This window comes from Pan troglodytes, chromosome 6, assembly GCF_028858775.2.
Source record: "Pan troglodytes isolate AG18354 chromosome 6, NHGRI_mPanTro3-v2.0_pri, whole genome shotgun sequence".
Classification (NCBI taxonomy): domain Eukaryota; kingdom Metazoa; phylum Chordata; class Mammalia; order Primates; family Hominidae; genus Pan; species Pan troglodytes.
This window is the reverse complement of record NC_072404.2, coordinates 73,062,369-73,350,726: the sequence shown is the minus strand read 5'-3', so window position 1 is coordinate 73,350,726 and position 288,358 is coordinate 73,062,369. Positions and strand designations below refer to the sequence as shown.

General features: G+C 45.0%; 6 protein-coding genes, 1 long non-coding RNA gene and 3 pseudogenes across 24 annotated transcripts; 5 read left to right on the top strand and 5 right to left on the bottom strand.

Annotated features, from left to right (window-relative positions):
* Positions 1–1,984: 1,984 nt before the first annotated feature.
* Positions 1,985–23,253, bottom strand: LOC129135488 (nuclear pore complex-interacting protein family member B12-like). Its single transcript, XM_054655629.2, is given in 9 exon segments — positions 1,985–2,655; positions 2,657–3,084; positions 4,442–4,477; positions 4,587–4,647; positions 8,732–8,876; positions 9,040–9,139; positions 12,766–12,894; positions 19,912–20,069; positions 20,221–23,253. Coding segments are annotated over 8 exon segments (1,557 nt in total). The 5' UTR covers positions 20,032–20,069; positions 20,221–23,253; the 3' UTR covers positions 1,985–2,117.
* A 10,600-nt stretch (positions 23,254–33,853) lies between these two features.
* On the top strand, positions 33,854–54,096 carry LOC100612798 (mpv17-like protein). Of its 9 annotated transcripts, none has more exons than XM_016958732.4 (4): positions 33,854–35,148; positions 39,710–39,780; positions 53,097–53,170; positions 53,300–54,096. In XM_016958732.4, the coding sequence occupies exons 1-3, from the start codon at positions 34,587–34,589 to the stop codon at positions 53,118–53,120; spliced, it is 657 nt and encodes a 218-aa protein (XP_016814221.2). In that variant the 5' UTR covers positions 33,854–34,586; the 3' UTR covers positions 53,121–53,170; positions 53,300–54,096. The 9 variants fall into 9 exon arrangements, with proteins under 9 accessions (XP_016814221.2, XP_063671489.1, XP_054511602.1 ...); XM_063815419.1 differs by lacking the exons at positions 53,097–53,170; positions 53,300–54,096 and adding exons at positions 41,278–41,539; positions 41,919–45,605; XM_054655627.2 differs by lacking the exons at positions 53,097–53,170; positions 53,300–54,096 and adding exons at positions 39,457–39,539; positions 41,919–41,938.
* An 11,057-nt stretch (positions 54,097–65,153) lies between these two features.
* On the top strand, positions 65,154–71,296 carry LOC736588 (equilibrative nucleoside transporter 4-like). Its single transcript, XM_016946091.4, has 5 exons — positions 65,154–65,470; positions 67,251–67,389; positions 67,513–67,700; positions 68,693–68,933; positions 71,065–71,296. Exons 1-5 carry the CDS (start codon positions 65,222–65,224, stop codon positions 71,205–71,207), a joined length of 960 nt encoding a protein of 319 aa, XP_016801580.3. The 5' UTR covers positions 65,154–65,221; the 3' UTR covers positions 71,208–71,296.
* A 4,806-nt stretch (positions 71,297–76,102) lies between these two features.
* LOC129135487 (potassium voltage-gated channel subfamily H member 2-like) lies at positions 76,103–79,447 on the bottom strand (annotated as a pseudogene).
* A 6,671-nt stretch (positions 79,448–86,118) lies between these two features.
* Positions 86,119–153,336, top strand: LOC743409 (uncharacterized). Its single transcript, XR_008536380.2, has 6 exons — positions 86,119–86,340; positions 123,945–124,012; positions 130,461–130,596; positions 131,022–131,176; positions 132,390–132,527; positions 151,862–153,336. It is a non-coding gene; the product is annotated as an uncharacterized LOC743409 (long non-coding RNA).
* Positions 153,337–171,905: 18,569 nt separating this feature from the next.
* Positions 171,906–174,944, top strand: LOC465465 (potassium voltage-gated channel subfamily H member 2-like; annotated as a pseudogene).
* A 4,382-nt stretch (positions 174,945–179,326) lies between these two features.
* On the bottom strand, positions 179,327–186,001 carry LOC100608861 (equilibrative nucleoside transporter 4-like). The gene is made up of 5 exons (XM_016958723.4): positions 185,685–186,001; positions 183,766–183,904; positions 183,455–183,642; positions 182,222–182,462; positions 179,327–180,091 (listed from the first exon to the last, which is right to left on the bottom strand). Exons 1-5 carry the CDS (start codon positions 185,931–185,933, stop codon positions 179,949–179,951), a joined length of 960 nt encoding a protein of 319 aa, XP_016814212.3. The 5' UTR covers positions 185,934–186,001; the 3' UTR covers positions 179,327–179,948.
* Positions 186,002–195,715: 9,714 nt separating this feature from the next.
* Positions 195,716–217,266, bottom strand: LOC112207430 (mpv17-like protein). Of its 10 annotated transcripts, none has more exons than XR_010158459.1 (4): positions 215,972–217,266; positions 211,339–211,409; positions 197,948–198,021; positions 195,716–197,818 (listed from the first exon to the last, which is right to left on the bottom strand). XR_010158459.1 is itself a non-coding variant. In XM_063814273.1 (3 exons), exons 1-3 carry the CDS (start codon positions 216,531–216,533, stop codon positions 197,801–197,803), a joined length of 651 nt encoding a protein of 216 aa, XP_063670343.1. In that variant the 5' UTR covers positions 216,534–217,266; the 3' UTR covers positions 195,716–197,800. The 10 variants fall into 10 exon arrangements, 5 of the variants coding, with proteins under 5 accessions (XP_063670343.1, XP_063670342.1, XP_063670340.1 ...); XR_010158458.1 differs by lacking the exons at positions 195,716–197,818; positions 197,948–198,021 and adding exons at positions 205,508–209,196; positions 209,580–209,841; XR_010158460.1 differs by lacking the exons at positions 195,716–197,818; positions 197,948–198,021 and adding exons at positions 209,177–209,196; positions 211,580–211,662.
* Positions 217,267–227,895: 10,629 nt separating this feature from the next.
* Positions 227,896–249,170, top strand: LOC112204073 (nuclear pore complex-interacting protein family member B12-like). Its single transcript, XM_054655619.2, is given in 9 exon segments — positions 227,896–230,927; positions 231,079–231,236; positions 238,263–238,391; positions 242,009–242,108; positions 242,272–242,416; positions 246,492–246,552; positions 246,662–246,697; positions 248,055–248,482; positions 248,484–249,170. Coding segments are annotated over 8 exon segments (1,557 nt in total). The 5' UTR covers positions 227,896–230,927; positions 231,079–231,116; the 3' UTR covers positions 249,022–249,170.
* A 34,998-nt stretch (positions 249,171–284,168) lies between these two features.
* LOC736680 (KIAA2013 pseudogene) lies at positions 284,169–286,312 on the bottom strand (annotated as a pseudogene).
* Between the last annotated feature and the right edge of the window lie 2,046 nt (positions 286,313–288,358).

Below are 288,358 nucleotides of genomic sequence, written 5' to 3'. Positions count from 1 at the left end.
GAATCATTACCCAAGTCGGGGATTTTCAGGGAAACAGCTTAGATAAGGCCAGGCGTACAATAGCTCCCACTTGTAATCCCAGCATTTGGGGAGGCTGAGGTAGGAGGACTGCTTGAGCCTGGGAGTTCGAGACCAGCCTAGGCAACATAGTGAGACCCCATATCCACAAAAAATTTAAAAAAGGAGTTTGTGTTCCTGTAGTAGCAGACTTGGGAGGTTGAGGTGGCAGTATCACTTGAGCCCGGGAGTTCAAGGCTAAAGTGAGCTGATTGAGCCATTGCACTCCAGCCTGAGCAACAGAGAGATACGCTGTCTCAAAGGAAATACAAATTAAAAAACCAGCCGGGCATGCTGGCGTGTGCTTGTAGTCTCAGCTACTTGGGACACTGAAGTGGGAGGATCGCTTGAGCCCAGGAGTTCAAGGCTGCCGTGAGCTATGATTGTGCCTCTGCAGTCCAGCCTGGGCGACAGAGAAAGACCCTGTCTCTTAAAAAAAAAAAAAAAAAAAAAACTTAGATAAGAGGATGCTGTGCCTCCCTGGGGGTCTTCAGTCACCCATGGTCCTGGCAAGAGGAGGGCCAGGAGAGAGCTTCACCCACCTGCTGTCCTGCCCATGTGACATCCGCAGGTGCTGCCATGGCCACGACTGTTGTTACACTCGAGCTGAGGAGGCCGGCTGCAGCCCCAAGACAGAGCGCTACTCCTGGCAGTGCGTCAATCAGAGCGTCCTGTGCGGTGAGTCCCCAGCAGCACCATGCCACCCACCCCGAGTATCCCCTGGGCACCCTGGCATAGCCAGATGACTTCCGTGCCCCTGTTGCAATAACCACTGCTTCCAAGTCTCTATAGACCACCCCTTGGGTATATCTAATGTAAGTGATATTTATTTTATTTATTTTTTGAGTCAGAGTCTCGCTCTGTCACCCAGGCTGGAGTGTGCTGATGTGATCTTGGTTCACTACAACCTCTGCCTCCTGGGTTCAAGCGATTCTCATGCCTCAGCCTCCCAAGTGGCTAGGACTACAGGCATGCACCATCACGCCCAGCTAATTTTTGTATTTTTTTCAGTAGAGGTGGGGTTTCACCAAGTTGGCCGGGCTGGTCTCAAACTCCCCACCTCAAGTGCTCTGCCCGCCTCGGCCTCCCAAAGTGCTGGGATTACAGGCATGAGCCGTGGTGTCTGGCCCTAATGTGAGTGATCTTTAACACTGAGCACTTGAAAAAGAAAACCCCGAAGAAACCTAATTATTTGATGTCTGGACGACAAGGAAGAAGATAGAAATGGCATCAGATAATAAACAGTGTAAATGTTTATCAGAAAAGGGCTGGTGGTCGGGACGAGTAGGAGGATCGCTTGAGTCCAGGAGTGCATCTCTACAAAAAAGTTAAAGGATTTTTTAACATTGGCCAGGCGTGGTGGCACACATCTGTGATCCCAGCTACTTGGGAGGCTGAGGCAGGAGGATTGCTTGAAGCCCAGGAGGTTGAGGCTGCAGTGAGCTGTGATCAAGCCACTGCACTCCAGCCTGGGTGACACAGCAAAATCCAGTCTCAAAAAAAAATAATAATAATATTTTACATAACCAACCACTTCTAAAGATTAAAAAAAACCCCATGATTAAAAACCTCAGGTCCCTCAGGCAATCATACCAGATATCGAAACAAAGCAATAACATAAGGACTGCAGTATTTATTTTATTTTTATATTATTTATTTATTCTTTGTTAGTTTGTTTTTGGAGTGTGGGTTTTGTTTCGTTTTTTGATTTTTTTATTTTGTTCTACTCAATTTTATTCTTATTGCTCAGGCTTGAGTGCAATGGCCTGTTCTCAGCTAACTCAACCTCCGCCTCTTGGGTTTGCGTGATGACGGTTCCACGTCATCGGCCCTCCGCCTCTTGGGTTTGGATGATGATGGGTCCACGTCATCGGCCCTCCGCCTCTTGGGTTTGCGTGATGATGGGTCCACGTCATCGGCCCTCCGCCTCTTGGGTTTGGATGATGATGGGTCCATGTCATCGGCCCTCCGCCTCTTGGGTTCGGGCGATGATGGGTCCACGTCATCGGCCCTCGGCCTCTTGGGTTTGGGTGGTTTTTCTGCCTCAGCCTCCTGAGTAGCTAAGGGAGGTGTCTTGAGATTATCATCCGCTGAGGGTGGAGCTGAGGGTGGAGGTGAGGGTGGAGGTGAGGGTGGAGGTGAGGGTGGAGCTGAGGGTGGAGGTGAGGGTGGAGCTGAGGGTGGAGGTGAGGGTGGAGCTGAGGGTGGAGGTGAGGGTGGAGCTGAGGGTGGAGGTGAGGGTGGAGCTGAGGGTGGAGCTGAGGGTGGAGGTGAGGGTGGAAGTGAGGGTGGAGCTGAGGGTGGAGGTGAGGGTGGAGCTGAGGGTGGAGGTGAGGGTGGAGGTGAGGGTGGAGCTGAGGGTGGAGGTGAGGGTGGAGGTGAGGGTGGAAGGGGAGTGATGAGACACTCGGGAGGTGTCTTGAGATTATCATCCGCTGAGGGTGGAGGGGGATAGAGAACACACTTGGCAGGTGTGTTGAGATTATCATCCGCTGAGGGTGGAGCTGAGGGTGGAGCTGAGGGTGGAAGGGGAGTGATGAGACACTCGGGAGGTGTCTTGAGATTATCATCCGCTGAGGGTGGAGGGGGATGGAGCACACACTCGGCAGGCGTGTTGAGATTATCATCCGCTGAGGGTGGAGCTGAGGGTGGAGCTGAGGGTGGAAGGGGAGTGATGAGGCACTCGGGAGGTGTCTTGAGATTATCATCCGCTGAGGGTGGAGGGGGATGGAGCACACACTTGGCAGGCGTGTTGAAATTATCATCCGCTGAGGGTGGAGCTGAGGGTGGAAGAGGAGTGAGGAGACACTCGGGAGGCGTTTTGAGATTATCATCCGCTGAGGGTGGAAGGGGATGGAGCGGACACTCGGGAGGTGTCTTGAGGCTCAGGGAGTTATCCATTATAGAACGTTGTTGAGTTGGAGGAGGTGGCTGGTGGCCCATCCTGTTTTTTAAAGTTTCAGCTGTGAGGTAGGGCCAGTGGGGCAATCCTGAAGAATGACGATGCTCCGCTGCCGCCATTCTGACCTGTAGGGACAAAGGAGGGAATGCTTTCACACATATCCATTTGATGGACAAAATTACCGCCACCAACACAGTCTTCACCTTCTGTTGCTGGTGATAGATTTTTGCACCTTTCCATCCTCCAGGTTTCAAAATAGCAGTATCAGTGTCATAATATCACCCTTCCACTGAGTACTGCCGACAGCTGGGGGGTAAAGAAAAGTCATTGGGACACACTGTTGTCTCCACATGCCACTGTGTCTGTCTGCAAATGTAGGCAGGCTGGGGTCCTGCCCCAGGGAAGACAGAGTCATAACAGAGTAATAAAGAAGCATGTTTGAGACACAGGAGTGTCTATGTCTATCCTCATTCCTCCCTCACAGCCATCACCAGAGCATGTTTCTTGCACCAGGTCAACAGACAGTAAGAGACAGTAAGAGAGGCATGAAAAGCCCGTTGTCCACACATGTTGCAGCTTCTTTTTGGAGAATGTTTTCCAGGCCTTTTATGTTCTGTCTCTGATTCTCAGAACTCTGCAAGGTCAGTGTGACCACCCTGCTCCAAATCTAAGAAAACAGAGGTTTCCAGAGGAAGGAGAAATTGTGCCCAGGGTCACACAGCTTGCAAGAGGCAGAGTGGAAGTTGATTCCAGCTCTGCCTGCAGGACCCTCTCATTTCCCCTCTGTTTCCCTTCTTGACAAAGGACCTTCTTCACTCTGGAGGTGCCACCCATGAGAACAAAGAGCTCTGGAGAGATGTGGATTCCTGAAGAGCTGCAGGGGAACTGGGAGAGGGTTTTCTGACAGAACAATCTTATCTCAAGAAGTCAGTTAGGCATGGCTATAATATTTCTTTTCACTCCCAGGTAATACCAAATTGTAAGTGCACTAAAACATGAAGAATACTTTTGTCCATGGAAAAATGAGGTGGGAATTCTAAACAAAGCAAGTTTTAAAACTGTGTTTCACTTCAAGTGTACAAGTCCCATCACGTGTAATAGGACTCGGCAGCTTTTGAAGGTACAGAGGCCACACAAGAACCAGCTTAGCTGAGCATGATTTAAGGCCTTCATTTGGAATTGTCCCTGTGGGTAATAAGTTACATTCACTCTTCACTAATTTACAGTCAGGGCCCATTTGCTATTACAAATACGGGACCTCTGACACTTAGAATATTCGATCAGGGGCCCCACTGGGTGGGGATGAAAGTGTTTTTGCACAACATGGTTACCAACAGGGATGGGACTGTGATGCTTGTAGGCAGCCTTTCTCTCTGCCATCTCCCTCTGCAGGGCTTGAGCACAGAGCTGTAGGGAGAAAAATGTATCCAGGTCCTGACCTGGCAGACTATGTCCAAAAGCAAGGAAAACAAGCAAACTTACCCAGTTGCAAAGAGGCTTTCTTGCAGAAGGGGGGATCTGAAAAAGCCAACACATGAGAAATTGAATGTTGAGAGAGTCTAAGGGCCGTGGCATCATCTGCATCAGCACTGAACTATCCTGCAACTGCGGGGAGGAAGCTCCTTACTTTGCATTTGTGGTAGTCCTCTGCCCGCCGCCGCAACTCTTGCGCAGGTTGAAACATGTTCCTGTGGATTACAATCACTTTCATCAGATAAAGCACCACTTTCAGGATGATTTTAAATAATCTGCCATATTTCTGTTATCCTCACAACTGTACCCTTACACAATCTATCTATACCTAGAAAACGTATTTCAGATGGCTATAAGAGTACAGTCTGAGCCGGTCACGGTGGCTGACGCCTGTAATCCCAGCACTCTGGGAGGGCGAGGCGGATGGATCACGAGGTCAGGAGATTGAGACCATTGTGGCTAATATGGTGAAACCCCTTCTCTACTAAAAATACAAAAAATTAGCCAGGTGTGGTTGCAGGCACCTGTAATCCCAGCTACTAGGGAGGCTGAGGCAGGGGAATCACTTGAACCTGGGAGGTGGAGGTTGCAGTGAGCCAAGATCACGTCATTGCACTCCAGCCTGGGTGACACAGCGAGACTCCATCTCAGAAAAACAAAAACAAAAACAAAAAAAACTGTACAGTCTGATCCAAACTGTTGCTATATTGATTCCTCCTCTTGCTTACTGCCTGCTGACTTCTGAGATGATAGTTTCCTTCCCCATTCTCAGTGTATCCCTAATTCATCCTTCATTGAGCGTCTTTTATCATAAAGCTGTATTCTCTTTGTATTAATATCCTTACCGTGTTTCACAGGGCAGAAACAGCTGGGCTTATAAACAGGCATAGTCCTTTTGAAGGATGTGGTTGATCCTACAACAACACACTTTCCTAAGGATGACAACAACTCACCCCACCCCTAGAATGGCTGGTATGATCTGAGTTTCCACACAGTCTAGCTGGCAATGGGATCAGGAGACGTTTTGCTACTTCACATCTTTTGGTCACTGGTAAATATTAAGGTACTTTGTTTTCTGTTTTGTGAACTCTTTCTCTCTCTCACGATATGTCTTCTGACCATTTGTTTCTATTTCTGCATTTACTGGGTCTAAACATTGTACAAAGGTTAAAAACAACACTCCAATGGGTGTTTCCCAGGAGGGTGGGGTTCAGTTTCTGAACTCACTTGTAGGTGTGTATTTCTTTCATATCCAATTTCCCATTTTCCTCTGCCTCTGATACCTACCTCTCCTTTTCTGCATGCTCACATTCTTTCATGCTTAGTTTCCTCAGATTAGAAGGGAGAGAAATGCACACACATGATCCACCAGCCCGTGTGGGATTCCCTCTGCCCTTCTGGCGTCTGAAGGCTGTGATTCAAAGATCCCCCCTGCAACCTTCCCACAAATGAACCAACTGATTCTCACAACCGAAGGGAGAATTGACACCTCCCATTGAGGGACAAAAAAAAGTCACACTCTGGCCTGCTGGCAAGTCACCTGTCATTTCCAGCTCATCTTCATAGTTCCATAGTTAGTCCTATTCTTTAGTAAATATAAAGACTATTAAAAGCTTCTATGAGGTGCACTATGTGTGTTTCTGGGGTCAGTCTTGTGCTTGACACAGCGAAAGCTCATTTTAGTTCAGTGTGAAAAACCAGACCTCACCAATTCATCACAACTAACTCCATCGGAAGCAGAGGATTGCTCCTCATCTGACTCCTCCTGTGTGAGACCTGATTCTCAGTCAGAGGCTGATGCCAGAACTGAGACCATCAGCCATAGAGAGATCCTTCCAGAATATGGTGTCATTAACCCCGCAGTTCACTACTGCACTTTGCCATGATTCAGGACTGGAACTCTTGTCATCGACTTTAAAGATCCTGGTTGAGAGGAAAGGCAATCTGAATGCTGGGTGCATCTATTGAATTACAAATGATTGGAATGGCTCCTAAGTCAGGGTGTTATGTCCTGAAAATAGGTGACAATGGCAAACCATCCACCCTGGTGTTGACTGAGTTTAACAAGGTTCAGTTCACAGAGATTGAGGGCAGAAAAAGGAAACGGCCTAAAAAGGGTAAGTTTGCTGTGTTGCCCTCACACCACTTGATTCATGGTCCTGATCCTAAGGATCTCACCTGATACTTGGTTTTATAGGAAGGATGTGTAAAATTCCCAGAACGCTAGGAAACAGGGACGAAAACACTTCAAAGAGAAAGTTAATCAACTTGTTTCTGACCACAGGGCACCCTTCAGCACATGCTGTCTGGAGTGGCCTCCAACAAGGAGTGTGTGGTGAGGTGCTGAGAATGCAATGGGAGCAGGGTCCTGTCCCCACGCTAAAGAAGCTCACAGTTTAATGCAAATGAGAAGCCAGTGAGGACATCACTACTCCTGCTGTGCACTTGGGAACTAGAAACACAAAACCTGACTCTGGAGGGAAGCTAAGGAAGCATTCTACTCTTGAGTTGACATAAGTGCATCTGAAGCTTCTGATCTCCGATGAGAACAATGGGGGACACCAAACAGAATATAAAACCCATGATTGAATACATCAAATTGCTAACATGGCAGTAAACAGACATGAGGTGAAGATGGAGAAGAAGGAAACCCAGGACGAAAGTCAGCCTCGCATTTGGAACCCATTTCCCTGAGTTTCATTGCTGAATTCCAGAAGGAACTACTGAGATGCAAAGAAGCACAGCAGCTTTTGCACACATGCGTGGGATTAGATGGAAAACAAGTGGATTGAGGGTCTGCCAATGAAAGCGACCCATACTGAAGTCCACTGGCTCTGGTTGAGACCCAGAAGAGTCATGCATCAGAATAGAGGTGGACAGGAAATACCCTGGCCTTTGTAGGGACTGAGCCTGCACCGACGACCTCAATTGCAGCCTGTATGGAGGACCCCTGACCATCCCCCAGAAGTAGACTCCCATCTCTTCTGCAGCAAGATAACATGCTACTAGGCCTCAATTCATTGCTAAATATTTTTTAACAAGTATCTCACATTTAACAAAGAAAGATCAGTCATATGGCAGCAAAATACAATGTAATATGACCAAAACATGAAAGACTGCGAAAATGAATCTGGAGGTGACCCAAGCATTGAATTCAACAATCCAGGCTGGGTGTGGTGGCTCACACTGGGAGGCTGAGGTAGGCAGATCACCTGAGGTCAGGAGTTCAAGACTAGCCTGGCCAACATGGTGAACCCCTGTCTCTACTAAAATTACAAAAATTGGGCTGGGCACGGTGGCTCATGCTTGTAATCCCAGCACATTGGGAGGCCGAGGTGTGCAGATCATGATGTCAGGAGTTCTAGACCAGCTTGGCCAATATGGTGAAACCCCGCCTCTACTAAAAATACAAAAATTATCCGGGCATGGTGGCATATGCCTGTAGTCCCAGCTACTCAAGAGGCTGAGGGATAAGAATCGCTTGAACCTGGGAGGTGGAGGTTGCAGCGAGCCAAGATCATGCCACTGCACTCTAGCCTGGGTGACAGAGTGAGATTCTGTCTCAAAAAAAAAAAAAAAAAAAAAAAAAAATTGGCCAAATGTGGTGGCACACACCTGTAATCCAAGCTACTCGGGAAGCTGAGGCAGAATTGCTTCAAACTGGGAGGCAGAGGTTGCAGTGAGCCAAGATTGCACCATAGCACTCCAGCCTGGGCGACAGAGCGAGACCCTATCTCAAAATTTAAAAAAAAAAAAAAGGCTGGCTGTGGTGGCTCACGCCTCTAATCCCAGCACTTTGGGAGGCTGAGGCAGGTGGATTACCTGAGGTCAGAAGTTCGAGACCAGCCTGGACAACATGGTGAAACCCCATCTCTAGTAAAAATACAAAAATTAGCTGGGCATGGTGGTGGGCACCTGTAATCCCAGCTACTTGGGAGACTGAGGCAGGAGAATCGCTTGAACCCAAAAGGCAGTGAGCTGAGACTGTGCCATTGCACTACAGCCTGGGCAACAACAGCAAAGCTCCATCTCAGGAAAAAAAAAAAAAAGAGAGAGAGAGAAAGGAAAACCAATGCCAGTACTAGCAACTCCTCTTCCCCCGAAAAAATGACAAACAAGAATGTAGGAAGGGAAAGGAATTATACAGCTTAAACTAATGAAGCAGAAAGGACAAACTCAATTTTGAACCCACTGAATTTGCCACAAATATTGTAGAAAATATTCTCAAGGACTTTACAGTTGTCTACTTTGATTGGCACATGGTTCATACAACAGTATTTGTGTCAAGGCACATCTTACTGTTTTTTGGCGGTCTTCCCCTTTCCATTGATTTTGTCATGATGGTTGATTTTCGTTGTCACCTTCATCTTATGGATTTTAGCTCTAACTTTTGTTTTCACATGTCTCTGTAGAGTAATGACGTCTTTCCGGCCAATTTTATTTCCTGGAAAGGAAGAAACTCTTTTCTTTGTGTGCATACAAATGGACCTCAGCCCTTGGTGAGAGTGAGGAGAGGAGAAGGTGAGAAACCTGAGGGCAAGAAGCTGTTCTTTCCCTTTCCAGGACAAACTCATTTCCACACTATGGGGACTCCAACAGAGCCATACCTTCCTGTCTACGGCGGTTGGACCTCCTGGCTCTCTGCTGTACATCTGTGGATCCATCATGTCCATTTTCAGACTGGAAGATAGTCTTCAGGAAAGACAACTAGGAAATAATAATATAAGAATGACGGCTGGGCACGGTGGCTCATGCGTATAATCCCAGTACTTTGGGAGGCCAAGGCAGGTGGATCACGGGGTCAGGAGTTCAAGACCAGCCTGGCCAAGATGGTGAAACCCCGTCTCTACTAAAAATACAAAAATTAGCCGGGCATGGCAGCGGGCGCCTGTAATCCGAGCTACTCGGGAGGCTGAGGCAGAGAACCGTTTGAAGCTGGGAGGCGGAGGTTGCAGTGAGCCGAGATCACACCACTGCACTCCAGCCTGAGGGACAGAATGAGACTCTGTCACACACACACACACACACACACACACAAGAATGACATGAGGCTGGCACGGTGGCTCACTCCTGTAATCCCAGCACTTTGGGAGGCCGAGGCAGGCGGATCACCTGAGGTCGGGAGTTTGAGACCAGCCTCACCAACATGGAGAAACGCTGTCTCTGCTAAAAATACAAAATTAGCCAGGCATGGTGGTGCATGCCTGTAATCCCAGCTAGTCGGGAGGCTGAGACAGGAGAATCACTTGAACCCAGCAGGAAAAGGTTGTGGTGAGCTGAGATTGTGCCATTGCACTCCAACCTGGGCAACAAAATTGAAACTCTGTCTCAAAAAAAAAAAAAAAAAAAAAAAAAAAAAAAAAAAGGCCAGGTGCGGTAGCTCACGCCTGTAATCCCAGCACTTTGGGAGGCTGAGGCGGGTGAATCACAAGGTCAAGAGATGGAGACCATCCTGGGCAACATGGTGAAACCCCGTCTCCACTAAAAATACAAAAATTAGCTGAGCATGGTGGCGCACGCCTGTAGTCCCAGCTACTTGGGAGGCTGAGGCAAGAGAACTGCTTGAACTCAGGAGGCAGAGGTTGCAGTGAGCCAAGATCCCACCACTGCACTCCAGCCTGGTGACAGAGTGAGACTCCGTCTCAAAAAAAATAAAATAAAATAAAAATGACATGAATATACTTCACACAACGGAACTGTACACTTCAACACGGTTAGATGGTAATTATCATCTTATAAGTATTTTACCACAGGTTAACATGTTTCACAACTTGAAAAGGAAGTAATTACCTTCAGCTCTCTGAGTTCTAGAATTTGTAACATTTCACCCCCTGCTCCTTCCTGATCTGCACTGGAGCATCTTCCTTCTGTCCCTGCTCTACTCAGAGTTCACTTTGCCTTCCCTCACATCAGCTTCATTGAGGCTGGTTTGAACTTAACGCAAAACATTCTCACTAATGACTGAATTCCCACCAAGATTTCCATATTATCACAGTATGCTTTTAATCTTTGAAGATATTAAATATTTGTTCTCATCATAGCTAAAATGCAATGCAAATCCCATCTCAGATGTGGGTCAGATACCTATGAATCTCCTGAGGTAGTCATTGAAATGACTTTTTTCTTGAGACGGAGTGTCACTCTCAACCATGCTGAAGTGCAGTGGCGCTACCTTGGCTCACGGCAACCTCCACCTCCCAGATTCAAGCAATTCTTGTGCCTTGGCCTCCCAAGTAGCTGGGATTACAGGTGCCTGCTACCATGCCTGGCTAATTTTTGTATTTTTAGTAGAGATGGGGTTTCATCATGTTGGCCCATCTGGTCTTGAACTCCTGACCTCAAGTGATCCATCTGCCTCAGCCTCCCAAAGTGCTGGGATTACAGGCATGAGCCACCACACCTGGCCTGAAATAATATCTTTCAAATTCTTTGTAGAATTTGTTTTTTCCTGATTTCTGCACATAGGATAAAAAAAATCATGTACTAGGATTTCAAGAGAAGCAATGGGTAATCTAAAAAGATGAAAAGAGCAACCACGTCAATCCCACAGCCACTGCTAGATTTCATAGGAAAGGTAGCTGGCCCAGTTTGGAGCTAGGAGAAATGTCAAACACATGAAGAAATGAGAAGCAAAGAAATGCCATCACGCATGAATGCTTCATGGCACCCATGATGTCCCTGCTTAGGAGGTAATGGTATAGATGACTAGGTGACAACGACAAAGATGAGAGGTGCGAAGTTGTCCAAGTCCAACAGCTCAACTGAACTTTCCTAAATGGAATTGTTAAAAAGCGGTAAATTAAAAAACTTCCCCTGGCTCACGTGGTGGCTCACGCTTGTAATCCCAGCACTTTGGGAGGCTGAGGCGGGTGGATCATTTGAGGTCGGGTTTTGACACTAGCCTGGCCAACATGGTAAAACCCCGACTCTACTAAAAATACAAAAATTAGCTGGGCATGGTGGTGGGCACCTGTAATCCCAGCTACTTGAGAGGCTGAGGCAGGGGAATCACTTGAAGTCAGGAGGTGGAGGTTGCAGTGAGCCGAGGTCACACCATTATACTCCAGCCTGGGCAACAGAGGGAGACTCGTCTTGGGGGTGAGAAAAGAGAAAAAAAAAAAAAAGCTTCCTCCAATTTATACCGAAAATTCTCTGTTCAGGACTAAGTGGCATAGAGAATGTTAAATGTGCCTAGATATCTTCATAACTCATATATTTTCTGTTTTCTACATATCTTGAAAGGCAGTGCCAAATGACGTGTAATTATCTAGGTGGTAAAACTGAAACATACTTCCTCTTCCCTTGAATATAAAAAAGCATTGTGGTATTAGTACTTTTATCTTGGATCATTGTTCAGGAGGAGGTTCAGCCCCCAGACAACCACATTTTTACTGTCATGAATGGCAAGACAAAATGTAGAGCTCAACTTACCCAAAGGAAAAAAGGCTCAAAAGACAAATTATGGCACAACTTAGCAGCCAAATTCTTACCAAGTACAGACTTTTGACATACTGATCTCTCTCCAGTTGCAAGTGGGAACATGCACTTTGAATGATGTCATTCAAAATTACCCTGCCCAGACACACTTTTCATTGATTCTCTTGGAGGGCAGTTCTAAGAGATTCTCTGGGGCTTTCTCTGCATCATGAGACGCAGTGCAGTTCTGCCCTTCACCTTCCGGCAGTTTGTCACCTCGTCCCTATGACCTCAGAGGAACTTTGTCTCAGGCCAATTGTTTGTTCCTTGGGCCCTTTCATTTCCCCTAAAAATCATTTGCTGCCCCTCTAAATGGCCTACATCTCCATCTATCTCCCTCTCCCCTCAGAAGAGGGTGCTCTTTAAGCATCAACCATCCAGCCCTTCTAGCAGTCTCATTTTTCAGCTGGTTCCCATGTTTATGCCTGTTCTATGTTCTTCTTTTCCTGTTAAGCTGTCTGTTGTCAGCTCATTTCTGCAGTGAATCTTCAGAGAGGAGACTGGAAGCTTTCCTTCCACCCATACGATAGAACTATAAAGCAGAAGAGTTTAGAAAGAATTTCCTATTTAAGTGACGAAACCTCATACTCCATTTGTGACAAATAGCACAAAGGTTAAAAAAAACTTATTTTTGACCAAAAGCTCTGTTGACATTCTATTAAACAAACACTGACCTATTTAATTTTCATAATGTAAATGGCAGATATTTTCATAATTCTTATGCTAATAAATCATTTCCCTGATTTTTTGGGTAAAACCACATATTCATAATGAAGTCCAGAAACGTGAATTGTTTTATATAATTTATTCTTATTTGTGATTACAAGTATACCTCTACAGAAAGTTAGTATACTCACCCAAAGGTAAACTGTCCAGAGGGTAATGACAACTTTATAACTTCTCAGAAATTCAATAATGATACCTAACCAAGGACTTCCACCAAAGTCAGTCCCACGATGATGATGGTCAGCCAGAGTATTGATAACCTGGAATAATAATAGTTGAAATAATGAAAAGGTCAATGACACTGACAATATTTCACTCAGAAAGAATCATCCTTAGAAACTGTCAACCTCCTCCAAAAGGTAACCGCATCCCTCAGATATCACCGTGGGATTCCACCGCTACAAAAAAGAACAGAAGTTAGAAGTCACATGTTTTTCAGATGGCTGGCAGTGTTTTTAGGCATTGCAAATGTGGGGTGTTGTCTTTCTTGGTATAAAGCAGGGATATCCAATCTTTTGACTTCCCTGCCTATATTAAAAGAAGCAAAGTTGTCTTGAGCCACACATAACATACACTAACACTAACAATAGCTGATGATCTAAAAAAAACCTCTTTTTTTTTTGAGACAGGGTTCTGCTCCACTCAGTCGCCCAGGCTGGAGTGCAGTGGTGCAATCTCGGCTCACTGCAACCTCCAGCTCCTGGGCTCAAGCCATTCTCCTCCCTCAGCCTCCCGAGTAGCTGAGATTACAGGTCTCTGCCACCATGCCCGACTAATTTTTGTATTTTTAGTAGAGATGAGGTTTCACCATGTTGGCCAGTCTGGCCTTGAACTCCTGACAGGCGATCTGCCTGCCTCGGCCTCCCAAAGTGCTGGGATTACAGGTGTGAGCCACCGTGCCCGGCCATTTTTTTGTTTTTGTTTTTGTTTGTTGTTTTTGAGATGGGGTCTCACTCTGTCACCCAGGCTGGAGTGCAGTGGTGTGCTCTCGGCTCACTGCAACCTCTGCCTCTCAGGTTCAAGTGATTCTCCTGCCTCAGCCTCCTGAGTAGCTGGGAGTACAGGTGCCTGACAGTGCACTCAGCAAATTTTTGTATTTTCTGTGGAGATGGGGTTTTGCCATGTTGGCCAGGGTGGTCTCGAACTCCTGACCTCAGGTAATCTGCCCGCCTCAGCCTCCCAAAGTGCTGGGATTACAGGCATGAGCCACTGTACCTGGCCAAAATCTCCTAACGTTTTAAGAAAGTTTACAAATTTGTGTTGAACTGCATTCAAAACTGTCCTGGGCCACATGCAGCCCGTCACTCATGGGTAAGACAAGCTAAGTATAGAGTAATTATCTTATCTTTTCTTTTTTGTTTTGAGACAAAGTTTTGCTCTGTCACCCAGGCTAGATTGCAGTGGCATGATCTCAGCTCACTGCAACCTCTGCCTCCCGGGTTCAAGCGATTCTCCTGCCTCAGCTACTGAGTAACTGGGATTACAGGCGCCTGCCACCACGCTCGGCTAATTTTTGTATTTTTAGTAGAAACAGGGTTTCACCATCTTGGCCAGGCTGGTCTCCAACTCCTGACCTCATGATCCACCTGCCTGGGCCTCCCAAAGTGCTGGGAATACAGGTGTGAGCCACTGCACCTGGCCAGTAGTTATCTTTTCTTTAAAGTTATTTACTTGTTTTTTAAATTGATGTATAGCATTGGATGCATTTATTATATATCACATGGTAAAAGAATCCCTCTAAATAATACTTCTCTCTTGGATTATATGAATCTTTGTCATTTAAATCTCAGCATAAGTAAAAAAAAAACACACACACACAATGAAGAGATTACTTCATTCACAAATAAGTATCAAATTTTAGTGCTTAAAAATTAACAAGGTGGGCCGGGCATGGTGGCTCACGCCTGCAATCCCAGCACTTTGGGAAGCCAAGGTGGGTGGACCATGAGATCAGGAGATTGAGACCATCCTAGCTAACACGGTGAAACCCATCTCTACTAAAAATACAAAAAATTAGCAGGGCATGGTGGCATGCGCCTATAGTTCCAGCTACTTGGGAGGCTGAGGCAGAAGAATCACTTGAACCCGGGAGGCAGAGGTTGCAGTGAGCCGAGATCGCACCACTGCACTTCAGCCTGGGTGACAGAGCGAGACTCTGTCTCAAAAAAAAAAAAAAAAAATTACCAAGGTGGAGATCATGAAAATGGCATGAATAGTGTGAGATTTCTCTAAGATTGTTGATATTAATTCCATCAGACTCTTATGTGAGTGAAGACGAAGACTTCCCCTGAGTAAGTTCAGACAGCTTGTGATAACATTTCTACATGGATTCCTCAGGATTTAACTATATATTCTTGAAAACATCTCAATTTTAAATGTTTCTTTCAAGATGGTGAATTAAACAGAGATAGCCCTTCAACAGGTTGAACTCAGCATATGCTGAGTCTGAAATGGAAATGATGGAGTTAGAGAACCATACAACAATGGTAATGATTTCAGAAACGTGGTGTTGAGCAGAACAAAGCAGACACAAAAGAGTACCTATGGCATGGCATGCATCTGTATACGCGAAATTCCAGAATAAGCAAGCTAACCTATGATAAGAAAGAGACTGGCTGGGAAGAGTGAGAGTTCACTTTCTGGGGTGACATAATAGTGTAGATCTTGGCTGGGCACGGTGGTTCACGCCTGTAATCCCAACGCTTTGGGAGGCCGAGGCGGGCGGATCACCTGAGGTCGGGAGTTCAAAACCAGCCTGACCAACATGGAGAAACCCTATCTCTACTAAAAATACAAAATTAGCTGGGAGTGGTGGCACATGTCTGTAATCCCAGCCACTCGAGAGGCTGAGGCAGGAGAATCACTCGAACCTGGGAAGCAGAGGTTGCGGTGAGCTGATATTGCCCCATTGCACTCCAGCCTGGGCGACAAGGGAGAAACTGTCTCAAAAAAAAATGAATAAATAAATAAAATAATGTAGATCTTGAAAGGGGGTTGGTTTATGCTGGTGTATGTACTTTCCAAAGTTAGTAAACTTACACTTAAAGTTATATATTTTGGCCAGGCGTGGTGGCCCACGCCTGTAATCCCAGCACTGGGAGGCTGAGGCAGGCGGATCACGAGGTCAAGAGATGGAGACTATCCTGGCGAACATGGTGAAACCCCGTCTCTACTAAAAATACAAAAATTAGCCAGGCGTGGTGGTCTACTAAAAATACAAAAATTAGCCAGGCGTTGTAATCTGAGCTACTCAGGAGGCTGAGGCAGGACAATTGCTTGAACCCCAGAAGCAGAGGTTGCAGTGAGCCGAGATCTTGCCACTGCACTCCAGCCTGGGCGACAGAGTGAGACTCTGTCTAAAAAAAAAAAAAAAAAAAACAGTCATCAAACCAGATGACACAAATCAAATGACATTTCACTTTGTTTTGGTCCATTTTGTTTGTTAGAGACAAGAGTGCAGCGGGGCCATCTCGGCTCACTGCAACGTCCAGCTCCTGGGCCCAAGCGATCCTCTCACCTCAGCCTCTCCAGTAACTGGGATAACAGGTACACACCACCAGGCTCAACTAATCTCTTTTGGAATTTTTTGTAGAGATGGGGTTTCGCTATGATGCCCTGGCTAGTCTTCAACTCCTGGACTCAAGTGATCTGCCCACCTCGGCCCCCTAAAGTGTGGGATTACAGGCCTGAGCTGTGTAATTTCATGCCGCGTGACACAGCCCAGTAAAAAGGAAGAAACCCCACGGGTCCAGCGTCTACTTACAGAGATGCACTGATGGCTGATAAATTCCAGCAGGAGCCAAAAGAGGAGCCAAAAGAGCATCCACCGCACCCGCATGTCCTGGTCCTTTCAGGGCGCCCTGAGGCGGCCAGGACAGAGGTGGAGGTGGCTTAGGGCAGGGGGGAGGGAAGGGGACGGGGACCGGGCCGGGATCTGAGTTGGGGAGGGGGAGGGGAGGGGGAGGGGAAGGGGAGGGGAAGGGGGGAAGTAAGGGAAGGGAAAGGAGGAGAAGGGGGCTGTTGGGCACCTGGAGGAGGTGGAGGAGGAGGAGGAGAAGAAGAAAGGGTCTGGGAAAGGATCCGGTTCAAATTAAGTTCTCAAGCGCTGGTGGAAGGCTTAGCTACAGGTCACGGAGAAGATCAGGGAAGCAACAGGACACGCGGGGCAAGGGAGCGTGAGGCTTAGGAGCAATTAGAGGGAGACAAAAAGGTTCTGCTATCCACCAAACCTTCTTCGGTCTGGGCCCTCCCTTAGCAACCCTGGGGCTTTATACTCCCTCTCCACCAATCCCTGATGACCCCGGTGGTGCCTCACAATGGACAATGCCAAGTAGCGCCCGCATCATTCCAATGACCCCTCCCCCATCTCAGTCTCCCACACTCCTCGCAAGGACAGGTCCTCTCTGGAACCTTCACAAACCTGATTTCTGGTCCTCCCCAACCAGCTCCCTGTCCCTGCTTCTGGGCGCTCCTTCCTTCCTGAGCTCCCAGGGTTCCTCAAGGTCACTTTTGGCGACAAAACATAAAAAACAAATGATGGCAGGATGGCAGGAAGAACCTCATACCCAAGCAGAGTGCCAGGTTTTACAGCCTCCGCTCAGCCATTCATATCCTAAGCAACAAAGCATCAGCAGGATACGGAAGGTCCCGATAGTAAACCATCTCCATCACATCCGTGTAGCCATCCGTCCATCAACCTGTATCTCAGGAACAAATGTAGATACATTCATTTTAAGCATGCATGGTACATTTACAAAAATTAACCTGACTTATTTTGTTCCAGCAAATCTCAATATATTTGAGAGCAATCAAATCACACAGCATGTTTCTGATCATATAACTGTGCTAGAAGTCAATGATTAAAAGCTAATTCAAAATTATTATTTGCTTGGAAATTCAAAGTGCCCTTATAAGACATAAACATAAGAAAGAATCCAAAATGAAACAAGATTGCCTTTCAACTCAATGATAAGATCATAACATGGCAATAAAATGTCTCCCTCTGGCCTGGGAATTCCTCTTTGTGGCACAAGGTTGTGTGATCTCAAATCACCCCTAACCCACCTAGACATTTTAACATCCGAAACCGAGTGATGATGTCCTTATCTATATCATCTTACTGCCCGTGTGTGTGGACTTTAAATTCTGAACCCAAATGACGGGGAGAAAACCAAGTTGACTTTCATGATTGACCTCTCAGGGATGTCCAAGGAATCTGTGCATTTCAAGAAACAAAGTTCATCAGCTTCTCTCCTAAGGTATTTGCCCACAATACCCAGAGGGCTTGGCAGCATCATGTGTGATGGGTGGGGAGCTCCAAGCAGGTGGGCAGGACCCAGGGGCCTGGTGACCAGGACAGACCCCCACTGTCCATCACCTTTCCTGGCCCTGTCCTCAGCTAAACTTCCCACAGGCCTTCTGCCCAATCACACAGAGTGTGCCCAAACTCTCTCAGGCCTCTGGCAGCTGAAAACCACTGCTTTAAATCCCTTTACCATTTACTATGACATACGGTTATTGTAAACAGGAAATATTCTATTGATGCTACAAATGGAAAGCCAATGCCTTTACCATAAATAGAAAAACAACCCTAAGAAGCAAGCAAAACAAAAGCAAAACAGGGGCTGGGTGTGGTGGCTCACGCCTGTAATCCCACCACTTTGGGAGGCCGAGGTGGGCGGATCACAAGGTCAGGAGTTCCAGACCAGCCTGGCCAATATGGTGAAACCCTGTCTCTAATAAAATACAAAAATTAGCCGGGTGTGGTGGTGGGTGCCTGTAGTCCCACCTACTTGGGAGGCTGAGGCAGGAGAATAGTTTGAACCCGGGAGGCAGAGTCTGCAGTGAGCCGAGATTGCACCACTGCACTCCAGCCTAGGCGACAGAGCGAGACTCTGTCTCAAAAACAGCAACAACTACAAACAAACAAAAAACAGGGTTAACAAAAGTATGGAATTCAATTCTTTTTATATGCTGCAGCCATGTTCCAGCCCTAGATTTGGCTGGGCATGGTGGCTCACGCCTGTAATCCCAGCACTTTGGGAGGCTGAGGCAGGCGGATCACGAGGTTAGGAGTTGACACGAGCCTGGCCAATATGGTGAAACCCCATCTCTACTAAGAATACAAAAATTAGCTGGGCATGGTGGCGCACACCTGTAGTCCCAGCTACTCAGAGGCTGAGGCAGAGGGATTGCTTGAACCCGGGAGACGGAGGTTGCAGTGAGCCAAGATTGTGCCATTGCACTCCAGCCTGGGGGACAGAGTGAAGCTCTGTCTCAAAAAAAAAAAAAAAAAAATATATATATATATATGTGTGTGTGTGTGTGTGTGTGTCTGTGTGTCTGTGTGTGTGTGTGTATCTATATAAATCTCAAAAATAAAAGATTATTTTTGAGATTATCATTTTAAAAGACAAGATAATGTTCAACTTAATGAATAATTTAATTGTTACTATTGGACTTTTTGTAGACTGCACAGAGCATTCAAAACAAATGAAGGAGAATAAAAAATATGTATTACATGTTGTAAAATAAATATGATGTGGTTAATTCTTTTATTCAAAATTATAGAACATATATATGTACTATAGAATGTATTTCTTATTATGAGTCATGTTAAAAAGTAGTTTAGAAGCTGTTGATTTGAATTTCCTTTTCAAATTTTGCAGGATAATTTTTTTTTTTTTTTTTTTGATAGAGTCTCGCTCTGTCGCACAGTCTGGAGTGCAATGGCGTGATCTCGGCCCACTAAAACCTCCACCTCCTGAATCTCAGCAATTCTCCTGTCTCAGCCTCCTGAGTAGCTGGGACTACAGGCTCACACCACCATGCCCGGCTAATTTTTGTATTTTTAGTAGGGACGAGGTTTTGCCATATTGGTCAGGCTGGTCTCGAAGTCCTGGCCTCTGTCGATCCACCAGCCTCAGCCTCCCAAAACGCTGGGATTACAGGCATGAGTCACCATGCCCAGCCTAAACTTGGCAAGATAATAAATAACCTTTTTAAGTGTCGTTGGGCACTTGTCTGGTTGTTTTTCTTTAGATTATCATGCCAGCAATGATTCCTTTTGAGTTTCTGACAGAAGATAGTGGTTTTCATCCAAATAAGTCAACTACTCTACCCCATCCCTAAGCCACTTGTATGGAAAGAAAAAGAGGAAGAAGCCAGTACTGAGACTGCGTAAGCTTCCCCCAGCATCACCCGCTATGAGATGTGTGGCAGCTGAGACCCGGGAACTGCTCAAGGGCACCAGGCCCCATCTGTCTGCACTCACTCACCTTCCTCAGGCACTCGCATTGGCATGTCACTGACTTTACGTGCTGCTGCAGCTCCTTGGTGAGCTGGCCCTGGTCATGGGACAGGAACCGTGGGGTCAGGACAATAGAGAGCTTCACCATTTGCAGAATGAGAACAGGGGCTCATGATGAGTGCCAACCTATTAGACAATTTAAAAAAAAGTGTTGAATGAGCGGAAAAACAAGGTGATGTTTGAGTCTATAGTGGTCAAGGGCTTCAGAAAAGGACAGAACCAAGTTCAAATTCCTGTACTTTGAATTTCTACTTCATGCCATGCAAAATTACTTTACCCCTTTTAACCTCAGTTTTCTTCTGTGTGAAACAGGAACAATAGTTTCATTCATCATTCAGTTTCTCTCAAGGTTTCACGAGATCATACCCATAAAACATCCAAGTCATTTAAATGTATCATCATTTCGGTCATAATTAGTGGGATCCATTTCACTATTATTGGATATACAGTTCTGTGCCTGAAACCTACAAAAAAAGAAAATGTTAAGTCTAAAAAGCATTAGTGATTTCTCATTTTTATATTACTAATTATAACCCTATTTAATCACACAAGGCCTTGTCCGTGGCAGGTGCTCAATAAACACTTGTCGAATCAATGCATGTGGGCTCCGGAGCCACACTGTTTAGGTTCTATTCTGCCTCCACCACTTATCAGCTGTATGATCTGGGTAAGATAATTCACCTCTTTATGTCTGCACTTCCTTCTCCATAAACTATATATAACGAGAATCCTTAGCTCATTCGGTTGTTGTGAGGGGTGAATGATTTGGCACACAGGAGGGGCTTGTTAAACATTAGCTGTGATGATCTCCTTCCAAATCTTCATTTTCAGAGCCACAGATGAGGCCATAGTGCAACCAGGTGACCTTACAGTGTAAGTACACATGATCGCCAGCTATGCTGTATCTCCACCATAGGTCCAAGACTGGGTAGTTCTGGCCTGGAGGCTTCTGCTGCATCTGCCTTCTCAGTGTTCACCTAAGGACTTTTGTATTTTCCTCCTCACATCCCCACAGATGGGGTTCAGGCTGCCGAACACAGCTGGGTGATGCCAGGGCAGTGGCCAGCCCTGTGAGGTAGCTGGAGGATCATTGTTCCTTCCTTCTCGGGCTCTGGGCAGATGCCAGGGCTGGGGTGACCCATGCCCTCAAGTTTCTTGCTTTGGAGGGCCACATTTTCCCTTGGCAAAGAGGGTAAAGGTCACAGGATGCCAGAGAGCTGTGACTTCTCTGTGCCCTGGGCCCAAACTATGAAGACCTGACACACTATGCTAAAAGTCCAAGGCTGGGTGCTCCCCAGAGCTTCTTGCCTCACCACTTCTGCTGAGGGAGGAATGAATACTATGTCCTCCCAGAGCTTTGGGAGCTTGTAGCAAGCAGCCTCCCCAGCGCAAAATCTCTTGGAAACCTCTAACTGTGTCTGAAACATTAGTGCAAATGTTGCATCCTATTTCCCATATGTCCGCATGTTTTAGGAAAAAACCCTCAATTTCCTAAATATGCAAGAAAAATTGGTATTGTAGGACAATGTGACTTTTTAAAAAATGTTTTTTAAAAATCTTCCCCACCTCCTTTTCTGCCCTCCAAGACTGCCAAATACTTGTTGAACAAATATTATTAAATGCCTACTACGTGCCAGCCATGATTCATGGTCTTGGGGACACAGCAGAGAATGAACTGACAGGATTCCTCTCTTATGTAACTCACATTCTTATATGATAATGATAAGGGTTAACATTAATTAAGCTGTCACTACGTGTTAGTCATTCCCACACATTATTACACTTAAACCTGCTAGCAAGCTTGCAAGGTAGTTAGTTGTTTTTCCTTTAAAAACTGAGTCTCAGAATGATGAAGCACTTTGTCCAATGTCACACAGCTAGTAAGTGTGGAGACCTTGCATCCAATCAATGCCCGTCGCATTCTAAACACCACGTTATGTGTTCTCCAGCCCATGGAGAATAATTTTAACACAGTCAATGAAATTTCTACACAACAATGTTCTTGTCTCAAGTCCAAGAATGCCTCCTACACCTCCCATAATACTGGCTTTCTGGTGAGTAAAGATGCCATTCTCATGTGTAATCAGGTGGCAAATGGAGATATGACCAAAGTAACCATTTGCCTACACTCACAACCCTGTACACACTCTTCCTGTGTCGATTCAATTCAAGTACCCCTTTTGATCACTTAGCAAATCTGACCTTTAAAAGGGTTAAGGTTTTTATATCCATGTAAGTTTCTGTATTGCTTTGGAAGTCTCTGGTTAAATGAATACCCTTTTTAATAGTGACCTGTGATTCTGTTTTGATCAAGTGTTTTCAAACTTGACATCTTTGATGGGTTTCTCCAGTGTCAAAATCCTAAATCAGGTCTTTTTGGCTTAAAATTAACTTTGGGATTTTTCAGCTGCGTCCCTTCGGGAGTCTAAAGAATGTATCTCTCATCTTGTAGAGGTATTAAGTGATTCGATTTATTTGGTAGATTATATGGGCGGGCATTGTCAAATGTGGTGATACTGCATGGGAGGGCACTGTCAAGTGAGGTGACATTAGATCTCATCTCAGTTATATTTATGGGTATGTTGTTGATATACATGTTCCAAAAATTACATACATTTATACAAATTTAATATGTTATGATTTGTAATTTTGATAGTTATACTAAATATTTGTTAAAGTTATATTTGTATAAACATGTTATGAATGGCTGGGCACCGTCACTCATGCCTGTAATCCCAGCACTTTCGGAGACAAAGGCAGGTGGATCACCTGAGGTTGGGAGTTCGAGACCAGCCTGAGTAATAGGGTGAAACCCTGTCTCCACTAAAAATACAAAAATTCGCCATGCCTGGTGGCACATGCCTGTAGTCTCAGCTACTCGGGAGGCTGAGACAGGAAAATTGCTTGAACACAGGAGGCGGAGGATGCAGTGAGTCAAGATCATGCCACTGCACTCCCACCTGAGCAACAGAGGTAGAATCTATCTAAAAAAAAAGTTATTAATTATTTCTGAAGATTATATGAAATTTATAAAAGTCTGGTGGTCCTGATGTGATGCTGTCAGTCATGATTCTGATTACTGTCTTAAAATGCTGCACATAAGTAATTAAATTTCCTTGTGAACTGGGAAGTTTCATCAGACTTTTATCATAACTATTGTTTCCATCATCCACAGTTACTGTTTTGAATTCTCTAAAAATATTTGTAATTGGCAATAGTCCAAATTTTCTTTTGTTTTCTTTCCTGTTTTTGAGACACAGTCTGGCTCTGTCGCCTAAGCTGGAGTGCCGTGGTGGGATCCTGGCTCACTGCAAGCTCTGCCTCCTGGGTTCATGCCATTCTCCTGCCTCAGCCTCCCAAGTAGCTGGGACTACAGGCGCCTGCCACCACGCCCAGCTAATTTTTTGTATTTTTAGTAGAGACGGGGTTTCACTGTGTTAGCCAGGATGGTCTCAATCTCCTGACCTCGTGATCTGCCCGCCTCGGCCTCCCAAAGTGCTGGGATTACAGATGTGAGCCACCGCGCCCGGCTTAATTTTTGCATTTTTAGTAGAGAGGAGGTTTCACCATGTTGGCCAGGATGGTCTCGATCTACTGACCTTGTAATCCGCCTGCCTTGGCCTCCCAAAGTGCTGGGATTAGAGGCATGAGCCACTGCAACTGAATTTTTTTTTTTTTGAGACAGAGACTCACTCTGTCACCCAGGCTGGAGTGCAGTGGCATGATTTTGGCTCACTGCAACCTCCACCTCCTGAGTTCAAACAATTATCCTGCCTCATCCTTCGGAGTACCTGGGATTACAGGTGAGTGCCACCGTGCCCGGCTCATTTTTGTATTTTTACTAGAGACGGCGTTTCATCATGTTGGCCAGGCTGCTCTCAAATCCTGGCCTCAACTGATCCACTCTCATTGGCCTTCCAAGGTGCTGGGATTATAGGCATGAGCCACCACACCTGGCTCAGTAAGTACGTTTTTTATTATCAAAAAAGAGTAGTGTATGATTGGCATATTCCGTGTAGAATGTATTTTATCGATGGCTTCTATTTTTATAATTTCTGAGTTAAGTACTTTTTAATGAATGCTTTTTAGTCGGGGGCAGATTCAGTTGACTAAAGCACCTCATTTCCCAGATACATGAAATAAAATATTTGGCTTCTTTTCCAATTTCACACTGATGTTATTTTGTGAAAATCAGTGCTTTAAGATAAATCTTTATACTTTAAGGTAAACATGAGAAACTTGATCTAATATTTAATATTTATTCAGTTCTACACCTTATTAACTTCTACAACAGCAGATTTAAAAATTATGTAACTATCTCAAGAAGTTTCACTTGGGTGTAACGGTTCACGCTTGTAATCCCAGCACTTTGGGAGGCTGAGGTGGGAGGATTGCTTAAGGCAAGGAGTTTGAGACCAGCCTGGGCAATACAGCAAGATCCCATCTCTATTTTAAAGAAAAGTTTCACTTTGGGAGGCCAAGGCAGGCGGATCACAAGGTCAGGAGATCGAGACCATCCTGGCTAACATGGCAAAACCCCATCTCTACTAAAAATACAAAAAATTAGCCCGGCGTGGTGGTGGGCACCTGTAGTTCCAGCTACTCAGGAGGCTGAGGAAGAAGAATAGCGTGATCCCAGGCGGCGGAGTTTGCAGTGAGCTGAGATTGTGCCACTGCACTCCAGCCTGGGTGACAGAGCGAGACTCCGTCTCAAAAAAAAAAAAAAAAAAAAGTTTCAGCAAATTCCACCTAAGAATTCCACCAGAGTTCTGTTGTCTCCAATGTCATCTTCCACAGATTTCAAGTTGTGAAGCCCTGAACTGTTAATTTATCTTGAGAATGTACATTTAAGCTTAATTTAAGACTATATACCTAAAAATTGAGCATATAATTTGTATAATTTGTTTATGTAAGTTTTTGTAAGTCATAAGTATGTAGTTTCCAAGTGTATAATTTATCTGAATGTAATAGGCATTAATATATTTTACATTATTGGGACCATAGTACAGAAATTTCTAAATGGCTTATAAAATAACTTGTTATTTGCATTGTTGTAAAAGTAGTTAATACAATGGAAAAACTCATAGTAAGAAGATACATTTTAACATCAAGAAGTTTACCCAAGGTAATTATGAATACTACCTGGCAAACTTTACAGAAGCTGCGGTATCACTTTTATGATAGAAGAATAGTGTTTGCATTTTGTGTAAAAGTACTTGGGGCTGGGCATGGTGGCTCTTGTCTATAATCCCAGTGCTTTGGGAGGTGAAGGCAGGTGGATCATCTGAGCCCAGGAGTTTGAGACCAGCCTAGGCAACATGGCAAGAGCCTGTCTCTCCAAAACCTATGAAAATTAGCCAAGCATGGTGGTGTGAGCCTGTAGTCCCAGCTACTTGGGAGACTCATGCAGGAGGATCTCTTGAGCCCAAGAGGCAGAAGATGAATAAATAAATGGATGCCACTGAATGAGATGAGGTCTCTCTTGAAGGAGAGAGAAAAAGAGATTTAAATAGTAACAATTATAATAAGGCTGGGCGCGGTGGCTCACGCTTGTAATCCCAGAACTTTGGGAGGCCAAGGCAGGAGGATCGGTTGAGGTCAGGAGTTTAAGACCAGCATGGCCAACACGGTGAAACCATGTCTCTATTAAAAATACAAAATTAGCCAGACATGGTAGTGCGTTGCCTGTGGTCTCAGCTACTCAGGTGGCTGAGACAGGAGAATCGCTTGAACCTGGGAGGAATAGGTTGTAGTGAGCCGATAAATATAAAAAGTATTAGAGTCCTAACAGAGGAAAGTTTCCACTGATCACCTTTTAGCTTTGAATAATGCAGAAGCATTTGCCCAGTTTACTTGTAATTAAAAATCATGCATCATTCACAATTTATCAGTCTTTTTTGTTTGTACAAAAACTAATATAAGTTATTCTCTTTTGTCTGTATTGTGACTGGTTTGGTGAGAGGGAATTAGGCCACTCGAGAGTTTGTGTGTGTTTAAAATTTTCTGGCCAGGCACGGTGGCTCATGCCTGTAATCCCAGCACATTCGGAGGCTGAGGCAGGGGTATCATCTGAGGTCAGGAGTTCTAGACCAGCCTGACCAACATGGAGAAACCCCCATCTCTACTAAAAATACAAAATTAGCTGGGCGTGGTGGTACGTGTCTGTAATCCCAGCTACTCGGGAGGCTGAGGCAGGAGAATTGCTTGAACCTGGGAGGCGGAGGTTGTGGTGAGCTGAGATCGCGCCATTGCACTCCAGCCTGGGCAATAAGAGTGAAACTCTGTCGCAAATAAATAAATAAATAAATAAATACATAAACTATCACAGCATAAAGTAGGAGGGATATTTCATTACTGTCTAGTTAAACTGGTTAATGCGGAAAGGAAGTCTGGAAATTCCAGTTTTAAAGTAAAATTTTGGACATTGTAGGATTGATTATTTGGCATAGTTGTGATGTTTGTTGCTGCATTATGGTTTTGTTGGCAGGGCAGCCTTTAAGGACCTGTATATTTTCTTCTAGACTCTATATATTCCCCGTCAGTATTAGTTGCATGGTCAAACTGGCAAATTTTACCATAGGTATAAAAAATAGAGAATGTGGAAGAATAGTGAATAGTGTCAGAGATAGTTAAAGGTCCATACAGAAGTAGAGAAGGTAATAAGTAATAGTGGCTTGGACTAAATATTTGTTGAATAAATTTTTTAAAAAACAGGCTACCTAAAATTTGTGTTGAAGATACGAATGAATGAAGTTTCCGCACCCTTATGTGGAGCCCTGATAAGTAAGCAACAATAAGGAAGGGTCCCCAGGTTGGGGAGAGCCCCAAGTTGAGGAGAATAATGAACAACTATTGTATGAACAATTGTTAGAGACAGCTAATCACAAACAACCTGTAGGTACAATGACCTCATTCCACATGTAGCACCCTTAAGCATGACCCTATAAAACTTTCCTCCAGCCCTTGCCTCTTTGCAGGTAGCTCCTTCTCTGCTGAGCTGCCCATTGCAACATATTTTCATAATTTCTCTAATAAATCTGCCTTTCTTTACCTACAACTATCTTGGTAAATAGCTTTACCACCTGCAAAACTGACCCTAGGTAGTTGCTACCCGATATGGTTTGGCTGCGCCCCCACCCAAATTTCATCTTGAATTGTAGCTCCCATCATCCCCATGTGTTGTGGGAGGGACCTGGTAGGAGGTAATCGAATCATGGGGGCAGGTTTTTCCCATACTGTTCTCGTGATAGTGAATACATCTCACTAAATCTGGTGGTTTTATAAAGGGCAGTTTCCCTGCACATGCTCTCTTACCTGCTGCCATGTAAGACGTACCTTTGCTCCTTCTTTGCCTTCCACCATGATTCTGAGGCCTCCCCAGCCTTGTGGAACTGTGAGTACATTAAACCTCTTTTTCTTTATAAATTACCCAGTCTCAAGTATTTCTTCATAGCAGTATGAAAAGTAACTAATACACTACCCGAGACACCTTAGGAGATTTGTAACAGCTGTAATGCCAGGTCCACCATATTTTTAGCATAAAGCAAATGTTTACCCATGATATGACTGCACAGGCTTTCAGCTGGAGCCATAGCAACTCAAGTAGTAACCCTATCTTAGTCTGATTAAAAGTAAATATTAGTCTGGGCATGGTGGGACATGCCTGTAATCCCAGTACTTTGGGAGGCTGAGACAGAAGGATTGCTTGAGCCCAGGAGTTTGAGACCAGCCTGGGCAATGGAAAAACACCGTCTCTACAAAAAATACAAAAATTAGCTGAGTGTGGTGGCACACACCTGTAGTCCCAGCACCTTGGGAGGCTGAGGCAGGAGTATCTCTTGAACCCAGGAGGTGGAGGCCGCAGTGAGCAGTGATCATGTCAGAGGCATGTGAACCAGAGCAACTCCATCTTAAATAGGAGCTGGGAAAAATGAGGCTGAAACTACTGGGCTGCATTCCCTGATGGTTAAGGCATTCTAAGTCACAGGATGACATAGAAGGTCAGCACAAAATACCAGTCATAAAGACCTTGCTGATAAAACAGGCTGCAGTGAAGGAGCTGGCCAAAACCCACCAAAACCAAAATAGTGACAAGAGTGACCTCCCGTCATCCTCACTGCTACACTCCTACCAGCACCATGACAGTTTACAAATGCCATGGCAACATCAAGAAGTTACCCTATATGGTCTAAAAAGAGGAGGCATGAAAAATCCACCCCTTGTTTAGCATATCATCAAGAAATAACCATAAAAATGGGCAACCAGCAGCCCTCCTGGCTGCTCTGTCTGTGGAGTAGCCATTCTTTTATTGCTTTACTTTCTTTTTCTTTTTTTTTTTTTTGAGATGGAGTCTCCCTCTGTCACCCAGGCTGGAATGCAGTGGCGTGATCTCGGCTTACTGCAAGCTTCACCTCCCGGGTTCACGCCATTCTCCTGCCTCAGCCTCCAGAGTAGCTGGGACTGCAGGTGCCCGCCACCACACCTGGCTAATCTTTTTGTATTTTTAGTAGAGATGGGGTTTCACCGTGTTAACAAGGATGGTCTTGATCTCCTGACCTCGTGATCCACCTGTCTCAGCCTCCCAAAGTGCTGGGGTTACAGGCATGAGCCACCGTGCCCCTTCTCCTTTACTTTTTTAATAAACTTGCTTTCACTTCACACTGCGGGATCACCCTGAATTCTTTCTTGCACAAGAACCAAGAACCCTCTCTTGGGGTCTGGATTGGGACCCCTTTCCTGTAACTATCATGCCACTGCACTCCAGCCTGGGCAACAGAGCAAGGCCCTGTCTCAAAACAAAAAAAACTAACATGACTTAATACATTCATTTTGGAGGGCAAGTCTCTCAAAATAGGCCTTTCACTGGGGGAAAATGGTAAAAATACTCCCTGGTAATTCAAGAATTGCAGACTCCTGAGATGCTGCTCATATTAGCTGAACACTTACCAATACTTCACTTTTTTCCATATATACTCAAGGAACAAGTGCTATTTAAAGTGTTTCACTCTGCTGTGCTAGGTGCAAGACTATAAAGAGGTGTGAGGATCAACACTTTTATGAAAACCAACGTCATTCTGAATGTAGTTTCAGATGCTAGTGCAAAGGAAGTTCTTGGTATACGGAAAAAGTATTCAACAATAAATTAGGCATGGTTGCTTCCATTTTCTGCCTCACATACTTTTTTTTCGTGGTTAAAGTGATACAATGTCTATGATATTTTAGATTGGCAGTTGCAAACTAGTGTCCTCAGCGTGCTTTTTATGACACCTACAAGGTTTGAAGACTTTGATTTCATATTAAAAATCTGGGTTTCAGTCTGGGTGTGGTGTTGCACTTCTGTAATCCCAGCACTTTGGGAGGCTAAGGTGGGTGGATCACCTGAGGTCAGGAGTTCGAGACCAGCCTGGCCAACATGATGAAACTCTGTCTCTACTAAAAATACAAAAATTAGCCAGGCATGGTGGCATGTGCCTGTAATCCCAGCTACTCAGGAGGCTGAGGCAGGAGAATTGCTTGAACCAGGGAGGTGGAGGTTGCAGCGAGCCAAGATCGCACCACTGCACTCAAGCTTAGGCAATAGAGCAAGACTCCATCTCAAAAAATGAATAAATAAATAAATAAAATCTGGGTTTCAGGCCAGCTGTGGTGGTGCACTCCTGCAATCCCAGCACTTTGGGAGGCTGAGATGGGCAGACAGCTTGAGCTCAGGAATTCCAGACTAGCCTGGGCAACATGGCGAAACCCCATGTCTACAAATAATGCAAAAAAATTAGCTGGGTGTAGTGGAGTGTGCCTGTAATCTCAGCAACTTGGGAGGCTGAAGTGAGAGGATTGCTTGAGCCTGGGAGGTTGAGGTTACAGTGAGCCAAGATCGCACTCCTACACTCCAACCTGGGCAACAGAGTCAGAACTAGTCTTAAAAAAAAAAAAATTCTGGGTTTCTGGCATCTCAAAAAAAAAAAAAAAAAAAGGAAAGGTCAGGGCAGCTACAGTCTTCTATTAAGCAATGTGCCACAGCAGGGGTCCCTAATCCCTGGGCCATGGACCTGTACTGGTCTGTGGCCTGTTAGGAACTGGGCCACAGAGCAGGAGGTGAATGGTGGGTAATAACTGAAGCTTCGTCTGTATTTCTGGCCGCTCCCCATTGTTTGCATTGCTGCCTGAGCTCTGCCTCCTGTCAGATCAGCAGCATCATTAGATTCTTACAGGAGCATGAACCCTGTTGTGAATTGCACACACGAGGGATCCAGGTTGCATATTCCTTATGAGAATCTAATTCCTGATGATTTGTGGAACAGTTTCATCCCAAGACCATTAGCATCCTGTGCCCCATCCCTTGCCGCCTGTGGAAAAATTGTCTTCCGCAAAGCCAGTCCCTGGTGCCAAAAATGTTGGGGACTGCTGTGCTTTAGAATCTGCCATGAATCTGCAGCCTCTATTATATAGTTCCCTATAGACTTTGCTTCCTACCGTCTTACATTCTGCCTTATAGGCATTTGAGTTTGCAACCCTTGCTTTTGTCAGTATGCTACGCTGGTGACATTGACCGAATTGACCACACATTAATTATAAGCTTAGTTGGTGATGACCTCAATGGAATAACATGACATAAGTATTGTGACAATACTTCTTGCATGTATCTGCAGGTGGAATTGTAAACCTGGTGGTCCGAGATGGTCTAACTCGATCTTCCTATGTATCTCCTTATATTAATAGTGGTAACATTTGTGGTGGTGATTCAGCGTTTCAATGCCTCTTCTCATGGCAACACAAACGTTTTCCATCTGAATCAACATTAACCTAGATGTTACTGCGGATCAGAATTAGACTCTACATTTTCAACCACAGAAATATTGGGCAGTAAACATTTTTCTTAATATTGATTGCCTACATAGGTTGTGTAATTAGCATATGTTTATAGTTCTATGATTTGTGCATGGCTGCTGCAGAGCTGGAGGGGGTAAAGCAACGGTGTTTTCTCAGTTGTGCGAGCAGCATTACATTATAATGAATAGGTAATATTAAACTGGGCTGAGAAGAGTTGCAAAAGACTACTTTAATGTTCATATGGAACGAAAAAAGAGCCCGCATTGCCAAGACAATCCTAAGCCCAAAGAACAAAGCTGGAGGCATCATGCTACCTGACTTCAAACTATACTACAAGGCTACAGTAACCAAAACAGCATGGTACTGGTACCAAAACAGACATATAGACCAATGGAACAGAACAGAGCCCTCAGAAATAATACCACACATCTACAACTATCTGATCTTTGACAAACCTGACAAAAACAAGCAATGGGGAAAGGATTCCCTATTTAATAGATGGTGCTGGGAAAACTGGCTAGCCATATGTAGAAAGCTGAAACTGGATCCCTTCCTTACACCTTAGACAAGAATTAATTCAAGATGGATTAAAGACTTAAATGTTAGACCTAAAACCATAAAACCCCTAGAAGAAAACCTAGGCAATACCATTCAGGACATAGGCATGGGCAAGGACTTCATGTCTAAAACACCAAAAGCAATGGCAACAAAAGCCAAAACTGACAAATGGGATCTAATTAAACTAAAGAGCTTCTGCACAGCAAAAGAAACTACCATCAGAGTGAACAGGCAACATACAGAATGGGAGAAAACTTTCATAATCTACCCATCTGACAAAGGGCTAATATCCAGAATCTACAAAGAACTTAAACAAATTTACAAGAAAAAATCAAACAACCCCATCAAAAAGTGGGCAAAGGATATGAACAGACACTTCTCAAAAGAAGACATTTATGCAGCCAACAGACACGTGAAAAAAATGCTCATCATCACTGGCCATCAGAGAAATACAAATCAAAACCACAATGAGATACCATCTCATGCCAGTTAGAATGGCAATCATTAAAAAGTCAGGAAACAACAGGTGCTGGAGAGGATGTGGAGAAATAGGAACACTTTTACACTGTTGGTGGGACTGTAAACTAGTTCAACCATTGTGGAAGACAGTGTGGCGATTCCTCAAGGATCTAGAACTAGAAATACCATTTGACCCAGCCATCCTATTGCTGGGTATATACCCAAAGGATTATAAATCATGCCGCTATAAAGACACATGCACACATATGTTTATTGCGGCACTATTCACAATAGCAAAGACTTGGAACCAACCCAAATGTCCATCAATGATAGACTGGATTAAGAAAACGTGGCAATTATACACCATGGAATACTATGCAGCCATAAAAACGGATGAGTTCATGTCCTTTGTAGGAACATGGATGAAGCTGGAAACCATCATTCTGAGCAAACTATCATCAGGACAGAAAATCAAACACCGCATGTTTTCACTCATAGGTGGCAATTGAACAATGAGAACACCTGGACACAGGGCGGGGAACATCACACCCTGGGGCCTGTCATGGGGTGGGGGAAGCGGGGAGGGATAGCATTAGGAGATATACCTGATGTAAATGACGAGTTAATGGGTGCAGCACACCAACGTGGCACATGTATACATATGTAACAAACCTGCACGTTGTGCACATGTACCCTAGAACTTAAAGTGTAATAAAAATAAATAAATAAATTGGGCTGATGAATCATATTACAGTAATCCAATATTTCCCTTGTAAAGTCCCTGAGGTTTACAGAAGGAAATCTTTTCTAATAACAAAAAGAGTGAGGCATGGGCTTTGGTCTTTATTTCCTAGTTATACGATCCTGGGTAAGGAGCTCAACTTTTCTCTGCCAAAATTAAATGAGGATTAAATGAGATCATATATGTGAAGTTGTGAAAGACAGTACCTGGCACATAGCAGGATCAATCAATGTTAGTATCTCTAAAATAGAGATTGAGTCTGAAGATCCACAAAGTGGTAGAACCGATCTTAAGATTCCCAAATAATAGAATTGTGCTTTATTTGCCTAAGTAGTATGGTATTACTTATTGTATGCCCAGGGGATCTTTTTTTAAAAATAATATTTATTTATTTATTTTGAGACAGAGTCTCGCTCTGTCCCCCAAGCTGGAGTGCAGTGGCACCATTTTGGCTCACTGCAATCTCTACCTACCCAGTTCAAGCAATTCTCCTGCCTCAGCCTCCGGAGTAGCTGGGATTACAGGTGCACACCACCATGCCCGGCTGATTTTTGTATATTTAGTAGAGACAGGGTTTTGCCATGTTGGCCAGATTGGTCTTAAACTCCTGACCTCAGGTGATCCAGCTCCCTCAGCCTGCCACAGTGCTGGGATTACAGGTGTAAGCCACCGCACCCAGACCTAATGTTTTATTTTTTGGTAGAGATGAGGTCTTACTATGTGGCCCAGGCTCGTCTTGAATTCCTGGACCTAAGTGATCCTCCCACCTTGACCTCCCAAATTGTTGGGATTACAGGCATGAGCCACCGCGCCCAGTTCCCTTCTTAAATAGTTTTAAGGGGGAGAAGAAAGAAAAAGACTGATTTTCTTCCCTTCCACTACCAAAACAGGCAAAACACACCGGAACACTTTGCTTAGCATTTCTTTTCTTTTCTTTTTTTGAGAAAGAGTCTCCCTCTGTCAGCCAGGGTGGAGTGCAGTGGGGCGATCTTGGCTCACTTCAAGCTCCACCTCCTGGGTTCAGGCCATTCTCCTGCCTCAGCCTCCCGAGTAGCTGGGACTACAGGTGCCCGCCACCACGCCCGGCTAATTTTTTGTATTTTTAGTAGAGACGGGATTTCACCATGTTAGCCAGGATGGTCTGGATCTCCTGACCTCGTGATCCGCCCGCCTCGGCCTCCCAAAGTGCTGGTATTACAGGCGTCAGCCACCGTGCCTGGCCGTCCCATCATTTTTTAAGATAAATTCACATACCATAAAACTTACCATTTTATTTTCTCTCTCTTTTCTCTTTCTTCCTTTCTTTTTTTTTTTTTTTGCAGGTTGGAGTGCAGTGGCCCTATCGTGGCTCACTGCAACCTTGAATTCCTGGGCTCAAGAGATCCTCCCACCTCAGCCTCCCGAGTAGCAGTAGCTGAGACGATCAGTGCGCACCACCAAGCCTGAGTAATTACAATACTTTTTTCTTTTTCCTTTTCTTGATTTTCCGTAGAGATGGGGTCTTCCTATTTTGTCCAGGCTGATCTGGAACTCCTGCCCTCAAAAGATCCTCCTGTCTAATTCTCCCAAAGTGCTGGGATTACAGGCATGTGCCACCGCGCCTGGCCAAATGCACCCCCGTTTTTTAAGTGTACAATTCAATGGTTTTTAATAGATTCACAAAGTCATGGAACCATCACACCTATCTAATTTCAAAATGTTTTCATCACTCCAAAAAATAACCCCATATGGGAGGCCGAGGCGGGCAGATCACTCGAGACCAGCCTGGCCAACATATTGAAACCCCGTCTCCACTAAAAATACAAAAATTAGTCGGGTGTGATGGCGCACGCGTGTAGTCCCAGCTGCTCGGGAGGCTGAGGCAGGAGAATCGCTTGAACGCGGGAGGCGGAGGTTGCAGTGAGCCCAGATCGCCCCACTGCACTCCAGCCTGGGCGACAGAGCGAGACTCCGTCTCAAAAATATCTAATTAATTAATAAAAATAAATAAATAAATAAATAAATAACCCCATGCCTTCTGCCTCTGTGGCTTTGCCTGTTCTCGGTATTTTGTGTCAATGGACCCATGCATGGGGGTGGGCCGGGCACCTTTCAAACGTTCAGCCCCCAGGACGGCCCGTGGCCTCCGGATTGGACGGCGCGAGCTGGGTGTGTGTGGGTCGCTCAATCGCTCCGGAGCTTCTGGAGGGGGCAGATGCAGGCGCGGGCTGCTGCAGTGCAGTAGCTGCTGGAGGCTGGGGAGGCCCGGACGCGGTGCAGGAAGACGCCGACCACGCGGGCTCCTGATCGCGGGCGCCCACAGCGCGGACATGGCGGGCTGGTGGCCGGCGTTGTCGCGCGCGGCCCGGCGCCACCCGTGGCCCACCGACGTGCTGCTTTACGGCTCGCTTGTCTCGGCCGGGGACGCGCTGCAACAGCGGCTGCAGGGCCGCGAGGCCAACTGGCGCCAGACGCGGCGCGTGGCCACGTTGGTGGTGACCTTCCACGCCAACTTCAACTACGTGTGGCTGGGCCTGCTGGAGCGCGCGCTCCCGGGCCGAGCGCCGCACGCCGTGCTGGCCAAGTTGCTGTGCGACCAGGTGGTCGGTGCGCCCATCGCGGTCTCGGCCTTCTATGTCGGTGAGGGGCCGGGAGGGGACCTGGGGGGTGGGACCCAGTATTGGGGGACTGGAGGCCGGGACTCGGGGATCAAGCGGCTGGAGGGAGGGCGCTGCAGGAGCCTGGGGACCCGGGCAGGAGCCGGGGCTCTGAGACCGGAGCTGCTTCAGAGGCCTGAAGGGCCAGGGCAAAGGCTAGAGGCTGGGGTGTTTGATTGCGAAAAGTTGCAGGAGGCACTGGCTGGGGAGCCGAGAAATTGGGGAGCCAGAGGTCCACCAGGTCAGGAATTTAGAGGACTAGGGTCGGGGCTCAGACTCTGGGGTTGGGTGTAGGCCAAGGCTGGAGGTAGGCAGGGCTGCGGAGGTCTTTGCCCCCTGAAAAAGGCCCACAGGAAAATAAAGGAGATCCCAGTTCAAGGCCGTAGCAGCTGCAATGACCGTGAACCAGTCGTGGGACAGGGAAGGAACCGACCTGCTGTTCAGAAAATCCACGCCTGGGGCCCCGGGGCCAACACAGGAACAAAATGCAAGGGGATCCGTGACCCTGAGGGGCAGAGCAGGTGGAATCTGAGGTTGGGCCTGGATCTTCAGCAAATTCATGCCCAGGGGCTTAGTCCTGGTTTGGTAACAAGATTTTCCCCTGGGGTCTCACGGAAAACATCAAGGGACCTTGGATCCTTGCCATGGAGGACTATATACCTGTGAGGGTTCAGGGAACCCTCTCCTTAGAAAATCCAACCCGGGCCTGGGGTGTGGGGGACAGGGGCTTGACTGTGGAAACCTTCTCTACTGCATACAATAAGAACAATGGAAATGGTACCTGAAAAATACCGGGGTTCATTCCCTTAACGAGTCACAAAGGACTCCACCAAGAGGCGGATTTTGATCAATGGGAGTTTTACTTGGCACAAGAAAGGAAGACACTGGGCGTATTCTCCCAAGTAGTGTGTCCCCCAGAGAAAGAGACAGGAGGGTTTTATAGGGTGATGGAGAAAGGAGAGGGTGCATGATTGCATGTAGAGTAGGGGTCCCAGTGAGTCATGATGCTAGCACATAGGCTGCATAGATTGCATAGGTTATAGTCATGAAGCTATAGCTTCTCCCGGGGTGAAGACTTTAGCATGGTAATGAGGAGAGTTAACTTGGGTTCATCTACAAGTAACCTGGGGTCACTTAGGAGCTGATTTAAACAAACAGGGTGACCTCATTCCACCCAGGGTTGGGGAAGAACAGGTTGAGGTCAGGAGGCTGTAAAACAGGCTGATCGCTCAAGTTGGTTAAATTCTTGTAATCTTTGGAGATCCCCCGTCTGCTCACAGGAGGGGCCCTGTGGCCTCTAGCATCATTGCGATTTCTATAGCCTTGAAGGGGATGGGGTGGGTAACTGGGGAGAAAATCTCTATGGGTCTTAAGCCTGACCTTGGGATTGGGGATCACAGATTTCCCCCCAAATGGGAGGGAACTTCTCCTAAGGGCTGTTGGTGCTTTCTAAACCAGGTTGAAGTCAGACAAGCCACCATCTTGAAGAAACCTACCCTGCCCCGTGTGCCTTATTTTTAAGAGTTGGATTCACTTCCTCTCCCTACAGACCCCACCAGAAACACAAACCACCTGGTTGCCTGTTGTCATTGCGGCCAACTACATGGCTGAGAACAGACAGCCTGAGAGCTAGGGCCTCCTGTTTTATCAGAAGGTCTGTGCCTGTTCCCGGTGTGTGATTTGCAGACTAGATTTGCAAACAGCTTCCTAGCACCTGTTACAGGAACCTGGTACACTGGTGAAGGGGTAGGGGACCAGAATGCTATTTAATCCTCAAACAACTAGTGAGATTGTTCTCTTTTTCTTCTTTTTTTTTTTGAGACAGAGTCTCGCTTTATTGCCCAGCCTGGAGTGTGCAGTGGCCCAGTCTCAGCTCACTGAAACCTGCGTCTCCAGGTTCAAGCAATTCTCCTGCCTCAGCCTACCAAGTAGCTGGGATTACAGATGCACACCACCATGCCCACCTAATTTTTGCATTTTTAATGGAGATGGGGTTTCACCAAGTTGGCCAGGCTGGTCTCGAACTCCTGACCTCAAGTGATCTGCCCATTTGGCCTCCCAAAGTGCTGGGATTACAGGCGTGAGCCCTCACACTTGAGATTGTTCTTAATACTCTCATATTACAAATGAGGAAACTGAGTCTCAAAGGGGTTCTGTGACTCACCCAAAGACAACACAATCCAGGCACTTGATGCTCTCATGGTGGGAAGTTTGACAGTTTGCCTGAAACTGAAAGATGCTGAGTTACTAACAAGACTTGAACCTATGTCCAGGCCAAGCTCTCTGATACAGATTCCTGGCCAGATTCCAGCTTTGCTTTGGTCTTCAGTTTTTCTTTTCTTTCTTTCTTTCTTTTTTTTTTTTTTGAAACGGAGTCTTGTTCTTGTTGCCCAGGCTGGAATGCAATGACACAATCTCAGCTCACTGCAACCTCAGCTTCCCAGGTTCAAGTGATTCTCCTGCCTCTCCTGCCCCTCCTGAGTAGCTGGGATTACAGGTGCCCGCCACCACGCCTGGCTAATTTTTGTGTTTTTAGTAGAGACGGGGTTTCGCCAAGTTGGCCAGGCTGGTCTCGAACTCCTGACATCAAGTGATTTGCCCACCTCGGTCTCCCAAAGTGCTGGGATTACAGGTGTGAGCCACCTCACCTGGCCGGTTTTCAGTTTTTCTGGTTCAGTTTCCCTTACCTCACATTTCAATGAAAGGGGAAGTGGAAGGGGATAGAGTGGAGGTTTGCGTAAGGCTTTACATGGAAATTGCAGGAATCAATTGATCTTTGTGCTGGGGCTACCTTGGGGAACCAGAGTCGTAACAGATTAACAACTCTGGCTTGGGAATCAGACACCTGGGTTGAACTCTGTCTGCTATTAACCTCTCTAAGCTCTTTTCCTCCTTTGTAACTCTACCCACCTTAGCGAATTGTAAGGAGGGGCACATGAAATGAGGCGCATAAAGTACATAGCATTTAATTAATGCTGGGTAAGTGGAACACAGTATTACCAATATTTTGCTGGGTCATGTAAGAATCGTCTGTAATTAACTAATAAAGCTCTTATATTCCCTCCCTCCTAATCGGGGATTGGAAAGAATTTTTAAAGTACTCTCAGTTTTACAACCTTCCTAAAATAGGAGAGCTTTGCCTTGCTACCTGAATTTATTGTTACTTTTTTCCTTTTCTTTTTCTGAGACAGGGTCTCACTCTATTCCCCAGGCTGAAGTGCAGTGATGTGATCACAGCTCATTGCAGCCTCGACCTCCTGGGCTCAAGCGATCCTCCCACCTCTGCCTCTGGAGTAGCTGGGACTACAGGCATGCACCCCTATACCTGGCTGGTTTTTAAATAGTTTTGTAGAGACAAGGTCTTGATATATTGCCCAGGCTGTGAATTTCTCTTCAGGGATATTGAAGATCAAAGTGTTTTTAGGAAGGGTGAATTGGTGTTCCACTTTCAAATTTTGAATAGGGTAATACTGATGGAAAATTTGTAGTTGCCAGAGTATTTGGGTCCACTGGCCTTTTTTTATTTTTATTTTTTTGAGATAGAGTCTTGCTCTGTCACCCAGTCAGGAGCACAGTGGTGCAATCTCAGCTCACCTCAACCTCCAAATCCTGGGTTGTGTAGTGGTACAATCTTGGCTCACCACAACCTCCACTTCCTGGGTTCAAGCGATCCTTCTGCCTCAGCCTCTCAAGAACCTGGAATTACAGGCATATGCCACCATGCCTGGCTAATTTTGTATTTTTAGTAGAGACGGGGTTTCTCCATGTTGGTCAGGCTGGTCTTGAACTCCCAACCTCAGGTGATCCGCCAGATCAGCCTCCCAAAGTGCTGGGATTACAGGCATGAGCCACGCACCCAGCCCACTAGCTTTTTTTAAAAGACAGAAATTAAAATTTCAAAATGTTCAAATGTTCAACATTTCACAAAATGTTTGGAAGGTAGAGAAAGTAACCAATAGACCCACTATTGTAACCTGATTGTTTTTGTGAATTGTTAGTTTTTGAAAAAATAATCGTTCTGCTATAATTTTTATACTCTGCTATTCTCACTTCGTATTTATCATTCCTTTAAAATTTATCTAGTTTTAGAGTGGAGATTATGTTTTCTTTTTTTGTTTGTTTGTTTGAGACAGGGTCTTGCTGTGTTGCCCAGGCTGGAGTGCAGTGGCATGATCACAGCTCACTGCAGCCTCCACCTCCCAGGCTCAAGCGATCCTCCCACCTCAGCCTGCTGAGTAGCTATGACTACAGGCACGCTACTACACCTGGCTAATTTTTGTATTTTTTGTAGAGATGAAGTTTTGCCCTGTTGCCCAGGCTGGTCTCTTAACTCCTGGACTCAAGCAATCTGCCTGCCTCAGCCTCCCGTTACAGGTTTGAGCCACGGCGCCTGTCTATGTTCTCTTTTCACTGTTGGGTCAAAGGGTCATATTGTTGGATGATAGTGATGGTTACTTTGCATTTTGGAATGGGAAACTTACACATGAACTGTTATACGGTACTCTACTGAATCTTTTAAAAATTTTTTTGGGTTTTGCAAATAGGTATGAGCATTCTCCAAGGAAAGGATGACATATTTTTGGACCTGAAACAGAAATTCTGGAATACCTATCTGGTAAGACAGGCGTTTGAAAATGTAATCACTATATTTTTGTGTATATATGTATATATATGTGTATAAAAATATATGTTTTGTGTTTATATTTATAAACCTGAGATTACAGGTGTGAGCCATCGTGCCCAGCCATTATACACATATTATTTTATAAACAATTTATGATAAAGAGAAAACATGCATTTCTACTGTCTTTTATAATGTTAATATTACCTATACCAGTGCTTTTTTAAAAATGTGGATTCAAATGACTGTCTTGTGTAACTTGCTTTTAGCCATAGGAATTTATTTTGGTGTTTTTGTTTTTGTTTTTGTTTTGGTGTGGTAGGTCTGGCAGCAACAACTTCAGTTAATATTTCTGTTTATCTGGCAAAGTCTTTGTGTTATCTTCATTTTTGAAAAATAATTGCTGGATAAGGAATTGGTGGCTGACAGTTTTTTTCCTTTGCATCTTTTGAATATATTATTCTACTGCCTCTTGCCTTCCATTGTTTCTGTTAAGTCAGCTGTTAATTTTACAAAACATAGGTGCTCAAATAAAAAACATGTGCATGAATATTTACAGCAGTAATAATCATACAGTCAAAAAGTGGAAACAATCCATGTGCTTGTTGACTCATAAATGGACACCCAATTTTTAGCTATAACAAAGAAAGAAGTACTTATACATGGTATAATGTGGGTGAAATTTGAAAGCATTAAGTGCACAAAAGGACAAATATTACCTGATTTTATTCACATGAAACATCAGGAATCGGCAAATCAATTGGGATATAAATCAGATTAGTGGTCATTAGGGCTCAGGGAAGCAGAATAGGGTGTAATAACTTTATGCATAATGGGTTTTTAGAAGGGACAGGATGAAATTGTCCTGGAACATTGTGAATATACTAAAAGCAACTGCATTGTGTGCTTTAAAATGGTTAAGTTATTAATTTTGTATTATGTGATTTTTACCTTAAAAAACAAAAAAGAGAAGACAGACTTACTCTATACATAATAAACTCAAGATGTGTTACAGATTTATATGTGAAATCCAAAATACTATAATATTTAAGGAATAGCTAAGTAGAATAACACTAAAATTTAATATAATAAAATATTTCCTTAAAAAAGAAAAAAGCACAGTAATTAAAAAGGGAAATATAGTTAATCTTTTTTCTCTCCATTAAGCATGCCATTAACTGAGGAAAAAATCAAGCTGCAATTATGTAAACTACATTTTCTAAAACCATAAAGAAAATAAGAAATGAAAAGGGATTTGGGAAAAAAATCCAAAGGTACAGTCAACTACACAAAAAAAGCTTAGTCTCATTAATCATTATGAAAATGCAAATTGTAACTGAAATAAGATAAAACTACAATTCAAAGAGAAAGCCTAAAATTTCAACCCCCCAGAAATTCTGGGTTTTGGAGAGCTGGGATGGAATAGGGCTCCTAACCTCACAACACTGAAAGAACCAAACTAACTTCAAAGTCATGACTTTATTTTTATAGCAACCAGGTTGCCAAGAACTGAGTCAAAATGTGAGGGAAAACAAGCACCTGCAAGGAGAAAGAGGACAGATGCACTTACATAGGACAGATGCAAATAGACACCACTATGACAAGTAAAGCTGGAATAATCAATACATTCCTGAAGACAAAGTGGGGCCGGTCTTTGGGATTGAGAGACCGCTGACAGCTGTAGAAGTTGGGAAAGATCCATCATCTTGAAAACTTTTTCCCCACAAACCCACTGTGATCTCTCAAGCAATTGGTAAGGAATCCAAGAGAGTCTGTATATGATACAGATCAGGGAGAGCAGAACACTTGGGAGGTGACCAGGTCTTGGGGGCCAAGCCCTTATGAATGGGATTAGTGCCTTTATAAAAGAAGCTCAATGGAGTTCTTGTGTGCCTTCCACTATGTGAGGACATAGAAAGAAGGCACCATCTATGAACCACGAAATGGGCTCTCATCAACACTGAATTTGTGAGCATCTTGACCTGAGATCTTACAGCCTCAAGAAGTGTGAAAAAAGAAATATCTGTTGATTTTTAGTCACCCAGTTTATGTTATTTTGTTATAAGAGTCCAAATAGACCAAGGTATTCCACTTAATACCTCTTTTTTCTTTTTTTTTTTTTTTTGATGTAGTCTCTCTCTGTTACCCAGGCTGGAGTGTAGTGGCGCGATCTCAGCTCACTGCACCCTCTCCAGTGATTCTCGTGCCTCAGCCTCCCAAGTAGCTGGAATTACAGGAGTGCACCACCACGCCCAGCTAATTTTTGAATTTTACTAGAAATGGGGTTTCTCCATGTTGGCCAGGCTGGTCTGAAACTCCTGACCTGAAATGAGCCACCTGCCTCGATCTCCCAAAGTGCTGAGATTACAGGTGCGAGCCACTGCGCCCAGCCCAGGTGGTAAATTTCTGAGTTTAGTGAAAGTTAAAATGGCAGCTCGATTGTTTAAAACAAATGATGAGAAGAACGTCTTTGTCTATGTGTGTAAACCCCATGGGATCTGCGTGGCATCCCCCAAGTTGGTGAAAAATATTTACCATATAATAGAGAATAAAGGATTCTCACCACTAACTGATAATCCTGCTAAACAACAGCAGCTTTGTAAAGGGAGTAGACAATCATTGAAATCCAGGTAACTTTAAAGAATTCAGCAGCGGGAATCTGTAGGTCCAGAGTATTTTATAAAAGATCGGGTTTCATTGTAGAGGGAGGTAGCAAGGCTAATATAATGAAGTATGATTTGCTGCTATACTAGACATGTAATCTAATAACAGTACAGTATGATAAGAAAATTTAAATATGTAGTTTTGAAAAGGTTTCAGAAGTGCTCAATGGTTCTGCATCAGAAAGTGAATTTCAGTAACAAGAGGAGACTCAAGGCAGGGCTGATTAGAAGGCTCAGGGGACATTCACAGGGTCAATTAAGCTGTTCACTCAATCTTCCTTAAATGGGTCAGAAAGCCTAGGGCAGAGATACTGTGAACTAGAAAAATGAAAAGCATCAACAATTCAACAGTAAAGAGAAATTTCAGTTAAGAGTTATATCTAATGTAAATGAGGAGTTAATGGGTGCAGCAAACCAACACGGCACATGTATACATATGTAACAGATGTGCACGTTGTGCACATGTGCCCTAGAACTTAAAGTATAACAATAATAATAATTTTAAAAAGTTATATCAGTAAATGTAATTAGGCCAGATTTACCCATAAAAATAAAATACATATTTTTAAAAAAATCCAAAAAGGGTGGTAGAAACACATTTTGAGTAAAAACGCAATGATTAGCTATATATATATTTTTTTGAGATGTGATCTCACTTTGTTGCCCAGGCTGGGGTGCAATGGCACGATCTTGGCTCACTGCAGCCTTGACCTCCTGGGCTTAAGCAATCCTCCCTCCTCAGTCTCCCAAGTAGCTAAGACTATGGTGAGCACCACCATGCCCAGCTAACTTAATTTTTTAGAGAGATGATCTCGCTACGTTACCCAGGCTGGTCTCCAGCTCCTGGGCTCAAGTGATCCTCCTGCCTTGGCCTCTCAAAGTGTTGAGGTTATAGGTGTGCACCAGTGTGCTTGGCCAACTAGATTTTTTTAAAAGGCTAATTAAGGCAAGGTTTGAAGCCAGACTAACCAATGTTATACGTGGCATAATAATGTTAGGGAGAAATAAGAAACGCTAAACAGCACAGTAAATAGAAACATGAGCTTCAACTTCTCTTAAATAAGCAAGAAAATCTATAAAATATGTAAAATAAAAATGGAATGAAATGTACTGTATAAAAGTGTAATCCTACTATTAGGTCGGTGCAAAAGTAATTGCAGTTTTGCCATTACTTTTTTTTTTTTTTTTTTGAGATGAAATCTCGCTCTTGTCCCCCAGGCTGGAGTGCAGTGGTGTGATCTCGGCTCACTGCAACCTCCACCTCCCACGTGCAAGCGATTCTCTTGCCTCAGCCCCCCAAGTAGCTGGGATTACAGGCACCTGCCACCATGCCTGGCTAATTTTTGTATTTTTTAGTAGAGACGGGGTTTCACCAAGTTGGCCAGGCTGGTCTAGGACTCCTGACCTCAGGTGATCCACCCGCCTCAGCCTCCCAAAGTCCTGGGATTACAGGCATGAGCCACCGTGCCTGGCCTACTTCTTCTTTTTTTTTTTTGAGATGGACTTTCACCATTCTCGCCCAGGCTAGAGTGCAGTGGCATGACCTCTGCTCACTGTAACCTCTGCCCCCTGGGTTCAAGCAATTCTCATGCCTCAGCCTCCCCAGTAGCTGGAATTACAGGCACCCACTACCACGCACAGCTAATTTTTGTACTTTTTGGTAGAGATGGAGTTTTGCTGTGTTGGCCAGGATGGTCTTGAAATCCTGACCTCAGGTGATCCACCTGCCTTGGCTTCCCAAAGTGCTGGGATCACAGGTATGAGCCACCGCGCCCAACCTGCCATTACTTTTAATGGTGATAACTGCAATTACTTTTGCACTGACCTAATAGAAAACTAACTACCCCACTAGGAGAATCTCACACAGTTGTGGGGTTTTAATCCCATGGAATCTAGAAACCACCTCACAGTTCAATTTACAGAGGGGAAATCACTGGAGCATTTGGTTAACATGGAAAAGGACACAGACTTAAACCAAGAGCCTCCACAATTCTTCCCAGAGCTATAATAGAATGCTCCTCTTGAAAACAGGAATGAAAGAAGAGGATCAGAGGCTCTGAGTGTCTGCACATTCACTACTTGTAGGTAATGCAGTCCCATGCAATCCAAGGGATTCACTTGAGCAAATGGACTGGGACAATCATGGGTTCAGCAAAGCGCTATGTTTCTTGGTAAAGACAAGAAAATAACAAACTCCCCTATACCAGTAATAAACATCCACAAAATGAAATAAAAGATCTTTCTCATTTACAACAGGGATAAACATATAAGCATGTGGGAATTAAAATAATGTAGTATAAATTCCATTGATAGAAAAATCAGATTACAAAATGCTTGGAGCAAAGGAAAAGAATGATACATTTCTTAGTGCAGTTGCATTAAATATAAAGAAACATACATTTCTTTCCCAAGTTAATTTATAAAAGTTGGTAAAATGGCTGGACACGGTGGCTCACGCCTGTAATCCCAGCACTTTGGGAGGCTAAGGCGGGCAGATCTCAAGGTCAGGAGTTTGAGACCAGCCTGACCAACATGGTGAAACCCCGCCTCCACTAAAAATACAAAAATTAGCTTTGCATGGTGGTGGGTGCCTGTAATCCCAGCTACTCAGGAGGCTGAGGCAGGAGGAAGGAGAATCACTTGAACCCATGAGGCAGAGGTTGCAGTGAGCCAAGATCACACCACTGCCACTCCAGCCTGGGTGGCAGAATGAGACTCCGTCTCAAAAAAAAAAAAAAGTTGGTAAAATGATGAGATGCATAGAGAAAAAATAGGTGCCCAAAATACTAAAGGTTGTTGTTTTTATTTAAAGTAAAAACAACAATAGTAAACTGACTATACAAGATATTGAAATAGAAAACAAGAAGACTTCATCAAAAGAGTGTGGCACTTATTAGAGCAAAAAACTAGACTGATAGAATGAAATTACAGACAGAAATCCAGATGTATGTGTAATTATGCCCGATTTGTCAGATATTATTTATCGGGGGAAGAAGTCATCAATATTATTGGGCAAACTGAGTATTAAAGAATAAGAAAAAGAAACAGATATTACTCTATATGCTATAATAAACTTCAGACAAGTTAAAGATACAATAAATCACTGAAGAATAAGAAAATGGATTGAGGAGAAAAGACTGTTTTCTTTTTTTTTTTTTTGAGACGGAGCCTCATGCTGTCTCCCAGGCTGGAGTGCAGTGGCATGATCTCAGCTCACTGTAATCTCCACCTCCCGGGTTCAAGGATTCTCCTGCCTCAGCCTCCCAAGTAGCTGCGACTATAGGCATTCACCACCACACTGGGGTAATTTTTGTATTTAGAGTACAGATAGGGTTTCACCATGTTGGACAGGCTGGTTTTGAACCCCTGACCTCAAGTGATCCACCCACCTTGGCCTCCTAAAGTGCCGGATTTACAGATATGAGCCACCATGCCCGACCTGAAAAGACTATTTTCCATCATTGAAACCATATGAGAAATGATTAAGGATAAGATTGATGGGACCTATCTTATTTATATATATTATTATTTATGTGTGGTTGTACAAACACACACACACACGAGTTGACCCTTGAATATGGGTCTGAACAGTATGGTTCCACTTCACCTTGAATATTTTTTGGTAAAATTACACTGAGTGTGCCTGGCTCCCCTCCCACCTCCTCCACCTCCTCCTCTGCTGTCACCCGAGACAGCAAGACCAACCCTCCTCTTCCTCTTCCTTGGCCTACTTGATGTGAAGACAACGGGGATGAAGACCTTTTTGATGATCCACTGCCACTTAACAGAAAGTGTGTTTTCTTATCCTTAGGATTTCCTTAACATTTTCTTTTCTCTACCTTACTTTATTGGAAGAATATTGTATATAACGTATGTAACTTACAAAACATCTTAATCGCCAGTTTATGTAACTGGTAAGGCTTCCGGTCACTAACAGGCTGTCAGTAAAACTTTTGAGGAGTCAAAAGTTGTACTTGGATTTTTCACTGTGTGAGGGTCAGTGCCTCTAACCCCTGTGTTGTTCAAATGTCAACTATATATGATTCTTCTGGACAGTGAAAATCACTAAAACTCGAGTGAAAAGAAAGGCAATTAATTGACAGGTAAAGTAATCATAAATGTGAGTGAGTAGCTAAAATCCAGAATATGTGTAGAATTACTACCCAGTTCCCACTGTACCCATCTTCACAGGATATAAGGAAACACAGAGAGAGTAAAATAAATAGGGATCAGGCACTGTGGCTCACGTCTGTAATCCCAGCACTTTGGGAGGCAGAGGTGGAAGGATCACTTGAGCCCAGGAGTTCGAGACCAGCCTGGGCAACATAGTGAGATCTCATCTCCAAAAATAAAAAAAATTAGCTGGGTGTGCTGGCACTTGCCTGTAGTCCCAGTTACTCAGGAGGCTGAGGTGGGAGGATCACTTGAGCCCAGGAGGTCAAGGCTGCAGTGAGTGGTGATTGTGCCACTGCATTCCAGCCTGGGTGACAAAGCTAGATCCTGCCTCAAAACAAACAAGCAAATAAAAAGTCATGTGGTACAAAGTGGCACTGTGCAAAGTGGTGGGGCAAAGACAGAGGAGGATCCGGCCACAGCTATCAAGGCTCTGTTAATCTGACGCAGATGCTTAACCCTTCCTTTGCCATGGTCCCCTCTGGAAGTCTTGTAAAGAATACAGGCGTCTATTCACAATGTTTTAAAGACTTAAGTCCATAAGTCTATTATAGGAAGTAAGTCTAATCATGTTTTAAAGACCAAGGAAAACAACTATTTTGAAGTGCAGTTATTGCAATTTTTTTTATTTTTTATTTTTTATTTTTTCTGAGACTGACTCTAGTTCTGTTGCCCAAGGCTGGAGTGCAGTGGTGTGATCTCAGCTCACTGCAACATCCACCTCCTGGGTTCAAGTGATTCTCCTTCCTCAGCCTCCCGAGTAGCTGGGAGGCCTGCTACCACGCCTAGTGAATTTTTTATACTTTTAGTAGAGATGAGGTTTCACCATGTTGGTCAAACACCTAACCTCAAGTGATCTGCCAACCTTGGCTTCCCAAAGTGTTGGGATTACAGGCATGAGCCACTGCGCCCGGACAATACTTTTCTAAAACCAGATTTGTGATATAGGAACAACTGTTCTTTACTGTTGCACTAAATATCTAAGAACCGCTGACATTTTGAAGATGAATCCAAACAGCGTTTGCGATCTCTGCAACCACGGGAATGAGACGCGAAAGCCTCTGTGATTTCTACTCGCAGCAAGGTCATGGTCTGCAATTAGCTCGGTGTGGGGGCTTCATTTGCAATGGAAGGAAATGCTACATTGCAGTTAGACATTGATGGAAATAAAGATATATTTTTTCTGGGTTCAATTCGTGAAGCTCTCGGGTTCTCTCTATAGACCCCACATGAAGAGCCCCTAGAATGGGGGAGACCAGAGCCCTCTTTCACCAGAGCAGGTAAGTGTGGGCACAGGAGCAGGCAAGGCAGGGCAGGATCTGCTTGTCAGGAAAGGTGGAACCAGCTGTGAGATGAGCTGGGGAAAGGGCCTGGGATTCCACAAGACGGGGAAATTCAATTTGGCATAAGATGAGGCTGGGAAGGCAGGGCTGTATCCCAAAGTGCCTGTGCATCATGCTGTGATTTTGGACTTGCCCTTAGAGACGAGAGAGTGCGCCACGGAGAGATTTTAAGTGGGACAGGTTTTAGCAGGATCAGACATATTTTAGAAAGATGATTTTAGCAGATGCATGGAGGGCGGTTTCGTCCAGGGAGAAACTGGTGGCACAGGGTCAAGTTTGGAAGATCTTGAAGAAGTGAGACCAAGAGGTGAAAAACAAATTAAGGCCAGGAATGGTGGCTCACACTTGTAATTCCAGCACTTTGGGAGACTGAGGCAGGTGAATCACTTGAGGTCAGGAGTTCATGACCAGCCTGGCCAACATGGTGAAACTCCGTCACTACTAAAAATACAAAAATTAGCCAGGTGTGGTAGTGGGTGTCTGTAATCCCCACTACTTGGGAAGCTAAGGCAGGAGAATCGCTTGAACCTGGGACATGGAGGTGGCAGTGAGCAGAGATGGTACCACTGTACTTCAGGTTGGGTGACACAGAGAGACCCTGTCTCAAAAAAAACAAAAAAAAAAAAAAGAGAAAAAAGAAAAGAAAAGGAAAACACATTAAAATGACAGTAGTAAGAGAGGCAATGAAGTTGGGAATGTACAATATTGCCAGAACTAACATGAATTAGACAGGAGGGCTCACAAAGGAGTGAAGAAATACCATCCATTTCTGGAATGAAGGAGGAGCAGGTATCGCTGGGCAGAGGAAAAAAGCAGAAGGGGCTGACTATAGGGAAGGGGGAAGTTATGGAGAATAACAAGTTAAGCTGAGTTTGAGATGCTTATGGTAGAAATGTCTAGTAAGGAACTGAAAATACAGAGGTTTTTCTATTGGGAAATGAAACTTCTTTTTTATTGCTCTGTAAGGGCATACTCTCTCTCTCTCTCTCTCTCTCTCTCTCTCTCTCTCTCTCTCTCTCTCTCTCTCACACACACACTCTGTTATATACATTGCAAATATTTTTGCCAGTCTGTCTAAATTCATATGTCCCTCTGTCCATCCATCCATCTATCCACCCACCCATCCATCTCCATAAAGCTCTGAATTTCCCTTTGTGATTTCTACTTTGGCATCATGCCTTAAACAATTTTTTTCCACCCCCTTATTGTATAAATATCCACCTAAAATTGTTCCTAGTGTCTTTATGGTTTTTTTTTTTTTTTTTGGTCAATTTAAATGTTTTAAACTTCTAGACCAAGTGTGATGGCTCACGCCAGTAATCCCAGCACTTTGGCAGGCCGAGGTGGGTGGATCACTTGAGGTCATGAGTTCAAGATCAGCCTGGCCAACGTGGTGAAACCCTGTCTCTACTAAAAATACAAAAATTGGCTGGGTTTGGTGGCATGTGCCTGTAATCCCAGCTACTTGGGAGGCTGAAGCAGGAGAATCACTTGAACCCAAGAGGTGGAGGTTGCAGTAAACCGAGATCATACCACTGCACTCAGGTCTGGGCAACAGAGTGAGACCCTTTCTCAAAAAATAAGTAAATAAATAAATGTTTTAAACATGTAGACTTTATTTTGCACGGGACTCAGCTCTGACTCTATTGGCTTCTACATAGATGACCTGTTAGTCTACCATTTCCTAAAGACTCTGTCCTTCTTTAATGTACTTAAATTTGAGCTATTTTAAAGCTTTTTTTTGTTTGTTTTTTACCCAGCACTTTGGGATGCCAAGGTAGGCAGATCACGAGGTCAGGAGATCGAGACCATCCTGGCTAACACTGTGAAACCCTGTCTCTACTAAAGAAATACAAAAAATTAGCCAGGCGTGGTGGCGGGCGCCTGTACAGCCAGCTACTCAGGAGACTGAAGCAGGAGAATGGCATGAACCCAGGAGGTGGAGCTTGCAGTGAGCCGAGATCACGCCACTGCACCCCAGCCTGGGGGACAGAGCGAGACTCTGTCTCAAAAAAAAAAAAACTTTTTTTAAAAAATAGAGATGATGTCTTATGGTTTTTCCCAGGCTGGTCTTGAATTCCTGGCCTCAAATGATGCTCCCGCCTCGGCCTCCCAAAGTGTTGAGATTACAGGTGTGAGCTGCTGCACCCGGCCAATTGAGCAATTTTTATATACAACTTTTTCTTCTTATTTTGGCAGTCCGCAAAAATTCAGAAAGCTACTATAAGAAAATGACAATCAACCATCTGTGTGCAAAAAGAATTAGCCACTTAACACAACTGGTCCATTTTCCATTGTAAAAATCCATAGGAAATTGGATTTGTAATTACATTTCGGCTTTCCATGGAAACCACAGAGCAGCCGGTCATCTATATATTCAGCAAATCCTTCAAATTGCAGAGTTTTTTTTGTTTTGTTTTGTTTTGTTTTTTGAGACAGAGTCTCACTCTGTTGCCTATGCTGGAATGCAGTGGCATGATCTTGCTCACCACAGCCTCTGCCTACCAGGGTCAAGTGTTTCTCCTGCCTCAGCCTCTTGAGTAGCTGGGACTACAGGCATGCACCACCATGCCCGGCTAATTTTTGTATTTTTAGTACAGACGGGGGGGGGTTTCACTATATTGGCCAGGCTGGTCTTGAACTCCTGACCTCGAGATCCACCCACCTCAGCCTCCCAAAGTGCTGGGATTACAAGTGTGAGCTACCGTACCCGGCCTGCAGAGATTTTTTTTTAGGGATGGGAAGATCACAGAAATGCATCGAAGCACATATTGTCCAAATAAGAAGAAGTGAAAAGGTAAAAATATAGGCTATCCCATAAAATTTCAAGAATAAGCTGTGCTTTTGTGCTTCAGGCTATTTTGATAGCAAGCATTCTCAACACTACATATTTTTTAATTTTTTTGAGACGGAGTCTTGCTCTGTCGCCGAGGCTGGAGTGCAGTGGCACGATCTCAGCTCACTGCAACCTCTGCCTCCTGGGTTCAAGTGATTCTCCTGCCTCAGTGATAGCGATAGAAAAATTGGAGTACAAAATGCTTGGAACAAAGGAGAAGAATGACACATTTCTTCTGTGCAGTTGCATTAAATATAAAGAAACGTACATTTATCTCCCTAGTTAATTTATAAAAGTTGGTAAAATGGCTGGGCATGGTGGCTCACGCCTGTAATCCCTGAGTAGCTGGGATTGCAAGTGCCTGCCACCACACCCAGCTAATTTTTGTGTTTTTAGCAGAGGCGGTGTTTCAACATGTTGGCCAGGCTGGTCTCGAACTCCTGACCTCAAGTGATCTGCCTGTCTTGGCGTCCAAAAGTGCTGGGATTATAGCTATGAGCCACCATACCAGGCCCCAGTGTTGACTTTTAGAGACACATCTATGAAGGCATTTGCAGCTTTGTAATGGTTTGAACTTGGACTTTTGGCCACCGTATTAGTGGCACCTCAGTGGTGACTAATGCAGATTTTAAAATTTAGGGTCCCTGAGGAAGATGATGGGAAACAAAACCCTGCACCTGGCTCTCCCTGCTGTGGCATGCTAATATGGATGAGTAGGTCTTGCAGTGCAGATAACGATTTTTACAAATTCATCGTGGAAAGCGACAGAATTCTTTAGAGTGGGGAGAGACCTTAAGCAAGGGGAGGTAAGCAGACCTTTTTCAAATGTGCCAGGTGATGCCAGGTGCCTTGCAGGTCCTGTGCCAGGGACTGGCATGGCGTTCTTTGTTTTTGAAATAGAATCTCCCTCTGTTGCCCGGGCTGGAGTGCAGTGGCGCTATCTGGGCTCACTGCAACATCCACCTCCCGGGTTCAAGTGATTCTCCTGCCTCAGCCTCCTGAGTAGCTGGAATTACAGGCACCCGCCACCACATTTGGCAGATTTTTGTATTTTTAGTAGAGACAGGGTTTCACCATGCTGGCCAGGCTGGTCTCAAACTCAAGACCTCAAGTGATCCACCCACCTCAGCCTCCCAAAATGCTGGGATTACAGGCGAGGTATGGCATTCTTTCATTTCACTTATGAAAATACTAAGGCCCGAGTAAGGAAACCTCCTGCCCTGCTGGAGGTTACATAATTCATGGAGTGGGGAATCAAACCCAGGTCGTTACAATGTTGCCACCCAGCTTCTTCCCATCACTACTCATGCTTTGCCGGGTGCCCTGGATGCAGCCGTGCCTGAAGGCCACTCCACAAACAGGCCCTGCTGGGAGACAGTATCAGAGATCCAGGACTCTGGGAAGTAGAACTGGGCAAGAAAGTGCAAGAGGCTGACAAATGGGCTGGCTCCTCCATCCTGCCTGGCATCTGGTCCGATCCTGTTGTTGTACTAGTGAGGTGGGTGTTGTGGCCGAGGGAGGGGCTTTGTGGGATCACACCTGGGGACAGATGGGACCAGAGTCAGGGTCTCTGAACTGTGTGTATCGTCCACTGTCCCTGACTTTTCACTAGAGACATCTACAAACATCACAGAGCAGCAGTCTAGGAACAGGGGCCCCCTGCCAGTGCTGCTGTGAGCCCTTGGAGAATTCTGTACTTCCAAAATCTCTTATCTGATGGCCTTGGGAGGCTATCTCAAGATGCCACAGCTGGCCGGGTGCGGTGGCTCACGCCTGTAATCCCAGCACTTCTGGAGGCTGAGGCGGGCGGATCACCTGAGGCCAGGAGTTCAAGACCAGCTTGGCCAACATGACAAAACCCTGTCTCTAGTAAAAATACAAAAATTAGCCGGGTATGGTGGCATGCACCTCCCAGCCCCTTGGGAGGTTGAGATGGGAGGATTGCTTGAGCCGGGCGGTGCAGGTTGCAGTGAGTGGAGATTGCGCCACTGCCCTCCAGCCTGGGTGACAGAGCAAGACCGTGTCTCAAAATTAAATAAGTAAAATTAGGAAAAAATAAATAAAAGAAACAACTGGTATCCTTGGTTGTAGCTGCAGGGATTATCAGTTACCCTCTGCCCATAACCCTTAAGTGAAAGGCTTGTCTAGGGGCCACTGATCTTGGTTGACCTGGCAGGGGAGCAGGACACTCCAGGTGTCTTAGTAGGGCCATTCCTAAAGTCCTAAAGATGGCATTGGGCAGTACAAGGGACTTCTGCACAGCACACACACACCAGGTCTGCATCTTCTCTGCAGGACATGCAGCGTTTTATGCTGTAGCCCCAGAGATTTCAGTTTCTGCTTTTACGAAGGCATCCTCTGGAGATTATGTGAGTACTTCAACAAGTGCAACCAATTTCCCTCTATATCCAAAGTCTGGGTTGTGGAGAATTCACGCGTGCAGCACTCCCTGGTTTCCTCGGGGAAGTTGCCACTGATGGTGTATTTATTTTCCTTAGGAAAGCCAAGAAGAATGAGCCCCAAACTCACCGACTCACCAGACACAATGTCCGCCACAGGTGGGACATCAGTGCTGGGGCTTACCTGGGATGTCAATCAATCTTTTGTAGACATTCAAGAAAGCTGCTTCAGCTTCCTTGCTTCTTTTAATAATGTATCAATCTGAAAGGGAAGGAAAGAAAGAAAAGAAAAACAAAGAGCTCAACATTTGTCATTTGTCAAGAGGTAATTTACAAAGCATTACACATCTAGTGAATTCCTGCAGCAAGGAGAAGTCTGATTCCTCCGCGTAGATGCTTGACAACTGGGCTTCGACCTCTTAGAGGAAATGCCTGCAAACCGCAAAAAGGCCCCTTTCTTGAAGGTAAACGAGGGAGGAGCAGAGATTTGGGAATATGGAGCCATTCACTATACAGCAGGGAACACTGGGTGGGTCTTCCATAGAGAATGGTCTGGCGTGCGTGCCCTTCGTGGTCTTCTTCTTTCTGCAAGTACTAAGAGCTGGCCATGTGCTAGACACTGCTGGGGGGCCGGGGGTGGGCGGAAGAGACAGTTCCTACCCCCAGGAGCTCAGGGTCTAGGAGGGAAACAGATATGTAATTAAGAAGTAATTAAATCCCTGGGGACATGGAGAAGGGAACCTCAGGCAGGAAAACTGTGACCTTGGAGCAGAGTCTTGAAAAGTATTTCACCCCAGTGGATGGGTAAGACACCACATGTAAATGGGAGAACATATTCAAATGCCCGGAGCAAAGAATTTCATAAAATTCCTTTTTTTTTTTTTTTTTTTTTTTTTGTTAAGACAAAGTTTTGCACTGTCTCCCACTCTGGGGAGCAGTGGCGTGATCTCAGCTCCAAACTCTGCCTCCCGGGTTCAAGAGATTCTCGTGCCTCCGCCTCATGAGTAGTGGAATTACAGGTGCCCACCACCATGCCTGGCTAATTTTTGTATTTTTAGTATAAATGAGGTTTCATTATGTTGGCCAGGCTGGTCTCAAACTGCTGACCTCAGGTGATCCACCCGCCTCAGCCTCCCAAAGTGCTGGGATTACAGGCCTAAACTACTGCGCCCGACCTACGTGTTCTGTTTTGAGACACTCATTCACATGTCAGCTTGTGCTCCATTCCTGGAGTCCAGATTAAGAGCCCACCAATGGGGCTACAACGCACCATGGGGGATAGGGGACCCACGAGAGTCTGCCAGATGGGAACGTGGATACATATGCGGGATCTGTGGGTGACGCAGTTGGGCAAGCAAATGGGGTCAGATGGTGAGGGGCACAAGGGCAAGTGGTGCAGGGTGACCCTCATCACCTGGGCAGCAGTCGGGGAGAAAAGAGCACAGGAGGGGGCAGGAAGAGATCACTCTGGAGTCATTGCTCTCATCCAAGTGAGACGTGCTGGGCAGTGGCTGTGGGTGTTGAGGAGGACGAGAGGGCGGCTGGAAAGATCAGTGGCACACACAGTTGATGTGAGGCCCAGAAGAACAAGGCGAATCGAGGACGATGCCCACGATTCCAGATTAGGTAACTGGCGAGGTTTTGTGATGGTGGCCAGTATTGTTTTGTTTTGTGAACTGACTAGCTGAGCCAGTTTCCTCCAGTGTAGACGTCTATTCTTCAGCTGTGCCGGATGCACATGCAAAGAGCCTGCCGTGGTTGGACCGACTTATTAGAATATTTAGCTTACCTGCACACTTGCTGAGACAACAGATCACGCTCTACAGCCGAAACACGCAAGACGGCACGTGCACCAATTTCATACTGGCTCAGGCAAAGGACAGTAAATTATATATTCCTTCTGTCCCTTCCTAGAACTATGCTGTCTCTGATGTTATTAAAGAGGCAAAAGATGTGGTTTAATTACAGGGCCTCTCACCTGAGCCACCTGGCAGTTTGTTAAGGGCTGAGAGAGGTCCCCTGATTAAGGATGTGGGGTGCTCAGGACTAGGGGATGAGGGCTAGTTGGAGCTGGGCCTAGAAAATCAAATGCATAGCAGACTAGTGCCATGCAAGCATTTCCAACTTCTAACAAGCTGTGCACTAAGATTCCAATTTGAAAGTCAGTTGTTTGGAACTCAGACACATTCAGTGCCCCCCCCCCCCGGCCCCCTGCCCCCCGCCCCCCAACCTGATAAGTTAAGGCTGTGATTCTGGGCCAGTTGTGGTGGCTCACACCTGTAATCACAGCACTTTGGGAGGGTGAGATGGGAGGATGGCTTGAGCTGAGGAGTTCAAGACCAGCCTGGGAAAAATAATGAGGTATCTACAAATTAAAATTTAAAAATAAAAATTTTACAGAATAAAAAATAAAAAAATTAGCTGGGCGGGGTGGCAATACACCTATAATACCAGCTACTTGGGAGGCTGAGGTGGGAGGATTGCCTGAGCCTAGGAGTTCGAGGCTGCAGTGAGCTGTGTTCACACAACTGCACTCCAGCCTGGGGAACACAGTGAGACCCTGTCTTAAATTAAACACACACACACACACACACACACACACACACACACACACACACACACACACACACACAAAGTTGTGAATTTGGTGTTGAGTAGAGTTTCAGAGCACTCTACAAGGACTGTTTTTTGAGATAGAGGCTTGCTTTCTTGCCCAGGTTGGAGTGCAGTGGCACAGTCTCACCTCACTGCAGCCTCTGCCTCCTGGGTTCAAGCAATTCTCCTGCCTCAGCTTCCCAAGTGGCTGAGACTATAGGAGTGCGCCACCGTGCCCAGCTAGTTTTTTTGTTTTGTATTTTTAGTGGAGATAGGGTTTCATCATGTTGGCCAGGCTGGTCTGGTCTTGAAATCCCGACCTCAGGTGATCCACCCGCCTCAGCCTGCCAAAGTGCTGGGATTACAGGCATGAGCCACCATGCCTTGCCTGCAAGGACTATTAATATGACATGACCGCCCTTTGTTTTTAAAATAACTCCCTCCCCCTTTATTAGCAACTCATGCTCATTGTGTGATCAGAAAAATATCAAGTATATAGAAATAAATTAAAAGTATTATTACAATGTGCCACTCACAGGCAGGAATCAGACTGTGAGGTCTGTATTTCTAAATTTGTTTTCCTAATTATACAAAAAAAATCATTGTGGCCAGGTGCGGTGGCTTATGCCTGTAATCCCAGCACTTTGGGAGGCCAACGTGGGCAGATCACAAGGGCAGGAGTTCGAGACCAGCCTGGCTAAGATGGTGAAACCTCATCTCTACTAAAAATACAAAAATTAGTTGGGTGTGGTGGCGTGCACCTGTAATCCCAGCTACTCAGGAAGCTGAGGCAGGAGAATCGCTTGAACCCGGGAGGCGGAGGTTGCAGTGAGCCGAGATAATGCCACTACACTCTAGCCTAGGCAACAGAGTGAGACTGTGTCTCAAAAAAATAAATAAATAAGTGACATGAAATGCAGACACACAAGAGACTGATGTATTATACATTAGAGTGGTCTCGGGCTGGGGGTGGGCAGGAAGGAGGGGCTGGTAGATGCCAGCTGAAGGGTGTGGGATTTCCTTTTGGGTGATGAAAATGTTTTACAATTGCCTGTGGTGACAGCTGTACAATTTTGTGAATATCCTAAAAGTCAATGAACTGTAGATTTTAAATGGGTGAATTATATGGTATGTGAATTATATCTCAATCAAGCTGCTTAAAACGGGTGTGTGTATGTACATATTCAAAATCAACCTATACGTAAGATTGTGCATTGTGCTTTCTTTCCCTGTTGTATCATGTATCTGTCTCAATATCCATTACAAATTTTGGGAACTGTCTAAATGGTACTGTTTCAACTGTACCTAAGCCCACATATTATAGATGTCTGGAGTAAGCAACGGATTTGGAGTTGCTTCTCCAGATGAATTGGAACACTCCCTGGGGCCCTTCTAAGAGAGGCAGGTGGGTAGCAGAGCCTGTCCAGAAAGCTGGGCAGATGCCCTGGTTGCTGTCCGTACTGATTGACAGCCACACAGAGGCTTCTCTTCCTGGCTTAGGATCTGCCTAGGGAGGGCCCTTCACTTCCTAGGTATTCCGACTGAGGGTACTAGGTGGCTGCATCTCCTGGAGGCAAGGGCTGGGATCTGGAAGGATCCTGAAGTCTGTCCTCCTGTCAACTAGGTTATTCCCAGGGATGTGGGGTTTGGTAATTTACATGGCACACTTCGGGGCTGTAACAGGTTGAATTGTGTCTCCCGAAAGATGATGAAGTCCTGACCCTCAATACCTGTGAAGATGACCTTATTTGGAACTAGGGTCTCTGTAGGTGATCAAGATAAGGCAAGGTCATTAGCCTGGGCCCTCGTCCAATAGGATCCGATAAGAAGGAGAAACCTGGACACAGAGACAGACATGTAGACAGGATGTCACAGGGAGATGAAGGAAAGGCTGGGCTGATGATCTACAAGACAAAGATGACCAGGAAACCACCAGAAGCTGAGACAGGGACACAGTAGATTCTCCCCTGCGGCCAGCAGAAGGAACCAGCCCTGTGGACATCGGTGTTTTAAAACCACTCCGCTGAGCCTGGCATGGTGGCTCACACCTGTAATCCCAGCACTTTGGGAGGCCAAGGTGGGTGGATCACCTGACGTCAGGAGATCTAGACCAGCCTGGCCAACATGGTGAAACGCTGTCTCCACTAAAAATACAAAAATCAGCCAGGCGTGTTGGTGGGAGCCTGTAATACTAGCCACTTGGGAGGCTGAGGCAGGAGAATTGCTTGAACCCAGGAGGCAGAGGTTGCAGTGAGCCGAGATCATGACACCGCATTCCAACCTAGAGACAGAGCAAGACTCTGTCCCCCCTGCCTAAATAAATAAATAAATAAATAAATAAATAAATAAAACCACTCCAAGCATGTCATTTTGTCTAAACTAGAATAAAACCCAAAAACCTTAGTGTTCCTCCACCCATTGGCACTGTATCACAGGGACCACGACTTTCAGACCTCTCCCCATGCCCTCTTCCACTAACACAGGGAAATTCCAGCCCAGTCCTGAGGAACATGGTCAGGTCGACGAGTTTAATTAATTCAGTATGCAAATGGGCCATGAGGTTTCTTAAAAGAGATGACTTAAAAGATCCTTTTCTAAATGATGAAGTCCCCTCAGCCCCACAGACAAGAATGGGCCCCAAGGCTGGGCGCAGTGGCTCATGCCTGTAATTCCAACAATTTAGGAAATGGAGGCAGGAATTCAAGACCAGCCTGGGCAGCAGAGTGAGACTCTATCTCTACCAAAAATAAAAATTAGTTGGCCGGGCGCGGTGGCTTAAGCCTGTAATCCCAGCACTTTGGGAGGCCGAGGCGGGTGGATCACGAGGTCAGGAGATCGAGACCATCCTGGCTAACACGGTGAAACCCCATCTCTACTAAAAATACAAAAAAATTAGCCAGGCGTGGTGGCAAGCGCCTGTAGTCTCAGCTATTCAGGAGGCTGAGGAAGGAGAATGGCGTGAACCCAGGAGGCAGAGCTTGCAGTGAGCCGAGATTGCGCCACTGCACTCCAGCCTGGGCGACAGAGCAAGACTCCATCTCAAAAGACAAAAACAAAAACAAACAAAAAAAATTAGCCAGGCATGGTGGTGTGCACCTGTAATCCCAGCACTTTGGGAAACTGAGGTGGGAGGAGGACTTGAGCCCAGGAATTGAAGACCAGCTTGGGCAGCATAGCGAGACCCTATCTCTACAAAAAAGTACAAATTAGCCAGCCATAGCGGTGCACACCTGTAGTCCCAGCTACTCGGAGGCTGAGGTGGGAGGATCACTTGAGCCCAGGGGCTCAAGGCTGGAGTGAACTATGATTGAGCCACTGCACTCCAGCCTGGATGACCGAACGAGACTGTGGTTTTTTAAAAAAAGAAAACAAAACAAACAAACAAAAAAAAACCAGAATGACCCTGGAGGTGGAGTTCAGTCCATCCTCCCTCTGCAGCTCACCCAGTCTGCGGTGGGCTTTCTCTTCCTGTGACTTCACTGCTGCAGCCTAGTTCCATGTTCCGTGCTTTGCTTACATGGAACACCCTTGGCTGGCCTCTCCACTCAAAACCTATCTATTCTGCAAGACTCGATGCACACACCACTTCCCCCAGACCTCGAGCTGGGTTCCTGGGCTATTCTGAGTCTGAAGGGAGGGAGGGAGCCAGGCCTTTGAATGCCAGCCCCACCTCATCTGCATGAGGAGGAGACAGCAGCCACCTCCTGGGGCTGGATGAGTCGCTGACCTACCCTGGCGAGGGCCCCAGTACCAGATACAACACAGTGACTCTGCCACACAAAACAGCTTCCCTCCAGGTGTCCACATGGCTACTGGCCAGGAAGAGCACCCATGGGAGGGAGGGAAGAAGGGACAGTGTTGTGCTCATCTTCATGCCCTGCACCCACCCACCTCCCTGCAGGGAGCCCAGCCTGTCCATTGCATGCCTTGGAGGTGCAAGCCAAGGCTTAACACAGCTCCCTCTGAGAAGGGGAGGGATCTGTGAATGAGCAAGTGTCTAGGGCGAGGTCTTAATGCAAGGATCGCTGAAGAGAGGATCCTAGGCTAGGGTTCCGGCTCCCTCATGCCTGCGTGCACGTTAGCTTGAGGTAGGTACCATGCCCTTAAAACCATTTAGGGCCGGGCACAGTTGTTCATGCCTGTAATCCCAGCACTTCGGGAGGCCAAGGTGGGAGGATTGCTTGAGCCCAAGAGTTCAAGACCAACCTGGGCAGCATAGCAAAACCCCATTTCACACACACTCTCACACAGACATAAAACCATTTAGAAGAAGCTAAACTGGGATGGATCTAGAAACGTCAGACACTGGCCTGTGGCCCTGGGTAAAACCTGTCCTGCTCGGAGGGATAGCCTATTTTTCAGGCTCACCTCCTGCCACACCCAGTCACTCCCAGTTCCCAGAACACATGAGCAATTTCCCCTCTGCCTGTAAGGCGCCTCCCAGGAATGCTACCCTGATCCCAGGGCTCAGAGCAGATCCATCTCCCAGTCGTGGCCACTCCCAACACAACGTGGGACTGTCCTGGAGTTCTAGGATGACAGATAAGGCTGCCTGACTCAGGGATCCTGAATTCCTGGAAAACTAAGCTGTAGCATCAACCGCCTTTCCTCCTGACCATGGGCACACAGTGGGTGTTTAATATGCTTTTAATATTTTCCTCAATGGCCGACTGCATGGTTTGCAGACGTGACCCAAGGGTTCAGGAATCCAGGTTTAAATCTTTATGAAAATGCTCAACATGTAAAGAGTTCTTGACTGGGCATGGTGGCTCACGCCTGTAATCCCAGCACTTTGGGAGGCCAAGGTGGGTGGATCACTTGAGGTCAGGAGTTCAAGACCAGTCTGGCCAACATGGTGAACACTCGTCTCTACTAAAAATACAAAAGTTAGCTGGTTGGGGTGGCAGGCACCTGTAATACCAGCTTCCCAGAAGGCTGAGGCATGAGAATCGCTTGAACCTGGGAGGCAGAGTTTGCAGTGAACTGAGATCACACCACTGCACTCCAGCCTGGGCAACAGAGTGAGACCCTGTCTCAAAAAATATATAAATAAATAAATAAATAGAAAATGCTTAACATGTAAAGAGTTCTCTGTGTAGTAAGCATTGTTTTGTGTGCTGTGAGATGATGACAGCCATTTGGCTGGCAGTAGCTCCTGGGAGGTGTGTTTCTCCACTGTACACACACAATGGTGCTCTCCAGCCGTCTTCCTGCAGTGACCCACACATCCACACTAATGACTGCTGCTGGATTCCATGGTTATCTTTTCAGCAACATCAATTTCATAAGGTTGAGTTTTTTTTTTTTAATGTAATAAGTGTTACATTTAAAGACAAATGTGTAGGCACAGTGGCTCACACCTATAATCCCAACACTTTGGGAGACCAAGGCAGGATCACTTGAGGCCAGGAGTTCGAGACCAGCCTGGCCTTCGTGGCAAAACCCTGTCTGTACTAAAAATACAAAAATTAGCCAGGCGAGGTGGCACCTGCCTGTGATCCCAGCTACTTGGGAGGCTGAGGCAGGAGAATCACTTGAACCCAGGAGGCAAAGGTTGCAGTAAGCCGAGATCGTGCCACTGCACCCCAGCCTGAGCGAGAGTAACATACAGTAAAAATAAAGACTAAACAACCAATATCTTGAGAGCTGAGGGATTTTTGTGTGTTTGTTTTGAAGCTTGTTTATTTTTGACAGGAGTGGGAAGAGGGGAAGATCTTATAAGTAAAAAGGGCATTAAGTTTGAAATCAGAAGACTGGATTAAGGCATGGCTCTATCACGCATTTTGGGATGCTCAGGCTGGGAGTGGTGGCTCACACCTGCAATCCCGGCACTTTGGGAAACTGAGGCAGGAGGACTGCTTGAGGCCAACAGTTTGAGACCAGCCTGGGCAACACAGAGAGAACACTTCACTTTTTGTGGATGAATATCTTTTTTTTTTTTTTTTTTTGGAGACGGGGTCTAATTTTGTTGCCCAGGCTGGAGTGTAGTGGCGTGATCCCAGCTCACTTCAACCTCCGCTTCCCGGGTTCACGTGATCCTCCTGCCTCAGCTTCCTGAGTAGCTGGGATTACAGGGGCCCATCACTGTGACCAGCTAATTTTTGCATGTTGGCCAGGCTGGTCTCAAACTCCTGACCTCAGTTGATCCTCCCACCTCAGCCTCCCAAAGTGCAGGGAGCCACCTCTTCCAAAGAGCTGGGAGCTCACATGCGTGAGCCATTGTGCTTGGCCAACCTCTTGTAAGTTTTCAATAGGATTGTGTGCAAATGCCTATAATTAGGTCTAGCACTCAATGGGCACAGAACATGCTATGACTGTTCTAAGGCATACTGCCCGCACAGTGTCGAGTCCAAAACCTCACTACAGCATGGTCTATTCACCACCACTGTTCCTCACCAAGCTCACAGTAAAAAGGATAATAGTAATTTGTGCACTGGGCTGCAGCAGGCTTTGGGGACCTGCGTGGGGGTGGGGGGTGCACCAGGAGACTAGCTGTCCCGTGGGTGCCTCCCCATGTGCTGCACAACAGGGTACCTGGCATGCCAGGTGGGAGGCACAGAGGGAGACAAGGATGTGGACTGCACAAGGGCCCCAGATCACCAAGGTGTGAATCAGAAAGACTGGACTTCAGATCATCTGTGGGGATGGTAACTGAGCCTTAAGAAGTGCTGTGTATTTTTTATTTCTGAGATGGATTTTCACTCTTGTCATCCAGGCTGAAGTGCAGTGGCATGATCTCAGCTCACTGCAGCCTCTGCCTCCCAGGTTCAAGCAATTCTTATGCCTCAGCCTCCTGAGTAGCTGAGATTACAGGCACATGCTAGCACATCCGCCTAATTTTTGGATTTTTAGTAGAAACAGGGTTTCGCCATGTTGCTGAGGCTGGTCTCGAACTCCTGACCTCAAGTGATCTGCTGGCCTTGGCCTACCAAAGTACTGGGATTACAGGCGTAAGCCACTGCGCCTGGCCAAGAAGTGCTGTGTATTTTGAAATAAAAAAGGCTCATCCCTCCAGTGTACCACAGGGGCCTGGCCATGCCCATGTGGTAGGCAAGTCCATGCCACACAAAGCCAAGAGCCTGGGTATGTTTTTGGCAGACCAGGGTTTGATTTCCAGCTCCAACATAAAACAGGTACTCTGCCTGAGCCATTGAATCAACCTCTCTGGGCCTCAGTTTTTTCATCTGCAAAGTGGGGCGATACATCTTGGTTGCTGTCAAGATCAAAGCCGTGGTGGCCGTTGGAAAACAGCGAAGGAGTCGCTGCCTCACCAGCTCCAGTTCTCAGACGCGGAAACCCACCAAGCCACTTGGAACCTGGCCCCTGGCCCTTCCTAGTGATATGATAAAATCCAGCATTGTGCACTGGGGCTGGGGGCCACATGGTTGATGGAAAGAATATGTGCTTTGATGGAAAGACAGACTTATGTTTGAATCTTAGTTCCAGCACACACTGGCTGGGTGACTGGGAGGCAGGTTATTTAAATACTGAAGCATTTGGCTGGGCACAGTGGCTAACACCTGTAAATACCAGTACTTTGGGAGGCCAAGGCAGACAGATCACCTGAGGTCAGGAGTTCGAGACCAGCCTGGTCAACATGGTGAAACCCTGTCTCTACTGAAGATACAAACATTAGCCAGGCATGGTGGCACATGCCTGTAATTCCAGCTACTTGGGAGGGTGAGGCAGGAGAATGGTGTGAACCCAGGAGGCAGAGGTTGCAGTGAGCTGAGATCACACCACTGCACTCCAGCCTGGGCGACAGAGCAAGACTCTGTCACAAATATATATATATATATATACTGAAGCCTTGGTCTCTTCGTCTATTAAGTGAGGTTAGTAACTCCCTCCTTGTTAAGCGGTTGTGATTATAAACATGAGAACTTCCTACATCAAGTATCTGACACAGTCTGGATAGAAACCAAGTCAACATCACAAACCTTCACTAATAAATCCAAAGTCAGCACCTTTCTTTCCACCACACCATAGGTTATTCTCTGTCGTGATCAAACCAAGCAGGAAGCCAAGATGTGGAAAGTCCTGGAGGACCAGGACACTTAAGCAACATTTAAGATGCTGCTGGCTCTTCTTTACATGACAGATCTCCCCCAGCCCCCCATTCTTCCTTCTGTGCCTGGACCGGCCCGGGGTCAGTGCTGCCCAGGCAGGAAGCGGAAGCCCAGGTCAAGACCCACGTGGGCCTGGCTCGTTTCTCCCCTTGGGGGCGTTCTGCAACCCTCTGCCTGGTGCTGAGGTCGACCAGACGCCCCGGAGCTTCCAGACTCCCATCTGGGAGGTCCTGGTTCCTGTCGCTGCCTGGTAGATTTTGTGGTGTGGCTGAGCCAGAGTGGGTGCAGAATTGTGTCGGCACACTGATGTCGCGTGGTTTATGGAGCCAAGGGCCCCGCAGAAAAGACGTGCTCAGAGCCCTGCCCACCCTCACGGGGTGGCCCACCATGGCCCTGACCCACCCTGCCTCACACCGGGCAGTGGCTCATGGCCATACGAAGAAAACACCCACAGCCTGCCCACCCCAAGGCCCTCCCTCCCAGCCTCGTGACCCTAATCGCGGCTTCCAGCACCTCAAACATGACCACTGAGCTCACAGCAGCCCCCGGCCAGGAACACCTGTCCCCAGGCTGCACTCCCGGCCCTGTCCTGCAGACCTCCGCGTCAAAGGCCCCCAACGGGACAGGGGTCCTCTAACTGCCCCCCGCCTCTGCGCGCCCTCTGTTCCATTCCTTTTTGCCCCCTGCCTGAGACACGCACAATCTTGTTGCATCCATCCTCTTCCCACCCTGCGCCCGTGTGTCATCGTGGCCCTACTGCGTCCTCAGAGCAGGAGGGTGCAGCGACACGGCAGGCACTGGGTAAATGCCCCATGGTAGGGGTGTGTGAGCGGCGTCGGGGTGGGGCTGCTGTGAGGGGCAGCTCCTGTGGGCAGCTCCTCTTGTGGCTGGGGCGGAGCTGGGGGCACCCGGAGTTGGGGCGGGAGAGACGGGACTCAGGACTTAGAGGGAGCGGAAGGGGGCGGGGCTGGGAAGGGAGGTGGGGCGGGGAGCTGGGGGAGCGGGTGGGATGGCGCTGTGTGGGGCCAAGCTGAGTCGGGGGGTGGGATGCAGCTGGGCGTGGCTGAGTGGGGGCGGAGCTGAGTGGGGGGCAGGATGCAGCTGGGCCACTCATTGTAGGAATTGCTGGAAGGGGCTGGTGGAGCAGGTCTGGTTGTGGGAGTCGGGTGGTGGCAGTGGGCGGGGCCGGCGGTGATGGGAGGGGCCTGTGGGTGGGGGCAGGGCCGGTGGTGGAGGGCGGGGCCGGCGGGGAGGGGTCTGTGTGTGGGCGGGGCTGGGGCGGGGCGGGGCGGTGCAGGGAGCTGGGCGGATCGGGCCCCCGGCCCACTTTGCACGCTCCCCAGGCACGGCGGGCGTGATGATCTCTCTGAGCCGCATCCTCACGAAGCTACTGCTGCCCGACGAGTGCGCCAGCACGCTCATCTTCTTCCTGGTGTCGGTGGCGCTGGAGCTGCTGTGCTTCCTGCTGCACCTGTTAGTGCGGCGCAGCCGCTTCGTGCTCTTCTATACCACACGGCCGCGCGACAGCCGCTGGGGCAGGCCAGGCCCGGGCAGGGGCTCTGGCTACCGCGTGCACCACGACGTTGTCGCCGGGGACGTCCACTTCGTAAGTGCGCACCGCCCACCTCCGTTCCCTCCACTGTCCCCACCGCGACGTCGGGAAGTACCTGGGGCCCAGCTCCTCCCCTGCATCCCAGGCTGCGGCCTTCTGCTGTGGTGGAGAATCCTTCCCGCCAGCCCCCTTTATTCTGTGGACTCAGGTGTGGGTTCTTAGTGGCACCCCACGTCTCGTGGCCTAAGGTCCCACTCCACCCGCATCTGTGGTCCGGGGATCTGCCCAGCTGCTGTGTCCCACGGCGTGGGGCGTGCATGGCCCCTGTCCTCAGTGACACCCCACATGATGTCCACTAAAGTTTCCATCCCTGGGACAGCCCACGTTCGTTCTGAGGGTCTCAGCCCTCCTGGCTGCGCCAACCCACGTTGGAGAGTCCTCCTGCAGACTCAGCCTGGCAGCAAACTCTCTAGGAAGCTCACACCCTTTCTCCCTAGACACGGGACGCCAGGAGGGAAGTCAGGGCTCAGGGATAACCCTGGGTTCCCTGAGGGGGTTTGGCGGGGCCCCCAGAATTTCCCACAGAAGTCACCACCCAGGAAAGGGAGTGGTCTCCCAGGTGGGGATAGGCAGGCGGAGAGGGAGGGCCAGGGGCTTGGTTCTGTGGCCCCCGGCTCTGCTGGGCTTCCCTGTCACAGCACAGAGGCACTGCCCCTACGGGGTCCCCAGCACAGACAGCCCCTGCAGGGAGGTGCCCTATCCCACCATCCCTGGGCAGGCAGCCGTCCTTGGGGGGCTGGGGTGCCCTCTTGTGGCAGCAGTGCTGCACAGCCCCCCAGGCTCAGGGCCCGCAGCTGTACAGGCTTGGGGACACCTGCAGGGTGAGGTCAGGAGTGCCAGGCCATGCAGAGGCGGGTCGAGGGAGCCATTGGTCCTCATTCCTGAGGGTCCGGAACCAGAACGGTCATGCAGGTCTTGATCCAGTGAGTCACCTGGGCACTTGGCTGGGGACACTGAAGTAAGCCAGAAACATCATCCCCAGGGAAGCCCCCAGACCCAGAGAGGGGCCCAGGATGGAAGGGGACAAGCCAGGGCAGGGGTGTGTCCCTCTCATGGTCAGGGAGGTTCCCTGAAGGACGTTTGGGCTAAGACCTGACCCACAGGAAGGGTGTTGGGGCAGAGGGAAAAGTGTGTGCAGTGGCTCAGAGGCTGGGAGGAGCTCCGTTGGGTTTGGAGGAGGGGAGAAGCAAAGGGGTCACGGGGGACTAGATGCTCTTGTTGGTTTGGTCAGAAGCTGGTAGAGGGTTCACAGGAGTGATGAAATGGAATTTGCTGCATCAGAAGTGTGAGAGAGAGCCAGGCCCAGTGGCTCACAGCTGCAATCCCAGCTATACAGGAGGCCAAGCTGGGAGGATCGCTTGAGCCCAAGAGTTTGAGATCAGCCTGGGCAACATAGCAAGACCCTGTGTCTACAAAAAAGAAAACGGCAAAAAAATTGGCCTGGGTGATGGCACATGGCTGTAGTCCCCACTACTTGGGAGGCTGAGGTGGGAGGATTGCCTGAGCCCAGAAAGTGGAGGCTGCAGTGAGCTGTGACTGCACCACTGCACTCCAGCCTGGGCAACAGAGCAAGACCCTCTCTCTAAAACAAAAAAGAAATGTGAAGTGAGAGACCTTGATAAATTGGGGGAGGGGTGTCTGAACACAGTAGGCACCACCTGAATGTCAGCACCAGCCCCAGTGCGGCTCTTCTTCTGATTGGGCCTGGATTCCTGGCCCGTGTCTCCTGTCCTCCCCTCCACTCCAACCCCATCCCACTCCGTCCTCCCTCCAGGAGCACCCAGCCCCGGCCCTGGCCCCCGACGGGTCCCCAAAGGACAGCCCAGCCCACGAGGTGACCAGCAGCAGCGGGGCCTACATGCGCTTTCATGTGCCATGGCCAAGGGTCCAGCGCAGCTGGCCCACCTTCAGAGGTGAGTGCGGGGGGGTCCCTCTGCAGCCCTGGCGCTGGCACCCAGGCAGGGGGTGAGGGGGTGGGGGAGGCAGGCAGGGGCCCTCGTGGGTGCTGCCTCTGACCCCCGCCCGCCACCCCCCAGCCCTGTTTCTGCATCACTACGTGGTGGCGTGGGTGATCTGGGCCGACATGCTCCCCATCGCCGTGACCTACTTCATGACGCTGTGCCTGTTCCCCGGCCTCGAGTCTGAGATCCGCCACTGCATCCTGGGCGAGTGGCTGCCCATCCTCATCATGGCTGTGTTCAACCTGTCAGACTTCGTGGGTAAGGTGGGCTGCCTGCCCTGCCCGGTGTCGGGGGACACCATGGGGTGGGGGTGACGGGGAGGCCCTGGCCCATCTGGGAAGGGTTCTGAGTGAAGGATGCATGTGGCTCCCAGGTGGAAAGGGCAAGAGCCATGCAGTGGCACCATCCCGGACAGTGTCCTCTGGAGGGCGGCCCCGGCCTGATCCCACTGGGGCACTCTGGAGTGTCAGCTGCATCTCAGAGGACAGGCGTGGCCCTCACCCTCTCGCCTCACGGTCACAGGTCCCCCGGGGATCAGCACAGGAGGATGCCCCAGACGGGACCCAGAGATGGCAGGGACACTCAGAAATGGCTCAAAGAAATGGCCAGGTGCAGTGGCTTATGCCTGTAATCCCAGCACTTTGGGAGGCCAGAGATGGGTAGATCACTTGAGGCCAGGAGTTCGAGACCAGCCTTGCCAAGGTGGTGAAACCCCGTGTCTACTGAAAATACAAAAATTAAATGGAAGTGGTGGAGTGTGCTTGTAGTCCCAGCTACTCGGGAAGCTGAGGCAGGAGAATCGCTTGAACCCAGGAGGTGGAGGGTGTAGTGAGCCGAGATCGTGCCACTGCACTCCAGCCTGGGTGACAGCACGAGACTCTGTCTCAAAAAACAAGCAAGCAAACAAAAAAAATCACTCAGCCAGCCATGGTGGTGAGTGCCTATGGTCCCAGCTACTCGGGAGGCTGAGGTGGGAGGATGGCTTGAGCCCAGGAGTTTGAGGCTGCAGTGAGCCACAATCGTGTCACTGCACTCCAGCTTGGGGGATAGACCGATACCCTGACTCTAAGGGAAAAAAATGTAAGTGGAATTTGGGGGGTTTTAGAGGGGTGATCTGGAGAAGGGCAGGGGTGCAGGCTGAGCTGGACACACCCAGGAGTGTTTAGGGATGGGGATGTGGCTGGAGGCTGTCGGGGGTGTGAGGGGAGTGGGGCTGTGGCCGGGACAGGGCGCCCACGTGCCTGGCTCGCTGCAGATCCTGGCAGCCCTGCCCGTGGACTGGCAGGGCACCCACCTGCTGGCCTGCTCCTGCCTGCGTGTGGTCTTCATCCCCCTCTTCATCCTGTGCGTCTACCCCAGCGGCATGCCCGCCCTCCGCCACCCCGCCTGGCCCTGCATTTTCTCACTGCTCATGGTCATCAGCAACGGCTACTTTGGCAGCGTGCCCATGATCCTGGCGGCAGGCAAAGTGAGCCCCAAGCAGCGGGAGCTGGCAGGTGAGGCCCGCGGGACATGGGGGTGGGGGCGTCCTCCCAGCAGCGCAACTCCCCCCTCGCGAGGAAACCCAGGCCAGACCGCAAGAAGGTGCATTTGGGCTCCGGAGGTTCAGAACAGTCAATGTCTGGGAGGCCGTAGGTGTGGGGACATTCTCAGCCACTTCATTCACTCATTTATTCGTTCGTTCATCCCACAACTACTTGGTGAGCCCCTCCTGTGGACCAAGTGCTTTTCAAGGCACTGGGGCCATAGTGGCGACAAAACGGCGCTCCCCGTGCTGTGGGACTGACTGTCCAGATGTGGAGGCAGCCCAGGCTGGGCACAGTGGCTCGTACCTGCAATCCCAGCACTTTGGAAGGGCAAAGTGGGCGGATCACTTGAGCCCAGGAGTTAAAGACCGGCCTGGGCAACACAGTGAGAGCCTCTCCTCTCTACAAAAATGTTTAAAAAATTAGCTGGATATGGTAGCATGTGCCTGTGGTCCCAGCTACTCGGGAGGCTGAGATGGGAGGATCACTTGAGCCCAGGAGTTTGAGGTTGCAGCTGTGATCACGCCACTGCACTCCAGCCTGGGTGACAGAGCAAGATCCTGTCTGAAAAAAAAAAAAGATCCCAGATCGGCGTGACTGGTTGAATGGCAGTAAGTCCTATGGGGAAAAATAAAGCAAAGAAACAGGAGTGATGGGATGGGAGAGTCAGGCTCAGGAGCCAGCAGTGTAAATGGAGCAATCTGGGAAGACCTCACTGAGGAGTTGACTTTTGAGCAAAGACCTGGAGGAGGTAGCAAGGGAGACAGCCACGTGAGGATGCAAGGGAAAGGCATCCAGGAAGAGGGAACAGCATGTGCAAAGATCCTGTGGCACTGAGGCCAGGGGATGGAGCAGAAGGGGAACGGGGTTTGATGGTTGATAAAGCATCCCTCCAGCTGCCATGGGCATGGAGGTGAGTGAGGAGCTACTTCACCAGTCCAGGCCCTTGAGAACGGGGCTCAGACCCGGAGGAGGTTGACGTGGCACTGGGAGGTGCCGGATTCCAGGTCTTGTTTGGACGGCAGCCCACAGGACTGGCTGGCTGATGGGTTGAGAGGTAGGGTGTGAGAGAGGGAAGGGGGCTCCAGGTTTGGTGTCCACTGCTCAAGGCAAGAAGGCTGGCCCTGGCACAGACTGGGATGGGAAGGGGCCTCGCGGGGAGGGGTTGGGGTTGGGTTTGGGACTTGGTACGTTCGAGGTGCCCATCGGACATCCCAAATTGTCCCTGATAGGGAGGAAGCCGTAGGTCGGAGAGTGGAGATTTTTTTTTCTTTTTAGATGGAGTCTTGCTCTGTTCCCCAGGCTGGAGTGCAGTGGCACGATCTCAGCTCACTGCAACCTCTGCCTCACAGGTTCAAGCAATTCTCATGCCTCAGCCTCCTGAGTAGCTGGGATTATGGATGCCCACCACCATACCTGGCTAATTTTTGTATTTTTAGTAGAGGTGAGAGTTCACCATCTTGGCCAGGCTGGTCTCGAACTCCTAACCTCAGGTGATCTGCCTGCCTCAGCCTCCCAAAGTGCTGGGATTACAGGTGTGAGCCACCATACCTGGTTGAGACTGGAGATTAAAACGGGGAGGGTTGGGGCCAGGCACACTGGCTCAGGACAGTGTTTTGGGAGGCCAAGGTAGGACTATCGCTTGGGACCAGCCTGGGCAGTATAGCAAGACCGAGTCTCTACAAAAATTTTTTTTATGTTAGCCAGGCGTGGTGGTGCATGCCTGTGGTCCCAGGTACTCGGGAGGCTGAGGTGGGAGGATCGCGTGAGCCCAGGAGGTCAAGGCTGCAGGAAGCTATGGTTGTACCACTGCACTCCAGTCTGGGCAACAGAGCAAGACCTTGTCTTTAAATTTTAAAAATGGGGGCTTGGGGGACTCAGAGAAGCAGGCAAGGCCTGGAGTGCATAGCAGATGGCCACGGGAAGAAGAAATGAGGAAGGACAGGATCCGGAAAGGGTGCTCCCAGGAGGAGCAATGGGGCAGCGGGTCCTGGAGGGGCGGCACGGTTCATGCGGGTGTCACCGCACCTCACACTGGAGCAGCCATGGCCACCAGGTGGCTGCCCTGGCCCTGCTCCCCTCAGGCTAGTGTTGTCCACAGGGAACACCATGACCGTGTCCTACATGTCAGGGCTGACACTGGGGTCCGCCGTGGCCTACTGCACCTACAGCCTCACCCGCGATGCCCATGGCAGCTGCCTGCACGCCTCCACCGCCAATGGCTCCATCCTCGCAGGCCTCTGAGCCAGCCCCGCCCACTGCCAGGGACGCCGAGGGCCTGACCAGGGGCCCCGAGGCCTGAGGGCCCCTCCCCTGCCCTCACCTCAGTGCCTGCGGGGCCCTGAGCCTCCCCCTGTGCCAGCAGCACCACTCCCTCAGGGTCCAGCCATCCCCGACCCTGGACTGAAGTTCTGCAAAGTCCTTCGAGGACCTGAACACGTTACTGCGACCCGGGGCTCTGGCCAGCACTGCGTTCTGTGTTTGGTCTCATACCTGCGTCTACCTTCCATCTGTGTCCAGCAGCCCCAGCTCCAGCCCAGCTAGCACTCTGCAGGGTCACACGCACCGTGTCCCCACCCAGGACAGCGGACAGCCGCCAGAGTGTGCGCGCCCAGTGACTGCACCTCGGCCCTCATCACCCGCTGGCACTGATCGGGGCACCACCTGGCCCAGCCTCCACCAGGGACCCATCCTCATGAACCCTGGAGCCCTGAGAGGAGACGGGCAGCCCCCCACCTTGTCACCCTCAGGGCTTCCCCTTCTGTCTTCATTCTTAGAGACTGCTTCTGCCAAACAAAACGTGTTAGCCATGAAGGAGCCAGAGCCCTGGGTCCGAATGGACCCACCTGCGGTCTGCGTCAGCCTCTGGGAAACCACAGCGGTGATGCCAGCTGGGCACGTCAGGACTTCCCCACACAGCCACGCGATGCCACAGGTCAGGAGGCTGTGCCTGACTAGGGAGCCCTCCCATTGCCTTCCTGGCCCGGGATAGAAGAGGGGAGGTAAGTCTGGGGGCTACGAAGCTGGGCCCCCACACCCTGGCTGAAGTCGGCTTGACCTAGGTCTTGACCCTCATCCAGCAAGGGACCCGACAGACCCAAGGGTCCCTAGAACGTAGGGAGGGGCTGGGGGTCACTCCAGCCCAGGCCTCCCAGAACACCAGGCCCGTGTGGGTGGCACCCTGAGGTCAGGGGATCCTAAAGGTGTCCTTCCAGAGATGGCGTTTCCAGAGGGAGGACCGCCCACCCTTCCAGATCCCCGGCCCTGGCTGTGACTGCCCTGTTTCACCCCTGCTGTGTCCCATCACCCGTCTGTCCACTAACTGTACCGCACTGGCCATTAAAAGATGAAGGCAGACCACTGCACCGCCGCCTGCAAGCAGAGTTTGTGCGTGGACGGGGGCTGGGACTGCCATCTCGGGATCCCGGTGGAACTTGGGCCGCCCCGCATAAGCCGGTCCTCAGTCTTCCCATCTGTGAGGTGGGCCGGGTGGATCAGGGAGCAGGAGGGTGTCCTCACACCGGGTAGGCTTGGTTTGTGGGCAGGGCTGGGTGGTGGGGTGAGAGCTGGGAGCACTTGGGGTTTGTCGCTCACCTTGATGACCCCCCCAGTCTTCGTGAGGATCAGGGAGGATGGCCGCATGCAGCCCATTTGAAGGGGAAACGAAGCGGGCGCGGCTTGGCCCCTGCCCCTCGGGGACTGCACTGCATCCTAGGAGTGAGAGCCTCCTGGCCTCGAGCCTCATCCCTTTTGCTGATTTGTGCAATTTGGACAAAATCCTGCACTGTTCTGTGCCTCATTTCTTTCTTTCTTTCTTTTTTTTTTTTTTGAGACTGAGTCTTGCTCTTGTCGCCCAGGCTGGAGTGCCGTGGCACGATCTTGGCTCACTGCAACCTCCGCCTCCCAGGTTCAAGCGATTCTCCTGCCTCAGCCTCTCAAGTAGCTGGGATTACAGGTACGCACCACCATACCTGGCTAATTTTTCTTGTAGAGACCGGGTTTCACCATGTTGGCCATGCTGGTCTCGAACTCCTGACCTCAAGTGATCCACCTGCCTCATCCTCCCAAAGTGTTGGGATTACAGGTGTGAGCCACTGCACCCGGCCTGTGCCTCATTTTTGTATTTTCTTTCTTTACGAGACAGGCTCTTGCTCTGTCACGGAGGCTGGAGTGCAGTGGTGCCATCATAGCTCACTGCAGCCTCCACCTCCTGGGCTCCGGTGATCCTCCCACCTCAGCCTCCCAAATAGCTGTGAATACAGGCGCGTGCCACCACGCCTGGCTAGATTCTTTTATTTTGTGTAGAGATGGGGTCTTGCTGTTGCCCAGACTGGTCTCAAAGTCTGGGCCTCAAGTGTTCCCCCTGCCTTGGCCTCCCAAAGTGCCAGGATTACAGGTATGAGTCACTGCGCCCGGCCTGTTCTGTCCTTAGCTTCTCCAAGGAATGGGGCTGGTCCAGGTTTTGATGTGGGTCCCTTAAAGGAGGGCACGAGGGCCACCTGTGCTGTAGCGGGCATCCTCCCGTGGGCCCAGGTGGGCAGCCACTTGGGCCAAGACTGCGCCAGGTGACACCAGAGCGTTTCCCAGAGCCCACGCCGGGCCCTTCCCTTGCCCGAGGCCGGCTGGCTGCCCTCCCTGGGTTACCCTCTTTGCAAAGCCCCGAATATCCTCTGCAGGCCACCCACACTAACCAGGTCGGTCACTGGGCAGCCAGACCCCCACCTATAGCTTCCCTAGGCCCCAGTGCAGAGATGCCATCCACCCCCATCTAGGTGAGGGCTTGGGGCCACTCTTAGCATTAGTATCATTTTCTTCTAGTATCATTTTGTGGTAGGCATGGCTGGGAATGTGCAGCTTTGCCTTTTTTTTTTTTTTTTTTTTGAGGAGTTTCGCTTTTGTTGCCCAGGCTGGAGTGCAATGGCTCGATTTCAGCTCACTGCAACCTCTGCCTCCCGGGTTCAAGCGATTCTCCTGCCTCAGCCTCCCGAGTAGCTAGGATTACAGGCATGTGCCACCATTCCCGGCTAATTTTGTGCTTTTAGTAGAGACGGGGTCTCTCCGTGTTGGTCAGGCTGGTCTTGAACTCCCGACCTCAGGTGATCCACCTGCCTCAGCCTCCCAAAGTGCTGGGATTACGGGCGTGAGCCACCATGCCTGGCATTGTTTTTTTGAGATGGAATCTCGTTCTGTCACCCCAGCTGGAGGGCAGTGGCACGATCTCAGGTCACTGTAACCTCTACCGTGGGTTCAAGCGATTCTCCTGCCTCAGCCTCCCAAGTAGCTGGGATTACAGGCACGCTCCACCACACCCGGCTAATTTTTTTGTATTTTTAGTAGAGATGGGGTTTCACCATATTGGCCCGGCTGGTCTCGAACTCCTGACCTCAAGTGATCCGCCTGCCTTGGCCTCCAACAGTGCTGGGATTATAGGCGTCAGCTACCACGCCCAGCCAACTTTTAAATTTTTTCTCATGTAAATTTGTTCAATTTCTTTTTTTTTTTTTTTTTTTTGAGACAATCTCTGTCACCCCCAGGCCAGAGTGCAGTGGTGCAATCTCAACTCACTGCAACCTCCACCTGGCGGGTCCCAGTGATTCTCCCACCTCAGCCTCCCGAGTAGCTAGGATTACAGGTGTGGGCCACCACACCCGGCTAATTTTTGTATTTTTAGTAGAGACAGGGTTTCACCACATTGCTCAGGCTGGTCTCGAACTCCTGGCCTGAAGTGATCCTCCCGCCTCGGCCTCCTAAAGTGCTGGGATTACAGGTGTGAGCCACCGTGCCCGGCCGATTAGCTCATTTAGATGGCTGCATGTGGTCACTGCCCCTGCACGCGTGGCACCCAACTTCCAGTTGAATCCTGCTTCTTGGTGCCCTGATATGGCAGAATGCCCCCCAGACACCACCCCTACTCCAGCCCCTGAAATAAACCACTCCAGACAATTTTATTTTTCCAATTAAATCTTTTCTTTTTTTTAATGAAAAAAGATCACACAGAATTTGCCAACAAACAAAATTTCAAAAGAAACATAAAAAAAAAACCCAATAATTCCCCCAAAAAACAAACCCAAAGTCTGGCTTTTCCTTCCCTCAAGATTGTCTGGTCGAGGCCTTGGTTTCCCTGGAAGGCTTGGGGCCTGGTTAAGTGCTTTCTGGGGCCCAAGCAGGGACCCTGGGCTCGGGCCGGCTCCTGCCTCTCCCTAACACTTCTCTATCCTGGGGGGTGAGTACAGTACACTTGGCGGGGTGGGCGGGGGGTGTGCTGGAGACCGGGAGGCCGGTGAAGCCGTGCTAGACACTACAATCTAACAGGAAATAAAAAATAATATTCTGCACGTCAGAATGTGTGTTTTTTTAATAATTCCATAGCTATTTTTCACAGTTTTAAAAAGTTTATATACATTTATATATATTTATCTTTATATATATAATTAAAAAGTTGACTCCATTTAAAGGCTTATGATACAGGGGCGGGGCGAGTCTCTTGGTACAATAAAACTGTACAGGTTAAGAAGTGCCACCTCCCTCCTGGGTGGGGAGGGGCCGGGCGTGGCCGGGCGAGGGTTTCAGCACCATTGGGGTTTTCTGGAGTGTGAGGGTTTGGACCAGGGTGGGCCTGTGCCGGGCCCTCTCCACCTGGTGCCTTGATGCTCCGGGCTGCAACCCCCACCTGGCTCTGTTCCCCAAGTCTAGGCCCTCCCGAGAGGGTGGGGGCAGGGCCCCTGGCACAGTCAGGTAGGCCAGCTGGCATCGGGCTGCCCCATCCCATGCACGGTGGGAGGCCTTGGGGTGGGCTCCGTGCTAAGGGTGCCCAGGAAGCCCAGAGTGAGCGTCAGTTTGGTTCCTTAGAAGCGCCCCTCCCCACCGAATCCCCAGTCTGCATGGGCCTGGGGGCACCCGGGCCCCCACGCAGCAGCAGCCTGGAGGGCCGGCCTGGCCAAGTGCTTGCAACGTGCTGGGCAGGAAGGGCCAGTCCCGGCCGAGGCTGCCCTGAGGGGGACGGCAGGGCCGTACCCTGATAGCTAAGAGGGGCCCCTGTCCTGGGGCCACTGAGGGGTTGGAAGGTGGGACTGGAGGCATGTGCACATGTGTGCACACATGTGTATGCACACCGGCACAGACATGCACACACACGCTCACCCGGGCATCCACGTGCACACCTGGCCCCATGCACATGCCTGCAGGGAGCGCTCGAATGCACACAACGCACGTGGTCTCCGCGCCATGGCAGTGATGGAGAGGGGTCCCTGGCCGGTGGCCCGCAGGGCCCGGCGGGCTCAGCAGAGCACGGGCACGCCATCCGTGGAGAAGATCATGCCCATGGTGGGCTCGTAGGTGCCCGTGAGGTAGTACAGGCCCTCGCTGTCCTGGTACTTCTTGGTCTTCAGCATCTGCTCATACTGCTCCAGGCCCACAGCCCCAGTGACTGCATATTCAGAAGGCTCGCACCTCTTGAGGCTGCAGAGGGCATTTCCAGTCCAGTGCCTGCCCCCACCCCATACCCAGGATGGCCACGACGACGTCGCCCCGCAGGATCTCGATGGAGCCCCGGGAGATGAAGTACAGGGTGGTGAGCAGGTCCCCAGCATGCACCAGTGTATCCCCTGGCGGTGCATGTGTGGTCTTGAACTTCATGGCCAGGGCCCGAAGGCAGCCCTTGGTGGCCCCTCAGAAGGGTTTGCAGTGCTGCAGCAGTGAGCGGTTCAGGTGCAGGCAGATGTCAGCCTGCAGGCACTCAGGGAAGCCCTTCAGCACCTGGGGGCGGGGTGGGGGCAGCTCAGCACACCCTCCCTTGGGACCCCCCAACCCACACTCCGCTCCACCATCCCACCCCTCCATGTCAGAGAAATCTCAACCTCCAGGCCTGGGAGATCTCGGAAGCATCAGGGGGCCCAGTGTCTTGGGAAGGACCTGGGACCCTACTCCAGCTTCACCACCCCTGGCTGAGCACCCTTGGGCTCTAGACCTCCATGTTCTTATTTGTAAGGCATAGAGACCATTCCCGCCCTGGGCTGTCACAAGGATTTAACCCCATCGCCTATGTGACATATACCTCCCACCCCAAAAGGGGAGCTCTCCAGGGAAGGGGTTCCAAGGGCTTCCGTTTCCTCACGGGCAAAAAGGGGCAACGTGCCTCCAGGGTCCTTACTACTGACTGTGACCGCCTGAGACTTGTTTGCTGTGCCAAGAGGCTCCCCTCTGCCACCCCACTCTTCCCAGCCTGCCACCCACTGGCCACGCTCTGGTGGCCTCACCGCGTTCATGTCGATGCCGTTGGTGTAGGACCGGGCATGCTGGAAGTACTCCTCGAGGCGCTGGCGCAGGGGGTTGGGATCTGGTGGAAGCGGATGAACTCCCGCACCCGCAGCATCTGTGTGTGGTAGCGGGCTGTGCCCAAGTACAGCCGCTGGATGATGGCCGACACCTTGCGGAAGATGCTAGCGTACACGAGGGCTGGGGGCGTGGGCACGTGGGGCCGTCAGCCTCTGCAGGGACCCCACCCACCCGCAGGGACCCCATCCACCCACAGGGACCCTGCTCAGGCCCCGCACCAGGTCAGTGTCTCAGTCTCAGCGTCGACATGCCCACGAGACGCCCTTGTACATCTGCGCTCCAGCACACCCCACCCTTCAGTAGTCCCCGCCCTGGTGACCCAGCCCCCAAACCATGTCACGATGGTGGCCCCTGGAGTCTCTAAGTCCCAGGGGCCTCACTCTGGCCCGGCTAGCAGTCTCAGTTTCCTCCAACTTGGGTTCCTCCACCGTGGGCTCTCCCTGCCGCCCGCCCTTGGGCACACTCACAGCCAATGAGCATGACGCAGATGGAGAAGATCTTCTCTGAGTCGGTGTTGGGAGAGACGTTGCCGAAGCCCACGCTGGTGAGGCTGCTGAAGGTGAAGTAGAGCGCCGTCACGTACTTGTCCTTGATGGAGGGGCCGCCCAGGCCGCTGCTGTTGTAGGGCTTGCCTATCTGGTCGCCCAGGTTGTGCAGCCAGACGATGCGCGAGTCCATGTGCGGCTGCTCCATGTTGCCTACGGCGTACCAGATGCAGGCCAGCCAGTGCGCGATGAGCGCAAAGGTGCACATGAGCAAGAACAGCACCGCCGCGCCGTACTCTGAGTAGCGATCCAGCTTCCGCGCCACGCGCACCAGCCGCAGCAGCCGCGCAGTCTTCAGCAGCCCGATCAGCTGGGGGACAGGCAATGGGCACATTCCGTTGATGGGGCAAGGGGGGCAAGGGAGGAAGGGAGGTGCTGCGGTCCTCAGAGCGGGCATCAGAGGTCAGATCCCCAAAGACTTCCTAGACCCTCCTCCTAAGAGTTGAAGCCCACGCTGGGCCCAGCACAGGTTTCTCATTAATCTTAGTGCTAGCTTTGCCCCCATAGTGTGGATGAGGAAACAGGGGCACTGACAGGTGCAGTGATCACCCTAGGGTGCCTGCCCACTCCCACCAGCTTCTAGGGCACTTTGGTGACGCCACAAAATAATGGCCCCTTGGGATGGACGAATTAGAAAAGAGGTGTCCTGTGTGGCCCTCTGCAACCTGCGAGGAGCTTGTATGGAGAGAAGGAGCATAGGTTTGCTGGGGTACCCGCCTTGCCTCTGCAGCTGCCTTGCCACCACGTCTCTCTCCCACTGTCTTTCTCTCTTTCTCTCTCTCTCTCTCTTTCTCTGTCCTCCTCGCCACCCCCTCCACCCCACTACCTCCCACCACATTCCTGGCCTTTCCTCTCCCTACACCACCTGCCTCCTTGCTGACCCCACCTCCTCAGAGCCAGAGCCGAAGATGAGCAGGTCGAAGGGGATGGCGGCCACCATGTCGATGAGGAACCAGCCCTTGAAGTAGTGGACGGCGATGCGGCCGGGGTGGCTGACCACCTCCTCGTTGGCATTGACGTAGGTGGTGCGGAAGTTGATGAGGATGTCCACAATGAACATGATGTCCACGATGAGGTCCACCACAGCCAGCGGCTGGCAGGCGTAGCCACACTCGGTAGCAGGCGGGCCTTCTTCCGTCTCCTTCAGCTGGAAGGCAGCCGAGTAGGGTGTGAAGATGGCCGTGTAGATGACCAGCAGCAGGATGAACCAGTCCCACACAGCCTTGAAGGGGCTGTAACGCAGGACGGTCCAGCGGTGGATGCGTGGTGCCTGCAGCTTGTACTCAGGCAGCACGTTGGCGCCCAGGGACAGGACCTGCACCCGGGGAAGGCGGAGGTGTGGGTGAGGCAGGCCATGGGACCTCGGGGGCAGGAGCGATGACATCTCTGCCGGGGCCAAGCAGAATGAGGAGGAGGCCAAAAAAGCTTCCATCAGAATGCCCACCCCTCAGCCAAGTGACCACAGCAAATGGCCACCCCCAGGTTTGGGCATCATGGTTCCCAAAATGCCACACAGCACAGGACTGGCTCCAAACAGTTCCAACATTTCCCGGCAGACGTGGATTCAGGCCACTCGGCAGGAACACCCAGTGCTGTTCCCCACCGGCAATGCAGATGCAGACCTGCCACTGTGACTGCCCTGAGACGCTGGCCCACAAACCCAACCACACACGCCGTAGTCTCAGACCAGAAAGGGTTCCAAGGACAACAGCTCCCAACCTGGGCAGTGGCCCCAGGAGCCATAGCCCCAATCCATTGACTGGTAGTCACTGCAGTTCCTACCAGCCCCTTTTCATGCCACAGGCCCGAGGACACCAGGCAACCAGGATGGGGAAAGACCAAGACACTCCCACCCTCCACTCACACACCTCGCTCCCTCAGCCCCCTCTCCACACAGGTCCGGGACAGCCCACAGTCCTCATCCTCCCACCCTCTTACAAAGGGACAAAGAAGACATAGCCCAGCTGGGAGGAGATGGCACCCAACTTATACAGAGGGACGTGCACACAGGGACTGCTCAGCGGTGACACACAGCCCCTGTACCAGCTCACACTCACACTCTGCCTCCTCCACAGTCATCAGACAGAGGCAGGCTGGCCATCCGGACCCGGTGACAGCAGGCATGTCCCTCTTGCTCCCAAGGCAAACTAAGAGCTCCGGCCAGCTTCTCCACACTGTCCCAGAAGCTTCTGGGTCTCCCTAGAATCCTCTCTCAGACATGCAGCTCAACCCAAAGGCCCCCTCCCCAAGCTCCCCCTGCCATCCCTGGGCAGCCAGGTGAACTCAAGGCCTTGCCCAGCCCCCATGAATTCCAGAGGTGCTGGCCCTGCTCCCAGAAGCACCGACTCCCAGGCCCCCACACCCTCAGGCTTTTGGGTTCTCACCAGGACTGAGAACAGCCATTTCCCAAGTCACTGGACTCATGGGAAATATGATGGACACTTCCTTAACCTCTATTATATTTCCCTCCTAATGTATCTTCCTGTTCTGCAGCAACTAGAAAGTTAAACTCTCCATTTCCCAGATTGCTTTATATCTAAAGTTCTGTATAGAATTAGTTTCTACCAATCAGGAGCATTTGAGCAAGATCTGGAAGATGAAAGGGATACTGAAACTGCCTTTCTGCCCTTGCTGCTGTGTTTTGCAGGCGAGGTCAAGGAGTGGCAACAGCATTCCAGTCCCCAGCTTCCCAGGCCTAGAAAGGCAGGGACTGGCAGAATGATCATGCACTTGTGTGTGGTGCTGCAGGGCCCATCTCCTAGGAACCTGGCCTCCCAAGTTGTCCTCCCAACACTTTAGGAAGCTGAAGCAGGAAGATCGCTTAGCCCAGGAGTTCAAGATTAACCTGATCAAAATAGAGAGACCCTGTCTCTTCAAAAAAAAAAAAAAAAAGTTTTTTTTAATTAGCCAGGCACGGTTGTGCACACCTATAGTCTCAACTGCTTGGGAGGCTGAGGCAGAGAATGGCTTGAGCCCAGAAGTTCAAGGCTGCAGTGGAGCCATGGTCACACCACTGCACTGCAGCCTGGGTGACAGAGTGAGACCCTGTCTCAGAATAAATACATTAATTAAATAAACCCTCACATTTAGAGTTGACTTTTGATGAGATTACCAAAACAATTCAATAGCAAAATAGACTTTCAACAAACAGTGCTGGGACAACTGGATATACACATGTAAAAGAATGAAACCAGAACCCTAGTATTTATCATATATAAAAATTATCTCAAAATGAATCAAAGACCTAAATGTAACAGCTAAAACTCCTAGAATAAAATGTAAGCATAAATCTTCATGACCTTGCCAATTTTAGGCAATGATTTCTGAGATATAACATCAAATGCCCAAGCAACACAAGAAAAAATTGATAAAATAAACTTCATCAAAATGTAGAAACCTTTGTGCTTCAAAGGATAGCATTAAGAAAATGAAAAGACAACCCACAGAATGGGAGAAAATACTTGCAAATCATATATCTGATATGGGTAACCCAATTCAAAAATGGGCAAAGGATCTGAACAGACATTTCTCCAAGGGAGATACATAGTAACCAATATCACATGAAAAGTTGCTCAACATCATTAGTCATAAGGGAAATGCAAATCAACACCACAATGGGATACCACCTCATCCCCACCAGGATGACTGTAACGAGAAAGACAGATAACAACAAGTGTTGGTGAGGATGTGGTGAAATTATAAACTTCATACATTGCTGGTGGGAATATAAAATGGTGCAGCTACTTTGGAAAACAGTCTGGCAGTTCTTCAAAAGGTTAGACAGACTACTATAGAATACAGAAATTTCACCCCTAGGTATGTGTCCAAGAACAAGGAAAACGTGTGTCCATACAAAAAGTTGTACATGAATGTTCATAGCAGCATTATTTATAATAGTCAAAGAGTTGAAACAAAACAAATATCCAACAACTGATGATTAAATAAACAAAATATCACATATCCATACAATGGAATATTATTCTGCAATAAGGAGAAATGAAATACTGATACATGCTACAACATGGATGTACCTTGAAAACATTAGCTAAATGAAAGAAGACAAACGCAAAAGACCACATGGTATATGATTCTACTTATTTGAAGTGTTCATAATATACAAATCCATACAGGCAGAAAGTAGATTAGTGGTTGCCACGGTCTGGGAGGATTGGGGAGAATTGGATATAGGGTTTCTTTTAGAGGTAATGAAAACATTCTAAAATTGGTTGTGGCAATAGACACACAACTCTGAAAATATATTAATAACTACTGCATGTACACTTCAAGAGAATAAATTATATAGTATGTGAATCGTATATCAATAAAGCTGTGATTTTTAAAAAAAGATATGTTTCAATTTTGCTGTTAAGTGACAAAGGCAAGTCACAGAATAATAAACATTGTAGAATTCTATTTATATAAACAAAAAACATACTTTCATATGTGTTTTAATGTTTTATGAACATTTACCCATATATTGTTTTTGTAATCTTTAAAAAGTTTAATTACAAAAAGGTAGCCATCCTAATATATAACAAAATAGAATTCATAGCCAGGAAATATCGAGATAGAGATATGTTATACCTATAGATGAAAAGAAACTCAAGAAGCATATCAGCTAATTTTAAGGTATGAATCTTATTAGGATCCTAATTTAAGTAAAGAGAATAGAAATATTTATAAACAACTGGAAAATTAGAACACTGGATATTTGATGGTATTAATAAATTATTGTTAATGTTTTAGGTATGATGGTGGTATTGTGATTATGTTTAAAAAGAATTCCTTATCTTTTATAGATAGATGCTAGTGTATTTACTTTTTAAATGATATTATGTTTGTCATTACCTCAAAATAATCCAGTAGAAGGGGTGTGGAAGAGTTTGTGTAGTATGGATAAAATAAGAGTAGCCATGAGTAGTTGAAGCTGGATGATGGATTTGAGTGGGTTCATTATATCCTTCTCTCTACTTCTGTATCTGCTTGAAAGAGGTATAGTATATCTTGATGAAAGAAACAATAGACCAAGAAGATACAACATACATAACATATATGCATCTAACAACATAATCTCAAGTGCAAGAAGAAAACCAACAATATTGCTGATTTTAGTACATAAATCTCAAAACTGATAGATCAAGTAAACAAAAACACAAGCTAAGACATAGATTATCTAAATAAGACATTTAATAAACTCATATTTATATATAACTCTCCACAAACCAAAGAATGCATGTGTATATTGTATACATATAACATTCATATAAACTGACCAAATAATGATTTTTAAAGAAGCCTCAAATTCTAAAAAATTGAAAGCATACAGACCATGTTCTGAGACCATAATATAACGAAATATATGAATAAATAAAAAGATAACCCATGCTCTTTGATAGTATGGCTTAACATTGTAAAGATATCCATCCTCCTCAAATGTTTTTTATAATTCCAATCCCAATCAAAATCCTAACTAGAATTTTTTAGGGGTTAATGAATTTATTCTAAAACATATGAAAAATGGGTTCACAAATGGTGAAATCATTTTTCAGAAAGAAGGACAAAGAAGTGAGACTGGTCCCATCAAATATTAAGTTACACTATAAAGCCATGGAAATTTTTTTTAATCATGGTATTGGCTCAAGAGTAGATCAATAGACCAACGGAACCAAAAAGAGCTCAGAGACCCATGAATATAAGGGAATTACGAATATAAGGGAGTTACAAATAAACAGGAAAAAACTGTTTAGTAGGTTATAGTGGGGAAAAGCTCCCATAATATGGAGAAAAATAAAACTGCATCCTTACCTGATATAATATACAATGCACTTCAGCTAGAGTAAGAATCTATACATAAACAGTGAAATTAAAAATGTAGGAAAATATTTGTCACCTAAAGGTGGAAATTTTCTTAAATAAGACCTAAAAATCATAAACCACAAGGTAAAAAAAATGTAGATTTGATTTTATTAAGATTACAGGTTTCTATTCAAGAACGGAGGCCATAGTCAAAGCTGAGAGGGAGAAGATACTTTCAACATCTCAAACTGACAAAGGATTCATAATTAGAATATACAGGGAACTTCTGCAAATCTGTAAGTAAAAGTCAGAAACCCATTCTATAAATGGCAAAGTATATAAGCAAGTAATTCATAGAAAAAACAAATTAATAACAAATATATCAAGAGATGATCAAAATTAGAAAATTATCTAGTGCCAAATATAAGCAGGGCTTTCAGAAACACAAACATGGGTCTAAGATGGGTTTTGTGCCTTTGGAAATGTGGACTGATGAAGCCTTTCTGTAACATAGCCACAAAAAGCCGCGGCGGCGGGCAAAAAGCCACGGCAACGGGGTGCAAAAAGCCGCGGCAGCGGGGGGCAAAAAGCCGGGGCAGCGGGGTGCAAAAAGCTGCGGCGGGCAAAAAGCCGCGGCAGCGGGGTGCAAAAAGCTGCGGCAGCGGGGTGCAAAAAGCTGCGGAGGGCAAAAAGCCGCGGCAGCGGGGGGCGGAAAGCCGCGGCAGCGGGGGGCAAATAGGCGCGGCAGCGGGGTCAAAAAGCCGCGGCGGGCAAAAAGCCGTGGCAGCGGGGGGCACAAAGGCGCGGCAGCGGGGGGCACAAAGCCGCGGCAGCGGGGGGCACAAAGACGCGGCGGGCAAAAAGCCGCGGCAGCGGGGGGCAAAAAGCCGCGGCGGGCAAAAAGCCGCGGCAGCGGGGGGCAAATAGGCGCGGCAGCGGGATCAAAAAGCCGCGGCGGGCACAAAGCCGCGGCGGCGGGGGGCACAAAGCCGCGGCGGGCAAAAAGCCGCGGCAGCGGGGGGCAAAAAGCCGCGACGGGCAAAATCCGGGACAGCGGGGGGCAAAAAGCCGCGGCAGCCGGGGGCAAAAAGCCGCGGCGGGCACAAAGCCGCGGCAGCGAGGGGCACAAAGCCGCGGCAGCCGGGGGCACAAAGCCGCGGCAGCGGGGGGCAAAAAGCCGCGGCGGGCAAAAAGCCGCGGCAGCGGGGGGCAAAAAGCCGCGGCAGCCGGGGGCAAAAAACCGCGGCGGTCTAAAAGCCGCGGCGGCGGGGGGCAAAAAGCCGCGGCGGCGGGGGGCAAAAAGCCGCGGCGGCGGGGGGCAAAAAGCCGCGGCGGGCAAAAATCCGCGGCAGCGGGGGGCAAAAAGCCGCGACGGGCAAAATCCGGGACAGCGGGGGGCAAAAAGCCGCGGCGGGCTAAAAGCCGCGGCAGCGGGGGGCAAAAAGCCGCGGCGGGCAAAATCCGGGACAGCGGGGGGCAAAAAGCCGCGGCGGGCAAAAAGCCGCGGCAGCGGGGGGCGGAAAACCGCGGCAGCGGGGGGCGGAAAGCCACGGCAGCGGGGGGCAAATAGGCGCGGCAGCGGGGTCAAAAAGCCCTGGCGGGCAAAAAGCCGTGGCAGCGGGGGGCACAAAGGCGCGGCAGCGGGGGGCACAAAGACGCGGCGGGCAAAAAGCCGCGGCAGCGGGGGGCAAATAGGCGCGGCAGCGGGGTCAAAAAGCCGCGGCAGCGGGGGGCAAAAAGACGCGGCGGGCACAAAGCCGCGGCAGCGGGGGGGCACAATGCCGCGGCAGCGGGGGGCAGAAAGCCGCGGCGGGCAAAAAGCCGCGGCAGCAGTGGGCAAAAAGGCGCGGCGGGCAAAAAGCCGCAGCAGCGAGGGGCAAAAAGCCGCGGCGGCCAAAATCCGCGGCAGCGGGGGGCAAAAAGCCGCGGCGGGCAAAAAGCCGCGGCAGCGGGGGGCAAAAAGCCGCGGCTGCGGGGGGCAAAAAGCCGCGGCAGCTGGGGATAAAAAGCCGCGGCCGGCAAAAAGCCGCGGCAGCGGTGGGCAAAAAGGCGCGGCGGGCAAAAAGCCGCGGCAGCGGGGGGCAAAAAGCCGCGGCGGCCAAAATCCGCGGCAGCGGGGGGCAAAAAGCCGGGACGGGCAAAATCGGCGACAGCGGGGGGCAAAAAACCGCGGCGGGCAAAAAGCCGCCGCGGCGGGGGGGCAAAAAGCCGCGGCAGCGGGGGGGCAAAAAGCCGCCGCAGCGAGGGAGAAAAAGCCGCGGCTGCGGGGAGCAAAAAGCCGCCGCAACGGGGGGCAAAAAAGCCGCCGCAGCGGGGGGGCAAAAAGCTGCGACGGGCAAAAAGCCGCGGCAGCTGGGGGCAAAAAGCCGCGGCGGCGGGGGGCAGAAAGCCGCGGCGGCGGGGGGCAGAAAGCCGCGGCGGCGGGGGGCAGAAAGCCGCGGCGGCGGGGGGCAGAAAGCCGCGGCGGCGGGGGGCAAAACGCAGAGGCGGCGGGGGGCAAAACGCAGAGGCGGCGGAGGCAAAAAGCTGCAAAAGCCGCGGTGTGGGGGCAAAAAGCCGCAGCGGGAGAAAGCCACGGCTGCGGGGGCAAAAAGCCATGGCGGCGGGGGCAAAATAGTGGAAATGGGGTAGAAGGCCGGCACGGCTTGGCATTGCTGGAGTGTGATGTGATAGGAAAAGTGCAGCCGAAGACAAAAAAAGATGTAAGTAGGCTTGACTCAGTGCTGCTAAGAACCCAGATGTTATCTTGAGGGTATTAACTAATAAGCAGTTTAAATCCGAACGGCACATTCTGATTTGTTTTTTGTATGTTCACATTTGGCAGACATAGATACTGTTTGAAGAGAGGAAAGTCAGTAGATAGAGGTAAGAAACTTAAATATGTGCAAAGTCTAGAAACAAGAGACTAGGGGAATAAGGACCTTTCAAAATAAAATGCAAGATTTGAAAACTGATTGGCTAGGGGATGAGGAAAAGGCAGGTCTTTAAGATCAATCCCTGTTTTGCTTTAAGTTGTTAGGGGGTGGTTTTATCACAAATTGTAGAATATGTCATTTCAGTTTTGAACATCTTGAGTTAAATTGTCCTAACATATCTTATGAATTTGATTGTCTTCCCTGGGAAGCTGATATTTCAAAAACTTAAAGAGTATAGATTTCCAACTTGTATCCAATTTATAAAATTATCTCTAGGCTGCTGGTTTCAGGAGGTTGTTCATGAATATTCTATTTGCAAAGAATGTATTAGGAGTTAACAACAGCCTCAATATTTGTGGAGGACCAGTTAACTAAGCCACCTCTTAGTGTATTTAGTTGGGAAATCTTAGCTGAAGATATTCACTAATGAACCGACAGTGACTAAAAAATTCAATATTTAAGTATATTTCATTGTAATTTAAGTAGCCATATACAGCTAGTATTTACTACATTGAACAATGCAAATAAGAGGAAAAAAATAACCATCTCTGATACCACATGCCAAAATCCTCATAGATTTATTCTAGCTAAAGGAGTTTATCAGAAGCAGCAATTGAAAGTACCAACTAAACCAGCTGGGGTTAATTCACTGTCATTCTCTCAGAACCATCTCTTCTCTGAACAAAACAAGTCCAAGAGTTAATTGTGAATCTGCATTTTCCTTGCCTATTTTAAGGTTTGGATGTTGACACTAACTTGTGAAATCCCTCTTGTGGTGTGATATTTCGTTTTCCTTGCTTTTTGTTAGGACAAGAATGCTTCAGCTCTTAATTTAACATTATGTTTCTCCCTCCTAGGTTGAGTGAACTTAGAATGCATTCTCTGACATATCCAAGTTTTTGTTAATATGGATCTGGGGAAAAAAGCATACTTAATTAGCTAAGACTTCTTATTCTAGGCTTGACCCTGTGTTCGACATCTTTTGAATTTGTAGTTGCATAGGCTGCTCTCTGACACTGGTTAGTGATCTGGAAGCTATATTAACGTCAGGGGAGGTGGTGTATGAGCATTAGAGGTATCCTTGCAAGGAAAGACTTGTCTTATCTCAATACGTCTTTTTTTTGCACACAAGAAAGTCAATGTTTGAGTCTTCTAAAATCTTCCTATTTCCAAGTTGCAGAGTACCATTGATTCCTAAACAAAGACCTAATTTTTGACTCAGAGACATGGCAAGGCAGTGAATCACCATTACAATTTAACAATCTTCAAGATAAAATTATCTCTCTGATATTTAGATTTTGCCCGATTATTAAGATATTTGGGTGTTTCGTTAAGAATGGAAGACTCTAGTCTCTTGAGCAAAGACTTATAAAGCCTTCAGATGATCATTTATAATTTTATGCTCTTTTCTTTTACACCTTCAACACAGTTGGAAGCAGCAAATATTCCCTAGAGTTGTTGTGTTTTTTAAACCAAATGCGTGGTTCAGTGGTAGAAAACTGGGCTGATCCGAGCTGTTCTCAGTAACATTTCAGGTGACCTATTTCATGTGAAATAATCTCTAGATCCTGTCTTCAAAACTAACTAGATCAGATAACCTACCCTAGATTTTCCCCTTTTAGGGTCTGTTAGCTGCAGTCACTTTTGTGAAAATGATTGCAATGAAAAGATAGAATTGTAGATGGGGAAAATGTTTTGACTAATTTAAGCATAGTGGTATTTAATATGAGAATTTAAGTTACACACATTTGAAAATTACAATGGAGTCTCTTGGCTGAGCTTTTTAAAAAATAGTGTTTAGGCTAAAAAGGGAACTGCTACCTCTCCTAAAATCAGAAAGATGTTACAGTAATTCTCCATTCTCTAGAATTATCAGGAAGCACCTTTGTGATGATTTACTTTTGCTCTTGGGAGTGTGAGCCTGTGTAGTCGTGGAACCATCAATTAGAATGATGGCTTTCTGATCCCAAAGTCATTCCTTCTGAAAACAATATTTTTCATAAAATTGAAAGTGAGAAGTTTTGATCTTGCCATTCCCAAGTAACTCCCTTAATAAGAGGCATCAGCATGCTTCAGTGACAGATGTCACCTTCCAGTGCTGAGAGTCATCTTTGAGTTCTCCATTTCACTCCCTTCACTCCAATTTAGCTGCAGTTCTCTTGGCCAGTCCTATGAAATACATCCTGGCCTAACGACTTCTCACCACTAATACCACTCATACTCACAGCATTCTCACCTAAGTCACTACCTTTTTTCTCTGGATTACAATAGCCTGTCAATTTATTTGCTCACATAACCTATTTATTTTACACAGTGCACCAGATACACCCCTTTGAAATGCAAACACAATCATGTTATTCTCTGGTGAAATTATCTCATATATTCCTATCGCATTTAAAATTAATTCAGAATCATCCCATGATTATCAAAACCCTACATGCTCTTCCACAACATGGTTTACTTCCAAGATATCTCTTCAACTTTTTTTTCACTGTACTGAATTGGTGACTAACACTCATATTTTTGTTTTTGTTCAAAAAGTCTTGACTTGTAAATTTTTCAGTTTCTTCTTTATCCACAGGTAACTCTTTCCTCACAAGGTGAATTGCTTGCTTCCTTGAGTTCTGCTCTCAAAGATACCCTTCATTTTCTACCTAATAGTAGTAACTGTAATCACTCATTATTCCATTACTATGCTCTATAGTGTATACAACTACTGTTCTTTGTCATGTCATTAACTAAATTATTTATTTGTTCCAGTAATGTATTCCATAAATATTGTACACCTAAAAATTATGTTATTTTTATTGCTGTATGCTCAACTGCCCAATAACAGTTTGAGGATTAACATATTTGTTAAATGCACAAATACATTCTTTCAGAAGTGTTAGTTGAATAATTTTATATTAAACTCCCTATATACGTACAATGTGAATTAGAGAATTCAGAATAAACATTCCATTGGAAAAAACTAAACAATTTGTTATAAAACATCCTTAAAAGCATCAGAAAGTTAATACAGCAATGAAGAATTACAGGACCAAGTTAAGAATGGTATGGAAGCCTGTTTGTGAGGCTTATGTTTGGGTTATCTCTTTACTTAGAATGACTATAAATCTCAAAAGAGAACTAAAGGGAGAAATAACCATATCTACTAACATGGTAAGGGTATTTAAACATCTCTTAGTAATTGGGAAAGTTGAAAGAAAAGAAAAAAGAGAAAGGGAGAAAGAAACAGAGCGAAAGGGATAATGAGGGAGAGAAGAAGAGAAAGGAAGAGGAAGAAAAGTAAAGAGGAGGAGGGGGAGGGAGGAAGAAAGAAAGGTGAAAAGAAAGAATGGTAAAGTTTCTAACAACATAATTTCTCCTAGAATATGAATGTTGCTCTATTTGATGGTGTCCCACAGATTCCTTAGTCTCTGCTCATTTTTTATTTTTTATTCTTTCCGTTTCTCAGAGTCAGTATTTTCCATTTTCTTATCTTCAAGTTCATGACTTCTTCTGTGTGTGCAAATATACTCTTAAATCCCTCTGTTGATTTTTTAATTTTTATCATTGTAGTTTTCCACTCAGGAATTTCTGTTATCTCTTTGTTGATATTCCTACTTTTTAATATTTTTTCTAATTCCTTTATTTCTCTGTTTATGTTTTCTTTTTGACATTTGAGTAGAATTAAGAGAGTTGTTTAAAAGTCTTTGTGTAGTAAGTTTGATGTCTGGGTTTCCTTAGAGATATTTTCTGTCAATTTATTTTGTTCCTTTGAATGAGCCATACTTTCCCATTCTTTGTATGCCTTGTAACTTTTTTTGAAAACCGGACATTATAATAATTATAATTACTATGTGGTTACTCTGTAAACCAGACCCCCCCCTACAAACACACTAATGTTTTGTGGTTCTAAATTTTATTTACTTATAATATTGTTAAAGTTTTTATTTTTAGTGAAATTTTCCAAAGTGATTTACAAAACTGTTTGCTTTATAAGGTGCGGTCACTGAAGTCTTTTTGTTTCCTTAACAAATGTTAAGCTAATGTTTTGACAGTGATTTTCTTGTATGTCAGGAACTAAGCAAACAGGCAAATACAACAAAAACAAAAAGAAAAACAAGTAATCATTATCCAGCAAAATATGTCTCTAGGCTATGCAGACTGGCTTTGTGCTGGGTTCTTTAAAGCCGGCACAAAGTGTGTGTTCACTCTTGCACTGAGTGAAGTTCAAGTTCACTCTTGCACAGAGCTTGCACTGAGGGGAGGGATTGGCCAAGGTAAAAGTGTAGGCTCTTCTTATGACATTTGTCATGTGGCTTAACCTATGCATACATGTGACTTTCTAGACTCTCCCATGTACGTGAATGATTTTGAATGTCTTAGTTTTCCAAATACTCTTCTCCAACTTTTCTTCCTGTGCTGAAGGTGATCTACTATATGTGTAAACTCAAATTTTTGCCCTAAGCGTCTGTGGTTTGTTAGGTCTCCTTGCTGAGTTTCTTAATAATGTCCATTCCTTATCTGTTCTGTATTCTAGCAACACAGAAAAAAAAAAAAAAGCCTTTCACTAGTCCTTCAGGTATCCCCCAGACCAGTCAGAACAGACACATAATAATTTGCCGGTAAGATCTTGTCTTGTTCCTTTGGACGATGGACCAGGTTTCCTCACTGGGAATGTGGGCTTCTGACACTTCAGAACTGCCAATTTGCTGGGGCAAAGGCAAGTTAAAAATGTCATAAAGTTTTCAAGTTGTCTTTTTCTTGAGTCTGCTTTCACTTGGTTGTTGTAATCTTTTGACCATTTTCCAGAGTTTTGGCAAAGTTTATTCGGACAGTTTCTCTTAGTTGTGTGATGTTTCTGTGGGGAAATGAAAGATTGCAGCTGTCTCCACTGCCATTTTGCTGATGCTCCTCTTTTGTGAATTTTTGCTTCATGTCCTTATGCTTTGTTATTAGTTCATGTATTAGTTTTCTAGGGCTGCCATAACCAAGTAACACAAACTGGGTGCCTTGAACAACATAAATTTATTGCCTTATAGTCCTGGAAGCTAAAAGTGTGAGATTGAGGTGTCGGCAGGGATGGTCCCTTCAAGGGCTATGAGAGAAAGTCTGTTCTATGCCTTGTTTCTAGCTTCTGGTGGTTTTGTGGCAGTCTTTGGCATTCCTTGGCTAACTTCTGCCCTCATAATCACATGGAACTCTCCCTGTGTGTATGTCTCCCTCTACTCAAATTTCTTCTTTTTATAAGGACATCAGTCATATTGAATTCAGGCTCATGTGATTTTATCTTAACTTGATCACCTGCAAGGAACCTATTTCCTAATGAGGTCATATTCAGTGGTTAGGATTTCAGCATCTGTATAGAGGAAACAATTTAGCTCAAATCTGTGCATACATGATTGTAATAGCTATGTCTTCCTAAAGCGTTGACCCCCTTATTCCTACAATAAAAATTTTTAAAATCCTATTCACATTTTTAATAGTCTATATTGTGTTGTGAGTATAATGAGTTCAGTGTTCTTATGATTGCTCTTTGCATGATATTTTTTGTCATCTTTTTACTTTCAATCCATTAGTACCCTTGCATCTCAGCGTATATTGGGATCACTTGTTTTAATCCAGTCTGACAATCTCTGCCTGTTGATTGGATTTTAATCTGCTCACATTTAATATTATAACTGGTATAATTCTATTTGTCTGCCATTTTACTATTTGTTTTGTATATTTCTCAAATATTTTTCTTTATTGCTTTATTTTGCAATGAATGAATATTTTCTAAAATAGGGAACTTCAGATTACTAACGAAATATTTTACTATATATTTTTGAGAATTTTTGTTGTTGTCGTAAGTTTACCATGTAGGTATATGGAAAATTAATTACTCAAATCATCTTCCAATTTATACTAGTAAACTTTTAGTTATACATAGAAACATCATTCTTATTCAAATCTCTTTTATTTCCTCCATTTGAAAGTATTATCACTTTACACATTACATCTATTAAAGTTACAAAGCCAATAATACATTTTAGTAATTATGACTTTACCATCTAGAGTGATTATCTTATCACGATACATTTTTCTTCCAACTACCTCCTTTTTGATGTTACTGGGAAATATGTTATAGACATATTACATTTCTACATGTCAAATACTCAGCAATACATTAGGCACATATTATTATTATTATCATTGAGACGGAGTCTCCCTCTGTCACCCAGGCTGGAGTGCAGTGGCACTCCAGTGCCAGTCCAGTGAGCTCCGCTCACTGCAAGCTGCATCCCCCGGCTTCATGCCATTCTTCTGCTTCAGCCTCCTGAGTATCTGGGACTGCAGGCGCCCGCCATCACGCCCGGCTAATTTTTTGTATTTTTAGTAGAGACGGGGTTTCACTGTGTTAGCCAGGATGGTCTCGATCTCCTGGCCTCGTAATACACCCGCCTCAGCCTCCCAAAGTGCTGAGATTACAGGCGTGAGCCATCGTACCCGGCCATTATACACATATTATTTTATAAACAATTTATGATAAAGAGAAAACATGCATTTCTACTGTCTTTTATAATGTTAATATTACCTATACCCGTGCTTTTTTAAAAATGTGGATTCAAATGACTGTCTTGTGTAACTTGCTTTTAGCCTTAGGAATTTATTTTGGTGTTTTTGTTTTTGTTTTTGTTTTGGTATGGTAGGTCTGGCAGCAACAACTTCAGTTAATATTTCTGTTTATCTGGCAAAGTCTTTGTGTTATCTTCATTTTTGAAAAATAATTGCTGGATAAGGAATTGGTGGCTGACAGTTTTTTTTCCTTTGCATCTTTTGAATATATTATTCTACTGCCTCTTGCCTTCCATTGTTTCTGTGAAGTCAGCTGTTAATCTTACAAAACATAGGTGCTCAAATAACAAACATGTGCATGAATATTTACAGCAGTAATAATCATACAGTCAAAAAGTGGAAACAATCCATATGCTTGTTGACTCATAAATGGACACCCAATTTTTAGCTATAACAAAGAAAGAAGTACTTATACACGGTATAATGTGGGTGAAATTTGAAAGCATTAAGTGCACAAAAAGACAAATATTACCTGATTTTATTCACATGAAACATCAGGAATTGGCAAATCAATTGGGATATAAATCAGATTAGTGGTCATTAGGGCTCAGGGAAGCAGAATAGGGTGTAACAACTTTATGCATAATGGGTTTTTAGAAGGGACAGGATGAAATTGTCCTGGAACATTGTGAATATACTAAAAGCAACTGCATTGTATGCTTTAAAATGGTTGTTATTAATTTTATATTATGTGATTTTTACCTTAAAAAACAAACAAAAAAAGAAAATAGCCTTACTGTATACATAATAAACTCAAGATGTGTTACAAATTTATATGTGAAATCCAAAATACTATAATATTTAAGGAATAGCTAAGTAGAATAACACTAAAATTTAATATAATAAAATATTTCCTTAAAAAAGAAAAAAGCACAGTAATTAAAAAGGGAAATATAGTTAATCTTTTTTCTCTCCATTAAGCATGCCATTAACTGAGGAAAAAATCAAGCTGCAATTATGTAAACTACATTTTCTAAAACCATAAAGAAAATAAGAAATGAAAAGGGATTTGGGAAAAAAATCCAAAGGTACAGTCAACTACACAAAAAAAGCTTAGTCTCATTAATCATTATGAAAATGCAAATTGTAACTGAAATAAGATAAAACTACAATTCAAAGAGAAAGCCTAAAATTTCAACCCCCCAGAAATTCTGGGTTTTGGAGAGCTGGGATGGAATAGGGCTCCTAACCTCACAACACTGAAAGAACCAAACTAACTTCAAAGTCATGACTTTATTTTTATAGCAACCAGGTTGCCAAGAACTGAGTCAAAATGTGAGGGAAAACAAGCACCTGCAAGGAGAAAGAGGACAGATGCACTTACATAGGACAGATGCAAATAGACACCACTATGACAAGTAAAGCTGGAATAATCAATAAATTCCTGAAGACAAAGTGGGGTCGGTCAGATTGTGAGACTGCTGACAGCTGTAGAAGTTGGGAAAGATCCATCATCTTGAAAACTTTTCCCCCCAAACCCACTGTGATCTCTCAAGCAATTGGTAAGGAATCCAAGAGAGTCTGTATATGATACAGATCAGGGAGAGCAGAACACTTGGGAGGTGACCAGGTCTTGGGGGCCGAGCCCTTATGAATGGGATTAGTGCCTTTATAAAAGAAGCTCAATGGAGTTCTTGTGTGCCTTCCAGTATGTGAGGACATAGAAAGAAGGCACCAACTATGAACCATGAAATGGGCTCTCATCAACACTGAATTTGTGAGCATCTTGACCTGAGATCTTACAGCCTCAAGAAGTGTGAAAAAAGAAATATCTGTTGTTTTTTAGTCACCCAGTTCATGTTATTTTGTTATAAGAGTCCAAATAGACCAAGATATTCCACTTAATATATAGGGGAAGACAACAAAAACTGCCACACTTAGAATACTCCTGATGCTGGGAGTATGAAAACAGGAAAAACAAAACTGCTCTTGAAGGTGAAGGAGGAATACTACTGAGCTCACCAACACAGCCAGGAAAAGAACAGAAGTGTGAGAAGGCTACATTCCTGGGACCCTGAGAAAAAGTACCTGCATAAGACTGAGATGAAATTACCTACCCTAGTTATAATTGAAATCCCAAAAAGAAAAGAGGAAAAAATAACGGAGCAAAAGAAATATTTTTCAAAATAACTGCCAAAAATATTCTAAAAGAAGTGACAGAAAATCAAACTTCAGATATAGGAAACTCAGAGAATGTCAAATAGAACAAAAATAAATAAGAATCACATTTTGAAAAATCTTTAAAAAATCAAGTCTAAATTTTATATCTTGCTCCAAATATATAGAGATATAAATAGGTTTCCATCAAGATATGGAGAAAGCCATATCATGGAAACACTAAAATAAAGCTGTGGAAAGACTACATTGATATTAGACACAACAGAGTTCAGAACAAGAAATAGTATCAGAGATGAGAGATAATAGATAATACAATAATCAATTCTCAAGAAGATGTAAACATCCTACTAATTAGGGTATGCAGCTAACAACAGAACCTCCAAATACATGAGGTAAAAGATGAAAGAAATCAAAGGTGAACTAGAAAAATCCAAAATTATATTTGCAGACTTCAACACTTTTGTCTTAGTAATGGACAGACTAGGCACAAACTCAGTAATCATATGGAAGATAAGAACAACAATATCACCAACAAGACATCCAATCTTCAAGGGCAGATACTCTTTCCTTTCAAGTGAAAAAAAAACAGTATGGCATATTCTCTAACAAACCCAGAATTTCTAATATTTGCGGTCTTCCTTCCTTCTTTCCATCTTCCTTTCTCTTCTCTTCCCTTCCCTTGCCTTCTTCCTTCCTTTCTTCTTTTCCTCTTTCTTTTCTTTTCCTTTTTCTTTTCCTCTTTCTTTTCTTTTTTCTCCTTCCTTCCTTTTCTCTTATTCTTCCTTCCCTCCTCCCTCCCTTCCTTCCTCCCTCCCTTCTTTTCTTCCTTCTTTTCTCTTATTCTTTCTTTCTCACTTCCTTGTTTTCTTTCCTTTTCTTTCCTCCCTCCCTCCTTTTATTCCTTCCTCGCTCCCTTCCTTTCCTCCTTTTTCCTTCCTTCCTTCTCCTCTTTATTTTCTTTGTTTCTTTGCCTTCCTCCCTTTTCCCATTCTCTCTTCCTCCTTTCCTTCCTCCCTTCCTTTCTTTCTCACTTTCTTTCTCTTCTTTCTTTTCTTGTGTTCTTGCTTTCTTTTTAGTTCCTTCCTGCCTTTCTCCCTTCCTCCTTCCCTCCCTTCCTTCTCTCATTTCCTCCTTCTTTTCTTTCTTTCTTTTTTCTTTCCTTCCTTCCTTTTTTCTTTCTTTCTTTTCTTTCTTTCTCTTTACTACAATTCATATTATTTAAAAAAAATTAAGAGGGGGAGGCAGAAAAATAAAGAACACTTTAATCTGCAGGTAAATAGATTATGTCTGCTGTAGACAAAAGAATGGCCTCCCAAAAATGTTCAGGTCCTAATTCCCAGAGTCTAACATACAAATATGTTAGGTTGCATGGCAGTGGGAAATTAGATTTCAAGTGAAATTAAGGTTGCAATAAAATGATGGAGAGATTATCTTAAATGAGTGGGATCAACGAAATCACAAGCTTCCTTATAAGTGAGAGAAGAAGGCAGAAGAAAGGCAACCATGGAGGTCGTGGAAATTACTCAACATCACTGACTTTTAAGATACAAGAATGAGGACCCAGCGCGGTGGCTCATGCCTAATCCCAGCACTTTGGGAGGCCGGGGTGGGTGGATCACGAGGTCAGGAGATTGAGACCATCCTGGATAACATGGTGAAACCCCACCCCTACTAAAAATACAAAAAATTAACATGGTGGCACGTGCCTGTAGTCCAAGCTACTCAGGAAGCTGAGGCAGGAGAATCACTTGAGCCTGGGAGGCAGAGGTTGCAGTGAGCTGAGATCGTGCCACTGCACTCCAGCCTGGGTGACAGAAGGAGACTCCATCTCAAAAAAAAAAAAAAAAAAAAAAAGATATAAGAATGAGGTCATGTTCCAAGGAATAAAGGTGGCCTCTGGATGCTGAAAAATATCAAGTACATAGATTCTGCCACATAGCCCTCAGAAAGACTGCAGCCCTGCCCAAAACTTGATGTTAGCCCTGTGAGTCTCAGTTAAGGCTCTGACCTCCAGAACTGTAGGCTTAACAGTCAATTTATTGTAAGATATGAAGTTTGTGGTAATTCATTACAGCAGCAAGAGGAAGTTTATATAGTAATTGTATCATGAAAATGAGAACCATAATTTACAATTGCTTTTAATACTGCACTTGGATGTTTGAAATCACGTACATGGAAATGATCTCTATCTGAATGAGGGAGGATAGCAAATTGATGCCAAAATAACGCAAATGCAAATCTTACACTCATTTCTATATAGGTTTCATTTAATCTTTGAAATTAAAATGAAATTAAAGGATTATGATATTTTGATGAAATTAGACTAAAATGAACAATAACAAAATAAGAACTTACTTATATTCTTTATATGGTCAATAAAGAAGTGATAGTGAAAAAAACAAGATCAAATGAAGGTGATGATTTAGGAAGTTGGAAAGATAGCTTAAACTACAAAATGGTATATAACTGGTGAACACTTAGACACACTGATTGATGAACTTCAGCTTTTGGCTTGGTGAGAGCATAAAATGAGAGCAGCTAAGGTTTGCAAATTTGTAATCTCCTTGTGGAAAAACAGGGGAAAACACATCTCAGCCTAATAAGATTTATCTACTAAAGAGTCAAGAATTGATCCAGTTGTCCTTGTAATTCAAAAGCTAATTCAAATCCTGATTTGATGTATTGTGTGAACAACCATTGCTGATTATCATCGCATACCTGGCATTCTCTTTTATCTGATATCTGAAATATTTGGTAATTCCTGGACTTTCTCTTTTCAAACCCAGTACGGTTTAATTTCAATCTTAGAACAGTTGTCTTTGAGAAATTCTTCCCTCTACTGCATCTGTAAATGGCCATAGCATGGTTACATATATACTGTCGCCCCAGAGAACATTTGTTAAATTAAAACCAAAGTTTAAAGCAACAGCTTTAACTCACTGGTTTTACTAATGTTTTCCTCCCCAATAGCCACAACAATATTTATACCCTCACACCTTTTAACATAAAGCTTGGTGTTGTCTACTTTTCAGGTGCTGTCATCTATATGATCTCAGTATTTTAAAAATCAGCTTCCAGCCCATATGGTGGCTCATGCTTGTAATACCAGCAGTTGAAGAGGCTGAAATGAGAGGATTCTTTGCGCCCAGGAGTTCAAGAGCAACCTGGGCAATGTAGCAAGACCCAGTCTCTATCAAAAGTTAAAAAAAAAGGTGGGCATGGTGATGTGCACCTGTTGTCCTAGCTATTTGTGAGGCCAAGGTGGAAGGATTGCTTGAGCTTGGGAGGTTGAGGCTGCAGTTAGCAGTGATTGCACCACTGCACTCCAGCCTGGGCAACAAAGCAATGCCCTATCTCAAAAAATATATATAACAAAAATAAAAATCAGCTCTCATTGATTTCTGCATGAATATGCACAGGTGATGTCCATATAGACATAAATAATAATATATCTGACAATGGGCCCATATGATCTTCAAAATGTAAAATGCCTATCTGTGTAATTGACTGGTTAGTCTCATTAATGAATATAGATTCAATTCTACTTTCTTGTTCTAGATAAATTATATAATCTAGCTTTTCATTTCACTTATTTACTGATAACAACATGAAGAATGACAAGATATCTATTTTGGAAAATTACTCTGGTAGGAGAAAAGATGAAACAATGATAGAATTGCACGGAAAACTAGAAAAAAGTATGGTCTTCTGATATTCTATCACATCATATACTAAAGGCCTCATAAAACTCAGATATTTTACCTAAAAATGTTATTTTCATCTTAGGAATGATCAAAGCATGAGACTAGAATTGTATTACAATGTGCTTGTATCACAAGCACATGTGCTAAAAAGGAGGGGAAAACATCATTACTGATATTTTAAATGGATGTTTTACTTTCCATCAACATGAACCTCAACTTGATATGATGCAGATTGAAGGAAATCACCCATAATTCCACATTAAGAAGGCCTGTGATATTTTATGGGAAAATAAATAGAGAAAATGCTAACAGAAACCCTATTAAGCATTAAGCTTTATGGAGCAAAGACAAATCCAGTGGTGAAAGATACACACTCGAGTTCTGTTTGTTGTCTTGGAACAATTCGGTTTAGAGGTGACTGGTGGGTGAGGAGAACATATGCGAGTTCACCAAACAGAAAAGCTGAATGAGGCAATGCCTCTTCCTGACCATATCTCTTACTCAGATAACTATATAATTTATTGTCCAGTAAAGGTTATATTTAAAATTCATATTAAAAGTCATGCAATGAAGTTGTCCAGGGAAATCAAGACTTAACAGTCTCACTCTGACAATAATGAATAGGGGGGTTCCCTGAAGATAGACTAGGACATGACCCCACACTGGCAGGTAGTAGTACCAGAAAAGAACCCATGGAAAATCTTTACCTTATGCTTGAGATAGGGACCAGGCTTAAGTGAAAGCCAGACATAAAATTATATCTAAAATATATCCACAATCGACGAAAATATGTGGTGTACAGGCATAGAATGTCTTTACTGGATCATTGAAATAGTAAGATAAATTCAAATTTTTACATTGTTTTATTTTCCTCCAGTTAGGGCTTGAGGTTTGTCTCTGGAGAGTGACTGTCAATTGGAGCCCTGCCTTTCTGGGGTTCTGGGCAGGGGGTTGTGGATGCTTAACATGTGCCTCTCACAGGACACTTCCTTACCCCAGCAGTGGCCAGGTGTGCATCCCACGACCAGGCCTCCCTCTCACAGAACATCTGTTGAGACTAGGAGATGCCTGGTGACTGTTGCCTGACCTGTGTCCTGTGTATTTCTGACAAGAGCCACTCTCAGAGGCCCTAGCCAGGAGGAGAGTTAGGTTCCAGTATAGGTCAGATCAGACACATGGAGGCCACAGGACCAAACATGGGAAATCACAGAAGTAGTTTAATTACTCACAGATCCAGAGAGAAGAGGGTAGCTGAGAAGAGGGTTTAGCTGTGTCCCCAGCCAAATCTCATCTTGAATTCCCACATGTTGTGGGAGGGAACAGGTGGGAGGTAATTGAATCATGGGGGCAGGTCCTTCCCATGCTGTTCTTCTGATAGTGAATAAGTCTCACAAGATCTGATGGTTTTATAAAGGGGAGTTTCCCTGCACAAGCTCTCTCATCTTGTCTGCTGCCATGTGAGACTGCCTTTCACCTTCCACCATGATTGTGAGGCCTACCCAGCCATGTGGAACTGTGCATCTATTAAACCTCTTTCTTCTGGAAATTACCCAGTCGGGCATGTCTTTACCAGCGGTGTGAAAATGGACAAATACAGTAGCACACCTCATAGGGCTGAACAAAACGGAGAAGATGAGTGGGGAGCAAGAGAGAGAAAAGGGATCTGTGGGACTCCAGCCTTTATTGGGCCCAGAACAGTACCCAAATAAGTTTTCCACGGGGCTCTAGTCATTGGGGTGAGTGCCAGCAGGCACATTTCTTGGCTTCCGCTGCAACTGAGCAGGTCACTCTGGCATGTGGGGGCTGTCCAAGTGGGCTGTGAGGTCTGTGGGGTGAGTCATGCAGATTGTATCCAACGGTTCCATAGCGGGTAGTCACCAGGGGGAGGCAACTGTGTAGGGTCAGTATCTGGGCCAGCCACACTGAGGAACTGTGAGGGTTAGAACTGGAAATTGTCAAGGGAATCTGAACCCAGCTACCATATGAGAGAGTTCAACTTACATTCAATGTGAATGCCATGGCAATATTAAAAGGTAAGAATTCGCTCCATACGTGCTTGAGGTAAATAGGAGAAACCTAGAATTTATGTAAACAGTGAGAAGATTAGATGTGAAGTTTTCTGTCACATATTTTAATACTGGCAGCATATTATATATGTCAATCCATCAGGCATTCAGAATTACATGCTTATGAAAATTTTTTGCACCATCAGACAAACGACAAGGGTAGAAGACATTTTTAACCCTATAAACGCTAGTAAATTAAAAACAGTAGGACTTTTATGTCCTAATATATCTATGTTGTGAAAGGCTGCCCTGTGAAATACGGGATTTCTTAAACATATTTTAAAAATCATAGGTGTCAATATTTTTTAGAAATCCATTTAAATTTTCTCTTGCTATTTTACAATGCCTATTTATTTAGTGGTTCTGCTGATTTTGATGTATATCCTAAACTTTACATTTTCTTTAAAGTATGTTTTATACAACTTTGTGTAAAATGTTTCAGTATCTTCACATTCTCTCCCTGTCCTTTTGTTTTGCTCTTATATGGTGGCCTTGAGTCTTTTCTCTGGCTTTTCAAACCTAGTAAGACTAAGACACTAAAGTAACTTTGCCCATGGTTTGGTAATGCCTTCTAAAGCACATCCTAAGCTCTCGTGCATACAGGGGTCTCCTTTGAGCTCTATGCTTTTGAGATCCCATATACCTAAATTCCAGTACTCCAAATCAGTACTGCTCAGTTTTAGTTACTAAGTTTAAAAATGTATTTTAATAGCAAGTTAGTTTAGTGCACTCTTGCTTCTTTCTTTACTGCTGGTATACATGTATATTCCTTTAAATGAATCTTAGAATTTATTTAAAAATTTTAAATTATACTAATGAAACTGTATATTGTTGTGAATTCATAGGTGAATTTGGAAAGAATTTGTCTTTATGATACTAAATCCTTTTTATCCAAGAATCATATATGCCTTTATATTTATTCCAGTCTATATTTATATCACTGAGTAAATATATAGAAATGTGGATACATACAGCTGTTGTTATAGATAGATACAAATATAGATATAACATGTTAAATCTATATCTATCCCATATAACATGTATACATGTTATATGTGTGTACATATATTTGTTTGTGTTATTAAAGAGCTCCCTTAAAATTTTTCTTTTATTTCCTATATAATTTTAGGTTGAGCTTGAATTTTCCTTGTATAAACAAGCAAATATTTATACTAGTTTTAATACTGAGATTTAGACATTCTATCTTATTTTAGCATTGAATATTTTCACAATTATTATAAACATTATCTAATATTAATAACGGAACTGTTAAAAATGTTTAAAATTGTACCTTTGAATTATTTTATTGTTGAATTTAAATTCCTTTAAGTATGATAGTAAATTTCTATTTTATGCTTTCTCTATGCATATGCAAATTAATCTATCCACTTCTCTATCTCTATGTAGTAACATGAAAATCAGGCCTCTCTTCTTCTAATGGACATACACATGTTTGCATATAGAATATCAGACTCTTTATAGCATTTAAAATCTTTAAAGACATGAATATTACCTTTTGACAAATATATTTTTGCATGTACTGAGAATACCCTATTTATTTTTTATTTGGGCTAATCAATACGATTATTAATATTATTGGATTACCAAATTTAGAATCACACTTTCATCCCCAAGGCGGATATTTGTGGGGTTTTTTGCCAATTTCTTGTCTTACTCTTTCAAATATTGTTGGATATTATTTTTATTTTATTTGGCATTTTAGTGTCAATATTTGTAAGTGATGAACTCTACTTATTTTTTCTTCAATATCTGGTGGGTTTTATAATTACTGCTATATTGGATTTTTAGTAGACATTGACAAAAATTATTCCTGTATGTTTTATAGCTGTATGAAGGAAACAAATATATTTTACCCCAAAATATATTTCCTTGATATATTTCAAAATGGCTATTCAGAAGGGCTGGAAATGCAAACATAGCTGCAAAGCTGTCTTGGGGAGATTTGCATCAGTAGAGAATCTGCCTTGATGCAGCCAGGCTTTCTCTGAGGTCTGCCCCCTTGTCTGGATCTAGGAAAGGTTAACTGAGAGTCTGAGGTCTCCAAAGGTCTGAAAGAAACATTTTCTTTCTATTCTCTCTGAGGACTACTCCCAGTGAGGTTTCACCTACGTAATAAGGTAATAAGTCCACTGTTGCTAGCCAAGGTCCTTTTCTCACATAACCTTTTTTTTTTTTTTCCCTGTGATCCAGGACCCCATTCTTTCTGTAAACTTCATTTGGTAGATAAGCTTCTGCACCCATTGTGTGTCTGGGTCTTCGTTCTAAGGGCTCCAGTGTACACACATTGCAGAAACCGGTATGCCTTTCCTACTATTTATCTGCCTCCTATTAGTGATTTTCAGGGAAACTTCAGAAGGCAAAAGGGACATTCTCCTTTAGCCCATACTCAGACAAAATCCCCCAACATTTAACTGATTCCTAATAGCTTAAAATCACTTTGAAAAATCCACATATTTATAAACTTTTCTTCCCTCTTTGATTTCTGTTCAGCTTGGGTTTTGTTTTTTATTCCATTTACTTCATCCTCGAAAAGGATGAAGTCTATTTTATGTCTATTTATTCTCATTTATTGACATTGAGAAAAGAAAATAACTTTCATGTGAGAAATGCAAGTCCTTTTAAATAATCAGGCCCAGAGAGATATTCAAATGAGACAGCAGTTCTGTCCTGCTCCTCTTTGAGCTGTGTGTTCATCTAGGCTGCTTGCTGTTCCCACAGTAGCTATAAATTAACCAATAATGCCACACCAGACACTATAATCCACACCCAATAATAGTGTAACAGTGTATAGCCAGTCACTAGTAAATGTTATTTCCATAAGCCAATGAGAATTTGTGACAAACCTCTTTGCATCATCCCACTTCTTGTCCCTTTTTTGCCTTTAAGAAACTGCTTGTTGCAAAGCTCCAAATGGAGTTCATATCCAAGGATACTTGGCTCTGTTTCTTCCAGGCAGCTGCCCTCACTGTGGCTCAAGTAAACTCTTTGAATTACGTTTTGTGCTTCAGCCTCTTCCACTTATATTAACAACATGGATTTGTGTCACCATGTACGGCAATTAAAATGTTTACACTTTTCCCCTCGAGGGCACTGATGTGTTTTCCTGAGCACTTGGAATAGCTACGTAGTGTTTACTGTCTAGATTATGGTTTCTCAACCTTGGTGCTACTTACCTTTAGGACTAGAGGATTCTTTGTTGTGGGAGGCTGCCCTAGCAATGCTAGGTGTTTCGTTTGACCTCTAAATTTCACACCTCCACCAGTCTTGACATCCCCACAATAACCCTAGACATTGACAAATGTCTCCTGGGGAAAACTCTCCACCAGTTGACAGCCAAACTTCTTGAAATATTGGAATTGTCAATTGAGTTTTTATCTTATCCAAAACAAATATTTTTCTTTGTTTTTAAACATCTACTTCCATCTACTTATCTAGTTATTTTTACTTTTATTTGTAACTTAATTCCATCAAGGAGAGAGAGTGCATTTTCTGTTATGCTAAATTTTTGTTGAATGTATTGATTTTTTTATGACCTGATATATGGGTGATATGTAGATATTACATGTTTGTATTATCAAATTTCAGGGTGATAATAAAATTAATACTTATAATATTTATATTGTCAGTGTATATTAGTTATTTTCTTTCTTCACTACAGGAGTTTTTCAACCTATAGGCTATTTTCAATTCTAGGTTATCCAGTAGATTTTGAAATGTTATGATTAAATATCTACTTCTCAAGCATTCATCTTTGCAAATGAATCAATTCCAAGCTCTTATAATGCACACCATATAAAGGGCAGATTAGTCAATATATGGTTCAGAAATAATTATGTAATATTTATAAGAAAATTAAAAATTTAGATCCTTAACTCAGATAACAATAATCCAAATTAAAATTTGATTTAATTACATAATTTAAAATGACACCAGAATACTAGTAAAAATGTAGATAAGTTTAAATAATCCTTTTTAGCTGTAGGACTTTATTAGCATAAATTCAAATACAGGAACCAAAGTAAGATTGAGACCTATAGTCAAAGGTTAAAGTGTACACATTATAGGGGCATGATTAAACTAATTTAAAGCATAATAACATGGAGAAATATTGCAAAACATACATTTTACTGAATTAATTGTTAATATCTAATCATTAAGTGAGAACAAAGGTAAAGAGTAGCTACACACACACACACACACAAGTGCAATATTGTCAAATAAACGTGATGTTCAGCTACACTAGAAATCACACCTGTGTTTTCTCCACAGAAGAGTAAAGATTAAAAATCACAATAATATTTATTGTACATATGGAGGTAAAGATACTCAAAATATTACCCTAAAATACATTTTTTTTTTTTTGACATGGAGTTTTGCTTTTATTGCCGAGGCTGGAGTGCAATGGCACAACCTTGGCTCACTGCAACCTCAGCCTCCCAGGGTCAAGTAATTCTCCCAGCTCAGCCTCCCAAGTAGCTGAGATTACAGGCATGCACCACCACACTCGGCTAATTTTTTGTATTTAGTAGAGACGGGGTTTCGCCATGTTGGTCAGGCTGGTCTCGAACTCCTGACTTCAGGTGATTTACCCACTTCAGCCTCCCAAAGTGCTGGGATTACAGGCGTGCGCCTGGCCAACTTTTTGACATATTTCAAGATGGCTACTCAGAAGACTGGAAATAGCTTCTTCTACAAGAATAGCTGAAAAGTTGTGTTTGTTGGGGAGATTTGCATTTATAGAGAAAATCTGTATTGATATAGACAGGCTTTCCCTGAGATACTCCCTTGTCTGGGTTTAGGAAAGATTAACTGAGTCTGGCACATTTACATTTCTAAAAACCATTTCCTATCTATACTTCCCAAGAGGAGGGCTGCTCCCTGTGAGGTTTCATCCATGTAACAAGACCACCTCTGCTGCCAGGCTCCTCTTTCTTCCTTGTCGTCACCTGTCTTCCGCAAAGCCTGATTGACCAACGTACAGCTCTGTGTTTTCTGTAACCTCAAGACAGCATAGGCATGTTGACTACCTTGCCTTTCCTGGAGTTTTTATATATATAGTATATATTTGCATATCCATTTATAATATACAAATATTTGTATATATATTTTTATATATTATGTAAACTCCTAGTGCATACTTGTGCACATAATTATATTTGTAAACCTTTTTTCTGTTAATTTGTACATTATCAGTTTGTTTTATAGACTCAAATAATTAAAGCTTCAAGGGAAAAATTTAAACTTTCCTATAGAGAAAAGACAAATATATATGTGACAAATAATATTTAGAGTGTAAGATGCTTTTTAAAGGTATATTTGCAATTTCTGTCTAAACATTTAAATATACATTTGTTACTTTAACTATAAAATTTCAAATAATTTAAGCTAAATACATAGTATATGCAGAAAATTTAGCAATATTTGTATGTAGCACCTTACTGTGTATTACTGTAACCAGTTGTGTAATATAAAGAACTAATTAAGGTAGCACCTACTTTTCAAATATCACATTTTTTCACAGACCTATTAAATAAGACAAATAACATTTAAACTTTATTTTTAAATTTGTAGAATAGTAGTTTTCAGCAGATGGTTTATTTTAGCAAATTTCATCTTCAGATTGTGCTATGCTTTTATGAGTTCCAGCTGTTAACGGATAATATTTTACTGCTGAATCTATCATGTGTGATATAATTGCTCATTATGTGCCTTAAAACACAAGCAATATAGTTATTTTCAACTTTTAGCAAATTAAAATCTTATCAGCAATTTAAAAACTCTAGAGTTGTCTTCTTCTGGTTAATTATTTTAAACTTGTATTTTTCTCTTTATGTTTTTAGTGAGTTGTCTTATCAAGGAGAAGAACTCAAGCTGATTATTCTTTTTTTTTCTCTTCCATCCACCTCGCAGGTGTGTTAATAATTTCATTTCTCAGAAAATGTTCTTTCATAGCCATCTTACAAGATGAGAGACCTTTTAACATCTTCCATTCGGATGTGATACCAGTAATGGAAAATATTCCGGCTTCATGAATATGGTGATACAAATAGTTATCCGTCTAACCTCTGTCAGTGCCAAATGTTTACTTTACTCAGTGAATTACTCAGTTGACTGGTAATTTCTTCTGAAATCACTAATGAGAGGATCAGAGGTCTGGCTGTTGTCTGTACCGCATATGACTCCCAGTGCAGACAATTGTTTCTATGGAGCACAGACAGTTGAAAGGATTGACTTCCTGCTTAGAACAGTTTCTGCTGTGCTTCTTATCCTTCTTGTGGAGATTTCAGATTATCTGAATTGTTTTTCTATCTTAAGAAAAAACTCAACAATTCTCCCACCTGAGAGGAATGTAAACTGTAGTAAGTTAGCAGAAGCAATCCGTAAAGTTTTTACATTGTTTGTTGTAAAATGCAGTGTTGGTGTCTCCATCACTAACATTTTGTATCCCTCATTGCTCTTTTTTTGACTGCAATAGGATACCTCTAGGCAAATCTGTATTCCCGAGACAGAGTGCCCTTTTGGTTAGCTATAAGTACACTCAATGGTAGGCTGAAATACTAGTTTTTATCTATGGCGAAATGGAATCATACCAGTGATTTTCTTTAAAAGGAAATTTAACTCTTGCTATGGTTTGAATGCTTGCCCCTTCCAAATCTCATGTTAAAATTTGATCCCGAATGTTGCAGGTGGGGCTTACTGGGAGGTGTTGGGTCATGGGGATAGACCTTCATGAATGGATAATACCCTCCCTTAGGAATCTCAAGCTATCCTCCCTCCTCGGTGCCCTCAGGAAAGAGTGTACCATTCTTTATTCAACTATAATTGCCCCACCCATCCTTTTTGAGATATTAATTACATGTATGTTACACTGCTGCATATGGTCTCATGTATCAATGAGTTTTTGGCTTTCTTAGTTTACCCATTTTCCTTTAGTTTGTAAAGCTTCTATTTTTTCTACAAATTTTCTGATGTTAGGGTAAAATCCATTACTTATTCTATCTCATGGAATTTTTATTTCAAATATTTATTTTTCATCTATACATGTCACATTTTTCATTTTATAACTTCTATTTTTCTCCTATGTTCAATTTTCATTTAAGTAATTTGACATATATATGTATTTATCTATATGTATTTATAAAATATATTTACTTTAAAGACCTTGAAAATTCCTTCTTCTGTGTCATTTATAAATGACTTATTTTTATCCTGTTAATATTTACCTTAATAATATATATCTTCTGGCTTCTTTGCAGGTCAGAGTTTTTTTTTTTTTTTTTTTTTTTTGGATATTTTGATGTTATGCTATTGAATATCTAGATTTGATTGGCTACCTTTGAACAATGTTGTGGCAGGCAGTTCGGTAACTTCGGGAAGAGTAATTTTCTGTTGTTGTTTTAAATCTTCTCTTTAAACTTTGTTGAGTTAGTCTAGAGCCATCTGTAATTTGGAGCTAAATGAGCTCTGTCACTAGGGCATGAACCTCCAGTGGTCTTTACTGAATATCCTGGAGGTACAGAGGGGATTCCCTTCTCTGGCTGGTCGGAGCTAACATGTCTTCCTGTCATGTGATGCCAGGGAAGTCTTCTTCTTCCAACTTCCTGGTAGAGTCCTTTGCTGAGCTCCTTAGAATTTCATCCTATGTACATTTGGCTTAGGGACTTGGGAGAAACCTTAGGCTGATTCTTATTTCCTTTCTCTGTAAACTTTCTCTTCTACTACACATTCCAGCTGCTTAACATTTTTGATTTTTATCTGGTTCCTCAGTGCAATGACAATGTCTGCTGTCTCTGGGATTCCACTCTACTGCTGTCACGGAGAACCTGGGAATAAAGCAGGACTCATTCTGGATCCTTCTCTTCTCTTGCAGAGCACAGTCTTGTGCTGCCTGATGTTCAGTACTTCAAAAAAATGTTTCATATATTTTGTCCATTTTACTATTCTTTAACTCTAAAAGAGTAACTCCAGTCCCAGTTACAGCATCATGTTCTGTAACTCTACTCCTTGTTGCTTCATTCTGCCATTGTCTGGTATGATCGCCCCTTTCCCTTCTGTAATCAGGCCAAGAGCATAATATAATACTAGTTATAACTGCACAGCTTGCCTCCGTTGTGTAAAAAAATCACTGAGACTTAACTGTGTCCAACTTTTTAAATGTGAATATAAGTACAACTAAAGCTATATTTTGGTTAACATTTGCATTGCATGCTTTTCCATTATTTACTTTCAACATCTGTGAAATATAAATATAAATTATAAAAACTTTAAAAGAGTCCATTTAAAAAAATCTGGTCTGATTATGTTTTAACTGGTTTATTACAATGCGCATTCTTGACTCCAGGGTCTAATATAATTGGTACATTTGTCTATTTGCAAAAAAAGTGACAATATTTTAAAATTAATTTATCCGACTCACAACTTATATGCTTCTGCTGTTGTATGGAAGATACATTTTAAACTTTATGAGATAGCATTCTGTTATACAGTCGATATCCAATTAAATTTCTCTCCATGTTTATTTCTTTCATTAAAATAAATCATTCTTCTAACTGCAAACTTTCATCAGGGATCATGTCTCTTCTACCTGAAGAATAATCTTTAGTATTTCCTTTCCTGTGGGTCTGCTTGGGAGAAATTCTTTATTGTATCTTTGCTTTTGATGGATATGTCCACCAAGTAGACAGTTCTAGGTCGGCACTTATTTTATTTCAGGACTTGAAAGATATCAGTACCTCACTTGTTGGCTTTCATTGTTTCATTTGAGAAGGTTGTTATCAGTCAACTCTTTCTCTTTGTAGTTAGCCCAATTTTTTTATGAAGTGCTCTTTATATTTTTCTTTTACTTTTCAGAAATTGTCCCATTGTGTTTCTAGGTGTGTCCTCTGTATGTGGTTTCCTTTGCTTTGCAAAGCCTCCTGAACCTGTGGTTTAATATTATTGGTCAATTTTGATAAAACCTCTAACATTGACACTTAAAATTCTGTTCAGACCAGCTGTTTTCTCCTTCTTAGATTTCAACGTGTGAGATTATTACTGTATCCTTTATATGTTTTAAATGACCTTTTTCTACTTTTTTTTTAGTTGGTTAATCTGTATTAGTGTATACTTTGTATTTTTATTTTATTTTATTATTATACTTCAAGTTTTAGGATACATGTGCACAATGTGCAGGTTTGTAACATAAATATTCATGTGCCATGTTGGTGTGCTGCACCCATTAACTCGTCATTTAGCATTAAGTATATCTCCTAATGCTATCCCTCCCCACCCCCCCACCCCACAACAGTCCCCGAAGTGTGATGTTCCCCTTCCTGTGTCCATGTGTTCTCGTTGTTCAATTCCCACCTATGAGTGAGAACATGCAGTGTTTGGTTTTTTGTCCTTGCGATAGTTTACTGAGAATGATGATTTCCAGTTTCATCCATGTCCCTACAAAGGACAGGAACTCATCATTTTTTATGGCTGCATAGTATTCCATGGTGTATATGTGCCACATTTTCTTAATCCAGTCTATCGTTGTTGGACATTTGGGTTGGTTCCAAGTCTTTGCTATTGTGAATACTGCTGCAATAAGCATACGTATGCATGTGTCTTTATAGCAGCATGATTTACAGTCCTTTGGGTATATACCCATTAATGGGATGGCTGGGTCAAATGGTATTTCTAGTTCTAGATGCCTGAGGAATTGCCACACTGACATCAACAATGGTTGAACTAGTTTACAGTCCCACCAACAGTGTAAAAGTGTTCCTATTTCTCCACATCCTCTCCAGCACCTGTTGTTTCCTGACTTTTTAATGATTGCCATTCTAACTGGTGTGAGATGGTATCTCATTGTGGTTTTGATTTGCATTTCTCTGATGGCCAGTGATTATGAGCATTTTTTCATGTGTTTCTTGGCTGCATAAATGTCTTCCTTTGAGAAGTGTCTGTTCATGTCCTTCGCCCACTTTTTGATGGGGTTGTTTGTTTTTTTCTTGTAAATTCGTTTGACTTCATTGTAGATTCTGGATATTAGTCCTTTGTCAGATGAGTAGGTTGCAAAAATTTTCTCCCATTTTGTAGGTTGCCTGTTCACTCTGATGGTAGTTTCTTTTGCTGTGCAGAAGCTCTTTAGTTTAATTAGATCCCACTTGTCAATTTTGGCTTTTGTTGCCATTGCTTTTGGTGTTTTAGACATAAAGTCCTTGCCCATGCCTATGTCCTGAATGGTAATGCCTAGGTTTTCTTCTAGGGTTTTTATGGTTTTAGGTCTAACGTTTAAGTCTTTAATCCATCTTGAATTAATTTTTGTTTAAGGTGTAAGGAAGGGATCCAGTTTCAGCTTTCTACATATGGCTAGCCAGTTTTCCCATCACCATTTATTAAATAGGGAATCCTTTCCCCATTGCTTGTTTTTCTCAGGTTTGTCAAAGATCAGATCGTTGTAGATATGCGGCATTATTTCTGAGGGCTCTGTTCTGTTCCATTGATCTGTATCTCTGTTTTGGTACCAGTACCATGCTGTTTTGGTTACTGTAGCCTTGTAGTATAGTTTGAAGTCAGGTAGCATGATGCCTCCAGCTGAATTTCATTTTCTTGTGTCCCTTGAAGTGCTTAAAAAGGATTACTTGGGTAATAATTATGTCTGTATGTGAGAGGACTCTTATTTTCTTTATTATAGCAACAAACATAATATTATATTGCAAACAATATCCAGATAAAGTGTCAGTAGTGGTTTTGATTAAATGATAGGTCTTATTTGTTATTAAAACCAATTACTGATATATCTGAAAAGAACCTTTGACATTTGGATATCAGACCAATTAGGGACAGATTAGTAGGTTAGTGTTGACTTACATGAAAAGCAGATGCTTTAAACCCAGGCAACATGGATTTTCATGTAGTTCTTATTATTTTAGTCAATGTGTGTTGTTTTCTGGATTTCGTTCCTAAAAATATTAAACAAGCACCTGTTATGCCACCAAAACAAACAAACAAATAAGCAATCAGCATAAGATAATACAGTCACAGGCATAAAGGTGCAGAAATGTTTTAAAGAGAAACCTGGTTACAGAAGATGCTTCCCTAACGTATAGGACTAAAATTATCTTGCTATCTTTAAACTCTTTTTTCCTCTGTATTAGTTTGTTCTCACATTGGTATAAAGAAATACCTGAAACTGGGTAATTATAAAGACAAGAGGTTTAATTGGCTCATGATTCTGCAGGCTGAACAGGAAGCATTGTGGCATCTGCTTCTGGGGAGGCCTCAGGGAGCTTTTACTCATGGTAGAAGGCAAAGTGGGAACAGGTGTCTTACGTGGCAGGAGCAGGACCAGGAGAGGGAGGGAGAGGTGCTACATACTTTTAAACAACCAGATCTTGTGAGAACTCACTGTACAGTAGCAAGGGTGGATGTTGCTAAACCATTCATGAGAACTCTGCCCGCATGATCCAATCACCTCCCACCAGGCCCCACCTCCAGCATTGGGGATTACATTTCAATATGAGATTTGGGTGAGGACACATCCAAACCATATCATCCCCACTCCCACTTAATGACCTTAAAAATCAGGGCCCCAAACATGTATTTTACCCAAGTGATATTGTATATAATGCTACTGGACTTAACAAAAACCCACTGCCCTCCCCGTACTTTTGAATCTTGATCCCCAAGAACAATTTTTTCCAACCCCTTTAGCTCTTTTTCTGGTATTCGTCTCCATTTTTCACATAACATTTTTATGTTGCTATTTCTTGATTTTTTTTAAGCTTTCATTTTGATTGTCTGTCTACTACAGAATATGATGACTTAACTCCCCACAGCGCACACATTGCACATGGATGTGTGCATGAACACACGTACACTTCCTTTCCTCCAATGTCTCCAGTAGGATTGTATCATAATTCTGATTTAATTAGTATTCAGTGCTTGTATTATCATGATTCTGCATTTGATGTTGCAGTTAATCTAGTGTACTAAAATACCATTTCTATTCTTAAACATTTGGTTTTTCCTGAAATTAATCATTTCTTGCTTTGTCATATGCTTAGATTTCTGTATAACTTATCAATTCATCCTCAAACTTTGACAGAACTATACGTATCCTTTCAGTATATCCAAACACCTCAAACAGCCCATCCATTCAGCTTCTTTTCTTCTTGGAGATTCTTCTGGAGGCTTCCATTTCCCTGCTCTAATCTGGGTGGGATGATCTTTGGACGTTTGATGGCTGTGAACTCTGCTTCTCTTCATCATCACTTTGAGAAATCCCCTTTCCTTCTCCTGTGCTGAATTCCCTGCTACTTGGATTCTGGGTCTTGTTCGTTCTTGTTTCCTTTCTTGGCTTGGAAAGTTTCCTTCCATCCCTGAGAAGCTTCATAAAAAAGGTATGCATGGAAGGTAAATGATTTTTTTGAGTTTTCTTCATATTTTAAATAGACTTTATTCTACCCACACACTTGATATATAGTTTAGCTTGCTTTCTTTTCATTTCAAATAAAACTCATTTTTTCTTATAATTTTGAAGGCGTTGTCCATTTTCTTCTGACTTCACATTATTGCTGTGAAAATCCTGAAACCATTCTGAGCCTTAATCCTTCCCTGTAATCAGTTTTTACTCATGAGTGTTTTAAAATGTTGTGTTAATGTTCCTTCACATAGGTTTTCTTCCTTCCCCTTCCTTTCCTTTTCTTTTTGCTGGCATTTTATAAGTATTTTCAATCCAAAAATTCTTATTCTTCAGTTCTGAGAAATATTCTTAAAATTTTCTTTGGTAATGGCTTCTCTTTATTTTCTCTTTTGGGGATTTCAAAATTGGAAAGTTAAGCCACTTGAATGAATTCTCCAATTTTATGGTCATTTTCATTTGTTTTACTTTCTGAAATATTTTCTCTACTTGCTCTTATACCTTATCTATTGAGATATTTCTATCTTTTCCTTTTTAATTTCTAGGAGCTCTTTCTTGCCCTCTGAATGTTTCTATTCTTTTAGCCTCCTATTCTTGTTGCATGGACACACTTCTTGTCTTTCAGGATATTAATAATCTTGAAGTTATCTATGTATGTCTTATTTCTATGTCCTCTAAGTTTATCTCTTCTGTTTGTTTCGGTTCCTGACTTTCATGGTAGAGGCTCCTCTCAAATGTCTGCTGTGATATTAAGAGTGAGGTGCTGACATGGTGTTTGTGAGCCTTGGAAGTGAGGACAAATTCATTGGCCAGTGGGCTTTACTTTAGCTCGAGCAGGTGGAATTGGTCATTTAGTTGGGAAATATCCATGTAAGTATCATTATGTCATTACCCTTGGACCAGATCCTCCAGAGAAGACTCTTCCAATTTTCTGTATGGGGTTTAGTTGGGGCAGGGGTGGATGGGGGGAGATAAGTCAGGCTACTGCAGTCTGGATGCTAAACAGGGAGAGGGGACCAGGGACTATCCATTCAGCGTGTAGACTTTTATTCTATAGAAACTCGCTATGTCTTCAGCTGTGTTTGATGTCCCTGAGTTCATCCTCTATAGAAAATGACTCTCTGATCTTCTGTGCAGAGGGACTGGAGTTGAGGGAAGGGACTTTAGAGATTTTCAACCAACTCCATTTTCAACCCCACCTTCTGCAGCCTCTGGTACCTCCACTCCAGGGCCTTCATCATGTTAAGTGGAACACCAGCTTTGTTTCTGTTGGCCTCATCCCCAGCCCCACTCCTTGTGGGCTCTCACTGAGCTTTTTCTATTCTGGTAAGTCAGTTGCAACTTGGTAATCATCTGCTTTTCAGCTTTCAAAACACTGATGACATTTCTCTCCTCTTTTCCCCACTTTTTTTATAGTAGACAACTTAGTTGGGTATTTGGAGGAATTAGAGTGTCTTAGCTCAGGTTGCTAAATCAAAATACCATAAACTGAGTAGCTTAAACAAGAGACATTTATTTATCACAGTTCTGGAGGCTGGAAAGTCTGAGATTAGGATGTTAGCCTGGTTGGGTTCTTGGTGAGGGCTGTCTTCCTGGCTTGCAGACGACGGCCTTCTCACTGTGTTCTCACATGGTGAATGGAGACAGAGAGAGACAGAGAGAGATCAGTCTGATCTTTCCTCTTCTAATAAGGACACTAATCCCATGTGGGAGTCTTACTCTCATGACTTCATCTAAACTTCATTACCTCCTAAAGGTAATACTATCACATCAGAGGGGTAGGGCTTCAACATGTGAATTTTAAGGGTATACAGACATTCAGTTTATAACATGGAGGTAAATGAATGTGTTCTATTTTCCATGCTCAACAAGAGGCCAGGCCATGCAACAGTCCTTTTTTTGCTGCTGCTATTAGTGAGTCTCAGTAACAGGATGGAAGTAATTGAAAGGGTGCTGTATCAGGTGGCTCATCTCCATTTTCAGGTTTTTAAAATGGGAAAGACAGAGTAAGAGAAGGGAAGGGGAAGGGAGAGAAAGGGAAAGTTGAGCAGGATCAAGAAATAGGAGAGAGAAATGGATGAGTAGAGGAAAAGCGAGGCTATTATTGAATAGTAAAATGGAAGCCATTGTTGTCTTCATCTTCAGCCCATCCCCAACACTCCTTTCATTTTTTTTTTTTTTGAACTGACAAGAGAACTATAATGCTTCAATGAACTGGTCATCAGACCCCTAGCACCTGACCAAGGCTCCAATACTCTAACAAAAAATAAGTTTTTAAGATCCCCAGTCATGCTTTGACTTGTGAAGTCAGGATTTATAATTTTGAATTGGAAAAGTTTTCTGATGTACCCTCTAGTTCATCTCCTGTAGGCTTTTCAAAAAGCAATTTATTGTATTTTACATGATGTTCTATTCCCATATTAGAATTTACATAATTCACAGTACTCATGGGAGGGAGCTATGTGGTATATTCATAGAAACACAAAATGTTGAAATTCAAAGGCATCTTGAGATCATCCTGTCAAGCACCCTTCTTTTTACAAATGAAGGAACTGATAGCCACAAATGTTACACATCTTGCCCAGGGTCATGCAGAGGGAACATGGGTGTGCTCCATTGCAGGGATGAGAAGAGGATAGCATGCCATGAGTGAACTTGAACGAGTGCTTCTGTTACTCTGTTTATATTCCAGGATCTTTTTTTTATTAAACAAGCTAAGCTGCTTTTCATTTGTAGATATTTACATGTTATATATGGTTAAGCTATAATGCATTTGCAAGGAGAATGAATTTTATCTAGAAGTCACTGCATGAACGGAAATTAGAAATTATATCACAGAAATTTATGAAGTAACAAATTGTTATCCTTTTGTCATTTGCAATTCTGATCGATTTTCATTTTTGTGCTTGGATGATGTTGGGATTGTTGGAAGCTTAATGTTCTTTTCTAAGAACTCCCTTAGATAAACAATACCATTTAATGCAGAAAGTTATAAAACACCTGCTGTATTTCCTATAACACTGAGAATGTAGATGTTTTTGGTTTCAGTAAAAGATTGCTTGACAGTGCATCTTTAAATTATGCAATATTGACCTGGCTTGCACATTTTCAGAATTTCTAATAATAGGAATAAATTTTTAAAAACCTATTCTCACAAGTTCTGATGTGTTTTAACATTAAAATAAAGCCTTGTAGATAGCTGTTTGATTAGTTGTGATTACATTTTATTGAGTCCAGCTGAAATCCTTCATTCTTGGGATTGATGTGTTGCTATTTCCTCTTCCAGTGGTCATTTTAATGGTTAATTTTTTTCTGTATTCCTTCTGCAGTAACATGAGTTGTCTGCTTCTTATTGTGGAAAAGCGAGATTAAATCTCCTTTTGTACATAAAGCAGGGTGTTTATTACATCATATTTAATGACAACATTGTCAAAGGAAATATGCATCTCTGTGGACTGGTAGTATCCATTAGAAATAGATTTTGCTGTTTTTTGGCCAGCTGAATCAAGCATAATCTCACTTCTGAAATGTTTTCTGACTTGTTGATTCCGAGGCATATCAATGTATCATACAACTATTTTTTATGCTTCTCTGACCATGTAATTCCAAGGCCGCTGGCAAGAGCCAGTAAATCTTACTTACAGTTGCCAAATTCCATTTTCTTGGTCTTTTGTCCCTAGGCTGCCCTATATGATAGCATTTCTCACATCAAATTGTAATATTTGTTTATGTATTGTGTTGTTTACTGTTATCTCCTGAAGATGAGGGACTGTGTCTTCTTATTCATTCATGTAACTCCAGATTCTAACAGAGAGCTCAGCATGTAGCAAGAGCTCAGTTAATGCTCCATGAGTGATGACAGGCAGACCCAGGTTTATGGGGAAAATAGCTTGCAATAGGCTCTTTTGAGAGGATGTCAGTCAATGAAATTTCTATCCAACTTGAACCAGACCAAAAAACATTTATCTAAACTGTGCAGCCTTGATGATGTAAAACTTTGAAGTTCACATTTTGAATATACCACCTTACCTGTTGATGTTGTATTTAATTATGTACATTGAGGTGACCTAATGACCAAGGAGACAATTATTGAGAGATAATAGTAAAGTACAGTAATTATTTGCTATTAGGATTAGGTTGACAAGGTTTGCATTTGACTCATCAATAGCCGTGTGATCTTGGGGACAGTTTTTTCCATGTAAAAAGAAATTTATAATGTTTACCCTACTAACCTGATAGTATTAGGATATTATGAGGCTGAAATTAGATATTAAAGCATTAGTGAAATAGTATTTTTCTGTTCAAATATATTATTATTTGCTATTTGTTCTAAAAGTAGATCTTTCATTAAGGAAAAGGTAATAGAATCGTGTGTGTGTGTGTGTGTGTGTGTGTGCATGTGTGTGTGTGGTTGGAGGAGGTCCTTGCATCTCAAGCTACTAATTATCTTCTATTTTGAATAAAATCTAGTCCAAAATGTATTTTGACAAGAGTCCTTCAAAGAATTATGCTGGGCATGGTGGCTTCCACCTGTAATCCCAGCACTTTGGGAGGCAGAGGCAATAGTATTGCCTGAGGCCAGGAGTTCGAGACCAGCTGGCCAAAATAGCAAGACCCCTATGTCCACAAAAAACAAAAACATTACCCAGGCATGGTGGCACACACCTGTAGTCCTAGCTACTTGGGAGGCCAGGATAGGATCGTCTCTGGAGCCCAAGAAAATGTTAGATGGCTTGCTATCCAAAACATATCTATTCACTATCCTTTCTTTTTAGTACTATCTGAATCCAAAAAGTTAAAAACATAACTGCATTTTTAACCTTTTTATGTACTAAACACATGGATCAAATCCTCCTATAGGGAATGATCTTGCATTACCTAGGGAAACACTACATGTTACTTGCATTTCCTTGAAAGACTGAGTTTTTAAATGCTTTGGGTGCTGATGTTTGTTCTCTGAAGTTCATTTCCTAGTTTGTTTACTGCCATACATTGGTCATTGTACAACCCTTGCTCAGAAGGGTTATTTGGCTAAAATAATAATGACCTTTCTGCTATCAGTTTATTCTTTCTTAAATTGAGAATCTCAGCCATTGTATTTGTTGAAAATGCTGCTTTGAGCAAAGACCCCTCACTGTTTGAAAGCTAATACATAGCAGAATTCGGGTAATGCTGATAAGTAGAATCAGATATTACTTGGTGCTAGGTAGAAGAGTGCACATAGATTATAAGCTCTAATACCTGCTGTTGATGTACTGTTGAGAATGTCCTATCTGCAGAAGGTATTTGGAAATGACTTTGATATGTACACCTATAACACAGATACCAGGATACTTTGCCTTTTTCTGAATGATGGTGGTTTTAAAATGTGGATATGCTTATCTATTTATTAGATAATTTCACTGTATCAGGAAACAGTGGCTTCTCATTTATTCACGTATTTGTCACACATCCAATGAGTGTTCACAGCTATCAGGCTTCACTAGACTTAGAGATACACTGGGATGTTTAATTGCTGCAATTCTGTAATGAAATTATTAATTCTGTAATGGGCTTAATTCAAAGTCTAATGCTGTTTTAAAGTCCAGAACAGGTAAGAAATTTAAACAGTGCTCACTTTGATTTCAATATTGTCTTTGTCATAATGGTTCTTCCGGGCAATGGGCTGGAAAATATGTCAGAGAGTCTGTTCATATTGGTCATTTGAGCATTTAGAGGGAGTTAGTTTTCTCTTTTGAAACCTTCCTGTCGTATTTTTTGCTGCGGAGTCTGGGAACCTAATTTGAAATGGCAAAAACAAATAGACAGAACAAAATAAAGGTCACAAATCACTCACCAAAAAATAATCTAAAGAAAATACAAATGCACACAACACATTAATGAAATTCATTTAAACCTAGTCAAGTGCTCCTTCTCCAATTGTTCCTCACCTTGCCCTTGCTTTTTTGACCCTACAGAGAATTCCTTTTCTGCCCAGTTCCATAGATACCTCTGGACTGGGTGTTCTCTCTGAGCTCTCCTCTTTCTACTCTTATTCTCTTTCATTCTCCCCCGACGCCATTTCTCTTCTCCCCTTTCCCCTTCCTGGTTCTCTTCTTTTGTATTTCTTTCTTTGTTTCTCTGAATCTTTCCCAGTTCCTGTACCCATGTCTCCTTAGACATTTCTAATTCAAAGGAAGAGGTAAGAAGAGGCAACATATCAGACATTCATTTCTATTGTGGTGAGCATAAGTTTTTCTTCTAACTATACAGCTTTCTGCAGTCGACTCTATATCCCCCTTGAGGAATCTCTAGTATGAGTTGTGATTCTGTGTATACTTGGGGAATGAAATTTGAGGTTTCTAGAAATAATGCAGGTGAATATCACTTGATGAAAGACAATCACTGTTTCTGTGTGGGGGCTGTTGATTTTGATTTTAAACAATTTACAACTAGCAGGTGTTTTCTGAGGAAAACATAATGTGTTGAGTGTCTATTGAATCTCTTCACAAAGCCCATTTGGGCGACATCTTCTCAATCTTCAGATGAGGGACAGAGGTACAAAGAAGCCACCTCACTTACCCAGTCTCACATAGCTAAGAAGAGAAGGGCCAGGATTTGGACCTAGGAAGTCTGACCCTAGAGATGAGATTCATATTCACCCCACTCCTCTGTTCCTCTGAGCAGACCTCCAGATCAGTGGTGAGTTGTGGCTGAGTGAGAGCCCAGTGTGGACGCTGACCCTGTGAACCTACCTAGACCCGATCCACCTCCAGATCACAGCATCTCTCTGAGAGTACATCTACAGACAGGCAGGAGAGGGGCTCTCTGTGCCAAGGTCCTTTTCTTTTCTTTTTAATTATGATTTTATTTTTTTAAAAAGTATCTATTTTTATTTTAGATTGGAGGGGTACATGTGCAGGTTTGTTACAAGGGTATACTTGTGTGATGCTGAGGATCGGATTTCTGTTGATCCCATCACCCAGATGATGAACATAGTACCCAATAGGAAGTTTTCAGCCCTCGCCCCACTCCCTCCATCCTTGTGGAGTTTCCAGTGTCTATTGTTCCCATCTTTATGTCTGTGTGTAGCCAAGATTTAGCTCACACTTATAAGTAAGAACATGAAATATTTTGTTTTCTGTTTCTGCATTAATTTGCTTAGGATTGTGGCCTCTAGCCGCATCCACGTTGCTGCAAAGGGCAAGACTTCATTCTTTTTTATGGCTGTATAGCATTACACAGTGTATATCTACCACATTTTCTTTATCCAGTCCACTGCTGATGGGCACCTAGGTTGATTCCACGTCTTTGCTATTGTAATAGTGCTATGGGGAACATATAGGTGCATGTGTCTTTTTGGTAGAACAATTTCTTTTCCTTTGGGTAGATATCAAGTAATGGGGTTGCTGGGTTGAATGGTAGTTCTGTTTTTGGTTCTTTGAGAAATATTCATACTGCTTTCCACAGTGGCTGAACTAATTTACATTCCCACCAACAGTGTATAAGTCTTCCTTTTTCTCTGTAGCCTCATCAACATGTTATTTTTTGACTTTTAATAATAGTCATTCTGACTGGTGTGTGATGATGTCTCATAGTGGTTTTGACTCGCATTTCTCTGTGACCAGTGATGTTGAGCATTTTTTTCATATGTTTGTTAGCCACCTGTATGTCTTCTTTTGAGAAGTGTCTGCTTCTGTTGCAGTCTCGTTTCACAGCGGATTGTCTTTATTTCCCTATGCATGGTAGCGCATGCCTCTTCTGTACCATTCCTTCATTGCATTGCTTTTCAGAGTCCCTTTAAGATTCCACATGGCATTTGATAGAGGAAAAAGTATAAAATGTTTGAAAGTGAGAAGGAGAAAATAAACACAAATATAAGTGCAGTTTTGCTCTTTTAATCCATGTTGGTAGAGATAACACTTTTTCTTTACAGTGATGTGCGAGATAAATCTTCTCTTTTGCAAAGTACACTTTAAGCTGATAAACTTACAGTTTCATGTTGTGCACTTTCCTGCTAAGTCCCAGTTGTACACCACATGAGGAGGCGAAAATATTGTTACAGGAGGCACGATTACACTCATTTAAACCATAGAACAAATTTTACTCAACTACCACTAAAGGACCAATTACTTTAGGTCAAATTGTTAGTTTACTTATGTCTTCAGAAAGATGGAAATATAAATTATGCTAAGGATATTTAGGGTAGAGAGTTTATGTGTTTCTATTGCCTTAAAAAAAACTGGTTATTTTGTTTTGCTCATTACTATTATCTGAAGGCATGTTCATAAGAAATAAATAATGGTGGATGGGCTGTATCACATTTTTATTAGATCAAAAAATGTTTAATTCTAGGCAAATTTCTTATGGTCAAACTGTAAGTCTAATCATTTTTAACCAATAGTCTAGTCATTCTCTTTAACAATTGATAAAATGGTAATTTTGTTTGCTTATTTGTACACCAAAACCAAGGTCTGTCATGTAGCTCTAACAAATTATATAACCACAGACTTGAGTTGATTTATGCAGAATTTAATTTGATGGAAATTGTGAACCAACTTGAGATACTGATAATACTGTAGTCATGTTGTTTTTTTAAAAAGCACACTTAGTATTCTATACACAGCTTTGTAAGTAATTTCATTCCAATAAGTTAATCCTCAATTTCCATCACAGTTGGAACTTGGTGCTGTGACATTGTTTCTTGTTTTATTTTTCTCCTACTATATTATTAATAGAGATTTTTGTCTTATAAATGAGCAACAACTAAAAACACAATTCTTTATCCTTTTAGATTGTTTTAACAAAACTTCTTTATTGAAATACCAGAAAGAATGAAGGTCCTATTTCTCCTACTTGTGCTGGCTACAATTCCAGTTTTCTACCATTTGTATAGATTGCCTTTCTTTGTGCAACAAGACGTCTTTGAAAGGAAGTTTTAACATTAAATAATAACATTCTATTAATTATTTGCCTTATAAGGCAAACAATAATCTACGGTTGTTTCAGAAAAACGATATCTTCATTTTTGTATAAATTTCAATTATACATTATTAACACTAATGTACATATGGTGAATTGACCTTCAAGATCCCATCAGTGCATGACCTGTTATTCCTATTTCTGGGAGTGCTATCGGCAGACAACCTTCAGCTCTGAACCCTGCGAGGGAATGCCCTGGCTACAGAGAGCTGCCTTGCCCAAGGTCACCTTCCCCTCTTCCAGAGTGGCCCAGATCTGATGATTCATTGTATTGGTCAGGGTTCTCCAGAGAAACAGAACCAAAGAGATTTTTTGTCAGATACTGGCTCACATAATTTTGGAGGCTGAAAAGTTTTACAATCTGCTGTCTGCAAATTGGAAACCCAAGAAAACCAGTGGTGTAGTTTGAATGCCTCAGAGCCAGAGGCACTGAGAGCAGGAGAAGATCAATGTCCCAGCTCAAGCAGTCAGGCTGAGTTCATTCAACCTTGGTCTACATTTTTGTTCCATTTAAGCCCTCAATATCCCAGCCTGCATTGGAGAAGGTAATCTGCTTTACTCAGTCCACTAATTCAAGTGCTAATCTTTTCTGTCTTTTTTTATTTGTTTTTTTGTTTGTTTTTGAGACAGAGTCTCGCTCTGTTGCCCAGGCTGGAGTGCAGTGGCGTGATCTCGGCTCACTGCAAGCTCTGCCTCCTGGGTTCACGCCATTCTCCTGCCTCAGCCTCCCAAGTAGCTGGGACTACAGGTGCCTGCCACCATGCCCGGCTAATTTTTTTTTTTGTATTTTTAGTAGAGACGGGGTTTCACCGTGTTAGCCAGGATGGTCTTGATCTCCTGACCTCATGATCTGCCCGCCTTGGCCTCCCAAAGTGCTGGGATTATAGGCGTGAGCTGCCCCGCCCAGCCAATCTTTTCTGACACACCTAGAAATAATGTTTAACTAGCTATGTGGGCGGCTTGTGGCCCAGTCAAACTGATACATAAAATGAATCAATGCACTGACTGATGTGGAGGTATAATGGCCTGGCCTTTGTGGCCTGTTTTAAAGCAGCTCTGAAGGCCACTCTAGCCTCAGAACTTCTTGTGGTGTCAGCAGCCTCTCACTGGGCCACAGCCAGCTGGATTTCTCTGCTTCCCCTGAGCCCTCCATCAGGTAGATGCCAAGAGCAAATTTTGTGCATTTCAAACTCCTTCTGAGGTCTGCTTCTAGGAGAGTCCAACAGTATTATCTCAACACATTAGATTCCAGCCTCTTAAAAAGGTAGCACAAATGTTTGAATGAAACAGAACATGTGGTTGTTTCCATAACAACTTTTGCTTAACAATTGGCACCCGTTAATATTTTAATGGTTTTAACCATTTTATTAAAGAGTTAAATTCTAATTTCAGCTCAGATATTGGAGCCAAATCTTTACTACTTATGGAATCCATTTGAAAGGAGAAATAATTCTTGGGGGTAGGAACTGGGGGATGGGAGAAGAATGTAAATAACTTTTCTCATTCTCTCACCTTAAAATTGCCCAGATCACATTGTAATCAACAATGATGAAGAGTGACATCTAGTCATTTCATCTATTGGCACAGGCAAGTGAGTAAGTATCACTTTTCAGAATTTAGGATGTTTGATAATATTACACATAAAATGGTGAAGTTTCAAAAATATGATCTGTTGAAAAACCTGTGTTTTGGGGCTGAATGTCAAGTATCTCTCAGTGTTGGTGATGATTCTTGTCTGGTTATGATTATTAGTGTTATTAACACTAATAATAATGTGCTACATTGGCATAGGAATTTACCCTTTATAATTGGATTCTCACAGTATACCTGAGAGATAGTTATTATGAACCTCATTACAGAGATGAGGAAACTGAGAGATGAGAGACTTTTCAAGATTACGTGGGGCCACTCTCAGGTCTTCTGACAAGTCTATTTTCTTTCTTATTCCACCATCTCTCTGCACTAGCAAATCAATACATACAAGCCTTTTATCTCTCATATCTGAGACACCTGACCACTCACCCACAAGTCTCAGCCTTCTAAAGAGGTAAAAATTCTGAAATGGCGTTGTTTACAAATTTGCTCTTGTATCAATATGAGGAAATTCTAATGCCACTCTACAGATGAATACACTAAGACCTAGGTAGTATTCTAATTCATGGCACCCTAATAAAAACTATTTTGGGAGGCAGATCCCATTTCAGTGACAACTTCCTCTGAATTGTCATGGCCCAAATATTTTTTTTACTTCTTTTAATGACATCTACTTTTAAACATATATTTACATGTAGCTATTTGTTCCCCTACTTGATGGAGAAGTCTTTGAAAGCAGCACTGTCTCATTTGTATTTCTCTATCCTAGCAGTACCTGTCACAAGTCTTGCATTTATTCATTCAACAAATATTTGTTGAAGTCTATGTACCAAACACAGTGATACGTGTTGGGGTATACTGATAAATTTGAAAGACAAGGTTCAATACTCATGGATTTCTAATAGAAGAAGAAAAAGAAAAAGAAGTAACAAAAAAAGTAAAATTAAAATTATCATGATTGCTGCAGCATGAAAGAAGTGGAAGACAAGAACCTCAGAAAAGTCTTCCTGAGAACATGCATCAACAGAAACAACTGGAAAGTTTGGAGGGTAGACTAGCTATTTGCTGAAGAACTTTAAGTCACTTCTATAATCTGCATGGATTCCAAGTATTTTAATTAAGCTCTTATTTAGGATAACAGAAGGACTGTATTTATGTAGCTGTCAATTAGATTTACAAGGGACAACTGGCAGGGTTTTAAAAAAAGAGTCTTTAAATTTGCTTTATCTTATCCATCAATCATTTGCAGCCACTAAACCATTAAGCCACAGGTATAGTCAATTGTGGATGGGCAAGATGATGGAAGAAGTCTAGACTTAGAGGCAGACAAATCTGGCTTTGAACCTGGATTTCAGTATCTTGCAAGCCATTGGTACCCCTGTTTCTCATTTTCCTTATCAGAAGGATGGTCATGATACAAACCTTCAAGTTCTGCCATTAGGAATAGAGATGGTGTCACTGAGTAAATGAGACTGGAAAGGAGTGATCATGTATATTGTAAAGTATACATAAAGTGTTAAATTCAACAAATGATCTTTAAATTATTGTTAAGTAACCAGAAGGAAAAAAAATACACAGGCTGCAATGAAACTAGCCAGGAAATTCTAGAAAACAGTCAATTATAAATTCCTTCATACAACATTTTGCCTGTAAGTACTAAGCTTTAAAAATTACAGAACAGGAACACCCCTGCAGAATAGGAAAGTTAAAGTCCCTTGAATTGTACACAATTAGTAATCTTTCAGACTGAGACATGGAAGAATAGATGTGGTGGACACATTCTTTGATGAAGGGCAACTTCTCTTCCTCCCACCCACCCCAGGAATTTAAATCAAGACAGAGAGTCTCTTTAAAAAGTCAAGCAATGGATGTGGAGTATTGTATGGAAAACGTATCTTTGAGGTCTGAATCTTTGAATTTCATTTTATTTTTAAAACCAAATTCTAACAGTATGTAATGACCTCTTCCTCTTATGAAGTCATAGGACTATTTTAGGGGATGAACTATTTGTCATTTATGACTGAACTGTGGTATATCTTATGCTGTTATCTGTGTTACCTAATTTACACCCTTGTCTGACATTTCTTATGTGTACGTATTGTCATTCAATTATATCATAACTGCTGAGGACTGGTGGTCTTTGTCTGTAGCTCCTGAAACATAGTAGACCATGAGTGCTTATGAATAGATTAGCTGTCTTGTTTTTGACTGATATGAAGAAAGAAAGTGTGAATGGGTATCAGGGTTAAGGAAATAATCCCAGTCTTCTAACTACAATCATTTGAGAAATAATTAATCTACACTTTAATAAAATATCCACAGGCACCAAACAGCACAATGCCATGTGGAACAGGTTCTCTACAAGCATTTGTTCAGCTTAATAGTCCAGTGCCTCTTTCCAGTGCCTCTTTCCAGGAAAATTCAAACTGACCAGGTTGAAAGATATGAGGTGAGATGCAGGAATAGCAAAAAGTGAAATGGATTTAAGCTATGTTAAAATTCAACTCAGCTAACTCAGCTCTTTACAAACAAAAATGTTTAATAGGTCCATGGTGAATAAATAAATCAATGAATTCAGACTAAACTATGTTTGGATTGCTTGTTTGCTTCTTCTGAAACAGTAATAATAAAAATTTTCAGAACTTAATTTTTTATGGCTACAGATTCAGTAACAGTCTCAGAATGATGCTCAGCATATAACATGTCTTTAATGGGATGCTTAAGTAATCATTGGCAATTTAATTAAAAGGGCAGTCATCTTTTGAAACAGCTATTATTCCCTAGAGAGTGTTACTTCATGTTACATTTTTGCAGTTACCTAATGTTTCCACTCACGGAGGTTTGCTTGTTTGCATTTTAAAGAAATTATGCGTAGTCTTCAACTTACCTCTAGACTTCATTCCAAAAGTTTTCTCAAAATATGTAATCACTCCTTTCCTCCTTCTCCAAACCTGATTTTTTTCAGTTCTATAATTCACCTTTTCTATTGCTGATTTAAATATTCTCTCTCAGTGACCTCTTTGCCCCACAACACTTCAAATACCTAACCTATCAGCCCCTGACGAAAGTATTACAGTTTCCTTCTCTCTCTTTAGCTCCAGATTCACTTTTTCAGTTTGACATTCCATGCATACTTTGAAGACAACCTGCCTCCAATCAAAATCATTCTTTCCTCCTCCTTATCCTCCTGGATTTCCCACTTGTTTAATGATACCATCACATAACTGGTCACAAAGACCAAATCCTTGGAGTCATACTTAGCGGTTTCCCATTGCTTCACTGCTTACATCAAATCAATACAAAGCCCCATTGATTCTAACTCAGAGATTCTGCCTTAGCTCCAGCTGCTCCTCCCCAGCACCAGTAACGCTGGCTCAGTCATCATTTCCCACTGCCTATTCCAATACCTCCTTGATGGGCTCATTGCCTCCTGTTCATCCCGCTTCAGGCTGCCCTCTGTATCAGCGATCCTCATCCATTTTTCTTCCATGGAGTGCAATGCTCATACATGAGACATATTCCTATGGGCCACTCAAAGATCGAAGAAATAGAAACATTTAGTGAGAAAATTAAGCATTTAATTATTCATAGTCTTCCACAGGCCCTGCAGAGCCACACACAATCGGACCCTTATCTCCATCTCATTTTTGTTGCCCACTCCTCTCACCCTCTTCTGCTTCTGCTTTCTCCTTCTCCTCCTTCCCCTTCTTCCTCCTCTTCCCTCTTCCTCCTCCTCCCTCTTCCTCCTCCCTCTTCCTCCTCCTCCCTCTTCCTCCTCCTCCCTCTTCCTCCTCTTTCTTCTTCCTCCTCCTCCTTCTTTCTCTTCCTCCTCCTCCTCCATCTCTTCCTCCTCCTCCTCCTCTGTCTCTTCCTCCTGCTTCCATCTGCTCCTCCTCCTTCCATTTCCTCCTCCTCCTCTTTGTCCTCTTCCTCCTTCTTCCTCTTCCTCCTTCTTCCTCTTCCTCCTTCTTCCTCTTCCTCCTTCTTCCTCTTCCTCCTTCTTCCTCTTCCTCTTTCTCCTCCTCCTTCTCCTGCTCTTCTTCTTTCTCCTCTCTGTTCTTTTTCTCTTCTTCTTCTTTCTTTTTATTTTGCATTAAGCCTGATTTACCCACAATATTTCTGAATTCTGTGAACTTAGAGAATTTCTTTTATTCACCATTGTGTCCACAGCACCCACACAGTATCTAGCAGATACTGGGCACTCAAGAAATATTTACTGAAGGAATGAATCAAGTATCACAACTAGTGGTGGTATATCGGTAGACTAGCTAACTGCGGGTAGTGACAGCCCAATCTGTGTATTATAGGCAATTCCCACCCCTGGGATGCAAATTGTAAGGTTACTAAGAGTCCTGCTATTGCAGGCATAATTTTGAATGTTCTCTAACTTAAAAGAAAAATAGTTTTATATACTAGCACCAGTTAGTCATACATCTGCTGTACATATTAGGTCCTATCACAGTGCCCTGGAAATCTATCATTTGGCTACCAGACGTTTCTTCTTTGAAAGTCTACCTAAAGCATAAAGCTCAGCACATACTTCTCCTGCTGATGAACCTAATGGATCCCCATTGTTTTCAGAATAAAGTCCAAGTTATGTGATGTCTTAGTCTCTTTGGGATGCCATAATAAATTATTATAGGAGACCAGTGCGTTGTGGTGGCATGTGCGGAGTAATCCCAGTTACTCCAGAGGATGTGGTGGGCAAATCACTGGGGCCTAGGGCTTTGAGGCTACAATGAGCTATGATCTGGCCACTGCACTCCAGCCTGGGTCTCAGAGTGACACCCCCATATCTAAAAAATAAAAAATAAAAATTATCATATACTGGATGGCTTAATCAATAGTAATTTATTTTTACAGTTCTGGAGGCTGAAGGTCTGAGAGCAAGGTGCCAGCATGGCCAAGAGCTGATGAGGGCCCTCTTCCTGATTCAGTGTCTTTTTGCTGTGTCCTCACATGGCAGATGGTGCAAGAAATCTCTCTGGAGTCTTTTTTATAAGGGCGCTAATCCCATTCATAAGGACTCCACTCTCATGACCTAATCACCTCCCAACAGTCCCATCTCCTAATACTTTCACACTGGGGATTAAGTTTTAACATATGAACACTCAGCCTACAGAATTTGGCATATCTAACAAAACCATTCTCAAGCTGGACCTGGTCATTGTTTCCAACTTCAAACCCAGCCAGTGTCTACCATAGGCCATGATCCTGCTAGGTTTTTACATACTTTGGCCTCCACCAGACATGTTCCACTTTTGTCCCCATATGGATGCATATTTGCTCTTTAAAATTCAGCTCTCTCAAGCACTTTAGTTACTCCTTCTTCTGTGTTCTGATTGTATTGGGTATCCTATTAATTATATACTTTATTATCTATTCCATGGTAACTTATTCAAATGCCTGTTTCCCAGACTAGGTGGTAACTCCTGGATTAGACTGTGCATTTCCAATGTTGAGCCCAGTGTGTAGAATATAATGGCATCCAATAACAGTTGGATGACTGAGGGCATTATCAATTGTTTGGAAGTAAAAATGCCTTTGCCTACTGAAGCAATGCTATAAATGGTGATTTAATTCTTAGCTGACTAAAAAAAAAAATACTGTTTATACCATAATGCAACTGAAACCTATTGCTAATATTGCTTTCTCATCTAGTTTCAGAATGTTATCTCTGTTTCACTGCAATTGGGGGAAACTCTTTCTTCTCCTCCTACCCCAGCCCATAGGCAGAGATCTTTTCTATACTTTTCTCTTTTGTCCTTCATTGCCTAAGAAGGAGAGGCCAAAAGAACGGTTCTGTCTTTTTATTTGCAGTGAAAATGAGATGGTATTTCTGCCATTTCGATTTTCATAGTGGAGATGTATGTCAATCCAAAGTTGGCATCTTTGGGGTTTGCCTGTGTCTTATATAGCCTTGAAGACCACTTGTCTCATAAGACATTGCTATGCTGATGCATGAGGATCTTGCTGCAGTTCTATTAGCTATACAATGAAATTAACTTTAAAAGAAGTCTACCAGTAAATAAAAGCAACAAAAGGACCGTGCTACTTAATAAGGGTCTCAACTATAAGACATACTCATACTTTTATTAATTCTGTCACTTGTCCTTTGGCTTATATTGCATAAATCAAAAGAGCCCTTCTTCTTTCCACCTTTTCACTCTCATCACACATCTTATACACCTTGGTTTTCTTAGCTATATCCACAAAAATAATGTTTAAATTTTGGGAAAGAAACCCATGTCTGATTAATAATTGTTGTCATTTATTTGGTGAATATATTATAATGCAAACAAACATAATTGCTCTTAATAGGTGAGAGTGACACATATTTTGAGCAATAATATTCATACAGAAGTATGTGCTTTTATAAAGTAGCTAATTGGGTTTGCTAATTAAATAAATGCTCTTTCTGAATCACCCCCTCCCTTCTTTTTTAAATAGGTGGTGTTTGCATTGCTCAGTCCCAGAAAATCCCACGTGAACCAAGACCTGGAGAATTTGAAAAAATTATCAAATGCCTGCTAGAAACACCTAATGCTCGAGCAGTGATTATGTTTGCCAATGAGGATGACATCAGGTGCTGATTACTTTTCTTCTGTATGCAGGGTCAGATTTGTGTCCCATATCCTCTTTCTAACATATTTCATGTTCAACATAAAAGTTTGTAATTCCCTTCCAACAACAGACTGCTTTCTGCTGCCTTCTAGTTTGTAAATCTGAAATACCTACAGAGTAAAACTTGGGGACTAAATGAGATAAGACAAACAAAGGTGATAGACAGAATGATGTGAATGAGGTTAAGGATAAGGCTAATTAACATATGTTGGAGTTAGTCTCTGCTATATTGCTTTTAGGAGATGATAGGGCAGTTAGAATGATTGTCTTAATTGTTAAACAGTGACCTACTGAGTGTATAAAACTTCCTAAAGCTGGTATTGTAATATTCATAATCGTGGTATTTTTAATACATGTGATATGCATTATTTATTTTCATTCCTACAGGAGGATATTGGAAGCAGCAAAAAAACTAAACCAAAGTGGCCATTTTCTCTGGATTGGCTCAGATAGTTGGGGATCCAAAATAGCACCTGTCTATCAGCAAGAGGAGATTGCAGAAGTGGCTGTGACAATTTTGCCCAAACGAGCATCAATTGATGGTAAGAATGCACCGTAGAGAATTTGTTTTATTCCAGTTGGATCTGAACTCAAAGGCAAAACTGGAGTATCATAATATGAGGAAATGCACTCATTACTGATGACTTGATACAAATTTTAGCTTTGGTGGCAGAATTGTCAAGACCAGTATTTAAACCAGCATGCATATGCATATATATATATATATATATATACACACACACACACACACACATATATATACATATATGTACACACATATATATACATAGATACACATATATACATATATATACACATATATATACACACACATATATACACACATATATATATGTATTTTGTGTGTGTGTGTGTGTGTATTTAGGAAAGAGGACCCATTATATTTTTTTAAGAAAAAGACCGTAGTCAGTTATTTCCATTATGTTAGTAATTGCACTTTGAGTTTGAGTTTGCATATTTCTGTGGGTATTTATGGTGGTTATAGCATTGTTGGAGGGAAATGCTTGATTTATAGAAAATGAATATATGATGCTGGGCTTATCCTATGGATAAATAAATGCAACAGGAAAGACTTGGAGCATCCTGAAAGGCAGTCTATCTTCTAAACATCTTTTCCAGTCGGTTTGACAGTAACTGAAATTCCCATCTTAACATTATCCTCTGGAGTAAGGCATTATTTCCAGGGGGTCTCCCTTCAATAAAGTAGTTACCTAAGTAAACCAACACTTGAGTTCATGACTCCATAAGATGACATTAACATGATTGCTTTATTGAATTAGCTGAAAACAACACATGGGAAGGAGAAATTTTGAAGTATGTGGAAACACAGGAAAGTCTGGAACATTGATCCATGCTAGGAAAGAGAAAAGAATGAGGGAAGTTGAAGTTGGGTTCTGAGTATTCAGGATTCAGCATGAAGTCACTGGTTGCTGCCTCTGGGAGAAGTAGAGTAGGAGAGGGTATAAGAAGGACGCTGACACCAGGCTTTCCTGTAGTACTTATTCACAGAGCCAGGTGCTTGAGTACTGGTGGTGGTGTGGGGGGATTGTCCATTGATCCTCCTTGACTTTTGCCATAAGAGAGGCCTTATTTATGGGCTACTGGCTTTCTCTCATTTGTTATGTGTTTTTTTTTCTTTTCATGCAGTGATCAGAATATAATGTCCATTTGAAAGTTCTGACAATATTTAATTTTGAAAGAATATTAAAATCATACCTTTCTCCTTTGAAATAGGATTTGATCGATACTTTAGAAGCCGAACTCTTGCCAATAATCGAAGAAATGTGTGGTTTGCAGAATTTTGGGAGGAGAATTTTGGCTGCAAGTTAGGATCACATGGGAAAAGGAACAGTCATATAAAGAAATGCACAGGTAACCACTCAAATGTTTCCTGTGGTGCATTTGTTTCATTTTCATTTGTTTTCATTACTTGATAAATTATGTTTTTCTATATGGATAATGATGTATGTATTTTCTATTTTTTGTGTCTTTTTGTTATAGTGTCTCAGGGCTGAGCATACACTGATCATTCAACAAACTTAAATTTGTTTATTGGTTCTTTCAATTGATCAGCAAGTTTTTATTGAACATATACCATGCATACAGTACTGAGGTATCTGGGAAACATTTATTGTCTACTTTGGAAAATGTACTTTATTAGGTTTGATGGAATACAGACAAATAAGACATGGTATTGCTCTCCAGGGGTTCAAAATGTAATATGTATCATAGTAAGTTGCTATAAGACAGTATTTTTCAACTATTTTAATCCCTGTCCCCTATAATACTATTATTTTCTTAAATCCTGCATAGCAGCTATCTTGGAACATGTATGATTTTTTGATGCTTTACTTTCCATAGCTTGTGCTTGAAAATAATAATGATATTGAATATGCATTTTTGAATATATGATTAAAACTATATTTATTTTCAGATGATTGTGCACATAGAAAAAAAACCCGCATAATTTTTTTTTTGAGACAGAGTTTTGCTCTTTCACCCAGGGTGGAGAGCAGTGGTGCGATCTTGGCTCACTGCAACTCTGCCTTCTGGTTTCAAGCGATTCTCCTGCCTCAGCCTCCTGAGTAGCTGGGACTACAGGTGCATGCCACAACACCTGGCTAATTTTTGTATTTTTAGTAGAAATGGGGTTTCACCGTGTTGGCCAGGCTGGTCTCAAACTCCCGACCTCGTGATCCACCCACCTTGGCCTCCCAAAGTGCTGGGATTACAGGCGTGAGCCACCATGCCTGGCCCCAAACCACATAATTTTAAAAGTTACTTAGAAATGAGTAGTAAATTTAGCAAGGTTACAGATATGAGGTCAATATAAACATTCACTTTTAATGTACATATTAGAAACTAACACATAGAAAATGAAATTTAAAGAATACTGCTTATAGTAGGATCAAAAACATACAACATATATAAGGGTCAATTTTAACAAAAATGCGCAAATCCTTTACGCTGAAAACTACACAACTTGAATGTGTGTTTTAGAAATGATTCATTCCTTCTTCTACCCCGCCACCCCCAGACTTTGATATGTCCTCCTTTCCCTCCTCCTCACTTTCTTTGGAAATAGCTGTTCAAATAAAAGATGTAATATACTAAAAGCTAGCACAGACGTATAAACAGAGACAGAACAAGGAGGTGGAAATGGGTGCCACGCTGTGGAAGAATCTGATTTCAGGCTTCCATGTGCCAGGCACTTTTCCAGGAGCTGGGTTGAATGAAGAAAGGCAATATTCATGCTCACGGGGCTTACATTTGAGTGTGGGGAGATGGACACTCCATAATAAACATAAATGAACAGATGCGTTCAGATGCTGAGATGTGCTTAGAAGAAATACAACAGATTAACTGTGAAAGACTAACCTGGGTATTAGGAGGAGGAAGGTAATTAGACTGTGTGGTCCAAGCATGCCTCGCCAGAGGAGGTGACATTTGAGATAAGACCTGAGTGACAAGAAGTGATCAGTTGTGTAAAGATATGACAGGAGTTCATGACAAGCTCTAGCGCCAGAGTAAGGCTCTTTTGTTCAAAGTAAAGGAAAAAAAAAAATAGTTCAGGGAGGTTGGAGCAAGAGTGAATATCGCGAGAGGAAGCGTGATGACAGCTGAGGCTTTGATGATAGTCTGGAGCCAGATCATGCACGGTCTTGAAGTTCTTTCCAGAAGTTCCAGAGTTGCGGAATTTGGGCTTTATTCTACCAGTAGGACACAATGTCTTGAGGCTCTTCATCTAGAGAATTGCTCAGACACTCGGTTCAAGAAGATTTGCCTGGCAGAAGTGTGAGGAGGATTGGGGTTCAGGGGAGAAAATGGAGGCAGGTCAATGAGGACTCATCCAGTATCCTGGGGACAGGCCGTCATGGTCTAAGAAGTGCTAACTAGGGGCCGGGCACGGTGGTACGGTGATGCACGCCTGTAATCCTAGCACTTTGGGAGGCCGACCTGGGCGTATTGCCTGAGCTCAGGAGTTTGAATCCAGCCTGGGCAACATGGTGAAAACCCATCTCTACTAAAAATACAAAAAATTAGCCCGTCGTGGTGGCGGGCGCCTGTAGTCCCAGCTACTTGGGAGGCTGAGGCAGGAGAATTGCTTGAACCCGGGAGGTGGAGGTTGCAGTGAACCGAGATTGCACCACTGCACCCAGCCTGGGCGACAGAGTGAGACTCCATCTCCAAAAAAAAAAAAAAAAAAAAAAAAAAAAAAAAAAAAAGCTAGCTAGGGATGTAACACACAGGACAGACGCTCTGGTAGGTAGTGTTATGTTTATCTAACGCTATATAGTGTTGTATTTATATAACAACCAGCTGAGTGGTTGATGCTGGGGCGAAGATCGTTAAATCATGGAGGATGCTGATGTTAAACCTCTATCGGGGAGGTCTAGGAAAATGGTGATGTAATTAGTTAACAGAGGAAAAATAAAATAAATAGAATGGTTAGGTGTTTGGGAATAAACTTGAATTTTGTTCTGAGATAGCCCCGTGAAACTGGCCAGCAGGTGGCAGCATAAGGTCTGGGACCCCACAGACAGTTCACTAAAATTTGAGATTAGGAAGTCTTGGAGATTTTGAAGTTAAAGACAAAAGCAGAGATGCAATTGCCATGGGAGACTGAGAAAAGATGAGGAGTGATGACTGAGAGTTCAAGGGCAGGAACCAGGAAAGGACACTGAGAATGCTGGGCTTGGGGGAAGGAGATGAACCGGGAGTCAAGGTTGTCTCAGTCTCCAGGAGAAAGACAGGTGCGTGAGGTTTCAGTGCTGCAGGAACTTGCAGCTGAGAGATAAGGGTGTGCCTGGGTAACCAAATTAGAGGGGTTGAGAGAGAACAGAATAGAAGTGGAGGAAGGGATGCTGTTTAAAGAAGTTTTGAGAGAAAGAAAGTAGATATGGTGGGAGAGCTTGAGAAAGAATTGGAGATTTCTTTAGGATAGGGCACGTTTAAGCATGTTTTCAAAAAAAGAAGGGATAACTAGTGAAAGAGAATAAATGCAGAGTAGGATCTTGATGGAAACTTTAAGGAGAGGCATTAAAGACCAATGTTACCTTTAAATCATGTGATTTGGTTGGGGGATAAAAAGGTACACACAAACATATACTTAATCAGAGAGGAAAGTTCTATGATTAAATGCTAAATTTGGATATAGATAATTAGGGAAGTTCAGAAAATGTATGTAAGTTCACATTGTAAAATCCAAAGCTCTGTGGAGGAGATGAGTGTTTGATGACAAGAAGGATTTGGGAAAGACATCCAAGATGAGAAGAAATGGGGAGTCAGCAGGACAAAGGCATGGAGTAGGACGTGATGTGTAGGTGCGTGAACAGCAGTAAAAAGGTCCAGCTTCTTGGAGAGGAGGATACATGAATGGAAAATACAAAGTGGCAGTTTATAGATGGGTTTGGAAGGAGAGTTAAGACACTTACATGCTTTCCACTGAGATATATTTTACGCTATGCTTAACTTTGAGTTCTGAATGTTATTGTTTGATTCTCTTTAAATTCATTTCCTGTTATTTAGACTGTATTGGTGAAAATACCCCAGTTAATGAAATGGATGGACTCATACACACACACACACACACACACACACACACACTGTTAACCAGTCACATAACTTTTTAATAGGCTGTTTTCAGAATAACCAGTTTCTCCAAACTCATATTTTCTTTCTTTTTTTTTTTTAAACTCGTAAGTGGGAGTTGAACAATGAGAACATATGGACACAGGGAGGGGAACATCACACAGTGGGACCTGTCAGGGGGTTGAGGGTGAAAGGAGAGTGAGAATTAGACCAAATACCTAATGCACGCGGGGCTTAAAACCTAGACGATGGGTTGATGGGCACAGCAAACCACCATGGCACATGTGTACCTATGTAACAAACCTGCACGTTCTGCACATGCATCCCAGAGCTTAAAGTACAATAAAAAAAAATCATATTTTCTAAGTTCAGTCGAGGTATGTAGCTGTTCCTTTAGCATCTGTAGATGGTATATGATTAGACTTTTATTTCAGGCACAAATACTGGACTGGTTTGTGGCCGAATCCAGATTCTGTGGCATGTCTGCCTCCAATTCCTTTGATTTATTTGGGTGTTGCTAAAATTATAACAATTTGTCCAATTAGAACTATTTCTAGTGCAGTGAAAATGGTGTTTACTCCAAGTGCTAGGGCAAATGCACCCCTAGGGAACTGGGTCAGTAAATAGATTTTCATGCAAATTCCATTGTGGGTGATACCAAAATAACTTGTCTCTGGGTGGAAAACAAATAACACTAATTTAATTTTTTTAAAAAGCAACATATGACAGTTTTCAGATGATGAGAGAAGATATTTGTCCCCCAAATTACCATTTTACCCAGTTTTCATTTCTGTTTTAGGGGAGAAGGGAAGATGATCTGGCATGTTAGTGGTCAAATGTACTTGAAAGGAAAAATTTACAGGATATTCAGGAGTAGAGGTGTCCAGCGTTTGCAAAGTGCTTTAAAATGTGGCCGTAAAAAGGTTACATTTTGACTACCTGCAATGAGTCAAAAAGTTAAGACACTCTCTGAAAGTGAGATATCCATGAGGCCCTTTTTGTTCATTCAGAACATCATTGGTAGGTTAGGTTATACGTGTTGAGTAACATTTTACATTAGGCAATGGTGATCTGCGAACGTAATTATTTGCTTCCATTGGGGGCAAAATTGGCAATGTATTTACATGGATGAGAGAGTGCTTCCCAGCAGGGGGGGACTTCTGTCTTACCAGTTTTCCAGAGATAGAACATCTTCAAGCAGTGAGGAGCATTTCTTCCTGAAATTTACTCAGTAGAAACAGTTTTCTTTGATAATTTTCCCCTCTAGAATCTCAGGAAAGCTTTCAAAAAGATGTGATATTACTGCTAACTTTTGATTTGCTGGCCAAATTCCAAGTGAGGTAATTCCTACCATCCACTTAGCCATTTATGTAGTTATTATTGCTTCTGAGAGCTGCTGAGTTCTGAAAGCTACTACTACTTAATCCTACTTAAAATTCCCTTTGTCTTTCTCTAGAAGAAAAAAGGACTCTTTTATACTTGTTATCAGTGGTGATGGGTGTTATTTTATAGACTTTTATCTGACCTCTCCCTCCCTCCCTCCCTTCCTCCCTCCCTCATTGTACTCTCAGGCTTAATGTCCTTCCACTCTCCAAAACCCAGGCACCCACAGACTCTCTTGAGAATTGCATCTTCATACTCTCCCAGTCTTTACACATTTTTCACACACTTATTTCCCCACTCAGGCCTCTGCCACAATTCCTCTCCCTTCATTGCCTCATTTTTTCTCATTCATATCTTTTCTCTGATCAGTCCCTTACTTGACCTTGTTTTGTCCAGCAATATTCTCATTGGCAGTAGAGTCTTTCTTCAGAAGTTTTGCTTTACTTTTTAAATGACTGTCATTCTGATTTCTTGTCTTCTGTAGTGAGGACCCGATAGTGAATATTGCAGAGACCTGAGTATGTGGGTTAAGCTGCTAAACAAAAGCCAGCTCCCTCTGGACTCAGGCCGGGTCTTTTCCTTCCTGTCTCCATCACGAATTGTAAATAGCTCTGCGCTTATCGAAACGACATCCCTTGACTGACCCAGTAAATACAGTTGATTCCATATCCTATCTTAAAACCTTCCTTTGTTTCATTCATCCATCCATTCATTCATTATTCATTTAGTTGTTTATACATTTTGAAGCTCCCCATGTGCCAGGCACTGTGCTTCAGATAGAGAGACAAACAACAGACCTCCCTTGCTCTCAAGGAGCTCACAAAGACATATACACTGTCTTGTGGAATTTGAGGTGTTTTCTTTGCTGGGTTTTAATTCTCAGCCAGGAGGCTGGGGCACTGCTGCTTAGCCTGCATACAGCTGACACTCAGATACAAAATAGTGGTGAGCATATGCTATGCAAAATGGCCTATTGATTCTTATTTATGACGATAGAAATAGCAGTAATGCAAAAAGCAATGCACAAATATGTTTCTTCCCACAAAAAAGCAATCCTGTCAGTGAACCAAATAGCAGGCTCAATAATTAGCTCCCTGAAAGACCTGTCAGTTTATTTTCTGGTGCTAGATTAACTATGTAACTCTTCAGGTATAACTACCTCTCAGCAGTCCTCTGTTTGTTTTGTGAAGTTATGAAAGGTATAAGCTCTCCCGTATTCACTTAGGACACATAGAGACCATATGAAGGAAGTAGGTAGTCATCAAGGGGGATGAATTTACATAATTTGATTTGGTGATTCAGAGTGAAAGATAACCCAGGTAGGTTCCCCTGAATTAAAATGTGTTCTGCCTTCCCCATTTGTCCCCTTGCCTAGAGTAAAACTCTGTTGGGGAGAATGCCTTTACGTTAGCACTATGAGGTAGGCATCCATATGCTCTTGTTCTTCTCAAGTAAAATAGCAGAAATCCAAGGATGACTTATTTATGCTGTTTCTGAGATTTCATGGTGAATTTCAATAGATCCATCTGAGATGACAAAACAGGCATTGATTTCAGACATACTAGATTTCAGAATTTAGAGCTGGGATGTAAAATAAGAATCAATCTCTTGTTTTCTAGTGAAGAAACTAGAACCCAGAGAAGTAAAGTGAATTACTGACAAATCACAGTGTTAATCTCAGAGCTGCAGCCAGGATCCTGGTTTCTTTTATTTGGATTTGTCCTTGACATTTATATCCTCCATTTATTATTTACTTATATTAGACATTTTACCACATAGTTGAAAAATATTTTCCTGTTTTGCTCTTTATGATACTTTATGTGTGATGGAATACATTTTGGAATTCTAATCACCAACTATAAAGTGAAGCAAAAATAACATATTGGTTATTACCTAATCCTTTATAAAGTAGTAAATATTTTAATATTCTTCACATTGATTTTCATTTATACATGTAGTTTTTGCTAGTGGGTCTTGAACAGCATAAACCTTTACATCCAGTTCCCTGGCCCCTTGCCTTGTATAAGAGTAGACCTATGACTACATTAAGCAAAAAACAAAATAGGAGAAACTATCAACTAGAAGTTTCTATAACTCTAAGTCCAATGACATTGAATTATAGCAGTTCACGTTGCTAAATTATAGTTAGTTTACTCATTTATTCATTCTCTTAAAGAAAAAATCTATTTTAAAGCAATATGGGAAGCACTATGTCTAACAGCATTTCTAGAATGTTAGCATGCACACAAATCACTTGAGTACCTTGTTAACATGCAGATTTTGATTTTGTAACTCTGGAGGTAGGCATTCTGCATTTCTGACCAGTTCCAGGTGACATGGATCCTGGTGAGCTCTAGGGTATACTTTGAGTAACAGAGAATATTAGAGTTAGTTTATAATGATAACCATAGCACCTGAAGCTAAATTAGCAAAATAAACATTCAACTGTGCTAAAGGTTACTGATAAACTCAAGGTGTCTTACAGAAGACCGTCTAAACAAGACTTGATCTATACATTATCAATGCAAAAACATGCAATAAGTAGCCAGCTTTATATACTTACTCGAGTATGTATTCAAATCAGTAAAGTATAATGACAGAGTAATATGTATATGTGTGTGTGCGCGTGTTTTTCTCATTAGTAAATTTGAAAGTGGGAAGCTTAATTACTAAATTACTAAATCTAAAGAAACATACACAGATGCACCTGTATCTTCAAAGTCTGCAAAGCAGATTGTAAAGTTTGCCATGTCAGAAACAAAAAATATTCTGAACACTTAGAAAACTGTACTGTCAATCGTAAATACACAGAGTGGAGGAGTTGAAGAGGTCCTTAGAGATTATTTAGCTCAGTTTCCTCACTTTGCAGAAAGGGAAATTGAGGCTCATCTGGTCAAGTTGGTTGTCTAAAGCCCTGTAGCTACCTAACGATGATAGGACTGAAGTCTGATTTGATATTTGCTTCTTTCCTTCATCCTTTCCTGCTCTGAAGAACTTTACCAAAGTGGGGCTCAGTTGCACTGACCCATTCTACTATTTTTCCTGGTATATGGGCCTGTATGTTTTTTTGTTGGCCACCTAAGGTTAAGTATTCCCTCTTTGTGAAGCGCCTGACTTCTAAGGGAGTCAGATTGATACATTTGGTCTGAGAAACTAACATGTTTAGAAGGGAAGCAATTCTAGTTAAAATTTCGAGTACGTAAATGCTCACATTTTTTCAGACAATAATTTAAAACAAAAATGCTCATCCTAGAGAGAGAAAAAATGAATTCAGGGGTCTAGGAAATCCTTTCTGCAAAACCCACAACAGAAGCTGGCATTAGCTTGATTGATTGGAAGATGAATGTATCTGAATAAACACAATCTCTGGAATATTACACTGAAGAACTCAGAAATGGAAAAGAGTGTATAGGCAAACAGGTGACAGTTCAGCATTTTTGATCACCAATTATTTGAAAAACTATGGTAAGGCTCGGGCCAGAGAGGATGAGAAAGTTTAGAAAAATACAGAAACATTAGGATAAATTGTCTTCCTTTAAATGGCTATTAAACTTCAGTTGAGGGAACCAATTCATTAAAACCAAACAAAATTTTAAAAAGGAACAATGTATAGATGATTCAATATCAGGAAAACTTGATTTCTCCTCTTTTCTAAAAATGATACAAAGCAGATAAATACAGGAGACTATATTTCAAAAATAATATTTATTCTCTATGTTTTATCTTGGGATTCTTTTTAACTCAGAGGATTTGAGAGAGTCTCATAGATATGATTTGCTGAAATACAAGAGAATTACCACAAATTCTTAGGAACATAGCTAAACAAAATAACTAGCTGAACAAAGGATTGGATACAGTAGGGCAAAGGAGACATAAAGTATGATTAGAGCTTACTAAGGCTAATTGAGAAATCAAGACTACCGAAGAGTCTTGATTATTTTTTGATTACTTATGACATTTGTTAAACTCTATATTGTGCTAAACATCTGCCCTCAAGGAGCTTATCTTTTGTGGGAAAGATAATAGTCAGACAATAGTTTCTAAGTTGCTAGTAAGCAGGGTCTGTATCCTCAAGACTTAGCATATGCTTAGCATTATATATCTGTTAAGTTAATTAATTGGTCTATAATGTATGGCCAGATAGTCCCCCTGTTCTTCATCATAGTGATGTAGATATGATGCATGGTGCCTAGCTTGGCATGCATTTGATAAATATTTTAATTGTTGGAATGATATTTTTTAATAAAAGAAAAAGCTCAACATAGTTATAAAAGGGCTTTTACTGTAATTTAAGAAGAAAATGTACTATTCTGATAGTTTGTCTTTAAATTCCTGACTGCGATGCTAATTTAAATGGGAATATGATTCTAGAAACACATATAGGCCTGTGTCCTATAAAATCAGTCAAATTTTATTGGAATATTTGGTTACCTGAATATTTAACTGGAATATTTGGTTACCTGAATATTTAATTGGAATATTTGGTTACTTCATTATAAATGCCATGACTCCATAGTGTTTTGTTTTTCTAAAAAAATAAAATTACATTTATACTATTTGAGGGAAAGCACTTTATTTCCATACTACCTCTAATGAGGTAACAGAATAATGAAAAGACAACTTGGAGTACATAATGAAAATGTCATTTAAAAAGGTTTCATTTATACAATTTTAAAAATGTAAAAAATTCATGTCCTTCACCCACTTTTTGATGTGAAAAAAAACTTTTTGTTTTTTTCTTGTAAATTTGTTTGAACAGACACTTCTCAAAAGAAGACATTTATGCAGCCAAAAAACACATGAAAAAATGCTCACCATCACTGGCCATCAGAGAAATGCAAATCAAAACCACAGTGAGATACCATCTCACACCAGTTAGAATGGCGATCATTAAAAAGTCAGGAAACAACAGGTGCTGGAGAGGATGTGGAGAAATAGGAACACTTTTACACTGTTGGTGGAACTGTAAACTAGTTCAACCATTGTGGAAGTCAGTGTGGCGATTCCTCAGGGATCTAGAACTAGAAATACCATTTGACCCAGCCATCCCATTACTGGGTATATACCCAAAGGACTATAAATCATGCTGCTATAAGGACACATGAACACGTATGTTTATTGCGGCACTATTCACAATAGCAAAGACTTGGAACCAACCCAAATGTCCAACAATGATAGACTGGATTAAGAAAATGTGGCACATATACACCATGGAATACTATGCAGCCATAAAAAATGATGAGTTCATGTCCTTTGTAGGGACACGGATGAAATTGGAAATCATCATTCTCAGTAAACTATCGCAAGAACAAAAAACCAAACACCGCATATTCTCACTCATAGGTGGGAATTGAACAATGAGAACACATGGACACAGGAAGGGGAACATCACACTCTGGGGACTGTTGTGGGGTGGGGGGAGGGGGGAGGGATAGCATCAGGAGATATACCTAATGTAAATGACGGGTTAATGGGTGCAGCACACCAACATGGCACGAGTATACATATGTAACAAACCTGCACGTTGTGCACATGTACCCTAAAACTTAAAGTATAATAATAATAAAAATAAATAAATAAATAAAAAGTAAAAATAAAAATGTAAGAAGTTATACAAATATTAAAACTATATTTATTTATACAATTTAAGCATTTTCTAAAAAATTATTAGTTTATTAGGGTTTTTTGTTTGGTTTTTTTTTTTTTTTTTACCTTGTAAGAACATGAGCTTCATGTAGGAAGAGATTTTGTTTCATTCACAGCTGCATCTCAGTGCCTTGGGTGGCATCTGGCACAAATAGGCTTCCTTAAAATATTTGTGGAATAAATGAAAGAATTAAATTCAGCTTATTTTCTGCTCTTTGTCAAGCACTAGGTATTAGATGTCAAGGACATGTTCGTGAGCAAAACGAAAATGGTTATTGTCGTCATGGGGCTTATAGTCTAATTGGGAAGGTGAATAATTTAGCACAGTTCCTGCAATGCAATGTGTTATGTTAACTGAATAGCCAGCATATAGCAAGGAGAACTGATGTAGCCTAAGGGAGAAGATTGGTGTCATTGAAGTTGAGACTAAAATATGAGCAGAATTAAGAAAAAGAGGTTATCAGTAGTATTATTGTTTTAACCAGAGGGTGGCACAAAGAGCAGTGGGCAAGACAAAGGATGGCAGTTGTAGAGACTAGGAGAGGGGGATAGTAAGAGAGTAAGGACAGAGACCTAGGTAAGGGACAGATCATATAAGACTTTATATGCCTCAAGAGGCAGTTGAAAAATGTTTTGAAAGTCAATGAATGGGCACCAGAAGGTTTTAAGCAGAATAATAGAATCACCATCTTAGAAAGATTATTCTGGCTGTAGTATGGATAATGTATTGGTGAGGCATAACACTGGAGGAAGGGAGACCCATGAGATACTACAGTAATTTTCCAGAAATGATAGTGGCCCAGCCTATGATGGTTGCACTGTACTAGGAATGGACAGAAGTAGATGGATATATTAATAAAAAGACATTTTAGGGATATATGTAGGGCTTGGCAATTAATTGGATGTTTAAGGAGAGGACAAATCAAGGATGATGCCTTGATTCTTGGAATGGGAAATTCGGTCATTGATTGAAAGAGCATTCCTGATATAATGAATGACTGGGGAAGAGGGGGAAGGAGGATGATGAATTTTGTGGGATACACTGAGTTTAAGGAGCCTGTGAGATATACAGCTGCAGATGTCTGGGAAAGGTTAGTTGGTTATGTGAGTCTGAAGCTAAGAATACAAGGTCTTGCTGAGACAGAGAATTGGGGCCTCACTAGTATATTAATGGGACTTGGTGAGACAGATTCAGAAAGTATGTGGGGTGGAAATTGCAGAGGGCCTGAGATAGAGCCTTGAGGACTCAGAAATGTGTTGAAGGAGAGGACCCTGGCATTCCAGTTTCTCTAGAAATCATTTTCCCTGTCCATAAGTGGAGCCCCTCTGGCCATGTCTCTATTCTACAACCCTGATCATCTCCCTGGTGTCTCTTCAGCCACAACTGATTGATTGAACACTGAGCTCTTCACTAAAGCTAAATTATCAGAGTCCTTCCGAGTAATATCTAAAATGGGAGTGAAAGGAGGAGGATCATTCTCTCTCAGGGGGTGGGAGGCAGTAGTTTGAGGCTGTGAGATATGAGGCTGGGAAGTTTCCACTACAAGGGGGAAGCTGACCTGGAAGAATAATACTGACTTGTGCAACAGAATAAAGGTGGCAGATGGAAAGAGTTCTGATGGTGATGAGGACCTTAACCAGGCTTTTCTTGTAGGTATGTGAGATAGTTCAAGGTTCTCCTAATTATGTTTTCCCATTTTTAGCTAGCAACCTAGAGTCCAGACTAATACATTATAATAATACTTGCCTCATAGAGCGGTTGGGAAGTTAAGGGAAATAATATGCATAAAGATTATAGCCTGCTACATAGGGAATATAACAGATACTGTTGCTTACTGATTTAATAACTTCCTTTTCTTTGAAGCCAGCACTGTCTAATAGAACTTTCTGAGGTGAAGAAGATTTTTCCATATCTGCATTGTTTAATAGAGCAGCCATTAGTGACATGTGGCTATTGGTCACTTGATGGAATATGGCTAGTGCAAACTGAAAAAATTGAATTTCAAATTGTATTTAACTTTAATTGCTTTACACTTGAATGTAAATGTAACTTTGATTTCTTTACATTTAAATGTGGCTAATGACTATCATATTGGACAGCAGAAGTCTAGGGTGACAGACCTATAGAACAACAATTTTTAAAGCCATTTTGGATTGGATTTTCTATCATTTGCAGCTGCAAGCATCCTAACTAATACAATGTATTAAAAATAAGTGGAAATGATTTATTTAACATGGCATGAACATCCCTCATTTTAAGATGATATTAAAGAATTAAATTTTTGTTTTTATATAGAAATTCTGAATTAAGTCAGAAGGTGAATATTTGCCATACACACAAATTATTAAACTAATTTCTCACAGGTTTCCTAAATACCAACTTCTCCGTCAGTGAATATAAAATGTGATTCGATTTATTAAAATTAAAATGATATACAGCTTTTCAACAACATTTCATTCAGATATATTTCTACATAAGTTGCAGAATTATAAAACACACATACTAGAGATTGTCCCTAACCTTATCAAAATAATTCTCCTTTGGGTTCCTTTAACAACATGCCCTCTAGTCTACCACAATATTATTTTACAGATGGTGGGGGTGTGCTACTTGCAACCCAGATAGACAATAATTCAGCTAAGCATTTTTCTTTGCAGTAAGTGAAAATCTGTTCAAAGCGCTGGAAGTTTTATCAACTGGACCATAAGACCCAAGAGGAACTAAGTGTTTCTGTTACGCTTTCTGTGTTTAATAATTCCCAGCCTTGTTAGTAGACACTCAAACACTGCATCCTAGCTGTGGAATCTTGGGTAGGTAACATAGTCTCTGAGAAATTTTGATAAATGCTAATTTTCCGTGTTTTTAGATTTTGGTGGTGAGACTGGTGGTTGCTACCTCTATGCCTGTCTTTCACAAAGGTCACTCAAATTGCTCTGGTTTCTTTTTATGTTACCAAAATGCTCTATAGCTAAACTATTGAGCTTAAATGTCAAACTTGCATTATGTTTAGAAATGGGTACTTATCTCTTTATGCACCTTTCCCTTACACCCCAACGGTGGGCCGACACAGGATATGGTAGAGGAGTTAGTATTCTGACAAATAGGTGATGTCATTCCACCCATGTATCACTTTCCATTAAATCTTTGACCCATATATAACCTTTAGCTGCAGGTTTGTTTGCTTACATCACTGTGATCAAATGGTTAGAACTGTAGATTTTCATTTGGGAAAATGATTATTATTTTTTATTAAGGACATTATTGCTGGTTTGAATTATCCTTTTGTTCATGGTTCATGCACAACAAAGCTTTCCCTAGCCCTTCTGTGGGAGGTAGAAAGATGCTCTACACCTGCCTCCTACCCAGATCTTTTTCAGAAAGAAAATAGACAGTGCTAGCTAAGCTGTTGGATGGGAGCAATATTCAGTTCTTTGCCAAGAGAGATCCTAGACTCCAGATATGCCAATTCAGCAAACCTCAGGGAGACTATCTAAAACTGAAAAAGGGCTCAAGAATCCATCAGAATATGAGATAATTTAAATAAAATTTGAATCCTACTCGCCAACAGAGAACCAGAGGACATTAGAGAAGGAAGGAAACTTGGAGGTCATCGTATCCGATATTTTGCTGAGCGTCACCTCTCAGGCTGATGTAAAATGAGGACAGGGAGTACATAGAAACATTTCGGTTTTTCTGATTCAGTAGTACTCTTGAAGGCCGTTATTGGTGGTGCAAAATGAGGCTTTCTCATTGACTCTAAATAGGCTTATTAGCAGCACGCAGAAGGATTTCCACTGTGATCTTTTCTTTGTCCCTAGTCAGAGTGAAGGCATAGGTCTGAAGCAGGCTGATAGCTTTGGAAGTGAAAAGTACTGGCAGGCTGAGGGCACAGAACGGGCTGGCTGCCAGTGTTGGGTTCAGCACTCTGAGGAGTGTCATTTGTCGGAGCCACTTTTATGAAACAGAAGCCCTCTTTTGTGTATTTGTACCTGTGAAAGGGAGCAGTGGTATAGCTGATCCAAAGTAGCAGAAAAACAAACAATTCATATTGACTTAGGATGCTCACCTACCCTCTCTTTTGCAGGAGTGTTAGTTTGCATGTCAGTACATGGCCAGCCTCCTTGGATTCTGGCATGATGCTTTCCATAGGGGTTTCATTAATTGGTGCAAACGTTTATTTCTGTAGAGTCCAGGAAACTGTTAGCTTTTTGTTCTCTGCCTAATGACAGAAAATGTCCCTGTGACTGATTTCTTTGTGGGACCAGTCTGCATCATTCCTAAGACTGACACAAAGCCCCGCTCGAGCGTGTGGGATGAACGGCATGACTCACACATTCCCCTGGAGGACTGCAGGTTTGATTAAATGTTTAAATGACATTTTAGGACAGATGATTATGAGGATGGGCAAACAATTTGTTCTTTTAATTCTTAATAACTTCAGTGTGTATTTGGGCGGGGAGGTATATGTAGACAGTTTGGAGGAGTGTGAACAAGAGACTTGGGTAATCACTGGAGATAAGGGTGATGATGATGATAATTTGATATAAATAAGCAGAGAGTAAGATTTGTCAAAAAGGGGCAAACTCATTGCTGTTCTCAATATCTCCCTTCTTTCACTTCAAACACAGACACTCACAGCATGTTCTGTTTCTGATAACTTCCTAATCACACAGGAGCTCCAGGATTTCTGAAGGACCACAGCCCTGTGGCCAAAAATCTTTTTTCCTTGACTGTTCTCTGGGCAGCTCAGTAGTATCTTTAACATGGCAAATATAAAGATAGTAGATTCACTACAAGGACACTTCGAGAAAAATACTACCTGCCTTTGTAAACCATACACAGTCTTATTATTCAATTTGTCTTTATGGAAGCTATCAGTTAGCTACAGGTTTCCTTTCCTATGTCTGATGTACCTATCTCTAGTTGATTCTTTCTCTCTAACTCTAGTTCTTGAAACACTCTCTGCTGGTTTGATTTTCGGCTGCATTCATCCTCTTTTCAGATTCCAGAATGAAAACTTCCTTTTTGAGACACCCAGATAGACTACCTCTTCCTTAGTCCACCTGGCCCTTATCCACATCCCTTGAATGAGTTTTCTTTGTCTGGACACATTTCTGAAGTAATGCTTCTCTGCACTCCCAAAATACAGCTCTTCCTTCTTTCGGCCTTTTGCTGTGTTTTATTACATTATTTCATTGCCACTAGAATAAGCACTAGACAGACATCTAAGGTTTAACTTTACATTTTATATATTTTATTATATCAAAAACTGGTCACATATAAACTATAGTACTCGGGAATTGAGGGTATTTCTTGAGTATTACAAGAAAGTATTACTTTCTTGAGAAGATATTACTCAAAAATATATACATTTTGGATAAAGAAATTTTGATAGTATAAGATGAATTAGCAATGATGCTTTTCAGAAAACACGTATGCAGTAACTTCATTTATATGACCATGTTATTAATCTGTAGGCATTAATGGATTTATGTAGCCTGTTCAGAAATTAATGAAGCCTGTTTATTCTATGGATTTTGTTATTAGCTCCTTCCCTCTTCTTTTGTCTTCTTGGCATCACTGTTGACATCACTGATGGGAATCCCACTACTGCAGCCATTGCAAGTGTTTTTGGTGATTATTATCCACTTAGGCACCTTTGTGCACTGGATCTCTGATCAAATTATTTTGAAATTTTAATATGAAATACATAGGAGAAAAAATTGAAAATGTGTAGAAGTAGGCAAGCTTTTCTTTGTTAAAAAAGCGTAATTTAATAGAGTAAGAGGAGTGAAATATGTCAGGAATTTTACTAACATAAAATTTCATCATTTGTCCAGTTGTGTACTTAATGGATTCATGTTAAGTATACAGTAATTCCTGGCAATAATGTGGGGAAGCTCAGATTTACTTTTCAGTGCATGTTAGTATGTAAAATGACCCCTATCTTCAATATCTCTATGTTTTAACACCTGCTTTGTTTTTACAATAGAGGCCCTTGTTTGGAACAAAGCCACTTAAGTTAAGCTGAACATCATTGTACCTGCACAGTTACCTGGGTTATCTGTGGTTGTGATGAAAATTACACCACCATAATCACCCCAGGCTACTTACAAGGCACCTTCACAGAAATGATACTGTGCCAAGTGCCACAAAGAATATCAAAATGCAGCCCCTGCTTCAGGCACTTATGTTTCCAAGGGGAAAAAAAAACTGGCCTTTGGATTTAGATAAGAAACTTCATTGTGATTACAAATTGGATTTCCTGTTTTTATTTCAGGAAAGTTGTAGAAGATAGCTAGAATTGCCCTTTCTCTCACCCCCGGAGGGTTTGAAACCATTCTTGAATGAGTGAATGTATTCAAAAATTTAAAATTAAATCAGATTTGTTATATGGAATCATTTAAACCTAATTTCTTAATTAAAGGCATTTTAAGTTCACTTTCTGTTCCTTAGGTGTAAACATCTCAAGCTACAAAAAACAAGAATAGATTCCACTGCTGGGGTGAAAAGCCACGACTTTTCTTCCTGTGTTCTGTTTCCCAGGCCTATCAAAGATATTTAAGTACTGAGTTAGGTCTGGCCAGGGAACTCCCCTGACTTCTTTAGGGGCACAGATGATAGGGAAGAAAAGAGTAGACTGTGGGGTTAGTCTTGGATTGATTTCTGTACTCCCCTTTGATGTTGATAGCTGCTTCCTGTTAGGAACTTCTGTTGGAAGCATACTTCTTACCTGAAGAAAGTTCTGAGTTGAGACAGTTCTACCTTGACTTATTTACCAAGGCTCCTAAACCATATAGCACATCACTATGAATACATTCAGGGTGGGGGCAATGGATCCTACCCAGATCCCTGTAAAGCCAGCGTGGTTCTGCAACCATCATTCACGGATAAGGACCAAGACTGAGCTGCTCTGGTTGAAGAAGCTGTTGGATGACATGGGGTTTGTGCCACAGTGTGGTGAATTCATTTTCCATGATATGCTGGGCTCACTCTCAGCAAGGCCAGCTGAAAGCTGAGTCTGCTTTGGATGCAGAGGTACGTAGTCAGTGGCTGTGCACAGGACGGGACTTTGGGATGTACAGGAGGATATATTATCCTTACAAATACTTCCTTCACCTGTTTGCCGATGAGCAAGACTCCAGGAATAGGATACAAGGCCCCTAACTTGTCTTAACTCTCTGATTAGGTCAGATCTCCCTACTGTATGCCCATAGTGCACCATACTCATTTTAGCTTTTATTACAGTTAGAGTTGTACATTTATTTGTGGGGTTGTTTGATGGATATTTATCTCTTATTAAATTGTAAGCTCCATGAAGATAAGGAGCATATCTTTTTGCTTATCTTTGTGGCCACTGCGCCTGTCACATAGAAGGCACTGGAGAATCCTTTGTTAAATGAATAACTAGACCTAAAAAATACTTCAAGGCAGGTGATGCAGTCATTAAGTTCACACTACAATGAAAGACAGTTCTTCCCAACAGGACATTATATGTTTTTTCTACTATCATTTCTATTTGCTAAATTGACTTTGAGTTTGAGAAATTGGGCTATGACGCAATATGTGCATAAAATCTTCAACAAATACTGTGTTCCATTTTTTTAAAGCAAGGATAAGGATGAAAAAATAAAACGATGAAAGAGTTTATTTAAGCTACTGATATCCAGTTGTTGGTTGAAAAAATGTGTGGCTGTTTGCATTTTGTTTAGCCACAGAACTCCCATATAAACATTTCTATCTTTGACAAAGGTTTATGCAATTGATCTGGCTGCTCATTTTTCCCCCTTGATTTCCTTTTTTTAATTCACAGGTGAATGACATTTAGTTCTTGGTTGTGGAAAATGCTCTTAATGCCTCCATCTTTTAAGGAGATGTTCCTATAGCTCAGTTACTTTGAATATAGTTTTTTGTTTTGTTTTTAATTTATGGCATCAGCAAATGATTTACACCATAGTGTTAACCAGTGCTCCTGAGGATGCTGATTTTAGCAGAATCCTAGGGAACTAACAGAAAAAAATCACAGCTAATTTTAGTATTTGTAGGGCCTTGTGACAGATATATCTGAATACTATTATTCACCCTTAATAACTTCTTGCTAAATTATCTGTATTGTCTCCTGTCTAATTTTATTTCTTTCCTGAATACACATATTTCATACATCTGATATTTCAGAAAATGTGCTTAAAAAATGTCTATTTTTCCATTTCTCCATTGATTATCAGTTTATCTAATCTGTGTATCATCCATCTCTAAACCTAATTTTTGAATACATATACAACCAATAGACGTGGGATATACCAACAATATAATTGCATGATAGTCTTAGTTAAAAAGTTTAGTCTGTCTCTGTGAATTTGATTGTCCTGCTTTGCATGATTCTGGCTGAGTCCTTTCATCTGGTGCTGGTTTTTGAATACATATTAGGCTGCTTCCAATCCATCTGAAATGCAGTCTCATGAGAACATAGGTCTATAATCTAAAAAAATATACTTTGATTATTCTTGATACATATAACAATAGCTATTTTTATAGAGTTAGAAGGAATATGAGAGATTATTTATCTTATATCCCTTTTTTACAGACTGAAAAGCTGGAATCAATTGGAGTAAGCAACTTACAAATGGGACAAAGAAAAGAACCAGGATGAGAAATTCCATATGTCTTCTTATCATACAATTCAATCCTGTGAATTGTTGATTATTTGCTTTACTACTCTAAATGACTTATGCATGTCGTTTTATTTGTCTTTCTACCATCAAAATAGAAGAAGGCCTATTTCTTCTTCTTCTACCAGTTGCAGAGTTAAAATGAGGCTGAACATTCTCTTGTAAATTCAGGGTGTTTACCTAGCCCAGGAAAATCAGTCCTAAGCAGACAAAGGAGACTTGGAATGATTTATCTAAACACCTAAATTAGTTACATCATTATTTATCTGCAAAGCTTCTTGAGTTTTGTTATCATACTCTGGATGGAGGCCAATCAGAAATGACCCTTAAGATCTGACTCTGTCTAGCCAGTCTCCCCTTGACCAAGGAGAACATCTGGGCATGAACTGTAGTTTTCATTGTCCTCTGACCAACTCAGATTAGAAATAGCTACCTGAGGCCAGCCTTTAGTTCTATTTTGATCAAACTGTTTTATAGACACAGCCTTCAGCCTTCCCCATGACCTTTGAAAACTGCCCAGGGTAAAGGCGAATTACAAATACTATTAAGGTTGATGAGTAATCAACTCAGTAATGAGGATACTATTTCACATTCTTAGGGGTAGATGCTTTTTCTCTGTGGGATGCCTGAGTAGGAAATTTTGATGGCTCCAAATGTGGCCACAACAAACATCAGGAGGCTCTCCTACTGTAGAGATTTCCCTGAAACTGAACTCTGGAGGATGAAAGATTTGGTGTAGATACTTGACCTTCTGAAAATAAAGCTTTATGTATGTGTGTATCTATCTATTATTCTCATAGCAGCAATTAGTCTGAAATCTAATGCCTTGTCAGTGAACATAACAATTTTTGTAAATGTTCTCCTCTTAGCTTTTAAGTTTTTTTTTAGCGATGAGTCAAATTATACTCAGATTTTTATAGGTTATCCCTAGTATTCTTGTTTCTTGTTATTGAAGATATTCAAATGTTAATATATGGTAATAAGAAGTAGCTCAAAAAGAGCAGAATGACCTCTTCCTTACCCCCTTAGTGATACAGACAAATAGAGTATTTGTTCATGTTATATTTTGGCTTTTATTTTTAAATCAAGGAGGTTGAATTAGAGACAGAGCAAAATAAGCAAAAACCTGAAGCTATAAATTTCTAGGTCAATCCAAATACATAAAGCATTAAAAAATGTCAGATGCGAAGCTAGATGCAAACTGACAGGGAAAAAAAAAAACCTCTTTGTGTACTTAAAGCCCCAAACCAAAAGCAAAATTAAAATTTGTGCTGACCCTTCTCCCCTGGGGCTGCAGATGTCACTGCTGTCCAGGGCGCCGTCTGTTACTGAGTGGAAGGAAGAGGAATGGCATCCAAGTCACTAGTGTAAAATAAATCGTCTGCCTGCCAAATCCTGAAGATGTCCTGCCATATTTGTTAAGGCCAGGGGATGGAGGGTAGAGGTGAGCAACAAAGGTGACCATTAACACTCATTGATTCTTGTCTTTTATGACTCATTCTTTTATTATTACATGTTTTGTAAGAGGTTTTATACTTATACATATATAATTTTTATTTAGTCAGTCACAGCAGTGGTTACAATTTATTTAGCACTTATGGGACAAGATATTTTATACACATTTTTTCACTGGATGTCCAGGACTATTATACAAACTGAGTATTACTCTTACATTAAAGGTAAGGAAATAGCTTCTAACTAAGCAAAGTTGCTCAAAGTGACACATAGAGTGAGGTCTGCGGCTGTTCTCTTACTCCAAATATGGGGTATCTCAGAAATTGCCATCCTCCAGAAGGCTACAGTCTAGCTCAGACTGTGCAAATTGTTCTCCATTTGCCATGCCCCCATGCACTCAACACTATTCCATGTCTTCCGTGTGCTCTGGGAAGCTGACCCTTGTCATTTGCATGACTGGGACTCTCTGCTCTCTGTTTGTCTTGGGTGGGGCCTATGAAAGGCTTTAGCAGGATATTGGAGGGCAGGAAGAGAAAGAAGTCAGGATATTTCTTCTTCATGTCCTGCTTCGGCCCTGTGCGCTGGCCGTGATCACGTCCTTTCAGGATATCACTCCCTTCGCCCTGTTCTCCTCTGTACCTCTTCTGATGCAGGGCTCCTAAGGAAACACTGCTCCTTTTCCTTGACTGTTTATCCCTAGGGGTAGTATTATATTCTCACCATTGCTATCCTTTGGGTGCCCTGCCACCTTGTTTGCTCCTTAAGTCTGTCTACAATTAATGCAAATAACTCCTTTATTGAAATCTCTTTATTTGAACACTCTGGGATGAATTCTGTTTTTTTCTGGGACCCTGACTAATACAGAGGCTGATACTACACCCATATGAAAATATATCAAAGATAATTTGCAAAGCATGTTTGAAAGCTCTACGTTAGGATCACTAACACTGGCATGCCAAAAGGCACAGATAAGAAAATACAGGGCATAGCAAAATATTGTTTCTTCTTAATAGAGAAACTGCCTCAGGGAGAGACTAGGCTGGTGAGAAAGGGGAAAGACTTTAAGAGTCTTATAGACCAGGCATTAGAGAATTGTGATAGGTTTTTGAGCCTGTGATAAAAGCTGTGTTTGGGGAAGATTTTTCTAGCAACCATTTGTAGGAACAGTGGAATTAGGAAAAAAAGGTGACAGTAAGGAGAACAGTTAAAAGTCTTTTAAAATAAGCCAGTGTAAAGTGATTGGAGGCAGGTTCACAAAGTGGCAACAAGTATGAAAAATAAGGAATGAAATAAATAGTGAAAGAAACATTATTACTATTGGAATTTGCATTCTTGCCCATGTGATGCATTTGCTTTAAATTGGTGTAAGCTCTTCACATGCAGAGGGCTCATATGCCTTGATGTAACATTAGATCAAGTGGCAGAAGCTAAATTTGGAATTAAGGCAATATTTGGTTGTAGAGAACATCATTCTCGTTTCTAGCTCTTGGACTTTATGTGGAAGCACTTTAAGTCCTAAGAGGCTAATTTTAGTTCAATCTATTTAGTTAACAATATTTCAGATCCTTAATTTTTAGTTTCCAGATGATGAGACTCCTCAGCTTGAAATGCAAGGGCATTATAGACTTCAAGCAAATTGCATGTGCATTAAGACTATCGAACTTGGGACGAGTAATCCTATAAAAGCAAAATCATTGCTGAAGCATTTTTGTAATCATGTATTCCTCCTGCATGTTCATTTGAAAATGTTCTCCTTTGGTGTGGAGGCAAATGAGCTGATTATATTGAGCTCCGTCCACCAATTTATTTATTTATCTAATAAACATTTTAATGAAGGGGTATCAGGCACGTTTATGTTTTACCCAAGAGACTTATTTAACAGTCATTCAACCATTTGGTCATTAATAGTGAAAAGGTCATAGGCTTTGGCATGAGGCAGGCCTGGGTTTGAAACAGATCTTCGCCATTTCCTAGAAGGGTTGTCTTAAGGCAAATTATTGTTTTAGACATGTTTTCAGTTTTTCTGTTAAAGGAAAAATTGTTTGTAAAGACTGCATTGTGACTGAGAAAGGGCACGCAAACTAGATGAGTTTAATCCTATCTCTCCTGACTAACCTTATATGTATACACAAATACAAAATGCTCCAAGTCAGATGTGAAACAAATGGTGGTATAATACTCGCCCTTAAATATAATTGCAGATAGCCACAAAATATAAAACCATTTAAGGATGTGAGAAAATTAGTATAATAAAGAAGAAAATACAGAATAACTTTTTCTTCTGTTATTTAACTGGTGTCAAATTAATTCCTTGACTCTCATATTTTGTCAACAAATATGATAATGTATGTGGTGATGTACTACTGTTTTGCCTTGAGAAGGAAAAAATTATAGCCATAAAATATTTAAGAAAATTCTGGAAATAAGAGTAATAGAATTACTTTTTTCAGACATTTCCCAAATGTGTTTTAAATGGCTTTCCTGAAGGAGAAATAGAGAGGGAGAGAAAAAAAGAGAACATTTAGATATAATTACAGATAAGACCTATGCATAATATTAGTGGACTTAAAAATAATCATGCATATTCACAGCTGAATTGCTAATTAACATTCTCAGAATTTTGTTTAATGTAAGCAAGTTATCCTAATAGGGTTAGGGCAAAAACAATATGATAAAGATTGAAATCTGTGGCTATTTAAAAGCACTGAAAACTTGACTAAATTGCCTCTCCCCCTCCCTTAGACATAAACAATTAAGCCTCATCATGTTGTTTTTTCTTCCCCGCCGCCCCCTCCCCCCACCCCACCCCAAGACAGAGTCTCACTACTCCGTGGCCCAGGCTGGAGTGCAATGGCGCCATCTTGGCTCACTGCAACCTCCGCCTTCTGAGTTCAAGCAATTCTCCTGCCTCAGCCTCCCGAGTAGCTGAGATTACAGGGGCCCACCACTGCAATCTCAAAAAATACAAAAAATAAAAATAATTTTTGTATTTTTAGTAGAGATAGGGTTTCCCCATATTGGCCAGGCTGGTCTCGAACTCCTGACCTCAGGTGATCCACCTGTCTCCACCTCCCAAAGTGCTGGGATTACAGGCGTGAGCCACCGTGCCCGGCCTCATCATGTTTTTTAAACAATAAAAAGGGCAAGTTTTAGAAGACAGTATCTTAAGGCTGGGTGCGGTGGCTCATGCCTGTAATCCCAGCACTTTGGGAGGCCAAAATGGGTGGATAACTTGAGGTCAGGAGTTCGGGAACAGCCTGACCAACATGGTGAAACCCTATCCCATCTCTGCTAAAAGCACAAATGAATTAGCCAGGCATGATGGCGGGTGCCCATAATCCCAGCTATTCGGGAGGCTGAGGCTGGAGAATCGCTTGAACCCAGGAAATGGAGGTTGCAGTGAGCCGAGATGGCGCCACTGCACTCCAGCCTGTGCGACAGAGCAAGACTCTGTCTCAAAAAAACAACAACAAAAAAGACATATTAAGATACAATAACACTTTGAGCCTTTGCTGATTGTTGATGAGTTTCAAACTCACAGAGGGTTTTGAAGAAAGGCTGGCAGAACTTGAAGGCAGAAAACGTGGGCTGAAGTCCTGTCTATGCCTGTTACTAAATAGCAATGTGAGCTTCTGGAGGACTCTGAACTCTCTCAGCCTCTGTGAAATGGAGATAACGTTTCCTGTGGAGCTGCGTCAGAGATGTTGGGGAAATCATATGGAAATCAAGTATAGCTGTCAACAAGTTTTTTGTGAATTGTAAATGACCTTAAGCATATAAAGTATTAGTCATCTATTCACTCATTCACAAATGGAGCATGCCTAGTGTTAGGAGGCACGTGGTGGGGTTGGCGGGCGGGGGGGGGGGGGGTCATTAACATGGTGAATGAGATCTTGAGAAGCAGTGTGTTCCCCTGGGTAAGGGCATGGGCTTTGGAGTTAAACCCACCTAGAGTAATTCAGGGCTCATGACTCCGTGACCTCCTGTCCTGAGACCTTAATTTGTCCAATGTTACATCATTGTAAATCCCAGTTTCTTTAACGTGGATATGAAAAAACACCATATATTTCACAGGGGAGTTATGAGGATGTGAGAACTATGATCAAGCACTTAACTTCACATGTTCAAAGTGCTCAATGACAGTTGGCAACTATCAATCAACTCTTCACACATTATATCTCTAATCAAGGAAAGCAGGCATTTGCACCAATAATGACAGAACAAAACAACATGGGGGAGAGTAGTAGTATAAACAACTTTGAGAGTTCATAGGTGGGCTGCCATACTTTCAGCTAGAGTGATAAGTAAAGACTTTGGAGACAGGTAAATATTAAGAACAAATCTTGAAGAACGAGTCATACCTCAATAGGAAGAGATCTGATTGGTGGACAGCATTTTAGGTAGACAGAGAATAGAATGAGCTAAAGTGTAGAGATGAGAAATTTGAGTACTCCAGTTGTCTAGACTAGCACTGTCCGATAGAACTTTTGTCCATGAAGGCAATGTTGTATGAACGTTCTGTCCAATATGGTAGCCACTAGTGGCTGTTGAACACTTGACATGCGGATAGTGTGACTGAGGAGTTGAATTTTTTATTCTATTTAATTTTAATTAGTATACATTTTAAAACCACATCTGACGAGTGCCAGCTCAAATCATAGGATACACGGAGAGGAGTTTAGCGTGATAAGATCCAAACAGATTGGCAAATTTCGAAGAACTTTACTGCTAGGCCAACACGTTTAGATTCCAAAATAGAACAAACATATTTAGAAGCAGGCAAAACAAAAGAATACGTTTATGAAGGAGACCAAAAAGTTGCAGAGAGAGAAACAGAAAGGCCAGGAATCCAACAAGGAATGGGCATTGAAAGACTTGCCTCGTACTGTTAGTTAGGAGCCAATGGATATGGGAAGAAAATTTGTTAGATTTGGTAATTCAGAGCTTCTTTGTGACTTTCAGAAAAAAAGTTTCCCCTGAGTGGTAGGGGTGAAGAGAATATTGCAGGAAATTAGGAGTAAGGTATGCTGAATAGAGGCAACATGGAACAGCCTTTTTTTTTTTTAAATGTTTGTATTCCTAGAGTTATAGGATAAAGCATTACACACTAAGTTAGTCTCAGCAAGTACTGTATATTTGCCAAGTAAGTGGAGTTCTTGCAGGCAAACTAGGTAGTTTCAATGCCAGGTGTGAAATTATAATGGTTTAGATAAAATTTTGAAGCAATTCTACAAATAAGTACTCTGAGTCATGACATTTTTAGGCCACATTGAAAACACTAGCTGAAAGAATACAAACAATGTTGAAATCATATTTGAGCCCCTTGCTGAGTTTATATTCTGAGCTAAGGATAGATTAGCCTCATGCCCTTATATGATGAAAAATTGTTTTGTTTTTCTTGCACAGCACAGTTAGGTATCAGATAAAGGGGGAGGAGTATCCTCATGGATACCTCAAAAACAAGTAACCCATGGACAGAGGACAGAGACATTTCATGCAAAGACAGATTTTCCTATCTCTTATGATTAAATTCTCTCAGTTTCCTCATTATGAAAATCATTTGGGATACCTGATAAATGTACAAAATCTTCTGCCTCAATTCATACTGGTCAATATAAATCTTAGCTTGGCGATCTGAATTTTTAATTAGCACCTGAGCAATTCTTAGCATCAGGCAATTTTAGGAAATGTTTATTTATTCATCCTTTGAACAAACACCAGTGGAGTGTTTTTTCCATATTGCAGACATTCAGATACTAGGACACAAAGATAATTAAGACATGGTTTCTAGCCTTAAGAAATTGTTCCAGGAGAGGAGACAGTAAATGCCATGTAAGAAATGGCTTGGTAGCTGTTGCAAAAGGACCACAGAGAAGGGCAGCTCAGCATTGAGGAGACCATGGAAAACTGTGCTTGGGGAAGGTAAAGTTTGAGTAGGGTATTCAAGGATAAGCCAACCAGATATACAGGGAGTGTGAGAGAAAAGCACTCTTTTCAGGATAAACGTCACATTAAACACAAGAAGAGATTGTGTTGGGTCTATGAATACTACTGAATTCAACACAGCTGGAAAACAGGTTTTCCATGAGATAATGGCCTGTGTGGCAACAGACAAGGCATTTTTGTACCAGAGCGCAAAAATAAGTGCCTACTTATTTTCAAGGTAATGTGAAATCATTAAAGGGTAATCTGGGGTTGGTGAGATTGGAGATAGGGAGACCCATTAAAAACTTAATACATTAATTCAGGTGAGAGGTGATGGTGTCTGACCTAAGGCAATAACCACAGAGGTAGAATGGAAAGAACAGTTTTTGATAAATAGTTGGTGATTTATTGTGTATGACATAATCAGACGATAGTTCTCTTGATCCTTTTATTAATATTGTCTCAATGAAATGAACTGAATTGCTGAATAATTGATTTTGTAGATGGCTCACATATGGCTCACATGATACATTTAGCCACGATGGGGAACATATAATTGTTTGCTATTTATACCTATGGTGACTTCTTAAATTGGATTGCTATTGGACAAGATTTTCAGTATTTATCCCATTGATTTAAGGAGACACCAACACAGAGGATGGTCTAAGAGGTTTTCACAGTCACTTCTGTGGGTATCCCAAACTCTTTGATATTATATAGGTGAGGAAGTATGTATTGCTTACTACTTTTTAAGTTCTTCCTAGTATTCTGGCCCTTTAACAGTTTATTCTGTTTGTTTGTTTTTCCTTCTTTGATTACTTACAGTTGTAATACCTTTTAAAGACATTTTATATCTCTTCCTTGACTTATTCCAAATTTAAATTAATACATAGAATATGCATATTTACAAAATATGTTAACTAAATGAATTATTTTTGAATTATTTTGAGACTTTCTAAAATAGTTTAAAGTATCTTGAGTTGTCATGAAACTAACTTTGAAAGGTGCTGATTTAAAGTGACAATATTTGTGGCCATGCAAGAAAAGAGGCACTGGACATTTTAATAAGCAGTTTAATAGAATTTAAATATATGACATCCAATTACCGACAGAATACAAAGCATCATAAAGTATGATTTGCAGACATATTTTATAAATTGGAACACCTTAAGGATTCATGGCATTTGTGTAAAATGTGTGGTCATTAACACATTTTAATACATTGATTCTATTGTGGAAGGTCGTGTGACATGGAATGTTAAACAATTAAAATGGTCAAATGTACTTCCATGTTTATGTGATTTGCATTCATAGGAAGAAAATGGGTAATGCCAAAGGAACATTGGCTTAGAGAAGCTTACTGAAGCAAGGGAATTTGGAGTGAGACAGACATGGTTTGGGATTCTGACTCTTCTAGCTTTGTGAACCTTAATGAATGGGCTCACCTCCCATAGCTTCCCTTTCCTCAATTGTAATATGGGAATAAAAATGCTTACTTACAGGGTTGTGTTGAGGATTAAATGAGATAATGAAAGTAAAATGTCAGTATGGCATCTGAGTCATGGTATGCCCAGTGGAAAAATAACAGCAATCATTATTATTTAAAAAAATCAGGATTCAAGATTCTAGTTGCAGTCCAGGTACAAATTCATGATGATCTTGAACAAGTCACAGTTTCTGTCAGGATCTGAGCCTCTTCGTTTGTAAAATGAAGCTAGTAGACTGGATGAATTCCATGTTTGATGACTGAAGTTAGGATTCAATGACTTATATGAGTCACATCTGAACTTGTGTCAGGAAATTTATTATTTAAAAAGTTTTATTTACCCCAGTCATGCACCTCCTTTATAATCATTGAGAATGCATTTAATCCAAAATGATTTAGAGGCTGCAGGAATGTTGATTCTGAAAGCATGATGGGTATCCAGGTGAAGAATTCCATCAGGCAGTTAGAGAAGAAACTCAGGAAAGAGGGCAAAGCTAAAAAACATGGGAATTTGACAACACAAATGATATTTAAAGAATGAAAGTGACTAACACTTCCTCAGAAACAAAAATGTATGCAGGCAAATTTTACATTTATATATATTTTTCCTAATATTCATAGCAGGGGTAACCCATTAAGAATAACCCTACTTATTAATTCTAAAATGTTTACAAAATATTGACTTAGAACATAAAATTTAAAAAACAATTTGAATGTCCACATAATTCTGTCATGATAATTAGCAGATATTTTATGCATTCGGGATAGGTGAGGCAAATTACTTTTTGAGATCATGGATGCATTTTCTATCTGTCTCAGCCCAGTAGGTTGCCATGTTGAGAGCCTGAACACAGAATATGGCTCAAGACAAAGAAAACTCTAGAAAAGGTAAAGCCAGGAACTTAGAGATTCACATTTTTGGCTTATTCACCCTCAATTACATCCAGTTAATTTGAACTAATGATAGTTTTCTGCTTATCCTCCTCTACATGTGCTCATTCTCAAGAGGTTGTATAGGATAGGGATTGGGCATTTGATTTTGGAGCTAGATTTCCTGAGTTCAGGTAACTTTCGGGAAGTTATTTTACTCTCTGAATGGTAGGTTACACAGGCAGGAATTAATATTAGTACCTACTATCTAAGGGTGTGTGAGAGTTAAATCAGATAATACAGATATGGAACACTTAGGCCAAAATCTGATACACAGTTTATAAGCATCAACCGTTTTTTCCTTCAGTTATTAAAATAAGTTTCGCTTCTCTCAAGCCTAAATTTTAAAAAGTTCTTTAGTTTTAAGGGAAACTAATATGCTTAGTGGATTTGGTCATGTTCGGAATAGAAAAAAACTGCAATGAATATGGTTGTTTTTGAATTGACCTGTCAATTTCATCAGAAAGCCAAACTGAGTGTACTGTACAGACACAATTTAAGTTGAAAAGTGCTCCCCAGTGAAAGTTATCAAAGGTGAAGCAATAGTAACACATTCCAGAAGAGGAAAAATGCATCTTTAAAACTGTATGTGTGTGTATGTATGTGCGGGTGTGTGTTTTAAACTGTAGTAGGGAGTATGAACGTCTAGCATAATACTGGGAATTTGCTAAATTCTTTTTATTAATATAAAATAAACGTTATTTATAAGTTAAGTGCTTTGTAATTGTGTTTATAGGAAAAAAAGACATTTCCCAAAAGTTATCTTCTTTTTCTTACTCTGAAACTATGACATATGCCTGATGGATATAGATTTTCATTTTAAAAATTAAAGAGCAGCTCAAATGAGTTTAGTTATTTTCTTCGATGATGAAATGCTCCCCGGAGGTGGACCAAGAGGAGTGATAAATCTTTGATGCACCTGTGTAATATATGCAGTACACTGCTGAGAGTATCTGGCTTTGAGGTTTCAGTGGCAGAACACCAACTGCAGGGAATCTGGATATTCTAGCATACTTCTGACCTTAAATGTATTATCTACTGAAAAGAATAATGCACAGTTTCAAAAATGTTAACATGGTCTCAAAAGAAGGTGAGTGTTATTTTCCATACTTTAAAAACACTGTACCAAACAGCTTAAAATGCTAGTGTCCCTTTAACTTTAAAATAGAGGCTTCATTTATTTCGATGACTGCTATTTAGGGTACCCTAAACAACATCTTAGTAGTGGAAAGAATTAATACTCCTAATATTCCTTTTGGTGCTGGGAAATGGCCTCTGGGTAAGACCAAGAGGTCTGGGCTGATGACACAATGGAATGTGAATGGCTTTCTCCCTATGGTTCTAAGCATGTGTCCTCCAGCTTCTCAAACGTTCTTAGCACTTCAGAATGAAGAGGAAAATGGGGAAAGGTTAGGAAAGCAGAAAATAAGAGGTAGGGCAGAACAGCCCTTTGAAGAGTTTGCTCATCCTCAAAAGTAAAGACATAGAGTTGAAGTTCTTCTGAGAACAGCAGAGTCCCTTCCCTTCCTTCCATCCTATGCACATGCAAAGATCAAGAGCAGAAGTAGCTTTCATGCCAAGATACAAGTCAAACACCCAGATCACTTATAGACATACACAAGTTTACTCTGTGAGGGTCCTTGGGTGTGGGCTGGCAATATCTGTACATTCTTCATGCAAATGATAAAATATAAAGAATGTTTTGAACCCACAAACATAACACATCTTATGAATCATATGTATTAAAAGTATTTTAGTTTATGATCAACCACAAAGTTGTCTCTTTTATTTAACACTTTCCTTTTAATTTAACAGTTCTAGTATTTACTGTGTGTATAAGTATAATGCTTAGAGATGGATTTAATTTCATATTCTCACGTTGTTTTCAGAAGACAGTCTTTACCATATATCGCAAAATGTACAAAATAGTTTACAAACTGTATTTCGGTCATATATTGGCAGGCTCTTTAACAACTAGAAAGACAAGATGTTGTAAAATTGACTCATTTGTTCATTATGGATACCACATAGAGAACAAAGTACAATAAAATGCACAGAACATTCAGGATAAGACGGCTAATCTTGGCTTACTATAAAATGACTGGCATGGAGCCCTTTCCTCTTCTTTCTTCCGCCTTGTTCCCTGAACCAGTGCACACATACAATGTATACTGCTCAAAAAGGTGATTTGGTTATTTCATTTCCAAAAGACAAATGTCGTATGAATTTTATCAAGGATATTTATAAAATGTGCTCTTTTATTACTACCTTAAACATGTATAAGTCACTTCAGAACATCTATAAAGACTCAGTATTTCAAAAAAGTACTTAACATTGTTAACTATTTGTACACTTATTAGGAATAAAATGCATACACAGAACAATGAGTATAATAAGAAAATATCTTCAAAACGTGACCAGCTTGGCATAGGCTTATAGAGAACGATTCTATTCATTTTTGTGGACTTTTCCATCTCCTCTAAAACCCACTGAGCGAACATGGACTTACGTGGCTCTTGGTGTCACTTCTAGAGATGGTCTCACAATTCCATATCCAAAAGTCAAAAGTCATTTTCAGAAGACATTTCTTTCCTATGATTTCTTCTTTCTTTTTCTTTTTAAATAAGACATTTACAAGATGTGGGATTTTCTAGCATACCTTAGAACTTCTTTACATACAGAAAGCCAAGATACAGCAAAATCAGTTTTCCTCTCAAAAAATGGGGGGAAACTTGAGTGCAGCTCTTTCATATGCTACAGGCATGCCTTGTTTTATTGTACTTTGCAGTTTTTGCATTTTTTACAAATTGAAGAGCTGTGGCAACCCTACATCAAGCAAGTCTATCAGTGCCCATTTTCTAATGGCATGTGCTCACTCAGTGTTTTGATTTCACATTTTGTTAATTCTCACAATACTTCAAACTTCTTTATTGTAATATCTGTTACAGTGATCTGTTTTCAGGAGTCTTTGATGTTACTGTTGTAATTGTTTGGGGGCACTACGAACCCTATCTCTGGTTGAGAAATTTTGTGTGTGTTCTGACTGCTTCAGCAACCTGCTGTTCCCCCATTGCTTTCCCTTTTTTCGGGCTTTCCTAGTCCCTGAGCCACAACAATATTGGAATTTGGCCAATTAATAACCCTACAATGACCTCTAAATGTTCAAGTGAAAGGAAGAATCATATATCTCTCACTTTAAATAAAAAACTAGAAAAGATGAAGCTTAATGAGGAAGGCACATGGAAAGCTGATGTAGGCTGAAAGGTAGGCCTCTTGCGCCAAACAGAGAGCCAAGCTGTAGATGCAAAGGGAAAATTGTTGAAAATTAAAAGTCCTACTCCAAGGAACAGGCAAATGATAAGCAAGCAAACCGTGCTTACTGCTGATATGGAGAAAGTCTGAGTGGTCTGGATAGAAAATCAAACGAGCCACAATGTTCCCTTAAGCCAAAGCCTAATAAAGAGCAAGACCCTCATTCTCTCCAGTTTCTTGAGGGCTAATCGAGGTGAGTAAGCTGCCGAAGAAAATAACTAGCAGAAGTTACTTCATGAGGTTTAAGTAAAGAAGTCATCTACATAAGAGAAAAGCACAAGGTGAAGCAGCAAGTGCTGATGTACAGACTTCACCAAGTTATCCAGAAGACCCAGCCAGGAGCATTGATCAAGGTGGATACACTAAACATTAGATTTTCAATGTAGAAGAAGATTCCATCTAGGACTTTTTTTTTTTTTTTTTTTTTTTTTTTTTTTTTTAATCTATGAGGAGAAGTCAATACCTGGCTTCAGAGCTTCAAAGGACAAGCTGACCTTCTTGTTAGGGGATAATGCGGCTTGTGACTTTAAGTGAAAGCCTATGCTCATTGACCATTCTGAAAATCATAGGGCCCTTAAGAATTATGCTAAATCTCCTCTGCCTGTGCTCTATAAATGGAATAACAAAGCCTGGATGACAGCACATCTGCTTACAGCGTTGTTTACTGAATACTTTAAGCCCACTACTGATACCTACTGCCCAGAAAAAAAAGCTTTTTGCCCCCCGCGGCCTCGGCTTTCTGCCCCCTGCTGCCGCGGCTTTTTGACCCCGCGGCTTTTTGACCCCGCGGCTTTTTGCCCGCCACGGCTTTTTGCCCCCCGCTGCCGCGGCTTTTTACCCCCCGCTGCCACAGCTTTCTGCCCGCGGCGGATCTTTGCCCCCCGCTGCCGCGGCTTTTTGCCCGCCGCGGCTCTTTGCCCCCCGCTGCCGCGGCTCTTTGCCCCCCGCTGCCGCGGCTCTTTGCCCCCCGCTGCCGCGGCTTTCTGCCCACCGCTGCCGCGGCTTTCTGCCCCCCGCTGCCGCGGCTTTCTGACCCCGCGGCTTTTTGCCCGCCGCGGCTTTTTGCTCCCCGCTGCCGCGGCTTTTTACCCCCCGCTGCCACAGCTTTCTGCCCGCCGCGGATCTTTGCCCCTCGCTGCCGCGGCTTTTTGCCCGCCACGGCTCTTTGCCCTCCGCTGCCGCGGCTTTTTACCCCCCCGCTGCCACAGCTTTCTGCCCGCCGCGGCTCTCTGCCCCCCGCCGCCGCGGCTCTCTGCCCCCCGCCGCCGCGGCTCTCTGCCCCCCGCCGCCGCGGCTCTCTGCCCCCCGCCGCCGCGGCTCTCTGCCCCCCGCCGCCGCGGCTCTCTGCCCCCCGCTGCCGCGCTTTTTGCCCGCCGCGGCTCTTTGCCCCCCGCTGCCGCGGCTCTTTGACCCCCGCTGCCGCGGCTCTTTGACCCCCGCTGCCGCGGCTCTTTGACCCCCGCAGCCGCCGCTTTCTGCCCGCCGCGGCTCTTTGACCCCCGCTGCCGCCGCTTTCTGCCCGCCGCGGCTCTTTGACCCCCGCTGCCGCCGCTTTCTGCCCGCCGCGGCTCTTTGACCCCCGCTGCCGCCGCTTTCTGCCCGCCGCGGCTTGCTGCCCCCCGCCGCCGCGGCTTGCTGCCCCCCGCCGCCGCCGCTTGCTGCCCCCCGCCGCCGCCGCTTGCTGCCCCCCGCCGCCGCCGCTTTCTGCCCGCCGCGGCTTTCTGCCCCCCGCCGCCGCGGCTTTCTGCCCCCCGCTGCCGCCGCTTTCTGCCCGCCGCGGCTTTCTGTCCCCCGCTGCCGCGGCTTTCTGCCCGCCGCGGCTTTCTGCCCCCCGCTGCCGCCGCTTTCTGCCCGCCGCGGCTTTCTGCCCCTCGCCGCCGCGGCTTTCTGCCCCCCGCCGCCGCGGCTTTCTGCCCCCCGCCGCCGCGGCTTTCTGCCCCCCGCCGCCGCGGCTTTCTGCCCCCCGCCGCCGCGGCTTTTTGCGGCTATGTTACAGAAAGGCTTCATCAGTCCACATTTCCAAAGGCCATCTTAGACCCATGTTTGTGTTTCTGAAAGCCCTGCTTATATTTGGCACTAGATAATTTTCTAATTTTGATCATCTCTTGATATATTTGTTATTAATTTGTTTTTTCTATGAACTACTTGCTTATATACTTTGCCATTTATAGAATGGGTTTCTGACTTTTACTTACAGATTTGCAGAAGTTCCCTGTATATTCTAATTATGAATCCTTTGTCAGTTTGAGATGTTGAAAGTATCTTCTCCCTCTCAACTTTGACTATGGCTTCCGTTGTTGAATAGAAACCTGTAATCTTAATAAAATCAAATCTACATATTTTTTTACCTTGTGGTTTATGATTTTTAGGTCTTGTTTAAGAAAATTTCCACCTTTAGGTGACAAATATTTTCCTACATTTTTAATTTCGCTGTTTATGTATAGATTCTTACTCTAGCTGAAGTGCATTGTATATTATATCAGGTAGGATGCAGTTTTATTTTTCTCCATATTATGGGAGCTTTCCCCCACTATAACCTACTAAACAGTCAGTTTTTTCGTGTTTATTTGTAATTCCCTTATATTCATGGGTCTCTGAGCTCTTTTTGGTTCCGTTGGTCTATTGATCTACTCTTGAGCCAATACCATGATTTAAAAAAATTTCCATGGCTTTGTAGTGTAACTTAATATTTGATGGGACCAGTCTCACTTCTTTGTCCTTCTTTCTGAAAAATGATTTCACCATTTGTGAACCCATTTTTCATATGTTTTAGAATAAATTCATTAACCCCTAAAAAATTCTAGTTAGGATTTTGATTGGGATTGGAATTATAAAAAACATTTGAGGAGGATGGATATCTTTACAATGTTAAGCCATACTATCAAAGAGCATGGGTTTTTTATTTATTCATATATTTCATTATATTATGATCTCAGAACATGGTCTGTATGCTTTCAATTTTTTAGAATTTGAGGCTTCTTTAAAAATCATTATTTGGTCAGTTTATATGAATGTTATATGTATACAATATACACATGCATTCTTTGTGGAGGATTATATATAAATATGAGTTTATTAAATGTCTTATTTAGATAATCTATGTCTTAGCTTGTGTTTTTGTTTACTTGATCTATCAGTTCTGAGATTTATGTACTAAAATCAGCAATATTGTTGGTTTTCTTCTTCTTGCACTTGAGATTATGTTGTTAGATGCATATATGTTATGTATGTTGTATCTTTTGGTCTATTGTTTCTTTCATCAAGATATACTATACCTCTTTCAAGCAGATACAGAAGTAGAGAGAAGGATATAATGAACCCACTCAAATCCATCATCCAGCTTCAACTACTCATGGCTACTCTTATTTTATCCATACTACACAAACTCTTCCACACCCCTTCTACTGCATTATTTTGAGGTAATGACAAACATAATATCATTTAAAAAGTAAATACACTAGCATCTATCTATAAAAGATAAGGAATTCTTTTTAAACATAATCACAATACCACCATCATACCTAAAACATTAACAATAATTTATTAATACCATCAAATATCCAGTGTTCTAATTTTCCAGTTGTTTATAAATATTTCTATTCTTTTTACTTAAATTAGGATCCTAATAAGATTCATACCTTAAAATTAGCTGATATGCTTCTTGAGTTTCTTTTCATCTATAGGTATAACATATCTCTATCTCGATATTTCCTGGCTATGAATTCTATTTTGTTATATATTAGGATGGCTACCTTTTTGTAATTAAACTTTTTAAAGATTACAAAAACAATATATGAGTAAATGTTCATAAAACATTAAAACACATATGAAAGTATGTTTTTTGTTTATATAAATAGAATTCTACAATGTTTATTATTCTGTGACTTGCCTTTGTCACTTAACAGCAAAATTGAAACATCTTTTTTTAAAAATCACAGCTTTATTGATATATGATTCACATACTATACAATTTATTCTCTTGAAGTGTACATGCAGTAGTTATTAATATATTTTCAGAGTTGTGTGTCTATTGCCACAACCAATTTTAGAATGTTTTCATTACCTCTAAAAGAAACCCTATATCCAGTTCTCCCCAATCCTCCCAGACCGTGGCAACCACTAATCTACTTTCTCCCTGTATGGATTTGTATATTATGAACACTTCAAATAAGTAGAATCATATACCATGTGGTCTTTTGCGTTTGTCTTCTTTCATTTAGCTAATGTTTTCAAGGTACATCCATGTTGTAGCATGTATCAGTATTTCATTTCTCCTTATTGCAGAATAATATTCCATTGTATGGATATGTGATATTTTGTTTATTTAATCATCAGTTGTTGGATATTTGTTTTGTTTCAACTCTTTGACTATTATAAATAATGCTGCTATGAACATTCATGTACAACTTTTTGTATGGACACACGTTTTCCTTGTTCTTGGACACATACCTAGGGGTGAAATTTCTGTATTCTATAGTAGTCTGTCTAACCTTTTGAAGAACTGCCAGACTGTTTTCCAAAGTAGCTGCACCATTTTATATTCCCACCAGCAATGTATGAAGTTTATAATTTCACCACATCCTCACCAACACTTGTTGTTATCTGTCTTTCTCGTTACAGTCATGCTGGTGGGGATGAGGTGGTATCCCATTGTGGTGTTGATTTGCATTTCCCTTATGACTAATGATGTTGAGCAACTTTTCATGTGATATTGGTTACTATGTATCTGCCTTGGAGAAATGTCTGTTCAGATCCTTTGCCCATTTTTAAATTGGGTTACCCATATCAGATATATGATTTGCAAGTATTTTCTCCCATTCTGTGGGTTGTCTTTTCATTTTCTTAATGCTATCCTTTGAAGCACAAAGGTTTCTACATTTTGATGAAGTTTATTTTATCAATTTTTTCTTGTGTTGCTTGGGCATTTGATGTTATATCTCAGAAATCATTGCCTAAAATTGGCAAGGTCATGAAGATTTATACTTACATTTTATTCTAGGAGTTTTAGCTGTTACATTTAGGTCTTTGATTCATTTTGAGATAATTTTTATATATGATAAATACTAGGGTTCTGGTTTCATTCTTTCACATGTGTATATCCAGTTGTCCCAGCACTGTTTGTTGAAAGTCTATTTTGCTATTGAATTGTTTTGGTAATCTCTTCAAAAGTCAACTCTAAACGTGAGGGTTTATTTAATTAATGTATTTATTCTGAGACAGGGTCTCACTCTGTCACCCAGGCTGCAGTGCAGTGGTGTGACCATGGCTCCACTGCAGCCTTGAACTTCTGGGCTCAAGCCATTCTCTGCCTCAACCTCCCAAGCAGTTGAGACTATAGGTGTGCACAACCGTGCCTGGCTAATTAAAAAAAAAACTTTTTTTTTTTTTTTTGAAGAGACAGGGTCTCTCTATTTTGATCAGGTTAATCTTGAACTCCTGGGCTAAGCGATCTTCCTGCTTCAGCTTCCTAAAGTGTTGGGAGGACAACTTGGGAGGCCAGGTTCCTAGGAGATGGGCCCTGCAGCACCACACACAAGTGCATGATCATTCTGCCAGTCCCTGCCTTTCTAGGCCTGGGAAGCTGGGGACTGGAATGCTGTTGCCACTCCTTGACCTCGCCTGCAAAACACAGCAGCAAGGGCAGAAAGGCAGTTTCAGTATCCCTTTCATCTTCCAGATCTTGCTCAAATGCTCCTGATTGGTAGAAACTAATTCTATACAGAACTTTAGATATAAAGCAATCTGGGAAATGGAGAGTTTAACTTTCTAGTTGCTGCAGAACAGGAAGATACATTAGGAGGGAAATATAATAGAGGTTAAGGAAGTGTCCATCATATTTCCCATGAGTCCAGTGACTTGGGAAATGGCTGTTCTCAGTCCTGGTGAGAACCCAAAAGCCTGAGGGTGTGGGGGCCTGGGAGTCGGTGCTTCTGGGAGCAGGGCCAGCACCTCTGGAATTCATGGGGGCTGGGCAAGGCCTTGAGTTCACCTGGCTGCCCAGGGATGGCAGGGGGAGCTTGGGGAGGGGGCCTTTGGGTTGAGCTGCATGTCTGAGAGAGGATTCTAGGGAGACCCAGAAGCTTCTGGGACAGTGTGGAGAAGCTGGCCGGAGCTCTTAGTTTGCCTTGGGAGCAAGAGGGACATGCCTGCTGTCACCGGGTCCGGATGGCCAGCCTGCCTCTGTCTGATGACTGTGGAGGAGGCAGAGTGTGAGTGTGAGCTGGTACAGGGGCTGTGTGTCACCGCTGAGCAGTCCCTGTGTGCACGTCCCTCTGTATAAGTTGGGTGCCATCTCCTCCCAGCTGGGCTATGTCTTCTTTGTCCCTTTGTAAGAGGGTGGGAGGATGAGGACTGTGGGCTGTCCCGGACCTGTGTGGAGAGGGGGCTGAGGGAGCGAGGTGTGTGAGTGGAGGGTGGGAGTGTCTTGGTCTTTCCCCATCCTGGTTGCCTGGTGTCCTCGGGCCTGTGGCATGAAAAGGGGCTGGTAGGAACTGCAGTGACTACCAGTCAATGGATTGGGGCTATGGCTCCTGGGGCCACTGCCCAGGTTGGGAGCTGTTGTCCTTGGAACCCTTTCTGGTCTGAGACTACGGCGTGTGTGGTTGGGTGTGTGGGCCAGCGTCTCAGGGCAGTCACAGTGGCAGGTCTGCATCTGCATTGCCGGTGGGGAGCAGCACTGGGTGTTCCTGCCGAGTGGCCTGAATCCACGTCTGCCGGGAAATGTTGGAACTGTTTGGAGCCAGTCCTGTGCTGTGTGGCATTTTGGGAACCATGATGCCCAAACCTGGGGGTGGCCATTTGCTGTGGTCACTTGGCTGAGGGGTGGGCATTCTGATGGAAGCTTTTTTGGCCTCCTCCTCATTCTGCTTGGCCCCGGCAGAGATGTCATCGCTCCTGCCCCCGAGGTCCCATGGCCTGCCTCACCCACACCTCCGCCTTCCCCGGGTGCAGGTCCTGTCCCTGGGCGCCAACGTGCTGCCTGAGTACAAGCTGCAGGCACCACGCATCCACCGCTGGACCGTCCTGCGTTACAGCCCCTTCAAGGCTGTGTGGGACTGGTTCATCCTGCTGCTGGTCATCTACACGGCCATCTTCACACCCTACTCGGCTGCCTTCCAGCTGAAGGAGACGGAAGAAGGCCCGCCTGCTACCGAGTGTGGCTACGCCTGCCAGCCGCTGGCTGTGGTGGACCTCATCGTGGACATCATGTTCATTGTGGACATCCTCATCAACTTCCGCACCACCTACGTCAATGCCAACGAGGAGGTGGTCAGCCACCCCGGCCGCATCGCCGTCCACTACTTCAAGGGCTGGTTCCTCATCGACATGGTGGCCGCCATCCCCTTCGACCTGCTCATCTTCGGCTCTGGCTCTGAGGAGGTGGGGTCAGCAAGGAGGCAGGTGGTGTAGGGAGAGGAAAGGCCAGGAATGTGGTGGGAGGTAGTGGGGTGGAGGGGGTGGCGAGGAGGACAGAGAAAGAGAGAGAGAGAGAGAAAGAGAGAAAGACAGTGGGAGAGAGACGTGGTGGCAAGGCAGCTGCAGAGGCAAGGCGGGTACCCCAGCAAACCTATGCTCCTTCTCTCCATACAAGCTCCTCGCAGGTTGCAGAGGGCCACACAGGACACCTCTTTTCTAATTCGTCCATCCCAAGGGGCCATTATTTTGTGGCGTCACCAAAGTGCCCTAGAAGCTGGTGGGAGTGGGCAGGCACCCTAGGGTGATCACTGCACCTGTCAGTGCCCCTGTTTCCTCATCCACACTATGGGGGCAAAGCTAGCACTAAGATTAATGAGAAACCTGTGCTGGGCCCAGCGTGGGCTTCAACTCTTAGGAGGAGGGTCTAGGAAGTCTTTGGGGATCTGACCTCTGATGCCCGCTCTGAGGACCGCAGCACCTCCCTTCCTCCCTTGCCCCCCTTGCCCCATCAACGGAATGTGCCCATTGCCTGTCCCCCAGCTGATCGGGCTGCTGAAGACTGCGCGGCTGCTGCGGCTGGTGCGCGTGGCGCGGAAGCTGGATCGCTACTCAGAGTACGGCGCGGCGGTGCTGTTCTTGCTCATGTGCACCTTTGCGCTCATCGCGCACTGGCTGGCCTGCATCTGGTACGCCGTAGGCAACATGGAGCAGCCGCACATGGACTCGCGCATCGTCTGGCTGCACAACCTGGGCGACCAGATAGGCAAGCCCTACAACAGCAGCGGCCTGGGCGGCCCCTCCATCAAGGACAAGTACGTGACGGCGCTCTACTTCACCTTCAGCAGCCTCACCAGCGTGGGCTTCGGCAACGTCTCTCCCAACACCGACTCAGAGAAGATCTTCTCCATCTGCGTCATGCTCATTGGCTGTGAGTGTGCCCAAGGGCGGGCGGCAGGGAGAGCCCACGGTGGAGGAACCCAAGTTGGAGGAAACTGAGACTGCTAGCCGGGCCAGAGTGAGGCCCCTGGGACTTAGAGACTCCAGGGGCCACCATCGTGACATGGTTTGGGGGCTGGGTCACCAGGGCGGGGACTACTGAAGGGTGGGGTGTGCTGGAGCGCAGATGTACAAGGGCGTCTCGTGGGCATGTCGACGCTGAGACTGAGACACTGACCTGGTGCGGGGCCTGAGCAGGGTCCCTGTGGGTGGATGGGGTCCCTGCGGGTGGGTGGGGTCCCTGCAGAGGCTGACGGCCCCACGTGCCCACGCCCCCAGCCCTCGTGTACGCTAGCATCTTCCGCAAGGTGTCGGCCATCATCCAGCGGCTGTACTTGGGCACAGCCCGCTACCACACACAGATGCTGCGGGTGCGGGAGTTCATCCGCTTCCACCAGATCCCAACCCCCTGCGCCAGCGCCTCGAGGAGTACTTCCAGCATGCCCGGTCCTACACCAACGGCATCGACATGAACGCGGTGAGGCCACCAGAGCGTGGCCAGTGGGTGGCAGGCTGGGAAGAGTGGGGTGGCAGAGGGGAGCCTCTTGGCACAGCAAACAAGTCTCAGGCGGTCACAGTCAGTAGTAAGGACCCTGGAGGCACGTTGCCCCTTTTTGCCCGTGAGGAAACGGAAGCCCTTGGAACCCCTTCCCTGGAGAGCTCCCCTTTTGGGGTGGGAGGTATATGTCACATAGGCGATGGGGTTAAATCCTTGTGACAGCCCAGGGCGGGAATGGTCTCTATGCCTTACAAATAAGAACATGGAGGTCTAGAGCCCAAGGGTGCTCAGCCAGGGGTGGTGAAGCTGGAGTAGGGTCCCAGGTCCTTCCCAAGACACTGGGCCCCCTGATGCTTCCGAGATCTCCCAGGCCTGGAGGTTGAGATTTCTCTGACATGGAGGGGTGGGATGGTGGAGCGGAGTGTGGGTTGGGGGGTCCCAAGGGAGGGTGTGCTGAGCTGCCCCCACCCCGCCCCCAGGTGCTGAAGGGCTTCCCTGAGTGCCTGCAGGCTGACATCTGCCTGCACCTGAACCGCTCACTGCTGCAGCACTGCAAACCCTTCTGAGGGGCCACCAAGGGCTGCCTTCGGGCCCTGGCCATGAAGTTCAAGACCACACATGCACCGCCAGGGGATACACTGGTGCATGCTGGGGACCTGCTCACCACCCTGTACTTCATCTCCCGGGGCTCCATCGAGATCCTGCGGGGCGACGTCGTCGTGGCCATCCTGGGTATGGGGTGGGGGCAGGCACTGGACTGGAAATGCCCTCTGCAGCCTCAAGAGGTGCGAGCCTTCTGAATATGCAGTCACTGGGGCTGTGGGCCTGGAGCAGTATGAGCAGATGCTGAAGACCAAGAAGTACCAGGACAGCGAGGGCCTGTACTACCTCACGGGCACCTACGAGCCCACCATGGGCATGATCTTCTCCACGGATGGCGTGCCCGTGCTCTGCTGAGCCCGCTGGGCCCTGCGGGCCACCGGCCAGGGACCCCTCTCCATCACTGCCATGGCGCGGAGACCACGTGCGTTGTGTGCATTCGAGCGCTCCCTGCAGGCATGTGCATGGGGCCAGGTGTGCACGTGGACGCCCGGGTGAGCGTGTGTGTGCATGTCTGTGCCGGTGTGCATACACATGTGTGCACGCATGTGCACATGCCTCCAGTCCCACCTTCCAACCCCTCAGTGGCCCCAGGACAGGGGCCCCTCTTAGCTATCAGGGTACGGCCCTGCCGTCCCCCTCAGGGCAGCCTCGGCCGGGACTGGCCCTTCCTGCCCAGCACGTTGCAAGCACTTGGCCAGGCCGGCCCTCCAGGCTGCTGCTGCGTGGGGGCCCGGGTGCCCCCAGGCCCATGCAGACTGGGGATTCGGTGGGGACGGGCGCTTCTAAGGAACCAAACTGACACTCACTCTGGGCTTCCTGGGCACCCTTAGCACGGAGCCCACCCCAAGGCCTCCCACCGTGCATGGGATGGGGCAGCCCGATGCCAGCTGGCCTACCTGACTGTGCCAGGGGCCCTGCCCCCACCCTCTCGGGAGGGCCTAGACTTGGGGAACAGAGCCAGGTGGGGGTTGCAGCCCGGAGCATCAAGGCACCAGGTGGAGAGGGCCCGGCACAGGCCCACCCTGGTCCAAACCCTCACACTCAAGAAAACCCCAATGGTGCTGAAACCCTCGCCCGGCCACGCCCGGCCCCTCCCCACCCAGGAGGGAGGTGGCACTTAACCTGTACAGTTTTATTGTACCAAGAGACTCGCCCCGCCCCTGTATCATAAGCCTTTAAATGGAGTCAACTTTTTAATTATATATATAAAGATAAATATATATAAATGTATATAAACTTTTTAAAACTGTGAAAAATAGCTATGAAATTATTAAAAAAACACACATTCTGACATGCAGAATATTATTTTTTATTTCCTGTTAGATTGTAGTGTCTAGCACGGCTTCACCGGCCTCCCGGTCTCCAGCACACCCCCCGCCCACCCCGCCAACTGTACTGTACTCACCCCCCAGGATAGAGAAGTGTTAGGGAGAGGCAGGAGCCGGCCCGAGCCCAGGGTCCCTGCTTGGGCCCCAGAAAGCACTTAACCAGGCCCCAAGCCTTCCAGGGAAACCAAGGCCTCGACCAGACAATCTTGAGGGAAGGAAAAGCCAGACTTTGGGTTTGTTTTTTGGTGGAATTATTGGGGTTTTTTTTTATGTTTCTTTTGAAATTTTGTTTGTTGGCAAATTCTGTGTGATCTTTTTTCATTAAAAAAAAGAAAAGATTTAATTGGAAAAATAAAATTGTCTGGAGTGGTTTATTTCAGGGGCTGGAGTAGGGGTGGTGTCTGGGGGGCATTCTGCCATATCAGGGCACCAAGAAGCAGGATTCAACTGGAAGTTGGGTGCCACGCGTGCAGGGGCAGTGACCACATGCAGCCATCTAAATGAGCTAATCGGCCGGGCACGGTGGCTCACACCTGTAATCCCAGCACTTTAGGAGGCCGAGGCGGGAGGATCACTTCAGGCCAGGAGTTCAAGACCAGCCTGAGCAATGTGGTGAAACCCTGTCTCTACTAAAAATACTAAAATTAGCCAGGTGTGGTGGCCCACACCTGTAATCCTAGCTACTCGGGAGGCTGAGGTGGGAGAATCACTGGGACCCGCCAGGTGGAGGTTGCAGTGAGTTGAGATTGCACCACTGCACTCTGGCCTGGGGGTGACAGAGATTGTCTCAAAAAAAAAAAAAAAAGAAAGAAATTGAACAAATTTACATGAGAAAAAATTTAAAAGTTGGCTGGGCGTGGTAGCTGACGCCTGTAATCCCAGCACTGTGGGAGGCCAAGGCAGGTGGATCACTTGAGGTCAGGAGTTCGAGACCAGCCTGGCCAATATGGTGAAACCCCATCTCTACTAAAAATACAAAAAAATTAGCCGGGTGTGGTGGAGCGTGCCTGTAATCCCAGCTACTTGGGAGGCTGAGGCAGGAGAATCGCTTGAACCCACGGTAGAGGTTACAGTGACCTGAGATCGTGCCACTGCCCTCCAGCTGGGGTGACAGAACGAGATTCCATCTCAAAAAAACAATGCCAGGCATGGTGGCTCACGCCCGTAATCCCAGCACTTTGGGAGGCTGAGGCAGGTGGATCACCTGAGGTCGGGAGTTCAAGACCAGCCTGACCAACACGGAGAGACCCCGTCTCTACTAAAAGCACAAAATTCGCCGGGAATGGTGGCACATGCCTGTAATCCTAGCTACTCGGGAGGCTGAGGCAGGAGAATCGCTTGAACCCGGGAGGCAGAGGTTGCAGTGAGCTGAAATCGAGCCATTGCACTCCAGCCTGGGCAACAAAAGCGAAACTCCTCAAAAAAAAAAAAAAAAAAAAAAAAAAAAGGCAAAGCTGCACATTCCCAGCCATGCCTACCACAAAATGATACTAGAAGAAAATGATACTAATGCTAAGAGTGGCCCCAAGCCCTCACCTAGATGGGGGTGGATGGCATCTCTGCACTGGGGCCTAGGGAAGCTATAGGTGGGGGTCTGGCTGCCCAGTGACCGACCTGGTTAGTGTGGGTGGCCTGCAGAGGATATTCGGGGCTTTGCAAAGAGGGTAACCCAGGGAGGGCAGCCAGCCGGCCTCGGGCAAGGGAAGGGCCCGGCGTGGGCTCTGGGAAACGCTCTGGTGTCACCTGGCGCAGTCTTGGCCCAAGTGGCTGCCCACCTGGGCCCACGGGAGGATGCCCGCTACAGCACAGGTGGCCCTCGTGCCCTCCTTTAAGGGACCCACATCAAAACCTGGACCAGCCCCATTCCTTGGAGAAGCTAAGGACAGAACAGGCCGGGCGCAGTGACTCATACCTGTAATCCTGGCACTTTGGGAGGCCAAGGCAGGGGGAACACTTGAGGCCCAGACTTTGAGACCAGTCTGGGCAACAGCAAGACCCCATCTCTGCACAAAATAAAAGAATCTAGCCAGGCGTGGTGGCACGCGCCTGTATTCACAGCTATTTGGGAGGCTGAGGTGGGAGGATCACCGGAGCCCAGGAGGTGGAGGCTGCAGTGAGCTATGATGGCACCACTGCACTCCAGCCTCCGTGACAGAGCAAGAGCCTGTCTCATAAAGAAAGAAAATACAAAAATGAGGCACAGTGGCTCACACCTGTAATCCCAACACTTTGGGAGGATGAGGCAGGTGGATCACTTGAGGTCAGGAGTTCGAGACCAGCATGGCCAACATGGTGAAACCCGGTCTCTACAAGAAAAATTAGCCAGGTGTGGTGGTGCGTACCTGTAATCCCAGCTACTTGAGAGGCTGAGGCAGGAGAATCGCTTGAACCTGGGAGGCGGAGGTTGCAGTGAGCCAAGATCGTGCCACGGCACTCCAGCCTGGGCGAAAGAGCAAGACTCAGTCTCAAAAAAAAAAAAAAGAAAGAAAGAAAGAAATGAGGCACAGAACAGTGCAGGATTTTGTCCAAATTGCACAAATCAGCAAAAGGGATGAGGCTCGAGGCCAGGAGGCTCTCACTCCTAGGATGCAGTGCAGTCCCCGAGGGGCAGGGGCCAAGCCGCGCCCGCTTCGTTTCCCCTTCAAATGGGCTGCATGCGGCCATCCTCCCTGATCCTCACGAAGACTGGGGGGGTCATCAAGGTGAGCGACAAACCCCAAGTGCTCCCAGCTCTCACCCCACCACCCAGCCCTGCCCACAAACCAAGCCTACCCGGTGTGAGGACACCCTCCTGCTCCCTGATCCACCCGGCCCACCTCACAGATGGGAAGACTGAGGACCGGCTTATGCGGGGCGGCCCAAGTTCCACCGGGATCCCGAGATGGCAGTCCCAGCCCCCGCCCACGCACAAACTCTGCTTGCAGGTGGCGGTGCAGTGGTCTGCCTTCATCTTTTAATGGCCAGTGCGGTACAGTTAGTGGACAGACGGGTGATGGGACACAGCAGGGGTGAAACAGGGCAGTCACAGCCAGGGCCGGGGATCTGGAAGGGTGGGCGGTCCTCCCTCTGGAAACGCCATCTCTGGAAGGACACCTTTAGGATCCCCTGACCTCAGGGTGCCACCCACACGGGCCTGGTGTTCTGGGAGGCCTGGGCTGGAGTGACCCCCAGCCCCTCCCTACGTTCTAGGGACCCTTGGGTCTGTCGGGTCCCTTGCTGGATGAGGGTCAAGACCTAGGTCAAGCCGACTTCAGCCAGGGTGTGGGGGCCCAGCTTCGTAGCCCCCAGACTTACCTCCCCTCTTCTATCCCGGGCCAGGAAGGCAATGGGAGGGCTCCCTAGTCAGGCACAGCCTCCTGACCTGTGGCATCGCGTGGCTGTGTGGGGAAGTCCTGACGTGCCCAGCTGGCATCACCGCTGTGGTTTCCCAGAGGCTGACGCAGACCGCAGGTGGGTCCATTCGGACCCAGGGCTCCGGCTCCTTCATGGCTAACACGTTTTGTTTGGGAGAAGCAGTCTCTAAGAATGAAGACAGAAGGGGAAGCCCTGAGGGTGACAAGGTGGGGGGCTGCCCGTCTCCTCTCAGGGCTCCAGGGTTCATGAGGATGGGTCCCTGGTGGAGGCTGGGCCAGGTGGTGCCCCGATCAGTGCCAGCGGGTGATGAGGGCCGAGGTGCAGTCACTGGGCGCGCACACTCTGGCGGCTGTCCGCTGTCCTGGGTGGGGACACGGTGCGTGTGACCCTGCAGAGTGCTAGCTGGGCTGGAGCTGGGGCTGCTGGACACAGATGGAAGGTAGACACAGGTATGAGACCAAACACAGAACGCAGTGCTGGCCAGAGCCCCGGGTCGCAGTAACGTGTTCAGGTCCTCGAAGGACTTTGCAGAACTTCAGTCCAGGGTCGGGGATGGCTGGACCCTGAGGGAGTGGTGCTGCTGGCACAGGGGGAGGCTCAGGGCCCCGCAGGCACTGAGGTGAGGACAGGGGAGGGGCCCTCAGGCCTCGGGGCCCCTGGTCAGGCCCTCGGCGTCCCTGGCAGTGGGCGGGGCTGGCTCAGAGGCCTGCGAGGATGGAGCCATTGGCGGTGGAGGCGTGCAGGCAGCTGCCATGGGCATCGCGGGTGAGGCTGTAGGTGCAGTAGGCCACGGCGGACCCCAGTGTCAGCCCTGACATGTAGGACACGGTCATGGTGTTCCCTGTGGACAACACTAGCCTGAGGGGAGCAGGGCCAGGGCAGCCACCTGGTGGCCATGGCTGCTCCAGTGTGAGGTGCGGTGACACCCGCATGAACCGTGCCGCCCCTCCAGGACCCGCTGCCCCATTGCTCCTCCTGGGAGCACCCTTTCCGGATCCTGTCCTTCCTCATTTCTTCTTCCCGTGGCCATCTGCTATGCACTCCAGGCCTTGCCTGCTTCTCTGAGTCCCCCAAGCCCCCATTTTTAAAATTTAAAGACAAGGTCTTGCTCTGTTGCCCAGACTGGAGTGCAGTGGTACAACCATAGCTTCCTGCAGCCTTGACCTCCTGGGCTCACGCGATCCTCCCACCTCAGCCTCCCGAGTACCTGGGACCACAGGCATGCACCACCATGCCTGGCTAACATAAAAAAAATTTTTGTAGAGACTCGGTCTTGCTATACTGCCCAGGCTGGTCCCAAGCGATAGTCCTACCTTGGCCTCCCAAAACACTGTCCTGAGCCAGTGTGCCTGGCCCCAACCCTCCCCGTTTTAATCTCCAGTCTCAACCAGGTATGGTGGCTCACACCTGTAATCCCAGCACTTTGGGAGGCTGAGGCAGGCAGATCACCTGAGGTTAGGAGTTCGAGACCAGCCTGGCCAAGATGGTGAACTCTCACCTCTACTAAAAATACAAAAATTAGCCAGGTATGGTGGTGGGCATCCATAATCCCAGCTACTCAGGAGGCTGAGGCATGAGAATTGCTTGAACCTGCGAGGCAGAGGTTGCAGTGAGCTGAGATCGTGCCACCGCACTCCAGCCTGGGGAACAGAGCAAGACTCCATCTAAAAAGAAAAAAAAATCTCCACTCTCCGACCTACGGCTTCCTCCCTATCAGGGACAATTTGGGATGTCCGATGGGCACCTCGAATGTACCAAATCCCAAACCCAACCCCAACCCCTCCCCGCGAGGCCCCTTCCCATCCCAGTCTGTGCCAGGGCCAGCCTTCTTGCCTTGAGCAGTGGACACCAAACCTGGAGCCCCCTTCCCTCTCTCACACCCTACCTCTCAACCCATCAGCCAGCCAGTCCTGTGGGCTGCCGTCCAAACAAGACCTGGAATCCGGCACCTCCCAGTGCCACGTCAACCTCCTCCGGGTCTGAGCCCCGTTCTCAAGGGCCTGGACTGGTGAAGTAGCTCCTCACTCACCTCCATGCCCATGGCAGCTGGAGGAATGCTTTATCAACCATCAAACCCCGTTCCCCTTCTGCTCCATCCCCTGGCCTCAGTGCCACAGGATCTTTGCACATGCTGTTCCCTCTTCCTGGATGCCTTTCCCTTGCATCCTCACGTGGCTGTCTCCCTTGCTACCTCCTCCAGGTCTTTGCTCAAAAGTCAACTCCTCAGTGAGGTCTTCCCAGATTGCTCCATTTACACTGCTGGCTCCTGAGCCTGACTCTCCCATCCCATCACTCCTGTTTCTTTGCTTTATTTTTCCCCATAGGACTTACTGCCATTCAACCAGTCACGCCGATCTGGGATCTTTTTTTTTTTCAGACAGGATCTTGCTCTGTCACCCAGGCTGGAGTGCAGTGGCGTGATCACAGCTGCAACCTCAAACTCCTGGGCTCAAGTGATCCTCCCATCTCAGCCTCCCGAGTAGCTGGGACCACAGGCACATGCTACCATATCCAGCTAATTTTTTAAACATTTTTGTAGAGAGGAGAGGCTCTCACTGTGTTGCCCAGGCCGGTCTTTAACTCCTGGGCTCAAGTGATCCGCCCACTTTGCCCTTCCAAAGTGCTGGGATTGCAGGTACGAGCCACTGTGCCCAGCCTGGGCTGCCTCCACATCTGGACAGTCAGTCCCACAGCACGGGGAGCGCCGTTTTGTCGCCACTATGGCCCCAGTGCCTTGAAAAGCACTTGGTCCACAGGAGGGGCTCACCAAGTAGTTGTGGGATGAACGAACGAATAAATGAGTGAATGAAGTGGCTGAGAATGTCCCCACACCTACGGCCTCCCAGACATTGACTGTTCTGAACCTCCGGAGCCCAAATGCACCTTCTTGCGGTCTGGCCTGGGTTTCCTCACGAGGGGGGCGTTGCGCTGCTGGGAGGACGCCCCCACCCCCATGTCCCGCGGGCCTCACCTGCCAGCTCCCGCTGCTTGGGGCTCACTTTGCCTGCCGCCAGGATCATGGGCACGCTGCCAAAGTAGCCGTTGCTGATGACCATGAGCAGTGAGAAAATGCAGGGCCAGGCGGGGTGGCGGAGGGCGGGCATGCCGCTGGGGTAGACGCACAGGATGAAGAGGGGGATGAAGACCACACGCAGGCAGGAGCAGGCCAGCAGGTGGGTGCCCTGCCAGTCCACGGGCAGGGCTGCCAGGATCTGCAGAGAGCCAGGCACGTGGGCGCCCTGTCCCGGCCACAGCCCCACTCCCCTCACACCCCCGACAGCCTCCAGCCACATCCCCATCCCTAAACACTCCTGGGTGTGTCCAGCTCAGCCTGCACCCCTGCCCTTCTCCGGATCACCCCTCTAAAACCCCCCAAATTCCACTTACATTTTTTTCCCTTAGAGTCAGGGTATCGGTCTATCCCCCAAGCTGGAGTGCAGTGACACGATTGTGGCTCACTGCAGCCTCAAACTCCTGGGCTCAAGCCATCCTCCCACCTCAGCCTCCCGAGTAGCTGGGACCATAGGCACTCACCACCATGGCTGGCTGAGTGATTTTTTTTGTTTGCTTGCTTGTTTTTTGAGACAGAGTCTCGTGCTGTCACCCAGGCTGGAGTGCAGTGGCACGATCTCGGCTCACTACACCCTCCACCTCCTGGGTTCAAGCGATTCTCCTGCCTCAGCTTCCCGAGTAGCTGGGACTACAGGCACACTCCACCACTTCCATTTAATTTTTGTATTTTCAGTAGACACGGGGTTTCACCACCTTGGCAAGGCTGGTCTCGAACTCCTGGCCTCAAGTGATCTACCCATCTCTGGCCTCCCAAAGTGCTGGGATTACAGGCATAAGCCACTGCACCTGGCCATTTCTTTGAGCCATTTCTGAGTGTCCCTGCCATCTCTGGGTCCCCTCTGGGGCATCCTCCTGTGCTGATCCCCGGGGGACCTGTGACCGTGAGGCGAGAGGGTGAGGGCCACGCCTGTCCTCTGAGATGCAGCTGACACTCCAGAGTGCCCCAGTGGGATCAGGCCGGGGCCGCCCTCCAGAGGACACTGTCCGGGATGGTGCCACTGCATGGCTCTTGCCCTTTCCACCTGGGAGCCACATGCATCCTTCACTCAGAACCCTTCCCAGATGGGCCAGGGCCTCCCCGTCACCCCCACCCCATGGTGTCCCCCGACACCGGGCAGGGCAGGCAGCCCACCTTACCCACGAAGTCTGACAGGTTGAACACAGCCATGATGAGGATGGGCAGCCACTCGCCCAGGATGCAGTGGCGGATCTCAGACTCGAGGCCGGGGAACAGGCACAGCGTCATGAAGTAGGTCACGGCGATGGGGAGCATGTCGGCCCAGATCACCCACGCCACCACGTAGTGATGCAGAAACAGGGCTGGGGGGTGGCGGGCGGGGGTCAGAGGCAGCACCCACGAGGGCCCCTGCCTGCCTCCCCCACCCCCTCACCCCCTGCCTGGGTGCCAGCGCCAGGGCTGCAGAGGGACCCCCCCGCACTCACCTCTGAAGGTGGGCCAGCTGCGCTGGACCCTTGGCCACGGCACATGAAAGCGCATGTAGGCCCCGCTGCTGCTGGTCACCTCGTGGGCTGGGCTGTCCTTTGGGGACCCGTCGGGGGCCAGGGCCGGGGCTGGGTGCTCCTGGAGGGAGGACGGAGTGGGATGGGGTTGGAGTGGAGGGGAGGACAGGAGACACGGGCCAGGAATCCAGGCCCAATCAGAAGAAGAGCCGCACTGGGGCTGGTGCTGACATTCAGGTGGTGCCTACTGTGTTCAGACACCCCTCCCCCAATTTATCAAGGTCTCTCACTTCACATTTCTTTTTTGTTTTAGAGAGAGGGTCTTGCTCTGTTGCCCAGGCTGGAGTGCAGTGGTGCAGTCACAGCTCACTGCAGCCTCAACTTTCTGGGCTCAGGCAATCCTCCCACCTCAGCCTCCCAAGTAGTGGGGACTACAGCCATGCGCCATCACCCAGGCCAATTTTTTTGCCGTTTTCTTTTTTGTAGACACAGGGTCTTGCTATGTTGCCCAGGCTGATCTCAAACTCTTGGGCTCAAGCGATCCTCCCAGCTTGGCCTCCTGTATAGCTGGGATTGCAGCTGTGAGCCACTGGGCCTGGCTCTCTCTCACACTTCTGATGCAGCAAATTCCATTTCATCACTCCTGTGAACCCTCTACCAGCTTCTGACCAAACCAACAAGAGCATCTAGTCCCCCATGACCCCTTTGCTTCTCCCCTCCTCCAAACCCAACGGAGCTCCTCCCAGCCTCTGAGCCACTGCACACACTTTTCCCTCTGCCCCAACACCCTTCCTGTGGGTCAGGTCTTAGCCCAAACGTCCTTCAGGGAACCTCCCTGACCATGAGAGGGACACACCCCTGCCCTGGCTTGTCCCCTTCCATCCTGGGCCCCTCTCTGGGTCTGGGGGCTTCCCTGGGGATGATGTTTCTGGCTTACTTCAGTGTCCCCAGCCAAGTGCCCAGGTGACTCACTGGATCAAGACCTGCATGACTGTTCTGGTTCCGGACCCTCAGGAATGAGGACCAATGGCTCCCTCGACCCGCCTCTGCATGGCCTGGCACTCCTGACCTCACCCTGCAGGTGTCCCCAAGCCTGTACAGCTGCGGGCCCTGAGCCTGGGGGGCTGTGCAGCACTGCTGCCACAAGAGGGCACCCCAGCCCCCCAAGGACGGCTGCCTGCCCAGGGATGGTGGGATAGGGCACCTCCCTGCAGGGGCTGTCTGTGCTGGGGACCCCGTAGGGGCAGTGCCTCTGTGCTGTGACAGGGAAGCCCAGCAGAGCCGGGGGCCACAGAACCAAGCCCCTGGCCCTCCCTCTCCGCCTGCCTATCCCCACCTGGGAGACCACTCCCTTTCCTGGGTGGTGACTTCTGTGGGAAATTCTGGGGGCCCCGCCAAACCCCCTCAGGGAACCCAGGGTTATCCCTGAGCCCTGACTTCCCTCCTGGCGTCCCGTGTCTAGGGAGAAAGGGTGTGAGCTTCCTAGAGAGTTTGCTGCCAGGCTGAGTCTGCAGGAGGACTCTCCAACGTGGGTTGGCGCAGCCAGGAGGGCTGAGACCCTCAGAACGAACGTGGGCTGTCCCAGGGATGGAAACTTTAGTGGACATCATGTGGGGTGTCACTGAGGACAGGGGCCATGCACGCCCCACGCCGTGGGACACAGCAGCTGGGCAGATCCCCGGACCACAGATGCGGGTGGAGTGGGACCTTAGGCCACGAGACGTGGGGTGCCACTAAGAACCCACACCTGAGTCCACAGAATAAAGGGGGCTGGCGGGAAGGATTCTCCACCACAGCAGAAGGCCGCAGCCTGGGATGCAGGGGAGGAGCTGGGCCCCAGGTACTTCCCGACGTCGCGGTGGGGACAGTGGAGGGAACGGAGGTGGGCGGTGCGCACTTACGAAGTGGACGTCCCCGGCGACAACGTCGTGGTGCACGCGGTAGCCAGAGCCCCTGCCCGGGCCTGGCCTGCCCCAGCGGCTGTCGCGCGGCCGTGTGGTATAGAAGAGCACGAAGCGGCTGCGCCGCACTAACAGGTGCAGCAGGAAGCACAGCAGCTCCAGCGCCACCGACACCAGGAAGAAGATGAGCGTGCTGGCGCACTCGTCGGGCAGCAGTAGCTTCGTGAGGATGCGGCTCAGAGAGATCATCACGCCCGCCGTGCCTGGGGAGCGTGCAAAGTGGGCCGGGGGCCCGATCCGCCCAGCTCCCTGCACCGCCCCGCCCCGCCCCAGCCCCGCCCACACACAGACCCCTCCCCGCCGGCCCCGCCCTCCACCACCGGCCCTGCCCCCACCCACAGGCCCCTCCCATCACCGCCGGCCCCGCCCACTGCCACCACCCGACTCCCACAACCAGACCTGCTCCACCAGCCCCTTCCAGCAATTCCTACAATGAGTGGCCCAGCTGCATCCTGCCCCCCACTCAGCTCCGCCCCCACTCAGCCACGCCCAGCTGCATCCCACCCCCCGACTCAGCTTGGCCCCACACAGCGCCATCCCACCCGCTCCCCCAGCTCCCCGCCCCACCTCCCTTCCCAGCCCCGCCCCCTTCCGCTCCCTCTAAGTCCTGAGTCCCGTCTCTCCCGCCCCAACTCCGGGTGCCCCCAGCTCCGCCCCAGCCACAAGAGGAGCTGCCCACAGGAGCTGCCCCTCACAGCAGCCCCACCCCGACGCCGCTCACACACCCCTACCATGGGGCATTTACCCAGTGCCTGCCGTGTCGCTGCACCCTCCTGCTCTGAGGACGCAGTAGGGCCACGATGACACACGGGCGCAGGGTGGGAAGAGGATGGATGCAACAAGATTGTGCGTGTCTCAGGCAGGGGGCAAAAAGGAATGGAACAGAGGGCGCGCAGAGGCGGGGGGCAGTTAGAGGACCCCTGTCCCGTTGGGGGCCTTTGACGCGGAGGTCTGCAGGACAGGGCCGGGAGTGCAGCCTGGGGACAGGTGTTCCTGGCCGGGGGCTGCTGTGAGCTCAGTGGTCATGTTTGAGGTGCTGGAAGCCGCGATTAGGGTCACGAGGCTGGGAGGGAGGGCCTTGGGGTGGGCAGGCTGTGGGTGTTTTCTTCGTATGGCCATGAGCCACTGCCCGGTGTGAGGCAGGGTGGGTCAGGGCCATGGTGGGCCACCCCGTGAGGGTGGGCAGGGCTCTGAGCACGTCTTTTCTGCGGGGCCCTTGGCTCCATAAACCACGCGACATCAGTGTGCCGACACAATTCTGCACCCACTCTGGCTCAGCCACACCACAAAATCTACCAGGCAGCGACAGGAACCAGGACCTCCCAGATGGGAGTCTGGAAGCTCCGGGGCGTCTGGTCGACCTCAGCACCAGGCAGAGGGTTGCAGAACGCCCCCAAGGGGAGAAACGAGCCAGGCCCACGTGGGTCTTGACCTGGGCTTCCGCTTCCTGCCTGGGCAGCACTGACCCCGGGCCGGTCCAGGCACAGAAGGAAGAATGGGGGGCTGGGGGAGATCTGTCATGTAAAGAAGAGCCAGCAGCATCTTAAATGTTGCTTAAGTGTCCTGGTCCTCCAGGACTTTCCACATCTTGGCTTCCTGCTTGGTTTGATCACGACAGAGAATAACCTATGGTGTGGTGGAAAGAAAGGTGCTGACTTTGGATTTATTAGTGAAGGTTTGTGATGTTGACTTGGTTTCTATCCAGACTGTGTCAGATACTTGATGTAGGAAGTTCTCATGTTTATAATCACAACCGCTTAACAAGGAGGGAGTTACTAACCTCACTTAATAGACGAAGAGACCAAGGCTTCAGTATATATATATATATATATTTGTGACAGAGTCTTGCTCTGTCGCCCAGGCTGGAGTGCAGTGGTGTGATCTCAGCTCACTGCAACCTCTGCCTCCTGGGTTCACACCATTCTCCTGCCTCACCCTCCCAAGTAGCTGGAATTACAGGCATGTGCCACCATGCCTGGCTAATGTTTGTATCTTCAGTAGAGACAGGGTTTCACCATGTTGACCAGGCTGGTCTCGAACTCCTGACCTCAGGTGATCTGTCTGCCTTGGCCTCCCAAAGTACTGGTATTTACAGGTGTTAGCCACTGTGCCCAGCCAAATGCTTCAGTATTTAAATAACCTGCCTCCCAGTCACCCAGCCAGTGTGTGCTGGAACTAAGATTCAAACATAAGTCTGTCTTTCCATCAAAGCACATATTCTTTCCATCAACCATGTGGCCCCCAGCCCCAGTGCACAATGCTGGATTTTATCATATCACTAGGAAGGGCCAGGGGCCAGGTTCCAAGTGGCTTGGTGGGTTTCCGCGTCTGAGAACTGGAGCTGGTGAGGCAGCGACTCCTTCGCTGTTTTCCAACGGCCACCACGGCTTTGATCTTGACAGCAACCAAGATGTATCGCCCCACTTTGCAGATGAAAAAACTGAGGCCCAGAGAGGTTGATTCAATGGCTCAGGCAGAGTACCTGTTTTATGTTGGAGCTGGAAATCAAACCCTGGTCTGCCAAAAACATACCCAGGCTCTTGGCTTTGTGTGGCATGGACTTGCCTACCACATGGGCATGGCCAGGCCCCTGTGGTACACTGGAGGGATGAGCCTTTTTTATTTCAAAATACACAGCACTTCTTGGCCAGGCGCAGTGGCTTACGCCTGTAATCCCAGTACTTTGGTAGGCCAAGGCCAGCAGATCACTTGAGGTCAGGAGTTCGAGACCAGCCTCAGCAACATGGCGAAACCCTGTTTCTACTAAAAATCCAAAAATTAGGCGGATGTGCTAGCATGTGCCTGTAATCTCAGCTACTCAGGAGGCTGAGGCATAAGAATTGCTTGAACCTGGGAGGCAGAGGCTGCAGTGAGCTGAGATCATGCCACTGCACTTCAGCCTGGATGACAAGAGTGAAAATCCATCTCAGAAATAAAAAATACACAGCACTTCTTAAGGCTCAGTTACCATCCCCACAGATGATCTGAAGTCCAGTCTTTCTGATTCACACCTTGGTGATCTGGGGCCCTTGTGCAGTCCACATCCTTGTCTCCCTCTGTGCCTCCCACCTGGCATGCCAGGTACCCTGTTGTGCAGCACATGGGGAGGCACCCACGGGACAGCTAGTCTCCTGGTGCACCCCCCACCCCCACGCAGGTCCCCAAAGCCTGCTGCAGCCCAGTGCACAAATTACTATTATCCTTTTTACTGTGAGCTTGGTGAGGAACAGTGGTGGTGAATAGACCATGCTGTAGTGAGGTTTTGGACTCGACACTGTGCGGGCAGTATGCCTTAGAACAGTCATAGCATGTTCTGTGCCCATTGAGTGCTAGACCTAATTATAGGCATTTGCACACAATCCTATTGAAAACTTACAAGAGGTTGGCCAAGCACAATGGCTCACGCATGTGAGCTCCCAGCTCTTTGGAAGAGGTGGCTCCCTGCACTTTGGGAGGCTGAGGTGGGAGGATCAACTGAGGTCAGGAGTTTGAGACCAGCCTGGCCAACATGCAAAAATTAGCTGGTCACAGTGATGGGCCCCTGTAATCCCAGCTACTCAGGAAGCTGAGGCAGGAGGATCACGTGAACCCGGGAAGCGGAGGTTGAAGTGAGCTGGGATCACGCCACTACACTCCAGCCTGGGCAACAAAATTAGACCCCGTCTCCAAAAAAAAAAAAAAAAAAGATATTCATCCACAAAAAGTGAAGTGTTCTCTCTGTGTTGCCCAGGCTGGTCTCAAACTGTTGGCCTCAAGCAGTCCTCCTGCCTCAGTTTCCCAAAGTGCCGGGATTGCAGGTGTGAGCCACCACTCCCAGCCTGAGCATCCCAAAATGCGTGATAGAGCCATGCCTTAATCCAGTCTTCTGATTTCAAACTTAATGCCCTTTTTACTTATAAGATCTTCCCCTCTTCCCACTCCTGTCAAAAATAAACAAGCTTCAAAACAAACACACAAAAATCCCTCAGCTCTCAAGATATTGGTTGTTTAGTCTTTATTTTTACTGTATGTTACTCTCGCTCAGGCTGGGGTGCAGTGGCACGATCTCGGCTTACTGCAACCTTTGCCTCCTGGGTTCAAGTGATTCTCCTGCCTCAGCCTCCCAAGTAGCTGGGATCACAGGCAGGTGCCACCTCGCCTGGCTAATTTTTGTATTTTTAGTACAGACAGGGTTTTGCCACGAAGGCCAGGCTGGTCTCGAACTCCTGGCCTCAAGTGATCCTGCCTTGGTCTCCCAAAGTGTTGGGATTATAGGTGTGAGCCACTGTGCCTACACATTTGTCTTTAAATGTAACACTTATTACATTAAAAAAAAAAAACTCAACCTTATGAAATTGATGTTGCTGAAAAGATAACCATGGAATCCAGCAGCAGTCATTAGTGTGGATGTGTGGGTCACTGCAGGAAGACGGCTGGAGAGCACCATTGTGTGTGTACAGTGGAGAAACACACCTCCCAGGAGCTACTGCCAGCCAAATGGCTGTCATCATCTCACAGCACACAAAACAATGCTTACTACACAGAGAACTCTTTACATGTTAAGCATTTTCTATTTATTTATTTATTTATATATTTTTTGAGACAGGGTCTCACTCTGTTGCCCAGGCTGGAGTGCAGTGGTGTGATCTCAGTTCACTGCAAACTCTGCCTCCCAGGTTCAAGCGATTCTCATGCCTCAGCCTTCTGGGAAGCTGGTATTACAGGTGGCTGCCACCCCAACCAGCTAACTTTTGTATTTTTAGTAGAGACGAGTGTTCACCATGTTGGCCAGACTGGTCTTGAACTCCTGACCTCAAGTGATCCACCCACCTTGGCCTCCCAAAGTGCTGGGATTACAGGCGTGAGCCACCATGCCCAGTCAAGAACTCTTTACATGTTGAGCATTTTCATAAAGATTTAAACCTGGATTCCTGAACCCTTGGGTCACGTCTGCAAACCATGCAGTCGGCCATTGAGGAAAATATTAAAAGCATATTAAACACCCACTGTGTGCCCATGGTCAGGAGGAAAGGCGGTTGATGCTACAGCTTAGTTTTCCAGGAATTCAGGATCCCTGAGTCAGGCAGCCTTATCTGTCATCCTAGAACTCCAGGACAGTCCCACGTTGTGTTGGGAGTGGCCACGACTGGGAGATGGATCTGCTCTGAGCCCTGGGATCAGGGTAGCATTCCTGGGAGGCGCCTTACAGGCAGAGGGGAAATTGCTCATGTGTTCTGGGAACTGGGAGTGACTGGGTGTGGCAGGAGGTGAGCCTGAAAAATAGGCTATCCCTCCGAGCAGGACAGGTTTTACCCAGGGCCACAGGCCAGTGTCTGACGTTTCTAGATCCATCCCAGTTTAGCTTCTTCTAAATGGTTTTATGTCTGTGTGAGAGTGTGTGTGAAATGGGGTTTTGCTATGCTGCCCAGGTTGGTCTTGAACTCTTGGGCTCAAGCAATCCTCCCACCTTGGCCTCCCGAAGTGCTGGGATTACAGGCATGAACAACTGTGCCCGGCCCTAAATGGTTTTAAGGGCATGGTACCTACCTCAAGCTAACGTGCACGCAGGCATGAGGGAGCCGGAACCCTAGCCTAGGATCCTCTCTTCAGCGATCCTTGCATTAAGACCTGGCCCTAGACACTTGCTCATTCACAGATCCCTCCCCTTCTCAGAGGGAGCTGTGTTAAGCCTTGGCTTGCACCTCCAAGGCATGCAATGGACAGGCTGGGCTCCCTGCAGGGAGGTGGGTGGGTGCAGGGCATGAAGATGAGCACAACACTGTCCCTTCTTCCCTCCCTCCCATGGGTGCTCTTCCTGGCCAGTAGCCATGTGGACACCTGGAGGGAAGCTGTTTTGTGTGGCAGAGTCACTGTGTTGTATCTGGTACTGGGGCCCTCGCCAGGGTAGGTCAGCGACTCATCCAGCCCCAGGAGGTGGCTGCTGTCTCCTCCTCATGCAGATGAGGTGGGGCTGGCATTCAAAGGCCTGGCTCCCTCCCTCCCTTCAGACTCAGAATAGCCCAGGAACCCAGCTCGAGGTCTGGGGGAAGTGGTGTGTGCATCGAGTCTTGCAGAATAGATAGGTTTTGAGTGGAGAGGCCAGCCAAGGGTGTTCCATGTAAGCAAAGCACGGAACATGGAACTAGGCTGCAGCAGTGAAGTCACAGGAAGAGAAAGCCCACCGCAGACTGGGTGAGCTGCAGAGGGAGGATGGACTGAACTCCACCTCCAGGGTCATTCTGGGTTTTTTTTGTTTGTTTGTTTTGTTTTCTTTTTTAAAAAAACCACAGTCTCGTTCGGTCATCCAGGCTGGAGTGCAGTGGCTCAATCATAGTTCACTCCAGCCTTGAGCCCCTGGGCTCAAGTGATCCTCCCACCTCAGCCTCCGAGTAGCTGGGACTACAGGTGTGCACCGCTGTGGCTGGCTAATTTGTACTTTTTTGTAGAGATAGGGTCTCGCTATGCTGCCCAAGCTGGTCTTCAATTCCTGGGCTCAAGTCCTCCTCCCACCTCAGTTTCCCAAAGTGCTGGGATTACAGGTGCACACCACCATGCCTGGCTAATTTTTTTTGTTTGTTTTTGTTTTTGTCTTTTGAGATGGAGTCTTGCTCTGTCGCCCAGGCTGGAGTGCAGTGGCGCAATCTCGGCTCACTGCAAGCTCTGCCTCCTGGGTTCACGCCATTCTCCTTCCTCAGCCTCCTGAATAGCTGAGACTACAGGCGCTTGCCACCACGCCTGGCTAATTTTTTTGTATTTTTAGTAGAGATGGGGTTTCACCGTGTTAGCCAGGATGGTCTCGATCTCCTGACCTCGTGATCCACCCGCCTCGGCCTCCCAAAGTGCTGGGATTACAGGCTTAAGCCACCGCGCCCGGCCAACTAATTTTTATTTTTGGTAGAGATAGAGTCTCACTCTGCTGCCCAGGCTGGTCTTGAATTCCTGCCTCCATTTCCTAAATTGTTGGAATTACAGGCATGAGCCACTGCGCCCAGCCTTGGGGCCCATTCTTGTCTGTGGGGCTGAGGGGACTTCATCATTTAGAAAAGGATCTTTTAAGTCATCTCTTTTAAGAAACCTCATGGCCCATTTGCATACTGAATTAATTAAACTCGTCGACCTGACCATGTTCCTCAGGACTGGGCTGGAATTTCCCTGTGTTAGTGGAAGAGGGCATGGGGAGAGGTCTGAAAGTCGTGGTCCCTGTGATACAGTGCCAATGGGTGGAGGAACACTAAGGTTTTTGGGTTTTATTCTAGTTTAGACAAAATGACATGCTTGGAGTGGTTTTATTTATTTATTTATTTATTTATTTAGGCAGGGGGGACAGAGTCTTGCTCTGTCTCTAGGTTGGAATGCGGTGTCATGATCTCGGCTCACTGCAACCTCTGCCTCCTGGGTTCAAGCAATTCTCCTGCCTCAGCCTCCCAAGTGGCTAGTATTACAGGCTCCCACCAACACGCCTGGCTGATTTTTGTATTTTTAGTGGAGACAGCGTTTCACCATGTTGGCCAGGCTGGTCTAGATCTCCTGACGTCAGGTGATCCACCCACCTTGGCCTCCCAAAGTGCTGGGATTACAGGTGTGAGCCACCATGCCAGGCTCAGCGGAGTGGTTTTAAAACACCGATGTCCACAGGGCTGGTTCCTTCTGCTGGCCGCAGGGGAGAATCTACTGTGTCCCTGTCTCAGCTTCTGGTGGTTTCCTGGTCATCTTTGTCTTGTAGATCATCAGCCCAGCCTTTCCTTCATCTCCCTGTGACATCCTGTCTACATGTCTGTCTCTGTGTCCAGGTTTCTCCTTCTTATCGGATCCTATTGGACGAGGGCCCAGGCTAATGACCTTGCCTTATCTTGATCACCTACAGAGACCCTAGTTCCAAATAAGGTCATCTTCACAGGTATTGAGGGTCAGGACTTCATCATCTTTCGGGAGACACAATTCAACCTGTTACAGCCCCGAAGTGTGCCATGTAAATTACCAAACCCCACATCCCTGGGAATAACCTAGTTGACAGGAGGACAGACTTCAGGATCCTTCCAGATCCCAGCCCTTGCCTCCAGGAGATGCAGCCACCTAGTACCCTCAGTCGGAATACCTAGGAAGTGAAGGGCCCTCCCTAGGCAGATCCTAAGCCAGGAAGAGAAGCCTCTGTGTGGCTGTCAATCAGTACGGACAGCAACCAGGGCATCTGCCCAGCTTTCTGGACAGGCTCTGCTACCCACCTGCCTCTCTTAGAAGGGCCCCAGGGAGTGTTCCAATTCATCTGGAGAAGCAACTCCAAATCCGTTGCTTACTCCAGACATCTATAATATGTGGGCTTAGGTACAGTTGAAACAGTACCATTTAGACAGTTCCCAAAATTTGTAATGGATATTGAGACAGATACATGATACAACAGGGAAAGAAAGCACAATGCACAATCTTACGTATAGGTTGATTTTGAATATGTACATACACACACCCGTTTTAAGCAGCTTGATTGAGATATAATTCACATACCATATAATTCACCCATTTAAAATCTACAGTTCATTGACTTTTAGGATATTCACAAAGTTGTACAGCTGTCACCACAGGCAATTGTAAAACATTTTCATCACCCAAAAGGAAATCCCACACCCTTCAGTTGGCATCTACCAGCCCCTCCTTCCTGCCCACCCCCAGCCCGAAACCACTCTAATGTATAATACATCAGTCTCTTGTGTGTCTGCATTTCATGTCACTTATTTATTTATTTTTTTGAGACAGAGTCTCACTCTGTTGCCTAGGCTAGAGTGTAGTGGCATTATCTCGGCTCACTGCAACCTCCGCCTCCCGGGTTCAAGCGATTCTCCTGCCTCAGCTTCCTGAGTAGCTGGGATTACAGGTGCACGCCACCACACCCAACTAATTTTTGTATTTTTAGTAGAGATGAGGTTTCACCATCTTAGCCAGGCTGGTCTCGAACTCCTGCCCTTGTGATCTGCCCACGTTGGCCTCCCAAAGTGCTGGGATTACAGGCATAAGCCACCGCACCTGGCCACAATGATTTTTTTTGTATAATTAGGAAAACAAATTTAGAAATACAGACCTCACAGTCTGATTCCTGCCTGTGAGTGGCACATTGTAATAATACTTTTAATTTATTTCTATATACTTGATATTTTTCTGATCACACAATGAGCATGAGTTGCTAATAAAGGGGGAGGGAGTTATTTTAAAAACAAAGGGCGGTCATGTCATATTAATAGTCCTTGCAGGCAAGGCATGGTGGCTCATGCCTGTAATCCCAGCACTTTGGCAGGCTGAGGCGGGTGGATCACCTGAGGTCGGGATTTCAAGACCAGACCAGCCTGGCCAACATGATGAAACCCTATCTCCACTAAAAATACAAAACAAAAAAACTAGCTGGGCACGGTGGCGCACTCCTATAGTCTCAGCCACTTGGGAAGCTGAGGCAGGAGAATTGCTTGAACCCAGGAGGCAGAGGCTGCAGTGAGGTGAGACTGTGCCACTGCACTCCAACCTGGGCAAGAAAGCAAGCCTCTATCTCAAAAAACAGTCCTTGTAGAGTGCTCTGAAACTCTACTCAACACCAAATTCACAACTTTGTGTGTGTGTGTGTGTGTGTGTGTGTGTGTGTGTGTGTTTAATTTAAGACAGGGTCTCACTGTGTTCCCCAGGCTGGAGTGCAGTTGTGTGAACACAGCTCACTGCAGCCTCGAACTCCTAGGCTCAGGCAATCCTCCCACCTCAGCCTCCCAAGTAGCTGGTATTATAGGTGTATTGCCACCCCGCCCAGCTAATTTTTTTATTTTTTATTCTGTAAAATTTTTATTTTTAAATTTTAATTTGTAGATACCTCATTATTTTTCCCAGGCTGGTCTTGAACTCCTCAGCTCAAGCCATCCTCCCATCTCACCCTCCCAAAGTGCTGTGATTACAGGTGTGAGCCACCACAACTGGCCCAGAATCACAGCCTTAACTTATCAGGTTGGGGGGCGGGGGGCAGGGGGCCGGGGGGGGGGGCACTGAATGTGTCTGAGTTCCAAACAACTGACTTTCAAATTGGAATCTTAGTGCACAGCTTGTTAGAAGTTGGAAATGCTTGCATGGCACTAGTCTGCTATGCATTTGATTTTCTAGGCCCAGCTCCAACTAGCCCTCATCCCCTAGTCCTGAGCACCCCACATCCTTAATCAGGGGACCTCTCTCAGCCCTTAACAAACTGCCAGGTGGCTCAGGTGAGAGGCCCTGTAATTAAACCACATCTTTTGCCTCTTTAATAACATCAGAGACAGCATAGTTCTAGGAAGGGACAGAAGGAATATATAATTTACTGTCCTTTGCCTGAGCCAGTATGAAATTGGTGCACGTGCCGTCTTGCGTGTTTCGGCTGTAGAGCGTGATCTGTTGTCTCAGCAAGTGTGCAGGTAAGCTAAATATTCTAATAAGTCGGTCCAACCACGGCAGGCTCTTTGCATGTGCATCCGGCACAGCTGAAGAATAGACGTCTACACTGGAGGAAACTGGCTCAGCTAGTCAGTTCACAAAACAAAACAATACTGGCCACCATCACAAAACCTCGCCAGTTACCTAATCTGGAATCGTGGGCATCGTCCTCGATTCGCCTTGTTCTTCTGGGCCTCACATCAACTGTGTGTGCCACTGATCTTTCCAGCCGCCCTCTCGTCCTCCTCAACACCCACAGCCACTGCCCAGCACGTCTCACTTGGATGAGAGCAATGACTCCAGAGTGATCTCTTCCTGCCCCCTCCTGTGCTCTTTTCTCCCCGACTGCTGCCCAGGTGATGAGGGTCACCCTGCACCACTTGCCCTTGTGCCCCTCACCATCTGACCCCATTTGCTTGCCCAACTGCGTCACCCACAGATCCCGCATATGTATCCACGTTCCCATCTGGCAGACTCTCGTGGGTCCCCTATCCCCCATGGTGCGTTGTAGCCCCATTGGTGGGCTCTTAATCTGGACTCCAGGAATGGAGCACAAGCTGACATGTGAATGAGTGTCTCAAAACAGAACACGTAGGTCGGGCGCAGTAGTTTAGGCCTGTAATCCCAGCACTTTGGGAGGCTGAGGCGGGTGGATCACCTGAGGTCAGCAGTTTGAGACCAGCCTGGCCAACATAATGAAACCTCATTTATACTAAAAATACAAAAATTAGCCAGGCATGGTGGTGGGCACCTGTAATTCCACTACTCATGAGGCGGAGGCACGAGAATCTCTTGAACCCGGGAGGCAGAGTTTGGAGCTGAGATCGCGCCACTGCTCCCCAGAGTGGGAGACAGTGCAAAACTTTGTCTTAACAAAAAAAAAAAAAAAAAAGGAATTTTATGAAATTCTTTGCTCCGGGCATTTGAATATGTTCTCCCATTTACATGTGGTGTCTTACCCATCCACTGGGGTGAAATACTTTTCAAGACTCTGCTCCAAGGTCACAGTTTTCCTGCCTGAGGTTCCCTTCTCCATGTCCCCAGGGATTTAATTACTTCTTAATTACATATCTGTTTCCCTCCTAGACCCTGAGCTCCTGGGGGTAGGAACTGTCTCTTCCGCCCACCCCCGGCCCCCCAGCAGTGTCTAGCACATGGCCAGCTCTTAGTACTTGCAGAAAGAAGAAGACCACGAAGGGCACGCACGCCAGACCATTCTCTATGGAAGACCCACCCAGTGTTCCCTGCTGTATAGTGAATGGCTCCATATTCCCAAATCTCTGCTCCTCCCTCGTTTACCTTCAAGAAAGGGGCCTTTTTGCGGTTTGCAGGCATTTCCTCTAAGAGGTCGAAGCCCAGTTGTCAAGCATCTACGCGGAGGAATCAGACTTCTCCTTGCTGCAGGAATTCACTAGATGTGTAATGCTTTGTAAATTACCTCTTGACAAATGACAAATGTTGAGCTCTTTGTTTTTCTTTTCTTTCTTTCCTTCCCTTTCAGATTGATACATTATTAAAAGAAGCAAGGAAGCTGAAGCAGCTTTCTTGAATGTCTACAAAAGATTGATTGACATCCCAGGTAAGCCCCAGCACTGATGTCCCACCTGTGGCGGACATTGTGTCTGGTGAGTCGGTGAGTTTGGGGCTCATTCTTCTTGGCTTTCCTAAGGAAAATAAATACACCATCAGTGGCAACTTCCCCGAGGAAACCAGGGAGTGCTGCACGCGTGAATTCTCCACAACCCAGACTTTGGATATAGAGGGAAATTGGTTGCACTTGTTGAAGTACTCACATAATCTCCAGAGGATGCCTTCGTAAAAGCAGAAACTGAAATCTCTGGGGCTACAGCATAAAACGCTGCATGTCCTGCAGAGAAGATGCAGACCTGGTGTGTGTGTGCTGTGCAGAAGTCCCTTGTACTGCCCAATGCCATCTTTAGGACTTTAGGAATGGCCCTACTAAGACACCTGGAGTGTCCTGCTCCCCTGCCAGGTCAACCAAGATCAGTGGCCCCTAGACAAGCCTTTCACTTAAGGGTTATGGGCAGAGGGTAACTGATAATCCCTGCAGCTACAACCAAGGATACCAGTTGTTTCTTTTATTTATTTTTTCCTAATTTTACTTATTTAATTTTGAGACACGGTCTTGCTCTGTCACCCAGGCTGGAGGGCAGTGGCGCAATCTCCACTCACTGCAACCTGCACCGCCCGGCTCAAGCAATCCTCCCATCTCAACCTCCCAAGGGGCTGGGAGGTGCATGCCACCATACCCGGCTAATTTTTGTATTTTTACTAGAGACAGGGTTTTGTCATGTTGGCCAAGCTGGTCTTGAACTCCTGGCCTCAGGTGATCCGCCCGCCTCAGCCTCCAGAAGTGCTGGGATTACAGGCGTGAGCCACCGCACCCGGCCAGCTGTGGCATCTTGAGATAGCCTCCCAAGGCCATCAGATAAGAGATTTTGGAAGTACAGAATTCTCCAAGGGCTCACAGCAGCACTGGCAGGGGGCCCCTGTTCCTAGACTGCTGCTCTGTGATGTTTGTAGATGTCTCTAGTGAAAAGTCAGGGACAGTGGACGATACACACAGTTCAGAGACCCTGACTCTGGTCCCATCTGTCCCCAGGTGTGATCCCACAAAGCCCCTCCCTCGGCCACAACACCCACCTCACTAGTACAACAACAGGATCGGACCAGATGCCAGGCAGGATGGAGGAGCCAGCCCATTTGTCAGCCTCTTGCACTTTCTTGCCCAGTTCTACTTCCCAGAGTCCTGGATCTCTGATACTGTCTCCCAGCAGGGCCTGTTTGTGGAGTGGCCTTCAGGCACGGCTGCATCCAGGGCACCCGGCAAAGCATGAGTAGTGATGGGAAGAAGCTGGGTGGCAACATTGTAACGACCTGGGTTTGATTCCCCACTCCATGAATTATGTAACCTCCAGCAGGGCAGGAGGTTTCCTTACTCGGGCCTTAGTATTTTCATAAGTGAAATGAAAGAATGCCATACCTCGCCTGTAATCCCAGCATTTTGGGAGGCTGAGGTGGGTGGATCACTTGAGGTCTTGAGTTCGAGACCAGCCTGGCCAGCATGGTGAAACCCTGTCTCTACTAAAAATACAAAAATCTGCCAAATGTGGTGGCGGGTGCCTGTAATTCCAGCTACTCAGGAGGCTGAGGCAGGAGAATCACTTGAACCCGGGAGGTGGATGTTGCAGTGAGCCCAGATAGCGCCACTGCACTCCAGCCCGGGCAACAGAGGGAGATTCTATTTCAAAAACAAAGAACGCCATGCCAGTCCCTGGCACAGGACCTGCAAGGCACCTGGCATCACCTGGCACATTTGAAAAAGGTCTGCTTACCTCCCCTTGCTTAAGGTCTCTCCCCACTCTAAAGAATTCTGTCGCTTTCCACGATGAATTTGTAAAAATCGTTATCTGCACTGCAAGACCTACTCATCCATATTAGCATGCCACAGCAGGGAGAGCCAGGTGCAGGGTTTTGTTTCCCATCATCTTCCTCAGGGACCCTAAATTTTAAAATCTGCATTAGTCACCACTGAGGTGCCACTAATACGGTGGCCAAAAGTCCAAGTTCAAACCATTACAAAGCTGCAAATGCCTTCATAGATGTGTCTCTAAAAGTCAACACTGGGGCCTGGTGTGGTGGCTCATAGCTATAATCCCAGCACTTTTGGACGCCAAGACAGGCAGATCACTTGAGGTCAGGAGTTCGAGACCAGCCTGGCCAACATGTTGAAACACCGCCTCTGCTAAAAACACAAAAATTAGCTGGGTGTGGTGGCAGGCACTTGCAATCCCAGCTACTCAGGGATTACAGGCGTGAGCCACCATGCCCAGCCATTTTACCAACTTTTATAAATTAACTAGGGAGATAAATGTACGTTTCTTTATATTTAATGCAACTGCACAGAAGAAATGTGTCATTCTTCTCCTTTGTTCCAAGCATTTTGTACTCCAATTTTTCTATCGCTATCACTGAGGCAGGAGAATCACTTGAACCCAGGAGGCAGAGGTTGCAGTGAGCTGAGATCGTGCCACTGCACTCCAGCCTCGGCGACAGAGCAAGACTCCGTCTCAAAAAAATTAAAAAATATGTAGTGTTGAGAATGCTTGCTATCAAAATAGCCTGAAGCACAAAAGCACAGCTTATTCTTGAAATTTTATGGGATAGCCTATATTTTTACCTTTTCACTTCTTCTTATTTGGACAATATGTGCTTCGATGCATTTCTGTGATCTTCCCATCCCTAAAAAAAAATCTCTGCAGGCCGGGTACGGTAGCTCACACTTGTAATCCCAGCACTTTGGGAGGCTGAGGTGGGTGGATCTCGAGGTCAGGAGTTCAAGACCAGCCTGGCCAATATAGTGAAACCCCCCCCCGTCTGTACTAAAAATACAAAAATTAGCCGGGCATGGTGGTGCATGCCTGTAGTCCCAGCTACTCAAGAGGCTGAGGCAGGAGAAACACTTGACCCTGGTAGGCAGAGGCTGTGGTGAGCAAGATCATGCCACTGCATTCCAGCATAGGCAACAGAGTGAGACTCTGTCTCAAAAAACAAAACAAAACAAAACAAAAAAAACTCTGCAATTTGAAGGATTTGCTGAATATATAGATGACCGGCTGCTCTGTGGTTTCCATGGAAAGCCGAAATGTAATTACAAATCCAATTTCCTATGGATTTTTACAATGGAAAATGGACCAGTTGTGTTAAGTGGCTAATTCTTTTTGCACACAGATGGTTGATTGTCATTTTCTTATAGTAGCTTTCTGAATTTTTGCGGACTGCCAAAATAAGAAGAAAAAGTTGTATATAAAAATTGCTCAATTGGCCGGGTGCAGCAGCTCACACCTGTAATCTCAACACTTTGGGAGGCCGAGGCGGGAGCATCATTTGAGGCCAGGAATTCAAGACCAGCCTGGGAAAAACCATAAGACATCATCTCTATTTTTTAAAAAAAGTTTTTTTTTTTTTGAGACAGAGTCTCGCTCTGTCCCCCAGGCTGGGGTGCAGTGGCGTGATCTCGGCTCACTGCAAGCTCCACCTCCTGGGTTCATGCCATTCTCCTGCTTCAGTCTCCTGAGTAGCTGGCTGTACAGGCGCCCGCCACCACGCCTGGCTAATTTTTTGTATTTCTTTAGTAGAGACAGGGTTTCACAGTGTTAGCCAGGATGGTCTCGATCTCCTGACCTCGTGATCTGCCTACCTTGGCATCCCAAAGTGCTGGGTAAAAAACAAACAAAAAAAAGCTTTAAAATAGCTCAAATTTAAGTACATTAAAGAAGGACAGAGTCTTTAGGAAATGGTAGACTAACAGGTCATCTATGTAGAAGCCAATAGAGTCAGAGCTGAGTCCCGTGCAAAATAAAGTCTACATGTTTAAAACATTTATTTATTTACTTATTTTTTGAGAAAGGGTCTCACTCTGTTGCCCAGACCTGAGTGCAGTGGTATGATCTCGGTTTACTGCAACCTCCACCTCTTGGGTTCAAGTGATTCTCCTGCTTCAGCCTCCCAAGTAGCTGGGATTACAGGCACATGCCACCAAACCCAGCCAATTTTTGTATTTTTAGTAGAGACAGGGTTTCACCACGTTGGCCAGGCTGATCTTGAACTCATGACCTCAAGTGATCCACCCACCTCGGCCTGCCAAAGTGCTGGGATTACTGGCGTGAGCCATCACACTTGGTCTAGAAGTTTAAAACATTTAAATTGACCAAAAAAAAAAAAAAAAAAACCCATAAAGACACTAGGAACAATTTTAGGTGGATATTTATACAATAAGGGGGTGGAAAAAAATTGTTTAAGGCATGATGCCAAAGTAGAAATCACAAAGGGAAATTCAGAGCTTTATGGAGATGGATGGGTGGGTGGATAGATGGATGGATGGACAGAGGGACATATGAATTTAGACAGACTGGCAAAAATATTTGCAATGTATATAACAGAGTGTGTGTGTGTGTGTGAGAGAGAGAGAGAGAGAGAGAGAGAGAGAGAGAGAGAGAGAGTATGCCCTTACAGAGCAATAAAAAAGAAGTTTCATTTCCCAATAGAAAAACCTCTGTATTTTCAGTTCCTTACTAGACATTTCTACCATAAGCATCTCAAACTCAGCTTAACTTGTTATTCTCCATAACTTCCCCCTTCCCTATAGTCAGCCCCTTCTGCTTTTTTCCTCTGCCCAGCGATACCTGCTCCTCCTTCATTCCAGAAATGGATGGTATTTCTTCACTCCTTTGTGAGCCCTCCTGTCTAATTCATGTTAGTTCTGGCAATATTGTACATTCCCAACTTCATTGCCTCTCTTACTACTGTCATTTTAATGTGTTTTCCTTTTCTTTTCTTTTTTCTCTTTTTTTTTTTTGTTTTTTTTGAGACAGGGTCTCTCTGTGTCACCCAACCTGAAGTACAGTGGTACCATCTCTGCTCACTGCCACCTCCATGTCCCAGGTTCAAGCGATTCTCCTGCCTTAGCTTCCCAAGTAGTGGGGATTACAGACACCCACTACCACACCTGGCTAATTTTTGTATTTTTAGTAGTGACGGAGTTTCACCATGTTGGCCAGGCTGGTCATGAACTCCTGACCTCAAGTGATTCACCTGCCTCAGTCTCCCAAAGTGCTGGAATTACAAGTGTGAGCCACCATTCCTGGCCTTAATTTGTTTTTCACCTCTTGGTCTCACTTCTTCAAGATCTTCCAAACTTGACCCTGTGCCACCAGTTTCTCCCTGGACGAAACCGCCCTCCATGCATCTGCTAAAATCATCTTTCTAAAATATGTCTGATCCTGCTAAAACCTGTCCCACTTAAAATCTCTCCGTGGCGCACTCTCTCGTCTCTAAGGGCAAGTCCAAAATCACAGCATGATGCACAGGCACTTTGGGATACAGCCCTGCCTTCCCAGCCTCATCTTATGCCAAATTGAATTTCCCCGTCTTGTGGAATCCCAGGCCCTTTCCCCAGCTCATCTCACAGCTGGTTCCACCTTTCCTGACAAGCAGATCCTGCCCTGCCTTGCCTGCTCCTGTGCCCACACTTACCTGCTCTGGTGAAAGAGGGCTCTGGTCTCCCCCATTCTAGGGGCTCTTCATGTGGGGTCTATAGAGAGAACCCGAGAGCTTCACGAATTGAACCCAGAAAAAATATATCTTTATTTCCATCAATGTCTAACTGCAATGTAGCATTTCCTTCCATTGCAAATGAAGCCCCCACACCGAGCTAATTGCAGACCACGACCTTGCTGCGAGTGGAAATCACAGAGGCTTTCGCGTCTCATTCCCGTGGTTGCAGAGATCGCAAACGCTGTTTGGATTCATCTTCAAAATGTCAGCGGTTCTTAGATATTTAGTGCAACAGTAAAGAACAGTTGTTCCTATATCACAAATCTGGTTTTAGAAAAGTATTGTCCGGGCGCAGTGGCTCATGCCTGTAATCCCAACACTTTGGGAAGCCAAGGTTGGCAGATCACTTGAGGTTAGGTGTTTGACCAACATGGTGAAACCTCATCTCTACTAAAAGTATAAAAAATTCACTAGGCGTGGTAGCAGGCCTCCCAGCTACTCGGGAGGCTGAGGAAGGAGAATCACTTGAACCCAGGAGGTGGATGTTGCAGTGAGCTGAGATCACACCACTGCACTCCAGCCTTGGGCAACAGAACTAGAGTCAGTCTCAGAAAAAATAAAAAATAAAAAATAAAAAAAATTGCAATAACTGCACTTCAAAATAGTTGTTTTCCTTGGTCTTTAAAACATGATTAGACTTACTTCCTATAATAGACTTATGGACTTAAGTCTTTAAAACATTGTGAATAGACGCCTGTATTCTTTACAAGACTTCCAGAGGGGACCATGGCAAAGGAAGGGTTAAGCATCTGCGTCAGATTAACAGAGCCTTGATAGCTGTGGCCGGATCCTCCTCTGTCTTTGCCCCACCACTTTGCACAGTGCCACTTTGTACCACATGACTTTTTATTTGCTTGTTTGTTTTGAGGCAGGATCTAGCTTTGTCACCCAGGCTGGAATGCAGTGGCACAATCACCACTCACTGCAGCCTTGACCTCCTGGGCTCAAGTGATCCTCCCACCTCAGCCTCCTGAGTAACTGGGACTACAGGCAAGTGCCAGCACACCCAGCTAATTTTTTTTATTTTTGGAGATGAGATCTCACTATGTTGCCCAGGCTGGTCTCGAACTCCTGGGCTCAAGTGATCCTTCCACCTCTGCCTCCCAAAGTGCTGGGATTACAGACGTGAGCCACAGTGCCTGATCCCTATTTATTTTACTCTCTCTGTGTTTCCTTATATCCTGTGAAGATGGGTACAGTGGGAACTGGGTAGTAATTCTACACATATTCTGGATTTTAGCTACTCACTCACATTTATGATTACTTTACCTGTCAATTAATTGCCTTTCTTTTCACTCGAGTTTTAGTGATTTTCACTGTCCAGAAGAATCATATATAGTTGACATTTGAACAACACAGGGGTTAGAGGCACTGACCCTCACACAGTGAAAAATCCAAGTACAACTTTTGACTCCTCAAAAGTTTTACTGACAGCCTGTTAGTGACCGGAAGCCTTACCAGTTACATAAACTGGCGATTAAGATGTTTTGTAAGTTACATACGTTATATACAATATTCTTCCAATAAAGTAAGGTAGAGAAAAGAAAATGTTAAGGAAATCCTAAGGATAAGAAAACACACTTTCTGTTAAGTGGCAGTGGATCATCAAAAAGGTCTTCATCCCCGTTGTCTTCACATCAAGTAGGCCAAGGAAGAGGAAGAGGAGGGTTGGTCTTGCTGTCTCGGGTGACAGCAGAGGAGGAGGTGGAGGAGGTGGGAGGGGAGCCAGGCACACTCAGTGTAATTTTACCAAAAAATATTCAAGGTGAAGTGGAACCATACTGTTCAGACCCATATTCAAGGGTCAACTCGTGTGTGTGTGTGTTTGTACAACCACACATAAATAATAATATATATAAATAAGATAGGTCCCATCAATCTTATCCTTAATCATTTCTCATATGGTTTCAATGATGGAAAATAGTCTTTTCAGGTCGGGCATGGTGGCTCATATCTGTAAATCCGGCACTTTAGGAGGCCAAGGTGGGTGGATCACTTGAGGTCAGGGGTTCAAAACCAGCCTGTCCAACATGGTGAAACCCTATCTGTACTCTAAATACAAAAATTACCCCAGTGTGGTGGTGAATGCCTATAGTCGCAGCTACTTGGGAGGCTGAGGCAGGAGAATCCTTGAACCCGGGAGGTGGAGATTACAGTGAGCTGAGATCATGCCACTGCACTCCAGCCTGGGAGACAGCATGAGGCTCCGTCTCAAAAAAAAAAAAAAGAAAACAGTCTTTTCTCCTCAATCCATTTTCTTATTCTTCAGTGATTTATTGTATCTTTAACTTGTCTGAAGTTTATTATAGCATATAGAGTAATATCTGTTTCTTTTTCTTATTCTTTAATACTCAGTTTGCCCAATAATATTGATGACTTCTTCCCCCGATAAATAATATCTGACAAATCGGGCATAATTACACATACATCTGGATTTCTGTCTGTAATTTCATTCTATCAGTCTAGTTTTTTGCTCTAATAAGTGCCACACTCTTTTGATGAAGTCTTCTTGTTTTCTATTTCAATATCTTGTATAGTCAGTTTACTATTGTTGTTTTTACTTTAAATAAAAACAACAACCTTTAGTATTTTGGGCACCTATTTTTTCTCTATGCATCTCATCATTTTACCAACTTTTTTTTTTTTTTGAGACGGAGTCTCATTCTGCCACCCAGGCTGGAGTGGCAGTGGTGTGATCTTGGCTCACTGCAACCTCTGCCTCATGGGTTCAAGTGATTCTCCTTCCTCCTGCCTCAGCCTCCTGAGTAGCTGGGATTACAGGCACCCACCACCATGCGAAGCTAATTTTTGTATTTTTAGTGGAGGCGGGGTTTCACCATGTTGGTCAGGCTGGTCTCAAACTCCTGACCTTGAGATCTGCCCGCCTTAGCCTCCCAAAGTGCTGGGATTACAGGCGTGAGCCACCGTGTCCAGCCATTTTACCAACTTTTATAAATTAACTTGGGAAAGAAATGTATGTTTCTTTATATTTAATGCAACTGCACTAAGAAATGTATCATTCTTTTCCTTTGCTCCAAGCATTTTGTAATCTGATTTTTCTATCAATGGAATTTATACTACATTATTTTAATTCCCACATGCTTATATGTTTATCCCTGTTGTAAATGAGAAAGATCTTTTATTTCATTTTGTGGATGTTTATTACTGGTATAGGGGAGTTTGTTATTTTCTTGTCTTTACCAAGAAACATAGCGCTTTGCTGAACCCATGATTGTCCCAGTCCATTTGCTCAAGTGAATCCCTTGGATTGCATGGGACTGCATTACCTACAAGTAGTGAATGTGCAGACACTCAGAGCCTCTGATCCTCTTCTTTCATTCCTGTTTTCAAGAGGAGCATTCTATTATAGCTCTGGGAAGAATTGTGGAGGCTCTTGGTTTAAGTCTGTGTCCTTTTCCATGTTAACCAAATGCTCCAGTGATTTCCCCTCTGTAAATTGAACTGTGAGGTGGTTTCTAGATTCCATGGGATTAAAACCCCACAACTGTGTGAGATTCTCCTAGTGGGGTAGTTAGTTTTCTATTAGGTCAGTGCAAAAGTAATTGCAGTTATCGCCATTAAAAGTAATGGCAGGTTGGGCGCGGTGGCTCATACCTGTGATCCCAGCACTTTGGGAAGCCAAGGCAGGTGGATCACCTGAGGTCAGGATTTCAAGACCATCCTGGCCAACACAGCAAAACTCCATCTCTACCAAAAAGTACAAAAATTAGCTGTGCGTGGTAGTGGGTGCCTGTAATTCCAGCTACTGGGGAGGCTGAGGCATGAGAATTGCTTGAACCCAGGGGGCAGAGGTTACAGTGAGCAGAGGTCATGCCACTGCACTCTAGCCTGGGCGAGAATGGTGAAAGTCCATCTCAAAAAAAAAAAAGAAGAAGTAGGCCAGGCACGGTGGCTCATGCCTGTAATCCCAGGACTTTGGGAGGCTGAGGCGGGTGGATCACCTGAGGTCAGGAGTCCTAGACCAGCCTGGCCAACTTGGTGAAACCCCGTCTCTACTAAAAAATACAAAAATTAGCCAGGCATGGTGGCAGGTGCCTGTAATCCCAGCTACTTGGGGGGCTGAGGCAAGAGAATCGCTTGCACGTGGGAGGTGGAGGTTGCAGTGAGCCGAGATCACACCACTGCACTCCAGCCTGGGGGACAAGAGCGAGATTTCATCTCAAAAAAAAAAAAAAAAAAAAGTAATGGCAAAACTGCAATTACTTTTGCACCGACCTAATAGTAGGATTACACTTTTATACAGTACATTTCATTCCATTTTTATTTTACATATTTTATAGATTTTCTTGCTTATTTAAGAGAAGTTGAAGCTCATGTTTCTATTTACTGTGCTGTTTAGCGTTTCTTATTTCTCCCTAACATTATTATGCCACGTATAACATTGGTTAGTCTGGCTTCAAACCTTGCCTTAATTAGCCTTTTAAAAAAATCTAGTTGGCCAAGCACACTGGTGCACACCTATAACCTCAACACTTTGAGAGGCCAAGGCAGGAGGATCACTTGAGCCCAGGAGCTGGAGACCAGCCTGGGTAACGTAGCGAGATCATCTCTCTAAAAAATTAAGTTAGCTGGGCATGGTGGTGCTCACCATAGTCTTAGCTACTTGGGAGACTGAGGAGGGAGGATTGCTTAAGCCCAGGAGGTCAAGGCTGCAGTGAGCCAAGATCGTGCCATTGCACCCCAGCCTGGGCAACAAAGTGAGATCACATCTCAAAAAAATATATATATAGCTAATCATTGCGTTTTTACTCAAAATGTGTTTCTACCACCCTTTTTGGATTTTTTTAAAAATATGTATTTTATTTTTATGGGTAAATCTGGCCTAATTACATTTACTGATATAACTTTTTAAAATTATTATTATTGTTATACTTTAAGTTCTAGGGCACATGTGCACAACGTGCACATCTGTTACATATGTATACATGTGCCGTGTTGGTTTGCTGCACCCATTAACTCCTCATTTACATTAGATATAACTCTTAACTGAAATTTCTCTTTACTGTTGAATTGTTGATGCTTTTCATTTTTCTAGTTCACAGTATCTCTGCCCTAGGCTTTCTGACCCATTTAAGGAAGATTGAGTGAACAGCTTAATTGACCCTGTGAATGTCCCCTGAGCCTTCTAATCAGCCCTGCCTTGAGTCTCCTCTTGTTACTGAAATTCACTTTCTGATGCAGAACCATTGAGCACTTCTGAAACCTTTTCAAAACTACATATTTAAATTTTCTTATCATACTGTACTGTTATTAGATTACATGTCTAGTATAGCAGCAAATCATACTTCATTATATTAGCCTTGCTACCTCCCTCTACAATGAAACCCGATCTTTTATAAAATACTCTGGACCTACAGATTCCCGCTGCTGAATTCTTTAAAGTTACCTGGATTTCAATGATTGTCTACTCCCTTTACAAAGCTGCTGTTGTTTAGCAGGATTATCAGTTAGTGGTGAGAATCCTTTATTCTCTATTATATGGTAAATATTTTTCACCAACTTGGGGGATGCCACGCAGATCCCATGGGGTTTACACACATAGACAAAGACGTTCTTCTCATCATTTGTTTTAAACAATCGAGCTGCCATTTTAACTTTCACTAAACTCAGAAATTTACCACCTGGGCTGGGCGCAGTGGCTCGCACCTGTAATCTCAGCACTTTGGGAGATCGAGGCAGGTGGCTCATTTCAGGTCAGGAGTTTCAGACCAGCCTGGCCAACATGGAGAAACCCCATTTCTAGTAAAATTCAAAAATTAGCTGGGCGTGGTGGTGCACTCCTGTAATTCCAGCTACTTGGGAGGCTGAGGCACGAGAATCACTGGAGAGGGTGCAGTGAGCTGAGATCGCGCCACTACACTCCAGCCTGGGTAACAGAGAGAGACTACATCAAAAAAAAAAAAAAAAAAAAGAAAAAAGAGGTATTAAGTGGAATACCTTGGTCTATTTGGACTCTTATAACAAAATAACATAAACTGGGTGACTAAAAATCAACAGATATTTCTTTTTTCACACTTCTTGAGGCTGTAAGATCTCAGGTCAAGATGCTCACAAATTCAGTGTTGATGAGAGCCCATTTCGTGGTTCATAGATGGTGCCTTCTTTCTATGTCCTCACATAGTGGAAGGCACACAAGAACTCCATTGAGCTTCTTTTATAAAGGCACTAATCCCATTCATAAGGGCTCGGCCCCCAAGACCTGGTCACCTCCCAAGTGTTCTGCTCTCCCTGATCTGTATCATATACAGACTCTCTTGGATTCCTTACCAATTGCTTGAGAGATCACAGTGGGTTTGTGGGGAAAAAGTTTTCAAGATGATGGATCTTTCCCAACTTCTACAGCTGTCAGCGGTCTCTCAATCCCAAAGACCGGCCCCACTTTGTCTTCAGGAATGTATTGATTATTCCAGCTTTACTTGTCATAGTGGTGTCTATTTGCATCTGTCCTATGTAAGTGCATCTGTCCTCTTTCTCCTTGCAGGTGCTTGTTTTCCCTCACATTTTGACTCAGTTCTTGGCAACCTGGTTGCTATAAAAATAAAGTCATGACTTTGAAGTTAGTTTGGTTCTTTCAGTGTTGTGAGGTTAGGAGCCCTATTCCATCCCAGCTCTCCAAAACCCAGAATTTCTGGGGGGTTGAAATTTTAGGCTTTCTCTTTGAATTGTAGTTTTATCTTATTTCAGTTACAATTTGCATTTTCATAATGATTAATGAGACTAAGCTTTTTTTGTGTAGTTGACTGTACCTTTGGATTTTTTTCCCAAATCCCTTTTCATTTCTTATTTTCTTTATGGTTTTAGAAAATGTAGTTTACATAATTGCAGCTTGATTTTTTCCTCAGTTAATGGCATGCTTAATGGAGAGAAAAAAGATTAACTATATTTCCCTTTTTAATTACTGTGCTTTTTTCTTTTTTAAGGAAATATTTTATTATATTAAATTTTAGTGTTATTCTACTTAGCTATTCCTTAAATATTATAGTATTTTGGATTTCACATATAAATCTGTAACACATCTTGAGTTTATTATGTATAGAGTAAGTCTGTCTTCTCTTTTTTGTTTTTTAAGGTAAAAATCACATAATACAAAATTAATAACTTAACCATTTTAAAGCACACAATGCAGTTGCTTTTAGTATATTCACAATGTTCCAGGACAATTTCATCCTGTCCCTTCTAAAAACCCATTATGCATAAAGTTATTACACCCTATTCTGCTTCCCTGAGCCCTAATGACCACTAATCTGATTTATATCCCAATTGATTTGCCGATTCCTGATGTTTCATGTGAATAAAATCAGGTAATATTTGTCCTTTTGTGCACTTAATGCTTTCAAATTTCACCCACATTATACCATGTATAAGTACTTCTTTCTTTGTTATAGCTAAAAATTGGGTGTCCATTTATGAGTCAACAAGCACATGGATTGTTTCCACTTTTTGACTGTATGATTATTACTGCTGTAAATATTCATGCACATGTTTTTTATTTGAGCACCTATGTTTTGTAAAATTAACAGCTGACTTAACAGAAACAATGGAAGGCAAGAGGCAGTAGAATAATATATTCAAAAGATGCAAAGGAAAAAAACTGTCAGCCACCAATTCCTTATCCAGCAATTATTTTTCAAAAATGAAGATAACACAAAGACTTTGCCAGATAAACAGAAATATTAACTGAAGTTGTTGCTGCCAGACCTACCACACCAAAACAAAAACAAAAACAAAAACACCAAAATAAATTCCTATGGCTAAAAGCAAGTTACACAAGACAGTCATTTGAATCCACATTTTTAAAAAAGCACTGGTATAGGTAATATTAACATTATAAAAGACAGTAGAAATGCATGTTTTCTCTTTATCATAAATTGTTTATAAAATAATATGTGTATAATGGCTGGGCACGATGGCTCACACCTGTAATCTCAGGTTTATAAATATAAACACAAAACATATATTTTTATACACATATATATACATATATACACAAAAATATAGTGATTACATTTTCAAACGCCTGTCTTACCAGATAGGTATTCCAGAATTTCTGTTTCAGGTCCAAAAATATGTCATCCTTTCCTTGGAGAATGCTCATACCTATTTGCAAAACCCAAAAAAATTTTTAAAAGATTCAGTAGAGTACCGTATAACAGTTCATGTGTAAGTTTCCCATTCCAAAATGCAAAGTAACCATCACTATCATCCAACAATATGACCCTTTGACCCAACAGTGAAAAGAGAACATAGACAGGCGCCGTGGCTCAAACCTGTAACGGGAGGCTGAGGCAGGCAGATTGCTTGAGTCCAGGAGTTAAGAGACCAGCCTGGGCAACAGGGCAAAACTTCATCTCTACAAAAAATACAAAAATTAGCCAGGTGTAGTAGCGTGCCTGTAGTCATAGCTACTCAGCAGGCTGAGGTGGGAGGATCGCTTGAGCCTGGGAGGTGGAGGCTGCAGTGAGCTGTGATCATGCCACTGCACTCCAGCCTGGGCAACACAGCAAGACCCTGTCTCAAACAAACAAACAAAAAAAGAAAACATAATCTCCACTCTAAAACTAGATAAATTTTAAAGGAATGATAAATACGAAGTGAGAATAGCAGAGTATAAAAATTATAGCAGAACGATTATTTTTTCAAAAACTAACAATTCACAAAAACAATCAGGTTACAATAGTGGGTCTATTGGTTACTTTCTCTACCTTCCAAACATTTTGTGAAATGTTGAACATTTGAACATTTTGAAATTTTAATTTCTGTCTTTTAAAAAAAGCTAGTGGGCTGGGTGCGTGGCTCATGCCTGTAATCCCAGCACTTTGGGAGGCTGATCTGGCGGATCACCTGAGGTTGGGAGTTCAAGACCAGCCTGACCAACATGGAGAAACCCCGTCTCTACTAAAAATACAAAATTAGCCAGGCATGGTGGCATATGCCTGTAATTCCAGGTTCTTGAGAGGCTGAGGCAGAAGGATCGCTTGAACCCAGGAAGTGGAGGTTGTGGTGAGCCAAGATTGTACCACTACACAACCCAGGATTTGGAGGTTGAGGTGAGCTGAGATTGCACCACTGTGCTCCTGACTGGGTGACAGAGCAAGACTCTATCTCAAAAAAATAAAAATAAAAAAAGGCCAGTGGACCCAAATACTCTGGCAACTACAAATTTTCCATCAGTATTACCCTATTCAAAATTTGAAAGTGGAACACCAATTCACCCTTCCTAAAAACACTTTGATCTTCAATATCCCTGAAGAGAAATTCACAGCCTGGGCAATATATCAAGACCTTGTCTCTACAAAACTATTTAAAAACCAGCCAGGTATAGGGGTGCATGCCTGTAGTCCCAGCTACTCCAGAGGCAGAGGTGGGAGGATCGCTTGAGCCCAGGAGGTCGAGGCTGCAATGAGCTGTGATCACATCACTGCACTTCAGCCTGGGGAATAGAGTGAGACCCTGTCTCAGAAAAAGAAAAGGAAAAAAGTAACAATAAATTCAGGTAGCAAGGCAAAGCTCTCCTATTTTAGGAAGGTTGTAAAACTGAGAGTACTTTAAAAATTCTTTCCAATCCCCGATTAGGAGGGAGGGAATATAAGAGCTTTATTAGTTAATTACAGACGATTCTTACATGACCCAGCAAAATATTGGTAATACTGTGTTCCACTTACCCAGCATTAATTAAATGCTATGTACTTTATGCGCCTCATTTCATGTGCCCCTCCTTACAATTCGCTAAGGTGGGTAGAGTTACAAAGGAGGAAAAGAGCTTAGAGAGGTTAATAGCAGACAGAGTTCAACCCAGGTGTCTGATTCCCAAGCCAGAGTTGTTAATCTGTTACGACTCTGGTTCCCCAAGGTAGCCCCAGCACAAAGATCAATTGATTCCTGCAATTTCCATGTAAAGCCTTACGCAAACCTCCACTCTATCCCCTTCCACTTCCCCTTTCATTGAAATGTGAGGTAAGGGAAACTGAACCAGAAAAACTGAAAACCGGCCAGGTGAGGTGGCTCACACCTGTAATCCCAGCACTTTGGGAGACCGAGGTGGGCAAATCACTTGATGTCAGGAGTTCGAGACCAGCCTGGCCAACTTGGCGAAACCCCGTCTCTACTAAAAACACAAAAATTAGCCAGGCGTGGTGGCGGGCACCTGTAATCCCAGCTACTCAGGAGGGGCAGGAGAGGCAGGAGAATCACTTGAACCTGGGAAGCTGAGGTTGCAGTGAGCTGAGATTGTGTCATTGCATTCCAGCCTGGGCAACAAGAACAAGACTCCGTTTCAAAAAAAAAAAAAAAGAAAGAAAGAAAGAAAAGAAAAACTGAAGACCAAAGCAAAGCTGGAATCTGGCCAGGAATCTGTATCAGAGAGCTTGGCCTGGACATAGGTTCAAGTCTTGTTAGTAACTCAGCATCTTTCAGTTTCAGGCAAACTGTCAAACTTCCCACCATGAGAGCATCAAGTGCCTGGATTGTGTTGTCTTTGGGTGAGTCACAGAACCCCTTTGAGACTCAGTTTCCTCATTTGTAATATGAGAGTATTAAGAACAATCTCAAGTGTGAGGGCTCACGCCTGTAATCCCAGCACTTTGGGAGGCCAAATGGGCAGATCACTTGAGGTCAGGAGTTCGAGACCAGCCTGGCCAACTTGGTGAAACCCCATCTCCATTAAAAATGCAAAAATTAGGTGGGCATGGTGGTGTGCATCTGTAATCCCAGCTACTTGGTAGGCTGAGGCAGGAGAATTGCTTGAACCTGGAGACGCAGGTTTCAGTGAGCTGAGACTGGGCCACTGCACACTCCAGGCTGGGCAATAAAGCGAGACTCTGTCTCAAAAAAAAAAAGAAGAAAAAGAGAACAATCTCACTAGTTGTTTGAGGATTAAATAGCATTCTGGTCCCCTACCCCTTCACCAGTGTACCAGGTTCCTGTAACAGGTGCTAGGAAGCTGTTTGCAAATCTAGTCTGCAAATCACACACCGGGAACAGGCACAGACCTTCTGATAAAACAGGAGGCCCTAGCTCTCAGGCTGTCTGTTCTCAGCCATGTAGTTGGCCGCAATGACAACAGGCAACCAGGTGGTTTGTGTTTCTGGTGGGGTCTGTAGGGAGAGGAAGTGAATCCAACTCTTAAAAATAAGGCACACGGGGCAGGGTAGGTTTCTTCAAGATGGTGGCTTGTCTGACTTCAACCTGGTTTAGAAAGCACCAACAGCCCTTAGGAGAAGTTCCCTCCCATTTGGGGGGAAATCTGTGATCCCCAATCCCAAGGTCAGGCTTAAGACCCATAGAGATTTTCTCCCCAGTTACCCACCCCATCCCCTTCAAGGCTATAGAAATCGCAATGATGCTAGAGGCCACAGGGCCCCTCCTGTGAGCAGACGGGGGATCTCCAAAGATTACAAGAATTTAACCAACTTGAGCGATCAGCCTGTTTTACAGCCTCCTGACCTCAACCTGTTCTTCCCCAACCCTGGGTGGAATGAGGTCACCCTGTTTGTTTAAATCAGCTCCTAAGTGACCCCAGGTTACTTGTAGATGAACCCAAGTTAACTCTCCTCATTACCATGCTAAAGTCTTCACCCCGGGAGAAGCTATAGCTTCATGACTATAACCTATGCAATCTATGCAGCCTATGTGCTAGCATCATGACTCACTGGGACCCCTACTCTACATGCAATCATGCACCCTCTCCTTTCTCCATCACCCTATAAAACCCTCCTGTCTCTTTCTCTGGGGGACACACTACTTGGGAGAATACGCCCAGTGTCTTCCTTTCTTGTGCCAAGTAAAACTCCCATTGATCAAAATCCGCCTCTTGGTGGAGTCCTTTGTGACTCGTTAAGGGAATGAACCCCGGTATTTTTCAGGTACCATTTCCATTGTTCTTATTGTATGCAGTAGAGAAGGTTTCCACAGTCAAGCCCCTGTCCCCCACACCCCAGGCCCGGGTTGGATTTTCTAAGGAGAGGGTTCCCTGAACCCTCACAGGTATATAGTCCTCCATGGCAAGGATCCAAGGTCCCTTGATGTTTTCCGTGAGACCCCAGGGGAAAATCTTGTTACCAAACCAGGACTAAGCCCCTGGGCATGAATTTGCTGAAGATCCAGGCCCAACCTCAGATTCCACCTGCTCTGCCCCTCAGGGTCACGGATCCCCTTGCATTTTGTTCCTGTGTTGGCCCCGGGGCCCCAGGCGTGGATTTTCTGAACAGCAGGTCGGTTCCTTCCCTGTCCCACGACTGGTTCACGGTCATTGCAGCTGCTACGGCCTTGAACTGGGATCTCCTTTATTTTCCTGTGGGCCTTTTTCAGGGGGCAAAGACCTCCGCAGCCCTGCCTACCTCCAGCCTTGGCCTACACCCAACCCCAGAGTCTGAGCCCCGACCCTAGTCCTCTAAATTCCTGACCTGGTGGACCGCTGGCTCCCCAATTTCTCGGCTCCCCAGCCAGTGCCTCCTGCAACTTTTCGCAATCAAACACCCCAGCCTCTAGCCTTTGCCCTGGCCCTTCAGGCCTCTGAAGCAGCTCCGGTCTCAGAGCCCCGGCTCCTGCCCGGGTCCCCAGGCTCCTGCAGCGCCCTCCCTCCAGCCGCTTGATCCCCGAGTCCCGGCCTCCAGTCCCCCAATACTGGGTCCCACCCCCCAGGTCCCCTCCCGGCCCCTCACCGACATAGAAGGCCGAGACCGCGATGGGCGCACCGACCACCTGGTCGCACAGCAACTTGGCCAGCACGGCGTGCGGCGCTCGGCCCGGGAGCGCGCGCTCCAGCAGGCCCAGCCACACGTAGTTGAAGTTGGCGTGGAAGGTCACCACCAACGTGGCCACGCGCCGCGTCTGGCGCCAGTTGGCCTCGCGGCCCTGCAGCCGCTGTTGCAGCGCGTCCCCGGCCGAGACAAGCGAGCCGTAAAGCAGCACGTCGGTGGGCCACGGGTGGCGCCGGGCCGCGCGCGACAACGCCGGCCACCAGCCCGCCATGTCCGCGCTGTGGGCGCCCGCGATCAGGAGCCCGCGTGGTCGGCGTCTTCCTGCACCGCGTCCGGGCCTCCCCAGCCTCCAGCAGCTACTGCACTGCAGCAGCCCGCGCCTGCATCTGCCCCCTCCAGAAGCTCCGGAGCGATTGAGCGACCCACACACACCCAGCTCGCGCCGTCCAATCCGGAGGCCACGGGCCGTCCTGGGGGCTGAACGTTTGAAAGGTGCCCGGCCCACCCCCATGCATGGGTCCATTGACACAAAATACCGAGAACAGGCAAAGCCACAGAGGCAGAAGGCATGGGGTTATTTATTTATTTATTTATTTATTTTTATTAATTAATTAGATATTTTTGAGACGGAGTCTCGCTCTGTCGCCCAGGCTGGAGTGCAGTGGGGCGATCTGGGCTCACTGCAACCTCCGCCTCCCGCGTTCAAGCGATTCTCCTGCCTCAGCCTCCCGAGCAGCTGGGACTACACGCGTGCGCCATCACACCCGACTAATTTTTGTATTTTTAGTGGAGACGGGGTTTCAATATGTTGGCCAGGCTGGTCTCGAGTGATCTGCCCGCCTCGGCCTCCCATATGGGGTTATTTTTTGGAGTGATGAAAACATTTTGAAATTAGATAGGTGTGATGGTTCCATGACTTTGTGAATCTATTAAAAACCATTGAATTGTACACTTAAAAAACGGGGGTGCATTTGGCCAGGCGCGGTGGCACATGCCTGTAATCCCAGCACTTTGGGAGAATTAGACAGGAGGATCTTTTGAGGGCAGGAGTTCCAGATCAGCCTGGACAAAATAGGAAGACCCCATCTCTACGGAAAATCAAGAAAAGGAAAAAGAAAAAAGTATTGTAATTACTCAGGCTTGGTGGTGCGCACTGATCGTCTCAGCTACTGCTACTCGGGAGGCTGAGGTGGGAGGATCTCTTGAGCCCAGGAATTCAAGGTTGCAGTGAGCCACGATAGGGCCACTGCACTCCAACCTGCAAAAAAAAAAAAAAAAAAAAAAAAAAAAAAAAAAAAAAAAAAGAAAGGAAGAAAGAGAAAAGAGAGAGAAAATAAAATGGTAAGTTTTATGGTATGTGAATTTATCTTAAAAAATGATGGGACGGCCAGGCACGGTGGCTGACGCCTGTAATACCAGCACTTTGGGAGGCCGAGGCGGGCGGATCACGAGGTCAGGAGATCCAGACCATCCTGGCTAACATGGTGAAATCCCGTCTCTACTAAAAATACAAAAAATTAGCCGGGCGTGGTGGCGGGCACCTGTAGTCCCAGCTACTCGGGAGGCTGAGGCAGGAGAATGGCCTGAACCCAGGAGGTGGAGCTTGAAGTGAGCCAAGATCGCCCCACTGCACTCCACCCTGGCTGACAGAGGGAGACTCTTTCTCAAAAAAAGAAAAGAAAAGAAATGCTAAGCAAAGTGTTCCGGTGTGTTTTGCCTGTTTTGGTAGTGGAAGGGAAGAAAATCAGTCTTTTTCTTTCTTCTCCCCCTTAAAACTATTTAAGAAGGGAACTGGGCGCGGTGGCTCATGCCTGTAATCCCAACAATTTGGGAGGTCAAGGTGGGAGGATCACTTAGGTCCAGGAATTCAAGACGAGCCTGGGCCACATAGTAAGACCTCATCTCTACCAAAAAATAAAACATTAGGTCTGGGTGCGGTGGCTTACACCTGTAATCCCAGCACTGTGGCAGGCTGAGGGAGCTGGATCACCTGAGGTCAGGAGTTTAAGACCAATCTGGCCAACATGGCAAAACCCTGTCTCTACTAAATATACAAAAATCAGCCGGGCATGGTGGTGTGCACCTGTAATCCCAGCTACTCCGGAGGCTGAGGCAGGAGAATTGCTTGAACTGGGTAGGTAGAGATTGCAGTGAGCCAAAATGGTGCCACTGCACTCCAGCTTGGGGGACAGAGCGAGACTCTGTCTCAAAATAAATAAATAAATATTATTTTTAAAAAAAGATCCCCTGGGCATACAATAAGTAATACCATACTACTTAGGCAAATAAAGCACAATTCTATTATTTGGGAATCTTAAGATCGGTTCTACCACTTTGTGGATCTTCAGACTCAATCTCTATTTTAGAGATACTAACATTGATTGATCCTGCTATGTGCCAGGTACTGTCTTTCACAACTTCACATATATGATCTCATTTAATCCTCATTTAATTTTGGCAGAGAAAAGTTGAGCTCCTTACCCAGGATCGTATAACTAGGAAATAAAGACCAAAGCCCATGCCTCACTCTTTTTGTTATTAGAAAAGATTTCCTTCTGTAAACCTCAGGGACTTTACAAGGGAAATATTGGATTACTGTAATATGATTCATCAGCCCAATTTATTTATTTATTTTTATTACACTTTAAGTTCTAGGGTACATGTGCACAACGTGCAGGTTTGTTACATATGTATACATGTGCCACGTTGGTGTGCTGCACCCATTAACTCGTCATTTACATCAGGTATATCTCCTAATGCTATCCCTCCCCGCTTCCCCCACCCCATGACAGGCCCCAGGGTGTGATGTTCCCCGCCCTGTGTCCAGGTGTTCTCATTGTTCAATTGCCACCTATGAGTGAAAACATGCGGTGTTTGATTTTCTGTCCTGATGATAGTTTGCTCAGAATGATGGTTTCCAGCTTCATCCATGTTCCTACAAAGGACATGAACTCATCCGTTTTTATGGCTGCATAGTATTCCATGGTGTATAATTGCCACGTTTTCTTAATCCAGTCTATCATTGATGGACATTTGGGTTGGTTCCAAGTCTTTGCTATTGTGAATAGTGCCGCAATAAACATATGTGTGCATGTGTCTTTATAGCGGCATGATTTATAATCCTTTGGGTATATACCCAGCAATAGGATGGCTGGGTCAAATGGTATTTCTAGTTCTAGATCCTTGAGGAATCGCCACACTGTCTTCCACAATGGTTGAACTAGTTTACAGTCCCACCAACAGTGTAAAAGTGTTCCTATTTCTCCACATCCTCTCCAGCACCTGTTGTTTCCTGACTTTTTAATGATTGCCATTCTAACTGGCATGAGATGGTATCTCATTGTGGTTTTGATTTGTATTTCTCTGATGGCCAGTGATGATGAGCATTTTTTTCACGTGTCTGTTGGCTGCATAAATGTCTTCTTTTGAGAAGTGTCTGTTCATATCCTTTGCCCACTTTTTGATGGGGTTGTTTGATTTTTTCTTGTAAATTTGTTTAAGTTCTTTGTAGATTCTGGATATTAGCCCTTTGTCAGATGGGTAGATTATGAAAGTTTTCTCCCATTCTGTATGTTGCCTGTTCACTCTGATGGTAGTTTCTTTTGCTGTGCAGAAGCTCTTTAGTTTAATTAGATCCCATTTGTCAGTTTTGGCTTTTGTTGCCATTGCTTTTGGTGTTTTAGACATGAAGTCCTTGCCCATGCCTATGTCCTGAATGGTATTGCCTAGGTTTTCTTCTAGGGGTTTTATGGTTTTAGGTCTAACATTTAAGTCTTTAATCCATCTTGAATTAATTCTTGTCTAAGGTGTAAGGAAGGGATCCAGTTTCAGCTTTCTACATATGGCTAGCCAGTTTTCCCAGCACCATCTATTAAATAGGGAATCCTTTCCCCATTGCTTGTTTTTGTCAGGTTTGTCAAAGATCAGATAGTTGTAGATGTGTGGTATTATTTCTGAGGGCTCTGTTCTGTTCCATTGGTCTATATGTCTGTTTTGGTACCAGTACCATGCTGTTTTGGTTACTGTAGCCTTGTAGTATAGTTTGAAGTCAGGTAGCATGATGCCTCCAGCTTTGTTCTTTGGGCTTAGGATTGTCTTGGCAATGCGGGCTCTTTTTTCGTTCCATATGAACATTAAAGTAGTCTTTTGCAACTCTTCTCAGCCCAGTTTAATATTACCTATTCATTATAATGTAATGCTGCTCGCACAACTGAGAAAACACCGTTGCTTTACCCCCTCCAGCTCTGCAGCAGCCATGCACAAATCATAGAACTATAAACATATGCTAATTACACAACCTATGTAGGCAATCAATATTAAGAAAAATGTTTACTGCCCAATATTTCTGTGGTTGAAAATGTAGAGTCTAATTCTGATCCGCAGTAACATCTAGGTTAATGTTGATTCAGATGGAAAACGTTTGTGTTGCCATGAGAAGAGGCATTGAAACGCTGAATCACCACCACAAATGTTACCACTATTAATATAAGGAGATACATAGGAAGATCGAGTTAGACCATCTCGGACCACCAGGTTTACAATTCCACCTGCAGATACATGCAAGAAGTATTGTCACAATACTTATGTCATGTTATTCCATTGAGGTCATCACCAACTAAGCTTATAATTAATGTGTGGTCAATTCGGTCAATGTCACCAGCGTAGCATACTGACAAAAGCAAGGGTTGCAAACTCAAATGCCTATAAGGCAGAATGTAAGACGGTAGGAAGCAAAGTCTATAGGGAACTATATAATAGAGGCTGCAGATTCATGGCAGATTCTAAAGCACAGCAGTCCCCAACATTTTTGGCACCAGGGACTGGCTTTGCGGAAGACAATTTTTCCACAGGCGGCAAGGGATGGGGCACAGGATGCTAATGGTCTTGGGATGAAACTGTTCCACAAATCATCAGGAATTAGATTCTCATAAGGAATATGCAACCTGGATCCCTCGTGTGTGCAATTCACAACAGGGTTCATGCTCCTGTAAGAATCTAATGATGCTGCTGATCTGACAGGAGGCAGAGCTCAGGCAGCAATGCAAACAATGGGGAGCGGCCAGAAATACAGACGAAGCTTCAGTTATTACCCACCATTCACCTCCTGCTCTGTGGCCCAGTTCCTAACAGGCCACAGACCAGTACAGGTCCATGGCCCAGGGATTAGGGACCCCTGCTGTGGCACATTGCTTAATAGAAGACTGTAGCTGCCCTGACCTTTCCTTTTTTTTTTTTTTTTTTTGAGATGCCAGAAACCCAGAATTTTTTTTTTTTTAAGACTAGTTCTGACTCTGTTGCCCAGGTTGGAGTGTAGGAGTGCGATCTTGGCTCACTGTAACCTCAACCTCCCAGGCTCAAGCAATCCTCTCACTTCAGCCTCCCAAGTTGCTGAGATTACAGGCACACTCCACTACACCCAGCTAATTTTTTTGCATTATTTGTAGACATGGGGTTTCGCCATGTTGCCCAGGCTAGTCTGGAATTCCTGAGCTCAAGCTGTCTGCCCATCTCAGCCTCCCAAAGTGCTGGGATTGCAGGAGTGCACCACCACAGCTGGCCTGAAACCCAGATTTTATTTATTTATTTATTCATTTTTTGAGATGGAGTCTTGCTCTATTGCCTAAGCTTGAGTGCAGTGGTGCGATCTTGGCTCGCTGCAACCTCCACCTCCCTGGTTCAAGCAATTCTCCTGCCTCAGCCTCCTGAGTAGCTGGGATTACAGGCACATGCCACCATGCCTGGCTAATTTTTGTATTTTTAGTAGAGACAGAGTTTCATCATGTTGGCCAGGCTGGTCTCGAACTCCTGACCTCAGGTGATCCACCCACCTTAGCCTCCCAAAGTGCTGGGATTACAGAAGTGCAACACCACACCCAGACTGAAACCCAGATTTTTAATATGAAATCAAAGTCTTCAAACCTTGTAGGTGTCATAAAAAGCACGCTGAGGACACTAGTTTGCAACTGCCAATCTAAAATATCATAGACATTGTATCACTTTAACCACGAAAAAAAAGTATGTGAGGCAGAAAATGGAAGCAACCATGCCTAATTTATTGTTGAATACTTTTTCCGTATACCAAGAACTTCCTTTGCACTAGCATCTGAAACTACATTCAGAATGACGTTGGTTTTCATAAAAGTGTTGATCCTCACACCTCTTTATAGTCTTGCACCTAGCACAGCAGAGTGAAACACTTTAAATAGCACTTGTTCCTTGAGTATATATGGAAAAAAGTGAAGTATTGGTAAGTGTTCAGCTAATATGAGCAGCATCTCAGGAGTCTGCAATTCTTGAATTACCAGGGAGTATTTTTACCATTTTCCCCCAGTGAAAGGCCTATTTTGAGAGACTTGCCCTCCAAAATGAATGTATTAAGTCATGTTAGTTTTTTTTGTTTTGAGACAGGGCCTTGCTCTGTTGCCCAGGCTGGAGTGCAGTGGCATGATAGTTACAGGAAAGGGGTCCCAATCCAGACCCCAAGAGAGGGTTCTTGGTTCTTGTGCAAGAAAGAATTCAGGGTGATCCCGCAGTGTGAAGTGAAAGCAAGTTTATTAAAAAAGTAAAGGAGAAGGGGCACGGTGGCTCATGCCTGTAACCTCAGCACTTTGGGAGGCTGAGACAGGTGGATCACGAGGTCAGGAGATCAAGACCATCCTTGTTAACACGGTGAAACCCCATCTCTACTAAAAATACAAAAAGATTAGCCAGGTGTGGCGGCGGGCACCTGCAGTCCCAGCTACTCTGGAGGCTGAGGCAGGAGAATGGCGTGAACCCGGGAGGTGAAGCTTGCAGTAAGCCGAGATCACGCCACTGCATTCCAGCCTGGGTGACAGAGGGAGACTCCATCTCAAAAAAAAAAAAAAAAGAAAAAGAAAGTAAAGCAATAAAAGAATGGCTACTCCACAGACAGAGCAGCCAGGAGGGCTGCTGGTTGCCCATTTTTATGGTTATTTCTTGATGATATGCTAAACAAGGGGTGGATTTTTCATGCCTCCTCTTTTTAGACCATATAGGGTAACTTCTTGATGTTGCCATGGCATTTGTAAACTGTCATGGTGCTGGTAGGAGTGTAGCAGTGAGGATGACGGGAGGTCACTCTTGTCACTATTTTGGTTTTGGTGGGTTTTGGCCAGCTCCTTCACTGCAGCCTGTTTTATCAGCAAGGTCTTTATGACTGGTATTTTGTGCTGACCTTCTATGTCATCCTGTGACTTAGAATGCCTTAACCATCAGGGAATGCAGCCCAGTAGTTTCAGCCTCATTTTTCCCAGCTCCTATTTAAGATGGAGTTGCTCTGGTTCACATGCCTCTGACATGATCACTGCTCACTGCGGCCTCCACCTCCTGGGTTCAAGAGATACTCCTGCCTCAGCCTCCCAAGGTGCTGGGACTACAGGTGTGTGCCACCACACTCAGCTAATTTTTGTATTTTTTGTAGAGACGGTGTTTTTCCATTGCCCAGGCTGGTCTCAAACTCCTGGGCTCAAGCAATCCTTCTGTCTCAGCCTCCCAAAGTACTGGGATTACAGGCATGTCCCACCATGCCCAGACTAATATTTACTTTTAATCAGACTAAGATAGGGTTACTACTTGAGTTGCTATGGCTCCAGCTGAAAGCCTGTGCAGTCATATCATGGGTAAACATTTGCTTTATGCTAAAAATATGGTGGACCTGGCATTACAGCTGTTACAAATCTCCTAAGGTGTCTCGGGTAGTGTATTAGTTACTTTTCATACTGCTATGAAGAAATACTTGAGACTGGGTAATTTATAAAGAAAAAGAGGTTTAATGTACTCACAGTTCCACAAGGCTGGGGAGGCCTCAGAATCATGGTGGAAGGCAAAGAAGGAGCAAAGGTACGTCTTACATGGCAGCAGGTAAGAGAGCATGTGCAGGGAAACTGCCCTTTATAAAACCACCAGATTTAGTGAGATGTATTCACTATCACGAGAACAGTATGGGAAAAACCTGCCCCCATGATTCGATTACCTCCTACCAGGTCCCTCCCACAACACATGGGGATGATGGGAGCTACAATTCAAGATGAAATTTGGGTGGGGGCGCAGCCAAACCATATCGGGTAGCAACTACCTAGGGTCAGTTTTGCAGGTGGTAAAGCTATTTACCAAGATAGTTGTAGGTAAAGAAAGGCAGATTTATTAGAGAAATTATGAAAATATGTTGCAATGGGCAGCTCAGCAGAGAAGGAGCTACCTGCAAAGAGGCAAGGGCTGGAGGAAAGTTTTATAGGGTCATGCTTAAGGGTGCTACATGTGGAATGAGGTCATTGTACCTACAGGTTGTTTGTGATTAGCTGTCTCTAACAATTGTTCATACAATAGTTGTTCATTATTCTCCTCAACTTGGGGCTCTCCCCAACCTGGGGACCCTTCCTTATTGTTGCTTACTTATCAGGGCTCCACATAAGGGTGCGGAAACTTCATTCATTCGTATCTTCAACACAAATTTTAGGTAGCCTGTTTTTTAAAAAATTTATTCAACAAATATTTAGTCCAAGCCACTATTACTTATTACCTTCTCTACTTCTGTATGGACCTTTAACTATCTCTGACACTATTCACTATTCTTCCACATTCTCTATTTTTTATACCTATGGTAAAATTTGCCAGTTTGACCATGCAACTAATACTGACGGGGAATATATAGAGTCTAGAAGAAAATATACAGGTCCTTAAAGGCTGCCCTGCCAACAAAACCATAATGCAGCAACAAACATCACAACTATGCCAAATAATCAATCCTACAATGTCCAAAATTTTACTTTAAAACTGGAATTTCCAGACTTCCTTTCCGCATTAACCAGTTTAACTAGACAGTAATGAAATATCCCTCCTACTTTATGCTGTGATAGTTTATGTATTTATTTATTTATTTATTTATTTGCGACAGAGTTTCACTCTTATTGCCCAGGCTGGAGTGCAATGGCGCGATCTCAGCTCACCACAACCTCCGCCTCCCAGGTTCAAGCAATTCTCCTGCCTCAGCCTCCCGAGTAGCTGGGATTACAGACACGTACCACCACGCCCAGCTAATTTTGTATTTTTAGTAGAGATGGGGGTTTCTCCATGTTGGTCAGGCTGGTCTAGAACTCCTGACCTCAGGTGATACCCCTGCCTCAGCCTCCGAATGTGCTGGGATTACAGGCATGAGCCACCGTGCCTGGCCAGAAAATTTTAAACACACACAAACTCTCGAGTGGCCTAATTCCCTCTCACCAAACCAGTCACAATACAGACAAAAGAGAATAACTTATATTAGTTTTTGTACAAACAAAAAAGACTGATAAATTGTGAATGATGCATGATTTTTAATTACAAGTAAACTGGGCAAATGCTTCTGCATTATTCAAAGCTAAAAGGTGATCAGTGGAAACTTTCCTCTGTTAGGACTCTAATACTTTTTATATTTATCGGCTCACTACAACCTATTCCTCCCAGGTTCAAGCGATTCTCCTGTCTCAGCCACCTGAGTAGCTGAGACCACAGGCAACGCACTACCATGTCTGGCTAATTTTGTATTTTTAATAGAGACATGGTTTCACCGTGTTGGCCATGCTGGTCTTAAACTCCTGACCTCAACCGATCCTCCTGCCTTGGCCTCCCAAAGTTCTGGGATTACAAGCGTGAGCCACCGCGCCCAGCCTTATTATAATTGTTACTATTTAAATCTCTTTTTCTCTCTCCTTCAAGAGAGACCTCATCTCATTCAGTGGCATCCATTTATTTATTCATCTTCTGCCTCTTGGGCTCAAGAGATCCTCCTGCATGAGTCTCCCAAGTAGCTGGGACTACAGGCTCACACCACCATGCTTGGCTAATTTTCATAGGTTTTGGAGAGACAGGCTCTTGCCATGTTGCCTAGGCTGGTCTCAAACTCCTGGGCTCAGATGATCCACCTGCCTTCACCTCCCAAAGCACTGGGATTATAGACAAGAGCCACCATGCCCAGCCCCAAGTACTTTTACACAAAATGCAAACACTATTCTTCTATCATAAAAGTGATACCGCAGCTTCTGTAAAGTTTGCCAGGTAGTATTCATAATTACCTTGGGTAAACTTCTTGATGTTAAAATGTATCTTCTTACTATGAGTTTTTCCATTGTATTAACTACTTTTACAACAATGCAAATAACAAGTTATTTTATAAGCCATTTAGAAATTTCTGTACTATGGTCCCAATAATGTAAAATATATTAATGCCTATTACATTCAGATAAATTATACACTTGGAAACTACATACTTATGACTTACAAAAACTTACATAAACAAATTATACAAATTATATGCTCAATTTTTAGGTATATAGTCTTAAATTAAGCTTAAATGTACATTCTCAAGATAAATTAACAGTTCAGGGCTTCACAACTTGAAATCTGTGGAAGATGACATTGGAGACAACAGAACTCTGGTGGAATTCTTAGGTGGAATTTGCTGAAACTTTTTTTTTTTTTTTTTTTGAGACGGAGTCTCGCTCTGTCACCCAGGCTGGAGTGCAGTGGCACAATCTCAGCTCACTGCAAACTCCGCCGCCTGGGATCACGCTATTCTTCTTCCTCAGCCTCCTGAGTAGCTGGAACTACAGGTGCCCACCACCACGCCGGGCTAATTTTTTGTATTTTTAGTAGAGATGGGGTTTTGCCATGTTAGCCAGGATGGTCTCGATCTCCTGACCTTGTGATCCGCCTGCCTTGGCCTCCCAAAGTGAAACTTTTCTTTAAAATAGAGATGGGATCTTGCTGTATTGCCCAGGCTGGTCTCAAACTCCTTGCCTTAAGCAATCCTCCCACCTCAGCCTCCCAAAGTGCTGGGATTACAAGCGTGAACCGTTACACCCAAGTGAAACTTCTTGAGATAGTTACATAATTTTTAAATCTGCTGTTGTAGAAGTTAATAAGGTGTAGAACTGAATAAATATTAAATATTAGATCAAGTTTCTCATGTTTACCTTAAAGTATAAAGATTTATCTTAAAGCACTGATTTTCACAAAATAACATCAGTGTGAAATTGGAAAAGAAGCCAAATATTTTATTTCATGTATCTGGGAAATGAGGTGCTTTAGTCAACTGAATCTGCCCCCGACTAAAAAGCATTCATTAAAAAGTACTTAACTCAGAAATTATAAAAATAGAAGCCATCGATAAAATACATTCTACACGGAATATGCCAATCATACACTACTCTTTTTTGATAATAAAAAACGTACTTACTGAGCCAGGTGTGGTGGCTCATGCCTATAATCCCAGCACCTTGGAAGGCCAATGAGAGTGGATCAGTTGAGGCCAGGATTTGAGAGCAGCCTGGCCAACATGATGAAACGCCGTCTCTAGTAAAAATACAAAAATGAGCCGGGCACGGTGGCACTCACCTGTAATCCCAGGTACTCCGAAGGATGAGGCAGGATAATTGTTTGAACTCAGGAGGTGGAGGTTGCAGTGAGCCAAAATCATGCCACTGCACTCCAGCCTGGGTGACAGAGTGAGTCTCTGTCTCAAAAAAAAAAAAATTCAGTTGCAGTGGCTCATGCCTCTAATCCCAGCACTTTGGGAGGCCAAGGCAGGCGGATTACAAGGTCAGTAGATCGAGACCATCCTGGCCAACATGGTGAAACCTCCTCTCTACTAAAAATGCAAAAATTAAGCCGGGCGCGGTGGCTCACATCTGTAATCCCAGCACTTTGGGAGGCCGAGGCGGGCAGATCACGAGGTCAGGAGATTGAGACCATCCTGGCTAACACAGTGAAACCCCGTCTCTACTAAAAATACAAAAAATTAGCTGGGCGTGGTGGCAGGCGCCTGTAGTCCCAGCTACTTGGGAGGCTGAGGCAGGAGAATGGCATGAACCCAGGAGGCAGAGCTTGCAGTGAGCCAGGATCCCACCACGGCACTCCAGCTTAGGCGACAGAGCCAGACTGTGTCTCAAAAACAGGAAAGAAAACAAAAGAAAATTTGGACTATTGCCAATTACAAATATTTTTAGAGAATTCAAAACAGTAACTGTGGATGATGGAAACAATAGTTATGATAAAAGTCTGATGAAACTTCCCAGTTCACAAGGAAATTTAATTACTTATGTGCAGCATTTTAAGACAGTAATCAGAATCATGACTGACAGCATCACATCAGGACCACCAGACTTTTATAAATTTCATATAATCTTCAGAAATAATTAATAACTTTTTTTTTAGATAGATTCTACCTCTGTTGCTCAGGTGGGAGTGCAGTGGCATGATCTTGACTCACTGCATCCTCCGCCTCCTGTGTTCAAGCAATTTTCCTGTCTCAGCCTCCCGAGTAGCTGAGACTACAGGCATGTGCCACCAGGCATGGCGAATTTTTGTATTTTTAGTGGAGACAGGGTTTCACCCTATTACTCAGGCTGGTCTCGAACTCCCAACCTCAGGTGATCCACCTGCCTTTGTCTCCGAAAGTGCTGGGATTACAGGCATGAGTGACGGTGCCCAGCCATTCATAACATGTTTATACAAATATAACTTTAACAAATATTTAGTATAACTATCAAAATTACAAATCATAACATATTAAATTTGTATAAATGTATGTAATTTTTGGAACATGTATATCAACAACATACCCATAAATATAACTGAGATGAGATCTAATGTCACCTCACTTGACAGTGCCCTCCCATGCAGTATCACCACATTTGACAATGCCCGCCCATATAATCTACCAAATAAATCGAATCACTTAATACCTCTACAAGATGAGAGATACATTCTTTAGACTCCCGAAGGGACGCAGCTGAAAAATCCCAAAGTTAATTTTAAGCCAAAAAGACCTGATTTAGGATTTTGACACTGGAGAAACCCATCAAAGATGTCAAGTTTGAAAACACTTGATCAAAACAGAATCACAGGTCACTATTAAAAAGGGTATTCATTTAACCAGAGACTTCCAAAGCAATACAGAAACTTACATGGATATAAAAACCTTAACCCTTTTAAAGGTCAGATTTGCTAAGTGATCAAAAGGGGTACTTGAATTGAATCGACACAGGAAGAGTGTGTACAGGGTTGTGAGTGTAGGCAAATGGTTACTTTGGTCATATCTCCATTTGCCACCTGATTACACATGAGAATGGCATCTTTACTCACCAGAAAGCCAGTATTATGGGAGGTGTAGGAGGCATTCTTGGACTTGAGACAAGAACATTGTTGTGTAGAAATTTCATTGACTGTGTTAAAATTATTCTCCATGGGCTGGAGAACACATAACGTGGTGTTTAGAATGCGACGGGCATTGATTGGATGCAAGGTCTCCACACTTACTAGCTGTGTGACATTGGACAAAGTGCTTCATCATTCTGAGACTCAGTTTTTAAAGGAAAAACAACTAACTACCTTGCAAGCTTGCTAGCAGGTTTAAGTGTAATAATGTGTGGGAATGACTAACACGTAGTGACAGCTTAATTAATGTTAACCCTTATCATTATCATATAAGAATGTGAGTTACATAAGAGAGGAATCCTGTCAGTTCATTCTCTGCTGTGTCCCCAAGACCATGAATCATGGCTGGCACGTAGTAGGCATTTAATAATATTTGTTCAACAAGTATTTGGCAGTCTTGGAGGGCAGAAAAGGAGGTGGGGAAGATTTTTAAAAAACATTTTTTAAAAAGTCACATTGTCCTACAATACCAATTTTTCTTGCATATTTAGGAAATTGAGGGTTTTTTCCTAAAACATGCGGACATATGGGAAATAGGATGCAACATTTGCACTAATGTTTCAGACACAGTTAGAGGTTTCCAAGAGATTTTGCGCTGGGGAGGCTGCTTGCTACAAGCTCCCAAAGCTCTGGGAGGACATAGTATTCATTCCTCCCTCAGCAGAAGTGGTGAGGCAAGAAGCTCTGGGGAGCACCCAGCCTTGGACTTTTAGCATAGTGTGTCAGGTCTTCATAGTTTGGGCCCAGGGCACAGAGAAGTCACAGCTCTCTGGCATCCTGTGACCTTTACCCTCTTTGCCAAGGGAAAATGTGGCCCTCCAAAGCAAGAAACTTGAGGGCATGGGTCACCCCAGCCCTGGCATCTGCCCAGAGCCCGAGAAGGAAGGAACAATGATCCTCCAGCTACCTCACAGGGCTGGCCACTGCCCTGGCATCACCCAGCTGTGTTCGGCAGCCTGAACCCCATCTGTGGGGATGTGAGGAGGAAAATACAAAAGTCCTTAGGTGAACACTGAGAAGGCAGATGCAGCAGAAGCCTCCAGGCCAGAACTACCCAGTCTTGGACCTATGGTGGAGATACAGCATAGCTGGCGATCATGTGTACTTACACTGTAAGGTCACCTGGTTGCACTATGGCCTCATCTGTGGCTCTGAAAATGAAGATTTGGAAGGAGATCATCACAGCTAATGTTTAACAAGCCCCTCCTGTGTGCCAAATCATTCACCCCTCACAACAACCGAATGAGCTAAGGATTCTCGTTATATATAGTTTATGGAGAAGGAAGTGCAGACATAAAGAGGTGAATTATCTTACCCAGATCATACAGCTGATAAGTGGTGGAGGCAGAATAGAACCTAAACAGTGTGGCTCCGGAGCCCACATGCATTGATTCGACAAGTGTTTATTGAGCACCTGCCACGGACAAGGCCTTGTGTGATTAAATAGGGTTATAATTAGTAATATAAAAATGAGAAATCACTAATGCTTTTTAGACTTAACATTTTCTTTTTTTGTAGGTTTCAGGCACAGAACTGTATATCCAATAATAGTGAAATGGATCCCACTAATTATGACCGAAATGATGATACATTTAAATGACTTGGATGTTTTATGGGTATGATCTCGTGAAACCTTGAGAGAAACTGAATGATGAATGAAACTATTGTTCCTGTTTCACACAGAAGAAAACTGAGGTTAAAAGGGGTAAAGTAATTTTGCATGGCATGAAGTAGAAATTCAAAGTACAGGAATTTGAACTTGGTTCTGTCCTTTTCTGAAGCCCTTGACCACTATAGACTCAAACATCACCTTGTTTTTCCGCTCATTCAACACTTTTTTTTAAATTGTCTAATAGGTTGGCACTCATCATGAGCCCCTGTTCTCATTCTGCAAATGGTGAAGCTCTCTATTGTCCTGACCCCACGGTTCCTGTCCCATGACCAGGGCCAGCTCACCAAGGAGCTGCAGCAGCACGTAAAGTCAGTGACATGCCAATGCGAGTGCCTGAGGAAGGTGAGTGAGTGCAGACAGATGGGGCCTGGTGCCCTTGAGCAGTTCCCGGGTCTCAGCTGCCACACATCTCATAGCGGGTGATGCTGGGGGAAGCTTACGCAGTCTCAGTACTGGCTTCTTCCTCTTTTTCTTTCCATACAAGTGGCTTAGGGATGGGGTAGAGTAGTTGACTTATTTGGATGAAAACCACTATCTTCTGTCAGAAACTCAAAAGGAATCATTGCTGGCATGATAATCTAAAGAAAAACAACCAGACAAGTGCCCAACGACACTTAAAAAGGTTATTTATTATCTTGCCAAGTTTAGGCTGGGCATGGTGACTCATGCCTGTAATCCCAGCGTTTTGGGAGGCTGAGGCTGGTGGATCGACAGAGGCCAGGACTTCGAGACCAGCCTGACCAATATGGCAAAACCTCGTCCCTACTAAAAATACAAAAATTAGCCGGGCATGGTGGTGTGAGCCTGTAGTCCCAGCTACTCAGGAGGCTGAGACAGGAGAATTGCTGAGATTCAGGAGGTGGAGGTTTTAGTGGGCCGAGATCACGCCATTGCACTCCAGACTGTGCGACAGAGCGAGACTCTATCAAAAAAAAAAAAAAAAAAATTATCCTGCAAAATTTGAAAAGGAAATTCAAATCAACAGCTTCTAAACTACTTTTTAACATGACTCATAATAAGAAATACATTCTATAGTACATATATATGTTCTATAATTTTGAATAAAAGAATTAACCACATCATATTTATTTTACAACATGTAATACATATTTTTTATTCTCCTTCATTTGTTTTGAATGCTCTGTGCAGTCTACAAAAAGTCCAATAGTAACAATTAAATTATTCATTAAGTTGAACATTATCTTGTCTTTTAAAATGATAATCTCAAAAATAATCTTTTATTTTTGAGATTTATATAGATACACACACACACAGACACACAGACACACACACACACACACACACACATATATATATATATATATATATTTTTTTTTTTTTTTTTTTTGAGACAGAGCTTCACTCTGTCCCCCAGGCTGGAGTGCAATGGCACAATCTTGGCTCACTGCAACCTCCGTCTCCCGGGTTCAAGCAATCCCTCTGCCTCAGCCTCTGAGTAGCTGGGACTACAGGTGTGCGCCACCATGCCCAGCTAATTTTTGTATTCTTAGTAGAGATGGGGTTTCACCATATTGGCCAGGCTCGTGTCAACTCCTAACCTCGTGATCCGCCTGCCTCAGCCTCCCAAAGTGCTGGGATTACAGGCGTGAGCCACCATGCCCAGCCAAATCTAGGGCTGGAACATGGCTGCAGCATATAAAAAGAATTGAATTCCATACTTTTGTTAACCCTGTTTTTTGTTTGTTTGTAGTTGTTGCTGTTTTTGAGACAGAGTCTCGCTCTGTCGCCTAGGCTGGAGTGCAGTGGTGCAATCTCGGCTCACTGCAGACTCTGCCTCCCGGGTTCAAACTATTCTCCTGCCTCAGCCTCCCAAGTAGGTGGGACTACAGGCACCCACCACCACACCCGGCTAATTTTTGTATTTTATTAGAGACAGGGTTTCACCATATTGGCCAGGCTGGTCTGGAACTCCTGACCTTGTGATCCGCCCACCTCGGCCTCCCAAAGTGGTGGGATTACAGGCGTGAGCCACCACACCCAGCCCCTGTTTTGCTTTTGTTTTGCTTGCTTCTTAGGGTTGTTTTTCTATTTATGGTAAAGGCATTGGCTTTCCATTTGTAGCATCAATAGAATATTTCCTGTTTACAATAACCGTATGTCATAGTAAATGGTAAAGGGATTTAAAGCAGTGGTTTTCAGCTGCCAGAGGCCTGAGAGAGTTTGGGCACACTCTGTGTGATTGGGCAGAAGGCCTGTGGGAAGTTTAGCTGAGGACAGGGCCAGGAAAGGTGATGGACAGTGGGGGTCTGTCCTGGTCACCAGGCCCCTGGGTCCTGCCCACCTGCTTGGAGCTCCCCACCCATCACACATGATGCTGCCAAGCCCTCTGGGTATTGTGGGCAAATACCTTAGGAGAGAAGCTGATGAACTTTGTTTCTTGAAATGCACAGATTCCTTGGACATCCCTGAGAGGTCAATCATGAAAGTCAACTTGGTTTTCTCCCCGTCATTTGGGTTCAGAATTTAAAGTCCACACACACGGGCAGTAAGATGATATAGATAAGGACATCATCACTCGGTTTCGGATGTTAAAATGTCTAGGTGGGTTAGGGGTGATTTGAGATCACACAACCTTGTGCCACAAAGAGGAATTCCCAGGCCAGAGGGAGACATTTTATTGCCATGTTATGATCTTATCATTGAGTTGAAAGGCAATCTTGTTTCATTTTGGATTCTTTCTTATGTTTATGTCTTATAAGGGCACTTTGAATTTCCAAGCAAATAATAATTTTGAATTAGCTTTTAATCATTGACTTCTAGCACAGTTATATGATCAGAAACATGCTGTGTGATTTGATTGCTCTCAAATATATTGAGATTTGCTGGAACAAAATAAGTCAGGTTAATTTTTGTAAATGTACCATGCATGCTTAAAATGAATGTATCTACATTTGTTCCTGAGATACAGGTTGATGGACGGATGGCTACACGGATGTGATGGAGATGGTTTACTATCGGGACCTTCCGTATCCTGCTGATGCTTTGTTGCTTAGGATATGAATGGCTGAGCGGAGGCTGTAAAACCTGGCACTCTGCTTGGGTATGAGGTTCTTCCTGCCATCCTGCCATCATTTGTTTTTTATGTTTTGTCGCCAAAAGTGACCTTGAGGAACCCTGGGAGCTCAGGAAGGAAGGAGCGCCCAGAAGCAGGGACAGGGAGCTGGTTGGGGAGGACCAGAAATCAGGTTTGTGAAGGTTCCAGAGAGGACCTGTCCTTGCGAGGAGTGTGGGAGACTGAGATGGGGGAGGGGTCATTGGAATGATGCGGGCGCTACTTGGCATTGTCCATTGTGAGGCACCACCGGGGTCATCAGGGATTGGTGGAGAGGGAGTATAAAGCCCCAGGGTTGCTAAGGGAGGGCCCAGACCGAAGAAGGTTTGGTGGATAGCAGAACCTTTTTGTCTCCCTCTAATTGCTCCTAAGCCTCACGCTCCCTTGCCCCGCGTGTCCTGTTGCTTCCCTGATCTTCTCCGTGACCTGTAGCTAAGCCTTCCACCAGCGCTTGAGAACTTAATTTGAACCGGATCCTTTCCCAGACCCTTTCTTCTTCTCCTCCTCCTCCTCCACCTCCTCCAGGTGCCCAACAGCCCCCTTCTCCTCCTTTCCCTTCCCTTACTTCCCCCCTTCCCCTCCCCTTCCCCTCCCCCTCCCCTCCCCCTCCCCAACTCAGATCCCGGCCCGGTCCCCGTCCCCTTCCCTCCCCCCTGCCCTAAGCCACCTCCACCTCTGTCCTGGCCGCCTCAGGGCGCCCTGAAAGGACCAGGACATGCGGGTGCGGTGGATGCTCTTTTGGCTCCTCTTTTGGCTCCTGCTGGAATTTATCAGCCATCAGTGCATCTCTGTAAGTAGACGCTGGACCCGTGGGGTTTCTTCCTTTTTACTGGGCTGTGTCACGCGGCATGAAATTACACAGCTCAGGCCTGTAATCCCACACTTTAGGGGGCCGAGGTGGGCAGATCACTTGAGTCCAGGAGTTGAAGACTAGCCAGGGCATCATAGCGAAACCCCATCTCTACAAAAAATTCCAAAAGAGATTAGTTGAGCCTGGTGGTGTGTACCTGTTATCCCAGTTACTGGAGAGGCTGAGGTGAGAGGATCGCTTGGGCCCAGGAGCTGGACGTTGCAGTGAGCCGAGATGGCCCCGCTGCACTCTTGTCTCTAACAAACAAAATGGACCAAAACAAAGTGAAATGTCATTTGATTTGTGTCATCTGGTTTGATGACTGTTTTTTTTTTTTTTTTTTTTAGACAGAGTCTCACTCTGTCGCCCAGGCTGGAGTGCAGTGGCAAGATCTCGGCTCACTGCAACCTCTGCTTCTGGGGTTCAAGCAATTGTCCTGCCTCAGCCTCCTGAGTAGCTCAGATTACAACGCCTGGCTAATTTTTGTATTTTTAGTAGACCACCACGCCTGGCTAATTTTTGTATTTTTAGTAGAGACGGGGTTTCACCATGTTCGCCAGGATAGTCTCCATCTCTTGACCTCGTGATCCGCCTGCCTCAGCCTCCCAGTGCTGGGATTACAGGCGTGGGCCACCACGCCTGGCCAAAATATATAACTTTAAGTGTAAGTTTACTAACTTTGGAAAGTACATACACCAGCATAAACCAACCCCCTTTCAAGATCTACATTATTTTATTTATTTATTCATTTTTTTTTGAGACAGTTTCTCCCTTGTCGCCCAGGCTGGAGTGCAATGGGGCAATATCAGCTCACCGCAACCTCTGCTTCCCAGGTTCGAGTGATTCTCCTGCCTCAGCCTCTCGAGTGGCTGGGATTACAGACATGTGCCACCACTCCCAGCTAATTTTGTATTTTTAGTAGAGATAGGGTTTCTCCATGTTGGTCAGGCTGGTTTTGAACTCCCGACCTCAGGTGATCCGCCCGCCTCGGCCTCCCAAAGCGTTGGGATTACAGGCGTGAACCACCGTGCCCAGCCAAGATCTACACTATTATGTCACCCCAGAAAGTGAACTCTCACTCTTCCCAGCCAGTCTCTTTCTTATCATAGGTTAGCTTGCTTATTCTGGAATTTCGCGTATACAGATGCATGCCATGCCATAGGTACTCTTTTGTGTCTGCTTTGTTCTGCTCAACACCACGTTTCTGAAATCATTACCATTGTTGTATGGTTCTCTAACTCCATCATTTCCATTTCAGACTCAGCATATGCTGAGTTCAACCTGTTGAAGGGCTATCTCTGTTTAATTCACCATCTTGAAAGAAACATTTAAAATTGAGATGTTTTCAAGAATATATAGTTAAATCCTGAGGAATCCATGTAGAAATGTTATCACAAGCTGTCTGAACTTACTCAGGGGAAGTCTTCGTCTTCACTCACATAAGAGTCTGATGGAATTAATATCAACAATCTTAGAGAAATCTCACACTATTCATGCCATTTTCATGATCTCCACCTTGGTAATTTTTTTTTTTTTTTTTTTGAGACAGAGTCTCGCTCTGTCACCCAGGCTGAAGTGCAGTGGTGCGATCTCGGCTCACTGCAACCTCTGCCTCCCGGGTTCAAGTGATTCTTCTGCCTCAGCCTCCCAAGTAGCTGGAACTATAGGCGCATGCCACCATGCCCTGCTAATTTTTTGTATTTTTAGTAGAGATGGGTTTCACCGTGTTAGCTAGGATGGTCTCAATCTCCTGATCTCATGGTCCACCCACCTTGGCTTCCCAAAGTGCTGGGATTGCAGGCGTGAGCCACCATGCCCGGCCCACCTTGTTAATTTTTAAGCACTAAAATTTGATACTTATTTGTGAATGAAGTAATCTCTTCATTGTGTGTGTGTGTGTTTTTTTTTACTTATGCTGAGATTTAAATGACAAAGATTCATATAATCCAAGAGAGAAGTATTATTTAGAGGGATTCTTTTACCATGTGATATATAATAAATGCATCCAATGCTATACATCAATTTAAAAAACAAGTAAATAACTTTAAAGAAAAGATAACTACTGGCCAGGTGCAGTGGCTCACACCTGTATTCCCAGCACTTTGGGAGGCCCAGGCAGGTGGATCATGAGGTCAGGAGTTGGAGACCAGCCTGGCCAAGATGGTGAAACCCTGTTTCTACTAAAAATACAAAAATTAGCCGAGCGTGGTGGCAGGCGCCTGTAATCCCAGTTACTCAGTAGCTGAGGCAGGAGAATCGCTTGAACCCGGGAGGCAGAGGTTGCAGTGAGCTGAGATCATGCCACTGCAATCTAGCCTGGGTGACAGAGCAAAACTTTGTCTCAAAACAAAAAAGAAAAGATAAGATAATTACTCTATACTTAGCTTGTCTTACCCATGAGTGACGGGCTGCATGTGGCCCAGGACAGTTTTGAATGCAGTTCAACACAAATTTGTAAACTTTCTTAAAACGTTAGGAGATTTTGGCCAGGTACAGTGGCTCATGCCTGTAATCCCAGCACTTTGGGAGGCTGAGGCGGGCAGATTACCTGAGGTCAGGAGTTCGAGACCACCCTGGCCAACATGGCAAAACCCCATCTCCACAGAAAATACAAAAATTTGCTGAGTGCACTGTCAGGCACCTGTACTCCCAGCTACTCAGGAGGCTGAGGCAGGAGAATCACTTGAACCTGAGAGGCAGAGGTTGCAGTGAGCCGAGAGCACACCACTGCACTCCAGCCTGGGTGACAGAGTGAGACCCCATCTCAAAAACAACAAACAAAAACAAAAACAAAAAAATGGCCGGGCACGGTGGCTCACACCTGTAATCCCAGCACTTTGGGAGGCCGAGGCAGGCAGATCGCCTGTCAGGAGTTCAAGGCCAGACTGGCCAACATGGTGAAACCTCATCTCTACTAAAAATACAAAAATTAGTCGGGCATGGTGGCAGAGACCTGTAATCTCAGCTACTCGGGAGGCTGAGGGAGGAGAATGGCTTGAGCCCAGGAGCTGGAGGTTGCAGTGAGCCGAGATTGCACCACTGCACTCCAGCCTGGGCGACTGAGTGGAGCAGAACCCTGTCTCAAAAAAAAAAGAGGTTTTTTTTAGATCATCAGCTATTGTTAGTGTTAGTGTATGTTATGTGTGGCTCAAGACAACTTTGCTTCTTTTAATATAGGCAGGGAAGTCAAAAGATTGAATATCCCTGCTTTATACCAAGAAAGACAACACCCCACATTTGCAATGCCTAAAAACACTGCCAGCCATCTGAAAAACATGTGACTTCTAACTTCTGTTCTTTTTTGTAGCGGTGGAATCCCACGGTGATATCTGAGGGATGCGGTTACCTTTTGGAGGAGGTTGACAGTTTCTAAGGATGATTCTTTCTGAGTGAAATATTGTCAGTGTCATTGACCTTTTCATTATTTCAACTATTATTATTCCAGGTTATCAATACTCTGGCTGACCATCATCATCGTGGGACTGACTTTGGTGGAAGTCCTTGGTTAGGTATCATTATTGAATTTCTGAGAAGTTATAAAGTTGTCATTACCCTCTGGACAGTTTACCTTTGGGTGAGTATACTAACTTTCTGTAGAGGTATACTTGTAATCACAAATAAGAATAAATTATATAAAACAATTCACGTTTCTGGACTTCATTATGAATATGTGGTTTTACCCAAAAAATCAGGGAAATGATTTATTAGCATAAGAATTATGAAAATATCTGCCATTTACATTATGAAAATTAAATAGGTCAGTGTTTGTTTAATAGAATGTCAACAGAGCTTTTGGTCAAAAATAAGTTTTTTTTAACCTTTGTGCTATTTGTCACAAATGGAGTATGAGGTTTCGTCACTTAAATAGGAAATTCTTTCTAAACTCTTCTGCTTTATAGTTCTATCGTATGGGTGGAAGGAAAGCTTCCAGTCTCCTCTCTGAAGATTCACTGCAGAAATGAGCTGACAACAGACAGCTTAACAGGAAAAGAAGAACATAGAACAGGCATAAACATGGGAACCAGCTGAAAAATGAGACTGCTAGAAGGGCTGGATGGTTGATGCTTAAAGAGCACCCTCTTCTGAGGGGAGAGGGAGATAGATGGAGATGTAGGCCATTTAGAGGGGCAGCAAATGATTTTTAGGGGAAATGAAAGGGCCCAAGGAACAAACAATTGGCCTGAGACAAAGTTCCTCTGAGGTCATAGGGACGAGGTGACAAACTGCCGGAAGGTGAAGGGCAGAACTGCACTGCGTCTCATGATGCAGAGAAAGCCCCAGAGAATCTCTTAGAACTGCCCTCCAAGAGAATCAATGAAAAGTGTGTCTGGGCAGGGTAATTTTGAATGACATCATTCAAAGTGCATGTTCCCACTTGCAACTGGAGAGAGATCAGTATGTCAAAAGTCTGTACTTGGTAAGAATTTGGCTGCTAAGTTGTGCCATAATTTGTCTTTTGAGCCTTTTTTCCTTTGGGTAAGTTGAGCTCTACATTTTGTCTTGCCATTCATGACAGTAAAAATGTGGTTGTCTGGGGGCTGAACCTCCTCCTGAACAATGATCCAAGATAAAAGTACTAATACCACAATGCTTTTTTATATTCAAGGGAAGAGGAAGTATGTTTCAGTTTTACCACCTAGATAATTACACGTCATTTGGCACTGCCTTTCAAGATATGTAGAAAACAGAAAATATATGAGTTATGAAGATATCTAGGCACATTTAACATTCTCTATGCCACTTAGTCCTGAACAGAGAATTTTCGGTATAAATTGGAGGAAGCTTTTTTTTTTTTTTCTCTTTTCTCACCCCCAAGACGAGTCTCCCTCTGTTGCCCAGGCTGGAGTATAATGGTGTGACCTCGGCTCACTGCAACCTCCACCTCCTGACTTCAAGTGATTCCCCTGCCTCAGCCTCTCAAGTAGCTGGGATTACAGGTGCCCACCACCATGCCCAGCTAATTTTTGTATTTTTAGTAGAGTCGGGGTTTTACCATGTTGGCCAGGCTAGTGTCAAAACCCGACCTCAAATGATCCACCCGCCTCAGCCTCCCAAAGTGCTGGGATTACAAGCGTGAGCCACCACGTGAGCCAGGGGAAGTTTTTTAATTTACCGCTTTTTAACAATTCCATTTAGGAAAGTTCAGTTGAGCTGTTGGACTTGGACAACTTCGCACCTCTCATCTTTGTCGTTGTCACCTAGTCATCTATACCATTACCTCCTAAGCAGGGACATCATGGGTGCCATGAAGCATTCATGCGTGATGGCATTTCTTTGCTTCTCATTTCTTCATGTGTTTGACATTTCTCCTAGCTCCAAACTGGGCCAGCTACCTTTCCTATGAAATCTAGCAGTGGCTGTGGGATTGACGTGGTTGCTCTTTTCATCTTTTTAGATTACCCATTGCTTCTCTTGAAATCCTAGTACATGATTTTTTTTATCCTATGTGCAGAAATCAGGAAAAAACAAATTCTACAAAGAATTTGAAAGATATTATTTCAGGCCAGGTGTGGTGGCTCATGCCTGTAATCCCAGCACTTTGGGAGGCTGAGGCAGATGGATCACTTGAGGTCAGGAGTTCAAGACCAGATGGGCCAACATGATGAAACCCCATCTCTACTAAAAATACAAAAATTAGCCAGGCATGGTAGCAGGCACCTGTAATCCCAGCTACTTGGGAGGCCAAGGCACAAGAATTGCTTGAATCTGGGAGGTGGAGGTTGCCGTGAGCCAAGGTAGCGCCACTGCACTTCAGCATGGTTGAGAGTGACACTCCGTCTCAAGAAAAAAGTCATTTCAATGACTACCTCAGGAGATTCATAGGTATCTGACCCACATCTGAGATGGGATTTGCATTGCATTTTAGCTATGATGAGAACAAATATTTAATATCTTCAAAGATTAAAAGCATACTGTGATAATATGGAAATCTTGGTGGGAATTCAGTCATTAGTGAGAATGTTTTGCGTTAAGTTCAAACCAGCCTCAATGAAGCTGATGTGAGGGAAGGCAAAGTGAACTCTGAGTAGAGCAGGGACAGAAGGAAGATGCTCCAGTGCAGATCAGGAAGGAGCAGGGGGTGAAATGTTACAAATTCTAGAACTCAGAGAGCTGAAGGTAATTACTTCCTTTTCAAGTTGTGAAACATGTTAACCTGTGGTAAAATACTTATAAGATGATAATTACCATCTAACCGTGTTGAAGTGTACAGTTCCGTTGTGTGAAGTATATTCATGTCATTTTTATTTTATTTTATTTTTTTTGAGACGGAGTCTCACTCTGTCACCAGGCTGGAGTGCAGTGGTGGGATCTTGGCTCACTGCAACCTCTGCCTCCTGAGTTCAAGCAGTTCTCTTGCCTCAGCCTCCCAAGTAGCTGGGACTACAGGCGTGCGCCACCATGCTCAGCTAATTTTTGTATTTTTAGTGGAGACGGGGTTTCACCATGTTGCCCAGGATGGTCTCCATCTCTTGACCTTGTGATTCACCCGCCTCAGCCTCCCAAAGTGCTGGGATTACAGGCGTGAGCTACCGCACCTGGCCTTTTTTTTTTTTTTTTTTTTTTTTTTGAGACAGAGTTTCAATTTTGTTGCCCAGGTTGGAGTGCAATGGCACAATCTCAGCTCACCACAACCTTTTCCTGCTGGGTTCAAGTGATTCTCCTGTCTCAGCCTCCCGACTAGCTGGGATTACAGGCATGCACCACCATGCCTGGCTAATTTTGTATTTTTAGCAGAGACAGCGTTTCTCCATGTTGGTGAGGCTGGTCTCAAACTCCCGACCTCAGGTGATCCGCCTGCCTCGGCCTCCCAAAGTGCTGGGATTACAGGAGTGAGCCACCGTGCCAGCCTCATGTCATTCTTGTGTGTGTGTGTGTGTGTGTGTGTGTGACAGAGTCTCATTCTGTCCCTCAGGCTGGAGTGCAGTGGTGTGATCTCGGCTCACTGCAACCTCCGCCTCCCAGCTTCAAACGGTTCTCTGCCTCAGCCTCCCGAGTAGCTCGGATTACAGGCGCCCGCTGCCATGCCCGGCTAATTTTTGTATTTTTAGTAGAGACGGGGTTTCACCATCTTGGCCAGGCTGGTCTTGAACTCCTGACCCCGTGATCCACCTGCCTTGGCCTCCCAAAGTACTGGGATTATACGCATGAGCCACCGTGCCCAGCCGTCATTCTTATATTATTATTTCCTAGTTGTCTTTCCTGAAGACTATCTTCCAGTCTGAAAATGGACATGATGGATCCACAGATGTACAGCAGAGAGCCAGGAGGTCCAACCGCCGTAGACAGGAAGGTATGGCTCTGTTGGAGTCCCCATAGTGTGGAAATGAGTTTGTCCTGGAAAGGGAAAGAACAGCTTCTTGCCCTCAGGTTTCTCACCTTCTCCTCTCCTCACTCTCACCAAGGGCTGAGGTCCATTTGTATGCACACAAAGAAAAGAGTTTCTTCCTTTCCAGGAAATAAAATTGGCCGGAAAGACGTCATTACTCTACAGAGACATGTGAAAACAAAAGTTAGAGCTAAAATCCATAAGATGAAGGTGACAACGAAAATCAACCATCATGACAAAATCAATGGAAAGAGGAAGACCGCCAAAAAACAGTAAGATGTGCCTTGACACAAATACTGTTGTATGAACCATGTGCCAATCAAAGTAGACAACTGTAAAGTCCTTGAGAATATTTTCTACAATATTTGTGGCAAATTCAGTGGGTTCAAAATTGAGTTTGTCCTTTCTGCTTCATTAGTTTAAGCTGTATAATTCCTTTCCCTTCCTACATTCTTGTTTGTCATTTTTTCGGGGGAAGAGGAGTTGCTAGTACTGGCATTGGTTTTCCTTTCTCTCTCTCTCTTTTTTTTTTTTTTCCTGAGATGGAGCTTTGCTGTTGTTGCCCAGGCTGTAGTGCAATGGCACAGTCTCAGCTCACTGCCTTTTGGGTTCAAGCGATTCTCCTGCCTCAGTCTCCCAAGTAGCTGGGATTACAGGTGCCCACCACCATGCCCAGCTAATTTTTGTATTTTTACTAGAGATGGGGTTTCACCATGTTGTCCAGGCTGGTCTCGAACTTCTGACCTCAGGTAATCCACCTGCCTCAGCCTCCCAAAGTGCTGGGATTAGAGGCGTGAGCCACCACAGCCAGCCTTTTTTTTTTTTTTAAATTTTGAGATAGGGTCTCGCTCTGTCGCCCAGGCTGGAGTGCTATGGTGCAATCTTGGCTCACTGCAACCTCTGCCTCCCAGTTTGAAGCAATTCTGCCTCAGCTTCCCGAGTAGCTTGGATTACAGGTGTGTGCCACCACATTTGGCCAATTTTTTTTTTTTTTTTTTTGAGACAGAATCTCACTCTGTCACCCAGGCTAGAGTGCAGTGGCATGATCTTGGCTCGCTGCAACCTCCACCTCCCAGGTTCAAGCGATTCTTATCCCTCAGCCTCTTGAGTAGCTGGGACTACAGGCATATGCCACCATGCCCGGATAATTTTTGTATTTTTAGTAGAGGCGGGGTTTCACCATATTGGCCAAGCTGGTCTAGAACTCCTGACATCATGATCTGCACACCTCGGCCTCCCAATGTGCTGGGATTACAAGCATGAGCCACCGTGCCCAGCCCAATTTTTGTAATTTTAGTAGAGACAGGGGTTCACCATGTTGGCCAGGCTAGTCTTGAACTCCTGACCTCAGGTGATCTGCCTACCTCAGCCTCCCAGTGTGAGCCACCACACCCAGCCTGGATTGTTGAATTCAATGCTTGGGTCACCTCCAGATTCATTTTCGCAGTCTTTCATGTTTTGGTCATATTACATTGTATTTTGCTGCCATATGACTGATCTTTCTTTGTTAAATGTGAGATACTTGTTAAAAAATATTTAGCAATGAATTGAGGCCTAGTAGCATGTTATCTTGCTGCAGAAGAGATGGGAGTCTACTTCTGGGGGATGGTCAGGGGTCCTCCATACAGGCTGCAATTGAGGTCGTCGGTGCAGGCTCAGTCCCTACAAAGGCCAGGGTATTTCCTGTCCACCTCTATTCTGATGCATGACTCTTCTGGGTCTCAACCAGAGCCAGTGGACTTCAGTATGGGTCGCTTTCATTGGCAGACCCTCAATCCACTTGTTTTCCATCTAATCCCACGCATGTGTGCAAAAGCTGCTGTGCTTCTTTGCATCTCAGTAGTTCCTTCTGGAATTCAGCAATGAAACTCAGGGAAATGGGTTCCAAATGCGAGGCTGACTTTCGTCCTGGGTTTCCTTCTTCTCCATCTTCACCTCATGTCTGTTTACTGCCATGTTAGCAATTTGATGTATTCAATCATGGGTTTTATATTCTGTTTGGTGTCCCCCATTGTTCTCATCGGAGATCAGAAGCTTCAGATGCACTTATGTCAACTCAAGAGTAGAATGCTTCCTTAGCTTCCCTCCAGAGTCAGGTTTTGTGTTTCTAGTTCCCAAGTGCACAGCAGGAGTAGTGATGTCCTCACTGGCTTCTCATTTGCATTAAACTGTGAGCTTCTTTAGCGTGGGGACAGGACCCTGCTCCCATTGCATTCTCAGCACCTCACCACACACTCCTTGTTGGAGGCCACTCCAGACAGCATGTGCTGAAGGGTGCCCTGTGGTCAGAAACAAGTTGATTAACTTTCTCTTTGAAGTGTTTTCGTCCCTGTTTCCTAGCGTTCTGGGAATTTTACACATCCTTCCTATAAAACCAAGTATCAGGTGAGATCCTTAGGATCAGGACCATGAATCAAGTGGTGTGAGGGCAACACAGCAAACTTACCCTTTTTAGGCCGTTTCCTTTTTCTGCCCTCAATCTCTGTGAACTGAACCTTGTTAAACTCAGTCAACACCAGGGTGGATGGTTTGCCATTGTCACCTATTTTCAGGACATAACACCCTGACTTAGGAGCCATTCCAATCATTTGTAATTCAATAGATGCACCCAGCATTCAGATTGCCTTTCCTCTCAACCAGGATCTTTAAAGTCGATGACAAGAGTTCCAGTCCTGAATCATGGCAAAGTGCAGTAGTGAACTGCGGGGTTAATGACACCATATTCTGGAAGGATCTCTCTATGGCTGATGGTCTCAGTTCTGGCATCAGCCTCTGACTGAGAATCAGGTCTCACACAGGAGGAGTCAGATGAGGAGCAATCCTCTGCTTCCGATGGAGTTAGTTGTGATGAATTGGTGAGGTCTGGTTTTTCACACTGAACTAAAATGAGCTTTCGCTGTGTCAAGCACAAGACTGACCCCAGAAACACACATAGTGCACCTCATAGAAGCTTTTAATAGTCTTTATATTTACTAAAGAATAGGACTAACTATGGAACTATGAAGATGAGCTGGAAATGACAGGTGACTTGCCAGCAGGCCAGAGTGTGACTTTTTTTGTCCCTCAATGGGAGGTGTCAATTCTCCCTTCGGTTGTGAGAATCAGTTGGTTCATTTGTGGGAAGGTTGCAGGGGGGATCTTTGAATCACAGCCTTCAGACGCCAGAAGGGCAGAGGGAATCCCACACGGGCTGGTGGATCATGTGTGTGCATTTCTCTCCCTTCTAATCTGAGGAAACTAAGCATGAAAGAATGTGAGCATGCAGAAAAGGAGAGGTAGGTATCAGAGGCAGAGGAAAATGGGAAATTGGATATGAAAGAAATACACACCTACAAGTGAGTTCAGAAACTGAACCCCACCCTCCTGGGAAACACCCATTGGAGTGTTGTTTTTAACCTTTGTACAATGTTTAGACCCAGTAAATGCAGAAATAGAAACAAATGGTCAGAAGACATATCGTGAGAGAGAGAAAGAGTTCACAAAACAGAAAACAAAGTACCTTAATATTTACCAGTGACCAAAAGATGTGAAGTAGCAAAACGTCTCCTGATCCCATTGCCAGCTAGACTGTGTGGAAACTCAGATCATACCAGCCATTCTAGGGGTGGGGTGAGTTGTTGTCATCCTTAGGAAAGTGTGTTGTTGTAGGATCAACCACATCCTTCAAAAGGACTATGCCTGTTTATAAGCCCAGCTGTTTCTGCCCTGTGAAACACGGTAAGGATATTAATACAAAGAGAATACAGCTTTATGATAAAAGACGCTCAATGAAGGATGAATTAGGGATACACTGAGAATGGGGAAGGAAACTATCATCTCAGAAGTCAGCAGGCAGTAAGCAAGAGGAGGAATCAATATAGCAACAGTTTGGATCAGACTGTACAGTTTTTTTTGTTTTTGTTTTTGTTTTTCTGAGATGGAGTCTCGCTGTGTCACCCAGGCTGGAGTGCAATGACGTGATCTTGGCTCACTGCAACCTCCACCTCCCAGGTTCAAGTGATTCCCCTGCCTCAGCCTCCCTAGTAGCTGGGATTACAGGTGCCTGCAACCACACCTGGCTAATTTTTTGTATTTTTAGTAGAGAAGGGGTTTCACCATATTAGCCACAATGGTCTCAATCTCCTGACCTCGTGATCCATCCGCCTCGCCCTCCCAGAGTGCTGGGATTACAGGCGTCAGCCACCGTGACCGGCTCAGACTGTACTCTTATAGCCATCTGAAATACGTTTTCTAGGTATAGATAGATTGTGTAAGGGTACAGTTGTGAGGATAACAGAAATATGGCAGATTATTTAAAATCATCCTGAAAGTGGTGCTTTATCTGATGAAAGTGATTGTAATCCACAGGAACATGTTTCAACCTGCGCAAGAGTTGCGGCGGCGGGCAGAGGACTACCACAAATGCAAAGTAAGGAGCTTCCTCCCCGCAGTTGCAGGATAGTTCAGTGCTGATGCAGATGATGCCACGGCCCTTAGACTCTCTCAACATTCAATTTCTCATGTGTTGGCTTTTTCAGATCCCCCCTTCTGCAAGAAAGCCTCTTTGCAACTGGGTAAGTTTGCTTGTTTTCCTTGCTTTTGGACATAGTCTGCCAGGTCAGGACCTGGATACATTTTTCTCCCTACAGCTCTGTGCTCAAGCCCTGCAGAGGGAGATGGCAGAGAGAAAGGCTGCCTACAAGCATCACAGTCCCATCCCTGTTGGTAACCATGTTGTGCAAAAACACTTTCATCCCCACCCAGTGGGGCCCCTGATCGAATATTCTAAGTGTCAGAGGTCCCGTATTTGTAATAGCAAATGGGCCCTGACTGTAAATTAGTGAAGAGTGAATGTAACTTATTACCCACAGGGACAATTCCAAATGAAGGCCTTAAATCATGCTCAGCTAAGCTGGTTCTTGTGTGGCCTCTGTACCTTCAAAAGCTGCCGAGTCCTATTACACGTGATGGGACTTGTACACTTGAAGTGAAACACAGTTTTAAAACTTGCTTTGTTTAGAATTCCCACCTCATTTTTCCATGGACAAAAGTATTCTTCATGTTTTAGTGCACTTACAATTTGGTATTACCTGGGAGTGAAAAGAAATATTATAGCCATGCCTAACTGACTTCTTGAGATAAGATTGTTCTGTCAGAAAACCCTCTCCCAGTTCCCCTGCAGCTCTTCAGGAATCCACATCTCTCCAGAGCTCTTTGTTCTCATGGGTGGCACCTCCAGAGTGAAGAAGGTCCTTTGTCAAGAAGGGAAACAGAGGGGAAATGAGAGGGTCCTGCAGGCAGAGCTGGAATCAACTTCCACTCTGCCTCTTGCAAGCTGTGTGACCCTGGGCACAATTTCTCCTTCCTCTGGAAACCTCTGTTTTCTTAGATTTGGAGCAGGGTGGTCACACTGACCTTGCAGAGTTCTGAGAATCAGAGACAGAACATAAAAGGCCTGGAAAACATTCTCCAAAAAGAAGCTGCAACATGTGTGGACAACGGGCTTTTCATGCCTCTCTTACTGTCTCTTACTGTCTGTTGACCTGGTGCAAGAAACATGCTCTGGTGATGGCTGTGAGGGAGGAATGAGGATAGACATAGACACTCCTGTGTCTCAAACATGCTTCTTTATTACTCTGTTATGACTCTGTCTTCCCTGGGGCAGGACCCCAGCCTGCCTACATTTGCAGACAGACACAGTGGCATGTGGAGACAACAGTGTGTCCCAATGACTTTTCTTTACCCCCCAGCTGTCGGCAGTACTCAGTGGAAGGGTGATATTATGACACTGATACTGCTATTTTGAAACCTGGAGGATGGAAAGGTGCAAAAATCTATCACCAGCAACAGAAGGTGAAGACTGTGTTGGTGGCGGTAATTTTGTCCATCAAATGGATATGTGTGAAAGCATTCCCTCCTTTGTCCCTACAGGTCAGAATGGCGGCAGCGGAGCATCGTCATTCTTCAGGATTGCCCCACTGGCCCTACCTCACAGCTGAAACTTTAAAAAACAGGATGGGCCACCAGCCACCTCCTCCAACTCAACAACGTTCTATAATGGATAACTCCCTGAGCCTCAAGACACCTCCCGAGTGTCCGCTCCATCCCCTTCCACCCTCAGCGGATGATAATCTCAAAACGCCTCCCGAGTGTCTCCTCACTCCTCTTCCACCCTCAGCTCCACCCTCAGCGGATGATAATTTCAACACGCCTGCCAAGTGTGTGCTCCATCCCCCTCCACCCTCAGCGGATGATAATCTCAAGACACCTCCCGAGTGCCTCATCACTCCCCTTCCACCCTCAGCTCCACCCTCAGCTCCACCCTCAGCGGATGATAATCTCAACACGCCTGCCGAGTGTGTGCTCCATCCCCCTCCACCCTCAGCGGATGATAATCTCAAGACACCTCCCGAGTGTCTCATCACTCCCCTTCCACCCTCAGCTCCACCCTCAGCTCCACCCTCAGCGGATGATAATCTCAACACACCTGCCAAGTGTGTTCTCTATCCCCCTCCACCCTCAGCGGATGATAATCTCAAGACACCTCCCGAGTGTCTCATCACTCCCCTTCCACCCTCACCTCCACCCTCACCTCCACCCTCAGCTCCACCCTCACCTCCACCCTCACCTCCACCCTCAGCTCCACCCTCACCTCCACCCTCAGCTCCACCCTCACTTCCACCCTCACCTCCACCCTCAGCTCCACCCTCAGCTCCACCCTCACCTCCACCCTCAGCTCCACCCTCACCTCCACCCTCAGCTCCACCCTCACCTCCACCCTCAGCTCCACCCTCACCTCCACCCTCAGCTCCACCCTCACCTCCACCCTCACCTCCACCCTCACCTCCACCCTCAGCTCCACCCTCAGCGGATGATAATCTCAAGACACCTCCCTTAGCTACTCAGGAGGCTGAGGCAGAAAAACCACCCAAACCCAAGAGGCCGAGGGCCGATGACGTGGACCCATCATCGCCCGAACCCAAGAGGCGGAGGGCCGATGACATGGACCCATCATCATCCAAACCCAAGAGGCGGAGGGCCGATGACGTGGACCCATCATCACGCAAACCCAAGAGGCGGAGGGCCGATGACGTGGACCCATCATCATCCAAACCCAAGAGGCGGAGGGCCGATGACGTGGAACCGTCATCACGCAAACCCAAGAGGCGGAGGTTGAGTTAGCTGAGAACAGGCCATTGCACTCAAGCCTGAGCAATAAGAATAAAATTGAGTAGAACAAAATAAAAAAATCAAAAAACGAAACAAAACCCACACTCCAAAAACAAACTAACAAAGAATAAATAAATAATATAAAAATAAAATAAATACTGCAGTCCTTATGTTATTGCTTTGTTTCGATATCTGGTATGATTGCCTGAGGGACCTGAGGTTTTTAATCATGGGGTTTTTTTTAATCTTTAGAAGTGGTTGGTTATGTAAAATATTATTATTATTTTTTTTTGAGACTGGATTTTGCTGTGTCACCCAGGCTGGAGTGCAGTGGCTTGATCACAGCTCACTGCAGCCTCAACCTCCTGGGCTTCAAGCAATCCTCCTGCCTCAGCCTCCCAAGTAGCTGGGATCACAGATGTGTGCCACCACGCCTGGCCAATGTTAAAAAATCCTTTAACTTTTTTGTAGAGATGCACTCCTGGACTCAAGAGATCCTCCTACTCGTCCCGACCACCAGCCCTTTTCTGATAAACATTTACACTGTTTATTATCTGATGCCATTTCTATCTTCTTCCTTGTCGTCCAGACATCAAATAATTAGGTTTCTTCGGGGTTTTCTTTTTCAAGTGCTCAGTGTTAAAGATCACTCACATTAGGGCCAGACACCACGGCTCATGCCTGTAATCCCAGCACTTTGGGAGGCCGAGGCGGGCAGAGCACTTGAGGTGGGGAGTTTGAGACCAGCCCGGCCAACTTGGTGAAACCCCACCTCTACTGAAAAAAATACAAAAATTAGCTGGGCGTGATGGTGCATGCCTGTAGTCCTAGCCACTTGGGAGGCTGAGGCATGAGAATCGCTTGAACCCAGGAGGCAGAGGTTGTAGTGAACCAAGATCACATCAGCACACTCCAGCCTGGGTGACAGAGCGAGACTCTGACTCAAAAAATAAATAAAATAAATATCACTTACATTAGATATACCCAAGGGGTGGTCTATAGAGACTTGGAAGCAGTGGTTATTGCAACAGGGGCACGGAAGTCATCTGGCTATGCCAGGGTGCCCAGGGGATACTCGGGGTGGGTGGCATGGTGCTGCTGGGGACTCACCGCACAGGACGCTCTGATTGACGCACTGCCAGGAGTAGCGCTCTGTCTTGGGGCTGCAGCCGGCCTCCTCAGCTCGAGTGTAACAACAGTCGTGGCCATGGCAGCACCTGCGGATGTCACATGGGCAGGACAGCAGGTGGGTGAAGCTCTCTCCTGGCCCTCCTCTTGCCAGGACCATGGGTGACTGAAGACCCCCAGGGAGGCACAGCATCCTCTTATCTAAGTTTTTTTTTTTTTTTTTTTTTTTTAAGAGACAGGGTCTTTCTCTGTCGCCCAGGCTGGACTGCAGAGGCACAATCATAGCTCACGGCAGCCTTGAACTCCTGGGCTCAAGCGATCCTCCCACTTCAGTGTCCCAAGTAGCTGAGACTACAAGCACACGCCAGCATGCCCGGCTGGTTTTTTAATTTGTATTTCCTTTGAGACAGCGTATCTCTCTGTTGCTCAGGCTGGAGTGCAATGGCTCAATCAGCTCACTTTAGCCTTGAACTCCCGGGCTCAAGTGATACTGCCACCTCAACCTCCCAAGTCTGCTACTACAGGAACACAAACTCCTTTTTTAAATTTTTTGTGGATATGGGGTCTCACTATGTTGCCTAGGCTGGTCTCGAACTCCCAGGCTCAAGCAGTCCTCCTACCTCAGCCTCCCCAAATGCTGGGATTACAAGTGGGAGCTATTGTACGCCTGGCCTTATCTAAGCTGTTTCCCTGAAAATCCCCGACTTGGGTAATGATTCCATTGGCCCCACCATGCCCTGTCCTGCCTTCCTGGCTGTGCCCAAGCTTGGTCCCTGCCTGCCTGCCTGCCTGCCTCTCTGGGTCTCGAGCTCCTGTGACACATGACTCCTCTCTCTTCCTGGAGTGATCCAAGCCCTGCCACTTCCTGACTTTGCCCACACTGTACCCTCTGCCTGGGGCAACTTCATGTCTGCCCATTGACCCTTAGGCCTCAGCCCAGGCACAAGCCCCTGCCTCCGGAGGTCATCCAGGCCTCACCAGGCTACACCCTCTCGTAAAATTGGATTCTCTCCCTTCAGGGCAGGTTTATAATGAAATCCTCCTCAGAGGCCAGGTGCGGTGACACCCATCTGTAATCCCAGCACTTTGGGAGGCTGAGGTGGGAGGATCACTTGAGGCCAGGGGGTCGAGACCAGCCTGGGCAACATAAGAGAGACTCTTGTCTCTATAACAAATTTAAAAATTAGCTCACCAGGCCAAGCTCAGTGGCTCATGCCTGTAATCCCAACACTTTGAGAGGCCGAGGCAGGTGGATCACGAGGTCAGGAGTTCGAGAGCAGCCTGACCAACATGGCGAAACCCTGTCTCTACTAAAAATACAAAATTAGCCAGGCATGGTGGCACGCACCTCTAATCCCAGCTACTCGGGAGGCTGAGGCAGGAGAATCGCTTGAACCCAGGAGGTGGAGGTTGCGGTGAGCCAAGATCATGCCATTGCAGTCCAGCCTGAGCAACAGAGCAAGACTCTGTCTCGAGACAATAAAAACACACAAAAAATTAACTCGCCATGATGGCACATGCCTATAGTCCTAGCTACTTGGGAGGCTGAGGTGGGAGGATTCCCTTCAGCCCAGGAGTTTGAGGCTGCAGTGAGCCACTGTGATTGTGCCACTGCACTCTAACCTGGGCAAAAGCGAGACCCCAGGCTAGAGTGCGTGATTTTGGGTCACTGCAACCTCCACCTCCCAGGTTCAAGTGATTCCCCTCCCTCAGCCTCTTGAGTACCTGGGACTACAGGCATGTGCCACCACGCCTGGGTAATTTTTGTATTTTTAGTAGAGACAGGGTTTAGTAGAGACCACGGTGAAACCCCATCTCTATTAAACAAATCTTTACTGAAGATTTGCTATACTGAAGGGATAGCAAAACTCAGTTACCAAAATGGCAATGTGTTTGAACTGTTTACAGGCCAAGAATTCACATTTGCAACACACGCGATACACTGTACTGATTGTGTGACTTCCTCTAGAGAGAATGTCAAAAGTTACAATGTGATGGCTTTTATGAATGTGAGATGAGGCCCAGTGTGCCTTCTCCTCTTCGGTTTGCGCCTCAATGATCATCACCTCCCAAAACATATGCTGAGCTCCCAGCTTCCAGGCACTGTCCCAAAAGTGGGGTGTCAGTGGGAACCCAAGCAACAGACAATATAGAGTCTCACACCTCATAGAACTCATTTTCTCCTTGCTTCTTTTTCTCTTCACCTTTTTCTTTTTTTTTTTTTTTTTTTTTTGAGATAGGGTCTTACCCTGTTTCCCAGGCTGGAGCGCAGTGGCACAATCATAGCTCACTGCAACCTCAAATGCCTGGGCTCAACGTAACTTCCTGCCTCAGCCTCCCGAGTAGCTGGGACTACAGGCACCCGCCACCATGTCCGGCTAATTTTTCTTTCTTTCTTTCTTTCTTTCTTTTTTGTATTTTTAGTAGAGACAGGGTTTCATCATGTTAGCCAAGATGGTCTCGATCTCCTGACCTTGTGATCCACACACCTTGGCCTCCCAAAGTGCTGGGATTACAGGCATGATCCACCGCACCTGGCCCTGATTTTAACTTCTCTTTTTTCTTCTTTTTTTTTTTTTTTTTTTTTTTTTTTGAGATAGACTCCTGTTGCCCAGGCTCTGGAGTACAGTGGTGTGATCTTGGCTCACTGCAACTTCTCCCTCCCAAGTTCAAGCGATTCTCCTGGCTCAGCCTCTCCAGTAGCTGGGAATAAAGGCATGTGCCACCATGCCTGGATCATTTTGGTATTTTTAGTAGAGACGGGGTTTCGCCATGTGGGCCAGGCTCGTCTCCAACTCTTGTCCTCAGGTGATCCGCCGGCCTTGGCCTCCCAAAGTGCTGGGATTATAGCCATAAGCCACCGTGCCTGGCCTTGATTTTTAGCTTTTAACTTTGAAATAACTACAGACTTTGAAAGAAGTTGCAAAAATAGTACAAAGAGTTACCACATACTCTTCACCCAAGCTTCCTGAAATATTGATATCTTACGTGACCATAGTACAATGATCAAAACAAGGAAATAAGCACGGAAATCATACACGTACCTAATCTACAGATCTTATTCAAATGATCACCGATCGTCACCCTAAGGTTCTTTGTTCCCAGTCTGGCCTCCAATCCCGGATTTCTTCACATTGTGTTGAACTGTCAAATGGCCTTAGTCTCCAAGTGAGATCACTAACCGGCTATTCTGTAGGCTGTCCCTCAATTTATCAACCCAGTTGTTATGGGCTAAATGATGCCCTCCAAAATTCATATGTTGGAGCCCTAATTTCCAGTACCTCAGAAGGCGACTGTGTTTGAAGATAAGGCCTTTAAAATGGCAATTAAGTTAAAGTGAGACCTTTAGGATGGGCTCTAATCCAATCTGTCTGGCGTCCTTATAAGAAGAGGAAATTTGGGGGCATGCTTGGTGGCTCACACCTGTAATCCAGCACTTTAGGAGGCTAAAGTAGGAGGATCACTTGAGGTACGAAGATCACTTGAGAGCAGCCTGGCCAACATGGTGAAACCCCATCTCTACTAAAAATTAGCTGGGTGTGGTGGCACATGTCTGTAATCCCAACTACTTGGGAGGCTGAGGCAGGAGAATCGCTTGAACCTGGGAGAGGGAGGTTGCAGTGAGAGGAGATCAAGCCACTGCACTACAGCCTGGGTGACAGAGCAAGATTCCGTCTTTAAAAATAAAATAAAATAAAATAAAATTTGGACACACAAACAGGCACCAGGGGCCGGGCATGGTGGCTCATGCCTGTAATCCCAGCCCTTTAGGAGGCCAAGGCAGGAGGATTGCCTGAGCTCAGGAGTTCAAAACCAGCCTGGGCAACATAGTGAGACCCTGTCACTCTCTCTCTCTTTTTTTTTTTATTTAAAAAATAAATAAATAAAACGAGGCACCAGGGATGTTTTCACACCAAGGAAAGACCATGTGAAGACACAGGAAGAAGGCAGCCATGCGAAACCAACCCAGCAGGCACCCTGGTCTTGGACTTCTTGCCTCCAGAAGTGTGAGCAAATAAATTTCTATTGTCTAAGCCACGCTGTGTGCGCTATTTTGTTATGGCAGCCCCAGCAAACTAATATATCCATTCTCTTCAGTTCTTGGAAATCTGCCCATTTCTATGTTCTCTGACCCTTTTTATCTGCCCGTTTATTGATTTATAGCCTTCTCCGGCTCCTTATCCTTGTTACTGGTCCGGAGTAAACTTCTGTTAGATTTCTCCCAGCTGGGCAGGCTTCCAGCTCACCAAAACATCTCCTTCTTTGCTTTTTACTTATATCCCCCTTGTATCATTTTTCCATGGCTGAGGTAACAAATTACCACGAATTTAATGGCTTAAAAGAACACAAATTTCTTGTCTTAGAATTTGGGGGGTCAGAGTCTAAAATGGGTCAGCAGGACTGCATTCCTCCTAGAGGTCCTAAAGGAGAGTTCATTTTCTTGCCTCTTCCAAGCTTCTAGATGCTCCCTGCACTCCTTGGCTCCCCATCCAACATCTTCAAAGTCAGCAGCATAAATCTTCCCATCTCCCTTTCTCTCTCTTTTTTTAGACAAAGTCTTACTCTGTCACCTAGGCTGGAACACAGTGGTACAGTCATAGCTCACTGCAGCCTCAAACCCCGAGGCTGAAGTGATCCTCCCACCTCAGCCTCACGAGTAGCTGGGACCACAGGCATGCACCACCATGCCTGGCTGACTTTTAATTTTTTATAGAGACAGGCTCTTGCTATGTCACCAGGGCTGTCTTGAATTTGGGAGCCCGCGATCAGAAGCCGGCATGGTCGGCAGCTCCCTACACCACGTCCGGGCTTCCCGGGCCTCCAGCTGCCCCCTGCGCCGCCGCCGCCGCCGCCCGCACCTGCACGTGGCCACTCCAGATGCTCCGGAGGGATTGAGCACCCCGCGCACACCCAGCTCGCACCATCCAATCCGGAGGCCATGGGCCGACATGGGGGCTGAGCGTTTGAAGTGAGCCCAGACCACCAGATGCATGGGTCCATCCACACGAAATACCCAGAACAGGCAAAGCCACAGAGGCAGAAAGTATGGGGTTACTTATTTTAATTAATTAATTAATTGTTTTGAGATGTAGTCTCCTCTGTCGCCCAGGCTAGAGTGCCGATCCCTATGTTAGCTTGATGTGGTGGCTCATATCTGTAATCACACCACTTTAGTAAGCTGAGGCGGGAGGATCGCTTGTCAGGCCAAGAGTTCAAGACCAGTCTGGGCAAAATAGTGAGACCCCCTGCTATGGTTTGGATTTGGGTCCCTGCCCAAATCTCATGCCGAATTATAATCCCCAGTGTTAGGGGAGGGACCTGGTGGGAGGTGATTGGATCATGGGGGGAGAGTGCCTCCTTGCTGTTCTCCTGATAGTGAGTGAGTTCTTATGAGATCTGGTTGGTTTAAAAGCATGTAGCGCTTCCCCCTTCTCTCCCTTCCTCCTGCTCCAGCTATGTAAGATGTGCGTGCTTCCCCTTTGCCTTCCGCCATGATTCAAAGTTTCCTGAGGCCTCCCAGCCATGCCTCCTGCACAGCCTGTGGAACTGTGAGTCAATTAAACCTCTTTTCTTTATAAATTACCCAGTCTCAGGGAGTTCTTTATAGCAATGCAAGAACGGACTGATACAACCTCCATCTCTACAAAAAAAAAAAAAAATTGTTTTAATTACCTGGGCATGGTGGTGCACACCTGTAGTCCCAGCTACTCTGGAGTCCAAGGCAGGAGGATCACTCCAGCCTGGGCAACAAGAGCGAAACTCCGTCTCAGAAAAAAAAAAAAAAAAAAAATTTAAAAATTTAAAAAACGTAAAGAAAAAAATTATTTTGCTAAATCTGGCAAAGCCAAAGGGATGAAACTGACATTTACCGGGCACCTTCTGCACAAGTCAGTTCTCCTAGGAACCCAGAGAGGCAAGGGATTGGTAGCAATCTCTAGAGGCAAATATCCTCTAATATCCATGGTGTTCTTTGTGGAGCAGCTCAATGGATTTACTTAATGGGAACTGAAAGAAGGAAAAATGAAGACTTAGAAGGCTTCGATGATTTCCAATGCATTACTGTATACTTGTCTCTTCTTAGAAGCAATAGAAAAAAAAATCAGGAACTAAAGACAATCTATTACTCAAGCAAATGCTAAAGGCCTCCCATGGTCTTCAAACAAGAAGAGATGCTCTAAGATAAATTACTTCATTACGTTGATGCTTCATCATCCGTGGAAGCTGTGACTCAGAGCCCTCCAGCAATGATTAGGCAGTGCGTTCATGTCCCGTTAATGTCCCCAAACAGTGGGAGATGAATGGAGAACATAGGGCTGTGTTCGAATGAAAAAAGGGTTTTGTTCGGCGCTCTTTCAGCAGGGAATAAGTACTGATGTGGGAACTGAGCTTCAATTTACAACTAAGGATCACATTAAAAATATATTAAGATGACTACAGTGAAGCTTATTGTAGCTATTATTATTTCATTTAAATGAATCCCAGTTTCATAAGAACCACCAAGGGGGCTACCATGTCTAAAATGTAACTTCTCTTGCGAATCCTGAAATTTCTACTGACAAACAAAAGACTACGATGCACAATTAATTAATTAATTAATTAATTTGAGACGGAGTCCCACTCTGTCACCCAGGCTGGAGTGCAGTGGCACAATCTCAGCTTGCTGCAACCTTTGCCTCCCGGGTTCAAGCGATTCTCTTGCCTCAGCCTCCTGAGTAGCTGGGATTACAGGCATGCGCCACCACGCCCGGCTAAATTTTTTCGTATTTTTAGTAGAGATGGGGTTTCGCCATGTTGGCCAGGCTGGTCTAGAACTCCTGACCTCAGGAGATCTGCCTGCCTCGGCCTCTCAAAGTGCTGGGATTACAGGCGTGAGCCACCATGCCCGGCCAATGCGCAACATGTTTAAGACCAAAAGGACTGTTTTGCAATGAAGCAGATGAATCAACCAGTAAGGCCAACCCCTCAAAAAATGTAGCACTGAAGTTTCTTCAACATCTGCCTCTGAGACTTGTTCATATGTGCAGACACAGAGCAGGAAACTAAAGCAACTGCCTTCCTCTTTGTCACCTGAAATGAGAATGGAGAGAGGCTGGCAAGGAAATGATATGTAATCTTCCCTCCTTCCTGATTTTCTTTTCTATCCTTTTTTTTTTTTGAGTTGGAGTCTCGCTCTGTCACCCAGGCTGGAGTGCAGTGGCACAATCCCAGCACTTTGGGAGGCTGACGGGGGTAGATTACTTGAGGCCAGGAGTTTGATACCAGCCTGGCCAACATGGTGAAACCCCATCTCTACTAAAAATACAAAAAATTAGCCAGGCGTGGTGGCATGTGCCTGTAATCCCAGCTACTTGGGAGGCTGAGCATGAGAACTGCTTGAGGCCGGGAGGTGGAGATTGCGGTGATCTGAGATCGTGTCACTGCATTCCAGCCTGGGCGACAGAGTGAGACTACCTCTCAAAAAAAGAGAAAAAAAAGAAAAGAAACATTTACAATCTATTCACTCTGAAATTTACAGTCTATTTACTCTGAAGCCTGCTACCTGAATGCTTCATCTATGAGATAAAACTTTAGTCTCTGCAACCTCTTATTGTAACCCAGATATCCCTTTCTATTAATAATAACTCTTTCAACCAATTGCCCATCCGAAATTTTTTTTTCTTTTTTTTCTTTTTTTTTCTTTTTTTTTTGTTTTTTGAGACGGAACCTCGCTCTGTCGCCCAGGCTGGAGTGCAGTGGTGCGATCTTGGCTCACTGCATGCTGCATGCTCTGCCTCCTGGGTTCACGCCATTCTCCTGCCTCAGCCTCCTGAGTAGCTGGGACTACAGGCGCCCGCCACCACACACCACTAATATTTTGTATCTTTAGTAGAGATGAGGTTTCACCGTGTTAGCCAGGATGGTCTCGATCTCCTGACCTTGTGATCCACCTGCCTCGGCCTCCCAAAGTGCTGGGATTACCGGCATGAGCCACCGCGCCCAGGCCAGAAAATTTTTAATCTATCTATAACCCAGACCAAACCAATGTAAATCTTTAAATGTATTTGACTAATGTTTCATCCTTCCCTAAAATGTATAAAATCAAGCTGCGCCCGGACCACCTTGGGGATGTGCTCTCTTGCTGCTACGCTTTCTGCAAATTTTCCATACAATTTTTCTTTTTCTTTTTTTTTTTTTGAGACAGAGTCTCACTCCATTGCCCAGGCTGGAGTGGAGTGGCACGATCTTGGCTCACTGCGACCTCTGCTTCCCAGGCTCAAGTGATTCTCCCACCTCCGCCTCCAAAGTAGCTGGGACTACACGCCCAGCTAATTTTTGTGTTTTTTGTAGACAGGGTTTTGCCATGTTGCCCAGACTAGTCTTAAACTCCTGGATTCAAGCAATCCGCCCTCCTCAGCCTCCCAAAGTGCTGGGATTACAGGCAGGAGCCACTGCACCCAGCTAGAAGAGGGAAAGTTCAATATAGTTGATCCTCATTATAGTTACGTTCAAAAAAGTCACCAAGGACACTGGATTGGTGAATATTGAATCATTTGCTGTAAAGGAAATGCAGGATTGGGTGTCTCCAAGCCTCTGGTCACAACATTTTTATAAAGCAATCAATACATAATCTTCTTTTATGTGTGTGTGTTAAAGGACGCCTTATCTAATACATATTGTTGATTCATTGACATTGAACTCACGCCCAACAGCATTGTAACTCATGCCTGAGCAAAGCTTATCTAACAAATGTACCTTCTCCATTAGGTACTTCACAGCCTTCTTGCACTCAGAGACACTGGATAGCACTTCAGGAGGACACTTAGGGGCCTTCTGTTGTTGTTGATGTTGAGATGAAGTCTCGCTCTATTCCCCAGTCTGGAGTGCAGTGGCGTGATCTCGGCTCACTACAACCTCCACCTCCAAGATTCAATCGATTCTCCTGCCTCAGCCTCTGGAGTAGCTGGGATTCCAGGTATGCGCCACCATGCCCGCCTAATTTTTTTAATTTTTAGTAGAGACAGGGTTTCACTATGTTGGCCAGGCTGGTCTCCAACTCCTGACCTCAGGTGATCCACCAGCCTTGGCTTTCCAAAGTGCTGGGATTACAGGTGAGAGCCACCGCACCTGGCTGGGGGCCATTTTAAGCAGCAAAATCACAAAAAGCACAGAACTGTGAAAGATGTGACACTGAATACACTGCAGAGAGGACACTTGTTTGCAGTCTGAAAGCTGAGACAAGAAGGCAGAGTGTGGCCAGGTGCGGTGGCTCATGCTTGTAACCCTAGCATTTTGGGAGACTGAGGCAGGAGGATCACTTGAGGTCAGGAGTTCAAGACCAGCCTGGCCAAAATGGTGAAGCCCTGTCTCTACTAAAAATACAGAAATTGGCCGGGCATGGTGGCTCACGCGTGTAATCCCAGCACTTTGGGAGACCAAGGCGGGTGGATCAAGAGGTCAAGAGATCGAGACCATCCTGGCCGACATGGTGAAACCCCATCTCTACTAAAAATACAAAAATTAGCCAGGCATGGTGGCACCCGCCTGTAGTCCCAGCTACTCAGGAGGCTGAGGCAGGAGAATCGCTTGAACCTGGAAGGCAGAGGTTGCACTGAGCTGAGATTGTGCCACTGCACTCCAGTCTGAAGACAGAGCAAGACTCTGTCTCAATAAATAAATAAATAAAAATAAAAATACAGAAATTAGCCGGGCATGGTGGCACATGTGTGTGGCCCCAGCTACTCGTTGAGGCAGGAGAATTGCTTGAACCTCAGAGGTGGAGGTTGCAGTGAACCAAGATCATGCCACTGCACTCCAGTCTGGGCGACAGAGCAAGACTCTGTCTTAAAAAAAAAAAAAAAGAAGGCAGAGTGTCACCTTGTTGGACCTCAGCTGGGAATGGGTGCATCATGTGACTTAAATATTTTGCTGCTCTCTGCATGTACATGTCTTCAGATAATAGCAAAAGCACCAGAGGTATTGATTTGGGGTCCAAATACATTTTAGAAAGGTAGACACATTTATATATATGGAACCCATGAATAATGAGGATGGACTGTATGAAGAATTGTTAATAGGAGACTAGAATAATGAGGGTTTGAGTAGTAAGAAGGGAACTCTGAAGAGTATACAGGCAGATGCGGGGGGCTCATGTCTGTAATCCCAGCTCTTTGGGAGGCTGAGGCAGGTGATTAGCTTGAGCTCAGGATTTGGAGACCAGCCTGGGTAATACAGCAAGACTCCATTTCTAAAAAAAAAAAAAAAAATTTTTTAATTAGCTAGGCATGGGGGCTCATGTCCATAGTCCCAGCTACTCGGGAGGCTAAGGTGGGAGGATTGCTTGAGCCAGGGAGGCAGAGGTTGCAGTCAGCCGAGATTATACCACTGCACTCCAGTCTGGGCAACAGAGTGAGACCCTGTCTCAAAAAAAACAAAAAGTATACAAGTAGTAGATACAAGGAACAGCTACTACCCCTAGGACTGAGATATGACACTTATGGAAACAATCACCCCTGGAGGGCTGAGATCTTGACCAGGTAGAGAGGGTACAGCCCTGGGTCACTGAATAGCAAAGAAGACAGTTGACGTGATGCCCTGCTGGTTGGTGGATCTTGCTGGAAATCTACCCTCAGGGTAAACTTTTCATGGCAAGGTGTCTCACTGAAGGTACTCTGCTGCAAGACCACCAGAGGGGAGTGCCAGGGGAAGCTGCCTGCCAATGAGTGGTATAGGAGCTGGGCACTGGAGAAGCCATCAGCAGGAACCAATAAGCAAAACCCTTTCCTCCTGCAGTGTCTCCCCAGCGCCCTGTACTGACAAAACTTAAAATAACATTGTGCCTCCTGGCAAAGGAAAGCTATTTAAAGGGCCCAGATCCATTTTTACCCAGAAGGCAAAAAGGATGGATTTGGAGCTGGAAGGCAATAGATCAAAAACTGACTGTTTTGATGTTTTTTATTTTCTTTTTTTAGAGATGGGATCTTGCTGTGTTGCCCAGGCTGGCCTCAAACTCTTGGGTTCAAGTGATCCTCCCACCTCGATCTCCTGAGTAGCTGGGACCATGGGCTCCTGGCATTGTGCCTGGCTGTTTAGTGGTTTTAAAAAATAATTCTACAAGTATGAAAAACAAAAAAGTGTAATTAAGAAAATTAACATCTTGGCTGGGCGCGGTGGCTCACACCTGTAATCTCAGCACTTTGCCAGGCCAAGGTGGATCACCTGAGGCCAGGAGTTCGAGACCAGCCTGGCCAACATGGCACAACCCCATCTCTACTAAAAATACAAAATTAGCCAGGAGTGATGGTGGGCGCCTGTAATCCCAGCTATTTGGGAGGCTGAGTCAGGAGAATCCTTTGTGCCCGGGAGGTGTAGGCTGCAATGAGCTGAAATTGTACCACTGCACTCCAGCCTGGGCAACAGAGACAGACTCCATCTCCAAAAAAAAAAAAAAAAACAAAATTAACATCTCTAGTGTTAACCACTCTTTTCATTTTTTATGAATTTTTTATAGTCTTTTCTATGCATGTAGTTTTTCATTTAAAAAAATTAATTAGGTTCATATTACACATGCTGTGTTCTTACCAGCCCTTTTGAGTTAACAGTGTCATCTTTCCATATTAACAATTGTGTACCTGCATCACTTTTTTTTTTTTTTTTTTTTTTTTTTGAGAAGGAGTCTCACTCTGTCTCCCAGGCTAGGGAGCAGTGGCGTGAGGTCAGCTCACTGCAACCTCTGCCTCCCAGGTTCCAGTGATTCTCCTGCCTCAGCCTCCCAAGTAGCTGGGATTCCAGGTGTCCACCACCATGTCCGGCTAATTTTTTTGTACTTTTATTAGAGATGGGGTTTCACCATGTCAGCCAGGCTGGTCTCAAACTTCTGACCTTAAGTGATCCTCCCACATCGGCATCCCAAAGTGCTAGGATTACAGGCGAGAGCCACCGCACCTGGCACTTTTTTTTTTTACAGCTTGTGTCTTAACCAGTTTTATGGAAGTGCCACTATTTAGCCAATTCCCTGTTATTTTGTTGTATATACAGTTTGTTTTCAATTTTGTTTCATTTATAAGCAGCGCTACTGTGGACGGTCTTATAGTTAAACCTCTAACATATTTATGTATTTAGTTTACACTTTGGGAGTAGAATTTTAAGTACAAAACCTAGGTATATTTTAAGTGTTTTTGTTACTGAATACCCAGTTCCATTCAGTTCAACACAAATGAAATACGTCAAAGGTTTTATAACAATCTGAAATTCTACCAGCAATCCATAAGAATACTTATTTTCTTCTATTTTTTTTGAGACAGAGTTTCGCTCTTATTGCCCAGGCTGGAGTGCAATGGCACTGCCTCGGCTCACCACAACCTCTGCCTCCTGGGTTCAAGCGATTCTCCTGCCTCAGCCTCCCAAGTAGCTGGGATTACAGGCATGCACCACCACGCCTGGCTAATTTTGTACTTTTAGTAGAGACAGGAGTTTCTCCATGTTGCTCAGGCTGGTCTCAAACTTCCAACCTCAGGTGATCGACCCGCCTGTGCCTCCCATAGTGCTGGGATTACAGGCGTGAGTCACCGGGCCCGGCCGAGAATACTTATTTCCGTCTACACTAACACGGGATGTTATTTTATTTTATTTTTTGAGACAAAGTCTCGCTCTGTCGCCCAGGCTGGAGTTCATTGGCACGATCTCCACTCACTGCAACCTCCGCCTCCCGGTTTCAAGCAATTCTCCTGCCTCAGCCTCCTGAGTAGCTGGGACTACAAGGCATGCGTCACCACACCCGGCCAATTTTTGTATTTTTAGTAGAGATGGGGTTTCACTATGTTGGTCAGGCTGGTCTCGAACTCCTGACCTCACGTGATCCGCCTGCCTCGGCTTCCCAATGTGCTGGGAGTACAGGTGTGAGCCACCATGCCCAGCCGGATGTTGTTATTTTTTTTAAAAAACTTTGCTAATTATAGGCAAAAATGCTATTTGATCCATTTCTGCATTTTTTTGGTTACTAGTAATGTTGAACTTTTTGTCATGTTGACTATTTGCATGTTTTTCCTTTTTATATTGTCTGTTAATGTCTTTGCCCATTTGCCTTCTGGGCACACAGTTTTAGAGAAGCCTGTTCACTTTCATGAAATGTAAATAAATCTGAAACAAATTAAACATCAATTATAGTTTAAAATGCTAATAAAAATTCTTATTTTCAGCCAGGTGTGGTGGCTTATGCCTGTAATCCCAGCACTTTGGGAGGCCAAGGTGAACGGATGCTTGAGCTCAGGAGTTTGAGACCAGCCTGGACAACATGGTGAAACCCCATCTCTACCAAAAATACAAAAATTAGCCAGGGGTGGCTGTGTCCTAGCCACTGTGGAGGCTGAGGTGGGAGGATGGCTTGAGCCCATGAGGCAGAGGTTGCAGTCAGCTGAAACACCACTGCACTCCAGCGTGAGAGACAGGAGTGAGAGCCCAGCTCAAAAAAACAAAACCAAAAACAAAAACAAAAAGGTCCTTTGAGTACCAGAAAAATTGTCAATGGGAATACTTTCCTCAAGGTCTTGAAAATTAATAATAAATCAACAAATCATTGATGGTAGTGGCTGGTGTTGCTTTCTTCTATATCTAGCTAGTTATCACTGAACAAACATTTTCTAAAACATTTTCGATGTTTCAGAGCAGAGATTTCAAATTGACAGCCAAGGGACGGATTCATGCATAATTTACTCTCTTTTATTTTGCTTTATTTTTCTTATGGTATTTACAAGTAATTAACATACATTATATAGCTACTTATCTCTCTGTTACAATAGGATATAAGATCCACAAAAATAGCCAGACACAATGGCTCATGCCTGTAATCCCAGCACTTTGGGAGGCCAGGGCAGGAGGATCACTTGAACCCAGGTGCTCAAAGACCAGCCAGAGCAACATAGGGAGATCCCACCTCTTCAAAAATTAAAAAATTAGCTGGGCGTGGTGGTGCATGCCTGTAGGCCCAGCAGTTTGGGAGGCTGAGGTAGAAGGCTCACTTGAACCCAGGAGGTTGAGGCTGCAGTGAGCCAGGATCATGCCACTGCATTCCAGCCTGAGGGACAAAGTGAGACCTACCTACCTCAAGTTAAAAAAAAAAAAAAAAATCCACAAAAGGCAAAGACTTAATCTCTTTTAATGATTATTGTATCTCCAATTTCTAAAATACTGTGTGGTATATAATGCACCTTCAGAAAATATTTGTTGAATTCACGCATTTAGTAATTATTTATTGAACTCCCACTGCATCCTAGGCACTGGATTAGCTAGACTTGGGAGGTAAATGCCTCTGCCTCCATGTAGTGTCTTTAAAATATGATTCTCGGCCAGGCATGGTGGCTCACACCTGTAATCCCAGAGCTTTCAGAGGCTGAGGCGGGCAGATCACCTGAGGTCACAAGATCGAGACCAGCCTGGCCAACATGGTCAAACCCGGTCTCTAATAAAACTCCAAAAACTAGCCAGGCATGGTGGGGGGCACCTGTAATCCCAGCTACTCAGGATGCTGAGGCAGGGGAATTGCTCAAACCCAGGAGGCAGAGGTTGCAGTGAGCTGAAATCAAGCCACTGAACTCCAGCCTGGGTGACAGAACAAGACTCTGTCTCAAAAAATAAATAAATAAAATAAAGTATGATGCTCATTAAAACCAGATTGAAAACAATGGAAATGTTTTGGAAATAAAATATACACACTGTGCCAGTATGTGGATTCATTACTCATTAATTCTATGACTATTTTTTGAGAGCCTATTTGCAGTCACTTGGGGACACAATAATATTAAAGACAGATTCTGTCCCTGCGGATATGGCATTGATAATCTATCAAGGGAGGTAGACATTAAGCAACTAATTAATCGTGATTGTGCCAAGTACATAAAGGAGAAAGACAGGTGCCTATAAGCACTCACGAGATTTCCCTGAGAAAATGATACTTACACTTCTACCAAAGGGATTAGAAGTTACACAAGACAAAAGGGAAGGGAAAAAAAGAACAGTCTCATCGAAGAAAACAGCTGGTCAGGAAAGATCTTGCTGTACAGAAAGACCAAGGGGGGCACTGTGGCTCCCGCCTGTAATCCCAGCACTTTGGGGGGCCGAGGCAGGTGGATCATTTGCGCTCAGGAGTTGGAGACCAGCCTAGGCAACATGGTGAAACCCACAAAAATACAAAAAAATTAGCCAGGCATGATGGTGTACACCTGTGGTCCCAGCTACTCGGGAGGCTGAGGTGGGAGGATCACTTGAGCCTGGGAAGTGGAGGTTGCAGTGAGCTGTGTTCACACCACTGCACTCCAGCCTGGGTAACCGAGTGAGACCCTGTCTCAAAACAAAAACAAAAAGAAACAACAACAACAACAAAAAGACCAAGAGAATAATCAAGGGAATAATGACAGCCAGAGACCAAAGAGGTAGGCAGGGGCCATATTATATACTCATGGGCCAAGTGAAGGATGCTCGCTTTATTCCATGGACAGCTGAAGGTTTGTAAGCAGATGATCTGATTTCTACATTAAACAGATGACTCTGGTTTCTGTATTGAGAATGGTTTGGCTACACAGACTGCTTAGATATGGCAGTAGTCAAGGCGGTAGCAACGGAAATAGAGATGCAGACAGCTTTGAGAGATATTTAGGAGGTGGAAGTGGCAACACTGATTGGAAGGGGTTAGGGAAGGGAAAGTGTGAGAGAGAGGAAGACACCCTGGTTCCTGGCGTGAACAGCTGGGTGGATGATGGGGAGCTTTTATGCGATGTGGAGTGCGAGAATCCGTGGTTTAGGGTAGAAGAGGAGTTCAGTGCAATCAAGGCACAGCTATAAATGTGGAGGCAGAAGTTTCAGAAGCAATGAGTACCCTTACTACCATAGAAGATGCTCTGATTTTTTTTCTTTTTTCTTTTTTTTAAAGAAATTTTTGGCTAGGCATGGTGGCTCACACCTGTAATCCCAGCACTCTGGGAGGCTGAGTTGGATCATTTGAGGTCAGGAGCTCAAGACCAGTCTGGCCAACATGGTGAAACCCTGTCTCTACTAAAAATACAAAAATTAGTTGGGCATGGTGGCTCACACCTGTAGTCCCAGCTACTTGGGAGGCTGAGGCATAAGAATCGCTTGAACCTGGGAGGCAGACATTGCAGTGAGCTGAGATCACACCACTGCACTCCAGCCTGGGCAACAGAGTGAGACTCGGTCTCAAAAAAAAAAAGAAAAGAATTTTTTTACCCAATAGTAAAATAACCAACCAATGCACTGATATTTTTTAATCAACTTCGTTGAAGTATGTTTTACATAATAGATTTTCATATGTTTTACATAATATAATAAAATTCACCCATATTACATGTACAGTTCAACAGGTTTTGACAAATGTATATACCTGTGTAACCACCACGATTAAAATACAGAGCTCTTCTGTCATTTCCAAAAATTCCCCAGCACCCCTTGGCAGTCAATTCCCCCTCCATCTCAGCCCCAGGCTTTCTGTCATTATAGTTTGCATTTTCTAGAGTTCCATATAAATGAAACCATAGAGCATATATACAGTATACATATGAAATAGGTATTCACTTGTATCTGGCTTTTTTATTTCCTTGGAGACAGGGTCTTGCTGTGTCACCCAGGCTAGAGTGCAGTGGTGCAATCACAGCTCACTGCAGCCTCAACCTCCCAGGCTTGAGAAATCCTCCATTCCCAGCTAATTTTTTTTTTTTTTTGGTAGAGACTGGGTCTCTCCATGTTGCCTAGGCTGGCCTCAAATTCCTGGGCTCAAGCAAACCTCACACCTCGGCCTCCCAAAGTACTGGGATTACAGGCTCCAGGCCATGTATCTGGCTTCTTTCACTCAGCATAATGTTTTTAAGATTCATCTATGACAGGGACCAGCAAACTAGGGCCTGTGGGCCAAATCTGGCCCAGTACCTGATTATGCAAAGGCCTAAGAGCTCAGCATGACTTTATATTTTTAAGTGATTGAAAAAAAAACTCAAAGAAGAATATTTTGTGACACATGTAAATTAAATGAAATCCAAAATTCAATGTCTATAAATAAAGCTTTATTGGAACACAGCAACGCTCACTTGTTTACATACTGTCTGTGGCTGTTTCCATGCTACAGAATCAAATACTTGAGACCGAGATCGCAAGAACCGAAACTACAGCTTGCAAAGCCTGAAATATTTACAACCAGGCCCTTTACAGAAAAAGTCTGCCAACTCCTAATCTGTGGTGTCCCATGGATCAATAATGTACTCCCTTTACTTGCAGTACAGTACTCCATTCCATTGTAGGGATAGGCCACAAGTTGTTTACCTGTTTGTCTGTTGATGGACATTTGGGTTACTGCCCAATTATCCTTAATCCACGTGATATGCTCTGATGTTTTGCATCCTATTTCATTTTTTTAAAAATTGCTACTCATGACCCAATGGTTGATATCACAACCCACTGATGAAGTACTCTCAGTTTGATATAGAGGTTAATTGAAATAATGGAGGATGAAATTATGTAGAAGAAGAAATCAAAAGGACTTTCCAGGCTGGGCACAGTGGCTCACGCCTGTAATCCCAGCACTTTGGGAGGCAGAGGTGGGTAGATCACCTAAGATCAGGAGTTTCAGACCAGCCTGACCAATATGATGAAACCCCGTTTCTACTAAAAATAAAAAATTAGCTGGGCATGGTGGCACGCACCTGTAATCCCAGCTACTCAGGAGGCTGAGGCAGGAGAATTGCTTGAACCCGGGAGGCGGAGCTTGCAGTGAGCAGAGATGGTGCCACTGCACTCCAGCCTGGCGACAGAACGAGACTCCATCTCAAAAAAAAGGAAAAAAGAGAAGTGTTTGAGGCCAGGCTCGGTGGCTCAGGCCTGTAATCCAAACACTTTGGGAGGCCGAGGCAGGAGGATCACTTGAGGTTGGGAGTTTGAGACCAGCCTGGCCAACATGGTAAGACCCTGTCTCTACTAAAAATACAGTGTGTGCGATGGCGCACGCCTCTAGTCGAAGCTACTCGGGGAGGCTGAGGCAGCAGAATCACTTGAGCCGGGGAGGCAGAGGTTGCAGTGAGCCGAGACTGCGCCGTTACACTTCAGCCTGGACAACAGAGTGAGACTCGTCTGGAAAAAGAAAAAGAAAGAAAAAGACAGGTCTGTTAGCAGCACATAAAGCCATATGTCAGTAGAGATTAAACCTCCCCACAATTGATGGCTTCATGCTCCAAACTGTACAATATTCTGCTTATCTCTCTTCACTAGTCCATAGAATGTTGCATTATAATGTATCAGTTTTCCTATCTGTGCATCCACAAGCCAAATGGTTTCAACTTTTTTTTTTTTTTTCGGGGATGGGGGAATCACAGACTTGAGTATATAAGGAAGACAATGGATGTTTTCCCCAGAAAAATGCACTCACTCACACACAAAATGTTGAGTATAGTTTCAGAGACCTCCATCTGCATCCCAAAGTAAAAACTTCTACCCAAAATAGTGTTTTTCTTCAGGGCAGAGAGCTTGTCTTTGTTTTGTGTGTGTGTGTGTGTGTGTGTGTGTGTGTGTGTGTGTGTGTGTGTAGACGGAGTCTTGCTCTTGTCGTCCAGGCTGGAATGCAGTGGTGCAATCTTGGCTCACTGCAACCTCCGCCTCCCAGGTTGAAGCGATTCTGCTGCCTCAGCCTCCCGAGTAGCTGGGATTACAGGCGCACACCACCACACCCACTAATTTTTCTATTTTTAGTACAGACGAGGGTTTCACCATGTTGGCCACGCTGTTCTCCAACTCCTGACCTCAGGTGATCCGCCCACCTCGGCCTCTCAAAGTGCTGGGATTACAGGCATGAGCCACCGCGCCCAGCCTTTTTTAAATTTTTAAATTTTTTATTATATTTTGTTTTTGAGACAGAGTCTCGCTTTGTCGCCCAGGCTGGAGTGCAGTGGTGCGATCTCTGCTCACTGCAAGCTCCGCCTCCCGGGTTCACGCCATTCTCCTGCCTCAGCCTCCAGAATAGCTGGGAGTACAGGCGCCCGCCACCATGGCCGGCTAATTTCTTTTTGTATTTTTGGTAGAGACGGGGTTTCACCGTGTTAGCCAGGATGGTCTCGATCTCCTGACCTCGTGATCCGCCCGCCTCGGCCTCCCAAAGTGCTGGGATTACAGGCGTGAGCCACCGCGCCCGGCCCAGCCTCTTATTTGTATTTTTATTGTTTTTTGAGATGGAGTCTCGTCTTATTGCCCAGGCTGGAGCGCAGTGGCACAATCTCGGCTCACTGCAACCTCTGCCCCCGGGGTTCAAGTGATTCCCCTGCCTCAGCCTCCCAGGTAGCTGGGATTACAGGTGTTTGCCACCACGCCCAGCTAATTTTTTGTATTTTTAGTAGAGACGGAGTTTCACTCTGTTGGCCAGGCTGGTCTTGAACCAGCCTCTTATTCTTTTACATACTATTTCCAGCACAACTGTCCAAGATGGCAGTCAATAAATGTTTGGCTAAATATAATAAATAATACGGTTGATTATTTCCACTTTTTCATGTTGGGTTTTCAAAGTCTACTTTTAAAACAGTCAAGTTAACTTTTCTCTCTAGTATTTGTTTTGTAGAATCTATTATACTTTGTAATGTAATCCACAGAAACTTGGAGGTGACTTTAGTAAAATTTACTAGTTTTGAATGATACCCATGCTGAGGTGCTCAGAGGTGAAATGTACTAACATATATCGATGGATGGATATATGGATGCATACGTGATTAAAGCAAATATAGGGAAAATTAACCGTAGAATCTAGGTAGTGGGTATATGGTTGTTCACTGTACAACTGTTTAAACTTTTCTACGTTTGAAAAATTTCATAACACGTTGGAAAAGTGACTTGTTTTGCTCAAGCAGGGGTACATTCAATCTTCAATTCTTGAAAGACATAAATCTATCTTTCCTTCTGTTTGGAAAGCTCTTTAGAGAGTCAGAATAATCCCCACAGTACAGTCTAAACCAGCACACAAGGGTTTTTTGGTAGAAAATAATTTTATTAACATAACCAGGCAATTTACCAAATACAACGTAGATAGCTCAAAACATGGAGTTACTGCGCTGAAAATGTGACCCTGTTTACACAGATTTCGGGACGAAGAGTATAAAACAGGAGAGAAAAGGAGTAAGATTGTGGTTGTAGCGTCATCGCAGAGGTGAAGTGTTCCATTGATTGCCACTGTGGTAGTCTATATCAGTTTCCCACATTAAGGTGGGAGGAATCTACTAAGCAAATGTACGCCCTCCCCATTCGTTCGAAACACATTGCAGTAAAATTGCAAAAGTGGCCGGGCGTGGTAGCTCACGCCTGTAATCCCAGCACTTGGGGAAGCTGAGACGGGAAGATCGCCTGAGGCCAGGAGTTTGAAGCCAGCTTGGGTAACATAGTGAGACACCCCCACCTTCTCTATTAAAATGAGATTTTAATTTTTTTTTCCTCTTCAGTTCATCGGTTAACAAGATAAAAAAATTAATAAAAAATTAACTTTGTAAAACATTTAAAGTAAAGTAGGAGTGGAAGCAGTATGTGGACTCATGGGGCTTGGGTCTGAATCCTACCTAGATCGGCACTGCGAAATGGGGATAATGATCTCCTAGAGCTGCTGAAATAGGAAAATGGAAGAACAGCAGCTGATGTATTAATATTATCATTATTACTACTACCCATTACCTGACAAGTCATAATTGTGACATGAAAGAGGCTGGACCGGTTGTTTCAACAATTTTTTCCGTCTAGAATTCGGCGGTAAGGTCTGAGACAACACCTCAGCTTAGATCAGTGCCTTCTCTGAACAGCGTTCACTAAGCAGCCCCCAACCCCAAAACCCCCAAGTCCCCGGGCGCCGAGGACGCTGCGAGTCCTGCGCATGCGCAAGGTTGCCCACTCGCTCACCGCCTCCTTGGCGAATGGCCTGTTCCATTCTCGAGGGATGCCGGCGGGAGGTGAGGCGGGAGACTTGGAAGCCTGGGCCCGGAAGTGAGGTGCGTCACTAGTATTTCTAGCCTTTCACTCCATGAATAGTACTTTGTGATTTTATGCTTCTACCTTGATGATTGCAACAGGCTGCTGGAAAAAGTTTGGTGAACAATCCACCGGGCATCCTCCCCCCTTCACCTGCGCACGTTAGGGAGGGCCGGGGTGGCGCCCAGGTACGGAATCCCAGAGGGCTCCGCCCACCGCTACCGGGACCCGCCCCGCCGCCCCTCAACCGTCAGGTTCGCCAGCCGGCGGCGCCGCCTGGCAGCTCCTCCTCTTCTCCGCCCCGCTGGCCGCGGGCGCGGGGGACGTCAGCGCTGCCAGCGTGGAAAGAGCTACGGGGCGCGGGAGGAGGAAGTAGAGCCCGGGACCGCCGGGCCACCACCGGCCGCCTCAGCCATGGACGCGTCCCTGGAGAAGGTCTGTGCCGGGAGGGGGCGATGGGGACGGTGCTGCGGCCCGGGGTTCCCGCTTCCGAGGCAACTGTTTCCCAGTCGCGAGCTGCCATGGTGACCCGGACAGGGGGACGCGGGCTGACAGGCCCCGCCTGAGGAGGCCTCGCCGGGAGGGCGGCTGGGGCCCGGGCGCGTCACGGGGCCGGGTGTCTCTTGGGTCCCCGTGGGCCGAAGAGGCTGGGCGGGGTTCCGTGGGGGCCGCGAGGGGCCCGGAGCCCAAGACTGGGACCGCGGGGCCGACCTTGGGCCCTGCCGAGGTTCCGCGAGTGGCCGGCCTGAGCTCGGCTGGCCCTTTCGGAGGACTGGGAGCTCTCCGTTGGCGGCCCCAGATGCTCCCGGAAAGAAGCCGCAGTTATTTCAGAGCCAGCTGCAAACCTGTAGGTTTTTCTTGGTCTCCGAGTTTGGAATGAAAATTGCTAAAGCAGTGGTTTTCCAACTTCAGCCTGAGTGGGAATCGCCTGGGGCCTTTGGTAAAATGCGGAGGTTCAGTCCCGGGGTCAGAACCTCTGGGGGCGGGACCGGGAACTGCGTGTTTAACCGCCACCGCCCCCCTCCCACTCCGCCCCACGCAGGTGATTCTGATGCTGAGCCTGCGATCACCGGGCGAGAACCTCTGAGTTCCAGAAAGGGGTGGGTGTTGCGTAGATTGCGAATTGAGTTTCGGGGATCGCAGCTGCTCCACAACTTCCTGGCTCCCCCATTCCAGTGGCGAGGAGGGATCCCCGAGTCAACTCGAAATCCACTGGTAACAGAGCCAACCTCTGGTTTCCCCTTGGGGGAACGGCAGCGTGGTGTACCTGGCTGACTGCTCTACCATGTGAAACGGATTCTCATTGTCCCAGTGTTAGGGCTTGTAAATGGAAACCAGTTTGGGTTTCTTCACGGATTCCTGCTTTGGGTACCTGACATTCTGCCCTCCCTCAAAGCCCTTCTCTCTGTTCCAGCTTGGGAGTCTGCTTGTCCGATCCAGTGCATACCCGGTTTTTCATGCATGTGGCATTCAGGAGCAATGCTCGTGTTTTAAGACGGCTACATTTTAATTTTGAGCTGGTAGGAATAATATATTTTGTCTTTTTTCAAGGCAGCAGCTGCTGTAGATTTTGTTCACTTGTCACTGGAGAGTTGAAGGCAATAATTGTAAAGGTTGGGCCAGATGTCTTCATGTGCTCACAGTGGTATAGCCTACTCCTGGGTTGCTTAGCATAAATTGGGTGGAAGACAAGAAAAAGATAATATGGTTTTCTTGTGCCGTCTCTGGGGTGAATGTTACGTGTTTTCCTGGCTGGGAATAAAGTCTTTCCGGTCGTCTGATTAGCAGAGTGTCTACCTTTTGGTACTTTGAGTTTGTCCAGATGAGTGGTTCTTAAAGCAGGGGGCAATTTATTTCCCCAGGGGACATTTGGCTATCTCTGGACATAGTTTTGATTGTCACAATGGGGGCAGGGAGGTGCTGCCGGTACCTAGTGGGTAGAGGCCAGGGACGCCTCTAAACATCCTACGTTGCACAGGACAGCCCCCCACGCTGGAGAATTCTCTGGCCCAAAATGTCAACAGTGTTGAGGCTGAGAAATCCTGGTCAAGATCATGTTTATAACACCAGCAGTTGAGTACAAAATGATGCAAAGTGGTGTTATCAATTTCCTAAGAAGGTGGGTGGGCTTCATGTGATTGTAATTGGAATCCTGAAGAACTGGGGTGATCTTTCCTCCAGGAATAATTAGCCTTTATAGGAAAATCTGCAGGGTGGGTCAGAATCCTGCTTTAAATATTACTTTTCTGGCATTTGATCAGTAGGTTACAGTAGTTGCTCCCTAAGTGTTAATTGATGATAAAAGATCTTAAACTCTCTCAATGAGGATCGCAAGAGGGACTGAAATTCCAGTGTGTTTAATATTGGAGCATTCACAAAAATTGTAGTGATCTTTTAGGAATTCAGAACATGTGGGCTGGAGGTTTCTGCCTTAGGTCAATGTGAAAATTCTGAGTGTAAGTTTTTCAGAACTATGGGACTTACTTTTTTTTTTTTTTTTTTTTTTGAGAGGGAGTCTCCGTCTCTTGCCCAGGCTGGAGTGCAGTGAGGCGATCTCGGATCCCTGCAGCCTCCACCTCCTGGATTCAAGTGATTCTCCTGCCTCAGCCTCCCGAGCAGCTGTGACTACAGGCGTGTGACACCACACCCGACTAATTTTTGTATTCCCAGTAGAGATGGGGTTTCACCATGTTGGTCAGGATGGTCTCAAACGCCTGACCTTGTGATCCTTCAGCCTCAGCCTCCCACAGTGCTGGGATTACAGGCGTAAGCCACTGCACCTGGCCGGGACTTAGATTTATATTCCCTGAAGTAATACAGGGCCTTAGATGGAATGAACGATTTATATTGGTGCTAATTGGGCAGAAAAGAAAAAGCATTGCTGTAATATGAATGTTGATGACTTTATGTTCTGAAAAATAGTCTGGGTCAAAGTGAAACATTTAATTGTGTTCATTATTCCTGTTTCTTTGAGGAATAGACTATCCTGCGTTAAATTCTACATTGTTAATATAAACTCAAGAGCTATGTGAGCAGTTGTAAATGATCCCATTTAAACTGATTGTTGCGTAATTTATACTGATTACAGAAACCACAATGTTATTTGATGCTCACTCTCTAAAATTTAAAATAATATCTCTCACTTTAAAATGTATGTGAAAAAACAAAAACAAAATGTAGTATGTGATCTTCATTTAGTAGAATCACTCAGTGATTTGGATTTGGTCCAAATGTAATTCTGTCCCTTGCTTTTTCTGTTATGTAAACGTGCAGACCTGTGATAACAGAGCCATTTTCTCGTCACGATTTGCTTTTCTTCCACAACAGTATCAGTTTTCTTGTATCTGAGATCAGTGATGTCCCAATAAATCAGATGGGTTAATTGAGGAGGCAAAGGAAATTCAAACTTAGGAGAGTAGGAGTAGGGGCTTTGCCCCTGCCCCCCACTGTATGTCCAAGGCATAAGGAACAAGGCCCTGTAGCAGAGTCTCACAGTGTGTACTTATGTTAATATTCAATAAGGAAAATGCCACAGGAAGTAATCACTATAATGATGAAGATTTTAAGTTATTAAACACACCTTCCAGTAAAAAACCTGTTATATTATTATTATTTTTGAGACAGGATCTCTGTCACCCAGGCTGGAGAGCCGTGGTACAATCTCGGCTCACTGCAACGTCCGTCTCCAGGGCTCAAGTGATCCTCGCGCCTCAGCCTCCTGAGTAGCTGAGACTACAGGCACTCACCCCCACACTGAGCTAATTAAAACAATTTTTTTGTTCTCGAGACAAGGTCTCACTATATTGCCCAGGCTGGTCCCAACCTCCTGGGCTGAAGCCATCCTCTTGCCTTAGCCTCCCAAAGTGCTGGGATTATAAGCGTGAGCCACCGTGCCAGGCCAAAACCTGCTACTCTAAACTTGTAGAATAGCCCAGACCTTTTTCTGTTGGTTAAAAGATCTCATTCTTCCTGGGTATTATGTTTAGGCAAGGTATACTGCAGTTTGTTTGCATTTACTTTAATTCTGTCCTTGAGCAAACTTAAAGCAGTTTCTCAGTGTCAGCACTAGTGATATTTTGGGTCAGATAATTTGCTGTTACGGGGGCTGGCCTGTGCATGGCAGCATGCTTAGCAGTGTCCCTGACCTCTGCTCAGTAGATGCTAGTCGCACTCCCTACCCCCAGTTGTAACAATAAGAAATGTCTCAAGATGGGGGCAGTTGTCCCCCAAGGGGTAGAGGGAATTGCCTGTCATTGAAAGTCCCTAATTTAGGGAATCTAGAGCTACAGTTCCGGTTTGGTCACCACTAGCCATATTTGGCAGTTTACATTGAGATTAAAATTAAACACAATTTATAATTCATTTTCTCAGTCATGCTAGCCACATTTCAAGTGCTCAGCAGCCACATGTGGCTGATGTCTGCTACACTGGGCAGCACAGATGTGGAACATTTCCATCGCAAAGAAGGTTCCACTGGACAGTGCTAAGAGCTGGCAATTCGTGTTTTTTTTTTGAGATGGAGTCTCCCTCTGTCGCCCAGGCTAGAGTGCAGTGGCACAGTCTCGGCTCACTGCAACCTCTGCTTTCCGGGTTCAAGCGATTCTCCTGCCTCAGCCTCTCAAGTAGCTGGGATTACAGGCACCCACCACCACACCTGGCTAATTTTTGTATTTTTAGTAGGGATGGGATTTCACCATATTGACCAGGCTGGTCTCAAGCTCCTGACCTCAAGTGATCCACCCGCCTCGGCCTCCCAAAGTGCTGGGGTTACAGGCATGAGCTACTGTGCCCAGCCAATTACTTGTTATATCTAATTCTCATCTCTGAAAGAGGCAACTTTGACCCTGTTTCTGACCTAAATCAGCACAACTCAGCCCATTTTTGGTTCTTGAACTCATCCTGAGCTAAGTGTTTCTTTCCTGCTATTTGGGACTGATTTTAGAAAATTCTTTGTCACCTTGCTGTTATGCTAGAGGTTGATAGTAGCATCAATGGAACGTTCCTGATCATTACTTACTGATAAGGACTCCGAGAATTTCTATTCCTGCTCCTTCCTTAAAAAGCATGAGAAAAGAACCCCTGTTAGGCAAGGTTGAAATGACCAGTTTCCGTGTATGGCTTTGTAGATCCCACTCTTTTATATAGAATGAGAGGAGATGAGAGGCTGTAATTGTAGCTTTCATATAAAGCCAATTCCAATGTTATAATGTGAGGGTTTTGCATACAGATGCATGGTGGCTATGGCTGTAAATGATTATCTAATACTGGCTGTCAGGGAAAACTGATGGGACTCGGCCATAGTACAAAGTTCCTGATCCTAGATATTTATGGCTTTGTTCATTCTTGATTTATTCAAGATTGCAGGGGAAGTCAGTGGCAGAGCTATTGATGGTCCCATTTCCGTCTTTGCTCCACTATATCTAGGATTATATGAGTTATAGGTAGAAGTTGGTTGAGCTTGATTTCATCTGTTGTCACCTAAAGCAGAAACCTGTTCTGATTTATAATTTTTTTTTTGAGACGGAATCTTGCTCTGTCACCCAGGCTGGAGTGCAGTGGTGCGATCTCAGCTCTATGCGACCTCTGCCCCACTGCAACCTCTGCCCCCTGGGTTCAAGCAATTCTCCTGCCTCAGCTTCCCGAGTAGTTGGGATTATTTTTGTGCCACGCCCGGCTAATTTTTGTTTTTTTTATTTTTTATTTTTTTGAGATGGAGTCTCGCCCTGTGGCCTAGGCTGGAGTGCAGTGGCACAGTCTCAGCTCACTGCAAGCTCCACCTCCCAGGTTCACGCCATTCTTCTGCCTCAGCTGGGACTACAGGCGCCCACCACCACACCCAGCTAATTTTTTGTATTTTTAGTAGAGATGTGGTTTCACCAAGTGTTAGCCAGGATGGTCTCGATCTCCTGACCTCCACCTCAGCCTCCCAAAGTTCTGGGATTACAGGCGTGAGCCACCGCGCCCGGCCAATTTTTGTATTTTTCATAGAGACGGGGTTTCGCCATGTTGGCCAGGCTGGTCTCCAACTCCTGACCTCAAGTAATCTGCCCACCTTGGCCTCCCAAAGTGCTGGGATTACAGGTGTAAGCCACTGCACCCAGCCTTGATTTATAATTTTTATTAATCGAAGGTGAGCTGTGGTCAAAGCCCAGTGCTGAGTGCTGACAGAGACACAAGGTGAGTAAGATGTGGCCCCTGCAGGAGGTCACGTTCTGGTAAGGGAGTATACTTTTTTTTGGACAAATCCTTGTATAGAAAGGGATAAAAAGCATAGGAATTAAGAAACAAATTGTGAGTGCAAGGAGCAAGTGACCAGGAAGGATTATGTGAAAGAGATTCTTTAGGCAGAATATTTAGCTCAGAATTATGTTTTTCTAGAGTTTAATTGTAAATGTAATGCAGACCTTTACTTTACGAGTGTGCCTCATATTATTGCTGGTAGATAAAAATCAAGAAACAGGAAAAGCATCTCATCTTTACCTTTCTGATTTGATCGCTCCCTAACAATCTTTTTGCTGCCTCCTTTCCACTGTTGCGTATTTTTGTCCTTTTCTTTTGTTTCTTTTTTTTTTTTGAGATGGAGTTTTGCTCTTGTTGCCCAGGCTGGAGTGCAGTGGTGCGATCTTGGTTCACTGTAACCTCTGCCTCTGGGTTCAAGCAATTCTCCTGTCTCAGCCTCCTGAGTAGCTGGGATTACAGGCGCCCACCACCACGCCCAGCTAATTTTTTGTATTTTTAGTAGAGACAGGGTTTCATCATGTTGACCAGGCTGGTCTTGAACTCTGTACCTCAGGTGGGCCACTGCACCTGGCCTATTTTTGCCCTTTTCTTTCCTATTTTCTGCCTATCTTCTTGAGGAATTTGTAAGGTTAAATACTTATAGTTACACCTTATACAGTACTTGGCTAACCCTTTTCAACTAGGAAGATTATGATGCTTAATCTTAATGAGCCAGTAATTACAGTATGTCTTCATATTCTCACAGACACACTCAAGCGTAGAGACCATGATGGTTAAAAATAAAACTTTCAAATGACAATATCCAGTTCTTAGAAGATGAGAGGAGACGGCTGAGCATGGTGACTCATGCCTGTACTCCTAGCACTTTGGGAGGCCAAGGTGGGTGGATCACCTGAGGTCAAAAGTTCGAGACCAGCCTGGCCCACGTGGTGAAACCCCATCTCTACTAAAAATACAAAAATTAGCCAGGTGTGGTGGCTCACGCCTATAGTCCCAGCTACTCAGGAGATTGTGCCACTACAACAGAGTGAGACTCCATCTCAAAAAAAAAAGAAGATGGGAGGAGACAAAAGTTCTGGTTCTTAATTAAATACTGTACTGTTGAATCAGGCAAAAATACTTACAAATGTAGAAACTGAGACTCCAATAAGATAAACCAGGTTTACAAGTCACTGTATCAGCTTGGAGGATTCCTGTCCTCTTCTCTCATCCTTGGCCCATAAGGAACATTATGTTCTTGCTGTGGCTTCTCAGTGGTATGTATTATAATAGACGTGTGTGGTGTTTGGGGAACTTGTTTAACTAGTGCTAGACAGCAGGCACTGTTTGTTTTCGCCTGGGAGGAAAAGAAATGCTTTTTGCAGAGATGAAGGTTGAATGATGATCACTATTCAGCATTTACCTTGTTCAGAAAGCTGTGGGAGGCAAGAGTAGTTAAGTTAGGAACAGCTGTCTGGAGCTTTACCTCTTGCTTTTTATCTCAGCCGAAGGTAGATAGTGATTTTTTTTTATGTCTAATGCATATGGTATAAACTAGCATCTCATAACTCCAAGGTCTTCTAATATGAGCAGCTGGTTTCTCTTTAGTTAGCCCTAAGAGGCCTCCGAAATAAGTCCTAAAAGTCCCCCAAATAAGAACATTCCTCTCCTGAAAAAAAAACTTTGTTGAAACAAAAGTATTATATACTTCTAGCATTGATGAATGTTACAATTAATATACTTTTAAAAATAAATTTTAGACTTTCTTTGTTATAGAGGCTGCTTCTCTTAAAAGCCTTCTCTTGGCCGGGTATGGTGGCTCATGCCTGTAATCTCATCACTTTGGGAGGCCGAGGCGGGCAGATCATGAGGTCAGGAGATCGAGGCCATCATGGCTAACATGGTGAAACCCCGTCTCTACTAAAAATACAAAAAACTAGCCGGGTGTCGTGGCATGTGTCTGTGGTCCCAGCTAATTGGGAGGCTGAGGCAGGAGAATCGCTTGAACCCGGGAGGCGGAGGTTGCAGTGAGCCAAGATCATGCCACTGTACTCCAGCCTAGGCGACAGAGCAAGACTCCGTCTCAAAAAAAAAAAAAAAAAAAAAAAAAAAGCCTTCTCTTTGAAGGCTTAGCTCTGTATCTCTTAAACAGCAGTTATTCATGTACCATCTGTGAATTTGGCCACATCACTGTACCACCTATACTATTATTTGCTTAGTATTTTCTTTTAAATCTACTTTACATCAATTTACTCCCCCTTTATGAAAAATTGAGGAACAGTTTACGTATAACAAATATACCCATTTTAATTATATAGTTTGTGTTTTGGAAGTTGTATATAGTGATATTACCACCAGCATGATCAAGATACAAAGCATTGACCTGGTGCAGTGGCTCACACCTGTAATTTCAACACTTTGGGAGGCCAAGGAAGGAGGATCTCTTGAGCCCAGGAGTTTGAGGGCAGCCAGGGCAACACAGTGAGACCCCTATCTCTATAAAAAATAAAAACTTAGCCAGGCTTGGTGGCATGCACCTGTAGTCCCAGCTACTTGGGAGGCTGAGGTGAGGGGATCGCTTGAGCCCAGGAGGGTGAGGCTGCAGGGAGCCACGATAGTGCCGCTGCACTTGGCCTGGGTGACAGAGTGAGACCCTGTCTCAGAAAATAAGTCCCCTACCCACCCACCCCAAAAAAGGTACAGAGCATTTCTGTCTCCCTGAAAATGTCCCTATGTCCCTTTGCAGTGGATCCCTGCCCTGCTTTCTGTCACTCTAGACCTCTTTACCCACCCATCCCATCCCTGCACCCCCACCTTTTTTTTTTTTTTTTAACTTAGATTTGTGCTCAACTGTAATGTCTCTAAATTCTGGGATTTGAGGTGTGTGTTTGTGTGGGGTTTTTTTTTCTTCCAAATCACATAAAAGTGAGAGAGAGAGAGAGAGAGAGAGTGTGTGTGTGTGTGTATATATATATACGTGTATATATATATATATATATATATATATATATATATATTTTTTTTTTTCTGAGACGGACTCTCACCCTGTCGCCCAGGCTGGAGTGCAATGGCGCCATCTCGGTTCACTGCAACCTCCGCCTCCCAGGTTCAAATGATTCTCCTGCCTCAGCCTCCTGAGTAGCTGGGGTTACAGGCACACCACCACGCCCAGGTAATTTTTTGTATCTTTAGTAGAGACGGGATTTCACCATGTTGGACAGGCTGGTCTCAAACTCCTATCGTGATCCGCCCGCCTCTGCCTCCCAAAGTGCCAGAATTACAGGCATGAGCCACCGCTGCCGGCCAAATGTATAATTTTTTAAATTCTCACTTTGGTGAACTGGTTTAACTGAGGAAAAGTGTTGATTAGTGTGTTTTCAAAAGATGAATTTTTTTTTTTTCCCCCTGAAACAGAGTCTTTCTCTGTCACCTAGGCTGGAGTGCAGTGGTGCATTCTTGGCTCACTGCAACCTCTACCTCCTGGGTTCAAGCGATTCTCCTGCCTCAGCTTCCTGAGTAGCTGGGATTACAGGTGCCCGCCATTGCACACGACTAGTTTTTGTATTTTTAGTAGAGATGGGGTTTTACCATCTTGGCCAGGCTGGTCTCGAACTCCTGACTTCGTGATCTGCCCACCCCGGCCTCCCAAAGTGCTGGGATTACAGGTGTGAGCCACTGCCTAAGATGAAAAAATTTTTAAAGTGACTAGTTCATTAATTCCCAAATCTTAGGCTCTAAAGACACCTTTTATTTCTATTGTAGTTACCAGTTTTGGAAGATATGATAAACAACTTTTTTTTTTTTTTGAGACGGAGTCTTGGTCTGTCACCCAGGCTGGAGTGCAGTGGCACAATCTCGGCTTACTGCAAGCTCCGCCTCCCGGGTTCACGCCATTCTCCTGCCTCAGCCTCCCTAGTAGCTGGGACTACAGGCATCCGCCAGCACACCTGGCTAATTTTTTGTATTTCTAGTAGAGACGGGATTTCTACTGTGTTAGCCAGGATGGTCTCCATCTGACCTCGTGATCCACCTGCCTCGGCCTCCCAAAGTGCTGGGATTACAGGTGTGAGCCACCGCGCCTGGCCTTGCCAATTTATAATTTTCCGTTAGCTTTTTTGAAAAGTTGAGAGTTGCTCCTTGACCTCCTTTACCATCTTACCTTGCATTTGATTCTTGACTTTTCCTCCAACATTTAAATTGTCAGAACTTTTAAGCAATTTTAACATTACATATGTAATATTTCTTCTGGTAGTGAGGGAGTATTTTAATATCCCATACTGTCTGAAAGTGATAAAAATCGCCTAGCATAAAAACGATTCTTGGCCAGGCACTGTGGCCCACATTTCTAATCTCAGCACTTTGGGAGGCCAAGGCAGGAGGATTGCTCGTGCAGCCAGGAGTTTGAGATCAGCCTGGGTGACATAGTAGGACCATGTCTCTCCAAAAAATTTTTAAAAATTAGCTAAGTGTGGTGGCATGTGCCTGTAGCCATGTCTGCTCAGGGGGCTGAGGTTAGAGGATCACTTGAGCCCAGGAACTCAAGGCTGCAGCCAGCTATGATCATGCCACTGTGACAGCCTGGACAATAGAGCGAGGTCATGTCTCAAAAAAAAAAAAAAAGTTTGTAAAAAATGCTCACGAAGGTATGAATAGTAGGGCTTGTTTTATAAAATGAGCTAACTATTAAAGTCTCAGTTCTGGCTGGGTGCAGAGGCTCACGCCTGTAATCCCAGCACTTTGGGAGGCCAAGGCAGGCAGATTATCTGAGGGCAGGAGTTTGACCCGGCCAACATGGTAAGACCCCGTCTCTACTAAAAATACAAAAAAATTAGCTGAGCGTGATGGCGGGCGCCTGGAATCCCAGCTACTCAGGAGGCTGAGGCAGCAGAATCACTTGAACCCGGGAGGCGGAGGTTGCAGTGAGCCGAGATCAAGGCACTGCACTCCAGCCTGGGAGACAGAATGAGACTGCATCTCGAAAAAAGTCTCAGTTCTGTGACAGTGAGCATGCAATTGAATGGCTGTTCTTAGGAAAGGAGAATTAAATCATACCTATCATGCAACTGTGTTAGATAAAATTGTAGCAAAAATATTGAACCCACGTCATTTATACAACAGAATTAACTGTACTTGAAATATAATTTATGAATTTGTAGAGAGGTAAAACTGTGTCTAAATTCTCAGCAATTAGTATCTATCAGAAAATGTGCATGTAGATATACCCACTCTGTAAATGCTTTGTTGCACTTTTTTTGGTTTTGGGATTTTTGTTTGAGACAGAGTCTTGCTCTGCTGCCCAGGCTAGAGTGCAGTGGCGCGTTCTTGGCTAACTGCAAGCTCCGCCTCCCAGGTTCGAGTGATTCTTGTGCCTCAGCCTCCTGAGTAGCTGGGACTACAGGCGCACACCGCCACGCCCAGCTAATATTTGTATTTTTAGTAGAGACGGGGTTTCACCATGTTGGCCAGGCTGGTCTCAAACTCTCGACATTGGGTGATCTGCCCCGCTTTGGCCTCCCAAAGTGCTGGTTTTACAGGTGTGAGCCACCATGCCTGGCCATGCTTTCACTCTTAAAAATGCTTGGGTTTAAGAGTTGGTGGAAAAAGGAAAAAAAAAAAAAAAAAAAAGCCCTGATCTGGATGATGAGTTTACGGCCATCTAGTTGAGACTGTTGTAAAGTAGAAATTTTCCCTGTAAAGAGTCACTTTCTTCCCAGGTGAAAACATTAATCAAGCAAGGATAATCTTTAAAATTAAACCTTAGTTCTAAATATGATTTTTGAGTACAAGCTTTTTTAAAGTGTTGAGTTGCTTCATTTACTTACTTGATAAAATTGAGAAGCAGTATTGCCCAGTGGTTAAGAGCACTGGTCCTAGAATTTTACTTAGTTTTAAATTCTGGCTCTAAAATGTACTATGATTTGGGGCTTGTGAGGAAGTAATGTGTGTAGAGGCGTTAATTATTAGCACAATGCCTGGAATATAGTAAGCAACCCAGTAAGTGTTAGTAATTATAAGGATCATAAATCTGATTGAATACTTACTCTGTGTCTGACCCTGCACTCAGTGCTAAGGGATTCAGAAATTATTTGACATTCTTCCGAGGAACTTGACATAGAATACTGTTTTTCCTTTGTTTTTTTGTTTTTTGAGATGGAATTTTGCTGTCGCCTAGGCTGGAGTGCAGTGGCACCATCTCTGCTCACTGCAGCCTCCGCCTCCCAGGTTCAAGCGGTTCTCCTGCCTCATTCTCCCGAATAGCTGGGATTACAGGCACCCCCCACCACGCCTGGCTAATTTCTGTATTTTTAGTAGAGACGGGGTTTTGCTATATTGGCCAGGCTGGTCTCAAGCACCTGGCCTCAGGTGATCCACCAACCTTGGCCTCCCAAAGTGCTGGGATTACAGGTGTGAGCCACTGCGCCTGGCCTGTTTTTTTTTTCTGCCAACATTATCAAACAGTTTCCTATGTACTAACTAATAGACATCTTTATACATCTTTATACAATTTAATTCTTTTTTTTTTTTTTTTTTTTTTTTTTTTTTTTTTTTTTTTGCTATACAGGTTCATTTTATTGAGTGGAAAGCTTACAAAAGGTCCACTGGCCCCTTCCCTCCCCACGTGACACTCATTCCTTCCAATGCAAACTCTGGTGTATCCACACTCACTTCTGTGTCACTGGTTTCCCCCAACAAGGCACAAAGGGCGGGTGCTTCCAAAGGATCCCTTGCTCCTGGCAGCGGGACTTTCAGTGCTGGGTGTCTTGTGCAAATGGTGGCTGAAAGCAGGACTGTTAGTTCACTCAGACACTGGGATCTTCCTTACTCCTGAAGAGGGGCTTGGCTCCAGGCCCACAGTACTCATTGTAGATGAGCTTGAAGAGGAAGAGGTGGAAGAGGGTGATGAGGGAGGCCAAGCTGAACCAGAAGAGGAAGGGCAGCCCGGGGTCCTGCTGAGCCATGTGCTCATCATGGGCCAGGATGGCCTTGAGGTGCAGCGTGTGCCGCAGGTCCTGCAGGTGTGTGAGGTCGGTGGAGATGTAGAGCAGTGGCGTGATGGGCTGTGTCACCATGACCGAGAAGGTGTGGCCTGTGGGCGCCGAGGTCAGCTCCACTGGCTCGTCCAGGCAGCCTGCCTTGCAGGCATAGATCTTGACAGGCTGGCCACCGGACTCCACGGACTCATGTAGGTAGGGCTTGCCCTCGGCATCCGCCAGCACGGCCAGGTTGATATGGTCGTTCATGTAGCAGATGCCACGCAATGCATAGCTGTTCTGCAGCACGTCGGGGTCGGCCTGGAACTGGAGGTGGTTCTCTGTGAACTGCAGCCCCCCGAAGCTGAGCACCATGCCCTGCAGGATGCCTGGGGCACCCACCTTCACCAGCCCCTTGCAGCCACGCTTCTGGAGGGTCAGCCTCCACAGGTCAGAGAGCTGCAGGATCTGCTGGACGGAGGACAGCCGCCCCGGCCACAGGTTCTCGGCGTGCATGGTGGCGTGCCCGCTGAAGCAGTGCTCTTCATAGTTGAGCGTCGACTCCATCTGGTCTCGCTCCCTGTGGCTCAGGGAGGGGCTGAGCAGCGGGGCTGGCGAGCAGGAGAGCATGTAATAGAGCGTCAGGTTCACGGTGAGGCCAGACGGCCTGTGGGTGTCAGTGATCTTCTTCATTTCCACTCCTGGGCTGAAGAGCTGAGCCCAGAGGAGCTGGTGGTCTTGAAGCAGCTCCGCCGCTGGCATCTCCAAGAGCTCCAGCATTTCCTTCCGTGCCAAGTCCTGCAGCGCCTTGAGCTCCTTGGCTGCTTTGCTTTTGGGCACCTGGGGGTTAATGGGGCCAGAGACGTGCACCACCCACAGCACCGTCTCATCCAGCTGCATCTTGGGAGCCACTTGGAGGCGGTTCACCAGCTTCTTGGCGGCCACCACCACCAGGTGCACCAACCCAGTGGGCGTAGGCGGGGACCGGCCTGAGTAGAGGAGGAACTGATGGTCTCCGACCTTCTCCAGGGTACTGGTGAAGGCCTTGGGGGCTGGGCCGGCAGTGGGCCCCACAGTCTGCAGCGCGGTCACGCGCTCCGTGGGGTTGTTGAGCTGGATGCGCTGCAGGTAGACGTGGGGTCGGCCCCTGTGCGCCAGAAAGCCCTCTTGCAGCAGCACGCAGTCGCGGCCGGACCCCGCGGCAAGGCCAGAGACGGAGGCGGGCCCGGGGCCGGCGGCCACGGGGCCAGGACCTGGGGACCCCAGCTGCAGGCAACGCACGCGGCGCAGCAGCCCCTCCCGCAGCAGCAGCACCGCCTCTCCAGCTTCAGCCAGCGCGCTCAGCGGGCGCAGCTGCACGAAGGGCACAAAGTCCGGCGCCACAGCGGGCTCCCGCTCCCCGGGAGTCACCCACAGCCGATTGGCAGCCACGTCCAGGGCCAGGAAGCCGTTGGCCACCAGGGCCGGCACTCCAGGGCCCAGCGGTACCGCCTCGCCGCGCTCCCGCAGGCCGCGCCAGGCGCGGGTGGCCGCCTCCAGGCAGGCAGACGGCTCGGTGGCGCCCGGCTCACCCCGGGACCAGGGCAGCAGGTGCAGGCCGCCCGCCGCCCGCTGCGCGCCGGACCCCCCAAACCACAGAAGCAGCAGTAGGAGGCCAAGCAGGCAGAGGAGGCGGCGGGCCCAGCTGCTCGACAGCAGTCCCGGCAGCCCCTTGAGCACCTGCTGCAGCCACATCGGGCCGCCAGGCGCGGGCAAGGGCGCGAGGGCGGCCGCCGGGCCCGCCGCCCAGCCCACCGGCCCGGCCGCCCGCGCCTCACTGCCCGGCCCAGACCGCGGCGCCCACCCCGGCCCCCGCCGCAACCGCCGCAGCAGCCGCCATCGCTGCTTCCTCCTTCTTCTCCTACAATTTAATTCTTCATTTAGGTTTGTGTCTGGCTGTTGCCCTGGTGTTGTTTATTAATGTTGATCATACAGCTATTTTGGCATTGCCCACAGCTATTGAGGATAAGAAATGTGATGAAGAAAGTGGTAGCTGCCCTCAGTAGAAGCTTATGAAGACGCTGTTTTTAGTTTTAAGGGATCAGTTAGTCTACAACTTTTCATAGAGCATTCATTGGTTTAGATCTTAATATTATCCTGAAACTGGATAATACTTTATATTTTGAATTATCCAATTAATGCAACAAACACGTGAGGGTCTATGGCATTGGAGTCATTGTTCACATTTATTCACCCAAACTTAACAGTGCTGCTTTTCCTACCCACCCACTCCCCCCTGGGCTTACTCCCTGAAGAGCAAGAACGATTTATTTATTTTTATTTAATTTTTTGAGACAGTCTTGCTCTGGCGCCAAGGCTGAAGTGCAGTGTCGCAATTTCAGCTCACTGCAGCCTCCACCTCCTGGGTTCAAGCGATTCTCCTGCCTCAGCCTTCCGAGTACCTAGGACTACAGGCATACGTGACCATGCCCAGCTAATTTTTGTATTTTTAGTAGAGACGGGATTTTGCCATGTTGGCCAAGCTGGTCTCGAACTCCTGGGCCTCAGGTGATCCGTCCACCTCGGCCTCCCAACGTGCTGGGATTATAGTCGTGAGCCACTGCGCCCGGCCAGCAAGAACAATTTAAACATAAGCCAGTTTACATTTACGTAAACTGCATGTGCACTCCAGAGTCAGAGATTCACCTGGGGATTGTGAATCTGCATTTCCCTCCTGCCTTTCAGTTTAAGCATCTTGTCATTACACGGGATTTTAGTGTTTATAAATGCATGTTCACACAATGTGGCTTCTAAACTATTTTGTGTGTATATATATGTATTATATATGTATATAGATATATGTGTGTGTGTGTGTGTGTGTGTGTGTATTTGTTGTTGTCGAGACAGGTTCTCACTCTGTTGACCAGGCTGGAGTGCAGTGGTGTGATCATGGCTCACCACCAGAGCCTCAACCTCCCAGGCTCAAGTGATCATCCCACCTAAACCTCCCAAGTAGTTGGGACTACAGGCATGCACCACCACACCTGGCTGATTTTTGTATTTTTTGCAGATATGGGGTTTTGTCATATTGCCTAAGCTGTATTTTGTCTGTCTATTTTTTTTTTTTTTGTGACAGGTTGTTGCTCTGTCACCCAGGCAGTGGCACAATCTTGTCTTACTGTAGCCTTGACCTCCTGGGCTCAAGCAATCCTCTTGCCTCAGCCTCCTGAGTAGCTGAGACTAGAGGCATGCACTACCATGCCCGGCTTACTTTTTTTGTATTTTTTGTAGAGACGAGGTTTTGCCATGTTGCCCAGGCTCATCTCAAACTCCCGGACTCAACTGATCCTCCTGCCTTGACCTCTCAAAGTGCTGGGATTACAGGCATGAGCCACCACACCTGGCATATTTTATCTATTCTTAACAGAAATATTCATTATAATTCTATTGAAAGAAATAGCTGTGTTGCACTTAGAGAACAGTATGTTGATATCCACTCTGGCATGCCTTCCTAAGGGATTTTCAGGTTAATATGACAATTGGAGAATTGAGCCAACTTTAGACCCGTGGTCTAAAGAGAAGTCAAAATTAGTAGGAGTCTGAATCCTTGTCTTCAAGAAGCTTGTAATCTAATTGGAGAGCACATTTATACTGGAAAGCACATCTATAAAACAATTCACAGTAAAGGGTGTAAGGAATCATGAGGATAAATGGCAGCCACAAAAACTGCAAGCATTCTGTCCCATTGTCCCCATAAATACAACCAACATTTTCCAGCAACAAGTCTAGATTTTTGGTTTA

Excerpts from the sequence above, each read along its gene's own strand:
- LOC100612798 (XM_063815419.1), top strand. The coding sequence starts at position 34,587 with ATGGACCCATGCATGGGGGTGGGCCGGGCACCTTTCAAACGTTCAGCC. Across the intron at positions 35,149-39,709 it reads GGTCTCGGCCTTCTATGTCG|GTATGAGCATTCTCCAAGGA; the intron begins GTGAGGGGCCGG and ends TTTTGCAAATAG. Across the intron at positions 39,781-41,277 it reads AATTCTGGAATACCTATCTG|CAACCAGGTTGCCAAGAACT; the intron begins GTAAGACAGGCG and ends TTATTTTTATAG.
- LOC736588 (XM_016946091.4), top strand. The coding sequence starts at position 65,222 with ATGATCTCTCTGAGCCGCATCCTCACGAAGCTACTGCTGCCCGACGAG. Across the intron at positions 65,471-67,250 it reads TCGCCGGGGACGTCCACTTC|GAGCACCCAGCCCCGGCCCT; the intron begins GTAAGTGCGCAC and ends TCCTCCCTCCAG. Across the intron at positions 68,934-71,064 it reads CAAGCAGCGGGAGCTGGCAG|GGAACACCATGACCGTGTCC; the intron begins GTGAGGCCCGCG and ends TGTTGTCCACAG.
- LOC112207430 (XM_063814269.1), bottom strand. The coding sequence starts at position 216,533 with ATGGACCCATGCATGGGGGTGGGCCGGGCACCTTTCAAACGTTCAGCC. Across the intron at positions 211,410-215,971 it reads GGTCTCGGCCTTCTATGTCG|GTATGAGCATTCTCCAAGGA; the intron begins GTGAGGGGCCGG and ends TTTTGCAAATAG. Across the intron at positions 209,842-211,338 it reads AATTCTGGAATACCTATCTG|CAACCAGGTTGCCAAGAACT; the intron begins GTAAGACAGGCG and ends TTATTTTTATAG.
- LOC100608861 (XM_016958723.4), bottom strand. The coding sequence starts at position 185,933 with ATGATCTCTCTGAGCCGCATCCTCACGAAGCTACTGCTGCCCGACGAG. Across the intron at positions 183,905-185,684 it reads TCGCCGGGGACGTCCACTTC|GAGCACCCAGCCCCGGCCCT; the intron begins GTAAGTGCGCAC and ends TCCTCCCTCCAG. Across the intron at positions 183,643-183,765 it reads CAGCTGGCCCACCTTCAGAG|CCCTGTTTCTGCATCACTAC; the intron begins GTGAGTGCGGGG and ends GCCACCCCCCAG.